The following is a 288,358-nucleotide window of genomic DNA, read 5'->3' as shown; positions in this document are numbered from 1 at the left end:
ACTACAAAAAGTAGATCAGCACTGCTGGCCTCTACACACCAGATGCCAATTTCACCAACACCCACTTCACTTAGGACAATCAAAAACATTCTGACATGGCCTAATGTCCCCTAGGGAGCAAGCCCCACTTCCTTGAAAAGTGCAGCTCCAGAGGTAGGATTTGGACTTTCACAATCCCTCCCTCAAGGTCCTGGACTGAAGACCAAATACTTCTCAGCCAACTGTGAGGTGCAAAGAGGATCTGGTCCTCTCTGTAGAGTGGAGCTGATGAAAGCAGCTTTCTCCTCCCTCTTTCTCAAACTTTCTTTAATGTCCTGTCCATTTCTCCATGGATCTGGACCTTCAGATGGGGTCCCAGCAAGCTGCCCTTTCTCTCTGTTCCTTCAGCTCACACTGCCAGGCGAATCCTGTCGCAGTAACTGGAAACATTTGCCCTACAAGGTATCAGCGGGCAAGTTTTCAATCTCAGTTAACTTGTACAGCAGTTTCTCCCATTTGCCGGCTGCTCTGGCTGCCTGCAAAAGCATTTGCTGCTTCCTTCGCTGGATATTTTTCATTCTGTGTCAATTAGCATGATGAAGGGAATCTAATAATGATGTATAGTCTATGCTGGGGCTGGGCCAGCAATGGCAAAGCGGCATATCCTGCTCAGGTCGTGCTGCACCTGTGTCCTCCAGCTTCCACAGTGCTCAGAGTGGTTGTTTCTCGGTTCAGTTTCACTTGCTCCTCTCCCCTCCCCCCCCACCCCCCCAAAAAACCACCAAGAAAGATTTTGGCACCCAAGCAGAAGAGGGCTGGGAAAAGCGTAGAGATCATCCTAATCTGGCCTCTCTGTGCACATTAGACCTTGAGACCCCGGAAAGGTCAACTGGTTTATCTGAGGTCAGGTAGGCAGTTAATACCAAATCCAAATCTTATTCCCAGTCCAAGGGTATTTTAATTTTGTTTTTTGCTTTTAAAACATGTTTTTTAATTTTCTTTCTCTCTAACTGCTCTTTTCCTAAACTACCTTATTCTTCATTGAGAACTAAATTCAACAACGATTGAGAGATTGCGTGAACAAAGCTTACAGGTTAGGGGACTCTGCTTCCTCTTGAAGGTAGGGATCTGACAATCTAATCCTGGATCAGGAATTGGGGCAAGAAACCACAGACAAAATCCTGCCATACAAGTCACAACTCGTCCAGTAGCGTGGAAAAAATTCCTCCTGTCAGAATGTGGATGTGACTTTTTCTCTCCGCAAGTGTCCCCAAAGATTAAAATCAAGCCAGAGTCAAAGGGAAGCTTGGGGTCCAAGACCTGGGACAGTAATTTAGCTTCACCGGGACAAGAAATTTAGATACATTCAGAAGCAGCGCCATCTGGTGGTCAGAGGACAGAGCCAGCGAGCATCTGATTCTCCCCACCCCTCACCCCCACCCCCACCCACTGTCTTTCTGCTAATGGATTCTGCTTAGAAAGTGGGTTGGCTATGCATGGTTGTGTAAAATTGAAAAGCTGGATAAAACTTCAAAGAAATGTGTAATGATATATCCAAAAAAACACGTTTACTAAAATATCAAAAGTGATGTCTCTGAATGACTTATTACAAGAGATATATATTCTATCCTTTGTGCCTCTATCATTTGAATTTTTAAACACTAAAAATAGATATTTTTAACCAGTAAAAGTCATGGTCATTTTTAAGTGGAAAAATAAATAGGAAGATACTGAGGGTGTCTTGCCCCAAAATGAATCACAGAACTACCCTTTGTGTGAGATTTTAATGGCAACAAAAGCAGGTCAAAATGAACTTAAGGGCAGCACTGGAAAGTGAAAATGAGAAAGAATTATCACACTAGGGCAAGAATAATAACAGGGCCAGCAAAAAATAAACACCTTGTACTTATGGAACTCAAGGCAATTCACAAAGTATATTAATGGTCCTTTTGCTTGTGAGATGTCCAAAACCATGGCATGCAGTGGTGCCCACAAAGTTCTGTTCTCATCTGGTTTGAACTCTGCTTAAGACACATTGTAATTGATCTATTCTGACCATTATATCACTAAAATTGATTGGATATTGTTTTGATGTCAAGCACTATGTCAGAATTGTGTTATTCTATTTCATCTTCCCCATGACCCAGTGGAGTAGTAATAGTGATGCAAGGGAAATAAATGTACTTCCCAACCTGCTAAATGTCAGGCATTGTAAGTTTGTGTCCCCCCAAATCAAAGAATGAATTCTAAAGAACAACAGAGGTTCAGAGTAGGAAAAATTTACTGACAGAAATATCTCCTGAGAGACAAGAGGAGACCCAAAAGTGGGTTGTCAATGAACCCACTTCTTAAAGGAAGTTTTGTAAATCAAAATCATGAGGTGAGTACATCATGGGTCAAAACTAAGACTACACATATAACCACTTAGATTCTACTACTCCAATGTGGAGGCAGGTCACTTAGCAAGTGTACATAGAAAGAATAAGGATATTTTTAGGAAGGCATGATCACCCACCAGAGTGACTGATGTGCATCTAGACTTTATTGGACCAGATGATACCAATTATAGTATAATTTTCAATTTATCGCTTATGCCTTGGGAAAGCATGTAGGCCTGGTCATTCTGTCTTTTATCTTGACACCTGGCCTTTAACAAATGTGCCTCCAGCCACAGTTGTAGTGTCTTCTCAACTTCTTCATTGACTCCCTCAAGGGTCTAGCCCTGTCTGCCTGTAATATTCCTACCTAACTTACTTTCAAGAATTGACATTTCATTCCTTGATTTGCAAGATCCTATACTGTATTTGGCTTTATATCTCCAGTACCCATATGACGATGCTTGATGTTAAATGGATAAATAGGTGCCATGTCTATAAAAGTACAAAATTATGAAAAAGCCTTTCCATTAAAATGAATCTCTATTGAACATCTATCATGTACTGGATAAATAGACGCTAAGAGCACAAAGAATGTATTGTAGCCCTCTCCCCCTGTTATTCATGATTTTCCTTTCTGTTGTTTCATGATCCACAACTAATTTTGTCCTGAAAATATTAAATGAAAACCCCTAGAAATACAAAATCTATTTTATATTGTGATCCATTCTGAGTAGTGTAGTGAAATCCCAAATCATCTTTCTCCATGTCATCTGGGATGTATATCATCTCATTGTCTAGTGTTTCCACACTGTATAGGCCACCTTCCCTTTAGTCACTTAGTAGTTATTGTATTAATCAACTATCACAGAAATACAGTGTCTGTGTTCAAATAATCCTTATTTTATTTAATAAGGGTCAAAAAGTGCAAGAGTAGCAACAATGACAACTCAGATATGCCAACCAAAAGCTGATAAGTGTATCATTTAAGCGAAAATGTGAAAGTTCTCCAAATGATATAGAAAAACATTGTTTTCTGAGGTTGTTAAAATCTGTGGCAAATTATTGTTGTTCTCCAACTGCTTAATTTATAAATTAAACTTTGCAGTAGGTATGTGTGTATTATAAATGTCATAGAAATATGTTTACTTCTATGTGTGGTTTCAAGTATCTATTAGTAGCGTAGGAGCATATTCTTCTTGCATAAGGGAGAACTACTATACAAGACCAAGTTTCAGGACATATAGACTCTAGACAAAGGTCAGATTTTTTTAGAATGGATCTGAATTTCACCATGCTTTTATCTTAATTTCATTCTGATTTCAACAAGAATCAGAGCAAATGCCTAATTTATCATTATCTAAGAAGTACATTATGCAAAACTAGAAAAGTAAAGCATGATGATGGTTAACCTTGAACAAGATTCAGAATTACCTTGATCCAGAGGACTGGTTAAGATGCAGACTTATGGGCACCAGCCCTCATTTCTAGTTCAGGAGGGTGGGATGTGGCCCCATTCTCTCCGTTTCTGATGTTTCCCCAGAGCATCATGATGTAGTGCTTATAAGAGACTCTTGCCAAAGTGACAGCCATAACTGGAGCCTGCCACAGTAGAGCTATTACCACCTGAAGTCTCAGAGTGGGACCAAGGTTGCCAGGACTAATAGAGAAGCCACCTGGAGAAGAGCAGGCCTTGAAGGAACACACAGAGGTTGAGGTCACTTTTCAGGATGAGGAGGGAATGAACCATGCAAACTTCCCCACTGGTAACCCCCAGTTGAGACTAGAGACTTGATCTCTAGGAGAGTAAGAAGGGGCAGGTGGTAGAGGTTCCTGGGGAAAGAAGACAGGGTTTAAAGTATCATTGGAATGTGGAAGAAGTGACAGTGAATAGGAAACAGTAAACATTTGATGCAGAGATTAGATTCCAGCAAAAAGAGCAAAGTCTATCTAGTCCCCTGATGGAGCTGAGATGTCCAAAGACTCTGTGATGGATCCCAAGAGAGGAAGACCTCAAGCCTGAATCACACTTAGAAGGTTGAGATAAATAAGGAGAAGAATCTAGAAAGAGAAAGAGGGAGGAAAGGACAAAGGGAGAGACAGGCAGAGAGACAGACAGACAAAGAGACACAGAGATACCAAGTACTGAAAGAGGGAATGGTGGGAATGACTGAGTGAAGAGAAACACAACCTGAGACAGCCCTCCTCTTACTCCCAAAACACAACATCAATGTCAAAAAATGTGTAAATCAAAAATGAATGTGAACCACAGGGCTCCATCCTCCTGGGAATCTCCATCCACATACCCAGGCAGCCTGGCTTGAACACTAGACAGACAACTCCCTCTGGAACAAAGACCCCCTTCTCTTGCCTCTGATTTCACAGTTTCCTCTCCCATTCATGTTCAGATCCACAAAGCTTCATCAACAATCTGCTGTTTTCCAACTGCTAATTGAGCAGAGCTGTACCGCGTGATGTTTTTTTATCTGGAAGAATTTGGAAAATTTTATGAGAACCTCTGAGAAAATCAAGATCATCAAGGAGAACTTCCCCTCCAGTACAGGTTTTTTGTAAACTTTCCAGTGCCTTAAATTTCACCATTAAAGATTCATTCCTTTGGCTTAAGGCTTTAATCCCCTATTAAATGTAAATCTCACTGGTAAACTGATAGTGTTTGGGGAATGAGGTCATACATCACACCTTATCTATCACTGACACCTCACTGAGAGCAAGTTGACAGCCTTTTCAGGAGCCAGGCTTAATAAGAGAGAAGGGAGATGAATGGAGAGGTGCTGAGGATCTCAGCAGTAAAGAGAAAGATACTCAAGGAGATAGGATCTGAACCAACATTTATTGAGGCATTATGCTAATAAGGAGAAAAATAGCCACCTTTTACTGACTGCTTAAATGTGTCAGTTTCCGTGCTGTGCTTTGTACATATAGTGGGTAATTTACAGAGGTATCTGCATGCTTGTTCTTGTTGCTACGGGAGGCCCCAAAGATCAGGAGCAACTCCTCCTGCCTTGTCTTAAAAACAAGTAAGTGAGTTTGGTGCTCTGGGATTATGTTTATGTCTGCCCACTAGAGTATTTTATGTAACAAATGCCCAATAAAACTGACTTGAACATTGGCAAAAATACTTCATCTCTCATCATAAGAAGTGGGGACCCCAGGGGGTGAGGTCCTCAAGGAGCTGAGCTCCATTTGTCCTTCAGTTCTGCTATGCTCACCAGATTACCTTGGTCCTTAAACTTGTCTCATTCACGGCAAACCGTGTTGACATTGGGCCAACCACGAAGAGTTTTCCACCACTCATCTATGCATTCTTTTATCATCGAGCACTTAATTTTCCCCACTATCACTGCATTTTCTGATATCTTTTAAGATATGGCCGTCATACACTTTGTCAAAGATGGCAATATGAGAGAAGGGTGAGAGAAAAAATGGGACAAAGCAAAGGTATGAAGCATGCCTTAAAGCAAGTACCCAAAAGCTGCCATGCAACCTTTCCATCTAGATCCCTTTGGCCAGTATTGAACTTCATGGTAAACCACAGATGCAAAGCAGGATGCTAAATGTCTGCTTTATTCCAGGCATTTCCTGTGCAGCTAAAAATTTCTTGAGCATGAAAGAAGAAACTTGATGTAGGGAACATCTAGAGACTCCAGTAAAGAGTCTGTATTGGTCTGTTGCTCCGACACAACACCTGATTTCTACCACTTAAAGGAAGACAGGTTTATTTTTGACTCATAGGTTCAGAGGTTTCATTCCATGGTTGGCTATGAGGTAGGAACATCTTGGCAGAAGGATGTGATGGAGCAGAGTTGCTCAGCTCTCACAGCTGAAAATCAAACACAGGAGAACAGCTCCAGAGAAGACAGGGCCAGGGATCCGATATAGTCCTCAAGGCCATGACTACATGATCCATAAAAATACACCCAGACATATCCTTTATTAATCCCCTAGGTCTCGCTTGAGCCAATAAAATTGACAATAAAGATTAACTGTCACAGGGTTTAAAAGATAAGCTATACGTTCAGAGCATCCTCACCTGTATTTTGTTCAGGAGGCAAAAACTCATGCAAAAGGAAGAAGGAGGGGTCTGGGGAGAGGGAGGGAGTGTGAGCAGAGGCATAGAACATTGACTTGCAAGATGGACATGGTTGTGTGGAGCTAGGGTTTCCACAAGTGTGTAGAACCCATGTGCTTCCTGAACACAGTATCTTTCTGGGGTACCAAGGAGGTTGGATAAGGTGTCAAGACTCGGACAGCACTGGCCACACCTCTAGCAAGAAGAACACACAAGGCAATAAGGAGCAGTCTTAGCTCTTGGAGGAAGACAAAGACTGAAAGCAAAATGGGGAAATGCTACAGCATTGTGGAGCAGAAGGAGCATCAGCAACTTAGGTAGCCCCCAAAGGATAAGATCTGGGATCCTCCTTTATTTTTAGTCACAGCATAAGTACCCTAGAGTGTGCACATGCTCAGGGATTGGCAGGGAATCCCCCTAAATATGTCTGTGTTTGAATGTCTCAACACTCTGGTTAATGGGAATCTAGAGCCAGATTTAAAACAAGTAAATGACTCTGACATTTCCTGCACAGAAATGCTGCAAAAGAAACACATAGTCACTCACTCATACCATTTTAATCGTCACAGGAATCCTATCAAGTTGTTGATATTTTCTTCACATTCTAGATGAGGAAGCTGAGATTCTGAGAAGTGAGTCACTTATGCAGAACCACATGGTTTGATTAGACCAAAACTCATGCCCATCTATCTCTCAATCCAAATTCAGTACTCTTGCTCTGGTGTATGTTAAAGGGAAAGGAAGAATATACTTACACATAAAAATGATACCATTCCATATCACTACCAATAGACTGTCATATACTGTGCTAATTTATTTTTAGTTACTATAAGATAATACCTGAAGCCAGGTGCTTCATAAAGAAGCTCACAGCATGGCACCAGCATCTGCTTAGCTCTGTGAAGGCTTCATATTTGACAGTATACAGTGGCAGGGATATATGCAGAAGAGATCATTAGTTTATTTTTAATTTTTTATTTTATTTACAGAGAAAAGCAAAACCATAAAAAGAGTAGAAATAATACATACTCTCAAAAAATAACAGAAATGACTAGTTAAAAACAGTAAGAAATCACTAGTTGATCAATTACATATTGTTATCTTAGAAATATTTGTTCAAGTTATAAAATCAAAGCATAAATATGGGTATGTAATCAAACAGTGACACTTAAAAACTATTCTGTTTGATGAACAAATAAAAACTTAGTACTATGGTTATCTATCTTGCACACTTAAACATACATACAGTTATATCCTTTAGAGCACTTTCTTTCCCTGTCATTATTACAATATCTATTATACATTTTGGATCTTATTATTCTTTCAGTTTTTTATTCTTATTTTTGTACTAGAGACAATACTATATTTACAAATGTGAGTCTGATTTATTTCACATATGAGGATAGTCTTAAATTGCCTCCATTCACCTATAAAAACCTCAAGATCATCCCTTTTTATAGCTGGTAATATTCTATTGTATAAAATACCACATCTTCTCCATCCATTCTGTAGTTGATGTGCATTTTGGTTGTTTCCAAGATTTAGCTATTACAAATTGTGCTGCTATAAACATGGGTTTATAGCATATGTCACTGTGACACTATCTTTTTAACTTTTCTGTGAAAATATCCAGGAGGACAATAGCTGGATTGAGTGGAACTTCCAATCCTAGTTTTTTGAGGAATCTCCATACTGATTTCCATAGTGGTTGCACCAGTCCAAACTCCCACCAGCAGTAGAGAAGTGTTCCTTTTTCCCCACAACCTTGCCAACATTTGTTATCAGTTAATTTCTTTTTTAAAAATTTTATTTAAAGAGAAACAAACAGAAAAAGGGTACAAGTAATACAGAATTTCAAAAATAAGCAATAAGAAATCACTAGTTAATAGATTACATATTGTCATCTTAGAAATAGTTGTTCAGAGTTTTCAAAAATGGCGGCTTGCTAGGGGATTGGGCGGAGAGTCTCTCCAGAGAAATCATATTAGATGCTAGAATATGACAACATGCAGAGGGCCAGACAAATGGATAATGATTCTTATTAACCAAGACAGCGCAGCTGGAGACTGCGAAGGCTGATAATGTGAGGCTGCAAATCCCGTGCCTTTAATGCGGCAAGCTGACCAGTGGACCCAACAAGAAAAGCTGGTTGGCTTTTGGTGACTGCTGGAAATTGAGACCCAGGACCCTACAAAGCAGCCAGGACTGCCCCGCTGCACCAGAGGAGATTGTGAAAAGCTCTGGAGCTCCGAAGCTGAATGCTGTGAGTTTTCTGACCATTCCATGCTGTGCCAGGAATGCAGTGAAGGCAAGCAGCGTAGTGTGCAGTAGACTCAAGAGGAAGAATGGCACTGAACCCTGGTGAGTACTAGGGACGGGGTCCCACAGCTGCTGTGGTTGGCCAGAGGACATCTTGGAATTGGGCAGAGCCTGCCACCATGGTGACATCAGTAACAGAGAGTCTGGCAGAAGACATCTTAGAGTTGAGTGGAACCTGCAGCTTGGTGACATCACCGAGTCACCCCTGGCATAGAGAGGCCTGGTGGAGGACATCTTGAAATTGGGCAGAGCCTGGCGCTGTGTTGGCTTCAGCATCATACAGAGAACTAGTGGAAGACATCTTGGAGTTGGGCAGACCCACTGTCCTGGTGCTCCTGGCACAGAGAAGTCTGGAAGAGAACAGCTGGGATTGGGGCAGAACCCTGTGCCACGGTGACATTAGTCAGCTGCTTCTGACACAGAGAGAACTGGAAGGATCTGCTGGGGCTGAACCAAGTCTCTGCTTGGGGCCCAATAAACAGATACAAAATAGTCACAACTCTGTGATATCGAGAAAGTACAGCCTAATTTACAATTGACTGGCACAGAGGCTGGAGGCTAGCCTGCACCATCCCTGCATCCCTGCCTACCCCAGATAACAGCAAATTGGGGAAGACAGCAAAAACTCAAGTCAGCATGCTTCTGAAAGGCCCTAAGCAGTACAGAGAGGGCCAGAGACCCCCAGGACACTCCAGTCTGAAAGAAACCAAAAACATGACAAGAGATAAAAATAAAAAAAAAATCTCCAGCTGCCCAACATGAGAAAATAAGCCCAGGCGAAGTAAACACTGAAGAAAACAAACACAGTAACCATCCAATACTGGACACAGCATCAGCTGAAATTAAAAAATACCTCCATGACCTCATAGATGAATTTAAAGCTGTACTCCTGATCCAAGTGAGGCAAAATATAAAGAGATTAATTAAAGAAATGACAAGCCCCGCCCAAGAGAACACAGATGGAAGAACTGAGGAAATCAGAAAAGAAAGAGAAACTTCTGAAGAAGAATTTAAACATAACTTAGAATACATGAAACAGATCCAAAGAGATTACCAGGAAACTAAAAACTCCATTGAACACTGGCAAAATGCCTTGGCAGAAACTAAAGCCAGCTTTCTGAAACTTGAAGAGAGATTTATGACATATGATCATGAAGGAAAAAAACCTCTTAAAAATAACAAGGAACCAGAAAGAAACAATTCAAAAGCTAGAAGATGACAAAAGGATACATAACTTAAGAATAAAGAATGTGAATGAGGAAGCAGGAGTGACCAAAAATGAAATACAAAGAATATTCACAGATATATTAAAGCAAAATTTCCCATGTATAGCAAAAAGAAATGATATCCAGATAAAAGAGGCATACAGAACACTAGCTACCTACAACCAAAACAGATCTACACCCAGACATATAATAATCAAGATTCCAAAAATTCACCAAAGGAACATAATATTAAAAGCAGCCAGAGAAAAGAAGCAGATTACCTACAATGGGAAAATTATCAAAATAACAACAGACTTATCAACACAAACTCTTAAGTCAAGAAGGGAATGGGGAGAAATATTCCAAGTCCTGAAAGAAAATAATATGCAACCAAGACTCATATACCCATCAAAACTCTCTCTCAAAATTAATGGAGAAATAAGATGCTTCCAAGACAAGGAGGAACTGTGGGAGTTCATGGCCACCAATCCAACCCCACAGAGAGTGCTGAAGGACATTCCAGAGAAAGAGAGAAAGGGATACCAGGATTCCAGCAACAGTGGCAGAGAGGCCTCAATGAATGGGGCAGACAGTGGAATGAGGGAATAAGGTGGACAAATTATAGCAGAAAAGTGGAGTAGCAGACATGAGGCAGAGATGGTAAGCTGTAGTCTTTAGTATAGACAGCTCTTGAAATACAATCAAAAAAGGCAGAGGTCATTGTTAATAGTGTATCAGGATTTTAAAGACACAGTAGTCTTATCATCATATTTAGTTTGAATTTAATTTGTTCTGGTCTGTCCACTCATGTCAGATTTGAGAGCACAAACATCTGACCCAAAAATAGCAGGTTATATCATAACAACTATCCTTACTTTCCTATTAACTTAAACTGAAATCCTGTATTACTTACATTGTCTTACTATGACTGATCTTAATTGAATCCGATTCATAAGACCACAGGTTTGCCTTGGCTGATTTTATTTGAATTTGGTATGCTTGTTAGTATCAACCCTAAAAGTAGAGGCAACTACTCTGAAGATGACAAGATGTAAAGGGTATCCATACTTGTATTAATTATTAACAGCTCTAAATCCTACAATGCTTTCAAAGTTGTGTTTTTATAAAAATAGGTAATATTATGTTTAGCTATATTAAGCTGATGATGTGGACAAATCTATTGAAAATAACAAGAGAAAACATAGTAACTACGGAAGATCACCTATATTGTGGTCTTATATGTCTTATCTATTGCATGTTTTTCTAATTTGTTTTGCTGTCTTGTTATGATTTGTTTTTCCCTATAATACAGAGAGGATAGATATATATGTAGAAATTCACACATGAGATTTTTTTTAAAATTATTTATGGGAACAGATTATATAATGCAAGATGTAATAAACAGATACTCTGAAGAAGAGACACTAAGAAACCCAATGCTGATTTTGTAACATTATGATATAAATTCTAGCAATACTATTATTCACTGATCAGAGTGATATTAGTCTAGTCTCTTAAGTTCAATTTCAGCATATTAAAGATGGGGACGGCTACCACGAAGAGAATGTGAGATGCGGTAGTAGTTATTATCGTCTTCCCCAATTTTAGATCTTGAAGACCTAAAAATGCTTCATCACCCTGTAATGATTTGATTAGTTCTATAATATGCAATATGTATATAATGCGGGGGAAGATGGGGACAACTATTTGTAAGAAACTAGAGACAGTTAGATAGACAGTGAAGATCTCCAATGGACTTGCTTTGAAATCTGTATTTCTTTAAATTGTTTTTTAACTGCTTTGTTCTGTTTTGATATGTTTAACCTTACCCTCTTTGAGATGTAAGACAAGTGTGTAGGACTGATACCCATATTACTGAGTTTTTGTTCGATCATTGAGCAGAACTGTTTGCAGTGTCACTTTTTGAATGTCATTTTAAATACATTAATTTTGTAACCTGAACAGCTATTTCTAAGATGACAATATGTAATTTATCAACCAGCGATTTCTTACTGTTTATTTTTCTGTAATTTTGTATTATTTCTACCCTTTTTATCTCCATGTATTTTTTGTTTCCTTTTCTTTAAATAAAAATTTAAAAAAAGAAATAGTTGTTCAAGTTACAAAATTAAATCATACAAAGTGGACATTCAAACAGTAAGACAACAAACAGTTCTGTTCAATGATCCAACAAAAACTTAGTAATATGGTTATCTATCTTACACACTTCAATATACATGCAGTTATATCCTGTAGAGCACTTTCTTTGCCTCTTTTTTACAATATCAATTACACATTTTGGGTTTTATTACTCCCACAGTTCTTATTACTTTTAATTTTTTTTATTTTAAAGAGATTAAGACAAAGGAGGACATAACAAAGCAGATCAGGTCAGAACAATGCAAGTAACACAGCATTTTTACCACAAGAAAACTCATAATTAACAGTAACTACCATAGTGTCTCTTTCTTTGAAATAGTTGAGCATAGCTTCATACACAATAGTATCAAGCATAGCAAAACAGTATAAAACCATTCAAGAGAATGAAACTGTTACAGGGCTTTCAGAACCAAATAGCAGAGAATGAACAATGGCTAATATATTATCTTATTTTCCATAGAAAATTTGTTTATATTATCACACATAATAATATCCAATAAGATATAACAGGATAGAACCAAAGGTAAAAGAAAAACAAAAGCATAGTAGGACTTCAGAGTAAGATGATACTAAATCAGCTCTGGCTATTCTAATGTCTTCTTTTCTTTAAAATAGCTGTTTATGGTATCACAGATAATAAAATCAAACAAACTAGGATAAAGCCATTCCAACTAATGAGTGCAGACATTATAGGACTTCAGAGCAATGTAATGGGAAATCATGATTACTATAAACTCTAATGTACTTTATCGTTTCTTTGACTTCTTGATGGCAGCCATTCTTTCCAGAGTGAGATGAAATCTTAATGCTGTTTTAATTTGCATTTCTCAAATGACCAGTGTGGTGAACATTTCTTCGTGTATTTAATTGCCATTTGTATATATTCTTCTGAGAAATGTGTGTTCATCTCAGATACCCATTTTTGGAGAGAGTTTTGAATTTGGGTGGCTTGGTGTTTTTCAATTCTTTGTATGTTCTAGATAGAAGTCCTTTTTCTGAGGAACTGCTGGCTAAAATTCTTTCCCATTCTCTGTGGTTTTTTTTCACTTTGTTGGTGATTTCTTTTGAAGAGCAAAAAAAATTTTTAATGAGATTCCAGTTATTGGTTCTTTGAAGTACTTCCCATGCAGTTTGTAATATGCTTGTGAATTCTTTGCCTACCCCTATGTCTCCAAGATTTCTCTTACCTTGTGTTCCAGTCGATTCAGTGTTTCTGTTTTAATATTTAGATCCTTGATCCATTTTGACTTTAGTGTTTGGTGATAGATATGGGTCTAGTTTCAGTCTTCAGCATGTGGAGAGCCAGTTTTTCCAACACCATTTATTAAAGAGGCTGTCTTTCTTCCAGTGAACATGTTTGGTCCCTTTGTCAAATATAAGGTGAGTATCTTTGTAGTTAGGTTTGTATCTTCTACTCTGTTCTGTTGGTCATCAGGTCTGTTTCTTTGCCAGTACCACGCTGATTTTATCACTGTAGATTTGTAGTATAGTTTCAAGTCAGGAATTGAGATGTCTCCTGCCTTTCCTTTGTTGCCCAGAACTGCCTTTTCTATTCTAGGTTTCTTCTGTTTCCAAATGAACTTTAGGAATGTTTTCTCTGATCTGTAAGGTATGTTAATGGTATTTTGATTGGGATTGCATTGAAGCTGCATAACAGTTTTGGGGGTATGGCCATTTTCACAATGTTGGTTTTTCCTAATCAAGAGCAAGAAATATTCTTCCATTTTCTAATATCCTCTTCAATCTCCTTTTTGAGAATAGTATAATTATCAGTGTAGAGGTCTTTTACATTCTTGGTTAGATTGATTCCTAAGTATTTCATTTTTAGATGCTATTATGAAAGGTGATATTCCCATAATTTCTCTCCCAATGAGCTTTTTGTTTGTGTATAGGAAATGCTTTTGATTTTTGAGTTTTGACTTTGTATCCCCTACATAGCTGAATTAGTTTACTACCTCTTTTAATGTAATTTTTGTGGTCTCCTATGTAGAGCATCATGTCATCTGCAAATAGTAATAATTTAACTTCTTCCTTTCCTATCTTTATTCCTTTTATTTCTCTCTCTTGTCTGATTGCTTTAGTTGTTTCCAGAAGTATATTGAATAGGACTTGTGATAGTGGGCATTCTAGTCTTGTTCCTGATTTTAGAGTGAAAGCTTTCAAATTTTGTCCATGTAGTATAATATTGGCTATTGGCTTGACATAGATGACCTTCATCAATTGAGATAGTTACCATCCACTCCAGGTTTCTGTAGGGTTTTTTATCATGAATAGGTGTTGGACTTTATCATAAGCTTTTTCTGCATCTATTGAGATGATAGTGTGATTTTTGTTTTTGATTCTATATTATCTATATATTAAAAAGGGTGGAGATTGAGATAAAAGAGGACATTGTAACAGAACAACACAGGTCAGAACCGAACAATTTAAGCATCACGTTGTTTCACCCCAGATAATCTAACATAATAGTAGTCACCATAGTGCCTCTTTCCTTGAATTATTTGAGTATAACTTCATATACTATAGCATCAAGCATATCAAAACAGTGTAAACCCACTCAAGAGAATGAAAGAATTACAGGGTATTTAGAACCAGTTAACAGAAAATGAACAGCGGTTTCTATATTATCTCTTTGCCTATAAAAAATTTTGTTTACAGTATCGCATATAGTAAGATACAACATGTTAAAACCAGTGGAAACAGATGTACAACAGCTTGATGAGACTTCAAAACAAGATGATATTAAATCAGCACTAGCTTTTATGATGTGTTGTTTTCTTCAAAATAGCTATTTGTACTATCACTGATACTAAAATCGAACAACCTAGGTTAAAACCTTTGCAATTAATGAGTGAAAACATTATATGGTTTCAAACCAATATGATTGGGAATCATGATTACCACATACTTTTATGTATTCTTCTCATTTCTTACACTAGGGAAACTATTCGGTATTTATACATGTCAGTTTGATTTATTTCACTTATGAGTATGTCTCAAGCTGCGTCCATTTATTTATAAATATCTCAATGTGATCATTCTTTATAGCTGAGTAGTACTCCATTGTACAAAAATACCACAACTTTTTTATCCATTCCTCAGTTGATGGACACTTAGGTTGTTTCCAAGATCTGGCTATTACAAATTGTGCAGCTATAAACATGGGAGTACATATATCACTGTGGTATGATGCTTTCATTTCTTCTGGGGATATGCCTAGAAGTGGTATAGCTGGGTCAAATAGGACTTCCAATCCCAGCTTTCTGAGAAATACAGACTGACCTTCACAATGGTTGCACCAGTCTACACTCCCACCAACAGTGCAGGAGAGTTCCTTTTCCCCCACAGCCTCTCTAGCATTTGTTGTTGGTGGTTTTCTTGATCTTGGCCATTCTTTCTGGAGTGAGATGAAATCTCAGTGTGATTTTAATTTGCATTTCTCTAATGACCAGTGATAGTGAACATTTTTTCATGTATTTATTTGCCGTTTGTATTTCTTCATCTGAAAATTGTTTATTCATCTCAGATGCCCATCTTTGGATTAGGTCTTTAAATTTTGGGGGTCTGATTTTTTTTTTGATTCTTTATATGTTTTAGACAGAAGTCCTTTGTCTGAGGGGCAGTTCACTAAGATTTTTCCCCAGTTTGTGCATTTTGTTTTCACTATGCTGGAGATTACTTTTGATGTGCAGAAACTTTTTAATAAGAGGCAGTCCCAATTATTGACTCTGGGAAGTATTTCCCGTGCAGTTTGAGTCCTGTTCATGAATTCTCTATCTACTCCTATGTCTTCAAGGTTTTTACCCAACTTGTCTTCCAATAGATTTAGTGTTTCTGTTTTAATATTCAGATCTTTGATCCATTTAGACTTTATTTTAGTACATGGTGATAGGCATGGGTCTAGCTTTAGTTTTTGGCTTATGGAGAGCCAGTTTTTCCAACACCATTTATTAAAGAGACTGTCGTTCTTCCAGGGAACATGTTTGGCTCCTTTATAAAAGATAAGATGGTTGAGTGTGTTTTCAGTTGTGGTTGTATCTTCTAATCTATTCCATTGATCTTCGGCTCTGTTTTGGTTCCAGTACCATGTTGATTTTACTACAGTTGCTTTGTAGTATAATTCAAGTCAGGGATTGTGATGCCTCCTGCTTTGCCTTTGTTGCTTAGAACTGTCTTTGCTATTCTAGGTCTCTTCTCACTCCAGATGAATTTTAGGAGTGATTTCTCGAGTTCTATGAGGTATGTTGATGGTATTTTTATTGGGGTTGCATTGAATCTGCTATAACAGTTTTGGGAGAACGGCCATTTTCACAATATTTATTCTTCCTATCTATGAGCAAGGGATGTCTTTCCATTTTCTGAGATCGTCTTCAATTTCATCTTTCAGTGTATTATAATTTTCCCTGTATAGGTCTTTCACTTCTTTCGTGAGAGTAATTCCTAAATATTTCATTTTTTTTTTTTTTGGTTGCTAGTGTGAAGGGTGTGGCCTCTCTTATTTCTCTCTCTGTGACTTCGTTGTTAGTGTATCGGAATGCTATTGGTTTTTGAGTATTGATTTTATATCCAGCTACATTACTGAATTTATTCATTATATTGAGGAGTCTTTCAATGGAGTTTTGGGGGTCTTCTATATATAGTATTATGTCATCTGCAAATAATGATAGCTTAACTTCTTCTTTTCCTATCTTTATACCTTTTATTTCTCTCTCTTGCTTAGTTGCTCTGGCTAGTATTTCCAGTACTATATTAAATAGGAGCAGTGATAAGGGACATCCTTTTCTTGTGCCTGATTTTAAAGTAAAGACCTTCGAGTTTTGGCCATTTAGTATGATATTGGCTATTGGTTTGTTATAGACGGCCTTTATTATATTGAGGTAAAGATCATCTATTCCGATTTTCTGCAAGGTTCTTATCATAAATGAATGTTGGACCTTATCAAAAAGCTTTTTCTGCATTTATAGAAATGATCATGTGATTCTTACTTTTGGCTCTATTGATACGGTGTATTACATTTATTTATTTACATATATTGAACCATCTCTGCATGCCTGGGATGAATCCCACTTGGTCATGGTATATGATCTTGATGATTTACTGCATCCTAGTTGCCAATATTTTATTGAGGATTTTTGCATCTGTGTTCATTAACGAGATTGGTCTGTAGTTCTCTTTTTCAGTTGGGTCCTTCTCTGATTTTCGTACTAGAATAATATTTACTTCTAGGAAGGATTTAGGAAGGATTGCTTCCCTTTCAATTTCATTGAAGAGTTTGAGGAGTGTTGGCATTAGGTCTTTGTATTTCTTATAGAAATCTGCAGTGCATCCATCTGGGCCTGGGCTCTTCTTTGTAAGTAAAGATATGATTATGTTTTCAATTTCATTAATAGAAATTGGGTTATTCAGTAGTTTTACATCCTCATGACCTAGCTTTGGTACTTCATATGCTTCTAGGAATCTATTTCCTCTGTGTTATCAAACCTTTGAGAGTAGAGGTTTCAAAATAGGTGTTGATGACCTTCTGTATTTCTATAAGGTCTGTAGTAATTTCACCTCTTTCATTCCTTAATGCATGAATTTGAGCTTTTTCTTCACTTTTTTAAATAAGGTTGGCTAGGGGCTTGTTGATTTTATTTATTCTTTCAAAGAACCAACTCTTTGATTTGTTGATTTTTTGAAATTTTTTTAGTCTCTATTGCATTGATTTCTGCTCTGATTTTTATAATTTCTTCTCTTCTTTTGGCTTTGGGTTTGACTTGCTCTTCTTTTTCTAGATGTTTGAGGTGTAACATCAGGTTATTTATTTGTATTTGTTCTGTTTTCCTGATGTGGGAACGCAGTGCAATAAATTTTTCTCTGAGGACAGCTTTCCTTGCATCCCACAGATTCCGGTAAGATGTATTTGTGTTTTCATTTGTTTGTAGGTATTGTTTAATTTTCTTTAATTTCCTCTGTGACCCACTGATTACTCAAGAGTGTGTTATTCAATTTCCATGTATTTGTGGGATTTTTGAAGTATCTTTTATCATTAATTTCTAATTTCATAGCGCTATGGTCTGATAGCATGCAAGGGATAATTTCAACCCTTTTGCATTTATTTAAATATGTTCTGTGAATTAATATATGGTCCATTTTAAAGAATGACCCATGTACTGCTGAGAAGAATGTGTATTCTGTTGTTGTTGGGTGGAATACTCTGTATATGTCTATTAAGTCCATTTGTTCACAGGTGCGATTCAGTTCTTTTATTTCTTTGCTGATTTTCTGTCTGGTTGATCTGTTCATTGGTGTCAATGATGTGTTAAGATCTCCTGTTAGAATTTTGTTACTGCTAATTTGGTTTTTCATTTCTGTTAGTACTTGTTTTATATAACTGGGTGCTCTGGAGTTTGGTGCATATATATTTAAGATAGTTATCTCTTCCTCTTAGAGTTTTCCCCTAACCAGTACATAGTGACTTTCTTTATCCCTTCTGATCATCACTGGCTTGAAGTTCACATAGTCTGCAAACAGAATAGCTACCCCTCTTTTGGGGGGGTTCCTGCTGCATGAAGTATTGTTTTCCATCCTTTGACTTTCAGTCTGTGAGAATCCTTTTGGGTTAGATGGGTTTCTTGTAGACAGCATATAGTTGGATTTTGTTTCTTGATCCATTCTGCCAGTCTGTTTCTTTTAATTGGTGCATTGAGACCATTTACATTAATGGTTATAACTGTTATATATTGGTTTATTGTTGACATGTTATCTTTCTGATGTTGCATCTTTATCTTTCTGCTCTGTTTATTTGTCTGCTTTGTTTAGTGGTTTTTTCCTAAATGTATCTAGGCTGTCTTTCAGTATTCTTTGCAGGGCTGGCTTGGTGATCATGAAGTCTTTCAGCTGTTCTTTGTCATGGAAGTATCTTATTTTTCCATCGATTTTGAAGGACAGTTTTGCAGAGTACATCAGACTAGGTTGGAAATCATTTTCCTTTAGGATCTGAAATACTTCACTCCATGCTCTCTTGACTTTATTATTTGTGCTGAGAAGTCTGCTATGATTCTGATAGGTTTTCCTTTATAGGTGATCTATCTCTTCTCTCTGACAGCTTTTAATATTCTATTCTTTTGTTCAATTTCTGGGATGGTCATTATTATATATGTGGGTGTAGTTTTATTTTGGTTATGGCTATTTGGAGATCTATATGCTTCATTGATCTTGATATCAGTTTCCAATCTCGTGTTTGGGAAATTTTCAACTATTACTTCTCTAAATATCCTCTTGACATCCTTTATGTTGTCCCCTTCTTTTTCATTTATCCCTATCAACCTGATATTTTTCCTCTTTGCATCATTTTGCAGGTGTTGAATTGTTATTTCCTGATTTCTTGTTATTTTAAAAAAATCTTTCCTTTCCTGTTCACTGGCTGAAATCTTGTCTTCGAGGTCTGAGAGTCTATCTTCACATTCATTAAGGCAGTTTTTACAACTTTCAATGGTGTTTTTGATTTCCTGTACATCTCTTTGAATCTGCTTTATATATTCTGTTTGTTTCTTATATTGTTCATCCAAGGATTCTATCTTTTGTTTAGTTCCTCCAATTTTTTAACTGTGTCTTTTTTAGATATGTTCAGCATCTCCTTTATTCCTTTTATCATTTCTTCTTTTACCTGGGATATTATTTCTAGTTTGAATTCCTTTAAGGCTTCCCAGAGTTGCTTCTTTATTTCAGTTGCTATTATTTCAGATATTTCAGGTATATGGCATGTATTTTCTTCTATGCACATGGCTCCTAGGATTTCTTGGGATGGACTGGATGTTTGAGATTGCATTTTGGTCTTTTGTTTTGTCATTTTCCTATATTTTCAAGCTTTATGTGTTGTTCCAAGTGAGGGAGAGAAGTTCGCAAGGCTGGGGTGGGGTTCTGCACAGGTTCCTGGCACTGTTCCTGGCAGGAAGCCATGGCCTGGCCCCCAGTCGAGGGAGAGAGTTCCTCCAGGCTGGGACAGGATTCCGCGCCTCATCCCCACTCACTGGTCCCGGCAGGGAACCGCAGCCTGGCCCCCAAGCAAGGAAGAGAGTTCCGCCAGACTGGGACAGGATTCCATTCCTCATCCCCACTAACTGGTCCTGGCAGGAAACCGCGGGCTGGTATCCAGGTGAGGAAGAGTGTTCCCCCAACTGGGACGGGATTCCGTGCCTTGTTCCCACTCACTGGTCCTGGCAGGAAACTGCAGCCTAGCCCCAGGTGAGGAAGAGTGTTCCCCCAGACTGGGACAGGATTCCGTGCCTTGTCCCCACTCTCTGCTCTGATCTTTATAATTTCCATTCTTCTATGAGCTTTGAGTTTGACTTGTTCTTCTTTTTCTAGAAGCTTGAGATGTAGCATTAGGTTGTTTATGTGTGCTCATTCAGTTTTCTTGATATGACAATTTATTGCTATATACTTCCTTGGTAGGACTGCTATAATTGTGTCCTACAAGTTTTGGTATGTTTGTAGGTATTGTAGGTATTGTTTAATTTCTTCTTTAACTTCACCTGTAACCCAGTGATTGTTCAGAAGGTTGTTATTTAATTTCCATATATTTATAGAAGTTTTGCAATTTCTTTTGCCATTAATCTCCAATTTCAGTGCACTATGGTCTGAGAATATGCATGGGATAATTTCAATTCCTTTACATTTACTTTACATTAAGAATGTTTTATGGGATAATATGTGGTCTATTTTGGAGAATGTCCCATGCACAGCTGAGAATGTATATTCCAATATGGTTGGGTGGAACACTCTGTAAACATCTACTAAGTTCATTTGCTCATAGGTTTGATTCTGTTCTGTTATTTTTTGCTGACATTTTGTCTAGCTGATCTGTCTCTTTGTGACAATGGGGTACTAAGGTCCCCTATTATATTTGTGTTGCTTATTTGGTTTTTCATATTTATTAGTATTTTTCTTATATAGTTAGGTGCTCCTACATTTAGTGCATACATGTTTATCATCATTAGCTCTTCATCTTGAATTATTCCCTTGAGAAGTACCTTCTTTAACACTTTTATCATTTTTAATTTGACATTCACATTGTCTACCAATGCAATAGCTACCCCTGCTTTTCTCTGGGTTCCTATCACATGGAATATTGTTTTCCACCCTTTGACTTTTAATCTATGAGTTTCCTTTTGAGTCAGATGTATTTCTTGAATACAGCATATTGTGGGATCCCATTTCTTGATCCATTCTGTCAACCTATTTCTTTGAATAGGTGAATTGAGGCCATTTACATTGATGGATATAAGTGATATGTACTGGTTCAACTTTGTCATGTTATTTTCCTACTGTTGGTTTTCTGCTTCTCCCCCTTATTTAATTGCTTCCTCTGTCTGGTGGTTTCCTTCTGTTGTTCTTCAGAAATTTGTAGTCATTGTTATCTCTATCTAGTATGTCTTGCTGTACTCTTTCTAGAGTTGTTTTGGTGGAGATGAATTTCTTCAGTTGTTCTTTGTCATGGAAGTATCTTATTTCTCCATTAAATTTCAAAGAAAGTTTTGCAGGGCATTAATCTGGTTTGAAAGTTGTTTTCTTTCAGGGATTGAAATACTTAAAGCTCATCTTCAACTGAGGATTTTGTGCTGAAAAATCTGCCTTGATTCTAATGGGTTTTCCTTGATAGGTGAGTTGTGTCTTTTCCTCTACCAGCTTTCAGTATTTGGTTTTTATGTTGTATGTCTGAAATCTTAATTATTATATGTTTGGGTGTAGATTTATGTTGGTTGTGTCTGTTTGGAATTCTATATGCTTCACTTATCTGCACATCAGATTCCTTCCTCATGTTTGGAAAATTTTCTGCTATTAGTTCTGTGAGTAGTTTACTGATGTCATTTGCATTGACTCCTGCATCTTTGTTGATGCCTATTAGTTTTATATTGTTTCTCTTGACATCATTTTAAAGCTGCTGAATTATCATTTCATGCTGCCTTGTTAATTTTAATTTTAATTATGATCACTAGCCACAATCCTGTCCTCAAGGTCTGAAATTCTAACCTCAGCTTCACTTCAATGGTCTTTCCAGCTTTCAATAGAATTTTCTATTTCTTTGATAGCTCTTTGAATTTGTTTCATGCTATCTACTTGTTTTCTATGTTGTTTATTCCAATTTTCAATCAGATTCCCATGCTCCTATGCTTTTTTAGCTATGTCCTCTCTAACTATGTTGAGCAACTCCTTTACTAAGTTTGTCATTTCTGTCTTTATGTGAGAAATTATTTCTAATTTGATTTTCCCCTAGAGCCTCATGAATTTGTTTCTTTATTTCACTTGCTATCTTTTCAGAGATTTCAGGTGCATGCCTTTTAAAGTCTTCTATTTCAATGTCTCCTGTACTTGCTACTGATGGACTAGGTGTTTGAGATTGCATTTTGGTTTTTTTAAATTTTTATTTAAAGTAAGACTAAACAAAACAGAAAGTGGGTAGAAATAATACATAATTTCAAAGAAAAAAATAAGCAGTAAGAAATCACTAGCTGATGATTACAGATTGTCTTCTTACAAATAGTTACTTAAGATAATAAAGTGAAGCATTTAAAGTGGGGATTCAAACAGTGAGATTGCAACCAGTTCTGTTCCACTATCCAACAAAAACTTAGAAATATGGTTATCAATCCTATACACTTAAATATACATGCAGTTATCCATATCTTCAATTACGTTGAGATTGAATAAAACCAAGCAGGCTAATATCAATCTGAACAAAGAATAATATTATTGCTGGGTTTCACATTATGATACTCCAGGATCAGCATGGGATATTTTAGTGTCTTTTTTAATTCAAAGTATCTGTTCATTTTGTCATGTGTCATAAGATCAGTTTTCATAATTGTTTATAGATTCTACACATGCATGAATCTTAACATGTATTTCTATCCTTTCTATATTAGAAGAAGAAACAAAACAAAGCAAGGCAAAATAAAACATATTCCTATAAACACATCAAGCAAAATAAACATAAAAGACCATTGTACAAAGAATTCTACCGTGGTTCCTGAGTTGTCTCTTAATATCTCCAATAAAATTGGCTATATCATCAGACATTGTATAACTGAATATATCAGTGCATAACAGTATTAATAAAAATACAACCTTCTATATAATGTAGAACTTCAAAAACTGGCAGTTATCAAACCAGAATGTGTATTGTAGAGTGTTGTCATTTTCGGTGTAATTGCCTATACTCTCAGACTTGATACTATCAATCATATCAGTTTTGAATAAAATCTTCTCTGCCTCATTTCTGTTATGCTCTTTTTTTGCCATCAGTTGCCTGCTTATCTTCTTTATTCTGTTTTCTGCTCCATTCATCGAGGCGTCTCTGCTACTGTTCCTAGAATTCTAGTACTTTTCTCTCTCTCTAGAATACCCTGCAGTATTCACTGTAGAGTTGGATTGGTGGTTACCAATTTCCCAAATTCCTCTTTGACTTGGAAGCATCTTGTTTCTCCATTAATTTCTAGTGACAATTTATCAGGGTATATCAATCTGGGCTGAAGGTTATTTTCTTTCAGGGCTTGGACTATTTCACTTCAGGCTCTTCTAGACTTGATGGTTTGTGTCGAGAAGTCTGCTGTTATTCTGATGGGCCTTCCTCTGTAGGTTATCTGTTTCTTGTCTCTAATGCTTTTAATATTCTGTTCTTATATAGAATTTCTAGGATCTTGATTGTTATATGCCTGAGTGTAGCTCTGTTTTGGTTGTAGGTGGCTGGAGTTCTGTATGCCTCATATGTCAGAATATCATTTCCTTTTCCTATGTTTGGGAAGTTTTCCTTAATTATTTCTGTGAATAGCCTTTGTAGTTCCTTTGTTTGTACCCCTGCTTCTTCATTCACATTCTTTATTCTCCAGTTATAGATCCTTTTGTCATTTCTAGCTTTTGTATTGTTACTGCTTGTTTCCTTGTTATTTTTAAAGTTTTCCCTTTTGTACTCCCACATTGCAAAATTGTCCTCCAGTTTGGATAATCTATCCTTAGCTTCTTTCAAGCTGATTTGCCATCTTTCCATAGAGTTTTTAATTTCCTGGTGATCTCTTTGAATCTGCTTCATGTATTCTATATTTTTTTATATTCTTCATCAAATGGTTCTCTCCTTTGAGTTCCTCCCTTTTTCCATCTGCGTCTGCTTGAGGGGTGCTTAGTATCTCTTTTTTTAATCTTCTTATATCTTGCTTTACTTGGCTAAATATTCCACTTTTGAACTCATCTATGAGGTCCCAAATATATCTCATTGTGTCCACTGGCACTGTGTCTGATATTGCATGTTTGCTGTTCTCATTCTCCTTTGTATTTACCTGTCATGGGTCCATGTTCTCAGGGTTGGGACCTGGGGACATTTTGTTGTTGCTTCCTCTTCCCATCTTTTTTGCTTCTTCCAGGAGGCCCCAATTTCTTTATTTCTTGGTTACAATTATTCTGAAGCACTCTGGCTAGATGACCCTTCACAGTGCAGTGTGCTAGTGAGCTGCAGACAGGGACAGCATATGCTGGTCCCTCCTCTCCAGATCAGTAAAGCTGCTGTGGCCTGCACTGCATTACTTTGTGCTGCCTCCCCTCCTGGCAGTGGCAGCAGATTTTGTGCCACCTCCATTCTGGATTGGCGGTGGTGATAGTTATAGCAGTGGTGGTGGGGGTAGAGGCAGGGACAGCCAGTGGATGCCAAGTTGCGCTGTTCCTCCAGTCTCCAGCGAGCCCACAGCAACAGGTCCCATTGGCGGCCCAGAGGCCCAGAGACAGCAGCTTGGGGATCAGTCAAAGTGCTGTGGCATGCACTGTATTTCTTTGTGCCACCTCCCCTCCAGGTCAATCAAGCTGTTGTGGCCTTCACTGTCAGTCAAACTTTTGGGGTTTCACTGGATTAGTGTAGTTAGTGAGCACCACCACTGTAGGGACTTGATTTCAGATAACCTATTGGGTCTCAGCTAAGTTGCATGACCCAGGCCTAGCTCACTCCACCAATCCCGTTTGGGAAGTGAACAACTGACTGAAGTCACTACTGCCCCTTGTACTTGCCAGTCCCGCCTGGTCCCAGAATGTTGTCCGCCAGAGCCCCCCTATTTATGGAATGGCTCCACTTCCATCACTCACCACAGGTCAATGTGGTACCCTGCCAACTCAGCTCTCCTTTTGGCTAACCCCCAAACTCAATGTCAAAGTGGTGGGACCTCAGACAGCTTGGCAAGTCGTGGGGGGACTTTGGCAAGTCACAGTGGGACCTCAGATGGTCACCAAGTCACCTTAATTTCTTCTTGGGATGAAAGAATTCATCTCCCCACTCTGTATTATGTTGAATTCTAAGTTGACTATCTCAGGGAGCATCTGTAGCCAGTTGTTATCTATCCACCATCTTTGAGAAAACCCTCATTTTGCTTTTTTGTTTTGTCATATTCACCTTTCATACTAATATTTAGCCTTTCAGTCCCACTAGTCTCAACTAGTGCATATCTTAGGGGCTTACTGTGTGATTGATGTTTGTCCAGTTTCTGGCTACCACAATGAAGAGAAGGGCCAGTCACCTGAATTCCTCCTGCAGGGCCTGTCAGGAGAGTCCTATATTCCTCTTAGTCTGAGTAGCCTAGGAGTATTGATATAAGTCAACACTTAGTATCTGCTGTTATGATGTCTTCAGGTTGTTCCAGGTCACAAGATCTACCTAATAGTATTTTTCTTGGCTGGGACCCTACTGTGTCACTGGATGTCTCTTGAGCACTTTTGATTTTCTCCAGGTTGGGGAAGGTCTTATTGGTTCACTCCTCAACCCACCTGATGTTCTCTGTATGGAGGAAGGACTCACCCACATTCTAGCCAAGCTTGCCAAGGTCCTACAGGTAGAGGGAGCTTTGCTACTGCTCCTGTTTAACCAGTGAAGTCTTATATTTTAGGGTCAAACTCACCAACCATCATGACAGAAGCCTGCTGAGGTCCTCTGTTTGGATAAGGAGTTACTAAGTCTCCCATAAACCCATCATGGTTAATCCACTGCAGTTCAAGGTTCTGGGAAGCAGAGAGACACCTGAAGATCCACAGCAGTACTAGATCCAGGAGGTCCAGAGGGAGGCACCAGAGTGGCCACTCTCCAAGGTGGATATCCATGGTCCAAGGGGGAAGCTCATTAGTTTCTTATTGCTGAGACAAAATACACAACATCCGCAACTTAAGTGAGAAGGAGTCTATTTTGGCTGGCAGTTTTCAGAGAATTCAATGCATTGTTGGCTGATCCCAAGGAAGAAACAACATGGTAGAATGACATACTGGAGGAAAACTGCTCATATCATGATGGCCAGAAAGCAGAAGGAGAAGGAGTTGGGGAGAAGATCTGCCAGGTCACACCTTGCCTATTCTAACAAGGCTTACTTCTTAAAAGCACATTCCACTGATGTGTATAGCACTTTAGAATCTACCCACTTTCCAAACTCCCAACTCGAACACATGAGCCTTTTGGGGAACATTCTAGACTACACCATAACACATAGTGAGAAAGTAAGTCAGAGAGCGACTTAGAAAAATCCACATTAAACAACCTATTTTTGTGATAACTCACTTCAGGAGACCACCATTAATATCTTCAGGACAAATCCCATCACCTCCAACTAAGCCTCAACTCTTAAAGATTTTGTTACTTCAGTACTACTATACAGGGGACCAATTCTGTAGCATATGAAAGTTTGGGGGATGGACAGAAGCACAGAGAATAGAGAGACTATTTAAACAAGACTCACAGTTACAAGTGACAGAAATAAAATCAGCATAAGAAAAAGACAGTAGTCAACTTGTTAATATATAGCAGTAGAAAGTCCACAGTGCATTTGGCTTTGTTTATGGCTGCATACAATCTGTCTTTTCCTGCATTTTAAGTTTGCATTTCTCTGTTTTGGTCCCAGTCTTAGGTGTGCTATCTCCATGTGGTAGCAAAATGATGCCCAGCTGCGTAAGTCTGAGATTGCACTAGGTTGGTGGCCCAAGGAGAAATTAGAACATCTTTTTCCAAGAGTGTCATTAAAAGTACCAAGATTGTTCTCTTTCACCTGTGTAATGTCACATGCCCATCCCTGAATTAATCATAGAAGGTAGGAAGGTTTAAGAAAATGATTTGTGTCATGTCTCTATCTCTGGAATGAAATCAGAAAGACTTGCCAAAGGGAAAATCTGGGTTACTTTTCTTACAAAGAGAGAAGAGATGTAGGCAGGCTGCAGCAATACACAATCACTGCAGAGAGTAAAGCAAAGATCATGCATGCACGTGGGCATGTATATGTCTGTGCACACACACATGCCCTCTCATGAACTGCAAAACCAGCAAGTCAGCTAACTCTGTGCCTGGCAAAGTGTTGTAAAAAGAGTGCCAAGAAATGCCTCATAGAGCTAATTTTTTTAAGTTCTCCCAAAGACCTTTCTCAATAGAGAAAAACACTCCACCACCAGCAGGAACTCAAATCTGTTGAGCATGCCACTTGCTTCCCCTTGTCAGATGGTAAAAGGCAGATTCTCCGGGAAACAGTGGTTAGGGATAACCATTCCCTTTTCAACCCAGGATTATGAAAGCAGTGAGCTACTCCAAAGGTGCGGTTGTAAAGAATTATAGAAATACACCTGGGAGGGGATGTGTTCAGTCTAATTCTGAAACAGAAAAGGTATCTTGTTCTGAACATCTGCCACCTTGGAAATGGCAGTAACAAGATTTAAGCTGCCAGATTGTTTATGTAACCTGTACATTCACATGGCAGTAACAGTGACTTTTGTAAATCAGTCAAGTGGCGTTTCAGAAGACATATGACATATCTGTGTCATTTTCCCACATGAAAGTATTTGATGCTGTTCTATGAAGGTGCAGACTTACTGCCTCCACAGATAATCTCTGCACTCAGTGGCCAGGTCGCACTTTCCCAAGTCAGAAATGTCACATTTTTACCCCCATCTGTACAGTCTCCAAATATTAAAACTATTTCTTCCTAGATTCCTAGCGCTTTCAACCCCCAAAACATAAAAGTCAGATATTCAATATTTTAGAATTCACAGATTCTAAGTCCTTGGAAGAGGTTGACAACACTGATGAAACTCACAAGTGTGAATCATTTCATTCATGGACCCAAAACAAAATTTATAGTCAAGGGTTTGGAATCTTGTGAGGATTTGTGTCACCTCAGTCTTGGTTTCATTTTCTTTTCTTTCTTTCTTTTATTTTTTCTTGCTCTTGATAGATTCTTTTGTTCATGTTTGTTTTTGTTTTGCTTCACTTTCTTCATCTACTTACCTTTCTCATGGCCTGGTCAGTATTTGTGTAAGCCAATTAACTTCTTGCACTCTGGACTGGGCTTTGCAGGTTTTGGGCCTGCCTGGGAGATTTTCTTTCAATCTCAGGAGCTTCACTGCTGGAGGAGGGAATTTCGCTGCCTGAGGAGGTTTTGGTCCTGCCTGGCCTCACCTAGTGACCTTCTTTCAATCCAGGGAGCTATACTGAAAGAGGAGGTGGGTGCCTGCACAACATCCAAGCCACAGGGAAGTTTGAGATCATTGCTCCCAGTGGTCAGAGACCTGCCCAGCTTGCAGCCACACTAGACTGAGCTCTGCAGGTCTCAGGTCTGCTTGGGCCATGCCCAGTGACCTTCTTTTAATCTAGGAAGCTGTGCTGCCAGAGAAAATTTCTGACCTGCCTGGGCCATGCCCAGTGACCTTCTTTCAATTTGAGGAGCTGTGCTGCCAGAGGAGTCCCATGAGCCCAGAACATAAAGACGATTTCTAACTTGCCCAGGGGAAGCTTTGGAACAACACTTGAAACATGAAAATATGGGAAAATGACAAAACAAAAGACCAAAATGCAATTTCAAACATCCAGCCCATCTCAAGAAAGCCTAGGAGCCATGGATACAGAACAAAATATATGCCATACACCTGAAATAAAGAAGCAACTCTGGAGAGCTTTAAAGGAATTCAAACTAGAAATAATCTCCCAGGTAAAAGAAGAAACGATAAAAGTAACGAAAGAGATGCTGAACATATCTAAAGAAGGCACAGTTAAAAAATTAGAGGAACAAAACAAAAAGAATCCCTAGATAAACAGTATAAGAAACAAACAGAATACATGAAGCAGATTCAAAGAGATATACAGGAAATCAAAATTTCCATTGAAAGTTGTCAAAATCTCCTCAACGAAAGTGAAGATAGAATTTTAGACCTTGAAGACAAGATTGTAGATAGTGAACAGGAAAGGAAAACTCTCTTAAACATAACAATGAATCAGGAAATAATAATTCAACATCTGCAAGATGATTCAAATAAAAATAACATAAGATTGATAGGGATAAAAAAGAGGACAAAACAAATGATATCAAGAGACTATTTACAGAATAATACCTGAAAATTTCCCAAACATGAGAATGGAAACTGACATTAGGATAGTGAAGCATACAGAACTCCAAATAGCCATAACCAAAATAAAACTACAGCTAGACATATAATAATCACCATCCCAGAAATCCAGCATAAAAATGGAATATTAAAAGATGTTAGAGAGAAGAGACAGATCACCTTTAAAGGAAAACCTATCTGAATTACAGCAGACTTTTCAACAAAAACAATGAAGTCAAGATGAGCATGGAGTGAAGTATTCCAGATCCTAAAGGAAAATGATTTCCAACCTAAACTGATGTATGCTGCAAAACTGTCCTTCAAAATAGAGGGAGAAATAAGATACTTCCAAGACAAAGAACAGCTGAAGAACTTCATGATCACCAAGCCAATCCCACAAAGAATGCTAAAAGACAGATTGAATGCATATAGGAAAAACCACTAAGCAAAGCAGACAAACAGAATGGAAAGATAAAGATGCAACAATGGATAGATAAGATGTCAAAGTAAGACAGACAAATAAACAGAATGGAAAGATAAAGATGCAGTAGCAGAAAGATAACATGTCAACAATAAACCAATATATAACAGTTATAACAATAAATGTAAATAATCTCAATTCACCAATTAAAAGAATGGATCAAGAAACAACATTCAACCATATGCTGTCTATAGGAAACCCATCTAACCCAAAAGGAAACTCACAGACTGAAAGTCAAAGGATGGAAAACAATACTTCATGCAACAAGAACTGAAAAAAAAAAGCAGGGTTAGCTATTCTGTTTGCAGACAATGTGAACTTCAAACCAAGAATGATCCTAAGACATAAAGAAGGTCACTACATACTGGTGAAGGGAAAACTTCAAGAGGAAGAGGTAACAATCTTAAATATATATGCAACAAATTCCAGAGCACCCAGTTATACAAAGCAAATATTAATAGAAACGAAAAATAAAATTAGCAATAACACAGTTATAACAGAAGCGGTACATGAGACATTCTCTAAAATAGACCATATACTAGCCAACAGAACATATTTAAATAAATGCAAGAGTTGAAATTATCTCATGCATGTTATCAACTCATAGTGCGAAAGAACTAGAAACTAATGATAAAATAAACTGCAAAACCCCACAAACACATGGAAAGTGAATAATCCACTCTTCAGCAATCAGTGGATCACAGGGGGAATTAAAGAAGAAATTAAACAATACCTACAAGCAAACGAAAATTCAAATACAATTTACTGGAATCTGTGGGATGCAATGAAAGTGGTCCTCACAGGAAAATTTATCACACTGAGTTCCCATATCAGGAAAACAGAATGAATACAAATAAACAACCTAATGCTACACCTCAAACATCAACGAAAAGAAGAGCAAGTCAAGCCCAAAGCCAAAAGAAGGGAGGAAATCATAAAAATCAGAGCAGAAATTAATGCAATAGAGACTAAGAAAACAATCCAAAGAATCAATGAATCAAACAGTTGGTTCTTTGAAAGAATAAATAAAATTGATAAACCCCTAGCCAACCTAATAAAAAAAAAGGAAAGAAAAAGCTCAAATTCATGCACTAAGGGCTAAAAAAGGTGAAAATATTACAGACTCTGTGGAAATACAGAGATCACCAACACCTATTTCAAAAACTCTACTCTCATAGGTTCAATAACACAGAAGAAATGGACAGATTCCTAGAAACATATGAAGTACCAAAGCTGGGTCAAGAAGATGTAAAACTGCTGCATAAAAAATTTCTATTAATGAAATTGAAAAGGTAGTTAAGTCCTTATCTACAAAGAAGAATGCAGGCCCAGATTCACTGCAGAATTCTACAAGAAATACAAAGAAGACTTAATGCCCACACTCCTCAAACTCTTGAATGAAATTGAAAGGGAAGCAACTCTTCCTAAGTCAGTCCTGGAAGCAAATATTACTCTAGTACCAAAACCTGAGAAAGACCCATCTGAAAAAGAGAACTACCAGCCAGCCTCCCTAATGAACACAGATGCAAAATTCCTCAATAAAATATTGGCAAACAGGATGCAGAAAATCATCAAAAAGATTACACACCACAACCAAGTGGAATTCACCTTAGGCATGCAGGGATAATTCCATGTATGTAAGTCAATAATTGTAATTTATCATATCAATAAAGCCAAAACTAAGAATCACACAATCATTTCTATAGATGCAGAAAAAGCTTTCCATAAGGTCCAACACTCATTCATAAGAACCTCATAGAAAATTGGAATAGATGATCTTTACCTCAATATGATAAAGGCCATCTATGACAAACCAACAGCCAGTATCATACTAAATGGCCAAAAATCAAGGCCTTTACTTTACAATCAGGCACAAGACAAGGATGTCCCTTATCACCACTCCTATTTAATATAGTACTGGAAATACTAGCCAGAGAAATTAGACAAGAGAAAGAAATAAAAGGGGCAAAGATAGGAAAAGAAGAGGTTAAATTATCATTATTTGCAGATGACATGATACTCTACATAGAATACCCCCAAAACTCCATTGAAGGACTCTTAGATAAAATAAAAAAATTCAGTAATGTACCTGAATACAAAACAAATACACAAAAATCAATAGCATTTTTATACACTAACAACAAAATCACTGAGAGAGAAATAAGAGAAGCCACATCCTTCATACTAGCATCCAAAAAATGAAATATTTAGGAATTAATCTCACAAAATCAGTAAAGGATCAATACAGGGAAAATTGTAATACCCTTAAAAAAGAAATTGAAGATGATCTCAGAAAATGAAAACACATCCCTTGCTCATAGATAGGAAGAATAAATATTGTGAAAATGGCTATTCTCCCCAAACTGTTATAGCAGATTCAATGCAATCCCAAGGAAAATGCCATCAACATACCTCATAAATCTAGAGAAATCACTCCTAAAATTCATCCAGAATCAGAAGAGACCTAAAATAGCAAAGGCAATTCTAAGCAGCAAAGGCAAGCCAGGAGGCATCACAATCCCTAACTCACAATCCCTTGAAGTTATACTACAAAGCTACTGTAATAAAATCAACATGGTACTGGAATAAAAACAGAACTGAAGATCAATGGAATAGATTAGAAGATACAACCACAACTACAAACACACTCAACCACCTTATCTTTGATAAAAGGGCCCAACATGTTCACTGGAAGAACGACAGTCTTTAATTAATGGTGCTGGAAAAACTAGCTTTCCATATGCTGAAAACTAAAACTAGACCCATGCCTGTCACCATGTACTAAACTAAAATCTAAATGGATCAAAAATCTGGATATTAAAATAGGAAGACTAAATCTGTTGGAAGACAAATTAGGTAAAAACTTTGAAGACATAGGGATAGGTAGAGAATTCATGAACAGGAATTAAACTGCACGGAAAATACTTCCCAGAATCAATAATTGGGATCACCTTTCATTAAAAAGTTTCTGTGTGTCAAAAGAAATCTCCAGCATAGAGGAAAAAATCTTAGTGAATTGTCTGTCAAATAAAGGACTTCTGTCTAAAACATATAAAGAATTTTTAAAAATCACATCCCTGAAATTCAAGGACCCAATCCAAAAATGGGCATCTGAGATGAATACCGTTTCTCAGATGAAGAACTACAAATGGCAAATAAATGCATGAAAAAATATTCATCATCGTTACTCATTAGATAAATGCAAATTAAAACCACACTGAGATTCTATCTCACTCCAGAAAGAATGGCCAGAATCAAGAAAACTACCAACAGCTCTTCCGGGAGAACATGGCGGACAGATAACAGCAACTACCGGCGGCTCTCTGAAAGACTCGGCTCAGAAGCCAGGAATGGTGCGGACTAAGGAGACATAAGCAGGTGGAGATATGCTCTGCTGACTCAGGAACGAACTGGGCTGAGAGAAGCCAACTTGGAATGCAGTCCTGGTGCTAAAACAGGAACAGAAAAGACTCGGTGTGGAGGCTGGAACCGCGCCATTGTAAGCCGCGATTTGGGTTTCCCGCCGCGCAGCGGCTGGCTGCCTCTACAGCGGCTCGGCAAGGGGAGAGACGTGCAGAAGCTCTGAGAACGGCAATCTGCGAACGGCAGGGAGGCGTGCACTGACTTATGGTGAGGTGAGTGAGAGAAACTGACACTCTACCACAGTTTGACTCCAGCAGAGGACTTTCTGGGTCCGAGCAGTCCTGCGGGAGCAGGGCGCGGTGGCGACTCCAGCCACACATCCCCCTCTCGGGCGGGATTGGTGAAAAGTGCCTGGCCTGCGTGACGCTGCTGGCGGACCTGGTAGACTGTCCCAACCCAGATCCCAGAGCCTGACGGTGGCCGGGAGGGGAGACGCGTAGGCTGCCTGGTCCGTAACTCCCTGGTGCGCAGCGGTGAGCGGGAACACCTAACTGGCGCAATTCGATCAGGCTGTGGCTGACTGGGAGAGAAGCAGGGCCTCTTATATAAGCTTGCATATATAAGGAACAGAGAAGAAGAGGCAGCATGGGAAGAGGCAGCAACAAGAAAGTCTCCTCGGCCCCCAATTCTGAGAAACAGGCAATAGCAGACACCGCACCAATACACATAAGGCACCATATAGAGAGCCTCATAGACCAATTCAGGAATGAAGTTATCAACGACCTGAAGCTAGAAGTATGCAGAATAGTTAGAGAAATGCTAAGCACCACCCAAGAAAAAACAGGTGATGGAATGGAAGAACAGAAAAAAAGGGGAGAATTGTTTGATGGAGAAAACAGAGAAAGCATAGAATACGTGAAGCAGGTTCAAAGGGACTACCAAGATACTAAGAAGTCTATCGAAGACTGGCATAACAGCTTGAAAGAAACTAAGGACAGACTATCTGAACTGGAGGGCAGACTTGTAATATGGGAGAATGAAATGAAAAACTTCTTAAAAATAACAAAGAAACAAACAGCAATAATACAAAGACAAGAAGATGATAAGAGGATCCATAACTTAAGGATTAAGAACATAAAAGAAGAAGTAGGGATGCAAACAAGTGAACTACAAAAGCTACTCACAGAAATAATCCAGGAAAATTTTTCTAATTTAGCAAAAGGTAAAGATACTCAGATGTATGAGGCATACAGGACCCCAGCTACCTACAACCCAAACAGAGCAACACCCAGGCATATAATAATAAAAATTCCAGAAATTCAATACAAGAACAGAATATTAAAAGCTGTAAGAGACAAGAAACAGACCACTTACAAGGGAACACCCATCAGAATTACAGCAGATTTCTCTGCACAAACCATCAAATCACGAAGAGCGTGGGGGGAAATAATTCAAGCATTGAAAGATAATAATCTCCAGCCAAGATTGAGATATCCTGCACAACTGTCCCTGGAAATTGATGGAAAAACAAGGTGCTTCCAGGATAAAGAGGAACTGGGGGAATTTGCAACCACCAATTCAACTCTACAGAAAGTATTGCAGGATATTCTAAAAAAAGAAAAATACAAAGAACCCAGAAATAGTGGCGGGGAGGCCACAACAAATGGAGCAGAGAACAAAATGAAGAAGACAAACTGACAGCTACTGACAGAAAAAGAGCTTAACAGAAATGAGGCAGAGAAGATTGGATGATAGGAACAGCTATTTTGGAGAAAATGACATCTTAATAGGTAATACTGATTTAGTATCATCTTGTTTTGAAGTCTCATCTAGCTTTTGTCCTTCTGTCTCCAATGGTCTAAATAGGCTGTATCTTATTGGATTTTATTATGTACGATAGTATAAGCAAAAACCTTTTAAAGACAAGGAGATTATACAGAAACCATTGTTCATTTTCTGTTAGTCGATTCTAAATACTCTGTAATGCTGTCATTCTCTTGAATGGTTTTACATTGTTTTGATATACTTAATGCTACAGTATACGAAGTTGTACTCAAGGATTTCAAAGAAAGAAACAATATGGTAACTACTTTTAGGTTAGGATTATCTGGTGGTGAAACACTATTCTGCTTAAATGGTTATGTTTTGATCTGCGCTGTTTCGTTGTTATGCCCTCTTTTATCTCAATCTCCACTCCATTATTTACTTTTTTATCTTTATCCTTTTAATTAAAGGAAAAAAATAGAAGGATATATTATAGTAACCCATTTTGACTTTTCATTACCTTGATTTAAAGCCCTGTATTACTCTCACCATCTGGTTTTTAACTGATGTTCCCCTATTCTGTTTTGCTGGATAGTATCAGGTTCGAAAGTTTAGGCATCAGCTGTGAAGATAATGAGATTCATTATGACGCCCATTCTTGTTGACTTTTAGCTACTTTTGAAGACCTACAATGTCTCCAATGTTTTGGTTTTGTCGGTTTTATTCTTTACTGTTTTGTTCAATTGTATTATAACTAATGATATAGGCAATTCTATTAGAGATAGCGGGAGACATTATGGTAACCATTGTTGATCACCTGTATTATGTTTTTACATTATCTATTATGTCCACCCTTTTGACTTGACCGATTCTGTTCTGTTATGTCACATTTGGTTTTACTCTCTTCCAAAAAAGTAATAAGAACCGTGGGAGCAATGAAACCCAAAATGTGTAATAGTCATGGTACAAAAGAGAGGAAAAGAAAGTACTCTAAACTATATAACTGCATGTATATTTAAGTGTATAAGATAGAAAATGATATCACAGAGTTTTATTGGATCAATGAACAGAACTGTTTGCAGTATCATTGATGGAATGTCCACTTTACAAGCTTTAATTTTGTGACTTGAACAATTATTTCTAAGATGACAATATGTAATCCATTAACTAGTGATTTCCTACTGTTCATTTTTTTTCTGTAAATCTGTATAACTTGTACCCTTTCCCTGCTTTTTTTTTCTTTTCTCCTTAAATAAAATTAAAAAAAAAAAAAAAAAAAAACTACCAACAAATGCTGGAGAGACTGGAGAAGCTGCACTGTTGGTGGGAGTGTAGACTGGTGCAACCATTGTGGAAGTCATTCTGGAGATTCCTCAAAAAGCTGGGATTGGAAGTCCCATTCGACTCAACTATTCCACTTCTAGGAATATTCCCAGAAGAACTGAAAACATCATAACAAAGTGATATATGTGAACCCATGTTTATAGCAGTACAATTTCCAATATCCAGATCTTGGAAACAACCTAAGTGTCCATAACTGAGGAATGGACAAACAAGTTGTTATATTTTTATACAATGGAGTATTACTCAGCTATCAAGAATGATCACATTGAGATATTTATAAATAAATGGATGCAACTTGAGCCCATACTCATAAGCAAAATAAATCAAACTCACATGTATAAATACCATATAGTCCCCATAGTGTAAGAAATGGTAAGAGTACATAAGAGTTTATGATAGTCCTGATTCCTCATTACATTGCTTTGAAGTCTTATAATGATTGCATTCATTGGTTGGAATGGATTTATCCTGGTTTGTTTGATTTTATTATCTATAATGGTATGAACAGCTATTTTGAAGAAAACAAGTCATTATAATAGCCATTGCTGATTTAATATCATCTTGCTCTGAAGTCCTACCATGCTTTTTGTTCTTTTGTTTCAATTGGTTCTATCATGTTGTATCTTACTGGGTTGTATTATGTGTGATAGTATAAACACATTTTCTATGGAAAATGAGATAATAGAGAAGCCATTGTTCATTTTCTGTTATTTGGTTCTGAATTCCCTGTAATACTTTCATTCTCTTGAATGGTTTTATACTATTTTGTTATGTTTGATACTATTGTATATGAAGTTATGCTCAACTATTTCAAAGAAAGAGACATTATGGTAGTTACTGTTGATTATGGGTTGTCTTTTGGTGAAATACTGTGTTGCTTACATTGTTCTGTTCTGATCTGCATTGTTATGCCCTGTTTTGTCTTAATCTCTTTAAAATAAAAAATTAAGTTCTTTCTGAAAGAGATGATATACAAATAAATACATCCTCCTGGAGTTGCTTTCATTGGCTGTGCCACCACACACAGAGATACTGAATCTAGAAAGAGGTTAGTCATCCATGTCTAGCCCTTCTTCACCCTCATTCTATGCAATGGCATTACTCTTTTCATATCTAGGTACTTATCCATCTGTCCATCCTTGCTGCCATTGCTGCTGCATAGAAAATCTTTTTAATTGTCCTCCATTTTCCAGCTGCACCTTTCTTAAATCCCATCCATTCATCCAATATTGGTACTTGCATGGTTCATCCTACAGTCAAATCTATCATATTTTCATTGGCTCTAAATTGTCTCATCGGACCCTCCCTTTACAGAAGTGTTTTTATAATCTTTTAATAAGCTGTGAAGGGCATCAAAAGTACCTTGTGACCAAACACAATTAAAGCACAAATGGTGAGTGGTCTCCATTTTGTGTTTTAATTTGGGGAGGCTAGAGTAAGATGGGACAGGCATTGTTTGAAGGCTCTCCCTTCAAAAATCTTTGTTTTCCAAGATTTTGTAACAAAATACCACAAACTGAGTGGCTTGAGCAACAGAAATTAATTTTCTCATAGTTGCAGAGGCCAAAAATCTAAGACCAAGCTGTTGGTAAGGTGATTTCTTCTGAAATCTCTTTCTTTGGTTTGTAGATGGCTATTTTCTCATTGTATCTTTATACTTTCTTCCCCTTATGTGTGTCTGTCAAAACTTTCTCTTCTTTGTTGGGCATGGGTGCACATATCTATAATCTTAGCACTTGGGTGGCTGAGGCAGGAAGATCTTCATTTCTTCCAAACCAGCCTGGATTACATAGTGAGTTCGAGATCAGCCTGAACTACATAGCAAAATCCTGTCTCAAAAAGCCAGAGAGACAGAGACAGAGACAGAGAGAGAGAGAACTTTCTCTTCTTATAAGTGCCCAGGCAAATGACCTCATTCTAAATTATCTCTATTAAAAAACTATCTCCAAATATGGAAGTAATAAGTTCCAGGATTCCAGTACATAAATTGTTTAGTGTAAGGGGACACAACTTATTCCATAGCACAGAGTGTCTTATAATTAAATCTTTAATTCCTTCTGACCCATCCTACTGTCCCTCAAAAACCAGAATGACAGGCTCAGAGTATACTTTTTAAGAGTATAAAGCAGAGAGTGAATGAAAGAAATAGAAGAGCTTCCCAGGTCTGTGGGTATAGAGGTAATAAGACAACGAAGTAATAGACAATGATGAAGAGGATGGGAAATTAAATGACAGCTTCATGAGAGGTTGCTTTGGACTTAGGTTTGTTTGGGAGTGTTGTTGTTGTTGCTTGTGTACACTGTTTCTGAGAAACATGAACCAAGTCATTTTGCTTCTTAGTTGGATGTCACAGTAAAAAAATTAATAGGGAAAACAGAAGGCATATATTTAAATATCACTTGAATCCCTTTAATCCCATTAAGTACATTATAAGCTGGATCTTGTACATGACCAACAGCCAGTTTTCCTCCAAGCCATGGCTTTGTCACCCTGTGCTTAGCACTCAGGTTGGATTTAAAGAAACACAGATCTTCACACACTAGCATCCAGTCTGGTTCAGCAAGGTGCTCCAGTCAGGAGGGTGTCATAGGGAACTAAACCACTGACAGGATATAAATGTCAGTCCTCTCATTTCGAGCTCCATTTTATGCCTAGGAGTGAAGGACAGAACTGGATAGACCATTTTATGACCCTCACTCTAACCATTGCATGTTCCAATCTCTTATTTTTTCACATTTTTCAATCAGCATAATGAAATTCAGTTATATCAAACTTCACAAATGATTCATGCTCCTCCACAATAAAAGCTTGGAGATATATGAAAATGATATCTGTTAACGGACATCTTCAACCTCACCTCCTCTCCTAACTCCAAACCCATCCAATCCCGGCTTTATGAAGACTCTGGAAACCTCATCTTTTTCATACACTTGCTAGATAGGAAAAGTGAGCTGGTGATTGTGCACCAACCTAGGCACATTCAAAAGACCTGTTACACGTCTGTGTGTGTCCAGCTATGAAAAAGCAACTTTACCTCTGGGATAAATCATCATCTTTCGGAGAACTAACAGGTCTCACATGTTCTGTTTATCTCTTTAACTTCTATTCATTAAATCTTCCCTGCTCCTGAAACACCAAACCACTTATCACTACACACCACTCCCCTTTTTATTTCTTTTCCATATTTATTAAATTACATGATCTTGACCCAGTAGTGCCATTTTATTCCAATATCTTTACTTCACTGGGAGAAGTTTTGATCAAGAAGCTTCCTTCTCTGATGGTACTGACCACACTGTATTAGAAACATCTGCTTCTGAGTTGACCTGCACTAACATACGAGCTACTAAAGCCCAGGGGCTGCATTACATTAATTCATTGTACACCCCAAATACAGAACCTGGTACTTGAAAACTGGTAAAGCTTTGCTAATTGACCAATTTTGATCCCTCTGGGACTTCACCTAATTGATTTGAGACACTCAGGACACCTGGAAATCTCAGTAAAGTATCACCTTTATTTCTGTTTAGATAGGGTCCCTTAATCCCAAAATGGTAAGAAGCCAAACCAATGGTTGCTACTGTATCCACATCCAATCCTCAAGAAGCTAGGCTGAAGGGGTGCTGAGAAAAAGAGAGTTTGTCACCATCATTACCAGTAAAAAGAGCTGATGCTGACAAATGATGAAACCAGCAAATGTTTGACTTTTTCTAGAAAGACCATCAGTTGTTTTTCTTTTTACAAGACTCATAATGATTGCAAAATGTACTGCAAAGAAAAGACTTCAGCAAAAAATAAAATGAAGTTGTTTCCTAAGGCTTTCAGACCAAATTGCAATGGGAAGCCAGAGAAAACTTTGGTGGTTCATTTTAGCTACCAAATGTATTTTTTTGCAACTATCAACCAATTCTGCTGCTAGTGGAGACCACTCTGGTAGGCCTCTTACCTCCATATACATAAAGATAATGCTAAGAAAGTCATAAGGTATTGATTGCCAGAGGGAAGATGTCATTGTCTACCTCATGGCTTGGGTATGGCTTTGGAAACTGACATAAAAACAAGACCAGAGTGATGTCATTGAATCAGTCCATGAGACAAATTTTAAAATACCTACTAAAATATTTTAAACTATATCCTTTCAAAATCTGTAAGGAAGATTTTCTGAGAAAAAGCAATACTATGAAAAACTCTTTCATGTGAAAAATTGTGTGCACTCTCAACAAAAGGGAAATGCCACTTACAACTATAATAGGATGCCACTTTCACCTTATCAGTATGGCAAGAATTATGAAGTCTGAGCATATCTGGGGGGCACTTTCATTCATTATTCAGCAGAGAATAAATTGGTATAATCTCTATAATGAAAAACTTGTCAATACATATCAGAATCACAAAAGTGCATAGCTTTGACCTAACAAATTTGATTCTGGAAATTTATTCTACAGATATACCTGCGTAGGAGCAAAATGACCACAAAGTTTTCCAGAAAAACTGAACCAATGGGATACTTAGATATAAGTAGCAAGAGAGTGGAAATGAGAATTGGCTGGTACGATTGTGGAGGCTGAGCAGCCCCACAGTGCACTATTCCCTGGGAAGTAAAAAACAGAAAAACCAGGAGCTTATCAGAGTGACAGCTGGTATAAGTCCCAGCGAATGCAGGCTCAAGAACCAGAAAACCCAAAGTCCATAGGAAGAAGAAGATAAATATTACAGCTCAAGAAGACATAAAATTACTCCTTCTTTGACCTGTTTGGTCTATCCACTCCCTCCATGGATTAGATGACACCCATCCACATGAGTGAGGGTGATTTTATGCAGTTTGCTTATTCAAATGTTTGTCTCTTCTGGAAACTTCCTCATGGACACACTCAGAAATAATGTTTTGCCAGCTAAGAATCCCTTAGCCCTATCAAGTTTACACGTAAAAATGGTCACAATGGATGGTTGCACAGGCATTTTTTGCAGCATTGCTAATATAAAAACAAAAAAACCTAAATTTACATCAAAGGGCTCTACTTCAATAATTTATGTTTACAGACTATTACATACTAAGGGAAAAGTATCAAGCTTAACTTTATGATATGGGAATTTTTTAACATATATTATAGTGGTAGAGGGAGAAGAAAATACATAGCACAATAACATTATCTGAAAGTGTATGTATTTATGCAAATACAAAGTAAAAGACATGTTTATGAGAAGTGAAAAAGTTTACTGGAAGTGCAAGAGCTATTCAAATGATATGATTATTACAGGGCAATTTCTCTCTGGATACAGAGCCTAGAAAATTTTTCTTGGAAATATTCCTATAATCACAGACAGTTTTGGAGCTATAAAATTCCCAGAATGTCAAACCCAACCTTCCCACTACACAGATGAGTAAAATAAAGCCCAGGCTGTTTAGTACCAGAGCCTAGATAGAAACCCAGGCCTTTTCCTAACATGAAAAGAACCCAAACCAAACAGGCTCTTGTCTTCATTGAATGTGTACCTTTACTACAACTGAGACATTTTTATCAAATCTTTCCCACTTGTTCCCACTCCACCCATCCCCAAAAGGGACTATTTCTGTGCTAAACAGAAGTGAGAGAGAAGTTCATTTCAAAAAGTAAAGGCTGCTTAAGGAACTAAGTGTGGTCTTTCTAATAGTGGAGGGTGACGCACTATCAGTCTAATTCCTATTCATTCGTGGTGCTTATTAGAGTGTCTGAAAATATAAGCTGAGTAATTGGAGCATTAGAATTGATTAATTGAAGTAGGCTTTTGGTGTAAATACACCTGGAGAGATTTCTCAAGGTGGAATTTCATTCTCTGCTACAGGTTCAGAGAAATTCAGACCTCTGAACATGGCAATAAGGATAGCATGGTGGTTTTAAAATAGGATTGCAACTGGGCATGGTGGTGCATGGCTATAAATGCAGCATTTGGGAGGCAGAGGCAGGAGGATTGTCAAGAGTTCAAGACCAGCCTGGACTATATAGTGAATTCATAGTGAGCATGAACTACACAATGAGACTCTGTCTCAAAAAATTAATTGATTAATTAAAATAGGACTTTTTTGCCCTGTTAGAGAAAGCTCAAGGATCTTGAGAAAGGATCCGAGAGAAACCACCTAGGATCTTCAGTTGACTGTCCACTAATGCCCATCCTTTAACTCACTGAAGCCAAATGACAGATGCAGTGAGTGAACGAGCTTCCAGGCTCCAGCCATTAGCACTCTTACCAATCTTCCTAGCTGAGGGTTCAGAAAAGTTGCTCAGTATTTTCTATGCAATGCCTTGACCCACAGAATGGATAAATGCATTAAAGTAGTTCTTTTAAGTCAGGGATATAGCTTAGTAACACAGCACCTGCCTGGTAAGCATCGAGGCCCTGAGTTCAATTCCTGGTACCAAGCATAAATAAATAAAAATAAAATTATTTTTAAGCCACTAAGTTGTGGGAGTAAATTGTTATAAATGTCACAGTAGTTATCCAGTGACAATTATAATTACCCGGTTTCCAAGACTTTTAAGAAAAGATTTGCTCTAGAAATACCATTTGGACCCCCAGCTAAGATAATTGCTCATCTCAAAAGTTATACTTTATAGTACGTGTATCTTTACTCTAGCCCCTTTACCACATTGTTGGTCCTATTGACCTATCTACTTCCCTTTCCAGACAAGGTGATTATTGACTGCAGAGCTGAATTTATTTTTATCATTAAAGCCCGTGATGCAGTACAGGTAAAGCCCACAAGAAGCTCAACGTGTCCTTGTTGGATGAATCTGTTGTCAATCACTTAAGGGTTCTTTTGCTCAATTCAAACTGCAAAATGAGACCCTGCCAGAGGCCAAGATGCCATTCAATGACACCAAATAATGCTGGATACCATGAGTTGACACAGCCAGCTGCCTGTTTCTGCCATTTCTGGCTGCTACTGCTTAGTGCCAACCTGTGCCAGATGCTGTCAGGAGACTCTGCTGACTTCTAGTCTCTGTCACTATTAACTGCTATCAGCTTATGCTTAACACTGTTGAGAGACTCTGCTGTGTGATTTTTATCTGCCATTGATCTTCACGGGCTGCTCATGCCTAGAGCTCTTCAGAGCTAATAGTCTTTAGTGTTTATTTCTCTTTCTTTTGACTTGACCACTCTGTCCACACTACTCAGGATTTTATCCTGAGACTTACAGGGTCTTCTGAGTCCAAAACTACACAAGGAATAAATCATGAGCAGATTTGCAGGACCACTAGAGTAAGTCTCCATTATAACAGGACCTAAAAGTTTATCTCCCACCTCAGCTCCTGTCTTCTTTTTTTTGCTTCCTTGCTGCCATTCTACTTCCAAGCTGTCCATTGTGTGACCCTTCCCCATGCCTTTCTGCCTTAGAAGAAACCAACTTTGGACTAAAAATGTGATCCACAATAAGCTTCTTTAAGTTACAGGTGTCAGATATTCTGTGTGAGTGGTGAGAAAGTTACTAAAATACATTTCAGTACCAAACATGAGGTCATTGCTATGATTAGTTGACCATATGGTGTAGAAGCCTTTGGAAGTGGTTTGTGATAAATGTTTAGGGAGTTTTGGAGATGCCAGCTAGAGAAACCCTAGAATGCTATAAACCAAGCTTGATAGGAAATGCTGGTTGGTGCTCAAAAGACCAGAATGCTAATAAAAATGCAGAAGGTAAAAAGCAGACTCAGGAAGTTTCAATTTGAAACAAGTACTCCACTGGCATTTGGACTCAAGACCATATGTGCTCTGCTCCCTCAAAGAAAATCTGTCTTCATTTTGCTCATGCTTAAAGAGTCTATGATTACAGCTGACAGACCAATTAATCTGGTGAAGGAAATTTCAAGGCAACCCAATGTTGAGGCTGTCATGAGTGCTGCTGGCAACGTTTAGTCATATCAACCATGAGAAGTAGGACCAAAAAAAAGAACTGGATAATTTGGAAAAAGAAGTCCCTGGTAACCAGAAAGGAAGCATCTGTAAAGTCAGGCCCTATAAAATTTTGGCCCAGGATATTTTGGGCCAAAATATCAGCTAAAAAGAAAAATTCTAAAAATATCAGCAGTAAAAGGAAGTACTTTGCATCAGAACAATAGGAAAGTGCCTTGAAGACATTTCAGAAATACAAAAGACCCCACCACCCATTTGAGTTCAAGTGTGAAAAGCTTTCATTTTAGGAGTCCAAGAGCATCTTGCTCAAGAATGAATGCCTAGAGAATTGATACCCCAGGATTCCACTCATAGTGAATAGTCATCCAGGCACTCAGAGGCTTCTGCAGCCATGGTCCAAGAGGGTCAAACTACTGCACAAGTTGGCAGCAGACTCTGACATCATCCACATGGTGCTGATTTTCTGGGCATGCAGTATGCAATGCTGGGTCAATGATGAGTTGAGGGTCAACCCAGATTTGAGGGTCAACCCAAAGTTGGTTTCTTCTAAGGCAGATGATTCCACCCAGATTTCATAGTAACTCCTGAGAAATCAGACAATGCAGCCCTGAGAGGGCAGTGTGTAAAGCTGTGAGAGTAAAATCAAAAGAGACCCCAGAAGGTTAGAGAAGACAAGAATGTGGAATGTCTGCTGAAGAAAACCACAAAGACAAGGATTTTGGAAGGTGATTTGGTCACAAAAGTGTAAAATTCATCAGTGAATAGAAGAATGTAGTGTTAGGATGTAGGAAGAGACAATTTACTGGGAGCATAACCTGAAAAGGTGTAGGTCCCTCTTCAGTTTCTTCCCTCTCTCTGCCTCTTGGCATGAGATGAGCTGCTTTCCTCTTCCAGATCCTTTCACTATTCCTTTTTGCCTTGAAACCAGCATACCAACACAGAAAATATGAGCCAAAATAAAACTTCTCCTTTTGAGTTGTGAGTGTCAGGTATTTTGCTCCTGTGATGAGAAAGTGACTAAGACACAGACTAAGGGTCTGTCTCAATACTAAGCCTCAGAGAGGGCTCCCAGGGAACATTGTGTGCCTCATGATGACCTTGACCCTGTACTACTACAAGAGTTCATTTGCCAATTGACTGGTAACCTTCCACTGGGGCATGAGTAAGCTATAGAATATAGGAATGGGTACAGAACAGGAACAGAGCAGAACACTTCAATGTATTTTGAAGGTAGAATACAGACCTCTTTATTACAATAGAAAGCAGACCTTTTTAAGCAAGCTGTCTGGGCAAGGTTTGTAGTGAGATTGGTATATAGCAGTATCAAAAAGCATTAAAGCAAAAGTAGCCCCAACCATGCACTAATGATTGTGACTATTTGGCTGCCTATGAGATAGTTTGAGATGATTTGTGAATTTAAGTTTTAATTAAAGCAGAAACCCTATGGAGTCTCTGGGGTTCTGAAAAAGAAAAATCTACTGCTGGGGAAGGAGAGAGCTAAAAGTGTACCATGGCATGAAGGGTTGCACATCATTCATGTCTAGCAACCTTCAAGAAAGCTCAGGTTTGAAGTCATTGATTGGCTGGGGTCAGGATCAATGCCAGACAATTCAGTGGTGCTTTTTACTTTGGTTTTTAGAAATTCATTGAGATAGAACAATTTTAAAAATAGGAAAAGCATTAAAGTTTTCTATCTCTTTTGAGTTCCAAGTATCTTAAAACTGTATTTCTTCATCTACCTCACTAATGGGAACAAGGGCCAGAATTTTTGGGATTCAAACTCCTCCCCATCCCTGATACCCTAGTGACCTTGAGCACTCCATGAACCATACTGATGTTTCATTTCTCCATATGTTTATTTCACTTATCATAAAGTCTTTCAGCTTTATATATTTTGAAACATGTGGCAGAATTTCTTTCCTTTTTAAGACTAATTAATATTCCATTGTACAAATATAACCCACAATTTGTTAATCTATTCATTTATTGTCTTCACATCTTGGTTATTATGCATAGAACTGCAGTGTACATTAGAGTGCTAAGATTTCTTTGAGATCTAGCTTTGAACATTTTTGAACATATACTCAGAGGTGGAGTGCCTGGATCGTATGTATTACTACTTTTAATTTTGTAAGGAAATTCTCCACTGTTTCCCTAGTGGTTGTACCACTTCACATTCCCACCAACAAGGCACAAAAGCCCCAATTCCCCTGCCTTCTTTCTAATATTTACTATTTTCTGTTCATTTGGTAGTAGCCATTCTAATGCTCATGAGATCACCACAGACAATTCTGAGGACTTTGATATTCTTCTCTAGGTCAAAACTAGGGAAACTAGATGAATTTAGAAAGTCTTTCTTACAATCCCAAGCTCTAGGAGAACTGAGAAAGTCAGTCCTAGTGTGGAAATCAAATGAGATCATGGATGGAAAAACATGAATCTTTGTCAGTAAAAAAAGGGTATATAACTGCTAAACCATCCATATAAAGGATGATGGAGTGGACTTGATGGTCAGACTTTCCTAGATTTGATGCTCAGATCTACAATTACAAGCTATGTATGACATGTTCAGTTTCCCCTGCAAAATGCAGGGCATAATCACCACCCCAGCAGAAAACTGATGAGAAGGCCAGAACAAACCATGAAACAACAAATCTGAAGCAACAGGGAGTGTGCTGCTCCTTTCTAAAAGAGAGACCCTGTGCTATATATTCCATTATAAGTGAGGCATTTAGAGGCTCTCGATCAGGAAATCCTACCTACTATCAAAGGGAGACAGCAGAGTCATGGAAAAGACAGACTAGGCCTCAGACAAACCGGAAGATGTTTGCATCTCAATTCAGAATCCCAGCAACAATGGGATCCTAACAAATCCTTTAGTCCTTCTGGTCTTCAGTTTATTCAGCTGGAACATAAGAATTTTAAAAACTATTTTTCCAGGATTACTGTGCCACACACAATATACCCATTTGCCACAAACTAAGTGTTCCATAAATGTGATTTCTGTGGTTCTTACTTTTTTACCAAGCACAGCCTTCCTAAAGGTGATAGCATAGCCCAAGGGCAACCCATATAGAAAGAAGAGAAAGAGGTGGGAGAAAAGGGACAGAAGACTTGGTTTTGTATTCACAAATACTCCTTTCCCAGAAGCAGGTCATTTATCAAAGTATTGGAGTCTCATTTACTGTCAAAATGTAGGGGCTAATTATATTTGAAGAGCAATGGACTACAAGAGAAAAAAAGACAGGGCCTGTTCAATTAATGGAGAAAGAAGGAAGGTCTGTAGCATACAATATTTTGAACATCAGGTTGGAATGGTTTAATTAGCCATTGATGCAGACTCTGGATTGTCTGTTTTCTAGAAGCCATTAGTCATCATAGATTTAAGGAAATCACTTCAATTGTCCCATTCAACAAATCCTTTTTGGGTACCCCCTATATATCGAGCACTATTCTCAATATTAGAAATATAGCGCAGCCTAGTGGAAGACAGACACCTTGGCTCACTGTACTCATCAGGATACTCCAAGAAAAACAGAACAAATAAGTTTTATATAGATGCACAGAGATAAATAAAGAGAAACTGGCTGGCCTGAAGCCTAAGAAATCCCACAATCAGCCACTTCTATGCTAAAGGCCCAGGAGGACTCTGTGCAACTCCTGTCCCAGCCTGAAAACCTGAGAGCAAAGGAGTGCCTGTGACAGTGACATCCTTCCCTCCTCGCCTCTGCAACCAGCTCCTAGCTCTTGCTGCTTAGCTAAGTGTAGTGGAGACGTGAACATGTCCTGTATCCTGCCTCTCTGTTAACCAGTTAACATGCAAACTGGTTAGCTGAGATAGTTAAATACTGAACCCAAGACTCAGTGCAGGTAGGAAGTAGCAGAAATCAAATCTGTTAGATAACATGAAGAGGAACAACATTTTATTCCATGTATAAGTGGAAGACTTTAGGCCAGGGAAAGACCTAGGGATGGAGTAAGAAGATAGATTGGGTCACAGAGCACAGCATGAGTTGCAGAAAAAGAGCCCTGAAGAGCTGAGAAATCAAGAGTGGCACGAAAGACTGCTTTTTTTTTTTTCTGAGTCGTATTTGGAAAGTAGTGATAAAGAGTTGGTACAGCATTGGATACGACATGCAGAGATTAAGAAGGAACCCTGGGTGACACTAAGATATTGTATCTTTGGGTGAATATGGCTCAATCATAGTAATATCACTGAAAGAGTAAGTAGGTTCAGGAAGCTTTCAAAGCTTTCCCAAAGCTTACGTTTTTCTTTGTAATTCCATCAACGCAAGGGTTTCTATGCCTTGTTTATATAATTTCTTCACATTTATTTGTCCCTTCCTATCCCCATCAAGCTTCCCAGTGGATGGAGCATGATTTCTCCCCTATTTTCACTGGGCTTCACAGCCAGCATTCCTATTTTGGTCAGTGGACTTTGAGCAGATGTGACAAATACTATACTCAAGCAGAAGTTAAAAACTTACTCCCAAGGTTTAGCTCTGCCCCTTGATAATCTATTATTGACCATAATAGCATCATGCCCCAGAGAGTAAAAGAGACTAGAGGTTCCTTGAAAAGACAGTAGAGCCATAGGCCACCTGCAGCTCTGATGCAAAACGAGGAAAAACTTACACCTCTGGGACTTGGGCTTATTTGTTACAATAAAGTCAATCCTGACACTTCCAATGTCTCGGTGGCCTCCAGTATGTGACTCACCTCTCTACTTCCTCATTCTCTCATTGATGAAGTTGAACTAAAGCCCTCCCTGGTTTGAAATTAGTTGTTGTTTAAAGGACCTTGTAATATAGCACTGTTTGAAGGATCTAGTATATTTTTTTCTTACCAAAGATACAGATTAACTACATAACTTCAATTTACCAAACACCAGTCTGGCAGTTAATGGGACTAAAGTAAGACAAAAGCAGAGAGCAAGTGCCTGGGGTAGCACAAGCTGCTGCAGCAGAATTTATATTGTGAAGGCTCCAAGATTTGAAAAAAATCTATAAAGCACAAACCTGTATCATTCAGCTGCTTTAGTTATTCATATGAATATTTCCTGATTCAAATTGCTTGCTCAAATCAAATTTCCCTGGCTTATGCCTTCTTCAGCAATACTTAAAGGCAGTTTACCCCTCTCTGGAGATAAAGCAGAAAGGCCTATAGACAAAATCTCATTGACTCAGGCAGTGATAAAGAACTCTGGTGTTGCTGGAGTCACTTTGCCACAAGGATGGGGCTCCTGATTGCTTTTCAGCTTCTCTAATGGGAAGGTATTCTCTTAGGAAAAGGGTGAAGCCTAAGAAATTTAAGTACGCCTTCGGGTAGAGAGGTAGCAACTGCCTTCTCTTTGTAAAGTAATGCCGCCCGGTAGCTGAAAGCTGCTCCCACCCTCATGGAATTAAGAGAAATCAAAAACTCACAAGGACAGCACGCTCAGTTCTGAACCAGAAAGTTTCTAAGTGCTTGAAGATTTCTACCAACATGAACCCCACCTCAAAGCTATGCAACAGGCAAAGCTTATCTCCAGGGTGCCATGAACTTGTCCTCGGTTTCTTCTTCCAGTTTAGGGGGATTCTTTCATTGCCCACCAGAGAAGCAGCCTTTGTCCTTCATTTCTTCATTAATTTATTTCCTGAGTCACTAATTCTATCTTACATATCATTTGTTATTCTGTTTTGCAACTCCAGTGAACATCATCTTATTTTTCCTGCCTGACATTGTCTGTCATTTTGATTGGTTTGGTTTGGTTTGCTTTGCTTTGGTTTGGTTTGGTTAGTTTCAGCACCTTGGACTTACTAGGGAGAGCACCTGTCACATATAGTAGGATCGAAAATATCTCATGACACATTTAGACACCTGACGCAGATCTGACCACTAAAAACCCTGCATTGTCCTTGATGTGGTGGCTACTTTGAGAACGGATGGACGTGTAGTCCAAGCTGACATTATCTGATCCTTCCTAGAATGTTTAATGGAATTAGCAGGAAAAGAAAAAGGAATTCCAAAACCTTGCTGTGAATAAATGAATCAAGCAAAGAATCATTAACATACAAAGAATATCAGAGTGACTAAAAACTGTAGGGCAAAGAAGACACAGAGTAGTGTTGCTAACCCTAAGTCTACCTCTTACTAGCTCGCAATCCCTTGGGTGAGTCCCCTCAATGAATCTGGAAAACAAAGATGACAGTGAAAACTCTGTGTTTAAGAATCTGTGAATATGGCACATCCTTGCTCCCCTCCAAGTGCTGTGAAGTAAAGAAATTTAAGATGACAGAGTTGCAAAATGGAAACGTCACAGATCCCTGAATTACTGGCCAAGGGTACTCTCCTGAGCTACTTCTGTCTCTGATGAGTAAAAGGTCTCCATTCATGTCACATTGAACTAATATATAGGGGATGGATTGCTCTAGCAGAGCGGGCTTAATTAAAATCAGACACATAGATTTGATTATTCACAGATAACTGAAAGATTCATGAAGTTATTTTGCCAAAATATGGCTCTGAAAGATGTATTCTGAATCAACTATGCAATAACGATAGAAGCAGATGCTATTTCTTTTGCCCAGGACCTATTCCCAGGGTACATTAGTGTTCATGAGAACCAGAATGTTCAGAACCAGGGTTTATCCTAGTCTACCATAAGTATGTAGAGATTCTGAAATGATGCCACTGTACCATCAGGAAAAGACAAGGTCAGCCACAGAAAAGGGAAAATCTATACCAACCACCTGAGAAAATGGCACACAGAAAAAGAATCAGGCAGAGGTGAAACAGATTTAAAAGTCTATAAGAAACTAGTAAGAAAAGATAAAGTAACTGGGCTGATAATATCCACTATAGTAGAAGAAATAAAATTTTAATGGCTGACATCACAAGCTATTAGTTTAAAGCAACAAGGGTCAAAAACAAAGCTGTCAGGCAAAAGAGGATTGAATTCCATTTCTGCTACTGACTGTGTAATCTTGAGAGAGTTGCTTTATGTCTTAGCTAAATTTATTTGTCTGAACTATGAGGATTAAGACAGTCCCTACCCTGCCTCATGGTATTTTGAAAGGATAAAATTAAATGATCCATGTGAAGTGCTTGGTACACAGTAAGAGCTTGTTATTTTTTGTGTCTGAACATATCCCCAAAGCCTCCTGCGGTCATCAGGAGCAGGCTTTGGGAGGTAGCTGAATCTAGAGTCTGTGATTGGCTCATCACCTAGCACTGCAACTGGTGAGTGCAACATCCGCCCTGGGGCAGGTAGCCTGCATGCAATATAAGCCCCCCACACAAGGAGGCTTGCTCTCTTGCTCCTCCCTTTTGCCCCTTTGCTCTTCCTGCTTTGGCTGTCTTCTGATGCTATGAACTGTTGCCCTCTGCCACACGTTACCCTGCCTTGAAGCCAGTGGATTACGGACTGAAACTTTCACAAACTGTGAGCTAAATAAACCTTTTGATTTTTTTGGAGGTTAGGTATTTTGTCTCAGCAATGAGAGAAATTGTAACACAGAGCTCAATAAATTATCATAATGATATTATTGGCATTGCAAAGGGATATATGGAGGAGATGGAAGAATTAAAGGAGGAAGATGATGGTATGGTAGTAAAGGTGAGAGCCAAGGGCCACCACCCATGAGCAGAGGGTAGAAAGAAAGAATCACGTGGGCTTTCACAGGAATACAGGCAGGGAGCCCTCAGTGTGGGAGCCAGTTTTCATCTGAGATCACACAGGTGGAGAGGAGGGGACATGAGAACTCACGAGAATATAAGAGAAGGGAAAAACTAAAGAAAATGAAACCAGGCTTTATGCCGTGGTGTGTGAACTCCAAAGGAAGATAGAAAAAATTCAGAACAGGACAAAAAACAGATGAGAAAGAGATGTAAGACAAGAGTCTAAGGAACAGAGCTCAGAGTTCAAAGTCTTCAAAGACACTGACATGTAGGGGAAGTCCAGCTTAACCTAAAAGCAGGCACTATAAATAACTTTAAAGCACAGCATCAGAGAATTTTTAATGATTGCACAAGTCATGAGCTGAGAAACTCTAGAAAAGTTTTTTTAGATTAAGTTTGGCAGCAAAATTTGACCTGCACTGACATGAGGCTCATCCACCTCGGCACAAGCACACATGTATTTCACTGCAGAAATGGGATGACTATGGAGTGCTACCATGGACAGCGCAGAGTGGAATGTTGTAGATCTATTCACATTGCCTTTCCAGTTTTCATAGCACTCTGAATTCCAAAACATATAGTTCCAAGGAATTTAAAGTCAAAGATTGTGGGGTTTTATTAGAAACACAAGACTGAAACACAAGAGAAACTATACCCACTAATGAAAGGGGGGAAATAATACAATTTCTTGAATGTTTACAACATATTAAGTGTTGTATATAAAATATCTCATTTAATTTTCACAATACATCAGATGTTGCTTTATTTTCTTTACACAGACATAGCAAGGGAGACCATGTAATCTTCCCCCAGTTTATAAAATGCTGACAAGAGGCAGGATTTAGCATTTCAGTCCAGCCATGTGACTTCAAAGTGTGTAGTTAACCACTAGGCTATGCAGCCTCTCCATCAATGCCAGAAAAAGAAATCATTGTTCCTTGGGCATTTACTCCATGACAGTCATTCTAATATGTAATCTTGTATCTTTTTCATTACTGGGTATTGAACCCAGGACTTTCTCACTAAACTCCATCCTTACCCCCCATTTTTTTAGACAGGATTTCACTACGTTGCTAAATTGTCTAAGCTGAGTTTGAACTTGTGATTCTACTGTTTCCCATAGTGCTAGGATTATGGTCATGGATCACCATACCCAACACAAAATATAATCTTGTATAATCTTCACAAGAACACAGCACCAAACACTGAATCCATTATTCACTCTGCCAATTACAACAACATCAAGGCAAGACTGTGTGAGTCTTGTTCAAAAGCAGGAACAAAGAAACCTCAGAGACATTCCTGTCAGAAAATTCTTTAGAATGTCGTAAGTCATGACAACACAGGGTAGTTTTGGAGTGAGCAATACTTTATTCTCCATAATTGCCATCTGCATCTCTCGGTCCCTTAATACAGACAGCTGACATTTTCTCATTTATTAGGTAAAATACTGTAGAAATGTCCCTTTGCTCCAAGCCTCCCTTCCAACTCAACTCCTAAGACCACTCTATAGATATCTTGAAGAAATACAAAACAAAAATGACAGAAATACAAAAATCAACATTTGTATCATAATCAGGAGAAATATTGTCCAAGAGAATAAAATATATCATCACACAAAGTGAGGAAATAAAATCAATGATGATAACATAGAGAAAATTCAATAAGGAATTGATACACAAGTCTGTGAAAATTTTGTCAATTGTGACGATGAGCGAGAATGTGAAAACACTCTTCATAATGTTACAAAACCACGTCGGACTCAAATTAACAAGAGGTGACATGGAAGCCAAAGATCTGGGTCTTTGTCTTTCCTTCATCATGTCATAGTTTGAACTCTGACTTCTGTGAATTCAATCAAATGTTCTGTTTCCTGCAACCAAAAGCTCTCAGCTATACTACGTCCCTGTGTGTATACATGCAGGCACACATGCAAACACACTCCATGACATGCCAAAGGAAACAGTCAATTTTTATGCTGTATTAAAGTTTTTAACCAGGAAATAGATGTTTTGGGGCATGTTCATCTGTCTGAATACTCCCAAACAGTACATTTGTTTCATATTCTAAATATAGCAACATTTACTTCCTTCCTGACATGTTTGCCAAGGCTAAGTATTTAGTCTGTTAAGATATTCCAATTCCAGGAATTTAAAGGTTTATTTGATCTCAATAGACAGGCAGCAGTGTCTATAGTGCACAGGATGAGGGTATCAAAACAGGACAGGGTAGTTGAAGCTAAAACGTCAATAGGTTCAAAGTTCACTAATTTAAAAAAACTATTTCTTTCTCTCTCTCATGTTTTGGTAGAAGACACTCAGCTAGACTTGATCAATTTAGTACAGACTAACAGAGAATGTGCATCTCAAACATTGTCAGCTGCCAAGCCAGTGAAAGAGAAAAGATCCCTGGAAGATTACAGAATAAGCCAAGTGACAGGTGTTACTCCCCAATGAATTCACTGGTCACAATGACTTGGCATAGCAAGAGATGGTCCAAGATGGGAGAGGTATTCTAGCCATAGATCAAATCAAGAGAAAAAGCAGAAATCCCTGTGTTAACAACTATCATCTTAAAGATGGAGGTGAGCAGATCCAATAGAGAGAAGCAGAAATTCCTGCATTAACAACTACCACCTTACAGATGGAGGTGACCAGATGCCACAGTAGCCAAGCATCATTATGGGATGATGAGCACTTCAAAGGTAAAGTCTGACTTGCATGTCCGTGTTTGTTGCAGCTCTATTCACAGTGCTGCCACAGCTCTGTGTTGTAGGCAGGAGATTAAATCAGTCTAGGATTCCATCAGTGATGACTGGAGGCAGAAAGCGAGAGTAGAGGTCAGTGTGTTGAATGGAAGGAACAGAGGAGGGAGTGGTAGAAGATGACTGAGTCAAAGTTATGCCCAAAAAGGTGATGCCAGTAATAACAACTGCTGCTTATGCAGTGTTTATTAATAGTACACTAGGGGAATTCTAACTCCTCATGTCAGCTCTACAGAGGGGCATGGTTATTGTCTCCATTTCACAGATGAGGAAATTGAATGTCAGAGTGGCATGAGCTAGTGGCAAAATCAGGACTCATACTCAGAGGCCTCCACAACCTGCACACATAGACACTGCCCCACACTGCTTTCAAGTTAAAGAGTCATTGAAAGGGGTGGGAGGACCAAGAGCATGAAAAGACCAACCACAGACTGCTAGGAAATATTTGCAAAAGACACAGTGATAGAAGTCTAGCATCTGAAGTATACAAAGAATTCTTAAAGCTCAACAAAAAGAAGACAAACTACCCAATCAAAAATGGGCACAAGAGCTGAACAGATGCCTCATCAAAGATACACAGGTAGCAAATGAACAATTGAAAATATGTTCAGTATCGTATGTTGGCAGGGAATTGCATGTAAATACAATAACACCTTCCACCTACTAGAATGGCTGAAATTCAAAACCTTGGCAACATCAAATGCTGATGAAGATGTGGAACACCAGGAACTCTCAGTGATTGCTGCTGGGGATACAGTTGGTGCAGTTACTTAGGGAGATAGTTCAGAGGTTTCTTACAAAATAAAACCTATCATACCATACCATACTATACCATACCATACCATACCATACCATACCATACCATACCATCCAGTGATTGCTCTCCTTTGTGTTCATTTGAATGATTTCAAAACTTATCTCTGCATAAAAACATGTAAGTGGGTGTTTATAATCATCAACATTATAATCATCAAAATTTTGAAGCTACCAAGATGTCCTTCAGGAGATGAATTAAGTTTTTTAAAACTGTACTGTATTCAGAGAATGTAATATTAGAGCTTTAAAAAAAGTGAACTATCAAGTCATAAAAAGACACAGAGGAACCTTACATGCATCTGACTAAATGCAAGAAATCAATCTGGAAAAGCTATGCTCTGTATGAGTCCAACCATACAATGTTCAGGAAAAGACTAAACCACAAAGACAGTAAGAAGATCAGTGGGAAAAAATGAATCCACAGAGCAGAGAAAATTTTAGGGATGGAAAAGCTACTCTACATGACACTGTCATGGTGGACATGTAACACTGTGCACCTGTCAAAACCCATGGGATGTACAACACAAAGAAGGGTCTCTATTGTAACTTGAATTTTGGGGGGTAATGATGTGTTGACAGATTTGTCTATTGTCATAGTTTATGTTTGTGTCCCCCAGGCCTCATGAGTTTGCATTGTTCATATGTGATGGTTCATTGTATAGTGCTTGGATTGATGGTGTCAGTGCTCCACCCACATAGGGGTGGAGCCAGGATGTGATGTAATGGCAGGAAGAAGGTGTGTTTTTCTCTTTGCTGGTTTGAGTTTGCTGTTGGTGGCCGCCATGAACTGCAGCCCAGCCATGCCTGCCCATCTTGGAGCCAACTGAGTATGGACTGAAACCTCCAAAAACTGTAAGAAATAAATCTTTCCTTTCCCAGCCTTGGGCTTCAGGTATTTTGTCTCAGCAACGAGTAAAAAGTAACTAAGATATCTATCATAACAGATGTTCCCCTCTGTGGGAATTGTTAATACATGAGAAGCTATACATGTATAGGATGGGAGGATATGGGAAATCTCTGTCCCTTCTGTCCCGTATTACTGTTTTTAATGAAAGTTTACTGAAGTTTCTCGTAAAAACAGTCTGCTTAAACTAATAACAACATTTAAAAAGCAGCAGAGAGGAAGAACCAGGCAGCTGGCAGAAAAGGCAAGATCTAAAGTAGACACAGATTCATAGTTTTTACCTCCTTTGACCAGAAGACCTTGTGTCTGATTTATTCAAGTATTCATTGCCTATATGCACTGGGTATTATAATAAGCAATGTTAGTGAACCAAGATAGAAAACAGATGAGATTCCTCCTTGTGTAAACTCATATCATAATCCCTATGAGCCTGCCTCACATTCAAAGTTTGCAGAAAGAGAATGTCTCTGGAGTAATAGATCATCATCCTGGATGGAGGGAGGATTCTCATTTGAGACTGCCTCACTAGCTACTTATGGCTCCAGCCCCAGTCACTCCCCATCACCTGTAGCCAGGTGGGTAGAGCATGTGACACCAAATATGGCACCTTAACATGGAGCTGTAGATTGAGAGGCCCTCAGAATCTTAAAGATACCACTTCTATAAAATAACAGGATTAAATCTTGGTATTGGTTACTCCATTTAGCTTCCCAGAGGAGGTATTTGACAGGCGTTCAAAGAGAAGTATTCAATTTGAGGAGGGAAAACACAGACAAAGAAACACATACTTACACAGAATTGGAGCAACCAGACCCGCAATTAGATTCAAGTTTCTTTACATCCAAGACAAGGCTTTGTTAGCACCATTTACACGAGATGCAATTCAGTGCTTTCAGTACCATCTGCTCCTTTTATATGAAGTATTGTGATTTTGTGCAACTAGAAAGTATAAACAGATCTCTAAAAGGTTCCATTAATAAAGGAAACCAACAAGCAAAAGATAATTTCATCTGATTCCGATTTATTGGCATCACTGAACAAACAAGCCTCTCTGATGGTGAGTGAAGGGTCATGCTTATAAATTGCCACCCCCACCATCAGCTGCCAAAAGGAGTGTTCTTCTGAACAGTAGGATTAACTGTCACATTTTCCTGACTGATGATAGTCCTCTTGCTACCTTTTGCCTAGGAGGACTGGATTTGGTTTGACTAGCTAGGACCCCAGTTTGTGTCACTGACTGTTCTCTGGTGTAACTGGAATGCTTCCTTTCCATCTGTTGCTGCTTGATTATTTTATTATTGTCCATGATGTCATTATTTTTGCTGCTGTTGATTTGGCATGAACTCACTCTGTTCCTTCGATCACAAGCAGCTTATACAACATCTATGAAAGCACAGCTTGGAATGCTTGATTGATGGGTGCTGTTTTCTAGCACCTGTTTCATGATGAATCCTCTTCTTGTGCCTTTTATTGTGGTTTGCATCAGAAGTGCCCCCAAAGTTCATGTTTGGAGCTTTAGTCCCCAGTACAACAATGTTCAAAGATTGGCCTTCTGGAAATTGACTGGATTATGAGGACTTGAACTTCAAATGTAGATTAATCCATTAATGAATTCATCATCTGATGGCATTGCTGGGAGGTGATGGAAACAAGGGATGAGGCTTAGTTGGAGACAGTGGGTCAAAGGCTATGACCCTGGAGACTATATGTAGCTGTGCTGTAGACTCTTCCTGGTTTCTTTCTCCCTCCCTCCCTCCCTGTATGTGTCTGTGTGTCTCTGTCTCTGTCTGTGTGTCTCTGTCTCTCTCTCTGTATTTCTGTCCTCTCTCTCTCTCTCTCTCTCTCTCTCTCTCTCTCTTTCTCTGTCTCTTTCCTTCCCTCCCTCCCTCCCTCCCTCTCTCCCTCCCTCCCTCCCTCTTTTCCTCCCTCCCTCCCTTCTGGTTACCATGAGAACAAGATCATCCCACCACATGATCCCCACCATAATGTTCAGCCTCATACCCAAAACAATGAGCCCAAGGGATCATGGGCTACAACTTCAGAAACTATGAGCCAATATCTTTCCTCCATTAAGTTGATTTTCCCAGGTATTTTATCACAGTAACTGAAAATTAAATAACACAATGTCTTCTCTTTCCATCCCTTCTCTTCTGTCTCTCCCTTTCTTCTTTCCTTCTTTTGCTTTTCTTTTCTTCTTTGCCATAATAAGGATTAAACCTAGAGTCTTCGCACTGAACTACATCCCTAGCCCTTTGTTATTGTTTAGGACAGTGTCTCACAAAGTCTCTGAATTGCCATTCTGAGCTTGCACTTTTAGTCATCCTACCTTGGCTTCCCAGGGGCTTGGGATTATAGGCATATACCTGTACACCCAGCTACCTCCCATTTCTAAGTCTTCTGAGCCTTGCACACAAGGAGAAAAAAATCTAGAGATCCTATGATGCATTTGGTATGAGTTTTTATGAGCTTCAAGACATGAGAAGCTAGACTTCTCTGTCTCAGTAGCTGGCCCCTTAATAGGAGGACAGAAATTGGTGCTTGGCTGAGACAGTCTATACACAGCTATTTTGAGAGTCTGATGACCAGGTTGAATGCCACCAGGCTGAGCAGAGAGTTGTTCTTCCAGTGCAACAGAAAGGCATAACCATAGCACACTGAAGGAACCATGGCACATACAAAAGAATCCAAGGTATTCATGCACTGGAATACAGGGGATCAGAGCTGTTCCAGAAGTCTGCAGCTGTAGAGAGCTTGTGCCTCCAATAGTTTTCAGGGAGCCCATTTCAGAATAAAAGATTTGGATGAGAAAACCAGAGAGAGATAGTTTCCAGCACACATGATACACCCCTGCAGGACTCATGGAAGCACACAGGCTCCAGTGGGAATAGGACAAAGCTATGCTGTATCACCTGGAGATTTGCCTGTAAAATGGCTTCCATTGCACCAACCTAGTGAGACGCAGGATTTTCAACTTACCTGAAGTCACTCAGGTCACTCTTAGGAAATAACCAAAATTGGTGAGAAAGAAGAGAAATGATATTATGAAATGGAAGATAAAATGCATTTTAGCATTGATCATCCTACCTTGGCTTGTACTGTCAAGATCTAACCCTAGTTAGGTTCCTTGGGTTATTATAACCTCTTGTCTCTATTTGAATACAACAAAGAATATCTTATATCTATATGTAGCAGAACTGTGAAAAACCAATCATATGCATTTCCTTCTCAGGGTCAGAAAGGTATCTGCTCTACGAATAATCTCTCTGGTTCAATCTTGGACTGTGAGAAAGTTCTCCTCTAAGATCTCACACCAGGTTGCCTGGGCAAAGCTGAGTACATTCTGAATCATCCCATCTACTTTTAGCATCCACCACCAATTCCCAGCCAGGCCTCTTTGAATCCTGAATTTAATAAGGAAAATTCTGTGGCTGATAATCTTGATATGGGCCCCAGTTGGATTTCTCTAAGTACCAGCATTGTCCTGGAGTAGGTGAGGGACTCTTTCAAAAAGAGTGAGAACAGTATGAATGTACATGACTTTTGACAACTCAAATGCAATATGCAAAGGTTCAGAATTAATAAAACTAAATTCCTCAGGATGATAAAACCAGCCAGATGCCAGCTAGTAGGTGGGAAACATAAGTTCTCACCACCCTGGAAGCATTAAATTAAGGTTGGGAGGCTGAACTTGGAAAGCCAGCCAAGGCACCATCCTGGGAGGCTGAATTTGGAAATCAATTAAGGGGAAGGAAAGGATGGGAGCCCTGGCACATCTTCAGTGCTGTGGGGCGGGGGGGTTGACTGACGGTGCTATATTGGTACCATGTAGCATCAGTGTGTTTCCATCTCAGTTTTACCTTCAGCATGAGAATTGCTGGAGAGGAAAGAGACCTCAACTTAGTAGACAAAAAAAAAAAAATCATCGTTCACAGGAAAACTTCAAAAGAGTTAGAGAAGCATAAGTGGCAGCTTGCCTGACACAAAAGGACTGACCTAGTCCAGGAGGGAATGTGATGCCACCTTTAAATACCCACCTCTGTATCGTTGAGACACTTCTGTGTCCCTCTGCTGATCCTCTGAGGTTGAACAATGTAGCAAAGAAATTTCTGGGAACAGAGGAAGTGATAATGCTATTTGAAGACAGGCACCAAAATCTCTTTAGATATGTGCCCTTAAAAATTGCCCTTGCATAGAAAACTCACAAAGCACAGAATTTTCCTGGACTCCAGAAAGCTGGAGAGCCAAAGAATGCAAAGTGCTTGACAGCTTTATTTTTAAACCTCCAGGCCTACCTGCACAAAGCTTCAGGCCACTCCTGTGTGTGGTCACCACCCCCCTGGTCATAAACCTTGAAACCAAGCTACACCTCATGGAACCAAGAATGCCCATGAGATAAGACAAGAGAAACAGGAACAGGGAGGTGACCTTGTGAGCGACTAGACTCATTCCACCTCCAGAGGGTGCTGTGGGGCACACTCAGAACTAACCCTAGATTCTTAGGGTTATTAGAATCCAAGGAATGGGGACTGACATAGCCCCCCGTTTCTTGGAGTACTGGGATCTAATGGACCTCAGCTGACCGGTCCTCAGTCTTCCAGGATGAAAAGCAACCACCTTGCCCAACTTTATCTCACATCCAATGATGAGTCAATATGAAGGCATAAATATTTGACCAGGTTGCATTGAAGGAACAACCTAGTATTCATCCCCCCCCCCACTTCCAAAGCACCTCTTCCTGAGAAAGCGTTGTTGCTCTGCATCCCATTGTGCCCACTCCTCCACTGTGCTGATGCTAAAAGCTCTCTGCCAAAACTCCTGCAGCTAGCTCTTGAGAACAGCTTCCTGGGGCCCAAAGTAGCATGCCATCACATCTGGTCTTTTCCCTTAGGAAGTTTGACTAGAGGCACAAATATGAAGTTGTAGAGAGAAATAAGGATAGACATAGACATAGACATAGAGACAGTGAAAAAAGGAGAAGCTGAAGACACAGTTGGCAAGAAAGATCTGTGGAGAAAAAGAGAAGCTGAGTCACAAAAATAGTACGATGACTACATGACGATACACCACCTGCTCCCTAGGGGCTGCCTTTTGATGACTTTCTCTTTTAATTGTTTTAGTGGAAAGATATATATAAAATCACACCCATCATTATAATGACTTTTTCATTTATTTTTAATCCACACGTAATAATTGCACCTTTATGGAGCCCAGTGTGATGTGCTATCACCTTTATAAACAGTGTAACAGTTAATTTTGGATAGCTCATCCATCATATCAAAGATTTTTCATTTCTTTATGAGGAGAGCATTCAAATCCTCCCTTCTGCTGTTCTGAATTGGGTACTACATTGCTGACTGGATTCACCCTCTTATATCATGGAACATCAGAACACCAGATTCATGCCATCTGGCAGTGACTATCCATTAGGCAATCTCTCCCCAGCTCTCCTTCCCCCTACCATGCCCAGCCTCTGATGATCACTGCTCTGCTTCCTAGATTTCACTTATGAGTGAGATCATATCTTTCTGTGTCTGGCTTATTTTACTTCACCTTAACTCCAGGTCCAACCAGGCTGTTATAAATCACAGGCTTTCATCCTTCTGTGGCAGAACAGTACCCCATTGTGTGTATGCACCACATTTGCCTTATTCATTTATCTATTTATGGGTACCTAGGTTATCTAAACCATTTGAAGTGTACATTTTTATTGGGAATTTTCGTTATTTCATAAGAAGCCATCAACCCAATCCAAGGCTTATGGAAGAAGACTTTGTTTCCGAAAGACCCCATCCCATGCATGGGGAACAGGAACAGAGGTACTCAAGATAGAAGACTTCAAATCCTCATTTGGCAGTTTTCATCTGAGAAGCCTCAGTGTCTTTATCTGTAAAGTAGGGTGAGAAGGGAAGAGCAGTGCAGTGACCAAAAAATACAGCAAGAGATGTAGGACTCTGCTACACACAGAAATAGGATTATGACCAAGTTTCTTTATCCTCCTGAGCCTTAGTTCCTGCATCTGGCAAACAGAAGTGCCTACCTCATAGCATATTATGGGATCAAATAAAGTATTCCTCGCAATATTCCCATATAGTCAGTTCCTAAAAATTGGCAGCCTCAGTAGCATCTAAAGCTGAACTCAAAGCAGTTTTAGGAAATTTTCTCGTGGGAAAGAGGAGTTTAAATTTTGTCTATAGAGGCCAGAGAGAAGGCCAGAACTTCAGTCCTTAAGTGGCAGGAAAGAATCTCTCTGCTGCTGGCAGAACAAGACCCCACCCTAAAGTGTAAGAAAGCTACAGTACTGTCACACTGTCATCACTCTCTGCCCTCTTGCTGTCCCTGTCCTGCTGCAGTGGCTGGAAGCCAAGTCTGGGCTTTAGATGGATGCTTCTTCCACAGCTTTCCCAGCAGGGACTCCTCGTAGCTCCAGATTTCAGACCCATAAACAAGGCTCAGAGGCAGTAGGCTGGTAAGGGCTGCCATCTGGCACAGTGATAGGCAGTGGCCACTGGTGGGCTGCTGAGGAGTCCATGTCTGCATTCTGTCCCTCTTAAATGAACAGAACCAGAAATTCCCTGAAAAGACTTCACTGAGTCCTATCTTTCTCCTTGTTCTCCTGCCTTCATTGGGTCTTTGCAGCTTGACCCTCATTATCCATAATTCTTTCTCTGTCTCCTTCCTTTCCTCCCGCCCTCTGTACCACTCTCAGGAATGGAAAGAGGACAGATGTGCGTTAGGTCAAGCAGATGTCATTCCCATGGGCTCTCACAGCATCTAGGCTGACTCAGCTCAGGACATCTGGGCATCAAGTGCAGGGACAAGGGGGAAAATGCAGAGATACCACTTGCTGAATGTGCTCCACCCTAGGGCTGTCTTCTCCAGCTGTGGCCTCCTCCCCTTTGCCATCATTGTCAAAATGGACAATTACAATAAATGCCTTTGTATATGTCTTCTCTTGTATTTCTGCAAGTACAAAGATACCTGATTTATTGCATCATGAGGAAAAGGCAATGTTAACTATATACCGCATAATGTCACAATATATTGATATATGCTCCACTCATTTGTTTATGCATATGTTAAATTAATATTTATTAAGCATAAACTATGTGCTAACCATAAATTAGAACCTTGGAATAAGTTAGCGACCAACAACAACAACAAAAATGAATTGAAGACACCAAGCCTTCTGATCCTTAAATGCTTTGGTTGTTTAGGACCCAAGTAGGTTCGCAGAAAGGCAGAGACAGAGCCCAGAAACACTGAGATCCTAGGCTGTTGCTTCTTGACAAGAAGTTAGGATGCAGGAGTAAGTACTTTAGTTTGTAAAAGGTTTCATAGTCTGAGTTGAGCATTCCATTGCCAAACTTCTGTCTGTCGTGGTCTGTATCTAGGTGTCCTTCTAAATTCTCATTTATTATAAGTGGAGCTTTTTGGAACTGTCTGAATCTAGGTTGTACTGGGATTAAAGGGGTGTAGTACTAAATTAGTCTTCTGATTGGTTTAGCATAGTTTCTGGGCATAGATAATGGGAAGACCTATCCTGAGTAAGAGTAGCACCATCCAAAAGGCTTATAGCCTCAGTGGGATAAAAGACAAAGAGAGGCCTGCTTTGCTGGAATACCTTCTGCCTGATCTGCCATGGACTGTTTCTCAACTTGGTTGCCGTTCTGCCATGCTACTCTGCCTTGGAGCCAGAAGACTATGGACTGATACCTCTACAAACTGTGTGCCAAAATACATTTCCTCTTTTAATTTATGGGTGTCATGCATTTTGTCTCAGCAATTAAAAAGTAACTAGGTCAGTGACCTGATGCAATCTTCTGCTGTCTCTGGTTCTCAATCTCTAATCTATAAGATGAGTCTCTTTAGCAAATGTTTAAGAACAGAGACCTGGGGACAGTTGTGCCTAATTTTTCTCTCTTACCTTATGCAAATCATGGACCCTTCATGAGCCCAACTCTCACTACAAATGCCACTCGAGAGAAAAGTAAACTTTTATTTTAAATGACTCAAATTGCCTGTGGTTTATTCCAGGAGCCTAAATTATCTTCAAAAGTTAGTATCTAAACAGTTGTTTCTGCATAATATGAAGTTTGGGGGTTTTTTAGAGGTTTTATTTTTGTTTTTAGTGAGAGGAGGCTATATTTACTTACTTCCTACTATGTACCAAATTATGTACTCTTTATGCATGATCTTGATGAATCTGCTACATAAAATTACTTCTCTATGGATTCATTCATTCAGTAAGTGCTGAGTGCCAACCAGCAGCTAGGCACTGAGAATAGAATGGCAAAGAAGATAGCTGTGGCTGTTCCTAACCTCATAGAGCTTCAGTCCATGGTGGGATTGAGTGTTGGGGGAAATGTAATCAAATAATCTAATAAAAGAATATACCCAGACCAGCAGTGTAGTTCAGTGACATAGTGTGTGCCTGGCAAGCGTGAGGTTCTGAGTTTGCTTTCTAGTAGTATCTTACTACTTTTTACTCATTGCTGAGACAAATACTTGAAGCCCAAAGTTGGGAAAGGAAAGGTTTCTTTTTTACAGTTTTGGGAGGTTTCAGTCCACACTCAATTGGCTCCAAGGCAGGCACGCATGGCTGGGCCACCATTCATGGTGGCTGCAAACAACAAGCCAAACCAGCAAAGAGCAAGACACACCTTCTTCCTGCCATTACATCACATCCTGGCTCCACCCCTATGTGGGTGACACACTGACACCATCAATCCAAGCACTAGACAATGAACCATCACAAATACACAATGCAAACTCATGAGGCCTGGGGGACACAGACATAAACCATGACAAGTAGTAAAGAGGAGGAGAGGAAGAGGAAGTAGAGAAGGTGGAGGAGAAAAGGAGGAGGGAGAGGAGAAAGAAAAGAAGATAAAAGAGTGTAGCCATGTAGAATGTAGTAGGCTTAAATTAGTGGTGTTTTAATTCCCTTTTACCATCCAGAAAGGAACTTTCCTGTTGTGACAGATTGTGAGTGGCAGAGCTAGGATTTAAATCCATGTCTACCTGAGCCACAGCCAAGTCCCTTAACCTCAGTCTTACAGATGTCACTCTGTCTTCAGAGTCAAGCATTAGTTCAGTATTTAAGGAAATTATTCAGATTTTCAAGCACCATCTTGGCTAAAGGATACTTTACTGTTAATATTTTTGGTAAAACTGGAATTGTTAGTTGTAAGGTGTTTCATAAATCATCCAATTATACAAGTGAGTAAACATATTTTAAATATTTGATTAAATACATTTGGAGTGGAATCAAATATGCCATTTGCCCAAATCATTTTTTTAAAAAATGAAACAGAGAAATAGTAAATAACTAAAAACCTAATCTGCAGAACCAATAGTCAAAACACCAATTAGAATCAATTTTTGAGCCACCCCATACCCCACCCAGATCTTCTTTTAAAAGATCATAAATTAATTTGCAGCCCCTTGCAACTCATATTGTCCAAAGAAATTCTATAACATTGCATATCAACATGGATAATTATACCATACTTTTATTTTTTTTATTTAAAGGAAAAAAAACACAAAACAATATAAGGGTGCAAGTAATACAGAATTACAAAAAAAAACGGAAAGAAATCACTAGTTAATAGATTACATATTGTCATCTTACAAATAGTTGTTCAAGTTACAGAATTAAAGAATACAAAGTGGACATTCAAACAGTAAGACTACAAACAGTTGTGTTCAATGATCCAACAAAAACTTAGTAATATGGTCATCTATCTTAACACACCTAAACACACTTGCAGTTGTATCCTTTAGAGCACTTTTCTTTCCTCTCTTTTTTACAACAAAATTTATACGTTTGGGGTTTTATTACTCCCATAGTTCTTATTACTTTTTTTTACAATATGACAAAACAAAGCAGCCAGTCAAAACAAAGGATAGACATAGCACATGATGTAAAAACAGAATACAAGATTATCAACAATGGTTACCATAATGCCTCTTACTTCCTTAAAAAAAAACTGCCTATATCATTAGGTATAATAAAATTGAACAAAACAGTACAGAACAAGACAACAAAACCTAAACATTGGAAACATTACAGGACTTCAAAAGAAGACAATAGTCAAACCAGAATGGGCATCATAGGGAATCTTATTGCCTTCAAAGTAGTTGCCTATACCCTCAAACTTGATACTATCAAACAGAACAGAACAGAGTCTAATCAATCAAAACAAGATAGTGGGAGTAATACAGGGCTTCAAATCAAGTTAATAGGAAATTTAAAAAGTTACTATAATATATCCTGCTAATTTTTTTATTTTTTCTCTTAATTAAAAAAATAATAAATAAATAAAATTTTTTATGAAAAAGGGGGAGATTGAGAATAAAAGAGGACATAACAACATAACAATACAGGTCAAAGCATGACAATTTCAGCAACCTAGTACTTCACCACAAGATACCCCGACTTAATAGTAGTTACCATAGTATCTCTTTCTTTGAAATATTTGAATATAACTTCGTATACTATAGCATCAAATATATCAAAACAGTGTGAAACCATTCAAGAGGATGAAAGTATTACAGGGTATTTAGAACCAGCTAACAGAAAATGAACAATGGTTTTATTACCTCTTTGCCTGTAAAAATTTTTGTTTATACTATCACATATAATAAAATCCAGTAAGATACGACATGATAAAGCCAATGGACACAGAAGAGCAACCGTTTGGTAGGACTTCAAAACAAGATGATATTAAATCAGCACTAGCTATTATGATGTCTTATTTTCTTCAAAATAGGTGTTCATTTCATCATAGGCAATAATATTAAACAGCCCAGAATAAAGCCATTCCAATTAATGAGTGAAAACTTTATAAGGCTTCAAAGCCACATAATGGAGAATCATGATTACCACATACTTTTATATATTTGAATCATTTCTTACAATAAGGAAACTATTCAGTATTCATATATGTGAGTTTGATTTATTTCACTTATGAGTATGGTCTCAGGATGAGTCCATTTATTTATAAATATCTCAATGTGATGCTTCTTTATAGCTGAGTAGTACTCCATTGCATAAAAATACCACAACCTTTTTATCCATTCCTCAGTTGATGGAGACTTGGGTTGATTCCAGGATCTGGCAATTACAAATTATGCTAATATAAACATGGGTGCACATATATCACTGTGGTATGATGTTTTCAGTTCTTCTGGGAATATGCCTAGAAGTGGAATAGCTGGAACAAATAGGACTTTCAATCCCAGCTTTTTGAGAAATCTCCAGACTGACCCCCACAACAGTTGCACCAGTCTACACTCCCACCAACAGTGCAGGAGAGTTCCTTTTTCCCCACAGCGTCTCCAGCATTTGTTGTTGATAGTTTTCTTGATCCTGGCCATTCTTTTTTTTTTTTTTTTTAAGGAGAAAAAGAAAAAAAAATAGAAAAAAGGTACAAGTTATACAGAATTTCAGAAAACATAAACAGTAGGAAATCACTAGTTAATAGACTACATATTATCTTAGAAATAGTTGGTCAAGTTACAAAATTAAATCATACAAAGTGTATATCTCTTTGTATCTGCTTTATGTATTCTGTTTGTTTCTTATATTGCTCATCTAGGGATTCTATCTTTTTGTTTAGTTCGTCCAATTTTTTAACTATGTTTTCTTTAGATATATTCAGCATCTCTTTCATTTCTTTTATCATTTCTTCTTTTACCTGGCAGATTATTTCTAGTTTGAATTCCTTTAAAGCTTCCCGGAGTTGCTTGTTTATTTCAATTGCCTTTATCCGATATTTGAGGTGTATGGCATATATATTTTCTTCTATATACATCACTCCTAAGGTTTCTTGGGATGGGCTGGAGTTGGAGATTATAATTTGGTCTTTCATTTGGTCACTTTCATATATTTCTGTGTTTCAAGTGTTATTTAAAAGCTTCCTCAGGGTGTGTTGGAAATCCACTTCTATGCCCTCAGCTCCTGGGACTCTGGCACCCAGTTCCCCCAGGCTGCCAGGCCTCTGGAACTGGTGGCACTTTCCTGCTTGCTTAGAACTTCACAGTCCTCCAAGCACACGGGGAGGTGGATGCAGGTGCCCCAGACCCACTTAGCTGTTCCAGTGCACCCAGAAGGTGCAAGGGTCCCAAACAAGTTGGGCTCCAGGGAAAGTGGGCACCTGCCTGCTTGCTTAGAATTCCACAGTTCTCCAAGCACAGCTGGAATAGGGAGGCAGATGTGGGTGCCCCAGACCCACCTAGCTGTCCCAGTGCACCCGGAAGGCTCGAGGGTCCCAAACAAGCTGGGCTCAGAGAACGTGCACAGGGCACTTACCCCAGATGCGGTCCCCTGGAACTGGTGGCACTCGCCTGCTTGCTTAGAACTCCACAGTTCTCCAAGCACAGCCAGAACAGGGAGGGATGCAGGTGCCCCAGGCCCGCCTAGCTGTTCCAGTGCACCCAGGAGTTGTGAGGGTCCCAAACAAGCTGGGCTCCGGGGAAAGTGGGCGCCCACCTGCTTGCTTAGAACTCCACAGGTCTCCAAGCACAGCTGGAATGGGGAGGTGGATGTATCATACTTTTCATACGTAAAAAATTGCAATTGGAGGAACAGGACAGTTGCTACCAAGAATAAGGAAGCGGAAGTTTTAAAATTAAAGAAAAATAAAGAAGCTGAAAATTAATATTTTTACCCATCCTATCCCTTGCCCCAGACTACCTAGACTCTGACTTGGCTGGCATTCATTCTCATTTACTTCTCTTACACACACACACACACACACACACACACACACACACAAAGAGAGACCTTGGGCCATGGATGTTTATCAGTAGGGGTCTTTAGTTACAAGCAACAAAATTTGACTAAAGTAAGAAAAGAATTTCTTAAAAGGAGCTCATTAGTGGGAATCATGAAGATCTATGATTTAAAGAGACAGATACTCTTGATCTTAAAAACAATTGCCCATTATTCTGTGTTAACTATCTCTAGCACCACCAATCATGTTGAATTTGCAGTCACAGAATCTCAACTGCACTCTTATACTCAGAAGTCAGTATTGCATGCCTCTTCCTGGCCCATTCTAGAATGTTAAGAGGGAGCAATTGCAGAAGAGTTTTTTAGTGACCCATAGGTTGCCACCCCATGAGGTACATTATAGTGGAGAGATAATTCCCCAAAGACATACCAGTTTTGGAGGAAAAGAATATAGAAAACAGACAGGAAAGGAGAAAGAGAAAAGGAAGGAAGGAAGGAAGGAAGGAAGGAAGGAAGGAAGGAAGGAAGGAAGGAAGGAAGGAAAGATGAAGGAAGGAGTCTACTTCTAGCTACATCCACATTTTACAGATAATGAATAAAAGGCTCAAGGAGATTCAATAATCTGCCTACAGAGCCAGGCACTATCCCCAGGTGAAGGATACTTTCCACACTGCACACTGACATTCAAACAGTGTGCCCTGCACATCTTTAGAGCTCTCTGTATCTCTTTATCCAAAAGTCAAGTGTAAACAAATGATTATTTCACTAACTGAGCACCTTCTACATGCCAGGTGCTACACTAAGTGCTGAAAACACAGCAGAGAGAAGATATGTGGATACTCCACCCCATAGAATTCATAGCCTGACACTGTCCCAAAAGAACCACAGCTGAGAAACACATGACTCCCTTTCAAAGTAAGGATGACATGAGAAGGTTACTAAAAGGAGCCTTCCCACTGCTGCATGTAGATAATCCATGCCTCCTCCAAGCCTAACCACTGCAGGCAAGCTAAGTCCACATACCAGTCATTGCCTCCTGCCTTTCCCACCAGCTCACGTCATGAAGCCCAAGTGTCCTCTACATTGACACAATGACTTTGCTTAGACCCAGGAGACAGAAGTACTACTTGAGATGTGTAAAAGGAAGCAGGCACCTTCTATATTGCTGAGGGTCTATGAGTGAGGACCATCTTTCAGACAGGCAAGTGGCAGCCCTGTATTCAGAATATAAAATGCTCATCCAATTCCAGTCTCTATGACCAAAGTAGATGTGCTTATGAAACTAAAAGTCAGAGACATTCTGTGTCAAAGAATGTAGAGAAATGGTTAATGATAGTAGCTGATTTATGGAAACTTACCCTACTCCAGCTATTATACTGATCTTATATATGGTGACCAGGAAGATGAACCTCATAAGACTCCAGCTGCAGGGAGCAGGATTGCCCAAGAGCCCAAGTACTGCTGCTTGAAAACCTATCACTGAATTTGCAAAGGCCATACTTCCCATGGAATGTTTCCAACTCCTCTCTAAGGGTGGTAAGGTCCCAAATTGGGTCGCCAACTTTGGCTCAGGAGCTCACTGGTGGCTTTGAGAGTTCTGCTTACATGGTCCAGGAGTCAAGAGCACATTCACCCAAACTTTCACCTTTTTCACTTGCATTGTGGTCTGATGCCTCTCCAGCATTGCCTCTCCAGCTCTTTTTCCATTTTCTTTCACAGGCACTTACTCTGATAAGATCCTGTCTTTGTATCTGCTCCTCTGAAGACTAACACCAACACCAGCAAATGGAGAAGGAGATGGGGGTTTGAGATTGGCTAAGAATTTCACTTACTGGTGACATAGTGGAAAGCTGGAGAAAATTTAATAATGTGAGGCAACTGAAAAATAAGAGGCTGACAATGCTTTTAAAGTCAGTGGAATTGGCTGGATACTGCCTAGCTGTATTGATGTCCTGAAAAGTGATAACAAGGGGATAAAGTCTGTTGTCAAAGAGTTAATGGCAAAGTGAGAACCAAAAATCTTTAGTGTTAACTAACAAAGAGGTCTTTGTGTTCTACCATGGAAAGGCAGGCAGAGCTCAGAAGCAGACAGATGATCTAATTGTTAAGAGGTACAGAGCTCAGAGACATTCAAGTGATCGGCCAAGGCTGGTGTGTTATGGGAAGGCATGGGGTGCGGGGCATAAGAAACTGAAACGACACAGAGGCATCTGGATGGATGGCTCTAAGATTCTGTAAAGCCCATTGTCTATCTAGGTTTCCAAAGAACTCTGCTGTGCTGGAAGATGTTGCAGAAACTTCTCAGTGAGGTAAAAGGAACCTCAACCCCTTCAAAACTGATCCTATCTTTCCTCTGGATGCCACTGGTGAATAGTAAGTCTCAGACTAAGAAGGCTAGAGAAATGCCTTGCAGTGAAAGTCCACAAAAGACACTTTTAAAAATGCACTTTATTTACAGTAATAGCTGCAAAAAAATCTTAAATCTCCATTGACAGACATATAAATTGTGGTATAGGATACAGTGCAGCATTACACAGAAATGAAAAAAAGAATATGGCTATGTACAACATGATATATAAATCTCACAAATATAATGTTCAATTATGAAAGCTAGATCAATGGGGAATATTCTATATGAGCACATTCAGAATGACTTCCAAAGTGACTGGTTCTATGGCAAGAGGAAAGAGAATCTTAGTACCCTGGGACCAGGAAGGCAGGGAGGTGACTACTGATAGCAAAACACATGGAACAGTGTGGTTCTCAGTCAGGATACAGGTGATAGTTACATGGATATATAAACAGAAGTTTGCATGCTTTTCCTCCACCTTGGACCCACCTCACCTTGTAGTTTTGCTCCGTAAAATCCCTAGAAAAGGCCAGGTCCTTGGCAACTCACTTGAGACCCCTTCTGTCTCTCTCTAACACAAGCTTTCTTTCTCTAAATAAATATATTCTGCTCTTTAAAACAAATTTTCATGCCTAAAAAAAGTTTACAATTCACTACAAAGGACAAGAGGGCGAGGCATGGTGATACATCCTTGTAATCTCAGCATTTGGGAGGCTGACGCAGGAGGATCACCACAAGTTTGAAGCCAGCGTGGGCCAGAAAATAAGTTCAAAGCTAGCCTGAACTACATAGTGAGACTCCGTTTCAAAAAAAATAAATAAATAAAATAAAATAAAACAAATAAAAAAGAGAAAATATATCAAAGTCTTAACTATCTCTTGCTGATGCAAACTAAGGAAATTTTTTAATTCTTTCATTAAAATTTTCCAAGGTTTCTCCAAGGAATATATCTGTCAGAAAGCAAAAACAATCAAGCTACTCCTTAGAAAGGAAATATATCAAAGGATGATGCACAAACTTCAGACTGATGTCAGACACCAGGCACTTTGCATGCAAAACTGGCATCATAAACTGTCTGGACCACAGAAGCATTACTCTTTGTCCTGGGTTTGCCCAATCCATCACAATGCTAGAGCAATAAACAGGATTGACAATATAGTTGAGTAGCTCTGCCCACAGAAATGTTCTCTAGAAATTAAAACTTGAATCTGTAATTTGAAACCCAAAAGCTATGGGATTTCAAGTATTTAGCCCCAGTGTATATTGTTCCTTAAAAAGTACCAACAATGCCTCAAATCAAACCACAATTACAGACCTGTAAATGTAAAGCCATTATTATGCCTGGGCAAATGCTTCAATTCCACTTGCAACTTAATGGTTGTTTTCTGATATTGAAGTTACTAATGCTTCCTTTGCCTCTTAATAACTATTCTTAGCAAACAAATTCTGTGCCTTACAATTAGTGATTTTCTTCCTAATTATGGCTTTTTCATTTTCACATGAGATGACAAAAAATTCATCTTTTGCCCAAGAACTAGCTTATTAGTTAATGAAAATTTGTCTAATAGCAGCCTTTTAGATACCCTGTCAAAATCAAAAGCAACATTCAGAGAAGAGAAAGGTTGCTTTCATAGTAACATTAGAAATTAATTTCTGGGTAGGGACTGGGAATGAGACGTAGGAGGTTTAATTTCTTCCAAAAAGATTTAAATATTCATTTTGCTGGCATCCATGGGATTTTAAATTGTTAAATCTCAATCTCTCTCTCGCTCTCTCTCTCTCTCTCCCTCCCTTTATCTCTCTCCCTCTCTCCCCCTCTTCCCAATTTGTGCCTTCTAATTTGCCTCTGAATTATATCCATGCTGAGATGCAAACTGGAGAACAGGAAAGGATTAATCTCTAGCGTTAAGGTCTCATATTTTCAATATTTTATATAATCAACAATGGCTCGTCTAATTCTTCACCTAGGGTTAGAGTACGTAATTTCCTTTCCACTCCCCATCCCTGCCCTGAAGTATTTAGTATGCTGTGCTGTCTGGAAAGGACACACTGACCTAGGACAAACATCCTACCTGTTCTTCAGCTTTGAACCATAAATACAGCATGCTGGGAACAGAATCTAATATCGTCCCCCAAACAAGCATCCTGTTCTCTCTGGCAGATGCAGTCTGGTTCACTTGGCTGGGTTTGTTAATAATATGGAGGGGAGGCAAACTTTATCAAAAAGTAGTACTCATTTTTCTCATCTGGTAAGATCTATAAAAGATTTAGGCATGACCCAAACAATTTACGTCTTAAATATTCATGCTCTAGTCCCAGCCCTGAAATGACATTTAAATTGTGTCTGGGGAATTTGTTGCGAGCTTACTGCCATGGCCCACTTCTGCAGGCTTCAAAGACTAGAAAAGAGAGAGAAATATTCAGAACTATTTTCCATTTCAGAGATTTACGAGGTGACAAATGAAATTTGCTGCTGCTCTCAGACACCCCCCTGGGAAAGGAAACATTGTCTAAATCCAGTAAATAAGGCTCACTGTGTCAGCAAAGGCTGTGGTGGATGAAATTAATGTTCAAGTGATCCTGAAGTTTCTCAGATAGGTTCTCTGGGTATCTCAGACACAGAATTATTGATATTTTGGGCTAGATAATTCTTTATTGGGTAGGAGGGCTGCCCCATGCATTGTAAGATATTTAGCAGCATTTCTGCTCTCTACCCACTGCACACCAATGGCACCTCCTCCCCAGCTGTGACAACCAAAAATATCTCCAGACACGGCCAAGTTCCCTCTTGGTTGGAGAAGAAAATAGGTAAGACAAACTCTTCTTTGGTTGAGAACAATGTTTTCAAAGGTAAGATGTCTTATCCCTGCTTCATCTCAAACTCAATGAGCTTATTTTTTCCTTTTAGACTTTATATTGAAGTATGACGTGTACAGAAAAGCACATGAATCCTAAGTGTAACTTTAATGAATTATAGTCTGAACATTCCTGTACTACCAGAACCCAGCTCAAAGAAAAGATCATCACCAGCTTCCCCAAAACCAACCATTCATCTCCTTTTCCTCACGACCTTACACTCACCCGTACAAGACAACCACTCTCCTGGCTTCTGAGATGTGGTTGGCTACTTTTTACCCATATTTCTAATGTGTTTATTCTCACCTTCATGAGACAAATGTGGGTGTTGAGTTCAATCAATAATGAAAATTTATTCATTAACTACTTGGTGCCAGGTACTATTGTATTTTAAACATTGAAATGATACAAGATTTTGATCTCAGGAAGCTTCTAGTTGGAGGTATTAAACAGGTAAACAAATGAAATCATCAAGACACTTTCAGATGACAATAAATGCAAGGATAAAAATTTTACAAGATAATTTACTAAAGAAGGAACCACTGAAAACAGGGAGATCAAAGAAGGTTTTTGGAGGAGCTCATATTTGGCAGCACACAAAATGTGAGAGGGAGTCACGCAGGTGAAGGATGAAGAGAAAAATATTCTAAATAGAAGAGACCCACAGAAAGAGACCTTGAATGAGAACCAAGTGTGATGTGCTTAGAAACAAGAAGAAAGGTTAGTATAGTTGGACTCTGGTCAGCAAGGTCAACAGCAGCAAGAGAGGATGTTGTCATGATGGGTGGAGATGAGATCGTGAGGGCTTCAGGGTTCTTTCAACCACAATGAAGAAATGATGGTGGCTGAAAATGAAAAGTGAGGTTATTTCTTGACATGTTTTTATAAAGAAATAAACAAGGGGCTAAATCATGCTGATCCAGTTCAGGGATGGCCCTCAAGAGTACTGAAAGACATTTGAAAGATCATAGTCAGCCCCCATATTCATCACCCCAGATTGCCATCCTTCACTGTGGTAAACACCCAGCTTGTCCCCCCACCCCCAGATTTTTCTTTCTGAGGATTTAAGGAGCCAAATTCACTCTCCTTGCTTGTTCAAGGCCTTCCCTCCTTCCCATCAAGACTTCCCATTCTGGGTCCTTCATTAGCTAGGTAAACAGTCAGATAATATAACAAAGTAATCGATGGTGAGGTGTTAGAAACTGCTGGCTTGCAGGTATTTTTAAGAATTATACTTAGTTATTTAATTCCATATTTATATTTCCATAAATCAAGGAGAAGAAAAACTAATATGTGGAAATTCAACAAGACAGAAATAATGTTAAGCCTCATGCATGCATATAACCTATGAACAGTTTACGAGAACTGATCTTAAAACGCATAATGAAATGAACAAATACTTTGAAGAAAAAGAGACACTACAGTACCCAGTGCTGATCTCATAGTGTCATGATGTGAAATCCAGCAATACTATTATTCTTTGTTCAGGGTGATTTTAGCCTGCTTTAGTTTGTTTAATCTCAACATAAATGAAGATATGGATAACTGCATGTATGTTTAAGTGTGTAGGATTGATAACCATATTACTAAGTTTTTGTTGGATAGTTGGACAAAACTGTTTGCAGTCTCACTGCTTGAATCCCCCTTTGTATGTTTCACTTTTGTATCTTGAACAACTATTTGTAAGAGGACAATATGTAATCACCAACTAGTGGTTTCTTACTATTTATTTTTTCATTGAAAGTATGCATTATTTCTACCCACTTTCTGTTTTATTTAGTCTTTCTTTAAATAAAATTTAAAAAAGGAAAAACTACTCAACCTCTCCAATTAATTAAATAGATAAAATACAAAGTAATGTATACCAAGATTGGCTCAACAAAGATGAAATGCCAAAATAGTGCTGGTGAAGTGGCAGAAAACATTCCCTTCATTTGCAATTAGGTAACATCTAGCAAAAGCAAAGCCCTTGTCTCAAAAATTTCAGTGATAGACCAAAATTAAATAATATTAGAGCTTAAAGGGTCTTTATCATAATATACAGATAAAGATTCACTTTCTAAATGAAAACACTGAGACACAGAGAGTTATTCAAGATTGCACTGCCAAACATCACCAGGTTCTTTCACTCTCCTCAAGAGTGAACTATATAACGTTTTCTTACGTTATATAGTTCAGGAGCAAATTTGGAATCTCCTACCTTCAGGAAGACTCCAAGACTCCTAATATTTAAAGTTTTATGTAACATTTGCCAATTACTTGTATTTATCACCCCAGAACTAGTGATGGACACATTGATCCACTGAATGAACAGACTGTTTGGATCAATGGTTTGGTGACAGAAATGAATCCATCTTCTCTAAAATTCATGCTTGTATCTGTTGTTTTTAATTGGCTTTTACTACACATCAGTATCTGCTTTGTCTTTGTTTTGTCAACATTACTGCTGCTCATTTTCCTCTCTCTTGGTGTTGCTGGGGATCAAGCCACCAAAAGAAGGTTGCACAGTAAGAAGATCCTCCAACATTATGCTGAACAGTTTGAAGAGGTGTAGAAAAACTGAGTTAACCAAACTCTTGTCTCACAGAGAGACAAAACCTAACTAATGAGATCTTCACAGTAATGACAGAGGTTCTCTAATCTAACTGGTCTTCAACCCACAGCACAAAAACAACTCAAACTTTAAAAAAGTAAGGCAACAAGATATCTACCAAACCTCTCACTTCTTAAACCTTATCTTACAAGCAATAAAGTAGAGAAAGGTATAGGCAAAGAACTCAAAACCCAAATGGTCAAAATGCTTAGAGAGATAAATGGAGAAACATATTATCAAAAAGTATTCAAGAAGTATGCAAAAAGTATTCGAGAAACTCAAATAGAATTTAGTTAAACAGATAAAGGATTTATCAATAAAATTTTTAAAGAAGAAATAAATTTGTTTTTGAGGAATTGAGCGTTGTTAATTGAGTTAAGCAAGATAGTCCAGTACATTAACGACCGCTTCAGGAAATAATTTGTGTGAAAAGAAAGCAACTAGAGACAAATGATATGAAAATTCGATAGAAAGCATGGGCAGCAGACTTGGTCAGTGTGAGGTCACTGTGTCAGAAATAGAAAATAAAGTGGATATAGTACATCATAAATACAATGATACATAAAAATGACAAGACACAATGCAATCTAGACACAAGAGCTACTAAATGCCACAAAAATTCAACCTCAGAATTACAGGAAAAAAAGAAAAACTATAAGATGACTCAAAGAAGTAAAAAATAATTCACTGAAACCATAGCAGAAAAATACATGTACAGGAAATTTTCAGCATTGAAGCATAAAGTGTATATAGAACCCCAAATATTCTTAACCAAAAAAGGGCCTCTCTACAACACATCATAATTAAAATTCCAGAAATTCAACAAGAGGAAAGGATATTAAAAGCTGTTAGAAAACGTGGCAAATAACCTATAAAGGTGTGGATTTCCCAGCATGAATCTAAAAGATTAAGAGAGTCTGGAGCAAAGTTTTTCAAGTCCTAAAAGAAAATAATTGCAATGCAGAATTTTATGTCTTATATAATTAGCTTCTAATTTTGTTATGAAATTTTGTGGGTTTTTTCATAAAAAAAGAAAAAATTAACTTTCAGAGGAAAGACTTTGCATGACAAAGAAATTCTAAAGGAATACACAACTAGTATTACTAAACTAGTATTACCGAATATAATTAAGGAAATTCTAGACAGAGACAGAGAGCTATCAGTACCAAAGAGCCCAAAGTATGCATCCAACAGGGAGAACAGCTAAGCAAAAATAAAACCTAAAGTAATCAGCACTGGAAAAATAAGAAATGACAAGACTCAATAAACACCTTACGATACTCCTCTGTTATGTCAGTGGTTTCAGTTCCCCAGTCAAAAGGCACAGACCTGGGGCCAGGAGCAAAGCGCCTGGCTGGCAAGCACGAGGTGGTGAGTTCAATCTCCAGAACCAAAAAAAAGACTGGCAAGCTGGCTTAAAAATACAGCCACAGGAGACACACATCCAACAGGAAGTAAAGAGCTGACAGTAAAAGGATAGAAAATGGCTACTCAATAAGAGCTGCGAAGCAACCAATGGGAGCTGTTTGATTTCAGACACCATAGACTTTAAGTCAAAACCAATTAGAAGAGATAAAAGCGTCCACCACTTACAGGGAGAGAGAACAAGTCAACAGGAAAACATAACAATTGTAAATATCCATACACTAAACATCAGCACACCTCATTTCGTCAAACAAAATCTACTTGGGTTTAAAAGCACACATAGACACCACTGCAGTCATAGTGGGGGATTTTAATAGTTCACACTCAAAGTAGACAGGTCAACCAAACAAAGTAATGAAAACTATCAGAGTTAAACCAAACCACCGAACAAATGTATTTAACAGATATCTATAGTGTTTCATACAACAACAGAAGCACATTTTTCTCAGAATCACATGAAGTTTTTTCCAAAATAGATCCTATCTTAGACCATAAAGCATGCTTAAATAAATACAAAAGAAGTGAAATAATCCCTTTATGCTATCAGATCATAGTGGATTAAAACTAGAAATCAACAGCAAAATAAGCCACAGAAACTACACAAACACATGGAGATTACATTACTGAATAATTAATAGATCACAGAAGAATACAGGGAAGAAATTTAAAGTTTTTAGAGTCAATTGACATTGAAAGTACAACACATCAAAACCTATGGAGCACAATAAAAGCCATTCTGAGAGGGAAGGTTGTACCTATAAATGGACACATAAAAAATAGAAACCTCAAATAATAACTCAATTGTGCATCTCAAGGTCCTAGAAAGACAAGAACAATCCAAATATGAAAGTAATGAAAAGAAAGAAATTATAAAGATTAGAAGAGAAATTAATAAAATTGGTACAAAAATGCAAAGGAACAATAAATCAAGGAGTTGGTTCTTTGAAAAGATGTGAAAGGGATCTGGGGAAGGGCAGGAAGGGAAGGAAAGCTAAGCAAAAGGGGTCAAGATGAGATATGCTTACATACTAATTCTCCCATGATGAATGTGTTTACCATGTATTGCAAACATATACTAATTTTAAAAATGATAAAAAATAAAATTCATGCGTTTTCCTTATCACTTAAAATAGTTGTTGATGTCTATAACAAGACCGTAAAATTTGCCAGTTGCTTGTTTTCTAAAGTATAAGCTTCCAGAGTGTTCTTCTCCTTAATTTGTCTCCATATTCTGTATCTTGGACAGTGCTTCTTGCACTAGTAAATGCTCATTCAAGGAATTGAATTTATGGACTACAAAGAGCAGAAATAAACAAGCGACCCATAAGACTATTACTCCAAAAGAGTTAGGAATTTGAAATATCATTTTTATAAAGAATCATGATATTCCTTGCATGAAAAATATGCATAAAAATGGAATCTGCCACCCATGATGATGTATGCCTATAATTCCAGCACTGTAGAGCTTGAGGTAAGAGGATAGCTATGAATTCTATGCCAGCCTCTGCTATATAAATGAGTTCAAGGCCAGCCTGGACTACATAGGGAGACTCTGTCTAAAATAAAAAGCAAAAAAGAAAACAAAATCCCACATAACGCTAAGCCGGTCTCACCACTGAACTCTAGATTTCACAACCTAGATAATAACATCTGGTCCCTGAGTCACATGCTGTGTCATTCACTCCGCAGGTCCAGCCAGATTGACCTCCTTGGGTAGATGCCCTTTGGTCAGTTTCTGCTGTTTATCAAATCTCATACCACAATTAAGAATGAGGACCAGGGATAAAGCTCAGTGGCACAGTGCCTGCCTGATAAGAATGAGGTCCTCAGTTAGATTCCTGGTACCCTTTACAAAAAAAAAGAAGAACCTAAGAATTTCCATATACTTAACTAGAAAAGTCCATTTTTATCATGAAAAATATCCATCCTCCTCATGTGGAAAATACCATTGTGAATTTGCCTTGCTGCTGCCAATAGGATTGGGAGATAGTCATACACTAGCAGTGAAAATTCTCATTTTAAGTCAGAAAAGAACCCAGACTCTGTGCCTAGGAAATAATAAAAGCATAAATGGTCACAGCTCAATACACTGTTAATAAAGGTACAATTACCCCTTTATTTCTTATCTTCAGGCCCTTTCTTCTTTATGATTCCCCCAGGGTCAAAAGTCTACCTGGCCTAATCCAAGCCCTAGCAACCACCATCTAAGAGAAGTTAAGAGCAGTTTGGTGGCATCCCCTTAAGCCCCAGATCTGCATTACTAACTCTGTGACTTTTTGAAAATCACTCCACTTCTCTGAGAATCACTTTATCGGCAGCAGCAAAATAAGATAATACAAGTACTTCCCTTATAAGCTTTGAATTCATGTACCAGATATCTGTCTCCAGATCCCTTCCCTTCATCTAATGATCTAAAATTTCTTTCCCTCCCCCTCTAAAACTCTGTATGTAGAACACTGCCCTCCCTGTTCTCTAAGGTCCAATGTGATTTAATAGTCAATCTTGCACTGCATTACTTTCTCCTTGAGAGGAAAGTCACCCTCTCTTCCTTGAGTACAGGAGAGCATTTGGTCTGATGATACCATATACACAATAAGTCTTCGCTGCTTGTGTAACTCAAACTATTTCCTCCTCTTGCCAGCAACCATCAGTTAAAGAAATTACAATTGATCAAGATAACCTCATTCCCCACACACTTAATTGACCTGACCTTCTAGACCAGCTACACATGGCCTCTTTTTCTCTTTATCAAACACACCAGGCACACAGTTAGACCTCAAGAATTTACCCTTCCTGAAAGACAGCCTCCTTAATAAGTGGTGCTGGAAAACTGGCTTTCCATATGCCTAAGACTAAAACTAGATCCATGCCTGTCACCATGCACTAAACTAAAGTCAAAATGGATCAAAAATCTAAATATTAAAATAGAAACACTAAATGTGATTGAAGACAAAGTAGGTAGAAATCTTTAAGACATAGGGGTAGGCAAAGAGTTCATGAAAAAAACTAAACTATATGGGAAAGCTGGGATCTCATCTTATTAAAAAGTTTTTGCACATCCCAAAGAAATCACCAGCAGAGTGAAAAGAAAAACTCATAAATTGAGAAAAAAATTAACCAATTATCTCTCAGACAAAGGACTTCTAACCAGAACATATGAAGAATTTTTAAAAATCAGGCCCTCTAAATTTAAAGAGCCGACCCAAAAATGGGCATCAGAGATACAAATGGCAAATAAATAACATGAAGAAACATGAAAAATGTTCAGCATCATTGGTCCTCCAAGAAATGCAAATTAAAACACTAAGAGTCCACCTCACTCCAGAAAGAACAGTTGCCATCAAGAAATCAACCATCTATGTGCACCCATGTTTATAATAGCCAGATCTTGGAAACAACCTAAGTGTCCATTAACTGAGGAATGGATAAAAAAGATGTGGTATTTTTTATATAATGGAGTACTATTCAGCTATAAAGAATGACCACATTGAGATACTTATAAATAAATGGATGCAACTTGAGACCATACTCATAAGTGAAATAAATCAAACTCACATATATAAATACTGTATAGTCTCCCTAGTGTAAGAAATGGTAAGAGTACATAAGATTTAGTGGTATTCATGGTTCCCCATTATATTGCTTTGAAGTCTTACAATATTTTCATTCATTGGTTGGAATGGTTTTAATCTGTTTTGTTTCATTTTAGTATGTGTGATGGTGTAAACAGCTACCTTGAAGAAAACAAGACATTATGGCAGCCATTGCTGATTTAATATCATCTTGCTTTGAAGTCCTACCATGCTTTTGTTCTTCTGTTTCCATTGGTTCTACCATGTTGTGTCTTATTAGATTTTAATGTGTGATAGTATAAATAAAATTTTAAGGAAAATGAGATATTATAGTACCCATTGTTCATTATCGGTTATTTGCTTTTGAATGTCCTGTAATACTTTCATTCTTTTTAATGGTTTTATACTTTTTTCTATGTTTGATACTATTGTGTGTGAAGGTATGCTCAACTATTTCAAAGAAAGGAGACACTACAGTAACCACTGTCGATACCCGGTTGTCTTGTCATGAAGTGCTGTGTTGTTTGCATTGTTTTGTTCTGATTTGCTTTGTTCTGTTCTCTTTTGTTTTATTCTCTCTAAAATAAAAAAATAAAAAGCAAGAAATCAACCAATAACAAATGCTATTGAGGCTATGGAGAAAAAGGAACCCTTTTCCGTTGTTGGAGGGAGTGTAGACTGGTGCACCCACTGTGGAAATCATGGTGGATATTCCTCAAACAACCAGGATTGAAGGTCCCATGCTATTCAGCTATTTACCTTCTGGATATTTTTATAGAAGAATTAAAAACCATACCATAGTAATATATGTACATAATTTCTATATCTATGTTTATAGTAGCACAATTTGTAATAGCTAAACCTTGAAAACAACCCAAATGCCCATCAACTGAGGAATAGATTAAAAAAAAAAAGATGTGGTGTTTTTGTACAATGGAATACTACTCAGCTACAGATAAGGGTAAATGAGGCTTTTATGGGTAAACTGATGCAACTAGGGGCCATACTCATAATGAAATAAATCAGACTCACATGTATAAATATCATATTGTCTCCCTTGTGTAACAAACTGAAAAATTAAATAAGATAGAAAGGGTACAGTAATATTGCAAAAGGGAATGAAACTGTTCAAAAGAAAAAACAACTGGAATGGGGAAAAAAGAAAAGAAAGAAAGGGGGGAATACATGCATACACACAAGATAGCTAAGATAATTGTATAATTGATCCTATTGGTTCAGGGAAAGGCACTGTGCTGGACTTTATTGTTTGATCTGTGTTGCATGCCTGGTATCCTGTAATCTAAGCAATTATTTTGAAGATAACAACATGCAATATAGTAGCTATTGATAATTTTCTACCAGCTTGTTTTGAAATCCTATATCATTTCTATTTTTTTGTTTTGTTATTATAGTTTTGTTTCTTTTAATCTCTTTGAAATAAAAAAAATAAAAAGACTTTATCCTTCCTGTTTTGCTGCTGGAATACTCTTCCCACAGAAATCCCACATGACTTCCTCTCTTGCTTCTTCTAGTCTTTGTTCAAAAGTCCTCTTCTCCTGACCTTCCTGTTTAAAATAAAAGCTCTCTCATATTTTCTCTCTTTCCTTTCCTTATATCACTCTTTTCTTCATTGATTTGTCTACTTCCAGTATGCTACATATATTCCTTTTTATGTTGTTTAGTGCCTATCTGTTCCCATCAGAATATAAACCCATCAGAACTAAGAGTAGCCCAGTACCGTTTCTTTAATGCTATATTAGTATCTACTCCTGGTTCCCCAGGGCAGGAACTTTTTCCTGTTCAGTTCTCTACTCTCTACTCAGCACCAAAAATATACTTCGGGACACAATTTGTGCTCAGTAAGTATATGTAAATATTCCTGATTCCTACTTGGCCTAGCATCTTTGCTCAGAAGAAATTCTGTAAAGAAAAACATAATTTCTATTCTGCTTTTTAAAAACCCTTTTCTTTCACCACACCAAAAGATACTAAAAAGTTCATCTTCCCTCCTGGGCAAAGTGAGAGTTTCAACTGGCTTTTTATGCAGACCGGGAGTAATGGCTAACAACAAAATGGAGCTCCAGTTTTCTTCATTGAGGAGACAAAAATCAGCAGGAAAACCAGCTGAGTTTGACCTGAATTACACAATTTGTTGCTTTAAGGTAGGAGTGCGTGTCTCAGAAAGAAAAGTCTGGAAAATTAGCAGACCCACGGTTTAAGGAATATTGTCTCCCCAAGAGTAAATTCTGTTCAGTGATTACTTCTCCTAGTTTTACCACCTGTTGAACAGGGACAAAGGACCAAAGGTTCAGACCCCACTGGACTGTGCCTTGCACCTGGTCTTGCTAAGTTAAAAGCAGTGTGCTATACATATTTTTCAACCAAGCACAGAAGTGCCTCTCATTTGCAGCATGGCATTTGTATGACCTTGGAGTTATCCAAGATTTTACAAATTTCTCCTGTCACCCATGTCCCCAAGGTTCATGAGGTTGAGTGTAGCCTAACTCAAAACGACATCTTTATCCTTGCGATAACAGAGACTCTGATACCCAGTGACCTGCTCTAATTGATGCCTCCAAGGATGCTCCTTCACTCTTCCCTGGGAGGTTGAAGGCTCAACATTTAATACAGTGTAGAAGCAGAGCTGGAGTGGGAGAGAGTTCATATCAGGCACTTTCACTGCCTCATCATTAGACCCTTGGCAAACCCATGAACTTTCCAGAACTCAGATTCATGGAGCATTTATTACTGTGTAATGCAAGAGAGGTAATATCAGATGCAGGCAGAGCCAGGATTTAAACTCAGATCTGCACTGTGTTGCTTCCACTTTCATCTGTGTATTCTGTCTCTTCCCCCTCTAAAATTTTAGTTTCTCTTCTCTCAGATAAGGAAGCTTTTTACTGAGTTACGGAGACAATTTTGATAAAAATAACACATTTCCCCCTTTGATAACATCTCAAGTAATCACAGTCACTATTGGGCATGGTACTTCTTATTTTAAAAAGGCAAGCATAAACATTATGTCTTTCCAAGATTCGATTTACACAAATTACATCTTAGGTAAAGCAGGTCCAAGAAGCCTTGTATCTGGAGAAGAATATGACAGTGTAAGTGATGTAAGCATCAGAGAACAACCCAAGCACAGCTCAGAAAGCTTTAAAAATGGGATGCATCGGTGAAGGTTGAGGAGTGTAAACCCTGAAACATTCTCCCTCATTACAATGTTACTATTTTCTGATTTAATTAGAATCAGATAGTGTGCAATATAATCATCACCTGATAACATAGTTCTTTCAAACATGGAAGAATAATATTCAAGTGACTGAAGCATGAACATAATTCACCTCAAGCAAGAGAGAGAAATTGTATTAGCAAAATGCCTCCAGATCCACCAATTAATTTGCTATATTATGCATGACAGGAAACAGCATAGAAAGAAAAAAATATACTTGATTCTTCTGAATTAGGGAAGTTGCGAAGGACATGCTTCTCCATAATTTATTTCTGCAACAGGTTCATTGTCTGATCAAGGATTAGTTAAAAAGGGATTCTACAGAATAGAAGCAGAGGACAGAATGAGACAGTGGAATCAGTGTACTTAGCCATTTAGCAGACGTCAAAATCACTCTGCTTCACACTTGCTGTCTTCATTTAGAGAGCTCCCTTCTCCACAGAAGCATTCATCTGTGGCACAGTCTCTGCAAACCCAAGAAATGGGCAAATTAGCAGACGTGTTCCCTGGCCAATTCATCAGTACAAGTTGAAAGAGTTTTCAACTTCATTATTTTTCCTTGTCTTTCATAAATCACTAGACATCTACTAAAGGCAAACAAAATAATATCAAGTTATTTGTTAATTACATTAGTTAATTTTAATTGAACATAAAAAATTTATGTTTTATGTAGTATGTTTTAAAATATGTACACATTGTGGAATGACTAATCAAACATAGACATTACCTCATATACTTGTCTTGTTTTGGGGTGAGAACACATAAAATCTGCTTTCTTAGTCATTTTCAAGAATGCATTAACAATTGTTACCAAATTGTGCAATATATTGGCTACATTTTTTCCTCCATGTGACTGAAATTTTATAGCCTTTAACCTGTATCTTCCCCGGCCTCTAGTAACCAGTGTTCTGGTATTTTTGGTCGGTCACTTGCTTGCTTGCTTGCTTGGTCTTTGGTTTTGTTTTATTTTTGTTTTTGTTTTAAAACAGAGTCTCATTATGTAGTGCTACCCCCAGGTGGACCTCAAACTCACAGTAATCCTCCTGCCTCAGCCTCCTGAGTGCTGGGATTACAGGTGTGCAACATATCAATCTACTTTTTGCTCCTTTGAGTTCTACTTTTTTGATTCCACATAAAAGTAAGTTTATGTGATCCTTGTCTTTTCAGGCTTGATATAATCATCTCCAGGTCCGTTAAAGTTGTTACAAATGGCAGGATTTCCCTTATTTCTAAGACTCAACAATATTCTGTTATGTGTATCTACCATATTTTCTTGGTCCATTCATCTTCTTTAGAGTGATCCATAGTGGCTCTGATACAATCCTGCAATGAACATGGGAGCACAGATATATTTTTGACATACTGATTTCATTTCCTTTGGGTCTAAACCCTTAGTGAGATTGCTGGATCACAAGATAATTCCAATTTTGAGTGACTTCCATACTGTTTTCCATATGGCTGCACTAATTTACACTTATACCAAGGGTAAACAAGGCTTTTACTTCCTCCAAAACTTCACCAACACTTTTTATTGTTTGTGTTTTTTTTCATTAGCCCTTATAATGCGCAATATCAACTTATTATTTTACCATAAGGGGACAGATGCTTGTAATTTTAAATTTTTAATTGCATCCTTTAATCTACAGATCAACAGTAATTTGGATTAATTACAATAATTTACATTTTTGAATTATTTATCTGTAGCCTTTTCAACATTGTGCTCAAGATTTTAAACCCTGAATTTGGACAGAACTGAGCTAAACTCTTGGTTTTGCCACCACATGATGTGGATAGGTCTCTTTGAATCTCAGCTTCCTCACTTCCACCCTGAATGTACAGTGATTATATCTACTACAGCAATAAAATCATGCTTGTCAAGAGTTTGTTGAATGACTGATCACTGGGTCAGCCTGCCAAATCACTGCTTCTGTGCTGAGATCTAAGTGAGAGGTCTGTCAGCTGGGCACAACTCAACCCTGAGGAGACTTCATTACCACTATCACTCTGAGTGCAATAGATTCTTTCTTTCTGTTTACCACCGAAATCATATGGAAAATTTTCAGGAGATTTGAGTATGATTGAAAGAAAGAGCATCAAAAATAACTTCCAACCAGTAAGATGGTATATTTTATCTAACTACATTAATAATGGCATTAAATGTAAATGGTCTAAACATGCACATTGAAAGACAAGACTGACAGACTGGTTTTCAAAAATCAAGATCCAACTATTGGAGGTCTACAAGGAACCCATTTTAAATATAAAGACAGAAAGATTAAAAGTAAAAGAATGAAAATCATAGACCACACAATTTTTAAAACTATATTCTAAATAAAATGATAGCTTTAAGACAAAAAAGAAACAGAAGGATTATATTAGTATCCAAGTAGAAATAAGAACAAGAAATATTATCAGAGATATTTACCTAATAATAAAAGAATCAATTCACCAAGAAGACTCAACCACTCAAAATGTATATGTACATACAAAAGAGCTTCAAAAGCTAATGACGTGGGACATGGATAAAGCAGTGTCTAGAGGGAAGCTAATGCCATTAAATTTTTATGTTACAAAATAAAAAAGGTCTAAAATCATAGCCTATGCTTCTACCTTGTAAAACATCAAAAAAAGAAACAAACTCGAGGCAAATAGAAAGAAAGATAAAAGAGAGGATTCCTAAAATTGAAAATAGAAAAACATCAGAAATAATCACTAAAACCAAAAGTTGTTTCTTTTAAAAAATCAATGAATGTAATAAGTTCTTAGTTAGACTGATTAAGAAGAAAAAGAAAACATAAATTATCAACGCCTAAGTTTAAAGAGGTTATAGAACTACAGATATTGTGGACATTAAGGCAATAATGAGGTGAAGTGATATCAATGTCTTTATGCCAATAAATACAACTACTTAGATGGCTCAGGCAAATTCTTTGAAAAACACAAGCTTCTGAAATCTCAAGAAATAATTGTAGATCAATACACAAGAAAATCAATTGTATCCTATCTACCAGCAATGAATAATCTGAAAATGAAGAAGAAAATTCCATTCAAAATAGCATCAAAAAGAAGGCAATACTTAGAAATAAATTTGACAAAAGAATTTATACACTGAAAGCTATTTTTAAAAGCTGACAGAAACACAAAAGAATCTAAATATGCAAATAGCCCATGATCATGTATTTAAAGATGAAGTTGTATTAAGAGAGCAATTCTCTCCATATGAGTCTACAGAAACACCATTCCTATCAGAATCCCACAGTCCTTTTTCCAAACGGCTAACACTAAAATGTGTACAAGCACAGTGATACATGCCTATAATATACAATGCAGAGGCAGGAAGATTTCAAGTTCCAGGTCAGCTTAGGTGAATTAGTGAGACCTTGCCTCAAAATAAAACATAAAAGGGCTGAAAAATGTAGTTCAGGGAGAAAGCCCTGGGTTCATCACCCTCCCTCACCACCAGCAGCACAAGAAATAAAAAAGTACAAAAAAGTAAAGGACCAGAATAGCCAATATAATTTTAGGAAAAAATACTGGAGGACTGGCATTTCCTAGTTTCAAATATTATAAACATTTTCAGTAGCACTAAAAGTTACGAAACATTTAGAAAAATCTGTGTACATTCTGTATGCTAAAAACCACAAATATGACAAGAGAAACCAAAGATGACCTAAATAAATGAGTTTTAACTGTGTTTATGCATTGAAAGAGTCAGTACTGTTGAATCGCCAGTTCTCCCCAGGTATAAATTCAGTGCAATTCCAATCAAATTCTCAGTAAGATTTTTAAAATAGAAAACAACGATTTATAATTTATATTAAAAGGCAAAGAAGTTACAAAGGTGAAAATAATTTTGAAAAAGATGAGCAAAGGCAAATAACCCACACTACTTGATTTTAAGACTTACTACAAAGCTATAGCAAATACCACTGTGTGATGCTGGTGAAGAGATAACCACACAAATCAACAGAGTAGTGTAGAGGATCCATAAATAAACCCACAGGCAAATGTTGCCAACTTGTTTTTCACAGAGGAGCAAAAACCATTCACTATTTCTCAATTACTTACTGGACATCTAAATGCAAAATAATGAAACAACCCATACCCCATGTAATCTGCAGCAATTACCTCAAAATAGATCATAACATTAATATTAACCTGAAGTTGTGAAACATTTTAAAAACCAGAGGAAATCTCTGTGATCTTGGGTTAAGAAAGACATCCTAAATATGACACCAAAACAATAATCTATGAATGAAAAAGAATGATAAATTTGACTTGGCCAAATGACACTACTAAGAGAATGAAAGCCAACAGACTGAAAGGAAACATATTCAAAATGTATGTCTGATATTTGGATTTATATCCAAAAAGTATAAGGAATACTTAAGCCACACCCAGGCCTCTCTCTGTGAGTCAGCGCCATTCATGGTCTGCAAGAGGAAAGAACCCGGCCTCACCAGCAAGTGATCCTTGCTTGGAAACCACATCATGTTCATTGTTTTCTCGGGTTGGGTTTTATTCTCTTTTGTTTTGTTTGATTATGTTAAATCTGATGGCAGGAGCAGCTATTTAAAAGATAGCAAGACAGATCATGGTAACCACTTTGGATTTACTGTTGGCTTGTTTTGATGCCCTTTATTGCATTCATTGTTTTGTTGTTTCTATTCTGTTCTGTTTTGTTCAATTTTTACTATGTCTGAGGGTATCTGCAGCTATTTTAAAGACAACAAGAAGCATTATGGTAACTATAACTCATGTCATAAGGTTTTGAAGCCCTAGTATCACTTATCTTGATTGATTTTATTGTTTAATTGGTTTTATCCTCTTTAAAATAAAAATTTTTTAAAAATTTTAAAAAAGAATACATATAAAACAAAAAGCAATCAACTCAGAGAAAAATGGGTAGAAGATTTGCATACACACTTTGCCAAAGAAAATAGGGAAATGGAAAATCTGCATCTCAAAAACAAACTCTGCATCGTTAGTTACTAATTAAAAGCACAATGAGACATTGTTATTGATCTTTGTGAATGGATTTTTCTAGAAACTGACAATAGCTTATGTTGGCAAGACATAAAACAACCCTAACATTCATACACTATGAGTAAAAGTACAAACTGGTACAGTCACTTGGAAAAGAATTTTGACAGTATCTTATAAAATTAAAATACATTTACCACTTGGTTCAGCAAGCTCACTCCAAGAACACATTAAATGACATAAAAATGTATGCTTACACAAAATTATGCATGCAAATCTTTAGATAACTTTATCACAGTCATCCTAAATGTGGAAACAGCCTAAGTATCCGTCAGCAGAGATACATGGATACACAAACTGAGGAGGCAAACCTATACAATGGACTACTCCTCAGCAATAAACAGGAAAGAAATACTGATACATGAAGCAACCTACATGAATCAAAAATGTTACGCCAAAGAAAGCAAAATGTTATGTGATTTCCTTTAGATGACCTTCTCGAAAAGGCTAACTGGAGACAAAAAACAGATGGATGGTTGCCAGAGGTAGAGAGTAGAGGAAGTAATTCACTATAAATGCACATACTGTAAGACAATTCTGGGGAATGTTTGAAATATTTTGTATCTTTTTTTATAATGGTGCTGGAGATTGAACCCAAGGCCATAGCACTGAAGTATAGCTCCAGCCCTGTAAAAAACAAAAGGTGGTTTGGTTTAGTTTGGTTTGGTTTCATTTCATTTCATCACATGTCATTTCATTTTTTGAGACAGGATCTTGCTACCAAAGTTACCGATGTGGACTCAGACTTGTGATCTTCCTATGTCAGTCCCCCAGAGTGACATTCTATATCTAGATTGTAAAGATAATTACATGACTGCTTGCATTTATCAAAGTCACAAAAGAACAAATTTGGAGGACTAATATTTTATGGTTTCAAAATTTACTACCATTTACAATAGCATCAAGACATGAAACAGTATATACCTTTAAAAGGGTAAATTTTGCAGGGTAAAGTATATCCCCATAAAAGGAGAAATTTTACTATAGGAAATTATCCCCATAAAAGGAGAAATTTTACTATAGGGAATTAGGCTTCAATAGTTTTTTAAAAACATAATGTCCATTTTTCATCTTAAATAGTAGTATCTAGAGCCACATTTGATACACAACAGATACTTAACATGCATTGTTAAATAGATACAGTATCCTATTAGAGCAAGCTTTTAATCACTGGAGTAGCTATATGTTTTGTTTTGTGTTTTTCCCTTGGCACCTCCTTCCCTCTTCTAGGAGCAGGCCTTCCTCTATGCCATCATTTTCAGACCCACCCTGGGCATTTGACCCAAATCTGGACAATCAGTGTTATAGCTCAGGATATTTTCTAGTTCACAGTGGTGAGAAAGGCTCATAGAACGTGTGCCAGATCAGCCTGAAGTAATGCATCCTCCTATGCAGAAAAGCTAGCTCTGAAGCCTCAAGCTGATAGGAAAAAAGATGTGGAAATAAGAAATACTATGAATCCTTGGACCTAGGTGTTCTGAGGCCAGATTGACTCTTATACTTTCATAGATTTAGTTTCACAAATAAGCAAGTGTCCTCCCTTTTTCAGTAAAATCAGTTTCTATCATATACCACTAATGAGTTATTTTTAAATCTGAAATAACAAAAACAGCAATAATACTGATGGCCAACATTAATTAAATACTCATTGTCTGCCTGCCATACAAATTTACTCACTTAACCCCCACTATATACTTTTGAGTTAGATTTTCCTTTTCTTCAAATTGTTTTAGACAAAAATCTGAGGGAATTTTAAAAGGTCAAGTAATTTGCCCAAGGCAATATTGTTAATACATGTTAGCTCTTGAGCATAGCTAGATACCACTTGTTTTCTGTACTTTAAGCCAGTTAAATTTATATTAGTCCATTTTGTTTTCTTATAATAAAACAGCTGAGGCCAGGTGATTTACAAAGAAAAGAAGTTTATTTAGCTCACAATTTTGGAGGCTCTAAGTGTAAGATGATAAGGTGGCCCCAGCATTTTGGTCTCTGGTGAGGTCTCCCTTTGATTAGGTTGCAACATGGCAGATATCATGATGGCAAGACGTATAGGTGAAGAAAGATCACATAGAGACAGGAAGCCAGAGAGGGACAGGTGGTCAGTCTTGATCTTTTATAACAAGCTTTTTATAAGAACTAACCTCATGGACAATCAGTGTTAACTATATTAACTCTTTCCAAGACAAGTTTCCCATAATAACCTAATTAACTTCCACTGAGAGTCCACCATCTTTTAATCCAGCACTTAAGGACCAAGCTTCCAATACTTGGGCCCTTAGGGGAATGCTCCATATCCACACCATAACAGAGGGAAAGCGGTGAACTCTAAAATTGGTTTAAAACAGTGATTCTCAACTGTGGCTGCATATTAGATACACTTGGGAAGCTCATAAAACAATTCCATTGATCAGCCCATTCCCTGGAAGCAAAAAAGTCAAAATCTCTGGCATAAGATACAAGCGTGCATTTATAAGACTCCCTAGGTTATTTCATTATGTGGCCAAAATCAAGAACCTTTGGCTCAAAAACTTAAATTAGTCATTATCACAATTTACAGGGTACTACCTGCATGTCCCCCATTATACTGAAGAGCACAGATTCACACTTGATCCTTCACATAAAATTTCCAGAATGAAATTAGGATCTCAGTTAAGACATGTTCAAAGGGAAAAAAAATCAGGCTTCACTACAGGAGTTCCTTAGGAAAAATAATAGAGGTTTTCCATGCTGTTTTTTATAATGCTGTTTATTTGGGCCACAAAGGGAGTTATTCAGAACAGGACAACACTAAACCTTCTTACTAAGCTCCTGTGGCATATGCCTCTTGCGATCAAAACAGAAAGACACAGGAAGAATAACCCCAGTGATACTATAATTATTGAACCTCAGTGGTTGAACCTCAGTGGTACTATAATTATTCCACATTTGAGTTTTAACACTTGAATCCTGGTTCTTACATAATATAATAATAACCAATGTCACCTAGACAGTGGGACTTTCTACCACATTTGAATTCCATTTTCAGAGAATGTCTACAAGGATAAAAGCTTTTTCTTTAGGGGAGACTTACAAAAAGATATAGTTTTGGGTCTGTCACTGCATTTATCCATCAGTCTGTCATTGGATTGTAAGGTACTAATTTATCACTCCATTATTCTTTAATTTTCCTGCAGACAGAGTTCTGAGGTTCTCAGTGTGACCTTTTCAACAGAAATAAAACTATCCCTTTAGCATATGTATTCTCTTAATGAGACTGAGAAATTTGGGATTCTAGCCCATAGGACAGAAAGGCTGGCAAGGCTGAAAACATTAGTTTGCACCTGCATAAGGGTTTGTTTTCATCCTGCCAAACAGACATTATCTTGCACTTATCCTTCGAGCTTTATGACTGCAGCACTAACTCTAGCCCACTGAAGAAGCAGCCCTAGTCTCAGACCACTTTCCATGAAGGTCAACTTCTCATGTTTAATTTGTGTGGTCTGCAGGTGGATGTAAGCAAACCTCATGGTGGTAGGAAGGTGAGGTCTAGATCAGGCAGGCTCTGTGTCAGTCTACTAGGGATGGCATTGTTGCAGGCAGCTGAGTTAGTTGGAAATATTATAGGCAAGGAAACAGGACTAGGTCCTCAAAGGAGCCAGTGCAGATACCTTACAACCTTGGAGGAGACAGACACCTCCTGCTGTGGGCCAGGCCTCAAGACAAAAGATCAAACAAATGCATCCACATCCTAAAGACTGACATTCTAATTAGTTCCCTATCATCCTGAGAAAGTCTGGAATCATAATTCCAACCCCTAGGGAAGAGTCACAGCTGCTTAAGAATGCCTGCTTTCTATGTGATTCACTTCCCAATTTGTCCCTAATGTAATCAGTTTTACCTGAACTATTGATCTTATTGGCTAACTATAATTATGTCCCACCTTATGCCCATCTGCCTTGTGAGTTCTCAGTTTTCCCCCACCTTGAACCCATCTTGCCCCTTGATTTTGCTGTATAAAAGTCCTTAGAAAAGACAGTTTTTGGCAACCCACTCGGGACCCCTTATGTCTCTCTCAGACAGAAGCTTTCTTTCTCTCAATAAATATATTTATTCTACTCTTAACCTCCATTGTTCCTAAAATTCATTCTTCAATTTTAGAGTACACAAACTCACGCACATAGTAGGGTGGGAGTTTCATTCCCCTATATCAGCATAAAAAGTGCCACACCTTAATGGCTTAAACAACAGAAACTGATTGTCTCACAGTTCTAGAGACAAGAAGTCCAGAACAAAGGAGAAATAGAGAGAGGAGGGAAAGAGGGAGAGAGAGTGTGTGAATGCTAGTGCTGTTATAGCCTCGTTCTAACCATTGTGCCTCATTTCTGTTCTGTATGCCCCGCTCAGCGCCCCCCCTTCCCTTCCTATCTTTCTAGGTTAAGTTTTAATTTCCTGAGAAAGCTGTAAAAGCCTTAGATATCAGTTTCCTGTAACCCCCTCCCCTACACCTCATCTGGCTATCTGTAATAAAATGTGCTGTTCTTTAAGAAATGCTTAACTTCAAGGAAATTACAGGAAGTTCTGTAAAGCCCAGATGCTACCTAACTGTGTCAGCGATTGCAACATTCCTGTGATTTTCAGCTTTAAAAGCTTAATTCCCCAGCTGTGAGGCACGCAGTCTCCAAATTGGCTCCTGGGGATTGCGTCACCAGGCCTAGCCTAAAATAAAGCCTTTGTTCCCCAAATTTTAATTTCTTGCTTCCTTGGGTTTTATTCCAGGGTCGGAGCTATCACATTTGGGGGCTCACCCGGGATGGGAGCAAGACCCCAGACTCATTTCTGAACATTTGAAAGTAAGTACTCTGGAGGGTTTGTTTGGGCTGTGGTCAGTTTGTACTCTTGGGGAGGGGACGCCCTCAATTTGGGAAGCGGGGACTTCCTGAGGACAGAGTCAATTGGTTTTTGGTACGAATCTTGTCCGTTTGTATAGTTTTCAGGATGAACTTCATTCATTTGTGACTCTGCCCCAGGTGGGGAACCGCTCTGTTGGTTAATTTGTTAATTCCTCCAGATCCCAAAATTTGACCAATTTTTGAGCAAAGGCCATTTTATTACAGCTTGTCTTGTCTTGTATGTCTATTTGTGTGTCCATTTGGTCTAACTGTTCTCCTTTTGGTTACCCCAACTCTAACAGAGCATTCTTTCTTAGGAACCCCTTCTACAAGCCCAAAATGGACAAAGGGATTTAGATATTTATGTTCAGTGTTTTTGTACTTTAGAATTGTCTACCTGTTTGAATTTGTTACTAACTTAGGGGCTCACTGCCCCTTTCTGTTGCAGGATACATATGGCTTATTAGACTCAAGGTTCATAGTAAAAAAATTATTTCCTTTAGCTCACCAAACTGCACAAAGGTGCACAAAGCAACCTTTGTTTGTGTCTTTAATGTTGTGGTGACTTGTTTAATGTTTTAGTCTTCAATTGATTACTTGCAACCTCAGCATGCCTTTTAAAAAAGAGTATTTTCTTTCTGGTTAAAATGTAAACATATGTGCACATATATATGTATATTAATGGTTTTTAAGAATCATATCAACTTTACCAAGTAAAAACCAGGTCATACTGTAATCGAACCAGTTAAAAGGTTACAGTTTTTTTTAATACAGCATTTTAATGTGGTAAAAAGACATAAAATAATTAAATATGTTTTAGGCTACTAAAAGGTGACTTCAAGGGTTTTGTTGAGAGTTTTAATGTTGTCTGAGAAACGAGAGGTAAGCTAATTGACTGGTAATAGTAAGAAAAAGAGGGACAAAGAAAGTGGTTTTGTCTTCAAGTAAAAATGTCTGGCTGTGCCAGAATGTGAAAGAAGATAAAAGCTCAACTTGAGGGTATATTATAAGTTGTAGAAAGCTCAAGAGGATGTGAATTTTATTTGTCTTGGTTTATAGTACTGCAAATAACAGGTTTGACAAGAAGTAAATGTGTTCAGAATTTGACAGTATTAGATCAGTTTTGGTAGATTTATTCATAAGATTGGTAAACCTTTGCTGCAAAATGTTTCCATTAAAATGAGATTATACTCCAAAAGGGGGAGGGCAGACTGAAGCCTGTTTGTTAAGTATGTAATTTCAGTAAAATGATGGCCTGCCATGTGGCACTCCTGGGACAAAAAGCGGTGTGCCATCCAGATGAAACCTGCTCTCTGATCTGGAATGCTAGAACCATGTTTTCCTTTGGTCCCACCCTGATTGGACAACCAGAGGTAAGGAGGTTTCCCAAGCATCACAAGTTATTCTCTTTGCAACTCAGTCAGCCCCACATGTTAGACAAAAATTGCAAATGTTTGAGAGATTTAAGAAAATGCCCCTCAGCCAGTTAATAGAGATAGCACAGAAGGTCTTTGAGAACTGAGAGAATTTACAAGAAGCTACCAACAAAAATATAACCAAGGTGTTAGAATTTCTCTATGAGAAAAAAAAAACAGATGAAAGTTTCTGGGGGTGGTTGGATACTGTAGGCTAAATTTTACTGAAAAGCTCACCTCTAATATGACTCCCATAAGGGAGAAACTCAAAACTCACTGAACTGGACTGATAAATGTGAACGGGCCTTCCAGCAGCTCAATGGGCCTTGACAGAGGCCCCAGCCCTGGGACTTCCTGATGTTACCAAACCATTCACCTTGTTCATAGATAAACTCAAGGGCATTGCCAAAGGAGTACTAACCCAGGACATTGGTCCTTGAAAGAGGCCTATAGCCTACCTCTCCAAAAGACTTGATCCAGTGACAGGAGGATGGCCCCCTTGCCTGAAAATCCTAGCTGCTGTGGCAATCTTACTTAAAGAGGCTAAAAAAAACCCTCACTTTTGGACAGAAGATTTCTGTAGTGACCTACCACAGTTTAGAGACTTATCAAAACCCCTCTGGAAAAATGGCTCTCAAACACTAGAATTTTACACTATCAGGCCCTGCTTCTAGACCCAGAGTCAGTAGTTTTCAAGACTTCTTCAGCTTTAAACCAAGCCACCCTTATGTCTGATGATGACCCTGAGGAACAAAGGACACCTCTCCATGAGTGTGCTGACATCCTCGAACTGTAGCAGAACCTACAGACTGATCTTACTGACCAGCCTTTGGGAAATACCAACAACTATTTCACCGATGGAAGCAGCTTCATCCAGAATGGCAAACGAGTAGCCGGGGCAGCAGTGACCACCAAAAAGGAGGTACTCTGGATTAAGCAGTTAGAGCCTGGCACCTCTACCCAAAAGGTGGAGCTCATTGCTTTGACTGAGGTGCTAAAACTAGCCACAGAAAGGGGGTAAACATCTCTACTGACAGTAGATATGATTTTGCTACTGTACATGTACATGGAGCCATCTATCAGGAGCGAGGTCTCTTAATCTCGGCTGGGACTAAGACTAAAAATGCTCCACAGATTCTAGATTTGCTGGCAGCTGTCTGGATACCTCAACAAGTTGATATTATTCATTGCAAGGCTCACCAGACAGGAGATGACCCTGTCACCTTAGGAAACAATTTGGCAGATCGAGCCACTCAAAAAATAGCAATCACATCAGAGGGGCCAACCAAGGAAGTAACTGCTCTGATGCTAGTCCCTCTGACCTTGTCAGAACCAGTCTACACAAAGAAAGACCTACAGTTAGCATCTCAACTTGGGGTGAAATCCCCCACCCCAGGAGGCTGGTACCAGTTACCTGATAAATACTGCTACTGGAGGCACTAGGACGGGAGCTGTTACACTGGGCTCACCAGACTGCCCATTTAGGGGGAACTAAACTTGCTGAATTATTCAGAACTCGGTTTTTTATTCCAAAACTCTCCAAACTGACCACCTCTTTGAGCTCCAGATGCCCACAGTGCTTGTTAGTCAACTCAGCCAAGAGCTCTATGCTGGAGACCACCCGACATCAAAGAATTGTTCTAGGATAACATTGGGAAGTAGACTTCACTGACATGGTAAAGCCTGGTTTACAGGGGCACGGCTATCTCTCGGTATTAGTAGACACCTTTATTGGCTGGGTAGAGGCTTTTCCTACTAAGTCTGAGTCAAATTTAGTGGTAGTTAAAAAGCTATTGCACGAGATCATACCTGGATTTGGCCTCCCACTATCATTGGGGTCCGATAATGGCCCAGCTTTCATAGCACAAGTCACCCAAAAGTTAGCCCAGGCATTAAAGATTAATTGGAAAACTCCACTGTGCCTATCAGCCACAAAGCTCAGGGCAAGTAGAATGTATGAACCAAACTCTCAAGGACATTTTAGCTAAGCTGTCTTTAGAAACTGGTGATAATTGGGTGAGCCTTCTTTCTTTTGCACTGTTAAGAGCTAGATGTACCCCATATGTTTCTGGAATTTCCCCATTTGAAGCTATGTTTGGGAGGCCCCCGCCATTGGTCCCAAGATTGTCAGAAGATAAATTAGCTGAAATAAATAATCAAGATCTTATTAAGTCCCTGCAGACTCTCCAACCCGTGTTGACTTCAATCCACCAGTTGTTTAGACAAAAACACCCGGATCTGCCTTCAGACATGCCTCTCAAGGCACCAATCAAGCCAGGGACTCCAGTCTTCGTGCGATGCCACCACCGTGACTCCCTCAAACGCCACTGGGAAGGACCTTTCACAGTGGTGCTCAGCACTCCCACGGCCGTCAAGGTAGCAGGAAAGACTGCGTGGATTCACCATACCCACATCAAACCACTGGAAGCAACAGACAGCGAGAAATGTTCTCAATGGACTGTACAGCAGACTGGTAACTCCTTAAAGTTAAAATTGACTAAAACACAGTTAGATTATGCCAGGCATGAACTGTTTTAGCTTGCTTGCTTTGATTTTAATAACATTGATGCCAACCTTGCATGGCGGCTTTGGTCCCCCTGTAAGCAAAGAACAATTGTTAAGATCTTTGTATGGGAACCCCTGTGATTGCAGAGGGGGCTATATTACTAAAGTTAAAGACACCAACTGGAAAAAAATTATACATACAATAGGAAACAAGGATCAAGATCCTTCCCACACAAATGATAAATTGTACACATACAGTCTTTGGACAGATTGTGGGGACAAGTTAACATTCCTTGTTGCTATACCTTCAGTTACAGGGGGTTTGACTCAAAGTTGGATGTGTATGTTAAAGTCCCATGTGATACCTAACAAAAGCAGCCAGCCAGGGCCATGCCCTGAGAATTGTTCTTAGTATTCAGAAATGCATTCCTCCTGCTATGACTCTGTACAAGAATGTATAGGCACAGATAGCAAAACTTACTTCACTGTTGAGCTTATGAGGACACAGGCTGGAAGTGTAGGAGGTGATTGGTCCATTAATCAGACAGTAATAGGAACTTCAAAGTATGCCCAATACTCATGTCTCAGCACGGTTGGTAAATCAGTGTGCTGGAGCAGGGTGGCCCCTATACATGTGTCTGATGGGGGCGGCCCGCAAGATAAGATCAGAGAACTCATGGTTGAGGAACGAGTCAAGCAGCTAATAAAAATAATATTTCCCCAGATACATTACCACCACTTGATGCTGCCTAAATCGCGGGGAGTTGATCTGGATGCTCAAACTTCTGATATTCTAAAGGCCATTCATAAAGCCTTAAATGCTTCCAACCCAACTTTGGCTGGAGATTGATGGTTATGCATGGCACAGGGCTCCCCCATGCCCCTTGCAATCCCCACCAATGTTTCTCTGACTACGCTGGAGGAACAAGATTACTTAAACTGTAGTGCTGGTCTCCCCTTTAGAGTACACCCAGTAGGCTTCAAGGACTCTCTCTGTCTCCAAGGAGGTTTTCATAACAATACCTCCAACATTGACCTGGAGTTCATTGCATTTACTAATTGTAGTTCCACAGGGACTACCTCTCTTTATCTCACCGAAGGGCAAGTATTTATTTGTGGAGGAAATATGGCTTATACTTTCCTCCCAACTAACTGGACAGGGATATCAGTAACAGCAGTCCTGTTGTCTGATATAAAGATCCTACCTTGGGATGAGCCTGTCCCCATTCCTAGTTTAGATTACATCACAGGCCAATCAAAGAGGGCAGTTCAATTTATTCCTTTATTGGTAGGCCTAGGAATATCAGGAGCCTTAGGTATGGGGGCAGCAGGAGTAGGGATTTCTGTCCAACTTTCCAACCAGATCATTAGTGATGTGCAGGCATTATCTAGTATCATTCAGGTCATTCAAGACCAGATAGACTCATTGGCTGAAGTAGTTCTCAAAAACAGAAGGGGTCTAGACTTCCTAACAGCAGAACAAGGAGGGATCTGTGCAGCATTGCAGGAACGATGCTGCTTTTATGTAAATAAGTCTGGCATTGTCCGAGATAAAACCAAGAGACTACAGGAAGACCTACTTAAAAGGAGGAGAGAGCTATTTGAAAACCCTTTATAGAGTGTCTGGGGTGGAATCCTGCCCTATCTCCTACCCTTGCTTGGACCATTGTTAGGGGCACTGCTCCTGGTCACAGTAGGTCCTTGTATACTGAATAGAATAACTACATATGTCAGACAACAAATGCAAGGCATAAAGTTGATGATGTTATGCCAGCATGCCTACAAGCCCGTACCTCAAAATCCTTAAAAATTAGGTCAAAGATTTGACCTCAGTCACAACATCAGAGGGGAATGTTATAGCCTAGTTCTAACCATTGTGCCTCATTTCTGTTCTGTATGCACCGCTCAGCACTGCCCCCCCCTTCCCTTCCTATCTTTCTAGGTTAAGTTTCAATTTCCTGAGAAAGCTGTAAAAGCCTTAGGTATCAGTTTCCTGTAACCCCCTTCCCTACCCCTCATCTGGCTATCTGTAATAAAATGTGCTGTTCTTTAAGAAATGCTTAACTTCAAGGAAATTACAGGAAGTTCTGTAAAGCCCAGATGCTACCTAACTGTGTCAGTGATTACAACATTACTGTGGTTTTCAGCTTTAAAAGCCTAATTCCCCAGCTGTGAGGCGTGCAGTCTCCAAATTGGCTCCTGGGGATTGTGTTGCCAGACCTGGCCTGAAATAAAGCCTTTGTTCCCCAAATTTTAATTTCTTGCTTCCTTGGGTTTTATTCCAGGGTCCTAGCTATCACAGTGTCTCTTCTTTTGAAGTCATCAATCCTATTGGATTTCAGGCCCACCCTAAGGGCCTCTTTGAACCTTAATCACCTCTCTGAAGGACATCTCTCCAAACAGAGTTATCTTAGGGATTAAGGCTTCAACATATGAATTTTGTGGGAATATAACTCAGCCCATAACAAGTTCCTCCACTACACCATTGAGTGTGTGACTCTGGGAAAGTGATCTAGTCTCTCTAGACCTCACATGCCTCATCCTGTCAAATGGAGATAACAGTATCAACTCCTAGGATCATTTGGACAATTAAATGAGATGGTGCTTGTAAAGAGATTACCAGACTGAGACTTCCGGGAGAACATGGCAGACAGATAGCAGCAGCTACGGAGGCTCTCTGAAAGACCCAGCTTAGAATTCAGGAATGATGCTGAGTAAGGAATCATAAGCAAGAGGAGATATGCCCCGGTGACCCAAGAACGAACTGGGCTGAGAGAAACCAACTGGCAATACAATCCTGGTGCTATAACAGGAACAGATAAAGCCTCAGCGTGGAAGCTGGAGCCTGCACCCTTGGAAGCCTCAATTTGGGTTTCCTGCCACCGCGGCTGCATCTGCATCGGCTCAGCAGGGAGAGAGATGTGTGGAAGCTCTGAGAACGGGAATCAGTAAATGGGGTTGAGAGCGGGACGGGCGGGGAGCCATGCATCCACCTCCAGTGAGTGAGGGAAAACTGGGACTCTTCCACGGTCTGTGAGACTCTAACAGAGGACATTCTGTGACCGGGCAGACTTGCAAGAAAAGGGCACTGCAGTGACTTCAGTCACCAATACCCGTCTCAAGCGGGATTGGTGAGCAGTGCCTAGCCCACATGACGCTTCTGGCTGAGAGCCAGTAGGCTAGCAAAGCCCAGGTCCCAGCTCCTGAAGGTGACCTGGAGGGGCAGGCCCCGCATAGGCTGCCTGGTCTGCAACTTCCTTTTGTGCTGCAGTGGGCAGGAACACCTAGCCAGGGAAATTCAATCAGACTGTGACTGACAGGGAAGGAAACTGGGCCTCCTATATATGCTTGCATATATAAGGAACAAAGAATATGGGAAGAGGCAGCAACAAGAAAGGGTCCTCGGCCCCCAATCCTGAGAAAGAGGCAACAGCAGACACAGCACCAATAGACATAAAGCGCTATCTCAAGAGCCTCATAGACAAGTTCAGAAATGAAGTTATTAATGACCTAAAGCTAGACATAAGCAGAATAATTAGAGAAATGCTAAGCACCACCCAAGAAAAAACAGATGGTGGAATGGAAGAACAGAAAAAGAGGGGAGAATTGTTTAATGGAGAAAATAGCGAAAGTATAGAATATGTGAAGCAGGTTCAAAGAGATTACCAAGAAACTAAAAAGTCTATCGAAAACTGTCATAACAGCTTGAAAGAAACTAAGGACAGATTATCTGAAATGGAGGGCAGATTTGTAATATGGGAGCATGAAATGAAAAACTTCTTAAAAATAACAAAGAAACAAACAGCAATAATACAAAGACTAGAAGATGATAAGAGTGTCTATAACTTAAGAATTAAGAACGTAGAAGAAGAAGTAGGGACACAAACAAATGAACTACAAAAGCTACTCACAGAAATAATCCAGGAGAATTTTCCTGATTTAGCAAAAGGTAAAGATACTCAGTTGTATGAAGCATACAGGACCCCAGCCACCTACAACCCAAACACAGCAACATCCAGGCATATAATAATTAAAATTCCAGAAATCCAATACAAGAACAGAATACTAAAAGCCATCAGAGACAAGAAACAGATCACTTACAAGGGAACACCCATCAGAATTACAGCAGTCTTCTCGGCACAAACCATCAAATCACGAAGAGCGTGGCAGAAAATAATTCAAGCTTTGAAAGATAATAATCTCCAGCCAAGATTGATATATCCTGCACAACTATCCCTGGAAATCAATGGAAAAACAAGGTGCTTCCAGGATAAAGAGGAACTAGGGGAATATGCAACCACCAATTCAACTCTACAGAGAATACTGCAAGATATTCTAAAAAAGGAAAATACAAAGAATCCAGAAGTAGTGGCAGAGAGGCCACAATGAATGGAGCAGAAAACAAAATGAAGAAGACAAAGTGACAACTAATGACAGAAAAAGAGCTCATTTGGAGAAAATGACATCTTAATAGGTAATACTGATTTAGTATAATCTTGTTTTGAAGTCTCATCTAGCTTTTGTTCTTCTGTCTCCAATGGTCTAAATAGGTTGTATCTTATTGGATTTTGTTATGTACGATAGTATAAGCAAAAACCTTTTAAATACAAGATTATACAGAAACCATTGTTCATTTTCTGTTAGTCGATTCTAAATACTCTGTAATGCTGTCATTCTCTTAAATGGTTTTACATTGTTTTGATATACTTAATGCTACAGTATACGAAGTTGTACTCAAGGATTTCAAGGAAAGAGACAATATGGTAACGACTTTTAGGTCGGGATTATCTGGTGGTGAAACACTATTCTGCTTACATGGTTATGTTTTGATGTGCGCTGTTTCGCTGTTATGCCCTCTTTTATCTCAATCTCCACTCCATTATTTACTTTTTTATTTTTATCTGTTTAACTAAAGGGAAAAAATAGCAGGATTTAGTAACCCACTTTGACTTTCCATTATCTTGATTTGAAGCCCTATATTACTCTCACCATCTTGTTTTTGACTGATGTTCCCCTATTCTGTTTTGCTGGATAGTATCAGGTTCAAAAGTTTAGGCATCAGCTGTGAAGATAACGAGATTCATTATAACGCCCATTCTCGTTGACTTTTATCTACTTTTGAAGACCTACAATGTCTCCAATGTTTTGGTTTTGGCGGTTTTGTTCTTTACTGTTTTGTTCAATTGTATTATAACTAATGATATAGGCAATTCTATTAGAGATAGCGGGAGGCATTATGGTAACCATTGTTGATCACCTTGTATTATGTTTTTACATTATCTATTATGTCCACCCTTTTGACTTGACCGATTCTGTTCTGTTATGTCACATTTGGTTTTACTCTCTTCCAAAAAAGTAATAAGAACCGTGGGAGCAATGAAACCCAAAATGTGTAATAGTCATTGTAAAAAAGAGAGGAAAAGAAAGTGCTCTAAACTATATAACTGCATGTATATTTAAGTGTATAGGATAGAAAATGATATCACAGAGTTTTATTGGATCATTGAACAGAACTGTTTGCAGTATCATTGTTGGAATGTCCACTTTACAAGCTTTAATTTTGTGACTTGAACAATTATTTCTAAGATGGCAATATGTAATCCATTAACTAGTGATTTCCTACTGTTCATTTTTTTTCTGTAAATCTGTATAACTTGTACCCTTTCTCTGCTTTTTTTTCTTTTCTCCTTAAATAAAATAAAAAATAAAATAAAAAAAAAAGAAAACGAGCTCAACAGAAATGAGGCAGAGAAGATTGGATGATAGGAACAGCTATTTTGGAGAAAATGATGTCTTAAGAGGTAATACTGATTTAGTATCATCTTGTTTTGAAGTTTCATCAAGCTTTTGTTCTTCTGTCTCCATTGGTCTAAACAGGTGGTATCTTATTGGATTTTATTATATATGATAGTATAAGCAAAACCTTTTATAGACAAGGAGGTTATACAGAAACCATTGTTCATTTTCTGTTAGTCGATTCTAAATACCCTGTAATACTGTCATTCTCTTAAATAGTTTTACATTGTTTTAATATATTTAATGCTACAGTATACGAAGTTATACTCAAAGATTTCAAGGAAAGAGACAATATGGTAACTACTTTTATGTCTGGATAATCTTGTGGTAAAACACTATTTTGCTTAAATGGTTATGTTTTGACCTGCGCTGATTTGCTGTCATGCCCTCTTTTATCTCAATCTCCATTTTATTATTTACTTTTATTATCCTTTTAATTAAGGGAAAAATAAATTTAAAAATAGCAGGATATATTATAGTAACCCACTTTGACTTTCCATTATCTTGATTTAAAGCCCTGTATTGCTCTCACCATCTTGTTTTGACTGATGTTCCTCTATTCTGTTTTGCTTGATAGTACCAGGTTCGAAAGTTTAGGCAACAGCTGTGAAGATAGTGGGATTCATTATGACGCTCATACTGGTTGACTATTATCTACTTTTGAAGACCTATAATGTCTCCAATGTTTTGGTTTTGTCGGTTTTGTTCTTTACTGTTTTGTTCAATTTTATTATAACTAATGATATAGGCAATTCTATTAGAGATAGCGGGAGGCATTATGGTAACCATTGTTGATCACCTAGTGTTATGCTTTTACATTATCTATTACGTCCACCCTTTTGATTTGACTGACTGTTCTGTTACGTCACATTGGGTTCTACTCTCTTTCAAAAAAGTAATAAGAACTGTGGGAGCAACAAAACCCAAAATGTGTAATTGTCATTGTACAAAAGACAGGAAAAGAAAGTGCTCTAAACGATATAACTGCATGTATAGTTAAGTGTATAACATAGATAATGATATTACTGAGTTTTGTTGAATCATTGAACAGAACTGTTTTCAGTCTCACTGTTGGAATGTCCACTTTATAAGCTTTAATTTTGTAACTTGAACAATTATTTCTAAGATGACAAAATGTAATCCATTAACTAGTGATTTCCTACTATTTATTTCTTTCTGTAAATCTGTATAACTTGTACCCTTTCTCTGCTATTTTTTTCTTTTTCTCCTTAAATAAAATTTAAAAAAAAAGAGAGAGAGAGAGAGAGATTACCAGACTCCCCCATGGAGCAAGCACAGAAGGAAAAAAAAAAAAAAAGAAAAAGACAGTTTGCATTTAGTTTGGCAATATTAATTCAAACAACACCAGACTCAGAAAAGTAGTGAAGCTAATCATGTACTTTCAAGGTACTTATTTCCCCTTCAGATAATTTCTCTTGCCCCTGATCCAATACAGAAACCTCTACAAACCCAGCCTTTCTCCTCCAGACTGAACCTGAATTTGGCCTCTACTTCTTCCATTATCCTCCCAGCAGAAGACCTATTCTCAATAAGGCACCTGGGCTTTGGAGTCTGTGAGACTTGAGTTCCAATCTCAGCTCTCTTGTTCACTAGCATTGTGGCAGTACATAAGGCACTTACTCCCTCTGTTCAGTGACCTCAGGCCACCATAATAAGATGCCATAGGCTGGCTGGTTTCAAGATCTGGTGCTTATTTTTCACAGATCTGGATGTTTTGTTACTGGGTTTGGGCTACTAGAGTCTCTTGCTGGAGGTGGTTTTTAGGTGCCTTCTGTCCTCAGCAAAGAATTGGGCAAGACAAGCACAAATAATGGCAAAGTTTTATTAAAGGTAGGAAAAGAAATAGGCTCTTCAAAGTGAGTTTGGACCAAGTAAAAGTAGGAAAAGAAATACATCCTACAGTGTGAGGGAGGCCATCCATGCAAAACAGAACAGTGAAGCAAACGTTCAATAGCGACTGTCCTTTTGTATCACCCAGTCCTCATTCTGATGGCAGATCTAGGCCATCCTATGGAAAACCTGCACAAAGTCCATGTGCAGGGATTTGGGAACTCTGAACATATGTTCTGGGATCTTGTGACTGACAGGTTGTACCTACTTCCCCAGCCAGCTTTGCCATGCCTTAATCTCCCATAAGAGCTTAATACCCAACTATCACAGATTTCATTCCTGGGGAGAACCTGCTGGCTTGTAAACAACTGCCTTCTTGCTATGTTTTCACAAGGTGGAGAAAAAGGAAGCTTTGGTCTCTTCCTTTTCCTGTAATCACCTCCCAAAGGCCCAACCTCCAAATGACAACACAATGGAGTTAGGGATTCAACAGATGAATTTAGGGGGACACAAACACTCCACACCTCTCTGAGCCTCTTTTCATCAGCATTCTCAGTTACAAGTGACCAAGAACCCAGATCAAAAATGAAAAGGGAATTTGTTGATTTGAAGACCTAAAACTCTAGGTATCTTCTGTCTTTTCAGGTGTAACTGGATGTAAAGACTCAAATGACAATAGCTGAAACCATTCTTTTTCCACCTCTCTTATTTGGTATTGGTTTTATCACCAGAAGAAAAAAGTGGCCCTTTTCTCCTTTAGACTTACATTGTGCTATCTTAGCCACTCAAATCAAAAGAAGACAGTGTTTTCCTAAGTCTTCAACGGATGGCACAACTGTCTCTCATTGGTCTTATAAGTCAGTCCCTGAATCCATCACAGTGGCCAGAGGCTAGAATTTCAGGTTGGCTTGCTCTACAGTGAGAACCAAGAGAGCAGCAGTCCCACCTGAGCTCTTGGCTGATTACTGGAGGAGTGAGTGGTGTTGGATAAGTAAAAGCAGCAAAGCCTCGATTCCCAACAGAGTATTAGTTTCATAATGATTACAAAACCTTCAAAACTACTTCTTATAATCCACAAACAAGCCCCTAAACTCGAGTTCAAAAAATGGGGCAAAAACATATTTTAAAAAGCAGCGCTGATTTATTTTATCATGGGCCCAGCGACACATGCAGTTGGAGTTTGCAAAAGCTGTGTGCCTCCCTCCAAGCTTGCAGCCTTTATATACATATCACAGTTTACAAAGTAAGGGGTTATGGGTATGGATCAGGAAATCTGCTAAGGAGGAAGACCTTTGTTTCCTTTAGCAGAGAACAGAGAAGTCTAGCAATAATTAACAATCTTTTGTCAGCTTATTTTAGCACCACATCTGTTATTTGTAGAGGGCAACAATGGTTAACATATCAATTAGGTCACCCAGAGGGGGTAAAAAGCATACAGAACAGTACAGCAGTCTTACAGGTTCTTTGGTCATATAAACATAATGAAGCTCTTTTTGCTAGTGTACAGCACTACTATAAAAACAGAATTAAATAAAAGGCATTGGTGCTAAAGTATTGCACATGCACATGCACATGCGCGTGCACACACACACACACATACACACACACACACACACACCTGTATTCCAGTAGTCCAATTCCATGGGGTCTGCCCTTGACTTCCCAGTTCACCCCTGCTACAGGAATTACACATCTTCTGATATAATCAAAATCTCCACCGTGGGTGAAAATGATCAATGGACAGTGTGGTTCAGGCATACTGGCCTTCTGGAGGCAAACCCAAATTACTGGACCTCAAGAAAAGTGATTAACTCTTCCAAAGACACATATCAAGAGCCTCCCCAGAAGGAGACAGGAGTGTTCATAAAAGCTTCACTAGTAAGGAGGAAGCCCTCAAGGTCTTAGGAATTTCCCCATTGAAATGCAAATAACCCTAGGAAGGGCTTTATCTTAAATACCAGTTAATAGCTCAGTTAGCAGTTAGCAAAGCCTCTGGAATTATCTGGCCTGGGACCACTGGGAACCTGAAGGGCAGAGAAAAAGGAAGACAGATAAAGTAATGGCAGAGAAAGGAGATCCTGTCTAAATCCTGTTTCATATTTTCTTGGACCATTTCCACCCAGCCCCTCCCAAACGTAGGCTAATAAGCCATTTAAAAGAGGAACTACAGCTACAACTTGAAGAACATAGTGAGGCGGCTCTTAAGAGATGAGGCCAAGATGAAAGGAATAATGAAGAGCTGGAAAATAAACAAATAAGTAATGCATTTGTAATGTGCCAGGCTCGGAGTTAGGTACTTCAAGAGCAAGGCTTTACTTAATTCCAGCTTGTACTTACGACCTCGGGCAAATCTCATCAAAATTCAGAAAAGTTAAACAGCTTGCCCAAGATCACATGGCCAGGAACTAAAGGGAACCAAGATTTGTATCCAAGCAAAGTCCATGCTTGGGAGAAGCTTCTGAATTGCCTCCTACGGTTACCTGGTGCCTTGCTTCTATAAAGTGACTGGCCAAGCAAATGTTACCGGGTTTGGGGTTGTTTACTTCTCTTTGCAGAGTTGGTTGCCAGGTTCTTCTCCTCTAGAACAAAAGAACTGAGCAAAACAGAGCAAAGGCAGTGGCAAAATTTATTCCAGAAAGTAAAAGTAAAGAATGGTAAAGAAACTGGCTCTGCAGAGCAAGCTTGTACAAATAAACAGAAAAAAAGGGTAAGAGCAAAGATAAAAGTACACACTGCATCTGGGAAACACAGCGTGGGCTACAATAGCAAAGTCTGCATTACCTTGGTGCATCCTATTATGCTGTTTCAATCTCCAAGAAACCCACCGCTTCTGTGTCCTGAGAGGTAGTAAGTACTCCGGCGGAAGTCAGGACCAGGCTATCCTACTGAAATTCTTGCTCGAGTTCTCCCAAAAAGTCCACACGCAGGGCTTTAGGAACTGTTCTGTGCATGTGTCCCTGATCTAGTAGTCAACAGGTCACACTGACTAATCCCAACCAGTTTTTCCGCTCCCTGATTGCCTATCTCACGAATACTGAGCTCAGTAAACAATAAATGTTCAGATAACATTCCTGCTGCTTCTCTATGCCAACAGAAAGGTACTAATAATAGAAGAATATTTTTGTCACCATTATCATCATAATTGGAAGATTCAATAAAGAATACTTTCATCTTGGAAAATACAAATAATAGGTGAGAACTGAACATGGAGGTGCACACCTATAATCCCAGCTCCCTGTGAGGCTGAGGATCACAAGTTCAGGGTCAACCTGCACAGTTTAGAAAGTTCTGTTCTCTAACGTGAAACAGGGGAGAGACTGGAGATGTAGCTTGGTGATCCCTGCATTCAACCCCAGTACCACAAGAAACATTTTTATTAAGTTTAAAATACATAAATAAAGGAACCAAGTGTGGTAGTGCAATTCACATAGCTACTGAGAAGCTGAAGCAAGAGAATCATGAATTCAAGGCTAATCTGGGCAACTTGGCAAGACCCAATCTCAAAATTTTTATTAGTGTGTGTTTGTGATATATAATAATTCTACTCAGTTTGAAGAACATACATATCATACCTTGATCACTTTTGAATATTTTGCCTCCTTCTATCATTCCTTTTCGTCTCACTAGATCCCCTTCCTCACATCCAAAAGTCTATCATCTGTGTTCTATTTTGCTCTTTAAAGTATTCACATTTTTGGTTTCTCATTTAAAGAAACCATGTAATATTTACTCTTCAGTGTCTGATTTATATCACTAAATGGTACAGTCTCAAGATCCATCTATTTTCCTACAAATGACTCCAATTTATTCTTCATGCCGATTAATACTTCACTATGTATATAAACCCTGTTTTTCTTATTCATTCACCTGTTAATGGGCATAAAGCTGTTTCCATAATTCAGCTATTGTGAACTACACTGCTATAAACATGGTGATGCACATATTACTGCAATATGATTATTTTGACTCTTTTAGGAAGATATCCAGAAGAGGTATAGCTGAGTCAAATAGGATATTTTTAATGTTTTTTTTTTTTGAGACACAGTCTCACTATGTAGCTCAGGCTGTCCTTGAACTCACAATGTAGCCCAGGCTGGCCTCTGAACTACCGGACAATCTTCCTGCCTCAGCCTCCTGAGTCTGGGATTATAGGTATGTACTATCATGTGTGACTGTCAAGTAGAATTTCTATTTTTAGTTCTTTTGAGGAATCACCATACTGAGTTCCTTAGTGGTTAAACTAGTTTACATTCTTACCAAATCCTCACCAGCAATTGTTTTTTGAATTCCTGATAATAGCTATTCATAAGTAAGGTGGAATCTCAGTGTTCTTTTGATTTGTATTTCCCAAATAGCCAAAGATCTAAACATTTCCCATACATTTATTGGTCATTTTTACTTCTTCTTTTGAGAACTATTTATTCATTTTTTATTGACTCTTTTGGGTTTTGGTATATAATTGATTTTAGCTCCTTATGCCGTCTAGCTACTAGTCTCCTACCTAAAGAGTAACTGGCAAAAAAAATTTCCCACTCTATAGGTTATCTCTTCATTCTTTTGATTTTCTTTGCTATGCAGAAGGCTTTTAATCTGATATAATCCCATTTGTTGGTTCTTGGAATCATGTCTTGTGCAATTGGGGTTCTGTTTATGAAGTTTCTGCCTGTGTCTTCAAATGTTTTACCTATTTATTTTCCAGCAGATTCTCTGTTTGTATTTTAATACCTAGGCCTTTGATCCATTTTGATTTGATTTTAGTGCAGAATGAGAGATATGAGTCTAGATTCATCCATCTGCATGTGGATAACCAATTTTCTTAACACCATTTAGTAAAGAGGCTACCTTTTCTCCAGCATTTGCTTTTGGTTCTTTTGTCAAATGTCAGATGACTAAAGGTACATAGGGCTGTTCTTGGGTCTTCTAATTTATTTCATTGGTCCACATGTCTATTTTTGTGCCACACTATTCTACTTGTATTACTGTAGCTTTGTAGTGTTAACTTGAAATTGAGGTCTGTGATATCTCTTTGCTTTGGATTGTTTTTGCTACTCTAATTTGTTTTTAGTTCCACATAAAATTTAGGATTTTTTTCTAGTCCTATACAAAACATTTTTGGTCTTTTGATTGCAATTGCGTTAAATCTGTGTATCATTTTTTAGTAATATGGCGATTTTGTTGGTATTTATTCTGTTTATCCAGAAATGAGATATCTCCCTGTTTTCTGATGGCCTCTTCAATCCCTTTCATCACAGTACCATGGTTTCCATGGCAGAAGTCATTCATCTCCTTGATTAGATTTATAGCTAGATATTTAATGGGAGAGGGGCACTACCATATGTGGGATTGTCTTCTTGACTTCCTTCTCTATGGGTTTAAAGATACTAAGAAGGGCCCAGGTACAGTGGCATATACCTGTGTACTCTCAGCACTCTGAGACGCAAAGGCAAGAAAATTATAAGTTTGGGTCCAACCTGGGTACCTTAGAGACAGTGAGACTGAGTCTCAAAACAGGAAAAAAGAAAAAACCAGGGTTGGAGATATGGCTCAGTGTAAGGCTTGGAGTTCAATAGTGCAAAATAATAATAATAACTATCATGTGCTATAAATATTTGAAATTTTAAATAAAGCCCTACCAAGAAAGTCTACCAAGACAAAGCAGACATGTCCAGACCAACCTGATTATATAATATTCCTTCCTTTGTGTAAGCTTGTCTAACATGTGGCCTTAAAATGTAACTTGAAATGTTCCTTTGTGTGACCTCTGTCTTTGCAGTCTTTGTATAACTGATGACCTTGCAGTGCAACTTAAAATGTAACAGGACATTTCTCCCTCTGTACAGCCCATGCTTTGGCCTTACAATGGCCTATAGTGTACAAAGCCGATGGCCTTACAATGTAACCTAATATGTTTAAACTCCTTTAGCAGCCAAAGATGTCACCCAGCCTTGCAATCATAATGCATTAAATCTGCCTCTGACCTCCCCCTTGCTTTCCCCATAAAAACCCTGAAACCCCACTAGGTGGGGCTCTTTGGGAGAAATCCCAGGCAAGCCCACCCACTGGTGTAATAAACTACCTTCTGAACCTCCTCAATGCCATTTCTTCCCATGTTTGGTCTGTTTCCTGCAACATCGTCGCACCAGGACCCCTTGTAGGCATGACAGACATGGTAGGAGGAGACTCCTCACCCAGATTTTAAGATGTGTCATTGGAAGAGCTTCTGGCCAAGCTCAGAGGGCTCAAATCACAGTGATAATATTATATTCAGTCAAGAATCTGAAGTGGCTCCAACCCTTCTTGAGATTCAAGGCCATAGGTGGAAAAAGACCTTCAAGGTACATAAGCAGTTTCCCAAGGTACAACATTCAAAGGAAAATGCTAACTAGATTTATGGGGCACATCGCTGATGAACCCAGTGACCATGTGTTGGAATTCAGTATGCCAACGAGGAAGCAAATGGCACTGAAGGTTTTCTATTAACTACATGGACCCTGAACTTGATTTACTTGTGGAGTGCAAATAGCTCCCAGGGGCACCCAGCATGATAATTCTAAACTACCTCTTCTGACTTTCCTACTCATCTCCTTCTTCCTCTGTGTCTGAAAGAATTCATGAGGCAGTATGACCTTGAAAGTGGCATCATTTCTTGTCACTCCAGTGCTTAGCACCTGCACAGAGACATACCAGGGGAGCAAACCCACTCTCAGGATTATTGCTTTTGTAATGGTACGTCTTCAGTGCTGGACATTACCCAAACACTTTGGAAGTGGATATCAAAACCCCTCCCTTTCCATGAGAGCTGTTTCAAAACTTAGCTAGGCATTTGTTAATGTTTATTTTCTAAATGATTACTGATGATGAGACAGACTGTCTGCTAAGCATTCTGATTACAAAAACATGTAAGATGTAGCTCCCACTCTTAAAGCATTCCCAGCCTAGTGAAAACTGAGGATAACAGAAAATGTACTGAGAGGACCTAGATTTTTACTGCCACCAAATCACTTTGCAATCTCCTCAAACTTGAGTGTATCCTGTACCTCTTTGATCCTGGTTTTCTTATCTAAAAGATGCAAATGATAGCAAGTCTACATCATACTAAAAGGCCCTACGGAGGCTGAAACAATCTAGAGCACATAGTCATGCAAGCTCTTGCACCTCACAAAGTCAGCATGATTTTCACATTCATGTTACTAGCACACACTTCTCGGCATCAGTTATTTGCAGGCTCATGACAAAGACAAGGTCTGTGACCACTGTGACACTCCAGTGTGCCAATAAAGGGTGCTCTTATTCAATCAACTAAATCTATGAGGACATCACTTTTTATAACAAAACAGGAAAGGGGATTTGGGGTTTGATGATACAGCAGCTTCATGCTAACATCAAGGACACAGTGCTTATCAGCCTATTATACCCCCATCCACATCTACACTGTGGGCCTCATGGAGGCTGGCTTCCTTCCTGATATAAGATGACACACTGGGCTCTTTAACTCAAGTGCAGTAAACGTTAAACTGGATTTCCTTACCAGAAGCCCCTCAACATGTCCCTCCTAGCGTGTCATTGGTCCAGCTTGCCATGAGTCCACCCACCCCTAAATCAATCACTGGCAAGGAGGATGGACTTGCTATGAATGGCTTGGATAAATCAACTGACTTCAACCTGGGGTCTGTCTCCTGTCCTCAAGTATTTTATGTTCTAAATAGGAAAGCCTGGGTATGGTAGTGCACGCCTGTAATCCTCCTAGTACTTGGGAAACTGATGCAGGAGGATTGCCTCGAGTTCGAGGCCAGCCTAGGCTGCTTGATGAGACCTATCTCAAAATAAGAAAGAAAAAAAGAAGAAAGAAGGAAAGAAAGAAAGAAAGAAAGAAAGAAAGAAAGGAAGAGAAAGAAAGAGAAAGAAAGAAAGAAGAAAGAAAGAAAGAAAGAAAGAAAGAAAGAAAGGAAAGAAAGAAAGAAAGAAAGAAAGAAAGAAAGAAAGAAAGAAAGAAAGAAAGAAAGAAAGAAGAAAGGAAAAAAGCCCCAAGGGGATGCTTGGAAGGGTAGATTTTTTTTTTCTTTTTAACTTGTCTTATCTATGCCTGCCCTCTCTGTATCCATCCAGTCAGAAAAAGCAAATTTGGAAGTGTGCTTCAAACTGAAGAGTACTTCATAGAGAAATAACGTGGCTTATTGACAAACTGAACATCTCCACTAGGGAGGGAAAGGAACTGCATTCAGAATGCCAGTAACTATAGTCACTACCAGTGTGTGATATCATTTAGTCTCCACCACGCCTAGATTGCTAGTGGGATGCACATTATCCTCACTGTAGAAGCAGAGAGGTCTGACGAATATGGTCAAGGTCACAGAGCTAATGGTAGCATTAGGAACAGAGGCCACGTGTGTCTGATTCCACATCTAAGTTATTACCAGGCTGTCACAATGGTTTCCCATGACATGTAGAGAACTTCCTTCTTTGTTTCCTGTCCCTTCATTTTTGTAATAGCTGTAATAATAACAAAGAGTACAATTTATTGAGCACTCACCAGGTGCCAGACATTGTACACAGTGCTTAAGGCACAACAGCAACACAAACTAGGGATTTACCTCAGTGGAAAAGAGTATTTGCTTTCTGAGTCCCTGGGTTCAATTCCCAACACCACCAAAAACTAAAGGCAAAAAACTTGAGAGCAACAAAATGCATACTATGCATGGAATTAACCCAAAAATGAATACACTAGAGGGTTAATAGACAAAGATAAAACTTCTTCAAAGGCTTTTTTTAAAGGCCTGGCAACATAAACTGAACACTACCTTCACAAATAGGATAATTTAACATTATAAGGATATTACACCCAAAATAATCCTTGTATTTAAAAGTTTTAATAAAAATTCCAGCAGAATTTTTGAGGAATTTGAAAAACTGAAACCAAAAATTCTACAGGAAAATAAAAAGTATGAATATCTAAAGTAATTTTGAAAACTGGGAGCAGAGGAAGGATTCATTTTACTAAATATCATGACATATTGCCAAACCATAGAAATGTTTAGGTGTAGTGCAGTCTTAGGAACAGATAAATATCAGATCAACGAAGCCACAAAGAATTCCAGGAACATCCCTCAAACCTAGGGGACTTGGTATCATAACCTAATTGGGAAAAATGAGTTAATTTGTAAATGGGACAGGGGGACAAATGGTTCACTGAGATCAATTAAATTCAATTTTCTCCTTTACTAAAGGATGAGAAAGGCAAATGATAAAAGTTATGGAAATGAATGAGGAAACCACTTCACGACTTTAGAAACGGGCAAGTTCTTCAGCAAGAATTTAAAAAGAACAAGCCATAACAGGAAAACACAAGTCTTTGACTACATTATAATCATGGTTTCTGCTTAGAAAGAAAGAAAGAAAGAAAGAAAGAAAGAAAGAAAGAAAGAAAGAAAGAAAGAAAGAAAGACAAAAAGAAAAAAACAACATCTACATGTTTAACATGTTGGTAGTTATGAGAAGATACCCGCAGTGTCCTGAAGAATGGCAAGAAGAGACGGGCATGGTGGCTCATGCCTGTAATCCTAGCACTCAGGAGGCTGAGGCAGGAGGATCATTGCAAGTTCGAGACAAGCCTGGGCTACAAAGTGAGCTCAAGGCCAGCCTGAACTGCATAGCAAGACCCTGTCTCAAAAAGACAAAAAAAAAAAAAGAATGCCAAGAAGAAAGTTAGAAAACTCAATAGGAAAAAAATGGGTAAAGCCTGCATAAATAAAAACTAGTAGAAGGAGAAAATAGGTATATGAAGAGATACTCAACCTCACTAGTAACCAGAGAAAAGCAAATTAAAACAACAATGATATACAACTTTATAGTTATCAGGCTGGGAAAAATCACAAAGTTAAAAACATTAAATGATGAAAAATGTGAGCTGAGCAGCTCTTCCTAGTTAGAGTCCCTTAGTACCCCAAGCAATTAACTGTTCATCTATCCAGTAACCCCATGCTGGGATGTGTGTCCCTAAGAATCCTTACAAAATCATAACAATGCATGAACAAGGGTACACATCATAGTTTGTTTTGTGACAGCAAAAATTACAAAGTGTTTATATGATTTTCACTAGGAGAATGGATAAGCAAGTTGTGGTTTATACACATGAAGAGTGATAAAAATGTGGTGAATATTTAATCATTTTTAAAATTTATTACAGTAAAAGGGAGTGTGCTATTCATCCCTTTCCAAATATTCTCCTTCACTTCAAATGCATTCATCCCATTGCTCTTCCCACTTTCTGAAGCAGGTCTGGAAGCCTTTTTTTCATGAGTGTCTTTAGTGGCACTGTTGTGGCTATCTCCATGTCCTGAATCAACTCAAAATATTTACCTTTCACGGTTATTTTGACTTTGGAAAAGAGTCAGAAGTTGCCTGATGCCAGATCCAGTGAACAGGGTGGACGAGAACACACTGTGATGCTTATATGAGCCTGACATTCTGTTGGATGACACTCAGCAGCAGCATTCACTGAATTTTTGAACTGCCTTATAAAGACACTCATGAAAGAAGACTTCCAGAACTGCTTCAGAAAGTGTGAAGAATGATGGGATGAGTGTGTTCAGATCGAGGGCAAATGTTTTGAAGAGGATTAATGGCTATATGTCTTCTACTAACAATTTTTTAATTTAAATATTCACCATTATAGCTCAACCATACTCTGTACATTGACTCCTAGGCTGCAGTTAAACTTCAGTGACTTAGATTTACATACGGCAACATGAAAAGACTTTAAAAAAAATAATGTTAAATGGAGAAAAAAATAGCTTTTGATCTTCAAATCATTTATGTTAACTAACCAAAAACACACAAATGTAGAAACACAACAGACAGTTGTTTACAAAGAAGTCTATATATTTTAACAGTAATTTACATGCATCCAAATAAATATGAAAGGAAAACTGAGTAAATATACATTCACAATTAGAATGTACTTATAGTACAGAAGAGTTAAAGGGAGAAATAGTGAAGGAAGAGGCAATGTAATGAAAGAAACTACATTGTAAAGAGCTCTCTCTGAATAGTGAATTAAGAAGATGAACAAATCCATCCTGTGCCCTTTAAGGACCGAGATCATTCCCCAATAGGTACATTATCTCAATCCATCCTCACAATGACACGAGATACCATCATTGGTACCATTTTTAAGAAATTTTCCCAAGGCCACAGTTACAAAGTAAGTTAGCGGTAGGAGAGGAATTTGGATTTGGGCTGTGTGACTCTGAGCCTGCATTTTTGTCATAATGTTCTGCTACCTCTGTCCAAAGAACAATTTTGTTCACGTTCGATATGGTGTATCAAAAGAAAGTGCAAGTATATTAAATTATCTTCCTCCCATCCAAATTCTCCAGAATATAAGATGTTCTCTGAAACAGGCTTATTTATAGTTGACTACCAACACCTGACCAAGCAAAATAACAACTTGAGCTCAACAATTTCACAGCCTCTAATGAAAAACAAAACCTAAACAAAACTGTTCTCACAGCCCATCTTTTTGCGTGACACAGCAACTTGCATCTTAGACCATCTTTTCCCAAATAAGTTGCATAAGATTTTCAGTGTCAAATGTACAGTTATGTAAGAGTCAAAAATCTATATAAACTCAATACTACACTTTGTTTCACCTTAACAAAAACCTCACAAGTAAATTTGCCTCCAAAATTGCATTATAGCAAAAATACAGCCTTGGAATTTTCTGAAAATCAACCATCCCTAAGTAATGCCTTGCACATGTTCTGGGCTTGATAAATGGTGCATGGATAGGTGGATGGATGGATGGATGGATGGATGGATGGATGGATGGATAGATGTGTCAGTTTCCGTAAGTAAGTGGCAAATTATATGCATTCATAGCTCCATGGCAGGAAATTTAACTAACACAACCTACATGCCTCTATGGCTACATCTGAGTGGTTATAGTGTTTCACTCCTATTAAAAAAAAAGTACCCTTGAAAATTTAGTGATACTTTCCACTGGTATTTTCTCTTTATTTTCAGAAAACTTATTATTCTGCCATTGACTTCTCTGAAAGCACTAGCAGCCAAGTGAACAACAGCAGTATGACTTAGTTTAGAGACTGTCTTAGAGACCTCGAAGACTGGAAATTGCTTCTTATTCTTTCTTTACTTGCATTTTAGCCTACTCTTGGTGTTAGGAGGAAAGATTATAAGAAAACTCATCATTAGCTTAACAGAATGTCAATGTTTCCAAATAAAGAGAGCTGCAGCAGACCCTGGGTTCAGTTCTTTGTGTTTTTAAATGCTCTTGGAAATGTGTTTTCGTGAAGTGCCCTTTAAAGAAGCTCCCTCCGTATTGCAGAGTTGTAGCAGCTGCTGCTGTGTCCCTATCTTGCTCCTCTCTCCACATCCTGGGCTATTTTCCTTCTTTTCAATGTTCCTCACATTAGGCAAAGTCACTGAGATTCTGTATCAAATGTGTCCCTGATATAGACAAGGACTCAGGAGACCAGAGACTAAGAAGTGAAAAATTACAACTCAGATTCCTAAAATAATCATTTCAGTTTCCATAAAAGATTTCCCCACTGGAATCATTTTCATTTGAGCTTTGTCCAGCGCCATTAAACAATGTTCTGCCTGCTTGCAAGTTATAAGGAGCTCAAATACAGACAATAACAGTTGCAGCTTGTGTGCATGAAAATGTGTGCTGTTTTCTGCATGGTAACCCTTTCTCAAATGGGAAGGGGATCAGGAGATGGAGGGAGGAAGAGAAGGAGATGAAAAACATAGTAAGATGTGTTACATACATGTACCAACTCCCCACAGCATTACGTACTACAGACATGTTCTAATCAAAAAATAAATTTAAAAAAGAAATGTAGGTCAAGGGATATAGCTCAGTGGCATAAACACCTGCCTGATAAATGTGAGGTTGTGAGTTCAATCCCCAGTACCAAGAAAAAAAAAGAAAGAAAGAAAGAAAGAAAAAAGGAAAGCTTTTTCCATGTGTCCCTATACACTAACCTGCTTCTGTTGTTTGGATAGTTAATGTCCTCCAAAGGCCCATGTGTGACATGCTTCCCCACATGCCTCAAGGACATTTGTGGGAGTCGTTAGGTCATTGAAGTATGACCACGAAGACGGAGGATCCCTGACCCATCCTCACCCTCCTCTGCCCTGGTTCCAAGAGAGAACTTTACGCTCCAATGCACATTCTCTCCACTGTCATTTGCATCAGAAAGTAGTGCAGTCAAATGAGGATCTTTGCCAAGCCTGCACTCTGTTCTTTGAACTGTGAGCTAAATAACCCTTTTCTCTTTATAAGTTAGGTACCTTGGGTATTTTGTTGTCATGTGAAGCTGATTAACAACAGTTATCTATATTGAAATGCATGAAAGTATCAAAAGTCCTTCTCTCTAGCTTAAAAGTCTGTTAATTCCCAATTAAAAGAGGAGATTTCAGGATTATGAGATATTTCATGAATGTTAGTTCTTGACCTGGAGTAATTTGCTTAACCTTCTTAAGCCTAAGTTTGCTCATGCATAAAGTGAAAGAAAATATTCACCTCAAAAGTTGTTGAAAAGATTCATTCTGTGAACAGTCTTTGAGACACTGACCATGTAAGTGTCTCTAGTGGATACTGGAGCTCAAAAGGTACAAGAAATCAGGAAGCTCACAGGTGAGAGAGACACACAGACTGACAATACATGGAGGTCAGTGGGGATGGCATAGCTTGAAAAACTGGATTTAAAGTCCTTCAGGCCTAAACTGAAATTCTGCTGCAGCCATTTTGTCATTGTGTGATATTGGGGAATGATTCAGCCTCTCTGAGCCTACCTTTATACACTGATATAACAATGCCTTGCTCCTGTTTTATAATCATTAGATTATATACATGGTTAGCCCATGAAAGTATTAAGTGCTATGGGAAACACAAATGATGCAACATCTGATAAGTAGTAGGTACATTATGAGTGCTAGCTATGCCCTTGTCCATATGGCCTCTTCCCCCACAAATAAGGTCCTTTGCTAATTTGCATAAGGCAAAAAGTGAACCTGAGGTCTAAGAGATTCAAGACTGGGAGAAGAACTGAGTAGCCAGCAGTCTGGAAATCTCAGGCTGACTCTTTCTAGAAAAGGAAGTTTAGCTGTGGGTTTAAGGGACTGGTGAGAAGCCAGGGCAGAGCACAGGCAAATCATCCTCAGACCATGGGTCTAGGGCAGCCATGACTTGTTTTCCCAACAAGAATTCTTGGAGAGACAGCAGATGCACTGCCAGCAGATGCTATGAACTGGCCCAGTCACTGCAGCCGGAAGCCATGGCCTTGCACAGTGGTGACTGCCGACACCAGGAAGGAGGAGGGCGGAGAGTGTGCTGTGATTATGGACGTGGGCATTGCATGTGCTGAGCGCACTCTGCTGCACATAGGACTTTACTAACTTGGACAACACAAGTGTTGAGGAATCTCTTGGAGGTTGGAAACAGACCCAAGTCAAACTGACCCAAACAAAAGATTAAAATTTTGTTGTCCCACCTAGTGAAAAGCTCCAACGTCAGTCAGTACTAGACCTGGGTTCTCAAGGAGCCAGGACCCCAACACTAGGAACCTGTCCTCTTCCTTTCAAACCTGTTTTCCCCTATTTTCATTCTTCTCTCAAAACTGTTCTTCTCATGGAAAAGAAAGCTAATCAAAAGCAGGTTTATTCTTTGTTATTTCGGGAATGCCAATGAAAATAAATAAATTGTCTTTGTCAATCGTTTCAGCAAATGTCTCAAGATTTCTATTGGCTCTGAGTGGCCAAGCTCAAGTGATGACTGCCTGGTCTGTATCCATGCCATCTCCCCCCACCAAGAAAAGATTAGACCTATTAAACACCCTACCCTGAGAATGGAGGAGAAGGAGGCTCTCAAAGGAAAATAATTGTATTATTATACAGGCAGACCATGAATCTGGACATAAAACTCCAGGTATCTGCTACATTTCCCTGCTTCTGTTTTTCTACACATAAATAACATATCAGAGAGTACAGTCAGTAGTTAACCAATCTCAGATGATTTTGGCAAGAATAAAAAGAGAAACAGACTAGAAATGCCATTATAGCAGTTAATTATGTCAAATTTATCACCCTGAATGATCACACAACACTTAACCTTAAGAACACCACAGTGTCTAGTTTTGTTTTATTTTAAGCAATGTGAGATGAGGCTCACAAAACTAGCAGATACAACTGTGACTTACAAAATGAAAAAAGTAAACAAGAAGCACAATTTGATATGATTTAATAAAAGATGTGTTTCCACCACTTCTCCTGGGAACCTCAGCCCATTTTCTTTCTACTGACAGTTATTATCTCTACCTTTATTGAACAAAGGAACTCAGAACCCAGCTGCTGTGGATCAGTAAAGAAAATCATTCTTTTATTAATAAGATTGTTATTAGCAAGGGGAAAAATCCATGTTTGGGGGTTGGCACTGAACTTACAGACCATTTAGAAGAAATATGGCTGGCTAGAGCCAACATTATTTCAGGCAATTTCATGATCAAATGTCCTATTAGGTTGTTTAAAATTTTTATAGTGATTGTAAATCAGAACTATTTTCTATTTGCCCTAAATATTTAGGTGCTACAGGGAAAACAGATCAAATTAAAGGGTATTGTGCACATTTTTTGCTGGGATCTCCTAGGAATATAAATCACCCTATTTGTAGCATGGAGTTTATCAGTAAACACGTTTGTGAAAACAACATTTGAATCTCCTCCAGAGCTCTCATTAAACAAATAATTTAGTTAACAAAAGCACTATATGTTTTTTGTGTTTAAGTTGGGGACCACGTTTCAAGATTCAAAGGATGCTACTCAAAATTTCCCCCGAGATGCTATAGGAATAAGTTTTGAGCTACTTTAATTCAGTTTTCATCCTCAAATAAAAACATGGAACAAGAACCAGAAGAAAACAGGAAAAGCAAGCAAATGTCTGTAGACATGTTGGAAGAAATTCTTCTTTTTAGAAACAGAAGGTCAATAACTATTAAACTTTGAGATGTATAGTCCTTGTAGAGCTTTAACCTAGTGATACACTCATGCATGTACGTAAAGATAGATGTACCAGGATATTTAATGCAACCCTGGTTATAGTAGCTAAAGAACAGCAACAACCCAATGTCTTTCAGTATTGCGCTGATTAAATCTATACGTCACAGTGGATTTGTACCTTTTCGAAATTGTGCTTCTCTGAATTGTGACCATCCATATTAATTTGGATTAGGGTTCAACTATGGGTGACTGCAAGCCTCAAAATGACCATTGCCTAAATAAGATAAAAGTTTTTCTCATTCATTTAATAAAATTAAACGTAGTCTGACTAAGCAATCCATAGTTTCAGAGAAACTATATCCTCCTAGCCTATTGTTCTGTGTAATTGTCCTCTTCTTTTAAATTTATTTCATAGTGTAGGATAGCTGCTGGGGCTCCAACTATTATATTCTTACTCTAGCTGGAAGCAAAGAACACTGGCAAAAGACCATGCATCCTGACGGTAAGGAAACTCTCCCAGAAACCACATGTACTGTATTTGCTTATAGAAACTGATCCATATAAATACACTTGGCTGCATGGAAAACTATGTTACTGTAGTTTTGTTGCATTAAAAACCACCACCCCAACACTCGTAGCTCAAAACAGAAAGTAGTTCTTTCACACATGATTCTATAGGCAAGTAGTTTGGGGTGGGTGCAGCTAAGCAGTTTTCTGGTCTTGACTGAACTAGCAGTTGACTAGTTGCCTGGGTGGTTGTGGACTGGCTGGTCTCAGATGCCCTCCGAGGAGATGCTTGGTCTCTTCCTATAGTCTCATGTCCTCCAGAAGGCCAAGCAATGGCTTGTTCAGATGTGGCTGGGCAGGGTCCAAAAGTTTAAGTGAAAGTGTGCAAGTTCCCCTGAGGTTTGGACTCAAACTTGACATAATATTACCTCTGTCACAACTGTATCAATCAAAACAAGTCACAGGATGGTCCTGCATGCAAGTATAAAGATTCCAGACCTACATAGAAAAAAGTTATAAAGTCACGTTGCAAAGGAATGTGCATTCAGAGAGGGGAAATTTTGTGGTCATTGTTATAAGAACTGTTCCACAAAATTACGAACTTTATTCTGGGGAACAAAGGACCCAGCTAAAACTTAGAAATCAAATTACAGTACTACAAAAAATGGGGGAGATGATTATTGGAAGGCTGCTTGCATCTTCTGTGACACACATTTTTAAAGCTTTTTTGTAGAGAGAGAGTCTTGATATGTAGCACAGGCAATCCTTGAACTCACTAAATTCTCCAGAGTGGGCTTCAATTTATGATCCTCTTGCATCAGCCTCCTGCCTGGGATTTCAGATATGCACCACCATGCCCAGCTTTAAAGCTCCATTTTCAATGCAGTTCTTAGAAGTTTCCTTGACTCACTGAGCTAGAATTATACTCTGAAGATATGTTCACCTGTATCTTTAGTGAAAGGTATCAACACGTCAATTAGGGTATAGGATAACAGAAGGGAAGAATTGAGCCATGCTCTGAAGACACCATAAGCTTGGATCCCATCTTGACTGACACATAAACATTTCCTTTGAAACAAGTGTCTCTCTTATCTGAAAGTAGTAAATCTCTTGTTTAAATGTCAGGACTATGCAGCTGTTACTTTGACTTTCAACAAACTCACAAGACTTACAAAGAATCCACATGATCAAAAAGAGAAGAGGTCAAATACTGAAATCTGGAAGGAATCCCTTAGTATCCAGGGCATGAATAGATGCACACAATCAAAGAGGATGTTGGAACTGGTCCATGGACACGTTGGCATTTTCTTTCTTCCTTTGTAATTCTTTTCCCCTCTCAGAATGAGTAGAATATAAATCAGTAGCCTACAGTACTTCTGGTTAACAAGGTTCTCATTTGGGAGGTTGCAGCCTAGGAGGCTATTAAAAACAGAAAGAAAAGCTTCTTTTATAAACAGTTTCTGCCAGCTGCTGGGAGCTGGAGAGGAGGGAGGGCACTGGGGTGACAGTACAGAGCAGGACCATTAAGGGAAGAAAATCTGTAGAGTAAGAATTCTCAATGCACCACTCTGGCATAGGATCCATGAATAGAAGCTCAAAGTGCCACAAGAGACTCCCCTGGCAGGGACGGATGAGAGGAAGAGAAGCTTCTGCCAACCCCAAGGGGCCCCTGCCATGAGCAGCATGAGGCAAGGGGCATAGCACCCTGCAGGTGCTTCCAAAATGTTTTGGAGGAGGGGTGGCCTCCTGCCCGCCATCAGCCCTACAAGAGTCCTAACAAGGGCTTGCACTCCCTGTTGGTGCTGTGTGCCAACACCAGGTTCAATACTGTTCAAGCACTATTCATCTCAATTAGTCTTTGCCAGGCTGGAGCTAATTATAGTCTTGTTTTAACAATGAGCCTGGTGATGCTCATAATCTTCTCGTTTACCTAGCTAAGAAAGGAAAGAGCTAGAGTTCAAAACCTGTTTCTCTAGCTTCACAGACCATACACTTGGACCTCTGCACTACATTTGTCCTTTATTTGATGAGTCATTGAGGATGTGTACCCAGTCTCGTCATAGTATTATTCTCCTCCAAGATTACTCAGGGGATGAGATTGTTGATGGACACCACCTATTTCACTGAAGAGCCCCTGAACTTTGGAAAATACAGCAGAGTTTACATATAAGAATGAAGATATACAGGCTAAGGTTTAATCCAGTGACAGACCATGTACCCAGCATGTGTGAGATGCTGAGTTCTATCCCCAGTGCCACAAAAATCCATCAGCAAAAGAAGCAACATCACACACAAGGAATGTAAACACTATATTGCAAACACAATACCAAAAAATGAAGTAGATCAAGAGACAGATGGAGGGGAAGGTAGAGGAGGAAGGGGGATGAAAAGTCGAAATTAAGATGTATTATGGACATGTACCAGTTCCCCACAAGAAATGTAAACATTATTTACTACAAATATATACTAACAAAAATTTTAAAAGAAGAGATAAAGGAACAACTTTTAAAATGATCATAAATGGAGCAATGCAAGGTACCGTTCTACTGTCTAGATTATCTTTCTTAATCATCTGATAGAAGACTTACTGCTTTCACTTTGGAGGTGAGAAAACAGAGGTTCAAAGCACCCACATGGGCAGGATCTCACAGTCAAAGAGCACCACAACCACAGTTCAACCCCAGGTCTGCCACCAAAGAGCAGACTTTTCTTATTCCTTGACACTAAGTGACAACTTTGCCATTCACTGTTTTGCTCATCTTTCAAATAGAAATGAATATTTACTGTGTTTGGAAACAGTTGTAATATCTGGGATTGAAAGCAGGACTAGAAAAAGCAACATTTATGCCCTTGTTTGAGTAAAGAAAAACAATTTCTGAGACCAAGAGGAAGTAGGAAGGAGAAAAGTAAAGGAAGGAAATAAGAAGTCAACTTGGAGATGGCTGGCGGGCTGGGCGGGCTGTGGCACAGGACTGGCAAGAGAAGAGGCAGGAAGACAGTGTGGCTGAGATTGTGTGTGGCCGCAGGGAGACAGGTGTACACGGTGTCAGTGTGGGGCAGTGGTCGAGGTCTAGGGGCACTAGAGTCCAACACCTAGATTCCAGCATCAGCATTTTCCACTATAGTTCTAGTTATCCAACATCCCCTCTCCAACTCTTGCTTTCCAAGTCAGTAACAAGGTCAGCGCCTTGCTGTGAGGAATAAGGGTGAAAAGGAGAATGGGTGCTTGGCAATGTGCTCAGGACATGGCAGGGATACCTGGAAGGCATCTTCAAGGCTCTGCCAAACTCGGGTCTCTGGTGAAGAACATCATACCAACAGTAACACCTTGTTCTCAAATGTATTACTTATCTGTGGCTGCAGAATAAATGACCCCAACAGTTAATGACTTAAAACAATACTCATTTCTGTCTCACAGTTTTCAGGGATTAGGGATCTGGACTTAGTTTATCTGGGTGCCTCTAATTCAACCTCTCTTGTGAGATTACAATTAAATTATGAGATGTTGTGTGCTCACTGGCAAGTTCAACTAGAGGATCTTCTAAGTCATTGACATGATGGTCAGAAAACCTGTATGCATTGTTGCACTGGATTCTCCACAAGACTGGCTCGCAACACGACAGCTGGCCTCCCACAGAATAGGTGTCCTGTCAGCGCATCCAAGACTCACATAATATACTTTTGTAGCCTAATATCGGAAATGACAGCCCGGGGTGTCTACCATTTTCTATTCATTAGCGGCAAATCCACCCACCATGGCCCCTCAGAGAGGCTGCCTGCCACACTGTATTTTAAATGAGGTCACACAAAGCTCTCAGTCATGCTATCACTTCATCTCTTAACACACCACCTGCCTTCTCACCTAAAATCGTGGTGTAAATTGAGCTCTTCGTCATTCTCAAGAATATAGAATCAAGGCAGAGCTGTAGTTTTCAAGCTTTTGTGACACAAACACTTCCTGAGACAAAATCTCCCTCAGTGAGTAAATGGATAAACACATTGTTTTATATTCATAAAATCAAACACTACTCAGCCAAGATTTTTAAAAATAGAAAAGAACTGATACATAAACAACATAGATGAATAATCAAAGCAATTTCTAAGCGAAAGAAGCCCGAAATGGGAGTGTTTATTGTAGGATTTTATTTAGATGAAACTGTAGAAAGAAAAACCTACTCATTTGTGATTAAAAAGTAGCTCATAATTCCTTGGGGGTCAAGGTGAAGGGTTTAGAGAAACAAGAAAATCTCACTGTTGAATCTTCACTGAAGGATATATGGGGGGTGGTAATCTAAAGGTACAGTAAATGTTTAAATTTAAAATTTTATTGTAAGAAATGACACGTTGCCACTAATTCCCCCTAAAAATCCTCCCTTCGCTTCAAACACAATTGTCTCATCATTCCCAGCTACTTTTTAAAGTAGTTCTGGAAGTCATCTTTTAAGTCTGTAATTGTCCTCTCCTGGCTGCCTTGATGTCCTGAATCAATTCAAAATGTTGACTTTTTCATGATCATTTTGACCTTGGGGAAGACACAGAAGGGGCACAGTACCAGATCCAGTACACAAGGTGGATGAGGACATATCAAAATATTTTCACAAGCCTGCCTTTCCATTGGATGACACTCAGCAATAGCATTCATGTATTTTTTATCACAACTTGTAAAGACACTCACAAAAGAGAACTTTCAGAACTGTCTCAGAAAATAATGAGAACTACTGTATAAGTGTGTTTGAAGTGAGGGTGGTTATTTTGAGGGGAAATAACGGCAATGTATTTCTTTACTGTAAACTTTTTTAATTTAAACACTCACCTGTATTTTGATCATGCATTATAAAATGAGTAAATATTAATGAATGTAAGATATACCTCAATAGAATTGAAACACACTGAATTACTCTGATCACAGCAAGGTTAACTCCATAGCTGCATTCAACACAGTTCCTGCTCCCAGATCCTAACAATCTCCTCTAAACCCCTCCACAAACACAAGCCCTGCCCCAGAGATCCACAAAGCAAGTCTAAGAAACTGCAGAAGTAGAAAACAATATACCCACCCTCTTGGTAAGCGCCCCTGGTGGCCGGGAGGAGAACCAGACGTGGCTACCCAAGACCCCAAGACCCTGCCATGATGGGACTTAGGTGGCTGCACAAGAAAGCAATTCGCCCGCCCTCTTGGTAAGTGCTCTTGGAGCCCGCAGGAGGAGAACCAGTCAGCTGTTCCCATGAGCCTACCAGCACACAGGCTGAGAATCAAACATCTCCCCCCTCCCCCTGCTCCCTGTCAGCCCCCTGTCAGCAACTGGGGGCAGAATTCTGAGCATCTCTTAAGAGGTTGACCATATGCAATATAGCAAATAAGGGGGATTTCCTTCTATGTTCTGTTTCAAGGCAAAGGTTATTTTCACTGTTATGTTTTGTAATGATTGTTATGCTCTATTCAATATTCTCCTTTAATTGGTTTTACAATGGTCTGTTATTGGTTTGATTTAGCTATACCTAATTGACTGGACAACTATTGTGAAGATAGTGAGATTACCATAGTACCTATTACTACTATCCCAGTATCCTGCTTTGAAGTTCTCTACCAATGTCACTACATTGTTTCAATTGGCTTTGTTTTATCTTGTTCTGTTGTATTTTACTACATCCTAAATAAAAATTAAAAAAAAAAAAAAAGAAACTGCAGAAGTAGAGGAATTTGTCTCCTATGTGGGCTTGTGTGGTCCTAGATAAGAATCGCAATAATAACTTCTAGTTACTCAGCATGTCCAAGGGCTTATCAAGGTCAGATAGCTACAGTATGGTTCTAAGCAAATGCTCCAGGCCACTTTCTTAACACAATAGGACAAGTAAAAAAATGGAACAAAGGAAGGACACATCTGGTATCACCTTGTCCAGTAAGCTTAAACAAGAAGCTGTCTTCTCTGGGCCTCAGTTGCACAGATGGTGACTTCTTGCTGTGCCCCTCCAGGCACCATTGGGTTCACTCTACAAACCTCCCAGCCATTCTTGTTTCTCATGGAGATTCCAGTGTCATCCACTTGGATCTGATATAAGCTTTTGATATCTTTTAAGAAAATGTATTGTGGGTTGAATTGGGTCCCCCCAAAACAGATATAGAAACCCTAACGCTAGATAGTTATATTTATGATATTATTTGAAAACAGGGTCTTTGTAGAGATAATAAAATTAAGATGAAGTCACACTGGAATAAATTCAATATGACTGGTGTCCTAAGAAAAGACAGAGAGACATCCAGGGAAAACAAAGTCATCGTATATGGAGATCAGAGTGAGGCATCTACAAGCCAAGGAGCACCAAAGATTGAGCACAACACAAGAAGCCAGGAGAAAGGCATGGAACAGGTTTTCCTTAGAGCTGTTAGAGAAAATGTGTCCCCACCAACACTTTGACTTTAGACTTCTAGCCACCAGACCTATAACAGAACAAATTTCTGTTACTTTAATCACACTTCATTCCAGTTTGTTATGGTAGTCTTAAAAATGAATACACAGTGGAGCGGACAATCTCTTTTTAAAAAGTAGTCAATCAGTGAATCTCTTTCCCCATTGTGACTACCCTATTGCGTCACGTTGATGGGGAGAAATGTCTCCCACTGACACTGTTACGGTATTTTGGCTAAGTCATTTAACTCACTGCTCATTTTCTCAGGGCTGCTCCACCAGTACGGTTACAGTGAGGGTAAAATGAGGTGCTATCTGTCATGTACCATGCACATAAGTCAGCCCAAAATTGATCAGTTAGTTCTATAGTGATGCTCAGTTATGTTGCATATATATTGTTGAGCAGTTATCTAAATGTTCAGTGCTAGGAACACCATGCGAATAGGAAGTGTAGCCCTTTGCCTCACAGAACTTCATGTAATGGAGAACCAGACCACTGGAGAGCTGGATTTCATGAGATGGGGGCTAAAGAAGGCCTCTCTCCCTGTCACTGTTTTCAAAGTGGCTTTGGCTCCAGTGCCCTGCAGGCTCTGTTCCTTCCTAGATAACTGACAATCTCCTGTTTATAAACCCCATCTTAACTTATTAAAGCCTCTGTCTGGGGCTGGGGATATAGCTCAGTGGCATAAGCACCTGCCTTGCAAGCAGGCATGAATTCGATCCCTGGTACCAGAAAAAAGAAAAAAAAATAAAATAAAATAAAGTAAAAAAGCCTCTGTCTGCTTGACCTTACTACAACTCCAGGACTATCTAAAACCCCTGCTTTATTAAAGCTTCTTAATTTTAACTTTAAAATTCATACTTACTACCATCATTATTATTATCATTGTACTAAAAATTGCCATTAAAAAATTAAATTAACCAATGCAGAATCCATGAAATTTAAAGTAAAACTCTCCTAGAACCTATTACCAGAGGTCCTTTTTGCTACAAGTTTTTTATATCCTCCTAGAAATGTGTGCGTCTAGGGTAGACCTTGTTAGATGTTTCCTCAATAGCTATCTCCCCTCCAGCTTTCTCTTCACTGACAGAAATCTAAATTTATTTAGACAGCAGTGAGTCCAACTGCAGGTGATGAATCATGATTGGACTAAGCCCACACAGGCAATCCCAGCCTCTTTCATCAGATATTTTACTTCCCAGCTTCCCTTGCAGCTCACAGTTCTACAGTCTTCCTGCTTGAGCACAAAATGATATTCAAGAGACGCTACAGCCATCTTGCAACCATGTAATAACAAGAATAGGACAAAACAATATTTGAGAAAGATAATTGAGCAGCACATTGCCCAACTTCAGACTTCTTATAGGAGGGATGAAGGGGGAACTCATTTGTTTTAATCATTAGGTGTTACAGTTGTTTACTAGCAGCTCAAATCATTATTGATTAATGTGAAATGTACAAGCACACACACGCACACTCACAACTGGTATAAGGTAAAGATAACTGAAACCCTTGACTCAAACTAGATTAAACAATAAGAACATTTATGATCGGATGCCAGTAGAAATTGAAAGACAAAGCAATCGTCCAGCACAGAATGATCACCCAGCTTATAACATCATTAAAAATATGGTTCTTAGGAACCATGCATGAGCCACAGGGAGAACAACCAGACACCAGCCCCTTCCGTCAGTTGGCATTATTCATGGGCCTCAGGGAGGAGAACAAGAAGCCAGAAACTTCTTGTGAGTTGGTTCCATGCTCAGGCTGCAAGAAGGACAACCAGACACCAGGCCCTCCCAGTGCATGGGTTGAGAGACAAGAAGAGATAAGCACCCTAAGCAACCAGCTGATCCAGAGAGAGACAGGCTGAGATGATAGCAATTGAAGTAGATTACAACTTAATGCTTGTAATGTTTAGTGTTTCATTGACTTCGCAGGTTTAAACCCAGTAATCTGATCATCTATTTAGAGGATAACATATGCAGTACAGCATCTATGGAAGATTTCCTTCTGAAAGTGGTAGCCATTGTTAATTCCCTATTAACTTGTTTTGAGGTCCTGCATCATTTTCATTGTTTTGTTTTGTTTTATTCTATTTTGTCTTATTTTATTTTGTTATATCTGATGGCATGAGTTAGCTATTTCAAAGATAACAAGATATAATATGTTAACCATTTTGGATTTACTATTATGTTGCTTTGAAGTCCTATAATGCATTTGTTGTTTTGTTTTTATTGGTTCTATTCTGTTCTGTTTTGTTTGATTTTCCTATGTCTGATGGTATGTGCAGCTATTTAAACACAGCAAGAGGCATTATAGTAGCCATTGATGGTTTCCTATTATCTTGTTTTGAAGTCCTGTATCACTTATACTGTTTTGTTTAGATTGGCTTTAGTTTTATTTTGCTCCATTTTATTCTCTTTAAAATAAAATTTTTTTGGAAAAAAACTATGGTTCCTTCCAAATGCCTGCTCTGCCTTCCTCCATTGCCTTTGTCCTGAAGCTAATTCCTTTCATGGTTGCCAGAAGATCACAAAAGCTACTGGAGCCACATGCTTCTGTATTTCAGCAAAATACAGAGCCCTGCTCCCTTTAAGTCTAGCCTGGCAGTTTAATTAGGCAAATGTCAGATCAAATGCCTAAAACAGGACTTACTCAAGTCATCAGAGGATATTGTGTGCCTGTTGATTTAAAACACCAGGATTCATTCATAAATTTGGGGCAAGAATGACTCAATAAATAGAATCCAAGTTATATGCATAAGGAGGGAAAAGGACATGCTGCTAGCTGGAAAACCAAGAAGATTAATTTTAGTCTATAGTCACCAGAAATCCAGTGGAACTCTTCCCCCACCAAAAACATAAATAAATAAATAAATAAATAAATAAATAAATAAATAAAGTGGGCCTAGGACTCCATAGGTCTTGTGTGGGGAGCTATGGAAGCAGGGCATGAGCCTGTGTGGGCAGCAGCAGAAGAAAAAGACTTGCCAAGCAGAATAAGGATTAAAGAATGTGGATTGGAATAAAGGAAAAAAACATGTTAGTACTTGAGTTGCCATGGGTGTAAAACTTTGTAGTGAGAGAATGATGAAGAGATGTCCATGCTTAAGAAAATTCCGTACCTTGTCCATGTATCTGAAAGAATACAGATACAGGTGATAGAGCTTCAAATAAAGTATAGAAATCAGAATGTAAAGATTCGGCTTAATGATCTGTCTCTGGCAGGTGAGGCAGACTCAAGAAGAAGCAAGTTCCAGGTAAATGTTAGTTGGCGGACTTGGGGACAGGTTAACAAGTGGCAGCTGTTATTAATAAACAAAAAAGGCACTATGGTAGGACAACCATGAAGACATATTTAGAACTACAGAGTATGATAATTCAGTTATAATACTAGCTCCAAGTAAGGTGCTGACGATTTGAAGCAACCCTTTCACGTGGAGTTGGGTAATTTCCCCCACTCCTTTACCTGTAGTAACAATCTCTGACTCCCTGGGGTTTATGGAGTAACCTGCAAATTTGTGTAAAAGAATATTTAGTTTCACAGAGGAATTTCATTCCTCCCTTCCTTCCTTGCTTCCTTTCTCTTGCACCAAATCCTTCCACTTTGTACCTCTTGAGCAGCACATTATTGAAATCCACCTTATTCTTTTTACATAGCTACCCTGGACTCTGTTGTGTAGATGTCTTTAAATGCATTTAGCCAATACCCCATTGACATAAATTGTTTTCAAGTTTTGTTTTCCTTTTCAACTCTTTTGTCAGGATCACTGGAAATAGGAAAAAATGTCTCCCACCAGCAAAGGGATGCCACTAAGCCAGCATCTGCCACTGTCCAAGCGCTGTTGATAAAATTTGCCCCTCAGCCTGAGCATGGCTGTCGATGGAGGTAGAAACATGCTATTTGCTCTCCTCAGATTAACTTCTAACATTCACATGAAGCCCAAAGGAGAGAAAATCCAGCACATATCATGAGCATCCTCTGGAAGCTGAGAAAAGATTGGTTGCTCTTAAGCTGTTATTAACACCTGATAACTCATTAAAGCCAGGCTAATTATCAACAAGCAGCAGGCTCTTTTCACACTTACCTTTACCAGCTCCATTCTGAGTGATGGCTAAATTTAACCCAGAGAATCAGCCTCCTCCTGTAACCTGTTAGTGTTTTAGGCTAATTAGTTCTTTCTTCATCTATTGCCTTGAATAAAGAAATGACTGGAATATACATTTCCCTCTACAGGATGAGTAAGCCTTTCTAATAAAGTATGATGATAACAATGTGAAGAATAAAAATGGCCACTGCTTATTAAGTCACTTACTATATGCTATGTGCTTTACATACATAATTACCTTGTATTTATCAATGTAATATGAAAATAGACATAAAGCGTGTTAAGTAACTACCTGATATTTTGTCTTGAGCAAGGGTGTCCAAGGTCTTTTGATCCAAAGCTTCAGGCTTAGAGTCAGATGAATTGGCCCTGACTACCAAGAAAAAAAGTCAATAAAAAGGGTAACAACTGCACAACAGAGATTACCCAAGATGATTTGTGCATGCTTCCAAAATGTATCATACTAATTGCAACAGAATAGGTGCTCAATAAAATTTTGTCATGAAAAAGAAAACCAGGACCTTTCCTGGGTTGTTTTGTAGATGCCAAAAAATGAGCTAAGGACCAAGTATCCTGATGTAATTGAGTAAGCTGGGTTGTTTCCTACTTTGTATCTCCTACTGGCAGCTATATAGGGTGACTCAGCCCTGGAAAATGGGTGTGTGCACACAAAATGAACTGCTTTTCCTAGGGCAGCCTTCTTCAAGAAGGCTGAATCACAACTCAAGGGGGTTGAGTAGCTAGGCAAACAGCACATTCCTCCCTCAGCATTATAAAGGGGATATCATAACAGAATACCCTTCAATCAGAAAAGACAAAACATGTATAACCATCCAAAATGAAACAAATAGAAAACTTGTTATTCATGAAACTATGGAACATGAATCATGGTTTGATTCACTTTGCAGAAATGAAAACATCACGAACTTTCCAACAATATAGGAACAAGAGTATTTTCCATAATGAGTAAGTTAAATCAATCACAGCATGGAGTGGAATATCTTGAAGCTATTACAAAGTGTAATCAACACACATTTATGGTCTTGAGAGATGTTTTGATAACCGAATGAATGAAATCAATCATAAATCAAAAGGTTTAGTATAAGCCCATGTTTTACAAATTTGTAATAGAGTTTAGAAGCATACAGTATACAGAAAAATGGAAACAAGTTAGATTTTTTTTGTCTACCTGTTTTGTTTTTTCCTTGTTTGCTGTATGCAGTACTTGGAATTGAACCCATGTCTCCACACTGAGATCTATCTTGCAATCCATTTTTATTTTATTGTGAGAAATGGTCTCACTAAATTGCTAAATGTCCCAAGCTGGGCTTGAACTTGCAATCTTCTGGCTTCCACCTCCCAGAGTGTTAGGACTATACGTGTACATCACCATGCCCAGCTAGGATGGAAAGCTTATAGGTAACATTTTAGACTTTACTTAGTATTCCTGACTTCTTAAAATTTTTACGTAATGTCAGGGTTTAGATCAAAAATATCCCCCAAAGGCTCATGTGTTCAGAAGTAGGGCTTTGGAAAGATGATTAAATCATGGGTGCAGCAACCTCACCAATGGGCTGGTTAATCCATCCATAAATTCCACTAAAAAGTGGAATGCCCTGGTAGGAGGTGGGTCCTGACTGGCATGACCTGGAATGGTACATTCTTGCCCCAGCCCCTTTTTTCTGTCTGGCTCTCCAGTCCACTCTGCTTTCTGGCTGCCACGAGGTGAGCATTTTGCTCCACTTCCTGCCATGATGTTTCTGCTTTAGAGCCAGCCTGCCCTGGACTGAAACCATGAACCAAAAAGAAACCTCTCTCCTTTTGAATTATAGGTGTCCAGTATTGTGTCCCAACAATGACAAAGACAACCAATATACATATTAAATGTCCATTCAATGAAAACTAAATAAAATGCACTGTGGTTGTGATATTTAAATAAATTTCTGAAGAGAAAAATTCAGTAACAGCCCAAAGTGGACCCAGGAAGGAGCCTCAGGAGCTGAAAATCCAACTAAGCCACAAAAATTGCCAGAAGGTCCAAGGACATATAAGTAGAAATCAAAAACTGTTAGAAAAATGGAGGGATTTTAAAACTTCGCTCTACTGTGTTTCTCAGCAATTTATCATAATTGTCTTTATGTCAATAAAATCCATGTCATTTCTAGACATTTAAAAATATCTCAATGCCTGACCCCTGGTAGGCAACCAGCAGGTGTTGGTGACGTTTTTCATTGCAGATCCTGTTTGCAGCAGACTCACAAAGAACTTAGCACACTGGCTCCTGGGAAGCTTACCAGGATACTGCTATCTCCCCAAGGACTTTAATGCCCATCAAGAAAATGAATAGATCAGGAGAAGAGGCCCAACTCTGCTGCTAGGCCTGTATGACTTGGGCTCATCCTTCCCTGGATTATCATCTGGTTGCTCAAACGACCCCAAGCAATAAGGTGCTGTCTTACAGGAAACTAAGATTGAAAAAGCAGACACGTTAATGACAGAACTCAAAAGAGGATGGGATCATGAATTCCTGCTACCAAGCTCCCGAGAGCCACAGTAATATTGTCATTCCTCAGCAAACCATTCTCTCACCCAGTGAGGGGCCCTGTAACCTGACAATCAAGAAGTTTATTTTCCTTATATTTATCAGAATTAGATTCCACTGTTTGGAACTTGGTGAGGCTTAGTTCTGAGGGCTCAGATGGCAGGAAACCCTTCCTACAGCATGAAGGGAATTGGTCAAGCAGACAAAGGGGTCGACCCCCAGAGAAAGGCTGCAGTGTAGAGAGCAGCTGTCACCCTTGTGCTAAGAGGCAGAGGCCCAGCAGGGCAAACTGTCACATTCAATAAGAATTTTGGCCAGCCAAACCACACACTGTGCATCCAGCTGTGACTCCCCATGGGCTAAGGGAACAGAAAGGAATGACAAGGGGCATGCTGGATAGTCTGTGTCTCCCAGATTCCCACACCTGGCTGAACATGCACATACCTAAATATCCACCAGCCTGACACAGGGCACTGGTTTCCTTCATCTGTGAGTCTTCACATTTCTGTTGGAATCTCCCTAACAGTGACTCTCAGTAGTGAAAGGGGGACTGTTGGTATGGCTATTGGGAATGAACCTTTACTGGCAGGCTGTAGGTAAAAATGTATCAGTCTCCTATTGCTGCTGTAACAGATTACTACAAACTTAATTATTCAAACAACAAAAATGTACCTTCTTATAATTCTGTAGGTCAAAATGAGTGTCAGGGTTTGTCAGTGGCCCCCAAGCCTCATGCAATTATGCATTTGTGATTGGTTCATTGCCTAGTGCTTGGATTGTGTGAGCACTACACCTGCCTCAGATATGATGTAATGGTGGGAAGAAGGTGTGTGTCTCTCTCTCTTGGTTCATCCTTGCTGTTTTAAGCAGCTATGAACTGCAGCCCCACCGTGCCACCCCGCCTTAGAGCCAACTGAATCTGGACTGAAACTTCCAACAATGGTAAGAAATAAATTTTTCCTCCCTTCATTTTGGGCGTCAGGTATTTTGTCCCAGCAACAAGTAAAAAGTAATTAAGACAGTGAGCCTGTAGAGTTTCTTCCCTTTGAGAGACTCCAGGGAAAGATCTAGTGCCTTGTATTTCTAGAGACTGCCTCCCTTCCTTAAATCACATCTTTGCATCCATCTTCAAATACCATGACTAACGCACTTTCCATTCCCATTCATTTCATTGTCTTACCACATCATCTCTCTTAAGGGACTTTGCAGTTATCCCAGACCCACATAGATGGTCTAGAACAATCTGCCCACCTCAAGATCTTTCACTGAAATCACTGCCTCTGGGAGAATTTGGGAGAATTTTACTAATCAAGATAATAGGAAATTTAGGAATTAGGGCCTGGGACACAGCTCAGCAGCAGAGCAACTGCCTAGGAAGAATAAAGTCATGAGTTTGATTAGCAGTAACAAAATTTAAAAAAGGAATTAGGACTTGGGCATCTCTGTGAAGATCATTATCCTGTTGATCACACCAGGAACACTGCTGAACACTCAAGAGATCCCTCAAGATACAGGTGCCTCTCCCACTCACTGCCTCTTGTTAATGTAAATTTTGGCTTCAGATGCATTCTTCCTGGATCCCATCAGCCCAAGGCACACCCTATAATTTTTAAAATAGTTCTGAAGGTTGTTCCTTCCAAATAAGGGACAAAAAGAATGTTTCCCTAGAAAATTTTAAAGAAAAAAAAAAAAACTAATCATCTTTTCGGTTTGACTTGATTTCTTTAACTGAGGTTTGTGGGCTTTAAATGTTTGGAAGTTACTCGGGGCAAAAGACCAGAAGTTGGCACCAAAAATGAGAAATCAAAGCAGAGAGCAAGTATTATCAACCCAGTGACTATCCCCACCCTGTCTCTGCTTCCTGAGAACATTAAAGTCCTTAGGAAAGAGACTTCCAGGAGAACATGGCGGACAGATAGCAGCAGCTATGGAGGCTCTCTGAAAGACCCAGCTTAGAATTCAGGAATGATGCTGAGTAAGGAATCATAAGCAAGAGGAGATATGCCCCGGTGACCCAAGAACGAACTGGGCTGAGAGAAACCAACTGGTAATGCAATCCTGGTGCTATACCAGGAACAGATAAAGCCTCAGCGTGGAAGCCGGAGCCCGTGCCACTGGAAGCTGCGATTTGGGTTTCCCACCATCATGGCTACGTCTGCATCAGCTCAGCAGGGAGAGAGACTCGCAGAAGCTCTGAGAACAGGAATCCGTGAACGGAGTTGTGAGCTGGACGGGCAGGGAGCCGTGCATCCACCTTCGGTGAGTGAGGGAAAACTGGGACTCTTCCACGGTCTAGGAGACTCCAACAGAGGACATTCTGGGACCGGGAAGACTTGCGGGAACAGGGCGCTGCAGTGACTTCAGTCACCAATCCCCCTCTCAGGCAGGATTGGTGAGCAGTGCCTAGACTACGTGATGCTGCTAGCTGAGACCCAGTAGGCTAGCACAAGCCGAGGTCCCAGCTCCTGAAGGTGACCTGGAGGGGCGGGCCCTGCATAGGCTGCCTGGTCTGCAACTTCCTGGTGTGCTGTAGTGGGCAGGAACACCTAGCCAGCGCAATTCAATCAGACTGTGACTGACAGGGAAGGAAGCTGGCCCTCCTATATACGCTTGCATATATAAGAAACAAAGAATATGGGAAGAGGCAGCAACAAGAAAGGGTCCTCAGCCCCCAATCCTGAGAAAGAGGCAACAGCAGACACAGCACCAATAGACATAAAGCACTATCTCGAGAGCCTCATAGACAAGTTCAGGAATGAAGTTACTAATGACCTGAAGCTAGACATAAGCAGAATAGTTAGAGAAATGCTAAGCACCACCCAAGAAAAAACAGATGGTGGAATGGAAGAACAGAAAAAGAGGGGAGAATTGTTTAATGGAGAAAATAGAGAAAGCATAGAATATGTGAAGTAGGTTCAAAGAGATTACCAGGAAACTCAAAAGTCTATCAAAAACTGGCATAACAGCTTGAAAGTAACTAAGGACAGATTATCTGAACTGGAGGGCAGATTTGTAATATGGGAGCATGAAATGAAAAAGTTCTTAAAAATAACAAAGAAACAAACAGCAATAATACAAAGACTAGAAGATGATAAGAGGGTCTATATAACTTAAGAATTAAGAACATAAAAGAAGAAGTACGGACACAAACAAATGAACTACAAAAGCTACTGACAGAAATAATCCAGGAGAATTTTCCTAATTTAGCAAAAGATAAAGATACTCAGTTGTATGAAGCATACAGGACCCCAGCCACCTACAACCCAAACAGAGCTACACCCAGGCATATAATAATTAAAATTCCAGAAATCCAATACAAGAACTGAATACTAAAAGCCGTCAGAGACAAGAAACAGATCACTTACAAGGGAACACCCATCAGAATTACAACAGACTTCTCGGCACAAACCATCAAATCACGAATAGCATGGGGGGAAATAATTCAAGCTTTGAAAGATAATAATCTCCAGCCAAGATTGATATATCCTGCACAACTATCCCTGGAAATTGATGGACAAACAAGGTGCTTCCAGGATAAAGAGGAACTAGGGGAATATGGAACCACCAATTCAACTCTACAGAGAATACTGCAAGATATTCTAAAAAAGAAAAATACAAAGAATCCAGAAGTAGCGGCAGAGAGGCCACAATGAATGGAGCAGAAAACAAAATGAAGAAGACAAATTGACAACTAATGACAGAAAAAAGAGCTCAACAGAAATGAGGCAGAGAAGATTGGATGATAGGAACAGCTATTTTGGAGAAAATACTGATTTAGTATCATCTTGTTTTGAAGTCTCATCAAGCTTTTGTTATTCTGTCTCCATTGGTCTAAACAGGTGGCATCTTACTGGATTTTATTATATATGATAGTATAAGCAAAACCTTTTATAGACAAGGAGATTATACAGAAACCATTGTTCATTTTCTATTAGTTGAGTCTAAATACCCTGTAATACTGTCATTCTCTTAAATGGTTTTACGTTGTTTTGATATATTTGATGCTACAGTATACCAAGTTATACTCAAAGATTTCAAGGAAAGAGACAATATGGTAACTACTTTTATGTCAGGATAATCTTGTGCTGAAACACTATTTTGCTTAAATGGTTTTGTTTTCATCTGCGCTGATTTGCTGTTACCCCCTCTTTTATCTCAATCTCCATTTTATTATTTACTTTTTTATCCTTTTAATTAAGGGAAAAATAAATGTAAAAATAGCAGAATATATTATAGTAACCCACTTTGACTTTCCATTATCTTGATTTAAAGCCCTGTATTGCTCTCACCATCTTGTTTTGACTGATGTTCCTCTATTCTGTTTTGCTTGATAGTACCAGGTTCGAAAGTTTAGGCAACAGCTGTGAAGATAGTGGGATTCATTATGACGCCCATTCTGGTTGACGATTATCTACTTTTGAAGACCTATAATGTCTCCAATGTTTTGGTTTTGTTGGTTTTGTTCTTTACTGTTTTGTTCAATTTTATTATAAATAATGATATAGGCAATTCTATTAGAGATAGCGGGAGGCAATATGGTAACCATTGTTGATCACCTAGTATTATGCTTTTACATTATCTATTACGTCCACCCTTTTGATTTGACTGACTGTTCTGTTATGTCACATTTGGTTCTACTCTCTTCCAAAAAAGTAATAAGAACTGTGGGAGCAACAAAACCCAAAATGTGTAATTGTCATTTTACAAAAAAGAGGAAAAGAAAGTGCTCTAAACGATATAACTGCATGTATATTTAAGTGTATAAGATAGATAATGATATTACTGAGTTTTGTTGGATCATTGAACAGAACTGTTTGCAGTCTCACTGTTGGAATGTCCACTTTGTAAGCTTTAGTTTTGTAGCTTGAACAATTATTTCTAAGATGACAAAATGTAATCCATTAACTAGTGATTTCCTACTATTTCTTTCTGTAAATCTGTATAACTTGTACCCTTTCTCTGCTTTTTTTTCTTTTTCTCCTTAAATAAAATTAAAAAAAAATAAAGTCCTTAGGAAAGGAAGTGAGCTAATGTTGGATCTGCACACACTGAAGGCTACGCAGTGCGCTCTAGATGCCCCACATATGGAGCTCTGCCTGGCTTGTCATCATTACCAGGTTTAATGTAAGTAGCAAAGTGGATGAAGACATCCAATAAGTAAAATAGCTTCTAACTAAAATAAGGCAGGAATCAGCACATTTAGTCCGCAAAGTGTCAGTAAATATTTCAAGCACTGTGGACCATATGATCTCTCGTGTAACTACTCAGCTCTGCCACACTAGGGCAAAAGCAGATACTGACAATATGTAAATAAATGGATGTGTACCTAGCTGTGTTCCAGTAAAATTTCATTTACCTAAACAGGCACAAAAACAAGCAGAGACAAGATTTAGTGCTGGAGCCATAGTTTGATGCCCCTGAAATAAGATTCAATTTCTGGAAGTAGCTTCTATTTTTATCTTTCCCTTCTTCCTCTCCCACTCCTCCAGTTCTGTCTTTCTGTCTTCCTAGCAGATCCTTAACTAATGGTGGGAGCACAAATCAGTGCAATCTCTCAGGAAAACACTTTAGCAGTGCAATCCAGAAATCCTGTCAAAGACAAAAGGATAAATATACAAAGATGTCCCACACTGCATTGTTTACAAAACAAAATAGGAAGACAGTCTAGTTGCTCATCAACAAGAGATCTTTCAACACATCTTGTATGTGCAACTCACTAAATCTGCATTTACAGTTAGTGATGAAGTCCAGGCTATATTTTTAAATCATATTATAAAATATTATGTATGCAATGATTTATTTTGATTTTTGAAAGTAAATATATATATATACATTTTTTTACTGTTAAAAGGAAATTATTTTTACTTTTGAAAATCATTCATAAAAATATCAATTGTTTATGGTGGTTATTACTGAGTGGTAGAATTTTAACTGTTTTTTATTGGCTTCTTTGTTCATCTTCCTTGCTCCTATATTGCTCAGTTTCAACCTCACACATAGTAGGTGCTCAGGAAGTATTTGTAGATGAGATGAAGAAATATTATCATTGCATGCTGACTTATATTGGTGCATCAGGAGGTTCATTTGGTATAGGGAAGCCATTGCTTCCATGTCAAGTATTAAACACAAGAAAGATATTTAAAGTAAATCTTTAATCACCTAGTCTGCTAATTAGTTTTTCATTCAAAATTACTGTATTTTGAGATTGCAAATATTTGTGGTTACAGTATGATAATTCAATGTATGCATGTAACACGCAGTGATAAAATCCAAGACATAACTATTTCTATTACTATTTTCTATCTCCTTAGACATTTATCATGACTTACTGTTGGGAACTTTTGAACTCTTCTAGTTCTTTATAAAGCACATAATAAATTTTTACAAACTATAGTGAATCAACTGTGCTGTAGAGCATTGGAACATATTTCTGCTATCTAATTGTACTGAAAATGTTTTCTAAAAACTAAAAGCATTTGGGGAGCTTGAAATGAGGGAAGATTCTTAGGATGCTGAAATTCAGCAGAAAAAAACAATTGATAGATAAAAGTTATTAAGAAAAAACTGCAGAAATAAATCTGCAATAAGCAAAGCCAAAATACCAATGACAAACCAGGAAATATTGTTTGTTAAGCACAGCGCCCCCAAAACAGCTAATCTCCTTAATGTAGAAAGTCAATAGGAAAAGAAGCAAACCAATAGAAAAATGGGCAAAAGATAAGGACATGTTGGCAAGAAAAGAAATGCAAATGATCACTGGCAAATAAAAATGTACTTTATGGTATTAATAGTAAGATAAATGCAAATTAAAGCTACTCTGAGATTCAATTTTTACCTATCAGATTGGTGAAATTAAAACAAGCTCAATAATACAAGGTGGTTGATGCAATATGGGGAAAAAGACACTCAGACTTTCTTAGAGGAAATATCAATTGGTACAACCTCTATGGAGAAGAGTATATCATTTGGACTAAATATTCCACTTTTGGGAATTTTTCCCACAGAAACATCCACATATGAGCAAACTGCACAGATGTCAGACTATTGATTGAAGCTGATTTATACTCAGAAGAGAGAAAGTAAACTAATCAGCCATTAGCAGGAGACTGCTTAAATAAATTATAGTGTGCTGGCAAGTATGCTTGGTCACTGTAGAAAAATGAAGTTTTTCATGTACTAATATATATTTAAGAGAAAGAAGCCAGGTGTGGTGGCACACACTTGTAATCTTAGCACTCAGAAGGTTGAGGCAAGAAGATTGCTATGAGTTCAAGGCCAGCCTACACTACACAGTGAGTTCAAGGACAGGCTGAATGACATAGTAAGGCCCTGTCGCAAAAACTCAAAAAGAGAGAGGCAGAGACAGAGACACAGGAAAACCAGAAAATAGAACATTTATTATATTGAAAAAGATAACACACATATGTGTGTGTGTGTGTGTGTGTACACACATGTGCATATACACACATGTACATATTGCTTGTATATGCATAAATATTTATAAGAAAATACCTGAGAGTTTAAGATCATCACTCCCAGCAGTCAAGGACCAGTTCAGCTTCCAGCCACACTAGACTAGGCTTGGGAGGTTTTGCAGCCACTCTAGATTATGCCCAGCGACATTCTTCAATCAGGGGAGTTCAGGGCATATGAAGTGAGTTCCAGCACATTGGCTCTTGCCCAGGGAGAGCTTTGAACCATCATGTAGAGTGGTTAGGTGCCACCCAGCTTTCTAGAACACTGGAGGTGGCATGGCTAGGTCTGAGGGCCTGAATGGACCATGCTCAGCAACCTCTATTTCAGTCCCAGGAGCTGAGGACATAGGAGGCAATTTCCAACAGGCCCAGGGGAAGCCTTAGAACAACACCTGAAACATGGAAATATAGGAAAATGACAAAACAAAGGCCAAAATGCAATCTCAAACCACCAGCCCATCCCAGGAAAGCCAAGGAGCCACATACATAAAAGAAAATATATACCATACACCTGAAATACGTGAAATAATAGCAACTGAAATAAAGAAACAACTCAAAGGAGGCTTTAAAGGAATTCAAACTACAAATAATCTTCCAGGAAAAAAAAGAAATGATAAAAGTAATGAAAGAGACTTCTGGGAGAACATGGCAGACAGATAACAGCAGCTATGGAGGCTCTCTGAGATTGCCAGCTTAGAATCCAGGAATGGTGCAGTGTGAGGAGTCCTAAGCAAGGGGAGACACACCCTGTTGCCCCAAGAATGAACTAAGCTGAGAGAAAACAACTGGACATGCAATCCCGGTGCTATAACAGGAACAGATAAAATCTCAGCACGAAAGCTAGAACCTGCACCACTGGAAGCTGTGATTTGAATTTCCTGCCGCTGCTGCTGCTGCTGCATCTGAATTGGCACAGCAGGGAGAGAGACGCCCGAAAGCTCTGAAAACAGGAACTGGCAAACGGAGTTGAGAGAGGACTGGTGGGGAGCTCTGCATCGACCTGTGGTGAGTCAGAGGAATGGGGACTCTTCCATAGCCTAGGAGGCTCCAACAGAGAACATTCTGGGACCAGGCAGAGTAGACGGAGCAGGATGCTGCAGTGACTTCAGTCACATATTCCCCTCTCAAGCAGGATTGGTGAGGAGTGCTTGGCCTAGTGATGCCGCAGACTAAGATCCACTAGACTAGCCCAAACTAGGTCCCAGAGCCAGGCAGTGCACCCTAGCAGTGAAGCCTTCAGTAGGTTGACCTGGAGGGGTGGGCCCAGCAGAGGCTGCCCAGGTCTGTGTCTCCCCAGTACACTGCAGTGGGTGGGAACACCTAGTGGGCAGATTCAAACAAATTGTAAGTGACAAAAAAACAAAACTGGGCCTCCTATATATGCTTGTATGGAAGGGACAAAAAGTATGTGAAGAAGGAACAACAAGAAAGGGTTCGCAGTCCCCAATCCTGAGAACATTGATCCAGAGGAAAGGAAAATACAAAGGAGAATTAAGCCAGAAAACCTGCAATATCAGGCACAGTACCAATAGACATAAAGCAATATCTCTGCAGCCTCATAGACAAGTTCAAAAGTGAAGTACTTAAGGAAATAAAGCAAGATATAAGTAGAATAGTTAGAGAAATGCTAAGCACTGCCCAAGAAAAAACAGATGGTGGAATGGAAGAACAGAAAAAAAGGGGAGAATTGTTTGACGGAGAAAATAGAGAAAACATAGAATATGTGAAACAGATTCAAAGAGATTACCAGGAAACTAAAAACTCTATTGAAAGCTGACATAATAGATTGAAAGAAACTAAGGATAGATTATCTGAACTGGAGGACAGATTTGTAAAGTGGGAGCACAAAATGGAAAACTTCTTAAAAATAACAAGAAAACAAACAGCAATAATACAAAGGCTAAAAGATAATAGGATCTATAACTTAAGAATTAAGAACATAAAAGAAGCAGGGACACAAACAAATGAACTACAAAAGCTACTCACAGAAATAATCCAGGAGAATTTCCCTAATTTAGCAAAAGGTAAAGATGCTCAGATGTATGAGGCATACAGGATCTCAGCCACCTACAACCCAAACAGAACTACACCTAGGTGTTTAATAATCAAAATTCCAGAAATCCAATATAAGAATAGAATATTAAAAGCCGTCAGAGACAAAAAACAGATCACTTACAATGGAACAACCATCAGAATTATAGCAGACTTCTCGGCACAAATCATCAAATCACGAAGAGTGTGGGGGGAAATAATTCAAGCTTTGAAAGATAAAAACTTCCAGCCAAGATTGATATATCCTGCACAACTGTCCCTAGAAATTGATGGAAAAACAAGGTGCTTCCAGGATAAAGAGGAACTAGGGGAATTTGCAACCACCAATTCAACTCTACAGAGAATACTGCAGGATATTCTAAAAAAGAAAAATACCAAGACTTCAGAAAGAGTGGCAGAGAGGCCACAATCAATGGAGCAAAAAACAAAATGAAGAAGACAAACTGACAACAAACGGCAGAAAAAGAGCTCAAAAGAAATGAGGCAGAGAAGATTAGATGGTAGGAACAGCTATTTTGGAGAAAACAAGACATCATAATAGCTAGTGCTGATTTAATATCCTCTTGTTTTGAAGTCCCATCAAGCTTTCGTTTTTCTGTCTCCATCGGTCTTAATATGTTGTATCTTATTGGATTTTATTATATGTGATAATATAAATAAAAACTTTTATAGACAAGGAGATTATACAGAAACCATTGTTCATTTTCTGTTAGTTGATTCTAAATACCCTGTAATACTGTCATCCCCTTGAATGGTTTTACATTGTCTTGATATGTTTGATGCTACAGTATACAAAGTTATACTCAAAGATTTCAAGGAGAGAGACACTATGGTAACTACTTTTATATCGGGATTATCTTGTAGTGAAACACTATTTTTCTTAAATGGTTATGTTTGGACCTGCGCTGTTTTGTTGTTATGCCCTCTTTTACCTCAATCTCCTTTTTTCATTATTTACTTTATTATTTTTATTCTTTTAATTAAGGGAAAAATAAATAATAAATGGCAGGATATATTATAGTAACCCACTTTGATTTCCTATTAACTTGATTTGAAACCCTGTATTGCTCTCACCATCTTGTTTTGACTGATTTTCCTCTATTCTATTTTGCTTGATAGTACCAAGTTCAAAAACATAGGCAACAACTGTGCCAACAATAGAATTCATTATGATACCCATTCTGGTTTGGCTATTATCTTCTTTTGAAGACCTGTAATGTCTCCAGTGTTTTGGTTCTATTGGTTTTGTTCTTTACTGATTTTTCAATTTTATTATAACTGATGATATAGGCAAATCTTTTTAAGATAGCAAGAGGTATTATGGTAACCATTGTTGATCACCTTGTATTATGTTTACATTATATATTATGTCCATTCTTTTGATTTGACTGACTCTGTTCTGTTAGGTCACATTTAGTTTTACTCTCTTCAAAAAAAAGTAATAAGAACTGTGGGAGTAATAAAACCCAAAATTTGTAATTGTCATTGTACAAAAGAGAGGAAAAGAAAGTGCTCTAAAGGATATAACTGCATATATATTTAAGTGTATGAGATAGATAACCATATTACTGAGTTTTGTTGGATCATTGAACAGAACTGTTCGCAGTCTCACTCTTTCAATGTCCACTTTATATGCTTTAATTTTGTAATTTGAACAACTATTTCTAAGATGACAATATGTAATCTATTAACTAGTGATTTCCTACTGCTTATTTTTTCTGAAATTCTGTTTTACTTGTACCCTTTTTCTGTTTTTTTCTTTTTCTCCTTAAATAAAATTTAAAAATAAATAAATAAAAGTAGTGAAAGAGATACTGACCACATCTAAAGAAGACACAGTTTAAAAATTAGAGTAACAAAACAAAAAGATAAAATCCCTGGATGAACAATATAAGAAACAAACAGAATACATGAAGCAGATGCAAAGAGATATACAAGAAATCAGAATTCCATTGAAAGTTATCAAAACCAACTCAATGAAAGTGAAGACAGAATTTCAGACCTTGAAGACAAGATTGCAGTGAGTGCACAGGAAAGGAAAGATCTTTTTAAAATAACAAGGAATCAGGAAATAACAGTTGAATAGCTGCAAGATGATGCAAAGAAAAATGACATAAGATTGATAGGGATAAATGAAAAAGAAGGGGACAACACAAATGATATCAAGAGGCTATTCACAGAAGTAATAGCTGAAAATTTCCCAAATATGAGAATGGAAACTGACATTAGGATTAGTGAAGCATTAGAACTCCAAATAGCCATAACCAAAATAAACACACAGATATACAATAATCACCAACCCAGAATTCCAACATAAGATTACAATATTAAAAGCTGTTAGAGAGAAGAGACAGATCACTTATAAAGGATAACCTATCAGAATCACAGCAGACTTCTCAACACAAACAATAAAATCAAGAAGAGCATGGAGTGAAGTATTTCAGATCCTAAAGGAAAATGATTTTCAACCTAGATTGATGTATCCTGCAAAACTGTCCTTCAAAATTGATGGAAGAATAAGATACTTCCATGACAAAGAACAGCTGAAGAACTTCGTGATTGCTAAGCCAACCCTGCAAAGAATACTGAAAGACAGTCTAGATACATATAGGAAAAAACCAGTAGGCAAGGCAGACAATTAAACAGAATGCAGAGATAAAGATACAACAGAAAGATAACATGTCAACAGCAAACCAATATATAACAGTTATAACCATTAATGTAAATGGTCTCAATTCACCAATTAAAAGAAATAGACTGGCAGAACAGATCAAGAAACAACATCCAAATATATGCTGTATACAAGAAACCCATCTAACCCAAAAGGAAACTGACAGACTGAAAGTCAAAGGATAGAAAAAAATACTTCATGCAACAGGAATCCAAAAAAATCAGAAGTAGCTATTCTGTTTGTTGACAATGTGAACTTTAAACCAAGAATGATCCTAAGAGATAAAGAAGGTCACTACATACTAGTTAGGGGAAAACTTCAAGAGGAACAGATCACTATCTTAAATATATATGCACCAAATTCCAGAGCACCCAGTTATACAAAGCAAGTATTAATAGAAATGAAAAATCAAATTAGCAATAACTCGATTATAACAGGAGACCTTAACACACCATTGACACCAAGAGACAGATCAACCAGACAGAAAATCAGCAAAGAAATAACAGAATTGAATCACAGCTGTGAACAAATGGACTTGACAGATGTATACAGAGTGTTCCATCCAACAACATCAGAATATACATTCTCCTCAGTGGTACATTCTCTAAAATAGACCATTTGCTAGCCCATTGAACATATTTAAATAAATGCAAAAGAATTGAAATCATCCCATGTATGTGATCAGATCACAACGCCATGAAACTAGAAATTAACAAAAAAAAAGAAACTGCAAAAACCCCACAAACACATGGAAAGTGAATAACCCACTCTTAAGCTGTCCTCAGAGGAAAATTTATTACACTGAGTTTAACATCAGGAAAACAGAACAAATACAAATAAATAACCTGATGCTACACCTCAAACATCTAGGAAAAAAAGAGCAAGTCAAGCCCAAAGCCAAAATAAGGGAGGAGATTATAAGAATCAGAGCAGAAATTAATGCAATAGAGACTAAGAAAACAATCCAAAGAATCAATGAATCAAAGAGTTGGTTCTTTAAAAGAATAAACAAAATTGATAAGCCCCTAGCCAACCTAATAAAAAAAGGAAAAAAAGCTCAAATTCATGCAATAAGGATCAAAAAAGGTGAAATCACTACAGACTCTGTGAAATACAGAAAATCACCAACACCTATTTCAAAAACCTCTATTCTCAAAGGTTTGATAACACAGAAGAAATGGACAGATTCCTAGAAACATATGAAGCACGAAATCTGGGTCAGGAAGATGTAAAACTGCTGAACAACCTAATTTCTATTAATGAAATTGAAAATGTAATTAAGTCCTTACCTACAAAGAAGAGCCCAGGCCCAGACGGATTCACTGTAGAATTCTACAAGAAATACAAAGAAGACTTAATGTCCACACTCTGCAAACTCTTCAATGAACTTGAAAGGGAAGCAATCCTTCCTAAGTCATTCTTGGATGCAAATATTACTCTAGTACCAAAACCTGAAAAAGACCCAACTAAAAAAAAGAACTACAGGCCAATCTCCCTAATGAACACAGATGCAAAATTCCTCAATAAGATATTGGCAAACAGGATGCAGAAAATCATCAAGAAGATTATACACCACGATCAAGTGGGATTCATCTAAGGCATGCAGGGGATGGTTCAACATACGTAAATCAATAAATGTAATCCACCATATAAATAAAGCCAAAAGTAAGAATCACATGATTATTTCTATAGATGCAGAAAAAGCTTTTGATAAGGTCCAATATTCATTCATGATGAGAACCTTACAGAAAACTGGTATAGATGGTCTTTATCTCAATATGATAAAGGCCATCTATGACAAACCAACAACCAGCATCATATTAAATGGCCAAAAACTGAATGCCTTTACCTTAAAATCAGGCCCAAGACAAGGATGTCCCTTATCACTGCTCCTATTCAATATAGTACTGGAAATAGTAGCCAGAGCAATTAGACAAGAGAGAAATAAAAGGGGTAAAGATAGGAAAAGAAGAAGTTAAATTACCATTATTTGCAGATGATATGATACTCTACATGGAAGACCCCCAAGACTCCATTGAAAGTCTCCTAGATATAATAAATAAATTCAGCAATGTAGTTGGATACAAAATCAATACTCAAAAATCAATAGCATTCCTATACACTAACAACAAAATCACAGAGAGAGAAATAAGAGAAGCCACACCCTTCACACTGGCATCCAAGAAAATGAAATACTTAGGCATTAAACTCATGAAAGAAGTAAAAGATCTATTTATACAGGGAAAATTATAATACCCTGAAACAAGAAATTGAAGAGGATCTCAGAAAATGGAAAGGCATCCCTTCTTCATGGATAGGAAGAATAAATATTGTGAAAATGGCCATTCTCCCAAAACTATTACACAGAATCAATGCAATCCCAATAAAAATACCATCAACATACCTCATAGATCTAGAGAAATCTCTCCTAAAATTCATCTGAAACCAGAAGAGACCTAGAATAGCAAAGGCAATTCTAAGCAGCAAAGGTGAGGCAGGAGGCATCACAATCCCTGACTTGAAGTTATACTACAAAGCAGGTGTAATACAATCAACATGGTACTGGAATAAAAACAGATCTGAAGATCAATGGAATAGATTACAACTTACAACCATAACTACAAACACACTCAACCATCTTACCTTTAATAAAGGGGCCAAACATGTACACTGGAAGAAAGATAGTCTCTTTAATAAATGGTTCTGGAAAAAATAGCTCTCCATATGCTGAAAACAAAAACTAGTCCCATGCCTATCATCATGTACTAAACTAAAATCTAAATGGATCCAAGATCTGAATATTAAAACAGAAACACTAAATCTGTTGGAAGACAAATTAGGTAAAAATCTTGAAGACATAGTCGTAGGTAGAGAATTCATGAACAGGAATCAAACTGCACGGGAAATACTTCCCAGAATCAATAACTGGGATCACATCTTATTAAAAAGTTTCTGCATGTCAAAAGAAATCTCCAGCATAGTGAAAAGAAAACCCATAAACTGGGAAAAAATCTTAGTGAACTGTCTCTCAGAAAAAAGACTTCTGTCTAAAACTATAAGATTTTAAAAAATCAGATCCCTGAAATTCAAAGACCCAATCCAAAAATGGGCATCTGAGATGAATACACACTTCTCAGATGAAGAAATACAAGGGTAAATAAATACATGAAAAAATGTTCATCAGCACTACGCATTACAGAAATTCAAATTAAAACCACACTGAGATTCCATCTCACTCCTGAAAGAATGACCAGTATCAAGAAAACTACCAACAACAAATGCTGGAGAGGCTGTGAGGAAAAAGGAACTCTCCTGTACTGTTGGTGGGAGTGTAGACTGGTGCAACCGTTGTGGAGGTCAGTCTGGAGATTTCTCTAAAGGATGAGATTGGAAGACCCATTTGATTCAGCTATTCCACTTCTAGGCATATTCCCAGAAGAAATGAAACCGTTATACAACAGTGATATATGTGCACCCATGTTTATAGCAGCATGATTTGTAATAGCCACATCTTGGAAACAACCTAAGTGTCCATCAACTGAAGAATGGATTTAAAAGTTGTGGTATTTTTATACAATGGAGTACTACTCAGCTGTAAAGAATGATCACATAGAGATATTTATAAATGAATGGACACAAGTTGAGACCATACTCATAAGCAAAATAAATTAAATTCACATGTATAAATACCGTATAGTCTTCCTACTGTAAGAAATGGTAAGAGTACATAAAAGTTCATGGTAATCATGATCCCCAATTACATTGCTTTGAAGCCTTATAATGTTTCCATTCATTAGTTGGGAATGGTTTTATCCCAGATTGTTTGATTTTATTATCTGTGATGGTATGAACAGCTATTTTGAAGAAAACAAGACATTATAATAGCCAGTGCTGATTTAATATCATCTTGTTTTGAATCCTACCACACTTTTGTACTTCTATTTCCATTGGTTCTATCATGTAGTATCTTACTGGGTTTTATTATGTGTGGTAGTATAAACAAATTTTTATGGACAATGAGATAATATAATAACCATTGTTCATTTTCTGTTATTTGGTTATGAACACCCTGTAATACTTTCATTCTCTTAAATGGTTTTATATTATTTTGGTTTTTTTGATACTATTATGTATGAAGGTATGCTCAACTATTTCAAGGAAAGAGACATTATGGTAGCTACTGTTGTATCAGGTTGTCTTGTGGTGAAATACTATGTTGCTTTATTTTGTTCTGTTCTGACCTGCTTTGTTATGTCCTTTTCTATCTTAATCTCTTTAAAATAAAAAAATAATAAAAAATACCCCAAAAATTTACTCTCTACTTCAATGATGGTATAAATAGAGACATTTCACTGCTTATCTTTTCATATGTTTTGAAGTTCAGGCACTGTAAAAAAATCACCTTGCCCCCAAATTAACAGAGGATCCTTCCCATATCAGAGATTTCCACAGTATTCCCACTGCTGGAGACCTCTGCTGTACACACACACTCACACACTCACACACACACACACTCCTCCTGTAAATATCTTGTGGATCTTTCAGATGTTTGTTGAAATGCCCCTTCCTCCAGCAAATCTTCCCTAACCACCCCATCTTCCCAGGGAAAGTGAACCATGTCTGTTATACCCAGTCAGAGTACTGTGTGGAATTTACTACATGGATGTCAATGGTTAACTGTTTACTACCTGTGATAGTGAAGTGATGTTAATTTGAATGGGTTAAGAAATATCTAGCCGATTCATACAGCACAGTTTGGGTAGGTCTGGAGAAAGACACGTAAACAAACCCTGAAGAGGGAAAATCCATCCTGGATGTGGGTAGCACCAACAATGGGCTTGTAGCTTGGATGGAATAAAAATGAAGAAAGGAAGAAATCTCCTCTGTGGTGCTTCTTTGCAGATGCCACGGCCTTCGTCATGCTTTTGAACCCTCCAGTCTTGTCAGGCTCCAGGACTCACTTCAGCCTTCTAACGCAGACCCTTTGGCTTCCCAACACAGATTCACACCGGACTCTGCAGGGAGCTCCCGGCCCTCAATTTTCAACTCTCTCCTCTAGTTCTCTAGAGGACAGATGACTGTTTTACATTTTTTGCTCTTCACTTCCTAGGCAGCCACTCTGAGCCTACCTAATAAATCTTTTATATATCATAGAATCTGTTTCTCTAGTGAATACAATACCTAGATGATACAATACCTGTCTCCCTCCCTGAAAGCACCATAAAGACAACTCACTAGCGAATCCCCAACACTGACCACCACCTTCATCTTCTTCCAAGAGGCTTTGAAGCTTTCTTTCTTTCTTTCTTCAGATAGGAGGCAGAGAAAGAAAGGTATAATAACAGTAAGAACAGTTGGCTCCCACTGGGAACTCAACAGAGTCTAAGTGCTTTCTGCCTATTAACACATTTAATTCTCACCAGGACAGTAAGCATTTTACAGATGAAGAAACAAAGGCGTGGGGAGGATAAGCCACCTGCCCAAGATCACCAGGATTCAAGCCAAGAGACCCAGTTCTAGAGCCCGTAGTCTGGTCCCCTAGAGGGAAGACAGAAGGACAAAGCGGGAGGGGAGGAAAGAAAGATGGAAGTAATTTCCCAGAGTGGCAGGATGGAGTGTTTTGCAGGTTTCTCCAGAGCAAGACCTCACAAGGGCAATAAGCTTTCTGGTCGGTGAAGGTACCAGATCACTGCTAAGGAAGATTCCCGAAGGTAAACTGACAGTATTGGACCTTGACAAAGAGACAGCAGGCCTGGAGTACGACAGCTGCCTTGCCTAGATTAGCAGGTAGTGCACATCGTAGATAAATACATTATCTGATGTAGGTTAATAGGTTTTATTGAATTAACAGTGATGGAATAATTATAGCAACAAGCAACAACAGCAGGGAAGCTGGATGTTCTAACAGCATAACTCAAGCACGTGGCAAGATCAGAGGTTCCGACTTGAGGGTGGTGAAAACTTCCCTAAGACTGAAGCTGTATGATGTTTATTATTTTAAATTGCCAGTGTGTTATTTCTGAGTTCTCTGAAAGCCAATAGGAAGCCATCTGCAGGTTAGGAAATAGTACCAAGAGAAACAGAGAAATGGGAAATGATAAAAGGACAGAGTTACGATTTCTGATTCAAGTAGGATTTGACCTGCATCCTTAAAGATAGACAGTAGATTAGTGGTTGTCAGAGGCTTCGGGTAGGAGCTAAGTGGGAATGAATGCCCAAGTAGAGCATTACTTTTGGAAGTAATGAAAATATACTAGAGGGGCTGGGGATTTAGCTCAGCGGCATAAGCGCCTGTCTTGCAAGCAGGCAGTCATGAGTTCGATCCCTGGTACCGATAAAAAGAAAAAGAAAATATACTAGAATTAGATAATGATGATCATTCAAAAACCTTATGACTGTGCTAAAGCCACTGAGATACGCATTTTTGTTTTGTTTTTGGTAGTACTAGGAATTAACCCCAGAGCCTTCACACTGAGATATATTCCCGGCCTCCCACCTTTTTTATAAAGACAGGCTCTCATGAAGTGCTAAGTTGCCTGGGCTACAATCTTCCTGCCTCAACTTCCAGAATGATGAATCAGATTTTAAATAGCCAACTTTACGAATTATAGCTCAATTTTTATAAAAAGCAATATGCCATAGAAAGGCTTTCTGTAAGAGTAGAAATTCATAAGTATTGGGGCTAAACTTTGGTTGCCATCTAGAGACTATCAAATTCTGTATGAACTGGGCAAGTTTCTCACCCCTCGTAGGCTTATACTGCCCATCTGTGAAATGGGAAACTCACCCACCAATGCCACTGTCAGGACTGATGCTTGTTTTTATTTGAGATTGCAACTGAAATTCACTCAAGATGCATAAACCAAAATAAGTATTGTATGAAATGTATCAAAGACATTATACAGAAGCTCTGGTTACTAGGAACAGTCTGACCCCATAAGAAACTTGCATCAGGCAAGTTATCAAAAACCAAGGTTTGTATTCTTTCTGGCATTATGTGTAGTGAATAAGAAAATTTCTTTAAAACAATTGATTCATGGAAAAATCAAGATTTTGCATTGCATTTTAAAGTTAATCCATTAGAATCACTTAGGCACTTGCAAAATAACATTTTTGTGAGGGAGAGTTAATTTGAATACCAAATAAGAAAAGGCTCAATATCCTAGGTGATAGACTTGGAAAGCAGTTAATAATCGTAAGCTTGGAGCCCAAATCGACCTCCTGTGACAAATTTAGTCTATGACCTTAGAAGGACAAATGGACTTTTCTAAAGTAAACACTCAAACAAATAGGGTTTCTTAAACAATTTTTTTTTAAATCTCAGGGTCATAAATAAAACAATCCATCTTAGAGTCTCTTACAAGTTTCTTCATAGCCAAGGAAAATGCTCTCCTATTTTGCAAACCAATTTAGACACTGAACTTGCGCTGACAGGAGAGAAAGTTACATGCAGACTTTCTCTTAATTCTTTATGGAAATGGCCTTAATACTGAAGGGCTTTCTTTACTAATCTGATGGAGTGAGTCTCCACTCTAGCTGCACAGAAAATTCACAGAGTACCTTTTTAAAAGTACCAGTGTCCTAGCTCCACTCAAAAAGTCTGATTTTTTTCAGCACAAAGCAGGGCCTGGCACTCTGAGGAACAGTCAGGAAGCCTGAGTGACAGCAGCAGGTGAGTCCTGGCGAGTGGGACAAGAGATCAAGTCCCCTCGAGGGAAGTCAGCCAGGTCATGTGCAACCTTGTGCACCAATGTGAGAATTTCAGATTTTACTCTAAAAGAACTGGAAGCCATTGAGAAGTCCAGTTGGTTGTAAGTAACATAAACCCAACTTTACTGAGACCAAGCAAAAGTGAGATAGCACTGATCCTCCAACTCTGCAGATGGAGTTGAGTTGATCTAAAAGCTCCATGCCCTACGTCTCTTTTATTTTGGATGCTCTGAGCTACACAGTCATGGGCTCAGAATCACTGGCCAGTTGAGCAACCTAAGGCTCACTATAACAGATCATGGTGAAATTCAAGCATTCGACGAGGGTGAAAACTTCACAGATGAAAGAGAAAATGATCCTCCTCATGCAGTTGTTCACAGGACCGACTCAACATCTCAGGGGTGTAAATGAAGGATCCTTGCCTTTTTATAGAAGGCACCCCTCGTTGATTCTCACTTGCAACCAGGTTTGACTGTGGTAAATAGTTTCTCTATGGCATCAAGCCCTGTTCATATTGTGCTGTTTACATCTGCATTACAATTCTGTTCCCCTGTGTGTGGCTGACACAATGACTGTTGCAAATAAAGAAATAAACAGAATGTGCAAAAACAAATAAACATGGAAGTTTGGCTCAGTGGTAGAGCGTTTTCCCAGAATATACAAGGCCTTGCATTCAATACTCAGCACTGCAATAAATAAATATAAAACCCATGTACTTTCAGAGAAAGAAAAACTAGGCTCAGCATTACAAATCATTAACCTGAAATAAACTACTATTCAGTAACTATGATAAAAAAGCCATAGATTAAAAAAGAAAACCAGAGACACTCATGTGTGTTTGTGGTATGATCAGAAATACAGTGAATGTTTAAATTTTAAAAATTGCTATAGTAAAAGATACTCTGCCATTAATCATCCTCAAAATACAGTACTTATCCTCACTGTGAACCCACTTATGCTGTCATTCTTGTTACTTCCTGAAGCAGTTTGGGGAGTCTTCTTTCATGAGTGTCTTTAGTTACACCGTAGTGACTGCCTTGGCTTCCTGAATTCACAGTGCTGAACTTTCATAGTCATTTTTTTCTTTCTTTTTTTTTTTTAAGGAGAAAAGGAAAAAAAAACAGAAAAAGGGTACAAGTTATACAGAATTTCAGAAAAAATAAACAACAGGAAATCACTAGTTAATAGATTACATATTGTTATCTTATCACAAAATTAAAGCATATAAAGTGGACTTTCAAACAGTGAGAGTGCAGTTTTGTCAATGATCCAACAAAACTCAGTAATATGGTTATCTGTCTGATACACTTAAATATACATGCAGTTATGTCCTTTAAAGCACTTTCTTTTCCTTTCTTTTGTACAATGACAATTACACATTTCGGGTTTTATTATTCCCACAGTTCTTATTACTTTTTTGAAGAGAGTAAAACCAAATGTGACATATCAGAACAGAGTCAGTCAAATCAAAAGGGTGGACATAATAGATACTGTAAAAACAAAATACTAGGTGATCAACAATGGTTACCATAATGCCTCTTGCTATCTTAAAAAGAATTGCCTATATCATCAGTTATAATAAAATGGAACAAAACAGTAAAGAATAAAATCAAAATATTGGAGACATTACAGGACTTTAAAAGAAGATAATAGCCAACAGGAATGGGCATCATAATGAATCTTATTGTCTTTACAGTTGTTGCCTATACTTTCGAACTTGGTACTATCAAGCAAAGAAGAATGGAGTAAAATCAGTCAAAGCAAAATGGTGACGGCTATACAGGGTTTCAAATCAAGTTAGTAGGAAAGCAAAGTGGGTTACTATAATGTATCCTGCTATTTTTTTAATTTTTCCCTTAACTAAAAAGATAAAAATAAAAAAGTAAATAATTTTAAAAAAGGAATCTGAGATAAAAGAGGGCATAACAACAAAACAGTGCAGGTCAAAGCATAACCATTTAAGCAAAATTGTGTTTCACCACAAGATATCCTGACATAAAAGTAGTTACCCTAGTGTCTCTTTCCAAGAAATCTTTGAGTATAACTTCGTATACTGTAGCACAAAACATATCAAGACAATGTAAAACCATTCAAGAGAAAGACAGTATTACAGGGTATTTAGAACCAACTATCAGAAAATGAACAATGGTTTCTGTATAATCTCCTTGTCTATAAAGGTTTTTGCTTATATTATCACATATAGTAAAAGACAATAAGATACAACCTGTTAAGACCGATGGAGACAGAAGAATAAAAGCTTGATGGGACTTCAAAGCATGATGATACTAAATCAGCACTAGTTATTATGATGTCTTGTTTTCTCCAAAATAGCTGTTCCTACCATCTGATCTTTTCTGCCTCATTTCTGTTGAGCTCTTTTTCTGTTGTTTGTTGTCAGTTTGTCTTCTTCATTTTGTTTTCTGCTCCATTCATTGTGGCCTCTCTGCCACTGATTCTGGAATCTTGGTATTTTCCTTTTTTAGAATATCCTGCAGTAATCTCTGTAGAGTTGAATTGGTGGTTGCAAATTCCCCTAGTTCCTCTTTACCCTGGAAGCACCTTGTTTTTCCATCAATTTCTAGGGACAGTTGTGCAGAATATATCAATCTTGGCTGGAGGTTATTATCTTTCAAAGCTTGAATTATTTCCCCCCATGCTCTTTGTGATTTGATGGTTTGTGCTGAGAAGTGTGCTATAATTCTGATGGGTGTTTCTTGTCTCTGACAGCTTTTAGTATTCTGTTCTTATATTGGATTTCTGGAATTTTGATTATTATATGCCTGGTTGTAGCTCTGTTTAGGTTGTAGGTGGCTGGTGTCCTGTATGCCTCATACATCTGAGCATCTTTACCTTTTGCTAAATTAGGGAAATTCTCTTGGATTATTTCTGCGAATAGCTTTTGTAGTCCATTTGTTTGTGTCCCTAGTTCTTCTTTTATGTTCTTAATTCTTAAGTCATAGATCCTCTTATTGTCTTCTAACCTTTGTATTATTGCTGTTTGTTTTCTTGTTATTTTTAAGAAGTTTTTCATTTCATGCTCCCATATTACAAATCTGCCCTCCAATTCAGATAATCTATCCTTAGTTTCTTTCAAGCTATTATGCTAGCTTTCGATAGAGTTTTTAGTTTCCTGGTAATCTCTTTGAACCTGCTTCACATATTCTATGTTTTCTCTATTTTCTCCATCAAACAATTCTCCCCTTTTTCTGTTTTTCTTTTTTTTTCTTTTATTTTTCTTCTGTTTCCATTCCACCATCTGTTTTTTCTTGGGCGTTGCTTAGCATTTCTCTAACTATTCTACTTATATCTTGCTTTACTTCATTAAATACTTCATTTTTAAACTCGTCTATGAGGCTCTGGAGATATTGCTTTAAGTCTTGGTGCTGTGTCTGATATTGCAGGTTTTCTGTCTTCTTTTGCATTTCCCTTTCCTGGATCAGTGTTCTCAGGATTGGGGATTGAGGAACCTTTTTTGTTGCTTCCTCTTCCCATACTTTTTGTTCCCTCCATACAAGTGAATGTAGGAGGCCCAATTTTTTTCTCTTTTTTGGTTATGGTTTGTTTGAATTGGGCCGGCTAGGTGTTCCCACCCACTGCAGTGTACCAGGGAGACATAGACCTGGGCAGCATCTGCTGGGCCCACCCCTCCAGGTCAACCTACTGAAGGCTTCACCCTAGGATGCACCGCCAGGCACTGGGATGTGGTTTGGGCTAGCCTACTGGGTCTTAGTCAGCAGCATCATGCAGGCCAGGCACTGCCCACCAATCCTCCTTGAGAGGGGAATATGCAACTAATGTCACTGCAGCGCCCTGTTCCGGCAAGTCTGCCCAGTCCCAGTGTGTCCTTTGCTGGAGCCTCCTACTCTATGGAAGTGTCCCTATTCCACTCACTCACCACAGGTCGAAACAGGGCTCCTGGCCAGTCCCGCTCTCAACTCTGTTTGCAGATTCCCACTCTCAGAGCTTTTGCGCATCTCTCTCCCTGCCTTGCAGATTTGGACGCAGCAGCGGTAGCAGGAAATTCAAATCACGGCTTCCAGTGGTGCAGGTTCTAGCTTCCGCGCTGAGATTTTATCTGTTCCTGTTATAGCACCAGGATTGGATTTCCAGTTGGTTTCTCTTAGCTTAGTTCATTCCTGGGTCGGCAGGGTGTATCTCCCCTTGCTTAGGACTCCTCATACCGCAGCATTCCTGGATTCTAAGCAGGGTATCTCAGAGAGTCTCTGTAGCTGCTGCTATCTATCCACCAAGTTCTTCCAGAAGTCTCCTTTCATAGTCATTTTGACTTTGGAGAAGAACCAGAAGCTGCAGGACACCAGATTCAGTGAGTACAGTGTATGAGGACACACTGTGACATTTCTATGAGCCTGCCTTTCTGTTGGCTAGTACTCAGCAACAGAGACACACTGAGGAGAACTTGCAGGACTGCTTCCAAAAGTGGCAAGAACAACATGTGTCTGAAGCAGGGTTGGAGGCGTACTCCAAGGGGGATTCATGGCAGTGTGTTTTATTATAATAAATTTTTAAAACTTAGCATTTGTTGTGTTTTGTGATCATACCTATGTGCATACCTTCCTTATGCTGAAGTTCTACCAAAGTGTAGTGATCAAAGAAATGATCACCTCTTGGCATTGTTTTCCCTTAACTAAACCTTGAGCAGCAGACAGACCCACAGTAAAAAGCCCTTACAATTTAAGCTCCTGTTAAAATAGCAGGTAGTTGTGATTTTCTTTTCTCTGCTGCTTCCTTTTCTCCATCCTTTAGGGAATCATCTGTATTTGGCTTAAGGGTTCAAAAACAACATCCATGGCTTTGAACAATGGGTTCAAAGAGTGGTCCACATGTGAATTGAATAAAGAAATAAGTTATAGAAAAATACTCAAACAAAAATTTCTTCCAGCGGTTTTCTAGGGAAAAGTCAGTTTTGTTCTTCATCTGTCCACCTCAGGCCCTGCCTTTGAACATGTTTTAATGGATATATGTGTTTTTACATAGTTTTCAATTGCTTTTATGCTCAGTATTTTTGATATTGCAATGCTTCCATTTCCTTCTCCATAGAAAAAGGTAATGAAGTGTTTGTCCCAGTCACCGAGTGCTTATAATAAGAGCTAGATACGTTGCTGCTTTAACAATAGCATCATTGTTATTCATATTATCCTTTATTCATTCAACAAACCTTTAGAAAGAACATAGCAAAATGAAATCCACTGTTGCATTAATCTGTGGTTTTAAAAGACTCAGTGAAGGTTCTACAATTTCTATACATAAGAGCAGCAACCTAGTTGAAAATAGAAGGCAAGACTTCTGTCTGGAAGCAACTATAAAGAAGGTCAGCTGGTATGTTCTTGAAGGATAGCTGGTGAACTCTTCTGCTATCATTCTATCCTTTCAAACAAGTGCTGTTGTCACTATTTGACAGAAGAGATATTTGAAGCTTTCATAGCTTCCCTGGATTTCAGATTTACAAGATGAAGGTGTGAAAATCACACTCCTTAGGAGACACTGGGATGCCCTGGGGCAGAGACTTTGCCCGTCATGTTTAAGACTCTATCTCCAAGTCATAGATGGCTTCCTGACACACCGCGGGTGGAAGGGACCTTAGAAGCAAAGATTGGAGCACAGATTCTTACACACATTCTTATGTTCTTTCTAAATAGTTATTGTGGGAAACTTAGTTACTTTCTTGTGGCTGTAACAAAATCCCAACAGCTGCAGGTAAAAGGAGGTGAGACTTATTTGGGCCCACAGTTCGTAGAGGTTTCAATCCATAGTCGAGTGGCTCCAGGGCAAGTTAGCACAGCAGAGGAGAAACAGCTCATGGTGTGGCAGCAGGAAGCAGAACAGTATTAGAAGAGGGGAAAGGATATATATATTTGGATACACTCAACCTGCCAGGCTACTCCATGGTAATCCACCTCTTCCCGCCAGGCTTCATCCCCCAACATCACGCCCAGTTATAAGCTAACCCAGTTGCACAGATCAATGACCCAGTCACCTGCCAAAAGCCCCACCTATGAGCATGTGAGGCTTTGGGGACATTTTAGATACAAATCATAACAGAAGATATTCTCTTGGGGAAAGGGAAATAAGAGAATGAGCCATAAAAGCAGAAGAAAGTAGAAGAGACGGATTCAGCAGAATTCCAGCCTCAGGCAGACCTCACAGAGAAGATGAAAGACATCACAGAATCAGTCAAGCTTCATCTGAGGCCCAGCCTTTCCTACACCTTCATCATGGGAGCTGGGCTCCCTGGGGAGGGTATCCAGGGACAGCGTTCCAGGCAAGTCTGAGCAACACCTGCTAACCCCAAGCAGTAGACAGGCCCACAGAAACTCCTTACAACCCAAGCTCCCTTTGTAATAACCAGAGGTCATGATTTGCTTTTTATTTACTTTTTCCTGTTTCCTTTTTTCCATCCTTTAGGGAATCATCTATGGAAAGGGAAGACCCCCAACTCTTACCACAGCTGGAAATGCCTGCCTTCAACATCTGCTGTGATTTGACTGTGTCCCTCAAAAAACACATGTCAGAAACTGAATCTTCACTGCAATAGTGTCGGGAGCCAGACTCAAGAGGAGGTATTTAGACCATAAGCTCCACCCTCAGGAATGGATTTGCCCTGATTGTAGAAGGGCTCGGAGGTGTGAGTTTGATCTCTTGCTCTCTTGCCCTCTTCCTCCTTTGACCATGGAATAAAACAGCAACAAAGCCCTTGCCCTGGTATAGGGCTTTCCAGACTCCAAAACCCTTAGCCAAACAAATTGTACCATTTATAAATTACCCTGACTGTAGTATTATGTTTAGCAACACAAAATGAAAAGAACTACCCCTAAATGGATCTGATGGGAAGCCAATAGGATCCAGCACAATGGTCAATGAAATTTCCTTGATGATAACTTATAGAGTAATCACAGTCCCCCTATTCTCTGTGTAACCTTTCTCTAAACACAAGGCAGGACTTTCATCTTACAAATGCTTCAAAGCCATTGCTTCTAATTCAGAAACCTTCTTTCTTTAGCACAACTCACCAGCCCAGCCAGAGTCACATCTAACTGTGTTTAATTACCACTTCGGGGGAGGAAAGACATAGCTGTTGAGGTTTGAAGCCATAGACTAATACCTTCACCTGTCACCCAAGGCCACTACAAATTAATGGTTGCAGTGGGCTTTGTCTGACCACTGCACAAAAGCAATTTGTGTCAAGGGACCAGAGACGCAGCACAAAACATCCACTAGAATTTACCTCTCAAAAAGGGTATTTGCTTCTCAATTCCTCGTGCCACTTCTGGGCTGAGAATTCAAACTGGGGACTAATCTACCTTTCACACCAAGCTGGAATTAAAGCAGCAATGTGTACTATAATCATTACTGACAGGAGGAAGCAAGCCAGGTCTTTCCACCTTTTTCCTTTTAATTACATCCATTCTCCACTGGCCCTCAAATGCCCTGCCGTCCTTGTTAGAGCTCCTCCCCACCCCTCCTGTCATGGCTCTGTTCCTCCCTTTCTCCATCCCCAAAGTGAAAGTAGCTGTAAATATGAAGGAAGACTTGGCAAAGGGAGGGTTACAGTGCAATCCTTTTCGTAAGAGAGAAACCCATGCATTCTCCACACTATAGCCTGAGTGGGCTTCTGAAGAACTCTGGATGTTGCTCTCCCACTTAAAACCCTTCAGTATTAAAGCTCATAATACGTATTTCAGTTCCTCAAACATGCAGGTCTCTTTCTGGCCCAGGACTTTGGCCTATGCCGATCCCTGTCCTGGAATCCTCCTCCCATCTGCTCCTTCAGATCAGAGCATGAATGTAATGTCTGTAGCTTCTCTGTCCAATTTAGATTTCATCTGGGTTGTCACAATACAGCTTTTTCTTGTGACATGATATCGCTTGTCACTATACTTTCATTTGGAAGTTTTCCAATGCAGGTGTATGAGAAGAAAGCTCTTATTTTGATGGTAATCAAATGCTCAAATCTATTTTTTTCAACTGCTTTCAGGTACAGGGGAAGAAAGAGATGAGGGAATAGAGACTGGTCAGGAAACACTGTGTATCTGAGGTCATATGGTTGGTTGTTTGTTTAAGGCAAGGCTGACCATTTCCTCCTGAAGAACTCAAGCTATTGATAAATATCCCGCATCCTCTGTCCTCTCAGCTCTAGGGATTACTGTCTTCCTGGATTGTTGCTGGCCACGCGAAAGCATCCTGGAACGGCATGGAGGAACCTGATGGAAACTTCATAAGATCCACGAGACCCGGGGAGCATCTTCTCCCTTCTCATCTGGGAATGCCTTCCTTAAACTCCCAATTTCACCACATTGCCCATCCACACTTCCCCCGACATCACCTCAAAGTGAATCTTTAAAGTTATATAAATTGCAATCATTGGGCAGCATCATACTGGCCCCTTGTCTGCAGCACTTCCTGTAACAGACTAAGTCCCTCTGAGAACAGGGTACATCATAGTCCTCTTGCTTCCTGGCTACATTCTACCGGGAAGACTGGGAAGATGTCATTAGTGTCAGGGGACACACAGCATTTTTTTTCAGTACTAGAGACTGAACCTCAGGTCTTTGCACCCAGCCCTTTTTATTTTTATTGAAAGACAGAATCTTGCTAACTTGCCCAAAGTGGGCTCAAACTTGCCATCCTCCCTCCTACTTCAGCTTCTCAGAATGCTGGGATTGTAGGCATGTGCCATGATGACCAGTTGGGACATAGTACCTTGCCCAAGATCATACAGCTGATAGGTGGTGGCTCATGATTTTAGTCCTACTTGATAGTCCATGAACTTTTGTCTCTACATGTCAGTCAAATGTAGCAAGTCTAGGCCCTGGGAAGTGTCTGTTATACTTCCAGCTATGTGACTGGATCCAGAGAGTTCCTCAACTCACAGTAGTCTCCCAAGCACCTGAGTCTGCCTCCATGAGCCACGACACCCTCATGCAGGAAGAGTACAGTCCAAACAGGGAGCAGCAGTGCAAAGTCTAACACAAATCCCACGGCCCTGCTAAGTATCATCACACACTCAGAACCACAGGCACGAAGGAGCTCCCTCTGGAACCAGCACTCCGGACACCAAAACAGCTGGCTTTTGACTGCCTGGCATCCGGGCCAGCTCTTCCTAGTATCTCAATGCCCATTTTCTTTCTGTAGTTCTATAAACTTTTTTCAAATTTACAGGCAAATCTGTCTGTGATATGCAATTCTCCAAGAGTGCACCAGCATAACAGACACACAAGACAGCCCACCACCCTCAGCATCCTCTCCTGCTGTCCATCTACATCCTTTCCTCCATTGGAGCCCAATTGTTGGATGGAAATCGAGTTGCCCAGAGCCTGTATTCCATCACTCTGGTAGTCTGAGGAAGGATAATTGACCTCAAGCCTATCCTGGTAAACTTAACAAAACCCTGTATCAAAATTTAAAAACTTAAAAAGGGCTGGGGCCAGCAAGGCTCACTTCTTTCAGCATCCTGGGGCAGAGTATGAGCTTCTACTTCCCAGACCCAGGCACCCCCAACCCCGGGGGGTTTCCTGTTTCTACCTAGACATCTATTAAGGAACTTATTTTTACACTGCAGAGAGACTGTACAGGGTAAAGGTCAAGCACTTTTTAACACTGTGGAACCAGGAAAACTGAACTCAGATTCTAGGATTGTTTGTGAATTAAAAGATATCATATATGTAAAGGCCTAGAACAGTGCCTAGAGCATAGTGAAGTCCCAATAAAAGTAGATTATAACTATTATTATCACTTCTTTGATTTTTTTAAAATTAATTCCCTTTTTGTTTAAGTTTATTAAAGCAGGTTTCCACTGCTTGAAGCTAAAATAAATAAATAAATACTGACTTTCCACATGCCAAAGACTAAAACTAGACCCATGTCTATCACCATTCACTAAACTAAAATTGAAATGAATCAAAGATCTAAATATTAAAAGAGAAACACAAAACTTGGTGGAAAAGAGAATATACAGAACTCTTGAAGACATAGATTTAGGCAAAAATTTCATGAACAAAATCCTGATCACACAGTAAATAGTACAAAGAATCATTAACTGGGATCTCATTCCATTAAAAGGCTTTTTGCACAGCAAAAGAAATCATCAACAGAGTTAAAAGACAACCTACACAGTGGGAACAAATTTTAGCTAGTTGTCCCTCAAAGAACTTGTATCAAGAACATATAAAGAACTGAAAAAAAACAGACCTCTCCAGATTTAAAGACTCAATTTAAAAGTAAGCAAATGAAATGAATGCATACTTCTAAGAGGAAGAAATACAAGCAGCAAATAAGTGAAAAAATATTCAATATCATTGATTACTAGATATATTACAAGTTAAACAACCCTGAGATTTATCTCACTCCAGAAAGAATGGCTATTATCAGGAAATAAACCAATAATAAATGCTAGAGGGACTATGGAGAAAAAGGAACACTTCTCCACTCTTGGTAGAAGTGTAGACTGGTGCAACCACTATGGAGATCCCTCAAAAACCTAGGATTAGAGGTCCTTTTGACCCAGAAATTCCCCTGCTAGGTATCTTCCCAGAAAAATTTAAAACATCATACCACAGAGATATACGTCCCATGTTTATAGCAGCACAGTTTATAATAGCTACATCTTGGAAACAACCTAAATACCCATCAACCAAGGAATCAATAAAGAATATGTGTTTTGGGGCTGGGGATTTAGCTCAGCAGCATGAGCACCTGCCTTGCAAGCAGGCGGTCATGAGTTCGATCCCTGGTACCGGTAAAAATGAAAAAGACAAAAAAAAAAAAAAAAAAAAGAATATGTGTTTTGCTATACAATAGAGTACTACTCTGCCACAAAGAAATATAGACTTGAGGCATTTCTAGGTAAACGAATGCAATCTGAGACCATACTCATAAGTGACAAATCAGACAAATGTGCAAGCATCACGCTGTCCGCTTGCTATGAAAAACTAAAAGAGCAAATAAGAACCAAAGTGTACTATAGATATTGTGAAATAGGAAGAAATCATTTAGAAGGAAAGAGGAACTTGGGTGAGGAGGGGGGAAAGGAATAAAGGAAGGAAAAAGGGGCAAATGATTTAAAACAGGATAAAATGGAAAGTAAGCTTTGTAAATAGGGAGGGGAAGAGAAGTTGAAGGAAGAGGGGTTGGGGGAAAAAGAGGAATCAAAATATATCATGTACAGGTACAAACCCCCTGTGATGACTACGATCATTACATATATCTAACATATACCAATAAACAAAATAAAAACCCTGCCTATACCTCTGCTTTTTCCCTCTGAACAGTATTTAGTCAAGTAGTAATGAGATGCTGGGGAGGTGGCCTTCCCCAGAGGAAAGCCCCCAGTCCCCAGAATACAGGAGGGAGCAACAGAGAGGAAAAGGAGGGCCCAGGGGTACTTTCCCCTTGGGGAAAATATGTACTCTCCTGTCCTCTTCAAGAATGGAAACACCATGGTCCAGACACATTTGTGAGCATCAGGAAAGGCTGAGCCTGGGCAGAGGCCCCAGCTGGACATTCTCAAACCACAAGGATAGCTGCAAAGCCAATTGCCCTGGCCTTGTTGATCTGGAGGAGCATCAAGCGCACAGGGTTTTTTTTTTAAAGTTTCCCAATTTATTGTGTCGATTTGCATATTTCTGGTGATGAGAGATATTCAGTGTTTTTTTCAGATACTTCTTCACTAGTGCATGTCTTCTTTCGAGAAATGTCTATTCAAATATCCTATCCATTTGTTAATGGCTTGTTCTCTCTCTCTCTCTCTCTCTCTCTCTCTCTCTCTCTCTCTCTCTCTGTCTCTGTCTCTCTTTCTGTTTTTTTAACGGCTTGTTCTCTTATTACTGAGTGGTTTCTATTCCTTGAATATTTTGGATATTAGCCCCTTACCCAATTGCAAGGTTAGAACAAGTGTGTCAAAAGTCCATGCATTTAAGGCTTTGGTCCCTATAGTGACACTATTGGAAGGTGGTGGAAACTCTAGGGGACAGGGGACATCCTTAGGTCACTGAGATCACACTCTCCAATGAGAGTGCAGGGCCTTGGTCCTTCACTCCCTCTCCCTGTTTGCAGCATATAAGCTGTTTTGTTCCACTACCACCTGAGGCCAAAGAAATGGGGCTGCCCACTCTTGGACTGGAAACACCAGAACAGTGATATGCAAATTAAACAACCTTTTCGCTTTTATAAGTTAATTGCCTCAGGTATTTCACTGTCATAATGCAAAGATGATTACTATTCCAATGTATGATTTGTAAATAGTTTCTCCTAACCTCTGAGTTGTTTCTTCACACCATTGTTGTCTTTGCTGTGTGTCGTCTTTGGTATGACGTAACATATTTGAAGTGATGTGTATGCTAATTTGCTCATCCTAAGTGTATATGTGTATCTCAAGTATATATTGAAACACTATATTATAAACCATAAATAAGAGAGAAAAGTCAGCACCTCCTGAGAATTGGCCATGCTGGGACTGGGAGGAACCCACCAAGAAGCCACCTAGACAGGCTTTCTCATAAGCCTTGCAAGCCATGTGGGGCCCAGGAAGCACAGGGTCAGATAGCACCTCCCCTGAGCCTACCAGTACTGGCTGAGAATCAAGAACTCCCCTTAACTCCCACCCACCCTGTAAGCAACCAGCTGGTTCGGAGGACAAGTTAAGTTGATAGCACTGAGGTACAAAAAGCAACTGAATGCTTGTATTGTTTGCTTGACTTTGCAGGCCTGGGGCCAGCAGTCTGAGCATCTACTGAGAGGATAACAGTATGTAATAAAGCTCATATGGGGGGTTTGCTTCTATCGTGTTTTTGAAATCCAATATTGTTCTCACTGTTTTGTTCTGATTTGTTGTTTTGCTTTATTCAATGTTCTGTTTTGATTGGTTTTATTTGGCTTTATTTTGCTATGTATGATGGAATGGACAACTACTGTGACGATAACAAGATATCCTATGGTAGCCCTTGTTTTCCTGTTATCCTGCTCTGAACCAATGTCATTCTGTACCAATGTCACTGCTTTGTTTTGATTGGCTTTATTCTGTTTTGTTTTGATGGGTTTAATTATCTTTCAAATAAATAAATACACCATAAATAAATATAAATTATGCATCAACTAAAATAAACAAAAATTCCTAAAGTGATTCACAGGAGCTGCCAGGGTGGAGACCCTCTGCTAGAAGGAAAGACCCAAAAGGCTGTTCCTCCCACATCACTAGCACAGGCCTCTCAAACCCTGATGTGCTTTTGAATCACCTTGTCAAAATCCAGATTCTGATTCCCACTGCCACTTGGATGGCAGAAAGGACTTGCAGAAGGAGGAATACTCTCTGGGCCACCCACAGTGCTCCCTTAGTCCCAATTCAAGTCAATCAGTAGCCTCCAAGCCAAGTTACTCCAACTGATTCTCTTTTGTCCAGAGTTCTGTTTGAGTTTCCTCTCAAAATAAACTCACCAAGCCTCCCCCCAACTTTCCTTTGCACCTGAGGCAATTATTACTTGTCATAAACAAGAGCTACCAGCTGTGAGCTGCATTCAGCTCACTTTTCTTAAAATGCCTTATAATCGTTTCTCTCTGAGACGAATTTTCCAGCCTCAAGATGGTTCTGCACAACCAATCACAGTGCATGCCAGGCCCATGTTTTGATAAGACAATCTGTCACTGTCAGTCAGAGCGATGAGGGCTCTTGCTGCAGGGAGGGGAAAGAGAGAGGCAAGAAGAATGCATCTCTTTGGAAGTGGAACTGACTGCTGGATTTTTCTGAAGCCTGTCCCTGCAGAAGCTTTGACAAATGTCAACAGACAGAATGAAAGTCTTGCTTCTCAAACACCTGTAGGCCCCGCCTTGCTCCCGCTTTACTCTGACCAGCTTTGTGTTTGTCTCTCTATCTCTCTTCAGAGAGAGTGGAGATGTCTTTTTGAATAGATTAAACTTGACACTAAGGGGGAAATATTGGTGGGCATTTGGAGGAACAGTGAAGCCAAATATGGTAGCCACAACATTCAAGATATTCCCCATTATCCACACTTCCTTCTATTAGATGCTGCACCCCACTATACACATCATACAGGATTTATCTGTGCAGTCAATAGAATATAGTCCCTGTCTGTCTGTCTGTCTGTCTGTCTCTCTCTCTCTCTCTCTCTTTCTCTCTCTGTCTGTCTGTCTCTCTGAGTCTCTCTCTGCTCTCTTTCTCTGTATGTGTGCCCCTTCCTTCCACTTCATCACTCTAGGGAAGGTGTTGCCATGTTTTGACATCACAGCAGCAAATGTGAGTGATTGGAGGTAGATTCTCCCCTTGTTACACTTTGATATGATGATGGCCTGACCAACAACTCAGCTGCAAACTCCCAAGCGACCCTGAGCGAGAGCCTTGCTGCTGCTCCTCCTAATACACAGAATCTGTGAGATAACAAGTGTTTGTTGCTTTAAACTACTACATTCAGTACAACTTGTTAGGAAGCAATAGATAACTAATATACCATCTTTCTCAAATCAGTCTGCAAATTGGTAGATCCTATGAATGTTGGTCTTTCTGTGGCAAATATGTTACTGGTCACCATGAAATACACAAGAATAATGTCAATAATAATACCTAACATTGATGTAAGTCATGAACAGAGCCAGCCACCACTCTTAGTGCTCTGCAGGCACAAATCATTTAATCCTTTGCCATCTAATATTAGGACCCCTGTCCACACTTACCAGCCTAAAGCCACCAGAAATACACCTGACAGGGGATGAAGGAGCACACTTTCATTTTCTCTAATTTCTACCTTAAATTTAGCATTTCCTTCCAGTGTAAATGGAAGCAACAAACCACAGTGGTATAGTACCTGTCTTCTTGTCACCAATGTAAGTGACAGATACTTTTATATTTTATTACAATCATTCAGATATCTCAATATCTATGTACATATATTAATAATTGAACTCATCACTAAATTCTACCAGAATGCATTAGTAAGGATGCACAGTTACTAAGACACAAATTTGGTGGTCTTTAAATATTTTCATAACTATTTCTGGTATAATTTGATTTCTTTTTGCTGTGGTCTGCATGGGTGTCCTCTAAAGGCCACTAGGTTAAAGTTAAAGTTTTGGCCCCAGGGTGGCATTTTGGGGATGCAGGGAAACAATTAGAAGGCAGAACCCAGTAGGCAGTCCCTAGGTGATGGTGGGAAGACCCTTGAAGGGATTATAGGACCTCAAGTCTCATCTTTCTCTCTTTGCTTCCTGGCTCAAAATGTAAACAGTTTTCTCTACCACCCACTCCTGCTCTCACTACAGCCCAAAGCAATGAGGCAATTCAATTTGGGACTGAACTTCCAGAATTGTTAGCTTTATAAGTTATTTGACTCAAGTGTTTCATTATAGCAATGAAAAGTTGACTATTTCTTTGCAATTCTATGTACTTTACTTTTTACTTTTGATTATTGAGCTTATAAAATAATCTATAGACTCTACCAGGTAGCAAACAGGTTTGTGACCTTTTAAGGTCTAACACTGGGTTGACTTCGTTTCCCCAAGGCAGCTGACAAAGAATTATAGCCTTACTAACACCTGAATATTAGTCAAATGAGACACAGCCCCAGAATTGCATCATAATAAGTGTTTGTTGGGCCTCTACACTTGTGACTATTTGTTACATCAGGCATAGGAAATTAATATATTATCTTAGAGGGCTTTAAATAATAAATAAGTACATTTATGTAAAGTCCTTAGGATAGTACCTAGCACCTAATTGGTACTATGTAATATTAATGTTCTAGAAATGGCAAGTAAAAGTTCAGAATCAACCACTTCTGAAACAACAAATTCACTCAAGTAAAAGCCTTGCTCTCTTTTGCAATCCCTAATGAGTTAACAGATCCAGGAATTAATCATACAGCAGCTAACATCACAAGATGAGAGAGACTCAAGCTTCAGGTGCCTCCTGATGGAAAAAAATTCGGGTATAAATCTATCTAACATAACTTTTATATCAGACTATCAATGTACAGGAAATATAGAAGATAGAGGAATTTGTGAAATGACACCACTGAGATGCAATTAACAATATATAGACTGTAGGAAACTCTACAGTAATGTTCCTCAAACTTTAATGGGCAGACAAGACATCTGGAGACCTTGTTAAAATGCAGATTCTAACCCAGTAGATCTGGAATGGGGATTAAGATTCTGTGTTTCTAATAAGCTCCCAGGGGACGCTAATACTTCAGGGCCATAGATCACATTTTGTGTGTCAAAGTTTTATAATAATAATTTTTACAATAATAAGATAGCTAAAGGAGAAACCTATAGATTAAAAGATCCACATTCCATTTGCAAAGCATGGGACTTTAGTTGGGTCAGGATGCAAAGAAAACATAAAATAAATTACTAAACAGTAGGAAATTTGGACAGCAACTGGGTATTTGGTGTTTTAAATTGTTAATGCTCAAAGTGTACTGATGGTATTCTGGCTATGATTTTAAGAGTGCTTTTTTCAAAGGAACATATTATACTATTTATAGATGAAATTTTAGTGACAGAAAACAGCTTTTAAATAATGGGAAGAAGAGGCAGAGGTTTTATACAGAGGCAGAGGTTTTTCTTTATGGAAACCAGACTGGGGATGAATTGACCCAAGTCAAAGCCAAGTGATAGTCACCTGAGAATTCATAGTATGTTTCCCTCTAATTTTGCATGTGTTTGGAACGTCTCACAATGAAATTATTTTAAGGTCTATTTTTCAATCTTTCCTGTGATCCTAATTCTTCTCGTGGGTAATAATTTTCAAATGTTCTAGAAAAGACAGGGCAGACTCCCATAGCTTTTAGATCACAAAGAACTGGTCACTTTTAGCAAGTCACTGACTTGAAAAAAAAATTTATACTTTCATTTTCCCTTGGTATGTTTTTGCAAATTTAAGTGAAACACTTGAGCACACACCTAATTGTCACTTTCCTTAAAGAGGAAGACCCAGTCTTCTTTCTTCTCCTCACCTGTTCTCTCCAAGTGAAATGTTCTTCGATGGAGCAGCCCAACGTGTTCTGCTTAGCTGGCGCCTGCACTGGGGCCCTCACCTGACCATCCCATGAAAGTGACATCCCAGGTTCTCTTCTTGCTATTGCCTAGGGTGCTGTCCACTGAGACAACTTGTTCATTTACATATTTATTTCATTTTATCTTTTCTTACGTAGTACTCAACCCCTCCCCTACTTCCTGTCCACTGCTATAGCACCAGAACATGACTCATTCCCAGACACAGTGTAGGAAGGATAAATCCATAAATGAATGCTGTAAGTACACACTGTGTACATCATTCCACAGACCTGTAATTTTAGCAGATCAGTTTGCATTCCTGCTTGTGTAACTGAATCACAGATGTATTGTCTTTCCCATCAAACCAGGAGATTAACTGCAAAACAAGGATTGGTTTTTCAGCCAGTGGAGCTGCATAACCCATTCTTTTCAAGGGAGTTAAGGTCTCTATCAACTTTCTTTTTATTTTTTACTTTTTATTTTTAGTATTACACACATGCAGCACAAAATGATTACCTTCATCTTGGGGAGTTAGCACATATGCATAATTCATTTGATCAATTTTTTCATTCACTCCCGGCCCTTCCTACCCCTCTCCTTTTATCTCTTGGTCCCCTTTTCTTTTGCAAAAGATCAATTTGGATACCTGAGTTATTTGGCTCACAGTGCTTGGTCCTGGGAAGATCCCCATGCAAATCAGAAAAGGTAGAACTCATGATGCCTCTGATCATAAATCCAAGCACAGTGACCCATTATCCAGAAAGCTCTTAATACTCTCCCAAGTTGTTTCATGCCAGAAGCAATCATAAGGGTAGGCTCTCCACTGAAAGCCAAGGATAGTGGCCCATTGAGGAGGCATTTTCAGAAAGACTTCACTCTAAATCTCAGCTTCATAAACTATGGGCTAAGCAGCAACCATGATTTCCTGGTGTTATGGTTTGTGTCTTGGTGTCCCCGAAAAGCCTCATACAGTTATGGAGATGGCTAAATCTAGCATTTGTGATTGGTTTCTTGTCTAGCACTGAGATTTGTGGTGTGAGTACTGCACCCACCCAAGGTGAAGAGCTGACATACAATATAACAGAAAGAAGGAGGCATGCTTTGCCCTTTTTATTCTGTTAGCTTTTGTCATTTGTAGCCACCTAGAAAAGCTTCCCCTTAGCCATGCTATCCTGCCTTGGACTCAACTGAGTATGCACTGAAACCTCCAAAAACTATAAGCTAAATAAACCTTTTCTTCCTTCATGTTGGTCATCATGTATTTTGTCTCAACAACAAGAGAAAAGCAACAAAGCCAGAATTTGGTACCAGGAGTAGGGTTGTTGCTGTGACTATACCTGACCATGTGGTTCAAAAGCCTTTGGTAATGGCTTGTGGGAAAAGTTTGGAAAGATTCAGAGATGTCACCTGAAAGAGTGGTGCTGGAATGCTTTAGGATCCTGTATGGGAGATTCTAGTCAGAGCTCAGGAGACCAGAAGGCTGATAGAAATCCTGCCAAAAAAGACCAAGCTTGAGAAATTTCTGCTGAAAAGGATTGCATCCACATGATGTGTGTTATGGGTTGGCAGAAAGTTTGTCTGCATTTTGCTAATGTGCAGAGACCTTGCCTGAGACTAAGATTAAATGCAGTGGACTAATTAATCTGACAGAAGGAATTTCAAGACAGTCAAATATTGAAGCTGTGGCATGGCTATGGATTTTAGCCAGATTTATGTTGCAAATCAAGAGCAAAGAGTACAACAGGGTGACTTAAAACCAAAAGGGAAGCTCCAGGAAAGACAGAGCTGAAAACTCAATTGCTGAGAAGGAACAGAGAAATGAAAAAGATGGCCTAGGACTATCACAGGAAATAGCATTTCCTCACATTTTGCAGCCTCAAAACAGCAAAATAAAAGATTTTGCTTGGAGGAGAAAGTTACAGAGTGCTAAGTTCCAGAATGATGACAGAGTTTCCAAAATGGCAGGGCCACACCAGATTGCAGAATGGCAGCAGCATTAAAAATCCATTCCTCACAATCAAGTTCAGAGAGCTCAACTTCCAGGCACTTGACCCCGAGATCCAAGAGAGAGAAAATCCTGACTTGTTCCAGTTGTCAGCATGCAGATGGCACTGGTTTTAAACACATGCAGAATGCACAAGTTTTGAGGTTAAGGCAGCTTCCACCTCAATTTCAGGAGGTCTCGGAAGCCAAACAGTGTGCCCCTATAAAGCTGTAAATGTAAAGTCAATGTAAAGCCAAAGGAAGTATGGAGACCCTAAAAGCTTGAAAAAGCTAGAACATGGATCATCTAAGGAAATCTACAAAGAGAAAACTATAACCACCAGAAATGTTGTGGAAGTGGAGTCACTCAAGCCTTTTGGAGCTCATAACCAGTTGCTTCAGGTGCCAAACATGAAACTCCAGGACTTAATGTTTGCCCTGCTAGACTTTTGACTTGTTGGTCCTAATCCTTTATATCCTATTTGTACCTTTTTACACAGTAGTATTTACTTTGTACCATTGTATGTTGTAAATGTTTAACTTTCAGTGTGGGATCAAGAGCCACATATCTGCAACAATAACAGGACAGCACTAGGCATTCTAAAGGGCACAAGGTGCACCAAGAGGGGTTACTGCCAGTGACCTTGATGCTAGTAGACCCTCTAACTGGAAGTAAGAATGATCAATCTGGAGAGACTTGGGAAATGTTACCACACAGCCTCTGTTCCATAGGACTCTAGTAATGCCCTGTTAGGTTTATCTTTTGAAAAAAAATTTCCTAAATATTTTATGAGCTCCAAAATTACAATAACTCTGAAGGCTCAGGTTAATTTCCCTCTCAAAAGCCAGTAGAATAACTACATGTACAAATGACCCAGTGTAGCTCACGTAGGATACCTGGGGTAGTCAAAATTGCAAAGACAGAGAGAGCAATGTTTCCAAGGATTGGAGAAAGAGGGGAATGAGAATCTATTGTTCAATAAACAGAGTTTCAATTTTTCTTTTTTATTTATTGTTTTCCACTAGTACATGTTTGCAGTACACAGTGAGCACATTTATTGTGGGTAGTTGGAATATTCACATAACAATTAATTCTTTTGCATCCTCTCCCACTCAACATCTCCTAGTCCCCTTCCTATTTGCCAAATCCCTATCTCCTATTTCACTTCATCTATCTTTTATTTTGCTCTTTGATTTACTTATACTTTAGCTTTGTTTAGTAGCAGTATCATAGCCATTGAAGCTTATGTGTGGTATGATTATTGCTAATTGATTATTTATACTATGAATTTCTCATATAAGAGAAAAAATACAATTTTAAAATGTGTATGTCTGATTTACTTCACATCATGAGTTAAAGATGCATCCACTTTACTACAAATAACTCAGATTTATCATTCTTTATGGCAGAATAGTATCTAGCATGCAAGTTTATAGCAGCACAATTCATAATAGCAAAATCATGGAATCATGTGTCCATGAACAAATGAATGAATAAAAGTTTCCAATGCGTAAAATGAAGAGATTTTGAAATGGATACTGGTAATAATACAAAAAATGTTAATGTACTTAAACTACTGACCCGTGTACTTAACAATGATTACAATCACAATATTACATGTATTTTACAAAAAAAAAGTTACACAGAAGAAAATTTTAACATGCGTTATAACACGAATAGATCTTGAAGATATTATGCTGTGTAAAATAAGTCAAACAAAAAAGAACTATTGTAGGATTCCATTAACATGAGCTACCTAGAGTAAGTAAAATTCACAGAGACAGAAAGCAGAATGGTTGTTGCCCAGGCCTGAGAAGAGGAAGGAGGAGATGGGGAATCCAGGTTTAATACAGACAGAGCGTCCCTCTGAGTTGGTGAAAAGTTCTGGAGATGGACAGTGTGATGGTACCACAATATATGTAATACCACTGACCGTACTCAAAATGGTGCATTTTTATGTACATTTTATCACAAAAAAATACAATTTAAATTTTTTATTCTTTTTTAATATTTCTATTGATTCATAATAACTACTTTTTTGTAGTGCTGAGGATGAAATCCCTGTTCACACACATAAATATGCTATCCAAGGACTCTACCACTAAGATATTCCCACAGCCTACTATACATTTTTGGTTTTTGTTTTAAGGAGAAAGAGCTGTCAAGTATTCCATCAGATACATGTAATTAGTCAGCTCACTGACCCCTTTCATTGTCTGGGGAGCTCTCTGAGTATGATGCAATTGTGGCTAGTATTTATGCCAGGCAGCACATTAAGCACCTAACAAGTGTATTCTCTTTATTTACTCCTCTCTACCATCTCACAGAACAGGAACCATGATCATTCATACTTAACAGGGGAAGAAGCAGAAAACTAACAGTCAGTGACTTGATTCACAAATCTGACTCTAAAGACTGCTCTCACCTGATCTTCTGAAGCAAAGGTCACAGAAAACGTTGGCCTCACCTTTTGATGTTTAAAATAGACCTTAGAATCATAGATCAACGTCAAATGCCCCAAATTATAAGTAGTTGTATGCTAGGTTAAGGAAAATAAGCCTTCTTTTCTAACTATACTCACATCATCTTTGTTCAAAAAAGCTGTAATTGGCTTTGAGAGCTGCAGGCTTCATTGTGTAGCACAGGTATGCTGAACGGGGGTCAGTGAACTTCCTTAATGTTATAGAAACATTAATATTTGAGGTTTGAGAGGGAGGAGTCACGATGCTGCCTTCATGGCACATTAGCAGCTATTGTAGTAAGTGAATCAGCAGGACCTTGGCTGTATGTCAATAAAACTTTATTTATAAAAATAAGCATTAGATTTGGCGGTTCCTCAAAAAGTAAAACAGAATTACTGTAAGAGCCAGTCATTTCACTTCTAAATACATGCACCTAAAATTAAAAATAAGAGTTTACATACCCCAAAAATGGTACACAAATGTTCATAGCAGGCCTATACATAATAACTATAAGGTAGAAACAGTCCAAATGCCAATCAAAGAAAAGAAAAACAAAATGTGGTATATCTATACAATGGAATAGTAGTCAACCATAAAAAGGAATGAAGTACTGACAATTGCTGCAACATAGGGGAACCATGAAGACATTATGCTAAATAAAAGAGGTGGAAATAAAGGCTACTAAAAATTTTATTTATTAAAAAAATCCAGAATAGGAAAATTTATAATGAGAAGACATAAAGCCAGATGGAAAAATAAGGGTCACGATCTCAGGGCATAATAAGAAATTTAGATTTTAATCCAAATGCAGTGGGAAGTCTACCAAGGATTTTCAGCAAGAGTCAGAAAATCAGGTTTGTCTTTTGGAAACAGGACTCTCAGTTAATCCAAATGATAGATTCAGAGATGTTTAGAAACTAGGAGAGGATTTGCAAAATACTTAGATATTTTACAGTGCACAAATAGAACTTTAAGACAACTTCTCATGGAAAAGAAAAGCTGGCCTATTAGAAGTTCTTTCTTAATCAAATGCAGACTCCTCTTTCAAATGGGAACAAAAAACTTTTCTATAAAAAAAAGCGCACAGAGAAATTGAGAACCATTGTAAGAGTTTCTTTGCGAGGCATAGAAAGTGTTGAGCAAAGCAAAAATTATAGAGAAATAAAACATAATATGAGAATCTACTTTCTACTTTTAACTAAGACCAATAGGAAAGAGCTTGCAGTCTTTCTAAGAATAACAACTGAAGCAAGAAAGTAAGATAATAATTATTATTACTTATGTTAATAATTAAATTGGACTACTTAAATAAAAGATGCCTTGGGGGCAAAGACTGTCGAAGGAATTCCATTATAAAACTTTCATTTGCAGCCTGTAGTCTCTCAGCATCACTAATTAATATTCTCTCCATAAACAAATAAGTATCGAGGAGGTTGGCATACTGCAGAAATACCACTTATCACGGGAAATGGTAGAGAATAAACAAGATAAAAGGACAGAGGGATCACACTTGTGACTCTTATCTTAATAAAATGCTTCTCAGGAACAACTTGGCAAAATTCACTTCTACCATATGCCTGGCAGATTAACAGCTTCAAGACAATTGCAAGGTTAAAAACCAGTGTGAAGCTCAGTCACCAAATTTAAATATTGGGAAAATGTTCATTTTGTTCTATTCATCATTTTACGGCAGGTTTTGTGTTTTGTGGTTAGGTTGGGTTCATCTTGATTGTTTAATGGCCAGAATTTGATTTAATAACTTGATTTACTCTACATATCATTGCTCATCTAACACCTGCAGACATAAATTCTTTGCACAGTTGAGGCAGTGACTCACAAGAATTCAGAGCATGGACTTGGAAGTCTGAGGGACATGGGTTCAAACCCTAACCCTACCATTAACTAAAGGTGTAAGTTAGGTTGGAGTTTTACCTTGATGGCTTTGAAATCTTCCCAGGGAATGGTGGAACACACTTCTAAGTATGTCTAGCTGCATCGTGGAGGTATGGCCATCCAATCAATGTCTGACCCTGGCTCCTTCCTCTCTGCCATTGTTCCCTGCTCTGTTTCCTTTTTGCCATGGGTTGAACAGCTTCCCTCCACCATGATCTTCCACCATGTCCTTCTGCTTTGGAGTCCATCAACCATGGTCAAAACCTCTCCTTCTTCAAGTTGTGACTGTTGGGTATCCCGACCCACCAACAAGAAAGTGACTAATGCAGTCAATCATCATCCTAGACAACTTATGAATCATCTGGTGTCTTCATTTTCTCATCTGTAAAATGAACATGATAATACTGTTTAACCTTACAGAACTTTCTACACACATTTTTTGTTTTTGATGCCTCCTCAGGACCAAACACAGTATTGGCTCTTGGGGACCAAAAGGAGAATTAGTCTTTCCTCTCCAAATGCAATATATAATTACATAAGGGCAAAACTAAAATGCAACTGTCTTAGTTACTTTTCTCTCATTGCTAGGACAAAAGACATAACACCCAAAATTAAGGAAAGAAAGATTTATTTAGCTTACAGTTTGTGGAAGTTTCAGTCTATACTCAATTGACTTCAAGGCAGGGTGGCATGGCACAGAGGCTGCTCATGGCAGCAGCAAATACCAAAGACAACAAGAGCAAAAAGGCAAAAAGAGGAAAGCATGCCTCCTTATCTCCCCCTTATATTGTATGCTAGCTAACCGTCCCTGGACAGTGCATCACTTACATCACCAATTCCAGCAAACCAACCACAAACATCAGACTCAGCCGCCTTCAAAAGGCCTTTAGAGCAACATTAGGAAAGAGGAAAACTGTAACTTTAGATCCCAAGATATTTTAGTTGAATGTAGAAAGATTAATCTTATTGCTAAAAATAATTATGTTATTTTTAGTAAGGAGATTACTAAAAATATGCTCCAACATAAACCTTTGTCATTTATTGCATTTTTTTCTTTTTCTTTTTTTTTTTTTTTCACCAGGGATCAAACTCACAACCTCATGCTTGCCAGGCAGGTGTTCACACCACTGAGCTAAATTCCCAACCCCACCTTTGTCATATATTAACCACCCATTATCCCTTACAGAATTTTAAAGAGTACCTTTTATAAGAAAGTTCACCCCACCACTTTGCATTCCTGTCAATAAGTGGCAGTTATCATGGAGTTATTATTATGCCACATCCCTTCCATTGAACAGGAGATGCTGAGAAACAACACACTCCGAGCCAGCTCCTACACCTAGACCACTGACATTCAACAAATCTAAGTTGTGTTTCAGAACAGATAAATACCTGATTCCTGTGACTGCTTTAGTTACCAAATTCAAACTCGACTTTCAGAACAATCTTATTCACTTTAGTTAAAACGATACCACCAACCTGGAGATCAGGAGTCAGGAGGGCAAATAAAATGTGGGGTAGTGCTCACTTCTGCAGCACACTAAAATTGGAATGATACAAAGAACATTAGCACGGCCGCTGCACAAGGACGACATGAAAATTCATGAGGCATTCTGTATTTTTCTACTAATTCTATTAGTTCTTGAAAAAGAACAGTTAATACTCTTATAATTAGATCAATTTTGCATGTCTATATCTGGCAATCTAAGCAACCTTTTTGAAGGTGACAATATGCAACATCACAACCATTGTTAAATTCCTATCATCTTGTTTTGAAAACTTATACTGTTACTGTTTGGGGTTTGTTGTTGTTTGTTCTTTTCTTTTGCTTTCTGTTTTTCTTTTCTGTGTCTTTTTCTCTTAAATTAAAATTAATAAATAAATTAAATGTGGGGTAGTAAAGGTCAGTAAATTTTGAGCTCGGTAAATATTGCCAACTATTAACATTAGTAATAACCATAGTAATAACTACCACTAATTAATTGTCTACTATGTGCCTTCAGTACATTATCTTATTTAATCCTCATCATGGTATATTAGTTCTAAAGCTCTGTTAGTCTTCATTTTCTTTAGGAAACCTATGATGATAAGAAATTTTCCCAAATTATCCAACTGAAAATTTTAACTCAACTGATAATTCTAACTTCTGCTTTTGGAAACACAAGTACTTAATCACAATGCCATATTATCTGCCAAGTACATACAAACCTTAGACAAACATAAGTATATCAACAGTGTTAGTTTCCTAGGGGTACTATAACAAAAAAAAATAAACTGGGTGATTTTTTAAAATTTACTATCTCAAGTCTGGAGCCTACAAGTCCAAGATCAGTAGGGTAGACTTCTTTCTGAGAGCTGTTAGGAAACACCTCCTCACTACTTTCTCATAGTCTCTGGGCAGTTTTCTAGCAATCTTTGGCATTCCCTGGCTTATAGTCTTCTGCCTTCATCTTCAAATGGCATTCTCCTTTCATATATATTATAATAAAAGCACAAGTAACATCAGATTAAGAGCCCATGCTAGTGTAGTCTCATCTTAATGAATCTCACGTGCAACAGCCTTGTTTCCAAAGAAGAACACAATATAAGCAAATGGGTGCTAAGAGTTCAGCTTATGAATTTTGAGGTGGACATAATTCAATCCAAAATATCACAAAAACACATTGCCTCTGTACTTATCTCTGTCTCCACCACCACCCCCCAAAGGCATAGGTGGGAGACAGAAAGGAGGAGAGGATCTACACAGGCGCACACACACCAGAAGATGTAACTCTTCACCGCAAACCTCAAAGAGTCATTTATCCTACAGGAGAAAGAGAATTGAAAAGGGTTGCAGTGTAAAAGATGTCAAACCAAAGATAAATGTACTCTCAGAGGCAACAACTTCCAGAGATTTGAAGTGGTAAGTTTTTGAAAAATGGACACAAGAGGAACAAAGGTTGAGTTTTGTGAAATCATTGATAACCCCAAGATAACACCGTGCTTTCCCCATGATTATAAATGGGGGATATGAAATGGAACTTCTATTGTGTGGATTTCAAAGCCCACGGTGGCCCAGGAGCAGTGAATCATTTGTAAGGTAAAGTACTTCCTTTGAGCCCAGGGGAAACAGAAATAGGCAGATAAAAAATGGAAATGCAGGTACTAGATTTATGAGCAACCTGATCTCTGAACATTGCTTTTCTATATTCCTTAAAATGGACCAGTCCTGTGGCCCATGTGGGAATAAAAGTTTAAGATTAAACATCAGAAACAAAATCTTTCCATATTTCCCACACTCTTACAGGAAACTTCGCACAGGTCCCTCTCCAGTGAATAATAGGCATGATGTAAAATGCAGATTTCTTTCTATAGCAATGGACATCAGTTAAAGAACATTCTTTAAATTTTCAAATACTTCCTGACTGGTAGCCTTACGGTGGATGCTGTCCCTGGTTCTAAAAAGAGCACCTGGGGGAAGTCGTACAGACTTGATGGGTTTGAATAATGAAATCACAAGGATTTTGCAAGGGAATTCGAGTGCCCATTTTGGCAGGTAGAAGAATAGTAATGGAGATACAAAAGGGCACATGCCTCGAATTTCTCTTGTCTGTCATCTAAAGAATTCTTCACTGCAACCTCCCCAGATGATCTTTCATGAAAGCCAGTGTAGGTAATCGCATTCCAAATATTTTAAGAATTCCCAGTGGCTAAGATCCTTTCACTATGGAGTAGTGTACCTCGTGTATTTACCATAAGGAGTCAGCACTTTACTTTTGAGCTCCTCTTAACTAAGGGAAGAAAAAGTTCTCCAAGAAAGAAGGTATTCCCTTGCCTTGAAGAGTTTTAATGTAGCTGTGGTTGTATAAAAATGTTATTTCCAATGTTAAACAATATTTTAGTAGAAAAAAGATTGAAAAATGGCAATCTTTGTAGGTCAGTTCCCACCAGCAGATACTTTATGGGGGGATCTACCATCCCTCCTCCACATATCATCTCATTTCTAATTTTAAAAATTTTCAAGGGTAAAGGAAAGTTGAAATCACAGCATAATTATTATTGAGATAATATGCATGTATGTATTTTGAAAAAGTTATCAGAAAATAAGTTCCAGATGACAGGATATTTCAGCCTGGTATACTTTGGTGTGATTTCTTAATTATAAGGATGTTCTTGGGCTGGGGAATATAGTTCAGTGGTAGAGTTTGTGGTTAGCATATGCAAGGCCCTGAGTTCAATCCTCAAGACCAAATAATAATGACATTCTCTAGTACAGTCACAATCCATTATCATACCCAAGAAAATAAAAATAACTCTACTAACTCCTCTCATTGAACAAACAAAGTCTACTACAGCTGTTGGATAGTTTACTTTTTAAATTTGGGAAACCCACATAAGAATACAGACTTCACGTTTTGCTTGAAAAATCTGAAAATCTGACACAACTAAACCTCAGAGCATTTGCACTTGCTGTCCTTTTGACTGACAGTGTTCCCAAGATACATACTTGTCTCACAACCTCACTTCCTCCAATTCTTTGTTTCAATATCCCTTTCTCAAAAATGGCTGACGTAAGAACCCTATTTTAAAAGATGGCCCACTGCCCATTCCCCCTACAACATTCCCGATGCCCTTTACTCTGCTTTCCTTCCTCTTTGCACAGGTCACCTACTACACTGTATGTAGTTTGTCTATCTATTATGTGTTTTACTTTCTATTTCTCTGTCTTAGTTATGCAGTCAAGCATATAAAAAAGCACTGGAGATGCAAATGCAAAATGACACAGCCCCTGGGAGAAACACTTTGGTGGGTCTTCAGTAAGCTAAATACAGAATCACCCTGTGGCCCAGCAACTCCACTCCTAGGCATAAAACCAAGGGCTCCAAAAAATTTGTGTACACAAATGAGCTCAGTAGCACTATTCTCTATAGCTCAATGGCCTATGGTATAAACAAGTCAGATGTCCAGTAATGGATGAGTAGATAAACGTGATCAGTATAGCCAGACACTACCTACTATTCACTCATAAAAACTGAAGCAATATTATATGTGAAAATATGGAAGAAACTCAGAACGTTAAAAGGATAATAAGTCATGTTCAAAAGATCCTATATTTTATAACTGTACTTACCATATGCACTATCTATGAAGACAAAAAGAAGATAGATGCCCAAAGCTGGTCTGAGGAGAGGGATGGTAAGTAGCTACTGAATGGGTCCAAGTTTTTGTTTGAAGATGAAACTATTTTGGAAATAGCTAGAGGTGGTTGTTGCACAAATTGTGAGTGGACTAAATGTCACTGACATGTTCAATTTAAAGTGATTAATTTTGTTGGATCAAAATATTTAAAGAGAAACATTTACTCTGCTAGAAGACAGAATTGCTAAGACTCTTCCAGGACATCAGCATAAGTGAAGGTTTTCTGAATAGAGCCTCACCCAGTCACACACAAAAATAATACCTAGAATCAATAAATGGAATCCTATTAAATTTAAAAAGCTCTGCACAGCAAAAGAAACAATCAAGAGAGTAAAGAGACAACCTACAGAATGGGAAAAAATTTGCCACCTCTTTCTAAGATAGAGGGCTAATATATAGAATGTATAAAGAACTCAGAAAAATCCCCCCTAATTTAAAAACTCAGTTAAAATGAGCATCTAAAATGAACAGATGTTCTCAAATGAAGTAGTTCAAAGAACCAACAAATACATGAGATAATGTTCAAATTCGCTGGCAATTTGAGAAATAAAAATCAAAACAATACTGAGATTCCGTCTCCAGAAAGGATTACTACCTTCAAGAAATCAACTAATGAAAGATGCTGGCCAATCTGGGTTGCCTTTCTTCACTGTTAGTGGGAATTGAAACTAGTGCACCACTGTAGAAAGCAATATGAAGATTTCTCAAAACACTAAAAGTAGAAATTTCATTTGACCCAGCTATATTCCTTCCAGGAATCTTCCCCACAGAGTTAAATATATCATATTACAGTCACAAATGCAAACTCATGTTTATAGCAGCACAATACATAATAGCTAAATCATGGAAGTAACCTCTACGGCCACCAACAGATAAATAGATTAAAAAAAAAATGTGGCATTTATACACAGTGGAGTATTATTCTACCATAAAGAAGGATCAACTTGAGTCATTTGTAGGAAAATTGGATACATCTTGAGATCTTAACGTTAAGTAAATCAGACACACAAGCTTAAATATCATGTGATTTCTCTTGAGAAACCTAACATATAAATAAAATGCAAATTAAGATACAATAGGGATAAAATAGATTAAAAAGTTACAATAATCTACTGTAGACAATGCATCTAAAAGTGTACTTTAATTTATTATAATTGTCTTATATATTTTATATGTTTTAGCCTGGTTATGGGTGATAAAATATGTTATATACATGTGTAAATCCACCAAAATGAAACACATTGTTAATCTGTGCTTATGACAATTAACTTGATAAAAACTTATAAAATAAATCTCATGCTGACAAAAAAGGGGGTGGCAGAGAAGAGGAAAATAAAGAATTTGAGGTGTGCTATGCATATGTTATATACCAATGCTATATATGTTATATACCAATGTTATATACCAAAGAAGGTAATCATTATGTACTGTAAACACGCAGGAGCAAAAGCCTTAAAATTTATAAAATATATAAAATGATTAATTATGCTATGTGGATTTAACCTCTACAAAAAAGGGCACCTCCAAAAAAATGGACCTTCAGTAAGTATTTGTTGAGTGAACAGCAAGACACAGATGAATGCACATGGCCCAGGGGTACAGCTTGCACTCAAAGGAGTCCATGGAGCAGCGCTGTGCTCTTCAGAGCAAAGTCACTCTTGGGAAATCTGTGGCCCTTCACCAACCACATCTGATTCACCCTATTTGCAGATAAGCACTGGACATGATGCTGGCCTGGGAATCTAGCACAATTCTTGCCGCCTTGGCTGGGTCTATTATTCTATACATGGCAAACAGGAGATAAAGCCCAGGGTCCTATCACAGAAAAAATACCTTCCTGTCTTGGAATTTTCAGAACCCACTGTCTTCCTACATAATGAGAGACATTTCAAACTGCCAGGAGGGAACAAAGCCAGTGGGAGTTAGTCCCATCTGCCTGCAGAGAGGCAGGAACATTATCTGTCTAAATATCTCTTCCTCTGAAAGTCTATGGCTGGGGGCCCTTCCTGCACCCCAGCCTCAGGGCCTCACTAAAGAGCATTGCCACGCCGCAAAGAAGGGCAGGAGGGAGATATGCACTGCCAGACTGAAACTAAATTAAAAATAAAGCTCCCCTTATTAAATTCATAATTATCGTGAAGCTGTGAAATCTTATTTTAAACCTCCGGCTCCTGTCTTTTGTCCAGGGCTGCCTGCCTCTGAATCCCTATTTTGCTTTATGGACAATTTCTTTTTAGCATTCTGAGCATTTAACCTTGAAAAATAGTGTTGTTTTGCTGCTGTATTTTCTGATTGTTAGTCTCCAGGCATCTCTGTGGCATCTTTATAAATCTGCAGGAGCTGGTAAATATTTCTTGCCGACCAGCAGTTGAAATCTGAAAATACCAGCTCACTTTTTAGCTGTCAGGCAATTAATGTAATTCAAAGGAAATGAAAGGTATGGGCAACTGGGACTGCTTTTAATAACAGGAGAGTTCCTGGCTCAGGCTTAGAAAGGCAAGAGAGAAGAATCGATAAAAGGCTAAAGGAAGGGGGAGGCGAGAATATGGAGCTCTCCAGAAACATTTCGTCAGCATCCTGGCAACACCGCGGATCTGCACCAGCAGAAGCTGATAAATGCAGCCACTAGTGGTCAACTTTGTGAAAAATGGGAATGGTACCCCACGGGGCAGATGAATTAGGAGAAAGGGCTTCTGTGGATGGAGGCCACCATAAGCTGGGGCACACAATACCATGAACAAACAGTACTGGATTTCAAGTTTCTTCTTCCAAACACTTTTCTGGCCAGGGCCTCTGTGTCGTGCACAGACTGTACACGACAGCCCCATCCAGATCCCTGCCTACTTTCCCATCCTTTTCATAATATTAGTTTCCCCACTCTTCCCTGCTGAGTCAGGAATTGACTGGTTAGCTTTGGGATTCAGAGGTAAGAGTACAGTAGTTAGATATAAAAATTAATATGAGAAGTTGTACTGTGGGGAAGGCTGAGAAGTGAGCTCTCACACAGGGTAGTACTTTCATTTTGTTGTCCTTAAGTACAATAGGCTGGAAGAGAGAAAGGTCTTTCCTTCCAGTGGAGAATAAATTAGTCATCAAGGAGAGGTATTTTGGGGATAGTTCTAAAGACCACCACGTTAAGCGAAGCCAACATATCAGAAAGACAGACATCATGGTTTCTCCCTAATATGTACAATCTAAAAAAGATGACAAGAAAATAGAAAGGAGACTGTGAGGCAAGAAGAAGAGGGAGTGTAAGGGAGAGTAGTGTGGATATGAGAAAATATATTAGGACTGAGCATGGAAAATACATTGAACTCCCCCTCCAAAAGTGCAGAACTGGTAGGGAAGGCAGGGCAAAGGGGTGATGGGTGATAAAAGTGGTTATGTGCATGTGTACATCTGCCAAAATGAAACACGTTAATCTGAAAAGTCAATTAAAAAATGAATGAAGAAGAAAGGTATTTTTAAATCCAGTGGGTAACTACCACTGTGTCTACCTTTTATACACTTCTGACAAAGAAGCCAAAGTTACATGACTATAGTAAATAACTTTCTGGGTGGTAATGTCATCACTGCCTCTGGAGGTGCAGTCTGACAACCCCAAGCCTGACATAAAGAGTACCTAGTACCTCATGGACATGCTTCACCTGACCTCCAGCAAAAACATAATCACAAAGACCAGTTCATCAAGATAAAAGTAGAATCTTCAAGGTAATTTATGTATCATCAAATATTTGTGCAATAAAAATGTCCTCTTTTTTTATTTAAGGAGAAAAAGGAAAAAAACAGAAAAAGGGTACAAATAATATAAAATTTTAAAAATAAACAGTAAGAATCACTAGTTAATAGATTACATATTCTCATCTTAGAAACAGTTGTTCAAGTTACAAAACTGAAGCACATAAAGTAGACTTTCAAACAGTGAAAGTGCAAACAGTTTTGTTCAATAATTCAAAAAACACTCAGTAATAGGGTTATCTATCTTATACACTTAAACATATATGCAGTTATAACATTTAGAACACTTTCTTTTCTTATTTTTGGAGAATGACAATTACACATTTTGTGTTTTATTACTCCCACAGTTCTTATTACTTTTTTTGAAGAGAGTAAAACCAAATGCGACATATCAGAACAGAGTCAGTCAAATCAAAAGGATGGACATAATAGATAATGTAAAAACAAAATATAAGGTGATCAACAGTGGTTACCATACTGCCTCTTGCTATTTTAAGAAGAATTGCTAGTTATAATAAAATTGAATTAAACAGGAAAGAATAAAACCAAAGCATTGGAGACATTACAGGATTTTTAAAGAAAATAATAGTCAATTGGAATGGGCATCATAATGATTCTTATTGTCTTCATAGTTATGCCTATACTTTCGAACTTGGTACTATCAAGGAAAGCAGAATAGAGGAAAATCAGTCAAAACAAGATTGCAAGGGCAATACAGGATTTCAAATCAAGTTAATAGGAAATCAAAGTAGGTTACTATAATGTATCCTGATATTTTTTATTTATTTTTCCCTTAATTAAAAAAGTAAAAAGTAAATAATGTTTTAAAAAGGGGGATTGAGATAAAAGAGGGCATAACAACAGAACAGCACAGGTCAAATCAACCATTTGAGCAAAACAGTGTTTCACCACAAGATATCCTGATATAAAAACAGTTACCATAGTGTCTCTTTCCTTGAAATCTTTGAGTATAACTTCTTATACTGTAGCACTAAATATATCAAGACACTATAAAACCATTCAAGAGAATTACATTATTACAGGGTATTTAGAACCAACAATCAGAAAATGAACAATGGTTTCTATATAAACTCCTTGTCTATAAAAGTTTTTGCTTATATTATCATATATAATAAAATCCAATAAGATACAACCTTTTAAGACCAATGGAGACTGAAGAATACACGTTTGATGGGGCTTCAAAACAAGATGATACTAAATCAGCACTAGCTATTATGATGTCTTGTTTTCTCCAAAATTGCTGTTCCTACCTTCCGATCTTCTCTGCCTCATTTCTGTTGAGCTCTTTTCCTGTCGTTAGTTGCCAGTTTGTCATTCTTCATTTTGTTTTAAGCTCCATTCATGTGGCCTCTCTGCCACTATTTCTGGGATCTTGGTATTTTCTTTTTTTAGACTATCCTGCAGTATTCTCTGTAGAGTTTAATTAGTGGTTGCAAATTCCCCTAATTCCTCTTTATCCTGGAAGCATCTTGTTTTTCCATCAATTTCTAGGGACAGTTGTGCAGGATATATCAATCTTGGCTGGAGGTTATTATCTTTCAAAGCTTGAATTATTTCCTCCCACATTCTTCATGATTTGATGGTTTGTGCTGAGAAGTCTGCTGTAATTCTGATGTGTGTTCCCTTGTAAGTGATATGTTTCTTGTCTCTGACGGCGTTTAATATTCTGTTCTTATATTGGATTTCTGCAATTTTGATTATTATATGCCTGGGTGTAGCTCTGTTTGTGTTGTAGGTGGCTGGTGTCCTGTATGCCTCATATATCTGAGTATCTTTACCATTTGCCAAATTAGGGAAATTCTCTTGGATTATTTCTGTGACTAGCTTTTGTAGTCCATTTGTTTGTGTCCCCACTTCTTCTCTTATGTTCTTAAGTTATAGATCCTCTTATCATCTTCTAGTTTTTGTATTGTTGCTGTTTGTTTTTTGTTATTTTTAAGAAGTTTTTCATTTCATGTTCCCATATTACAAATCAGCCTTCCAGTTCAGATAATCTGTCCTTAGTTTCTTTCAAGCTGTTATGCCAGTTTTTGATAGAGTTTTTAGTTTCCTGGTAATCTCTTTGAACCTGCTTCATGTATTCTATGTTTTCTCTATCTTCTCCATCAAACAATTCTCCCCTTTTTTTCTGTTCTTCCATTCCACCATCTGTTTTTTCTTGGGCAGTGCTTAGCATTTCTCTAACTATTCTGCTTATGTCTTGCTTCAGGTCATTAATAATTTCATTCCTGAACTCATCTATGAGGCTCTGGAGATAGCGCTTTATATCTATTGGTGCCATGTCTGCTATTGCGTGTTTCTCAGGATTGGGGGCCGAGGACCCTTTCTTGTTGCTCCCTCTTCCATATTCTTTGTTCCTTATATTTAAGCATGTATAGGAGGCCCAGCTTCCTTCCCTGTTGGCCACAGTCTGTTTGAATTGTGCCGGCTAGGTGTTCCTGCCCGATACAGTGTACTAGGGAGACACAGACCTGGGCAGCCTATGCTGGGCCCACCCCTCCAGGTCAACCTACCGAAGGCTTCACGTCTAGGGTGCACCTTCAGGTGCTGGGACCTGAGTTGGGCTAGCCTATTGGGTCTCAGCCAGTGGCATCTCACAGGCCAGGCACTCCTCACCAATCCCGCTTGAGAGGGGGATATGTGACTGAAGTCACTGCAGCTTCTCGTTCCAGGAATTCTGCCCAATCCGAGTATGTCCTCTGCTGAAGCCTCCTTCTTTATGTAAGGGTCCCAATTTGCTCACTCACCGCAGGTCGATCCAGGGCACCCAGATAGTCCTGCTCCCAACTCCTTTGAACGCTTCCCACTCTCTGAGCTTTAACGCCTCTCTCCCTGCTGTGCCGACCAGGACGCAACAGCGGCTACAGATAATTCAAATTGCAGTTTCCAGTGGCGCAGGTCCAGCTTCCGTGCTGAGACCTTATCTGTGCCTGCTGTCTCACTAGGATTGTGTTTCCAGATGGTTTCTCTTAATTTATTTCATTCCTGGGTCAGCAAAGAATATGCCCCCTTGCCTGGGACTTCCTGTCCAGCACCATTCCTAGATTTCAAATGCAGTTTCTCCAAGAGCCTCAGAGGCTGCTGCTATCTATCTACCATGTTCAGAAGTCTAAAAATGTCCTCTTGCAATATGGTCTTAAAACCAAATGCTTAGGAAATAAATCTAGACTTCCAGGAGAACATGGTGGATAGATAACAGCAGCTATGGAGGCTCCCTGAGATACCTCCCTTAGAATCCAGGAATGGTGTGGTGCGAGGAGTCCTAAGCAAGGGGAGATACACCCTGCTGACCCATGAATGAACTAAGCCAAGAGAAACCAACTGGAAATGCAATACTGGTGCTATAACAGGAACAGATAAAATCTCAGCATGGAAGCTAGAACCCATGCCACTGGAAGCCACAATTTGAATTTGCTGCTGCCGCTGCTGCATCCAAATCAGCACGGCAGGGAGAGAGGCACGCGAAAGCTCTGAGAGTGGGAATCGGCAAACAGAGTTGAGAGCAGGACTGGCAGGGGGTCCTCCTTCAACCTGCAGTGAGTGAACGGAATGGGGACCCTTCCATAGAGTAGGAGGCTCCAGCAAAGGACATACTCGGATCAGGCAGACCAGCCGGAACAGGACACTGCAGTGACTTCAGTCACATATTCCCCTCTCAAGTGGGATTGGTGCAGAGCACTTGGCCTGGGTGACGCTGCTGACTAAGACCCAGTAGGCTGGCCCAAACCAGGTCCCAACGCCTGGCAGTGCACCCTAGCAGTGAAGCCTTCAGTAGGTTGACCTGGAGGGGCCCAGCAGAGGCTGCCCAGTTCTGTGTCTCCCTAGTACACTGCAGTGGGCAGGAACACCTAGCCTGTGCAATTCAAACAAACTGTAACAGACAAAGATAAAAAAAACTGGGCCTACTATATTTGCTTGATTGAAAGGAACAAAAACTATGGGAAGTGGTAGCAGCAAGAAAGGGTCCTCAGTCTCCAATCCTGAGAACACTGATCCAGGAAAGGTAAATGCAAAGGAAGACAGAAAACATGCAATATCAGACACAGAACCAATAGACACAAAGCGATATATCCGGAGCCTCATAGACGAGTTCAAAAGTGAAGTATTTAACAAAATAAAGCAGGTTTTAAGTAGAATAGTTAGAGAAATGCTAAGCACCACCCAAGAAAAAACAGATGGTGGAATGGAAGAACAGAAAAAAAAGGGGAGAATTGTTTGATGGAGAAAATAGAGAAAACATAGAATACATGAAGCAGGTTCAAAGAGATTACCAGGAAACTAAAAACTCTATCAAAAACTGGCATGACAGCTTGAAAGAAACTACGGACATATTATCTGAACTGGAAGGCAGATTTGTAATGTGGGAGCATGAAATGGAAAACTTCTTAAAAATAACAAGGAAACAAACAGCAATAATACAAAGGCTTGAAGATGATAAGAAGATCTATAACTTAAGAATTAAGAGCATAAAAGAAGAAGTAGGGACACGAGTCTGTTCTAGGCCTAAGCCCCTTGCCTGGTTATGGGAGCTGATTCATAGTAAGTGAACTTCTATGAATCACTGGTCCTGGCTGAGGCCTGCAGGGGCCTTTGATGCCAGAGATACCTCAAAGGGCAAGATAAGGCCACAGATGAGGACACCTGGCTCAAACATCTATTAAGTAGATGGAGACTGCAGGCATCTCACTCTTACAGTTGCATTCCCAGCATATGCCACTATGGAGATAAGACGGTTCTCCTAAATTGGCATAATTTACTATTTAGAGAAGTCTTTGAGGAGACTCCCAAGGTCCTGCTCATTTCCTGAACTTTCCTCAGTTTCCCTGCTCTTTGTTTGGATCTAATAAATATGGATGGTCTAGAGAGAGTCTTTGGCTTAGCCCTCAGAGTCTTGAACTCAGCTAAAGGTTTTTGATCCTCCTAGAGCCTAAAATCATACCACTTGTCTCATTTACTTTAGCCTTCACCTTACATTCATTTGGGAGATTAGGGATCTAGGTCAGGGCCCAATAGAATTGGGCAACTATTTCTTAGATATGGCACCAAAACCATGATTGATCAGAAATAATTAGTAAAATTAGACTTCATCAATAATTTTAAATTTCTGATTTTCAAAAGAGTTAAGATAACAAGCATGCAAGACATAGAGTATTTCCATAATGTGTATCTAGCAAAGGACTTGCATCCATGATATACAAAGAATTTTTAAAACTAAATAATAAAAAAACAACATAGTGGTGTCATTTTATTGTCTCTGGATTTTTATACTTTTATGTGATTTATATTCATAAAAATAAGAATTATGATATTGGTATTGTTGTTCCTACTTGCTCAAATTTGACCTGTAAGAACTCTTTCCAAAAGTAGGGCTTATCCTCAAAATGTGTAAATATACTTTTTACTTTTGTAGTGCTGAGTATTGACCCAGGGGTTCCTACATGCTAGGAAAGTGCTCTGCCAAAGAGCTATATCCCCAACACTAATTTACAATTTCTTAAGTGAGTAAATACTTGCACACACCCTTTATCAGGAAAGTTATACAAGTTACAAATAGCACATGAAAGAACAAACAACATTCTTGCTTGTTAGGGAAATGCAAATTTAGACCATCTGGAGATACCCTGAATATCTACTAGAATAGCTAAAGTGAAAGAACCAATGATATTAGGTGTTGGTGAAAATATAAGGAAGGAGCAATTGGAACTTACATGCATTGCTGAAGAAATGCAAAATGAACTGACCATATAGAAAGCATTTTGACAGTTTCTTGTAAGTTTAAACATAGATTTACTATAGGACCTAGCAATTCCACTGTAAGGTATTTACCTAAGCAATAGAAACTTAATACCCATACATATACCCACACACAAATCATATTCAAAAATGCACATAGTAGTTTTATTCATAGTGGCTAAAAAATGGGAACAAACCAAATCAATTTTAATTAGTTAATGAATAAACAAGTTTTCTTACAGTATTCAATGCACTAGTACTCAGCAATATAAAAGGATGATTTACTAACTCCTGCAACGACACAGAAGAATCCTCAAAACATTATGCTGAGCGCAAGAAGCTGGTTTTCAGAAGGCTGTATAGTACACGATTACATGAATAGATGCTCCAAAAATGCAAAACTGTAAGTACTTGCAGTAGTTGTTAGCATCTGAGGGTAAAAAGAAATGTTGACAACAAGGGAGTGAGAAGGAATTTTAAAGAAGGATTAATATGTTCTATGGGCAGACCATGGTGATGCTTATATGACTGTTCTTACTTGCTTAAACTAACTATATACTAAGTGGATAAGTTTCACCATACACAAATCATACCTCATTAACCAAAAATGTCAAATAAGTAAAATACAGTGTTTAGTCCTGAATTCAACCATACCTCAAATGAGATTTGCACTCAGAGTTTCCTGTAAGCCAACAGGTTCTTGCTTTTCTTAAGGCATGTAAGTTAGATTTTCCATTGCTTACCACTAAAAAGTTCCACTAATTACACGAGCCATGTCTATCCATTGATCTATTCCTGATACCCAAATTTAATGGAGAGGAAGGGTCTCACAGTTCAAATTTCTTAGAACCCTCAGAACCAACAGAGGTTTTAGAGGTTCTAATTAGAGATAGCAACTCTGCACACAAACCCATTGAACCTGTGGTAATTAACAATTATTCATCTGTACAGAGAAAAGAAAGTAGGAAGGTAAGTTAGTACAGTTATTATGGACAATATTATGGATGATCCTCAAAAAGCCAGAAATGTCAGCCAGACATGGTGGCACATAATGCCACAGGAGGTGCCCTTGGAGGTGTCCCACGAGGTTGAGGCAGGAGGATAGCTTTGAGTTTGAGTCCTAGTGAGTTCAAGGTCAATCTGGACTACATATAAAGATGCTATCTCAAAAAACAAAACCAGAAACCTAGAAATGGAACTGCCATGTGATGTGGCAATTCCATTACTGAATATATATTCAAAAGAAAGGAAATCTGTATGTCAAAGAGAGACATAGGCACTCCCATGCTTATTGCAGCACTGTTCACAACAGCCAAATAGAGAATCAAACTAAGTGCCCACTGGATAAGTAGATAAAGAAAATGCAGGATATACACAATGGAATATTGCTCAACTATGAAAAAACTGAAATCCTGGGTGTAACAACTTGGATGAATTTATGTTAAGAGGAATAATTTGAACATAGAAACATAAATACATGTTCTCACTGATGTGGGGAAGGTAGAAAAAATTGACCTCAAGAAGAAAGTGGAATAGCAGTTACCAGAGTGTGAGAGTTGAGGGAAATGGGGGAGATGGGGAGAATACAATTAGCAAGCATAGGGGTGGCGGGATAGGAGGAACAACCTCTAATGTTCTATAGCATACAGCAGGGCAACTATGGCTGACAACGATTAAATGTATATGTCTGAATTGCAAATGAGAATTTTGAACATTTTTAATGAAAAGAAAAACTAAATGTTTGCAACAGTGGGTACGCCACTTACCCTGCTCTGATCACTGTACATTGTATACATGTATTGGAACATCACACTGCATCTCATTACCAACAGTCAGCCGAATTTTGTAAAGTACCAAAAAAATCATTCTCTCATTCAGTAAAGTAAGTGCACTTCAAAGATTTCCTTAAATGCTAACATACTCTCGTTACAAGATTAAATCTCAACTTCTCCCTCGGTGTAAGTGACAGATGTTAAGATGTACCTCCATCAGTACCTTCTCTTGGTTCTCATGTCCTTATATAATCCTTTCTGTTTTGGCATGGGCAGGACCCATAATTTACTTCTAACCAACAGACTTGGCAAAAGTGATGAGGTGTCCCCTCCATAGCTAGGCTGCACAAGATTTTGAGTTCCATCTTGCTAACAGACTCTACGGACTTCATGGCTTACATAATCTGATTTTGCGGGCTGCCACACTGGAAAGGACCATGTGGTGAGCAAGTGGGCTGGCCTCCACGCAATATCTAGCTGAGATCTGAGGTTCTCAGTCCAACAACCAATGAGGAATTGGATTCTGCTTGACACCCACAGAAGCTGGGAAGGGAGCCCTTCCTTGCTTGAACCTTCAGATGAAACCCCAGCCTGGCTGACATCTTGATGAAAGCTTCATGACTGCTTCTGAGGCACAACACAAAACTAAGCTGTTATACATCCTGATTAGAGACATTGGGAGACTGTGAATGCATTTTGTTTTAAGCTTCTCAATGCGAATGTAAAGATCATGCAGCAATAGATAATTAATATAGTCCCATCACAAACTATTTAAATAGGTGTAGAACTGTGCCCCTCACAGACAGGCTGCTTTGTGGCATTTTTGTAATTGTGCATTCACCTGATAGTGACTCCACTTCTTTCTACCTCTCTACTTGTTGCAGCCTCTAGATTTCATGCTAATTAACTGTGGTCTTATTTCCTCAAACCAAAGCAAAGCATCTCCAAATGCATTTTCCTTTCTTTCTGATTATTTTTTGATACCCCCAAAAAGCATGCTAATCTCTGGAAGCTAAGTAGACAATTTTCATACTATAAATTAAAATTAATTGAGTCACACAGAGATAAAAGCTTGCCCTTTTGTTTGGAGTTTCCAGGAAGTTGCACTAGGAATGCTATGGTAACCAACACCACTTTACAGAATCCTTCCTTTAATCTTGTTACTAATGTAGAAAATTTTCCAACTCTATTTTCATTCTGAAAACAAATTAAAAATAAAAAGAAGCCAAGAGGGCTGAAATGGAAAGTTAAAGTTGATTTCTTCATAATAATCTTGATTAATTCACACAGCACAGCACTTACCTCTGCCCATTTCTTCTTGTTGAGCATTTAATTGCGTCTGGAAAAGCACTCATTGTTTTGGTTTTCCCTCTGATATGCCAACTGAGATGCCCCGAGCAGAGATCTACAACCACAGCCCACACGCCAAATCTGAGCCCCTACTTTTTATATAGTTTTATTTGAGCACGGTCACCTCTATTCATTTGCATACTACCATCTATAGCAGCTGATACCCTTCAAAGACAAAGTTGATAGTTGTGACAGAAACACATGGCCTATAAATCCTGAAATATTTACTATCAGGCCTTTTAGAGAAAACATTTTCTGACCCCTGTCATAAAAGAAATTAGGTGCTGCAGAATTGCTGAACATCTTCACTTGGCTCTGGGTCATGCAAGGAGCATGAAAGGGATTAGGCTACAATGTTCTAGTTCCAATCCTATGCCTATGTGACTTTGCATTTGACATTGCCTTTCTCTGAAACTCAGTTTACCCAACATAATCTCAGGAAGTGTACTATATTGGGTTTCTTCTAGTTTTGAGTTTGATATAAACTCTAGCAACATTGGATACAACATTTATATCCCTAGTCTAACTATTTTCATGTGAAAGGTAATGGTTTTTGTTTTGAACCTTGTTTATTACACTAGACAGCTTAAACTTGAAGTTATAAACTTAAGATCTGAGTTCACCTTTTCTCGGAGAAAAAGGAACTAGTGTCCATTTGGTTTGGGCCTTGGGACTAAAGGTACCATTAATGTTGAGTACAAAAGAACCAGAAAAGAAAAGGCACTTTTCATGGAGTCATTTCAATTATCATCATGGTCACTATTGTGGATTATTGTTATCACATACATTAGACCTATGATGTGCCAGGTACTGTTCTAGGTGCTTTAAATGTTTAATTCCTTTAATTCACAGAAAACATTGTGATTATCATCATCTTCACACGCTACGTACCAACACTGTACCTACAAGTTATGGTTCTAAGTGCGTTAACTATTTTAATTCCTTTAACTTCTTACAAAAACATTTTAAAATAGGTACCATCATTAGTTCCATTTTTCAGATGAAGAATTTGAAGTGCAGAGATGGTTAGTAACTCATCCAAGTCACAAAGCTGCTAAGTTTCAGAGTCTGGGTTTAAAGCCCATGCAGACTTGCTCCATAGTCTTCCTGCCATGTCCTACAAGGAAGAACACTCCTGTCCCTGATGAAATGTCTTAAACAAAAGCAAGAGGAAGAGAAGAGCTTCCCATCCACCCCACAAAGGGCCATGGAGAGCAGAGAAAGTAGAAGAGATGGAAGAGTTTGGAACTCAAGCCCACTTGCAGCAGCCTTGTTAAAACTCCTGCCCCTCTCTGTTACCCATCTTCCTAAAGGGACAGTTTTCACCGCACCCCTAAGCCATCCTGTTTCTTCCTCAGAGCCACCCACTTACCGACTGTAACTGTGAGCTAAAATAAATCTCCCCTACTTTAAACTGTGGGTGTCAGGTATTATGTCTTACAAAGGAGGAAAATGAGTAACACACTATTTCATACATCCCCAGTGCCTCCACCAAAAACTGAGACTTTACTGAAAGAATCCAAGGAATGTCAGTAACTCAAATCCAAAGTTGAGCTGGGAATGGTAGCACCTACCTATAATCCCAGCACTCAGGAGACTTATGCAGAATGCCACAAGTTCAAAGCCACTTTAGATTCTGACCGGCGCAGCCCCAATGAAACAGGAGACAGGAGACGCTCTTGTGGACGACAGTTAACTGCTGGTTTATTTACGCGGGCTCTGGTTTATATATTTGGCCATGACCAATCACAGGCTGCCACGAGGAAGCAGGGCGGGAATGGGACGCAGGCTCCGGCTACCATATCCAGCTGTGGCCAATCAGGAGTTGCCACAGAGTACGGAGGGAGCACAAAGTGCGCACGGGTTGGCTAATTTAAAGAGGGACGTAGCGCATTGCGGAAGCTGGCGTGGTCCTTAGTCCCGGGTGGGGTATGGTATGTTGAGCGCCTGCGCCCAACAGATTCCATAGTGAGTTCAAGGCCAGCCTGAGCTACATAGCATAACTCTGCTCAAAACAAACAGTTTAATGACCAGTTCTAGGGACTTTGGTAGCAAGAGTCCAGTCTTACAACAAATACTCAGCAGGCACCTCTATGTGCTGAACTCTGGGTGAACACTGGGAAAGCAGACGTAACAAAGATGGGAAATTCCTCAGAATGATGCTGTCTGACACCCCAGCCTTAGTACATTCCCTCTTCCTGAGATCCCTTTCTGCCTCCCTTACCTGACCAAGTCCTTGCATAGCCATGGCGCTGCTGAGTGCTGCCTGCTCCAGGGTCCTTCTGACCCTCACCTGGATGATGAGATTATGGCTACGCATTCACTCCATGATCTTCTGTGAGTTTTACTCACTCCCTGGTTTAAGGTTTTCAGCAGAAAAATAGGAATCATGATGGATGCCTCCAGGGCTGTTTGGAATATCAGACAATTGTGTAAGGTCTTCAGTTGCCCACATCCTATGTTGAGATCTCCTTTGTACACCAAGGGCTGTGTTTAATTCACTTCTGTATCCACAGATCCTAACATTTCATACTCACGTGGCAAAGAAAGAGAGCACAGAGGAGTGCTATCTTCCTTGCAAAGATTTCCCAGTGTAAAGGTAGAGACCTTGATATACACAGAGAACTAGAAGCCCAGTCTGAAAATGCTATAAAAGAAACATTAAACACACTCTCATGGAATCAAATAGGAAAGGACAATTGATGCCAGTGATATTGAGAAATACTTCACTGAGGTAATGTTAAACAGTGAGCACTCACCAAGCACAGCAGCAGATAGATTAGGGTTCTCTAGGCAGAGAAAAGAGCATACTTGGTGATTTTCAGTCATAAAGATGAAGTTCTTACAGGGAGGACTGGGTTGGAAATAAGTTAGTGGAAGAGGCAGAAGTTCTTCATGAAAATGAGATAAAGAGATAAAAATAATGTACATAAAAGTATGATTGCTTTACCTTTAATAAATAGCATTTTTTTAAAAAGTAGAGAAAAGAAAAGACACTCGGTGATTTCAGTATGTCTTAAATTAACAATCAGTAGCATACAGTTCATTTTCTATTTACTGCTTCAAAGTGGCAAGACATTTTTTAGGCTCTCCCTTCCCTTCATCTGCAATAAGAAACTCACAAATTTGTTTTGCCTTGTTGCAAATAATTTGTATGCTACAAGGTATTTTTTTCTTCTGTGTAACTGTACATCCTTCCAAATGGGCCTTTTCTGATCTTATTAGTTGAATTTGTTAATGTGAACCCCTCAGGGTCCTGCTTGTATCGTAGGGATACAGAACTTACAAAGCTCTATTCATTTGATGTCTTTAGTACTAACACTTATTAAGTGCTTAATGTGTGCCAGGCATTGTGCCTCTAGAACTGCTACCGCATGTAAACCTCACAGCCACCCTGTCAAAATCCACACAGCCTGGGATGCTTCCATGTGGCATTAATCCTCGGATGACACAAAGGAAACTGAGGGCCAGAAATATGAATTTGGGATTGAGAGTGTAGTTGGAGGGTGGAGTACATTTGCTTGACATTTGTGAGACTCTAAGTTCTATCCCCAGTACCACAGGACAAGCAGGCAGGCACACAGAGACAAAGAGAGACAGACAGACAGACAGGCAGGCAATCGGGCAGATACAGAAAGAGATGGAGAGAGACAGACACAGACATAGAGAGACAGAGTGAAAAAGAAAGGGAAGGGAAGGCAGGGGGAAGGCAAGGGAGGAGTAAGGGAAGGGAGGAGAAAAGAGAGGAAGGGAGGGGAGGAAAGGGGAGGGGAGGGGAAGGGAGGGGAGGGGAGGGAAGGCATTTATTTTAAATCAACACCCTAGCAGATAATATAGGGTCACTTTTACTACAATCTGAACTCATAGCTATTCAACTCTAGAAAAAGAGCCTTTGACCATAACTTTCTACTGCCAATTCTACCTGGCCCAGGTGAGCACCTGTCATCAGTCCCCAGAACTCAGACTGTAAATCTTTTAGCTGTCCAGGTAACAACTGCAGGCCACTCAGTGCCTGGGGCATATAGCACCTGGACATGCGTATAGGCAGGGCTCCAAGCATAGAGGAACTCATGTTTCTTTACCCAGAACTGAGGTTCTTCCTTTTCCAAGAAAATGTTCAGTGTCTGTGATTTAGGATGCAGGCATCCACTTCTACTATAGCCTAAAAGAAGCAGAGATGGAACAGTGTCTGAGTGGTTTATGTATTTGACCTACTTGATAACAAAGAAGCATTCTTGAGCACTTACTATGTCTGAAGAGTGCTTAGTGTTTTGTTTGTCCGAGGAATTCTCCCAACTATCAAAAGTGTATGTCCTCTTACAGTCCCATATTAGAGGAGAGGAATCTAAAGTGTAAGTTCTTAAAGAACTTGGCTAGTCTCTTGCGGCAAGCAAGAAGCAAGGAGTAAAAGGTAATGAAGTAGTTGGAAGTAAAACAAAGCTATGCTGCTCTCCCCTACAAGTTAGTGCTGAGCAGAATCTTTGCTGTCGGGCAGTCCTTGAGTCAACCTTAGGGAAAGAGACAACTTTATTTGTTGCTAGTGAAATCAAAAATGGCTATCACCACCCTTCGTGGAAGACAATACGGTAAAACTTGTCGGAATTACAGATGCATGTGTAATTGAGCCAGCCATTCCACAATTAGAACCAATCCTAAATATCTGCAAAAATATGTGCATGTACACCATGTATGCGCATGCGAAGTTATCGCCCGCTGTGTGTTTGGTCTGAGAAGTAACTAAAAACAATTCAATGCCTACCTGTAGCTAAATATGGTATTGTACAATCAATACGAGGTAATATGGGGCTAGAAATAAAAAATGTATTAATAAATTACAAAGTGAAAAACTGTGAAACAAGATTTAGAATTAGCATTTATTAATACATACAAAGAAGCCACAGACATGCATAAAAGTAATAACAGTGATTACTTCATGGAGGGTGGGGGCAGTGTAGACAGAGAGATGTGTGGACGAGTTTTCACTGTCCTTTTTTTCATCTTTTAATTTTCCACACCGTGTAAAAGTATTCTCTTTTTTCAAATATTAAATAAAGTATGTGTTCACAGAAAGAAGTTGTCTGATTTGGCCAATACAGAAAGGTATCCAAATCCTATATTAAAAGTAAACTTTGGTTTTGCAAGACCCATAAGCCCTCAAAACTGACTTTGCTAGCATGCTTATCAGATATTTCAACATCACATTTCATGCCTTTTTCAATCACAACACCCACTGCCCAAGTAGAAAATTTAGATAGAACCTCCAGAAAATTTTAGCAGAGGGAAAATGGTTATATTCCTCTATCTTGCATGTCAGATGCTTTTAACTAGTTCCACATTCCCTTCCAAATGATAGTGTTATTGAAATGTAAAGGGTTAAATTAATAGCATCTAAATTTTAATAATTGATGATCTGTTTCCTTAACATTGTTATTGCTTGATATAAGAAGTCTCTAGTACAAAGTATCATCTAACTAATAACCCATATAAAGTTGATCAAGTGAGGTTAGGTGGTTAGTTTTGTCTTGTTAAATCCAAATACCACAGCATTCAATGAGTTCTTTATCTGTAGATAACAATGTTTCCGAATATGTACCTGTGATAGTGCTTTTGTACAACAGATGAAAGCTGTCTCCATTTGAGGAAAATAATGCTACCTCCTTAAATAAAAAGGAAAAGGCTTCCACCACTTGACCCACTCAAATCTCCAGCTCTTACAATTACTCATGCAGTTCTCAAGTCAGAAGTAAGAAAACACACCCTAGTAAGAAGTACAGAGAAACTCTCAGGAGCATCAAGAGAGATGCTGCCCAGTGACACCTTGGTCCTGAAACTCTCCCCTAAACCTCTCTCCATCCACTTCTGCAATACCACCAACCTTAGACCTGAGAGACAGAGGCTCCTATCCTGGTTCCCTCTAAGTATGACATATAGCCCTGTTGAACACAATGGTCACTCTAAGCATCTGATCTATGAATCATAAATAACATTCAGAACTAGGAAAACACTTCCCCAAGATCTTGACCTCTATCCTCAAAATGCAAAACAACTGTGTCCAAACACCTTGAGTGCACAGTGCCCCTGCCCAGTGCACAGATGGACACTGCTGTGCAATGCCAGAATGACTTGGATCACAGCAGTGTTTAGGGAGGAAAATGGGCAAATTACCTTACTTGTCACACACTTCCTTTCAGACAGAGTAAGTGTGGTAGATTCTTGCATAATATGAAATCATGTCCCCATAGAACTGACTGCCTATATCACACTTCTCTTATTATTGTGACTCTGGCTCCATGCAGGAAACAGCATAACTTTTACAACTAGTGCATATTGTGGTTGAGGAAAACACTACAGAATTAAACATCTCATATTACTTTCAATTTTGTGTATACATAAATTTGTGTGGGCTGTAATATTGGCTTTGACATTGACAATTAAATGGACATATCAAACTAGAATAACAAATTATTTTATACAAAAATATGTAATAAGATCTAATTAGAGCACACACTGTAATCCCAGTGCACAGGAGGCTGAGACAAGAGGAGACCAGCTTGGTCTACATAGTAAGTTCAAGGCTAACCTGAGCTACATAGTAAGATCTACTTAGAATTTCAAAAATTGTATGTCAACTTGAATTATTAAGTTTTCAATGTTTTGATTATTAATGTTTACTCATAATTTGTATTTTACTTCTTGGTTTTAATACATACTTTTGAATGTGTTAAGAAGAAATAATACTTTTGAAAATATATAAAAAAGAAACTTTTTTCAATTTTTACCTCTTCTATAATATGTTTTCTTGGTGAAATTATCTCCAATTTTTTCTTCTTTTTTTATTTTAAAAATAGTAAAATCCAACAAAGCAAGACAGAACAAAGCCAATCAAAACAATGCAGCAAAATTAGTGCAGAATTTCAAAGCAGGATACTAGGAAAACAATAGCTACCTTAGTATATCTTATTATCTTCACAATACTTGTTCATTCCATCAGGTATAGCAAAATCAAACCAAAAACAAAACACAATAAGACCAATCAAAACAATGTTGAACAAAGCAAAACAATTTATCAGAACAAAGAAAAACAGTGAAAACAGTATTAGACTCCAAAGATAAGATAGAAGGAAATTCCCCAAATTTGCTATATTGCATACTGTCACACTCCCAAGAGGTACTCAGACCACTGGCCCCAAGCCTGCATGATCAACCAAACAATACAAGCATTTAGTTGCTTTATGTATCTTAGTTATTATCAACTCAGCCTGTTTTCCAGACCATCTGGTTGCTTGGGGAGGGGGGTGCTGAAAAGGGTGGAGAACCCACCAATGGTGTTGGATTCTCAGCCCACATGCTGGTAGCCTCCTAGGATGCACTATCTGACTTTCATCTTCCTGGAACCCACACAGCTTGCACGGCTTACCAGAAAGGCTGGCTGGTTGTTTTCTTAGTTGTCCCTCAAGTCCCAGAATGGTCAATTCTCCTATCTCCAGTTTTGAATCTGATTATATTTTATAAACCCTAAATCATTACTGTCACAGGCTAGGGATTTAGCTCAGCGGCATAAGTGCCTGCCTTGCAAGTATGTGATCGTGAGTTCGATCCCTGGTACCAATAAAAATGAAAAAGACAAAAAAAATCATTACTGTCAATAGAAGCAGATCAATGAAAGTATTGATTATAAAAATATTATTAGCAATTTTGCTATAATTGAGGCAAGAAAAATAAATTTTATGGAACATATATAACTCATATGGTATGTGTCTTGTTTTTCTTTTGATTTGCACAAGCATTTCTAGATGTTCACCAATGTAACATCCAGAAAGAGTCCAACAATAACTTAATTGAATGATCTTTGCCAGTGACCCGATTTCCAGTTATATAAAGCCTTAGCTTTATAAGTATTTTTTAATATTATCATCATGAAAGTTTACTTGCCATAGGGAGAAAAATACAGTGCATATTGATTGATGTTGAAATATGTAAACATCCTACAGTCAGCGAGTCTCCTTATGTACTCCTAAACCAAACCCTGCAAAAAGTGGACGAGAATCTGCACCTCGGGATCCTCTTCAGGGCCAGAAAGACAAGGTAGGAGTTGGGTCCCTGCATATACTTTCAAAAGCACTTTCATTTTTATAATTGTTTATGTAATATTTTGATGGAATAGTCCTTAAAACCATGATTAAAAGATAGTGTGGGAAGTAGCAGAAAAATAAGTCCATATGCTTGTGTTATTAAATATCTATTTATCAGAAATTTACTCTATGTCAGGTGCAGTTTTTGAATTCGGAAATACAATGGCAAAAGAAACAAAATTTTTTTCATTTTATTTTTATCACATTTTTGCAGTACATAACAACTATATTCATTGTGAGGAGTTGGTACATGTACTAACACAGCTAAATTATTTCTCTATCTCCTTTCTTTCCTTTCCCTTCATCCTCTGAGTCCCTTCCTATTTGCAAAAGATCTAGTTTCTTGTTTCCTTTTTTCTTTTATTTTTGTTTTTAATTTATTAATGATTTGGGCTCCTGAAATAAGAGAAATATGATATTTAACCTTGTGTTTCTGATTTATTTCATTAAACACTATGGTCTCCAATAGATACTTCTCAATAGAAGAAATACAAATCACTAATTAATACATTTAAAAAGGTTCAGCATAGCTGGACATTAGAGAAATGCACATTAAAGCAACACTGAGATTCCATCTCACCCCAGAAAGAATGGCCATCATCCAAACATCAAATAATAACACATGCTGGTGAGGGTGTGGTAAAGAAGGAACCCTCCTACTGTTCATGAGAATGTAAGCTAGTACGTACATCCACTGTAGAAATTCATTCTGATATTCCTCAAAAACTGAAAGTAGAGTTTCTACTTGAGTGAGCTATTCTCTTTCCTAGGTAACTTCCTGAAAGAATTAAAATCATCACTTTGCAGTGGTACATACATGTCCATTAACATATAGATGGACAAAGAGAATGTGATATTTATACAAAGTGGAACACTACCATGCTATAAGGAAGGATAAAGTGAGTCATTTGTAGGAAGAAACACAATTTTTGCCCTCATGAAAAGCAGCTGAATTGAGAAGACATAAAACAAAGATAAGTAGATAAGATACATCTTATATCAGATAGTGAAAACATTAGGAGAAAGAAAGCAAGAAGGTGAGAGAAGAAGAGTCAGAGATTTTAGGTAAGATGTGCCAGGACACTCCACAAATAAGGTAACTGTGGGAAACATCAGAGACAGTAAAGGAGGGGGCACAAGCATATCTAGTGGCCGGTGATACATCAAGCCAGAGGAAACCGTAAGTGCAAAAGCCCTGATGTAGGAGCAGCTTCTTACTGGTTCACAACTGCTTCCCTTGTCACTCATACATGACGGAGAATAAAAGCACATGAAGACAAATGGGAAAATTTGAAAGGCAGAGAGAAATTTCCACAGGGCCTACAGGTTATAGAAAGGACTTCAGACTCACTCTGAGTGACAAGGGAAAAGACTGCCGAGTTTTGAGCAATGATGTGAGGTGCTTTGCCATTGTAAGCACATCTCATCTAGCCGGTGTATGGAGAATGCAGAGGGTGAGGCAAGAAGGCCAGAAGCAGGCAGGAAGCCACTGCAATAATACAGTGGTGGATGCCAAACAGGTGTGCTAGCACAGACTCAGCAGGGAGCAGTTGGATTTTCCATGTATCTTGGGGGTGGATTCTACAAGATGTACCCTGGATTGCATGTGGAGTGGGAGAGGAAAATTTTTTTTAAAAATAGGTCTGGGCCTGAACAGTCAGACAATGGAGTTGCTATGAGTGCAATTGGCCACAAAAAAGCAAAAGCATTACTTTGTCATGGAACAATTGGATACCCACATGCAAAAGACTGAAGCTGACCCCTACCTCACACTGTTACACACCATACTCAACTCAAAGGGGATCATAGGCTTAAATAAGATGACCTATTAAAATTCTTAGAAGAAAACAAACATAATCCTCATGACCTTGAGTTAGGCAAAATCTTATTATTAGATACAACCCTGAAAGCAAAGTTGATCAAAGGGAAAATAAATGCATGGGGCTTCATCAAAACTGAAAACTTTTGGAGGGAGGAGCAAAGATGGTGGATAGATAACAGCTGGCTACACAGAGGCTCCCTGAGGTAGTCAACTTATAATTCAACAAAATACAGAGTGCGGAGCCCCAAACAGAGGGAGATGAATTCTCTCATCCCAAGAAGAAATTAAGGTGACTTTACGACTACCTGAGGTCCTGCCGCGACTGGCTGACAACATGACTTGCTGGCATCCCACTGCGACTTGCCAAGGTCCCACTGTGCCTTGCCAGGGTCCCACCGCACCTTGCCAGGGTCCCGCCACAACTTGCCAGGGTCCCGCCGCAACTTGCCATGGTCCCGCCACGACTGGCCGGGGTCCCGCCGCGACTGGCCGGGGTCCCACTGCGACTTGCCAAACTGTCCTAGGTCCCGCAGCTTCAACTCACTGGAGGCACAGCTACATTGAGTTCAAGGGTCAGCAAGCTGAACGGAAAGCTGAGTTGACGGAAAGCTGAGTTGACAGGGAATCTACTCGACCTGTGGTGAGTGATGGGAGTGGAGCCATTCCATAATTAAGGGGGCTCCAGCAGATGACATTCTGGGACTGGGCAGGACTGGCAAGTACAAGGGATGGCAGTGACTTCAGTTAGTTGTTCCCTTCCTGAACAGGATTGGAGGAGTGAGCTAGGTCTGAGTCATGTGACCCAGCTGAGACCCAAAAGGTTATCTGAAGTCAAGGCCCTGGAGTGGTAGCACATACCAACCACACTGGTCCAGTGGGGCCTTGGAGGTTTGGCTGGTCTGGAGGTGGCGCAAAGTAATACAGTAGTGCAGGCCACAGAAGCTTGACTAATCTGCGGGGGAGGAGCCAGCATATGCTGTCTCCATCTGCAACTCACTAGCACACTGCTGTGTGAAGGGTCATCTAGCCAGTGCGCTTCAGAAGAATTGTAAACAGAAGAATTGTAAAAGAAATAAACTGGAGCCTCCTGGAAGAAGCAAAAAAGATGGGAAGAGGAAGCAACAACAAAAAGTCTCCAGGCCCCAACCCTGAGAACATTGACCCAGGACAGGTAAATACAAAGGAGAATGAGAACAGCAAACATGCAATATCAGATTCAGCACCAGTGGACATAAAGAGATATATTCGGAACCTCATAGGTGAGTTCAAAAGTGAAATATTTAGCCAAATAAAGCAAGATATAAGAAGATTAATAAAAGAGATACTAAGTACTCCTCAAGCAGACACAGACAGAAGAAGGGAGGAACTCAAACAAAGGAGAGAATCATTTGATGAAGAATATAAAAAAATATAGAATACATTAAGCAGATTCAAAGAGATCACCAGGAAATTAAAAACTCTATGGAAAGATGGCAAATCAGCTTGAAAGAAACTAAGGATAGATTATCCAAACTGGAGGACAGTTTTGCAATGTGTGATTATGAAAGGAAAAACTTTTTTAAAACAACAAGGAAACAAGCAGTAATAATACAAAGGCTAGAAGATGACAAAAGGATCTATAACTTGAGAATAAAGAATGTGAATGAAGAAGCTGGGATACAAACAAAGGAACTACAAAGGCTATTCACAGAAATAATTAAGGAAAACTTCCCAAACATAGGAAAAGGAAATGATATTCTGATATATGAGGCATACAAAACTCCAGCCACCTACAAACAAAACAGAGCTTCACCCAGACATATAATAATCAAGATCCCAGAAATTCAATATAAGAACAGATTATTAAAAGCTGTTAGACACAAGAAACAGATAACCTATAGGGGAAGGCCCATCAGAATAACGGCAGACTGCTTGACACAAACCATCAAGTTAAGAAGAGACTGGAATGAAATATTCCAAGCCCTGAAAGAAAATAACCTCCAACCCAGATTGATATATCCTGATAAACTGTCTCTAGAAATTAATGGAGAAACAAGATGCTTCCAAGACAAAGAGGAACTTGGGAAATTTGCAACCACCAATCTAACTCTACAGAGAATACTTCAGGGCATTCTAGAGAGATAGAAAAGTACTAGGACTCCAGGAATAGTGGCAGAGAGACCTCAATGAATGGAGCAGAAAACAGAATGAAGAAGATAAGCAATCAACTGATGACAAAAAAGAGCATAACAGAAATGAGGCAGAGAAGATTTTATTCAAAACTAATATGATTGATAGTATCAAGTCTGAGAGTATAGGCAACTATACTGAAGATGACAGGACTCTACGATACACATTCTGGTTTGATAACTGCCAGTTTTTGAAGTTCTATATTATATACAAGGTTGTATTTTTATTAATACTGTTATTCACTGATACATTCAATTATACTATATCTGATGATATAGCCAATTCTATTGGAGATAACAGGAGACAACACAGGAACCATGGTAGAACTCTTTGTACAATGGTCTTTTATGTTTATTTCACTTGATGTGTTTATAGGAATATGTTTTGTTTTGCCTTGCTTTGTTTTGTTTCTCACTCTAATATAAAAAGGATAGAAATACATGTTAAGATTCATGCATGTGTAGAATCCATAAACAGTTTAGGAGAACTGATCTTATAACACATGATGAAATGGACAGACACTTTGAAGAAAAAGAGACACTAAAGTACCCAGTGCTGATCCTGGAGTGTCATAATGTGCAACCCAGCAATAGTATTATTCTTTATTCAGAGTGATATTTCTTGGGTTTATTCAATCTCAACATAATTGAAGAGATGGATAACTGCGTGTATGTTTAAGTGTATAGGATTGATAACCATATTTCTAAGTTTTCATTGGATAGTTGAACAGAACAGGTTGCAATCTCACTGTTTGAATCCCCTCTTTATGTACTTCATTTTGGTATCTTGAATAACTATTTGTAAGAAGACAATCTGTAATCATCAACCAGTGATTTCTTACTGTTTATTTTTTCTTTGAAATTATGTATTATTTCTACCCATTTTCTGTTTTGTTTAGTCTTTCTTTAAATTTTTAAAAAAGACACTACAGTACCCAGTGCTGATCATGGAGTATCAAGATGTGAAATCCAGTAATACTATTATTCTTTGTTCAGAATGATTTTAACCTGCTTTAGTTTGTTTAATCTAAACATAATTGAAGGTATGGATGACTTCATGCATGTTTAAGTGTATAGGATTGACAACCACGTTACTAAGTTTTTGTTGAACAGTTGAACAGAGCTGTTTGCAGTCTCGCTGTTTGAATTCCCACTTTACATGTTCCATTTTTATATCTTGAACAACTATTTGTAAAACGACAATATGTAAACACCAACTAGTGATTTCTTACTGTTTATTTTTTTCTCTGAACATATGTATTATTTCTACCTATTTTCTGTTTTGTTTAGTCTTTCTTTAAATAAAATTTTTAAAAACTTAAAACTTTTGTATTGCAAGTGATGTCACTAGGAAAGAAAAAAGGTGGCCACGGAATGGGAGAAAATATTTATAAATCACGTGTTTTCTAAGGGACTTGTATCCAAAGTACGTAAAGAACTCTTATGATCCAATAATAAAAAGATAAACACAGTTACAAAATGGGTAAAATTTGACACCAACACCTCTACAGAAAATTTCAGTGGCCAATAGGCGCATAAAAAGACTCTCAGCATCTTTAGCCACTGAGGAAATGAAGATCAAAACCACAACAGAACACACTTCACACCCAGGAGGGCAAAATAAAGAGCTAATAGCACCTTGGTAAGGACGTGAAGGGATGTACTGCTAGTGGGAAAGTGAAATGCTGCAACAGCTTTGGGAAACAATATGTTAGTTCTGGGCCTGCCTGTAGGTATAGATTCAAAAGGAATCTAAGCATATGTACACATAAAAACTGCACACTAATGTGGATTGCAGTGTTATTCCTAATAGTCCAAAACAGAAACGATCCAAATGTCCTTCAACATACAAATAAATAAGTAAAATTGTGCTATTGCCACACAATGGCATTTTATTCAACAGTAAAACAGAATGAAATTTTCACACATGCGCCAATGTGGGTAAGCCTTGAAATTGCTATGGTAAATGAAAGAGAGCATTGCAAAATGTCACATTTTATTTATACTCAGAACAGGGAAGTCTGTAGAGACAGAATGGGGAGTATAACCACATGAGTGTCCACTAAGGCCTGGATCCAGGAACTCTGCAGACACCAAAGTCCGTGAATGCTTAGATTCTTTAAACAAAATGCTGTAATATTTGCATGTAATCCATACATATTCACCTGTAAATTTAAATCAAAAGGCCCTGTGCATGGTTGTTGTATTACATTGTATGGGAAATAATGACAAGAAAAAAATCTGTGGATCTGTGGTACAGATGTAATTATCTGTTGAGACAAGGGCTCACCATGCAGCCCAGGCTGACCTTGAGTTTGCAGTCCTCCTGGCTCAGTCTCCAAGGGCCAGGATTGCAGGCACACACCACCATACCTGGCTCACATGTAATTCTTCGTTTCTAAGATTTTTGATAGATAGTTGGTTGAAGTCACACACGACAGACACAGAGGACAGCCTGTAGTAGTCAGCTAGGCATGGGGAGCTGCCAAGAAATGGAGAACGGCTGCTAATATGTATGGGACTAATTTTTAAGGCAATAAAAAAGTTCTAAAAACGGATTGTGGTGATGATTTCACAATTCCTTACATACAGATAAAAAATACTGGCTTATTCACTTTGAATGGATGAATTACATGGTATGTGCATTATACATCACAATACTATAGGACAGAATACAGACAGGAGAAACAAAGGCAATCTGATGATTTTTCTCTTGGCTGTAGCTGATGCATCCCAACTTTGCCCCTGGTCTGCTCCTTTGCCTATCTGTCTTCCCTCTAACCCACACCAGCACCCCATCTCCTAGGAAAAGTGGGGAAATTCCATGCTAAGCTCTGCTACCATTGAACAGAGAATTAACTTAAAGTATAGGTGTGAGCATTAAACCTAGTACAGCACATCGTCTCCTGCAGATTGGAAAGAGCCAGGGAAAATAAAATACTGCTCTCTGAGCTAATATGTAATCTTCATAGACACCATCTTATTAAAGTCTGAGAAGCCGTGCCTGGAGGATAAGCCCACCTATCGATTGATGGGCCTGGCTGGAGTCCCTGCTATTATTTCTCTCCTATTTGTTCTGCTCCCTGTCTCCATACCCTCCTGCCTCCCTCCACCTCCCCACCCCCAAAGCTGGTCACTTCTAATTCTCTAAAATCTCCCGGCTTGGGTGGGGCTGGGGATCACTTCCCTGCCAACTCTAGGCCTGTGAGTATTAACAGGGCCCTGTGCTCGGATTGGATGGAAGTAGCAGTTTAGAGGCGTAAGCTCCTCCTGTATGGATGAATAATCACAGATAAAACTACTTTCCAATATGATTAGGCTCTAATGGAGCTGGGCAGGGGCCAGAGGGAACGCAGCTCACAAAGAGCAAGGAGCTGCTGCTTCGAGGCCTAGAACAGGTGATTAAAGGCTGTGAAGACCTGGGGCCTTTGCGGAGGAAGATACTACAGTGCTCCCGCCCTGGCTCTGCACCACACAGGCAGGTTGTCATCTTCCTTGGGGATCAGCAGAGTGCTTCCCGCCAGACTTCTCCCCACCTTACCCAGGCTGCCTGTCACCGGCACCCACGTGGAAACCCGGCAGGGGTTTTAGTCCACTTTCTTCTTGCTGATATTAATGCAGTTCATTACCAACCTGTTTGTTGTTTACCTCTGTCCCCACCATATTAAGCCACACAAGAGCTAAAACTCAATGGAGAATTCCATACTTCCACTTTTCATAATCCAGCTTATTGGGTCTTTTAATCTTTGAGCTAGTAACTGATATTACTCCGTTTTATAAATGGAGAAAGTAAACCCCAGAGAGAGTAATATCTAGGAAAAAGCAAAGCTGGGATTTGAACTGAGACCTCCTAGCTCTACGATGCACCACCCTGACCATAAGCAATATGATCTCTCCATCATAAGAGTCAATGAGCTGTTACCCACATGCTAGGTCTTGTTCTAAGTAATTTCTATACATTAACACTCTCAGTCTTTTCAAAAAGCTGATGAGATAGTTATTATACCCCCATTTATAGATGAGGATACTGAGTGTGGTGGTTAATCCTATCAATTTGATTGACTTGAGAGATGCTTATGAGATTATAAAGTACGTTCGTGGCTATGTCTGAGGTACTCAGGGGACATGACCTTGGGTACTGCATCTGGTACTAGCCCTTTTTTCCCTAGCTCTTTCCAGTACTCTCTGTTCCTTTTTTTTTTTTTAAGAGAATAAAACAAAAAATAAAATAGAACAAAACAATGAGAACAATATTGGGTTTCAAAAACAAGAGAGTAAGAAATCAACAATAGTTACTATATTACACATTGTTATTCTCTATTTGCTCAGACTGTCAGATATAGGCATGTAAAATTAAACAATGTAAGCACTAACTTTTTTCTTTACATCAGTTGCTGTCATTTCAGAAATTTCAGGTGTGTGACTTTTAATTTATGCTATGTCCATGTCTCCTAGAGTTGTTCTGGGTGGACTGGAGGTCTGAAATGCACCTTGTTCCTTGGTCTCGACATTTTCCTGTTTACCTGAGTCACCTGGTTGCAGTCTCAGGCACTTCCTGCACTGGCTGCCCATCATGCAGTGTAGAGGATTGAGCTAGGCACCTGGGTTACTGTGATCCAAGGTTCCCAGATGGCAGAGAGGTGTAGGGCGGAGGCTCACCAATGCTATCCCAATGGCAACTGGGCCTCCGGGTGTGGCTTCTTCTCCTCTGGGTCCCAAGTAGTGGGCTCACTGTGGGGGGCATGACTTCTTCTTCAGCCCACAGGGGTAAGCTCACCAGGAAGCACCCAGCCATGATGGAGGCAGGGTCTTCTACTCCCTGTCCCTTGGAAACCATGAGTTGAGCAGCTTTCCCTTGCTGTGCTTTGGAGTCAGCCAACCATGAACTAAAACCTCTAAACATGTGAACTAAAATAAACTTCTTTTCCTTTCATTTATAGGTGTCACATATTTTGTACCCAAAATGGGAAGTTTTCTGCACTGAAGCTTTCTATTGGAGTAAGAATTTTGCAATGCTTAACTCTGTTCTATGTCTGGAACAATGAATACCAAGCATTAAAATATATTTTTTAAATGCTAAAATGAACATTTCTTATTATCATTTTTTCCATCCTACCATCAGGTGTTCCTGTGAACTCCTTTGAGCATTTATGTATAGATAATCTATTTCTAAAAGGATTTTAGTCATACAGTGTTCTGATAGTGGCTCTGCTCCTTACTGGCTGTGTGACTTTGGACAAGTCATTTAATTTCTCTGGGCCTTACTTTGTTCATTTGCTGAACAAGAGTAGTCATAATGACTCTCTCAAAGAGTGGCAGTGAGGATCAATAAGATAGAGCAGGTAAAGGGCTTGATTACTGTGTCGCACAGAATGAGTGTTTAATAAATGCTGCCTGCCTTCATTATGACTATTCTCGGAGCTGTTATTCAAGTACTAATGCAACCTGAAATGAGTTGTAAATAGACGAAAAATACAATACAGGAAAATAAAGGAAAGAGCTTCTAATGTTCTTTCTCACCTGGCTCTCAGGGCCCCATTCTCCTGGTATTCTGATCTAACTGCCTGCCCCTTCTCTGCCCCTTCTCTATCTCTTCAACAGTTTCTTTGTCTTTTTCTTAATCCTAGGTCTCCTTCCCTATGTAAGAGATCTTATCCTTCCTTGAGATTTAATTATCTATAAACCAATGACCCTCTGCTGGCTCCAGGCTCGTGCACCCTTCAGCCACCTACTACTCCACATCCCCTAGACCCCCACTAGGCACCCCTAGTCAAGCACAGTTACTATCACCTTACCAACTGTCTTATTGTTCACCCTTCCATTAGATGGGAAGCTCCAGGGAGCAAGGGCCCTAGTCCTCTTCCTGTATGACGTCACATACCCAGTGCATTATGGGCAACTGAGGTTGCAGAGTGAGGGATAGAGGGATGCCCACCCCACTGGGAGCTCCACCAACTGGCCAGAAAAAAAATTGCTTGTGGGTAGTAGGATCAATGCCAGTGCTAGAGTTATTTCCAAAAGATGAAAAATATTAACAAAAGATGGGAAATATAAAATAAAAAGCGGCCTTTATTCTGAGAACACGGAGAGAGATGACCGGCACCCCCACCGCTGGCGTCCAGCGATCTCTCCGGCAGACAGGTGGTGTGGGGGCCTGTAAATAGCCTCAGTTTGGGGTGGAACCTAAGGTGGGCATTAGGGATACACAGGTAGCCCATTGGTCCTAGGTTTGGCGCCATATGTAAATTTCCAGGGGCAGGAAGATGGCGTCACAGGTAATGTCCTAGGGGCAGGGGAGATGGGGCTTCCTGCTTCCGGTTGTGGCTTTCCTGGCTACAGTGTCCTGTATGGGCCAAAACCCTTTCAGCCAGTTTCCCTCAGATCACAACATATATCATGCAACTTTATTCCCAAAATGCCAGACAATCCTAATACATAAGGCCATTGTAAAATTTCTAGATAAAATTTCACATTGATGGGCTAAGGAATATGAGACTTTTTACATAGAGACATATGTAGGTCAGAGGGGAAAAAGCAGTTTGTCAGATTACATTCCTGCAAGTTCCTTTCAGAAAATACCATGTCTATGTTCAGAGATGACCAATCCTTGCCCTTTGCTCCCACAGAAGCCAAGACTCCAGGGGAAATTAAAACTATAGTTCTGCCACTGGCTCTGATATCTGACCTGGCTAAGGCAAGTGAGACCGCAGGGGAAGAGGCACCTGTGGATGGATTTTCCTCTTCTGGCCCTCATCTCAGAGCTGGGAAACCTCATTGCCCCATGTTATTTTCTTAAATTTAGTTTCCTCTTCCGTGTTCTTTATCAATACAAACTTTGGAAGAAGATATTGCTTTGGGGAAGTTTATAACAGCTGTAAAGATCTCTATTAACCATCCTTTATCGGTGAGATAAAGACCAGCTGTTTCACTAATTGCCCTTAACTGCTGGGGCTTGATTATTAATGAATGCCCTTGCCTTGAGTTCAAACAGCTTAATTAGCTAAAGTTAAGTGTTCCCAATAAATTTACTAACCTATGATAAGCTGTTCTTTAATAGGAAACGTGCAGCTCTTAATTAAATAGAATAATTTACAACTTCATGTCTGTTATAAGTAATGGCTGCCTGGTTGCTCTGTTACCTAATTAGGTGATACTGAAATTCCTCCAAAGGGGACTGGAGGGTCCAGCTGGACGCACCCTGGGATGAGGCTGTGTGAGAGCGGCTGTCAGTGGTGCAGCTGTAGACAGATCATGACACGGATGCCTGGGACTGAGTCCCCTCTCTGCCTCACTTGAGGAGCCTGAGGCCTTCTCTGAAGATGGGGTGCACTACTGCAGAGCCTCAGGGGCCTTCACTGTGGTGAATTTGCAGATCACTAAATAAAGAAGAAAAAGGCAAGCCAATACCCCCTTTAAACACCTAGAGATTTACATCTTTTTCTTCTAGAGTTATGGGGTGGGAGACATTTTTAACAATAGCTTTATTGAAATTAATTTACATACCATAAAATTTACTCATTGAAAGTGCATAATTCATAGATTTTAGTATATTCTGCAATAACTGGGTTATAATTTTTTATCAACATAAAGTACTATACATATTTATTGGACATGGTGTGATCATTTGTTACACATATACAGTGTGATCAAATCAGAGCAATTAGCACGTTCATCTCCTTAAAGATTTATTATTTCTTTGTATCAGAAACCTTGGAACTCCTCTCTTTCAGTTCTTTATATAATACAGTAAATTGGTGCAAATTATGGTACCCTGCTGTGCTGTAGAACATCAGAATTTATCCCTCCCACATAACTGTGTAGGGTCACATCTTTATAGGACAAATTATGTCGAGTAGGGATAAACCTGGATGACACTTGCAAAAAATAAACAGTTCCAGTGCTCCTCAAGACTGCCCGGGTTGTGGCAACATAAAGTTGTGGAATGTTGAAACCAACAGAGATGACTAAAGATTCATAACAACTAAATCAGCATGATAACCTGGATGGGATCACAAAGCTGCAAAAGTACGTCAGTGGAGAAAATGACAAGATCCAAACAAAAATCTGGCTCTCTAAAAATATTTTAGTGTCTGTCTCTGAGATTTGATAAATGCAACATGGAAGTGTAAGATGCTAACCGTAGGAGAACCTGGCAGGGGCTAGGGTCAGACTTGGTACAAGCTTTATAAATTTCTAGAAAGATGAAAAATAAATGTTTTCAAAATATTGCTTATTCATCAGATAAGAGAAGCTCAGAATAGATTTGTCAAGCTGATGAAGAAAGACAAAATTACTCATACAATGGACACTTGTATTTGTCTGACGTGTGCAGAATAGATGAACACACAGAGACAGCAAATCACCAGGGTGGGGGAACGAGGCCGAGTGGAGAGTGACTGCTTAGTACACGGTTCTTTTTTGATATGATGAAAGTCTTTTGGAACTAGACAGTAATGTTGGTTACAAAACACTGTAACTATTTAAACATCGCTGAACTCTACACTTTTAATGGTTAAAATGGTAAGCTTTATATGCATTTTGTCACAAGAAATAACTTTAACTAAAATAGGTTAGTGATAATTATTGACCATTAACACAAATTTAAAGATCTTTCCACGGGCTCTTCATTGCGAGTTCTGGTTGTTTGTTTTTCTTGTTGTTTTGTTTTGCTTTGCTTTGCCTTTTTTTTTTTTCCTGTTTGTTTTTGTAAGTACTGGAGATTGAACCCCGGGCCTTCACACTGAGCTACATCTTCAGCCCTTTTTGAACTTTTAATTTTTGATATAAAATCTTGCTAAGTCTCTGAGTTGCTCATGTTAGGTTTAAACTTACGATCCTCCTGTTTCAGCTCTCAGAGTACTAGGATTTACAGGAATGCATCACCAGGCTCAGTTAGAAACTCACAATCCCTGTGAGTCTCAGTGGGTAGTTGGGAAGTAGACGAGACAGACAGGACCCATCACATCACAGAAGCCTGTTCCAGAGAAGAGCTGCAGATTTGTGTGAGCAGGGAGCATGCGCTGTCAAGGTCCTTGGCAGAAAGCCAGCATAATGATGACACTGAGCCCCAAGGGTGATCATTGCCAGGGTCCCTCTTAGTTTTAGAATTCAGGCTTGTTTGCTTTTCAGGTTTCTGTAAAAATTATAGAAACTTTGCTCATCAGAACACCAAATAAGCTCAAGAAAAATGGTGACTAGATGTTGCTTTAGGTCTCCCCAAGTTTTGCTCTCAGTGAAACAGTTAATGGGTCCAGAAGATTCTCCCAGGTCCTGTGTCCTTCCAGTCACAGTGCTCAGCTGCAGACTTCTGATAAGACCCCTTGTGACTGGCATCAAAGTGGGCAGTGCCAGCCCTAGACTCCAGAACAACACAGCCCTCAGATAGATGACAGAAACCAGGGGAAAGAGAAGCTGAAATCCCTTGTGTGTCCATCCTGGAATGGATAATGTGCTCCGAAATTCATGTGCACCCAGAGCATTCTAATGTGACCTTGGAAGGTTTTATGTGGATGCCATTAGTTGAGGTAAGATGAAGGCATCCTGCATTAGAGTGGGCCCTAAATCCAATGGACAATGTCCTCATAAAACCATGTGCAGAAGCAACCTCAACCAACAAATGAATAAAGAAAATGTAGTACATACACATGATGAAATGCTATTCAGCTACAGAGAGGGGCATTCATACCCTGTCACTCGTAACAACATCGATGGAACTGAAGTCTCATGTTAAATGAATTAAGCCAGGCAGAGAAAGACAAGCACAGCATGATCTCACTCATATGTAAAACTGTAAAGAGTTAGTCTCAGAGAACTTGAGAGTAGCATGGTGATTACCAGAGGCTGAGAAGGTTAGGGAAGTAGGAAGAGTGCGGAAAGACTGAATAACAGGTACCAAGTTAGACAGACAAGTAAAAAGTTTTGGAGTGCTATAGTTAGGGCAGCTATAGATGACAATCATGTACTGTATACTCCAAAAAAGCTAGAAGAAAGACTATGAATGTTTTCACCACAAAGAAGTGATAAATGTTTGAGGAGAGGTTGTTTAACCTGATTTAAACACTATATATGTGTACATATGTCAAAACATCCCCTGGTAACCCCATACATATGTATAATTACTTATGCACTGGTTTAAATTTTAATTACTCAATTTATTTTTGGGAGATTATTTAGGCTTACTTGTTTAAAATAGGTTTCACTGTGTAGCCCAAGCTCTTCTTGAACTCATTATGTAGCCCAGGTTGGCCTCAAACCCAGGCTATCCTCCTGCCTCGGCCTCCCAAGAAATTAATCAATATAAAAGGCAGATGAAGGCACAAAGAGACTGCTCTGCGGAGATGGAGCAATGCAGCCACAAACCAATGAAGACTAAGGATTGTCTGCAGCCACCAAGAGCTAGGAGGAGACAAGGAAGAGTTCTAGAATCTTCCCTAAAATCTCTAGAAGGAGCAGGCCCTGATGACATCTTGATTTCAGATTTCTGGCCTCCAGGCCTGTGAAGGAATAACTTTTTGTGGTCTAAGCCACCTGGTTTGTGGTTATTTGTAACAACAGCTCTGGGAAACTGATAAGGGGTCCAACTTGCCTGTGGCCTGGCAAGTTACATTTTCTCATCATCAAATGTGAACATGTGGGCCCTGGGAGAGCAGACAGCCTTTATCCACCCAGCAGACTCACAGTGCTGTTTCAAAGGTGTTGTTAATGAACATGAAAGAAGGGAATGACTTCACAACCAGGGTAAGCAGGTCAGAGTTCTGTAATAGTCAAGGACTATACATTTAATGCAGGCAGAGTGATTTCCACAGTTCATCTGAAAGGATTCCAGCTATTAGTTAGATTCACTATTATCACCCCTGCCAAACAGGTCTCATTAGGCCTAGAACTATAAAACTGTTTGCTCAAAATCACATCATGATTGTAAGTATCATTTGAACATATGATAAATCCCACCAGCACATATTGGAGAAGAGCCTGGAACATTTTCAACAAAGCTTTCATATCATCTTGAGAAAGTGTCACACAAACCCTAAGACAAAAATATGATAGGAATTTTGGCCCCATTTCTCTAATGAAGCATCTGAGGTGTAGGTAAATTGTTTTTTGTTCTAATTTGGTTGATGCCACCACTTCCTCTCTCTGGTAATCCCCCTTGACAACCTAAAATATATTCTTTCATATTTGTCTCTAAACTCATGCAATCGCATGCAAATATATGCATTTACACACTGTGTACCACACACAGGCATTTATCATTTTACACATACTTCTCCACTCTCACTTCCTCATTCTGCAAAATGCAACAGAAATCCCTCCAAGGCAGCTATACAGCTGTAATTCATCGTTTTTCATGGATGCAAAAAATTTCATGTGGCTGTCCTGTAATTTATTCAATCATTAATGAACATTCATTGGTTTTCCCTCTTTTGCTACTACAAACAGTGCCTCAGTAAATATTCCTGCTACATATCGCCTCATATCCTACGGTTTTTATTTCAAGGAAATGGAGTCTCAGGAGGGGGAATAGTGGGTCAGAGAGCATATGCATTTTTTAAACAGCTTTAAAAGAATAAAGCAAGAAAGCAGGATGGTTACTTCTCAAACGACAGAGCCAAGCATAGTGGCACATGGCTGTAATCCCAGCACTCTGGAAGCTGAGGCAAGAGGATCACTCTGAGTTCGAGGCCAGCCTGCAATAAAAAGTGAGTTCAAGACCAGCCTGAACTGGACAGTGAAACCCTGTCTCAAAAAAGAAAAAGACAAAACAAAGGGACAGAAGAAGCAGAAGAGCTTGTCATGAGTTCAACAATTTCCTTTCTTAAGAGTGGTTTGTTTTATCACTATTTTTATAATTTACATGTATGTTATTAACTATATTATTTGATAATATATCCAATATTACATAGCAATTTTAAATAATATGTGTGTTTTAATTTTAATAAATAGGGCTAAAGGAGCTTAAACAACCTTCATCTCTATCAGCACTACAGAAAAGTAACATTTTCTCTGCTTCTCCCCAGTAATAATGATGTTTTACATTTTACTCTATTCTGAGGAAACTATCTCACTGTTACTTTATCACTTTGTTTCTCTGACATTAAAAACATGAGTTTTTGCATTTCTTATCTATCTATCTATCATCCATTTAGATGGATATACATAGCATTTTAAATGATCTACAAACAGTAGTCCCTGGGGCATCATGCCAATTTTATCAGAAAGGTGCATTGTTGTGCATACTTATTCTTTAGAATATTTCTATTGATTAATTACTAATTTAATTTCATGAGTTTCATTATATTAAACAATAAGTACTTAACAGGAAAATATTTTTAAAAATGAAGTATTGAATTTTTAATATTTATTGTTTATAATAAAGCATCAAAATTTCCAACATCAACTTTTTAAAAAACATAACAACAGAAATAAATCCCTATATGAATTACAATGAAAATATCAATAGAATTCTACAAAAGTCTTTATATTTCAATTATCATACCTGTTATGGGTTGAAAACTGGGGTCAACTTAACGCCAGTGGAATTAAATCACCATGTTGTTGAGTGTAGATGTTTCACATGAGGAAAGTTGCCAGCATAAATAGAGACATGGAGAAGTAGAAGCTATTCCATTGAGGCATTGAGGCATTGTGGGTTGTCCTACATGTTGCTGTTTGAGCCCTTACGTTCTCCTGGAGAAGCTCTGGTCCTCACATCGAGCACTGCTTCCTGGCTCTGGAGGGGAAGACATGTACTGCTTGGTCTCCAGGATGAACTCCTTGTCATGCTAGCTTCCTGGCATGTACTTGACTGTGCTGGTCAGAGGAGAAGCTCGGGGCTTCTTTGTCACTGAGGATGGCTGTGGTGCTTTTCAGGACAGCCCTGGTCTTTGTTGTGAGCTCCAGCATAAAACCTTCAACCAATCAGCACAGCTCCTTCACCCGGCTGGCATAGACTTCCTAGCTTCCACCACTGATTTTTGGACCTTACCAGCACAGATCCATAAAAAATACTGGCGTGGGCCCTTCTTGTGGGCTCTAGACCTCCATCCAGTTGGACTCGTGGGAGCATTGTCGTGAGCTCTGAGTCTTTATCTGGACTCATGTGGGACATTGCTGTGGGATTCAGGCCCTTGGCTAAATATTCTATGTCTTTGGTGTGGTGAATAGATTTCTTGCATTTTCTTGCATTAACTCTGGATGACCATCATAAAACAATATTATAAGCTTCATGTCCTGATTCTAATTGCACAATCCCTGACTACAATATACAAGGCAATCTTCACACATGATGACTGCATGCTCCATGCACATAGGTTTGCTTACACTGGTAGCACATATGCTTAGCTTTCTTTTCTTTTGTGGCAGATCATTCTTGTCACCTCTGTTGTCTTTCTGTTGAGACAAGAGCTTCCTAATATATTGTATAATGGGCATTTAGAAGAATAATAAGGTATAAATTAAATATCAAATATGTATCAGTTGCTTATCCACTTAAAAAACTAAAAGGTAAATCATAAATAAAAACCTAGAAGGGCATCAGAGGTGACAGCCACTCCCATCATGGCTTACCATTGTGGGAACCCATGTGAGGGGTACTTGAGGAGGGGAGCCATTCCACTCACTACTATCAGGAATGAGGTGAACCACTTGGAAAGGCCCAGAGAGCAGAAGGAATGCCAGTGACACATAGTCAACAGGGTCCCAACTAAAGTGCACTGGATGGACAGAGGATAATAGTGGTTGAAAACTCTGAAGTAGCAACAACAATGACCCTCAGGTGACTGAAGCCTATGAAGGACCCACAGCTGGCCTGGGAAGAATCAAGAACTTGACAGAAGACATCCCTGAAGAACACACTTTTCCAAGGGCACCCTGATACTAGTGATGTAGCGGTCTGCTACAAAAATTCACAAGGATCAGTACGGAAAGCAAAATAAAAATTTTTTGAAATAGAAAATAAAAAGGTGAAGAAAGGAAATGCAATCTCAAGCCCCCAGCCCACCCAGAAGAAGTCCAGGAGACATCCACACAGAACAAAAAAGGAGGGTCACACCTGAAATTTCTGAAATAAAGAAACCAACCCATGAAGTTATAGAGGAAATCAGATCAGAAATAATCTCTCAGTTTAAAAAAGAAATGTCAACATTTTTAAAGAATATGCTTAGTAATTCTATAGCAAAGATAGATAAGAAAGTAGATAATGATAAGAAGAAGATGGAAATCATGAATGATCAATACAGGAAAGAAATAGAACGCATGAAATGGATTCAAGCAGATATCCAGGAAATCAAAAATTCCATTGAAAGCTGGCAAAATTGCTTGAATGAAACTGAAGACAGACACCTTGAAGGCAGGATCCCAGCTAGCAATCATGAAAAAAAGGACCTCTTGAAAATAACAAAATATAAGGAAACAACAATTCAACAGCTAGAAGGTGATGCAAAAAAATAATATAAGAATAATTGATGTCACTTAAAAAGCAGGAGCCAACACAAATGAAATTTAAAAACTATTTGCAGAAGTAAATGCAGAAAAATTCCCAAGCATGAGAAAAGAACCTGACATACAAGTAAGTGAGGCATATCAACCACAACTAGCCAAAACCAAAATAAATCTACACCCAGACATATAATGATCAAGATCCCAGAAATTCAGCACAAAAACAGAATATTAAAACTTTTAGAGAAAAGAAACTGATCATCTATGAAGGAAAGCTCATCAGAATCATGGAAGACTTCTCAAGACAACCCCCAAGGCAAGAAAAGTATGGAGTGAAGTATTTCAAGCCCTAAAAGAAAATAAGTGAACAGATTAGAAGATTCAGACAGAACTACAAAGACACTCAGCCACCTTGTCTTTGGACTAGACGAAAGATAGCCTCTTTAATAAATGGTGCTAGAGAATGAGCTTTCCACATGCCAAAAACTGAAACTAGACCCATGTCTATTGCCATTCACTAAACTAAACTCAAAATAGGTCAAAGCCCTTAATACTAAAACAGAAACACTAAATCTACTGGAAGACAAGGTAGGTAGAAATCTTGAAGACATAGGGGTAACCAGAGTTCATGAACAAAACCCAAACTGTACAGGAAGTACTTCAAAGAATCAAGAACTAGGATCTCATCTTATTAAAAAGATTTTGTACTTCAAAATAAATCACCAATAGAGTAAAAACAAAACCCACAGAATGGGAAAAATGTTTAGCCAGACAAAGACTCAAAGGACTTTTATCTAGAACATAAAGAATTGAAATACATCAGGTCCCTCAAATTCAAAGACCCAATCTAAAAATGGGCATCTGAGATGAACAAGCACTTCTCAGAAATACAAATAACTAATAAACATATGAAAAAATATTCAAAATCATTGGTCATTTGAGAAATTCAAATTAAAACAACACTGAGATTCCATCTCACTCCATAAAGAATGGCTGTCATCAAGAAATCAACCAATAACAAATACTGGCAGTGGAAAAGGAATCCTTCTCCACTGTTGATGGGACTATACACTGGTACAACCACTGTGGAAATCAGTGTGGAGATTCCTCAACAAACTAGGTTTAGAGGTTCCATTCAATCCAGCTATTCACCTTCTGTGTACGTTCCCAGAAGAATTGAAAACACCAAACCACGGCAATATATGTGCACCCATGTTTGTAGCAGCACAATTTGTAATATCTGAATCTTGGAAACACAAATGCTCATCAACTGAGGAATGGATAAAAAAGATGTGGTATTTTTATGCATTGGAGTATTGCTCAGCTATAAAGAAGGACAAGTTCAGACCATACTCAGAAGTGAAATAAATCAGACATGAATGTGTAAACACTGAATTATCTCCATAGGGTAAAAAACTGAAAAAGTAAATAAGGTCTAAAATGTACAATAGATATTGTGAAAGCAAAAGGGGGAGAAACTGCTCAAAAGGAAAGAACCATTAAGATGGTATAAAGGAAAAAAATCAGGGAAAAGATTGCATACATATATGATAGATACTTATACCACTAATCTCTCAGTTCATCAAAAAGTACAGTTTGTGATTTCACTGATAATCATTTTCCATGCATATGTCTTGTGATCTGAGTGACTACTTTGAAGATAACAATACACAATTTATTAACCATTGTTAACCTCTTATTATGTTCATTTGAAATTCTATACATAGCTTTTATTATTTTTTGTTTTAAAATTTAAAACATTTTAAAAGAAATAAAAACCAGTGTGAACTTCAGTGTAAATACAAACAAAAGTCTACCACAGAAACAATCTTTTCTTCGACCGTCACACCCAGGGCATTCTTCACACATGAAAACTGCATGTTCCATCTGCAAGTATTACTTACACAGATAGTTGTATGCTTCATTTTCCTGTAGGGCACAGTTGACATCTTTTTGATTTTCCTATTGTTATAGTAGGTCTCTGTGATGTCGTACCTATCTGTTCACCTGTCAGTGTGATCCATAATTTTTTGTGTAGTTCCCTAGGCAGAAACAATTTTTTCCTCTGTTGTAAATGATCTCTTATGCCACATATGTTTAGGATCAAATAAAACACAATCATTGCTCAGCACTTTGTTTTTTGAGTGGCATCATAGTTTCTACATAACTTATCAACAACATCTATCCCACCTTTGGTGTTGTTGTAGAATATTACAATCTCAGACTTCTGTTCTTGTCAAGTTTTCCTTATCAATATTTCCACCATGGTGCAATGTTGACATCAGCAGTACCAGGTTGTTTTTCTTCGCCATTTATGAAGACAGTGTTATATCTTTCTGGAATCCAAAGATTGCACTATACAATTCTCTATTCTGAAATTGAAACACCTCATTTGGAATATCTGCTTTGTTCCTATGTACAGTTCCTATGATGGTCAATATGTGTTCTGTTAACAAAAGTAACAACTTGAAAGTGGTAAACCAATTGTTGAGTATCAGATTCCAGTTAGTTTGGGAGATGAGACCAACAAGTCTAGTCACAACATCATTTGGTTTATTACTATATGAATAAGGACCTGATGATGGCTGTGTTCCAGGATAAATCTCTATCTTCAAAGTACTTTAAGTCTTCACATCTACAAAGGCATAAATTTGTATGTCATATTTTGAAGGCTTGGGGGAATATACTGCATAAAGCTACAGCAAAGGCATGAAATGCTGCAAGATGTTCATCAACGGTTGTAAATTCAGATTTATAATAGTCATACATTCAATGATAAATTACTTGATAATTACCCACAAGTCTCTCCTGCAATGAGTAGATAGCACCCAAATTATTAGTTCTTTTTCTTTCTTGGTGAATGGTTTTATCATCAAACCTTTGGTTTGAAAATAAACAAATATCCTCAGTATCATTGTTAGTCTACAAACCTCAAGCCCACACTCATTACTTTCCCCCAAGTCTTTTACATTCTTCCAATGACCATGAGAAATCCCTGCTAAGTACAGCAGACCTACGAATGCTTTCAATTCAGCTAGTGAGGTGTCATAATAAATACATTTTTGAGTATGGCTATCAGTACTTACTGACTGTTGTACTTATATTTCAGCATTTGTGTATTTCACATATGGTAGCATTTCACATATGGTAGCATTTGTTACAAACAATTCCCACCATTCCATGGCAGTGTTGGAATTCTGTCCAACAGGTTTTATTCCTTTCAAGATCCTCACTATATTTTCAGGCCTAGTTCTAAGGTTGCAACATTTAGTTGCATGACCACTTTGCAACATGTTAACTAGTTAAATATGTACTCACTTTGCTGTTTTTCTTCATCACCTAAATCAGTAAGGTCTGCATAGCCTGTGTCTGTATCAGTCATTCTTGCTCCGTTTGACTGTCACAGGAACTTTGGCTCACATGGCCAATGTCAAAGTCATCATCTTCATCTTCCATGCATGAATGATCTGATAATTCACTTGTGACCTCCTCCAAAACTTGGAAATTTGGCTTTGCAAGTGACATTGTACTGAACTTGTTTACTTTACCAGAAAATCAAAATAAACCCACATTCCACTATGAGAAAGTACATGATTATATAGCAGAATGGTGCAAGTGTATTTTGCCACTCATGATGCTCAGGTAAACATACACGAACCCAGTTAGACAGAGTATAAATATGAGTAAAAATCCAAGTTTGACATTTTTGCACATATGCACACACCTTGCTGTGTATCATACCAAGTGGACAAACAAAAAGATTGCTTCCTGTAACCCCCAGGTGCAGCTACTAAGATGCACAACCAGCTACTAGTATGCTAACATACAAATTTAAAGTAGAAAATGATGGGGTAGTTTTTTTAATCCAATGTTATGTCCCTCTGAACATTAAAAAAAGATCAACTAATTTACTTGTCACTTTTTTCCTTCTGGAATTTTGCTACCATTAAAAATTCAGAATTTAACCAAACATAGTAGTACACACCTGTAATCTCTGCACTTCAGAGGCTGAGGCAGGAGAAATGCCATGAGTTCAGGACCAGCCTAGGACACATAGTGAGTTCAAAGCCAGTCTGAGCTATGTGATGAGACCTTGTCTCTAAAAAATATTCAGAATTTAATAGATGGTGCAATACGATACTTCCATGACAAAGAACAGCTGAAGAACTTCATGAACACCAAACCAACCCTGCAAAAAATATTGAAAGACAGTTTAGATACACAAAGGAAAAAACCACTAAGCAAAGCAAATAATTAAACAGAACAGAAAGATAAAGATGCAACAGCAGAGAGATAACATTCCTACAATTAACCAGCATTTAACAGTAATAACCATTAATGTAAATGGTCTCAATGCACCAATCAAAAGAAACAGACTAGCAGAATGGATCAAGAAACAAAATCCAACCATATGCTGTTTACAGGAAACCCATCTAACCCAGAAAGATACTCACAGACTGAAAGTCAAAGGATGGAAAACAATTCTTCATGCAGCAGGAATCCAAAAAAAGGCAGGAGTAGCCATTCTGTTTGCAGACAACGTGAACTTTAAACCAACAATGACCATAAAGGACAAAGAAGGTCACTACATACTCGTAAGGGGAAAACTCCAAGAGGAAGAGATAACTATCTTAAATATATACGCACCAAACTCCAGAGCACCCAGTTATATAAAACAATTATTAACAGAAATGAAAACTCAAATTATCAGTAACACAATTGTAACAGGAGACCTTAATACACCACTGACACCAAGGGACAGATCAACCAGACAGAAAATGAGCAAAGAAATAACAGAACTGAATCACACCTGTGAACAAATGGGTTTGATAGACATATACAGAATGTTCCACCCAACAACATCAGAATACACATTCTTCTCTGCAGTACATGGGTCATTTTCTAAAATAGACCATATATTAGCTCACAGAACATATTTAAGCAAATGCAAAAGAGTTGAAATCATCCCTTGCATATTATCGGATCATAGCGCTCTGAAATTAGAAATTAATGACAAAGGATACTGCAAAAATTCCGCAAACACATGGAAACTAAATAACACACTCTTGAGTAATCAGTGGGTCACAGAAGAAACTAAAGAAGAAATTAAACAATACCTAAAAGAAAATGAAAATGCAGATACAACTTACCGGAATCTGTGGGATGCAATGAAAGCCGTTCTGAGAGGAAAATTTATTGCACTGAGTTCCCACATCAGGAAAGCAGAACGAATACAAATAAATAACTTGATGCTACACCTCAAACAGCTAGAAAAAGAAGAGCAAGTCAAGCCCAAAGCCAAAAGAAGAGAGGAAATTATAAAAATCAGAGCAGAAATCAATGCAATAGAGACTAAGAAAACAATCCAAAGAATCAATGAATCAAAGAGTTGGTTCTTTGAAAGAATAAATAAAATCGATAAGCCCCTAGCCAACCTTATTAAAAAAAGGGAAGAAAAAGCTCAAATTCATGCAATAAGAAATGAAAAAGGAGAAATCACTACAGACCCAATAGAAATACAGAGGATCATCAACACCTATTTCGAAAACCTCTACTCTCAAAAGTTTGATAACACAGAAGAAATAGACAGATTCTTAGAAGCATATGAAGTACCAAAGCTAGATCAAGAGGATATAAAACTGTTGAATAACCCAATCTCTGCTAATGAAATTGAAAATGTAATTGGGTCCTTGCCCACCAAGAAGAGCCCAGGCCCAGATGGATTCACTGCAGAATTCTACAAGAAATATAAAGAAGACCTAATGCCGACACTCCTCAAACTATTCAATGAAATTGAAAGGGAAGCAATCCTTCCTAAGTCATTCCTGGAAGCAAATATTACTCTAGTACCAAAACCTGAGAAAGACCCAACTATAAAAGAGAACTATAGACCGATCTCCCTAATGAACACAGATGCAAAAATCCTCAATAAAATATTGGCAAATAGGATCCAGCAAATCATCAAGAAGATTATACACCATGACCAAGTGGGATTCATCCCAGGAATGCAAGGATGGTTCAACATACGCAAATCAATAAATGTAATCCACCATATCAATAAAGCCAAAAATAAGAATCACATGATCATCTCTATAGATGCAGAAAAAGCCTTCGATAAGGTCCAACACTTATTCATGATAAGAACTTTACAGAAAATTGGAATAAATGGTCTTTACCTCAATATAATAAAGGCCATTTATGACAAACCAACAGCCAGCATCATACTAAATGGCCAAAAATTGAAAGCCTTTACTTTAAAATCGGGTACAAGACAAGGATGTCCTTTATCACCACTCCTATTTAATATAGTACTGGAAGTACTAGCCAGAGCAATTAGGCAAGAAAGAGAAATAAAAGGGGTAAAGATAGGAAAAGAAGAAGTTAAATTATCATTGTTTGCAGATGATATGATACTCTACATACAAGACCCCCTAAACTCCATTGAAATACTCTTAGATACAATAAATAAATTCAGTAATGTGGCTGGATACAAAATCAATACTCAGAAATCAATAGCATTCCTATACACGAACAACAAAATTACAGAGAGGGAAATAAGAGAAACTGGACTATTCACATTACAAGCAAAAAAATGAAATATTTAGGAATTACTCTTACGAAAGAAGTGAAAGACTTATACAGTGAAAATTATAATACACTGAAAAAGGAAATTGAAGATGATCTCAGAAAATGGAAAGACATCCCTTGCTCATGGATAGGAAGAACAAACATTGTGAAAATGGCCATTCTCCCAAAACTGTTATACAGATTCAATGCAATCCCAATAGAAATACCATCAACATACCTTATAGATCTAGAGAAATCACTCCTAAATTTCATATGGAACCAGAAGAGACCTAGAATTGCAAAGGCAATTCTAAGCAGCAAAGACAAAGCAGGAGGCATCACAATCCCTGACTTGAAGTTATACTACAAAGCAACAGTAGTAAAATCAACATGGTATTGGAATCAAAACAGAGCTGAAGATCAGTGGAATAGATTAGAAGATACAACCACAACTACGAACACACTCAACCACCTTATTTTTGATAAAGGAGCCAAGCAGGTTCACTGGAAGAACGACAGTCTCTTTAATAAATGGTGCTGGAAAAACTGGCTCTCCATTTGCCGAAAACTAAAGCTAGACCCATGTCTATCACCATGTACTAAATTAAAATCTAAATGGGTCAAAGATCTGAATATTAAAACAGAAACACTAAATCTATTGGAAGACAAAATAGGTAGAAACCTTGGAGACATAGGAGTAGGTAAAGAATTCAGGAACAGGACTCAAACCGCACGGGAAATACTTCCCAGAATCAATAACTGGGACCACTTCTTATTAAAAAGTTTCTGCATGTCAAAAGAAATCTCCAGCATAGTGAAAAGAAAACCCACAAACTGGGAAAAGATTTTAGTGAACTCTCTCTCAGACAAGGGCCTCTTGTCTAAAACATATAAAGAATTAAAGAAACTCAGACCTCCGAAATTCAAAGATCCAATCCAAAAATGGGCATCTGAGATGAATATGCAATTCTCAGATGAAGAAATGCAAATGGCAAATAAATACATGAAAAAATGCTCATCATCATTGGTCATTAGAGAAATGCAAATTAAAACCACACTGAGATACCATCTCACTCCTGAAAGAATGGCCAGGATCAAGAAAACCGACAACAAATGCTGGAGAGGCTGTGGGGAAAAAGGAACTCTCCTGCACTGCTGGTGGGAGTGTAGACTGGTACAGCCTTTGTGGAGATCTGTCTGGAGATTTCTCAAAAAGTTGGGACTGGAAATCCCATTTATTCCAGCTATTCCACTTCTAGGCATATTCCCAGAAGAACTGAAAGCATCAGACCACAGTGATATATGTGCACCTATGTTTATAGCAGCACAATTTGTAATCGCCAGATCTTGGAAACAACCCAAGTGCCCATCAACTGAGGAATGGATAAAAAAGTTGTGGTATTTCTATACAATGGAGTATTATTCAGCTATAAAGAAGGATCACATTGAGATATGTATCAATAAATGGGCGCAGCTTGAGACCATACTCATTAGTGAAATAAATCAATCTCGCATGTGTGAATACCGAATAGTTTCCCTAATGTAAATAATGATTCAAATATATAAAAATATGTGGTAATCATGATTCCCCATTAGGTGGCCTTGAAGCCTTATAAAGTTTTCACTCATTAATTAGAAAGGCTTTATTCTGGGCTTCTTGATATGAAAATATTTGAAGCTAGAGTATATGAAGTTTTATCCAAATATTTCAAGGAAAAAGACACTATGGTAACTACTATTAAGTCAGGTTATAAGGTGGTGAAGTACTAGGTTGTTGAAACAGTCATGCTGGGACCTCTATTGTTATATTGTTATGTCCTGTTTTATCTCAATCTCCCCCTTATTGTTTCAAAAAAAAAATTATTTAGTCATTTCTTATGTTTGTCTTAATTAAAGAAAAAATTCAAAAAAATTAGGATATATAAATAGTAACTCTTTTTGACTTCCTATTAACTTGTTTTGAAGTCCTGTAGTACTCCCACGATCTTGTTTTGACTGATTAGACTCTGTTCCATTCTATATGATAGTATCAAGTTTGAAGACATAAGCAACTACTTTGAAGACAATAAGATTCACTAAGATACCCATTCTGGTTTGACTATTGTCTTCTTTGGAAGTCCTGTAATGTTTACAATGCCTAAGTTTTATTGGTCTTGTTCTCTACTGTTTTGTCCAACTTTATAATATCTAATGAGATAGACAATTCTTTTTAAGGAAACAAGGGACAACGTTGATAACCATTGTTGATAAACTTGTACTCTGTTCTACACCATGTGCTATGTCTATCCTTGGTATTGACTGACAGCTTTGTTTTGCCATATTTGACTGTATTCTTCCCCCCCCCCAAAGAAAGTAATAAGCACTAAGGAGTAATAAAATCCAAGATGTGTAAATTTTGTTGTAAAAAAGAGAGGGAAAAAAAAAGAAAAAGAGCTCTAACGGATATAACAGCAAGTGTGTTTGGGGGTGTTAAATAGCTGACTTTATCAATGTTTTTGGAACATTGAACACAGCTGTTTGCAGTCTCCCTGTTTGAATGTCCACCTTGTGTTCTTTGATACTGTGATTTGAGGAACTATTTTCAAGAAGATAGTGTGTAATCTACTAGCAGGTGATTTCTTACTGTTATGTTTTTTTGTTTTGTTTTGTTTTGTTTTGTTTTGTTTTGTTTTGTTTTGTTTGTAGTTCTGTATTGCGTGTACCCTTACGCCGCTTTGGTTTGTTTTGTGTTTTTCTCTTTTTCCTCTTAAATAAAAAAAAAAATTCAGAATTTAACTTTTTAAATTTCCAGTACTCTTTTTTAAGTTTTCTTTTTTATTACTACATGTTTTCAGTGCATAACAATTACATTCATTGCAGGGAGTTGTTACATATATATATATAACACAGCTTAATTCTTTTTCTGTTCCCTTCCCCTATACAAGCCCTTCCACCAATTGTCTTTGAGCTATTGACTTTCTGTTGTTATTTATAGGTAAGAGGGTATATATGATATAGCTGCTGCCTACAGTTAATACATAATGTTATCAGAGTATAATGTGATATATATATTGTATATATATATATATACAATATAGTATATACATATATATATACTATATAGTATATATATATACTGTATATGTACATACATGTATATATATATATAATTGTAAATACCACAGTATAAAAATATACACAGTTCTTCTGGGACTTAGAGATCTCATTTTTAAATAAAAAGCTAGAAAGGCAACTTGAAGAATTTGGCTTTGGAGCAAAAACTTTTAGGCACTGGTTCAATTCTGACAGATGGAAATGGGTGGAAGGAAAGAATTAGAAAAGGAAGCACCAATGTATCTTTCTATGACATATTTTGTTTTTATCTCCAGTTCCTAGCCAAGAGCTCCTAAAACCCTTATCATTTCCTGAGCAATAGAGATACTAAGAGAATCTTTTATTCCAATATTTAATCTTTGAACCTAGTTCTTGCTGAAGAGCTCCTAGTCCCTTGGAATCTGGGTGACAGAAGCACCTTTTGTTTTAATGAGGCAATGTGTGGTGGGCTCCTAGAGGGCTACTGGTCATGGAATGATCAAGCCATAATTAGAAAGTTGAGACTGTAAAACTCACCTCCTAACTTCCAGGTAAGAGAGAAAGGTTAAAAGTTGACTTCAATGTCTATCATGTCTCTATGATGTGCCCTCCATAAAAATTCCTGAACAATGGAATCAATAGGAGATTTGGGGATGTTGGACATAATGGGTGATTCAGAGAGAGCACAGACTATCTTGCCCCTCCCCATACCTTGCCAGCACACTTTTCTGTCCAGCTGTCCATCAATATCCTTTGCAACATCCTTTATAATAAGTAGGTAATCACTAGAATGGTGCTGTCTTGAGTTCTGCAAGCCATTCTAGGAGATGATCAAGTTAAGGAATGACTCACAAGAACTCTAATTTATAGTCAGTGGTTCAGAAGATCCAAAATTTTGGCATCCAAGTTAGGGATGGTCTTTTGGAACTGATTCTTTAATTTTGAGCATCTTTCTAACTCTAGGTAGTTTCAGAATTGAATTGTAGGATATCCAGTTGTTGTCTCTAGGAAATTGATAGATATGTGATAGATTGATTGATTGATTGATTGATTGATGTTCACACATCTGATATGTGATAGATAGACTGATATATATTCTCACATCTGGTCACAGAAGCATGAGTCAAAAACAATGCATTGGTTCAGGTGGGGATTTTATTTCCCTAGACAATAATAAAACAAGAACACAGAATTGCAAATATTCAGTGATCATGGAAAGCTGGTGGTGAAATGCATACATGTAGTGCCTTCTCAATAAATGCATTACAAATGTCTTTATCCTAGGAAATACCAGTTAATTCATAACTGCAGAAGTGAAAATAAGACATGAGTCATTTTTGTGATCCAACTGTATGACAGCATTACATGAAAGTAAATTTATTGACAATGTTAAAAGCATCAAGGAAAAAATAAACATGTTCCAATAAATTTCATTCATCCAACAAATAATGGATTCCTTGGGTATAACTGATAATGTGGTGTAAGAGACAGTAAGGCCATTTTGGGGTTCATAGCCTAATGAGAATGAGAAAGTTTAAAGAACAAAAAGACAAAGTTTGCCATCTACATTCCAGTATCTTTTTCTCATTACCATTCTTCAAGAACCGGGGTTCTTTGCAGAAGTGACTGGGCTGGGCAGGGAAAGGGACATTTAAGATGAGTCTGGAACACCAGTACCTACAAAGCAGGGATATGTCAAAACGACACCGGAGCCAATCTGAGAAAGCTCCCAACAGCCAAAGCCAGGACAAATGTGGCAACAAAATAAGTAATACAATTCAGTATTGTTAATTGCAAATATTACTGATTATGGATTATCGGCCAAGTATAAATGATTGATCAGATAAATAAGTGCATGGGAAAGAACAAATCATACTTATAGAAGAATTCTAAATAGTATCTATAGATTGAGCAAGTAACTGCTTTCTAACACCTCTGAAGGGGAATTTAGACTGGAAAGGGGAACGCCTCTGGCTGTGCCTTAGAACTAATCAAGGTCAGTGACATAGGTGATAGGTCACATTGGCAGCATGCACCTCTGTGCTATTCCTTCTGGAGCACCAACTTTCCACCACCAAAATTGAAAGACACTCAACAAAACACCTGAGTTCTCTTCACATTCTCAAATTCATGAACAAGGAAAGACAGAGAAAACTTCATAGACCAGAAGAGATTAAGACACAGGAAAACTAAATGAAATGTGGCATCTTGGAACAAAGGATATCAGTGGAACAAGAGAAATTCAAGTCTAAAGTTTAATTTTAAAATCATAGAGGGACTGAGAGTGTAACTCAGTGGTACAGTGCTAGCTTAGCATGCACAAGGCCCTGAATTCAATCTCCAACACCAAAAATTACTTTTCAGATAAAACCTAAAGGAGAAGGAAGAGAACTAGAAGTCACTAAGAAGCAAACCCTCCCTACAAATTAGCACCACGCGCGGGCCACGGAGTAGTGAGCCTTAACGCTAATCCAGCCTCTTCGGGCACTCGGACTGGGAAACAAGAAGAATCACCACTACCATCACGCCCCGCCTCCTCGCCATGAGTGACTGGCTGATCCAGAGAAAGAGCTGATCCAGAGCGCTGATGATAGCTATTGAGGTAAAATACAATTTAATGCTAGGAGTATTTAGTGTTTCACTGACTTTGCAGATCTAAAGCCAGTAGTCTGATCATCTATTCAGAGGATAACAATATACTCAGTAAAGCATCTATGGGGGATCTCCTTCTGACGGTGATAGCCATTGCTAATTCCCTATTGTCTTGTTTTGAAGTCCTGTATCACTTTCACTGTTTCATTGGGTTGGGTTTTATTCTGTTTTATTTTGCTTGATTTTATTATGTACCATGGCATGGTGAGCTATTTCAAGAATAATAATATATATTACAGTGGCCATTTTGGATTTACTATTATCTTGTTTTGAAGTCCTTTATTATGTTCATTGTTTTGTTTTTATTGGTTCTATTCTGTTCTGTTTTGTTTGATTTTTACTATGTCTGAAGGTATCTGCAGCTGTTCTGAAGACATTATAGTAACCATTGCTGATTTCCTATTATTCTGAAGTCCTGTGTCCCTTGCACTGGTTTGTTTTAATTGGCTTCCTTCTATTTTATTTTGCTTAGTTTTATTCGCTTTAAAATATAAATAAATAATAAAAGCCTAGAAATAAAATTCTATGCACAGTTGCAAAAATTACAAGACATGGTGAGAGTGAGCACACACCAGGAGGAACTAATTTTTTACTTGTTATTTTTAAGGAACAACTAACATAAACACAAAGATTTCAAGGCAGGATAAAAATATGTATATGCATTTTTTATTTAAAAACCCTGAGGTGTCTGCCTATATAGAACCAGACAACCATTCTCCAGGTTAACTGGTTTCTTTTATTATCATCATCAATGTCGTCGTTATTATTTTCTATTTATTGTGTTTATTCAAAAATGACCTTTGCTCTATGTGCTCATTAGATTAGTCAAAGAATCCAGAGAGATACAAAGAAAAACCTGGATCTTTTCCCCACCACCAGACTCTCAACGGTTCCTCTCTGAGTAAGAAATTTGTGATATTTTCTATGCTCTGTTTACATAAGAAAAATATGTGCAGAACTTCTTTTCTTTTTTCCTAGTTGAACTATAAAAATATTATCTTAACTCATGGTTTTACAACTTTCTTTTTTCATACAAAAATATGTCTTTATGTAATGTCATAAATATCTCCCAGAACAATGCATATAAATCCAACTTGGTTTTTATTGTTACAGTTCATATGGTGTAAAATGTGCCCATTCTAAGCATACACAGACTATCTGTACACAGATATATACATCTGCATGATACTCAGCACAGTTTGTTTCATTAAAGCTAGGCCATTGATAAATCTTGCCAAATGCAGTGCCATTTTGTGACTCTTCCTTTGGGACGGGAGGTAAAGGAAGGTAAAAATAAGTAGATGATGTTGAGGAATAATCACTGCAAGCAAGGTGGTTTGGATGTGGTTTGTGTATGGGCTCCAAGAGTTCATAAGCTAGGAGTTTACAGTTTTTGTAACAACAGTGTTGAGAGGTGGCCTGACCCTGACCGTAAGCAATGGAACCCAGTGAGAGGAATTAATGCTGATCTCGCTAAATGAGTTAATTCCCATTAGAATGAGTTGTTATGAAAAGAGCGAGGAGCTAGGAAGGCAGCTCAGTGATAGAGCAAATGCCTATTTGTGAGGCCTTGAGTTCTGTTCCCCACATGGGGCAAAGGGGAGGGGCCTGGCCCCTGAGTCCCTAAGGCTACCTATCTCCTCATGTGGCCTTTCCACACAAACTGCCACCATTGCATTACTGCATGTCATGGGGTGCTCCCCAGAGCCAAATTGATGAGGCCACGCAATTTTGAACTTTAAGCCTGCAAAATTGTGAGCTGAATAAACCTTTTTCTTCACAAAGTACTCAATCTCAAGTATTTTGTTATAATAAGAAAATGGCTTACCAAGACTTACCCCTCACTTCTGTGATGTGTATTACTTTTTTTTCCATTATACTGGGGATTTAACCCAGTGCCTTCACGCTGAGTAACATCCACAGCGTATTTCATGCCTTGGCTTGTCTTGTCCTTTAAAAAAAAATAATAGTGTCTTGGTATCTAGTTCAGGCTAGCTTTGGAGTCACTATGTAGCCCAGGCTGGCATGAAACTCGTGGTAATACTCCTGCTTCAGCCTCCTGGTGCTGGGATTACAGGATGTGCCACCAGGCCCAGCTTTTCTTTTCTATTAGTACATGTTTGCATATGTAATGTTTGCATTTCTTGAGCAGAGTTGGCATGTGTACCTAACACTTCTTAATTCACTTTTTCATCCCTTTTCCTCTCACCTCCTTCTTCTTCACATTGCCTCTTGGCCCTCTCCCCATTTGCAAAAAACTCTATTGCCCTATTTTCTGTTATCTGTCTTTTATCTTGCTCTTCATTTATATTTTGAGTTTCTTGTGCAAGATATGTGATATTTAAACTTGGGTTTCCTGATCTACTTCACTGAACATTATCCTCACAAGGTGCATACATTTTGCTGCAAATGTATCAAACTTGTATACAAGTTTATTCTTCTTTATGGCAGATAGTGCTCCACTGTGTGTAAATATAACATTTTCTTTATTCATTCATCTGTTGTTGAGCATATACACTGTTTCAAGATTTTCAAGTATGAACTGTGCTGCTGCAAATATGGGTACCTATGTATCACTGTAATATGATGTCTTGAACTCTTTGGGGAAGATATTGAGAAGGGAAATAGGGGTATGGCAAATGGAATTTCTAGCTGTAGTTTTTTTTTTTGTTTTTTTTTTGTTTGTTTGTTTTGTTTTTGAGAAATCACCACATTGATTTCCATAGTGGTTGTACTAGTTTACATTTCCACTAACAATGCAGAAGTGTTCTTTTTTCCCAGAAGCCTTTCCAGCCCTTACAATTATTTAACATCTTGATGAAAATCATTCTTTCTAGAGTGAGATTAAGTCTCAATGCTGTTTTAATTTCCATTTCTCTAATATCCAGAAATGTTGCAAATTGTTTTCACTTCTAAGAAGTGTCTTCATTTTAGTTACTCATTTTAGGGTTAGGTCTTTTGTTGGGGGGAGTCTAATTTTTTTCAGTTTTTGTATATTTAGATATTAGTCCTCTGTCCAAGGAATATCCAACAAGTTTTTCTCATTCTGTAGACTCTCTCTTTACTCTCTTGGTGATTTCCTTTGCTGTGCATAAGCTTTCTAATTTGATATGATCTTATTTGTTCATTCTTGGTATCACTCATCATGCAATTGAGGTTCTGTTCAGAAAGTCCTTGCCTGCACCTCTGTTGACAAGAATTTTACCTATTTTATCTTCTAGCAGATTAAGTGCTTCTGTTTTAACATTTACATCTTTGATCCATTTTGATTTTAATTTAATGTATTGTAAGAGATACAGGTATAGATTTAATTTTATGCATGTGGACAACCAGTTTCCCCATCTTCTGGTGCAGTCTCTTCTGTTCTCTGGAATAATTATCCACAATGCAAGAGCCATGTGAGTTTGGAATGGCCCCAAGAATGGGCATCCACCATTCTGGTTTGACTATTGTCTTCTTTGGAAGTCCTGTAATGTTTACAATGGCTAAGTTTTATTGGTCTTGTTCTCTACTGTTTTATCCAACTTTATAATATCTAATGAGATAGACAATTCTTTTTAAGGAAACAAGAGACAACGTTGATAACCATTGTTGATAACCTTGTACTCTGTTCTACACCATGTGCTATGTCTTTCCTTGGTTTTGACTGACAGCTTTGTTTTGCCATATTTGACTGTATTCTCTCCCCCCAAAAAAAGTAATAAGAACTAAGGAGTAATAAAATCCAAAATGTGTAAATTTTGTCGTAAAAAAGAGAGGGGAAAAAAAAAGAAAAAGAGCTCTAACAGATATAACAGCAAGTGTGTTTAGGGGTGTTAAATAGCTGACTATATCAATGTTTTTGGATCATTGAACACAGCTGTTTGCAGTCTCCCTGTTTGAATGTCCACTTTGTATTCTTTGATACTGTGATTTGAGCAACTATTTTCAAGATGATAATATGTAATCTATTAACAGGTGATTTCTTACTGTTATGTTTGTTGTTGTTGTTGTTGTTGTTGTTGTTCTGTATTACGTGTACCCTTATACTGCTTTGTTTTGTTTTGTGTTTTTCTCTTTTTCCTCTTAAATAAAATAAAATAAAATAAAATAAAAGAATGGGCATCCAATCATTTGACTTGCCTGGGCCAAACTGAGTGAACTGCATTTAGCAACTGCCTGGGCTGCATTTAAAATATATAATACAGCCAATATATAGAAGTAACATCATTTTTCATATTTTTATTACATTTCTAGTATTAGCAATGGTGTATGTATTATAACAATATCATAAGCAGCAAAATGAAACCTATCCAGACACTGTACCACAGCTACTAAAAAATTATTTTAATTTACTGATTCATTTTATGAAATAACATAAGGTTTGCTTCATAACAATAAAAGCTCATCTTTAGAGTCACACACATGAAAGGGTAACTGCTGCATTCTATGCCACACTGCACGACCACACGCAGTGTTTGCGGTTTCCACTGGACTGTGTGCCCTGGGTGCAGGAGGCAAAGTTCACACAGCATCCCTTTGTCAGCTGTGCAGTCCACCCTGGAGCAGCGCATGTCTGAATCATAAAGAAATATCACTAAAACCCAAATGAATCAAAGCCCTAAAGATTAGCGCAGAAGCACTTAATCTGATGGAAGACAAAATTGGTAAAACTCGTGAAGATATAGCCATAGGCAAAGACTCTCTAAACAACACCAGTCAGGTCTAGTCCAGTCTGTTAACAGGTCTAGTCCAGTCTGTTAAAAACATGCTCAAATTCTCACAAGAAGTATTGAATACATCACTTTCTGATTGGTCCCAAGAACAGGGCTTTAGTAACTGTTCTGGGCACGTGGCTGGAACTCTGTGACTGACAGGTCATGCGCACTTCCCAGCCAGTTTGCCACACCCTAACCACCTGCCTCCGCAGGATCCTCAGATTTCTCCCTGAAACCAAACATTCCCCTTCAGAAGCAAATGGGAAAATGAGAAATAGAAAACAGTTGAATTTTTAAACCAGTCGAATATTTATTTGAAAAAATTGTTTTATGTAGAAAGAAAAAAAACATTCCTCAAAACTGAGAGCTGAGACATTCATAATTTTTGAATTTAGATTATTCTCCTTCTTATCCAGCAGCATGGGGACTTCTGAGGAAATCTGGTTTTGTTAGAGCAGCAGTTTACATTAGACTTACCATGCAAGCCTTATATATAATTTAAAATTATCTGGTAGCCACATTTAAAATATGAAGTATAACTGGATATGATGGTACATTTCCATAATCCCAGGAGGCTGAGGCAGTAGGGTTATAAATTCAAACCCAGCATGAACAACTTAGCAACTTAGAAAGACCTTGGGAGTTTGGGGAGAACATGGCGAACAGACAACAGCAACTACCGGAGGCTCTCTGAAAGGCTCGGCTCAGAGGCCAGGAATGATGCGGACTAAGGAGACATGAACCAGTAGAGATATGCTCTGCTGACTCACGAACGAACTGGGCTGAGAGAAACCAACTTAGAATACAGTCCTGGTGCTAAAATAGGAACAGAAAAGACTCGGTGTGGAGGCTCGACCCCGCGCCATTAGAAACCGCGATTTGGGTTTCCCGCCACCCGGCGGCTGGCTGCCTCCACAAGCGGCTCGGCAAGGAGAGACGCGCAGAAGCTCTGGGAACGGGAGTCTGCGAACGGAGTTGAAAACAGGACGGACAAGGAGGCGTACACGAAAACTGACTGGTGGCGAGGTGAGCGAGAACTGACCCCCTACCACAGTTTGACTCCAGCGGAGGACTTTCTGGGCTCGGGCAGTCCTGTAAGAGCAGGGCGCGGTGGCGACTCCAGCCACACATTCCCCTCTAGGACGGGATTGGTGAAAAGTGCCTGGCCTGCGTGACGCTGCTGGCGGACTCGGTAGGCTGGCCTAACCCAGATCCCAGAGCCTGACGGTGGCCCGGAGGGGTGACTGACTCCCGCGTAGGCTGCCTCCTCCGCAACTCCCTGGTGCGCAGCAGTGGGCGGGAACATCTAGCCAACGCAATTTGATCAGGCTGTGGCTGACAGGCAGGGAAGCCGGGCCTCCTATGTAAGCTTGCATTTTATAAGGAACAGAAAATATGGGGAAGGGAAGCAACAAGAAAGGCTCCTCGGCCCCCAATTCTGAGAAACAGGCAATACTGGACACCGCACCAATATACATTAAGCGCCATATAGAGAGCCTCATAGACCAATTCAGGAATAAAGTTATCAACGACCTGAAGCTAGAAGTATGCAGAATAGTTAGAGAAATGCTAAACACCACCCAGGAAAAAACAGATGGTGGAATGGAAGAACAGAAAAAGAGGGGAGAATTGCTTGATGGAGAAAACAGAGAAAGCATTGAGTATGAGAAGCAGGTTCAAAGGGACTATCAAGAAATTAAGAAGTCTATCCAAGATTGGCATAACAGCTTGAAAGAAACTAAGGATAGACTATCTGATCTGGAGGGCAGACTTGTAATATGGGAGAATGAAATGAAAAACTTCTTAAAAATAACAAAGAAACAAACAGCAATAATACAAAGACAAGAAGATGATAAGAGGAGCCATAACGTAAGGATTAAGAACATAAAAGAAGAAGTAGGGACACAAACAAGTGAACTACAAAAGCTACTCACAGAAATAATCCAGGAGAATTTTCCTAATTTAGCAAAAGGTAAAGATACTCAGATGTATGAGGCATACAGGACCCCAGCTACCTACAACCCTAACAGAGAAACACCCAGGCATATAATAATAAAAATTCCAGAAATTCAATACAAGAACAGAATATTAAAAGCTGTAAGAGACAAGAAACAGACCACTTACAAGGGAACAGCCATCAGAATTACAGCAGATTTCTCTGCATAAACCATCAAATCACGAAGAGCATGGGGAGAAATAATTCAAGCTTTGAAAGATAATAATCTCCAGCCAAGATTGAGATATCCTGCACAACTGTCCCTGGAAATTGATGGAAAAACGAGGTGCTTCCAGGATAAAGACGAACTGGGGGAATTTGCAACCACTAATTCAACCCTACAGAAAGTATTGCAGGATATTCTAAAAAAAGAAAAATACAAAGAACCCAGAAATAGTGGCGGGGAGGCCACAACAAATGGAGCAGAGAACAAAATGAAGAAGACAAACTGACAGCTACTGACAGAAAAAGAGCTCAACAGAAATGAGACAGAGAAGATTGGATGATAGGAACAGCTATTTTGGAGAAAATGACATCTTAATAGGTAATACTGATTTAGTACCATCTTGTTTTGAAGTCTCATCTAGCTTTTGTTCTTCTGTCTCCAATGTTCTAAACAGGTTGTATCTTATTGGATTTTATTATGTACGATAGTATAAGCAAAAACCTTTTAAAGACAAGGAGATTATACAGAAACCATTGTTCATTTTCTGTTAGTCGATTCTAAATACTCTGTAGTGCTGTCATTCTCTTGAATGGTTTTACATTGTTTTGATATACTTAATGCTACAACATACGAAGTTGTACTCAAGGACTTCGAGGAAAGAGTCAATATGGTAACTACTTTTGGGTCGGAATTATCTGGTAGTGAAACACTATTCTGCTTAAATGGTTATGTTTTGATCTGCCCTGTTTCGCTGTTATGCCCTCTTTTTTCTCAATCTCCACTCCATTATTTACTTTTTTATTTTTATCCATTTAATTAAAGGGAAAAAATAGCAGGATATAATATAGTAACCCACTTTGACTTTCTATTATCTCGATTTGAAGCCCTGTATTACTCTCACCATCTTGTTCTTGAGTGATATTCCCCTATTCTGTTTTGCTGGATAGTATCAGGTTCGAAAGTTTAGGCATCAGCTGAGAAGATAATGAGATTCATTATAACGCCCATTCTCGTTGACTTTTATCTACTTTTGAAGACCTACAATGTCTCCAATGTTTTGGTTTTGTCAGTTTTGTTCTTTACTGTTTTATTCAATTGTATTGCAGCTAATGATATAGGCAATTCTATTAGAGATAGCGGGAGGCATTATGGTAACCATTGTTGATCACCTTGTATTATGTTTTTATATTATGTCCACCCTTTTGACTTGACCGATTCTGTTCTGTTATGTCACATTTGGTTTTACTCTCTTCCAAAAAAGCAATAAGAACCGTGGGAGTAATGAAACCCAAAATGTGTAATAGTCATTGTACAAAAGAGAGAAAAAGAAAGTGCTCTAAACTATATAACTGTATGTATATTTAAGTGTATAAGATAGAAAATGATATCACAGAGTTTTATTGGATCATTGAACAGAACTGTTTGCAGTATCATTGTTGGAATGTCCACTCTACAAGCTTTAATTTTGTGACTTGAACAATTATTTCTAAGATGGCAATATGTAATCCATTAACTAGTGATTTCCTACTGCGCATTTTTTTCTTCCGTAAATCTGTATAACTTGTACCCCTTCATTGTTTTTTTTTTTTCTTTTCTCCTTAAATAAAAAAAAAAAGACCTTGTCTCAAAATAAAGAAGGGTTGGGGATATAGCTCAATGTTCAGGCATTGGATTCAATTGCCAGTACCATGAAAAAAAAAGAAAAAATATAAAATATAAGGAACCCAGTAATTTTGCTTATATTCATATACCACAGAGGAGTTGAAGTTTGTGCACACAAAATCGATGCACACACAGATTTGTGCATGAATGTTTATATGAGCTGTACTCATAAGAACAGCAAAGGGAAAATAAACCAAATATCCATCCAAAAATGTATCATATAATGGAGTATTACTCAGCAATATAAAGGGATAAAGTACCTATTCATGCTACAACCGGAATAAACCACGAAGAGATCACACATTATATGATTAAACTTATATAAAATATCCAGAATAGGCAAATTCACAGAGGCAGAATATGGGCTAGTGTTTGCTTAAAGCCAGGAGGGTGGGGGAAATGAGAAAGACTGCTAGTGAGACATCTTTTTTGGGTCATAAAAATTTTCTGAACCTGACCGTGGCAGTGGCTGCACAGTGCTTGGAATGGGAGCACTCAAACTGTACATCTTAAATGATGTGTGAATTATATATCAAGCTTCAACTTTTTGTTTTGTTTTGTTTTCTGAGACAGAGTCTCACTGTCTAGTTCAAACCGGCTTTGAACTCACCATGTAACCCTGTCTCAGCCCCCAGGTGACAGGATTACAGGCATGCACCACCTCGCCCAGCCAAGCACAATTTTAAAAAGCAAAACCATATTTATGAAATTGATTTTAATAACACTTTTATTTAGGTTGGCATATCCAAAATTATTTCAACATATCATCTGTATTGGTCATCTTTCTGTTGCTGGAACAAAATATCTGACATAAACAATTTCTTTTGTTTAATTTTTATTTTATTTTAAAGATAGTAAAACTCAACAAAACAAAACAGAATAAAGCCAATCAAAACCAAGCAGTGAAACTGGTCCTGAACTTCAAAGCAGGATAATAGGAAACCAGCAGTGTCTACCGTAGTATTGCTTCTTATCTTCACAAACGTCCATCTCATCAGACATGGCAAAATCAAACCAAACAAAATCAATCAAAACAATGCTGAATAGAGCAAAACAATAAATCAGAACAAAACAAAACAGTGAGAACAGTATTGGATTTCAAGAACAAGGTAGAAGGAAATCCTCCCATATTTACCACACTGCATACTGTTATCCTCCCAATAGATATTCAGACCACTGACTCCAGGCCGGCAAAGTCAACTAAACAATAAAAGCATTCAGCCCTGGGATTTAGCTCAGCAGCATAAGTGCCTGCCTGGCAAGCAAGGGATTGTGAGTTTGATCCCTGGTACCAAAAATAAATAATTAAATAAAGCAAATATATATCACTTTCTTTTTTATTTTAAAGGGGGTAAAAATTAAACACAACAGAACAGAACAAATTAGGACATAAGAAAGCAATGTAAGAGATATATATTTCAAAGCTAGACGACCAGAGATCTTTACTATCTATCATATTGTCTCTTATTTTCTCCCAAATAGTTGTCCATGTGTTCACATACAGAGAATTCATACAAAACAACATAGTATAAAACTGATCTGAACAGAATGAGGACGGCATTTTAGGTCTTCAAAACCAAACAATAGGGAAGTCACTAATGGCTGTCATAGTGTCTCTCATTCTCTTCAAAATAGCTGTCCATACTTTCATGTATACTGAAGTTCAACAAAAAAAGGCTAAACTAATACCATTAATTTGAACAAAGCAAAACAGTGATAAAAATATTTACCTTCAAAGAGAAGGAAGGAAATCCCCCGCTACTTGCTACATTGCCTATGGTCAGCCTCTCAAGGGATGTCCAGATCACTGGCTCCCACTTGCTAACGGGGGTGAGGGGGAATGTGATGCTTGATTATAGCCCGAGGCTGGCAGGCTCACAGCACTCACCAGGGAGGGGGGTGGTTGCTTGGTTTCCTGAAGCATCAGGTCCCAGCATGGCATGGGTCCCAGTAAACACCACTGGTGGCTCTTGTCCTGGGCCACTGCAGCCTGCCTCACTCACAGCCACTCACCAGGGAGGAGAGTGGTTGCTTCTATATCACTTTCTTTAAAAAAAAAATGAAAGGTACCTCAATTGCTATCAACTTAGCCTGTCCTCCAAACCAGCTGATTGTGTTTGGGGTTTAGGGGTGGTCCTGATTCTCAGCCCTGGTGCAGTAGGCATGCTCATGGGTAGCGCTTTCTGGCTTCTCTCCTCCAGAACCCTGAACGGCTTGCTTGTGCAGCTTACCAGAAGAGCTAATTGGCTTCTTTTTCTTGATAGGCTCCTCCCAGACCCAATAACATAAACAATTTCAAGGAAAAAGACTTCTTTGGGCTTTGTGGTTTTGGGGGGTTCCATCCATGCTCAGCTGGCACAAGGAAGAAACATTATAGTGGAAAGACATGTTGGAGGAAAGAGGTTTACTTCATGGCACATAGGAAGTGAAAAAGTCAGAGAAAAGTTACATCAAAACTCAACCTCGCCGACCTGCCTCCTCCAAATAGATCCCACCACACTTCAGCTCCAAACTCACCCATGGATTAACCTAGTAATGGGACTGGCACACTGTGTCTTTACCACCTTCCAAACACATGAGCTTTGGGGGGGAAGGGGGGCATTTTTGCTAAAAACTATAATGTATCAATATTTTAAGATTATTGATGAGATATTTATACTCTTAAAATTCAGCATGTGATTTTACAATTGCAATTTAACATAGATGCTAGATTTTCACAGGAAATACCTTATACATATCTACATTTACAAAATTTATGATTGAAAAAGTTGACCAAAGTTGTTCTAAAAATCCTTGGTTTCCCACTAACTGAATTGAGTAGCACTGAACAGTCGGATGGGTATAGATGTAGGTGTAGACGTCAGAAGCAACATCAGTGAGAACATAGGTAGTAACAGGTAAAATATAGTTGTTCAGATAGATACCCTGGGTATGGTTGGTTAAATTTTTTTTTATCAGTATCGGGGATCAAACTCACGACCACATGCTTGCAAGGCAGGCACTGATGCTGCTGAGCTAAGCCCGCAGCCAGTTGGTTAATTTTTAACTCCTATTCCATATACAAAATTAAACCTCATATACGCTTCAAAGCCCTTCAAGACCTGCCCCCATCTTCCTCTCTAATTCATACTACTCTCCACCTCTGCTACAGTGTTCCATTCACGCCCCTCTTCCTCCTTAAACACAGACTCCTGCTCCAGGGCCTTCACATTGCTAATCTCTGCCTGGAACACTTTTCTCACACCTGGCTCCTTGCTGTCATTCCAGCCTCTGCTCAGGTGTTATCTCCTGAGAGAAACCTCCCAGACCGCCTCACCCAACGTGGTTCCATCCAGTCTCTCTCTGGACCTTTGTTTATTAGTCTTCTTGTTTTTTCCCTTGTGCTATGGATCACTATTGGAAATTTTCTGCTCTATTTCATCATTGCTTATAGTTTCTCTCTTCACACACACACACACACACACACACACACACACGTCCAAACACACAGACACAAACACCCTAGAGTGATAAGGGAACTAAGCCTGTATTGCTCACTGCCCTGTTCCCAGTGTCTATAGCATGCCTGATACATAGCAAATGCTCAAACAATAAATGGGAAGAGAGTGACTGAATGAGCTGACTGCTCTACAGAACTGGATGCACCATGATCTGGTCAACCACTCCCCTATCAGCAGTCACTCAGACGTCTCTGTTTTCGGTTTGTTGTTGCTTCCTGCTGCTATTAGTAACAATCTACCACAACATGTACTCAGCTACTGACCTGTACCCTTAACTGCTGAGGCTTCTGCTCTTGCCATATGTGTTCTGCCAAGATGGAATTTCTATGCCAACATGTATGTGCGTTTTTATTGTAATAGAAAAAGCCTTTCCTAAAAAGTGGTGATAATTTGTCACACACAAAAAAAATCTAATCCTTTCTTATTCCCTTTTCCCATTCTAGATGGTATCAGCTGCTTTAATTTTGTTCAGTCTGATAAATGAATAATTGTATTTCATTTTAAATGAAAATTAGAAATCTATAAATACTAGAAAGTTATACACAGCTTCAGACATTGGTCATTTGTTTGCTTTGTTTTGTGAACTGCCTGTTTATCTCCGTTGGCCCAATGTCTTAAAGGGTTGTTTCATTTTGAGTTTGCTGTTGTTCTTATTTTAAACTAACTGTGTATTAAAGACAGTAACCCTTCCCATGAGTTTCAAGCATGTTCCCGTTATCCATCTTGTGTCTCAGAATTTTTACTAATGTATGATAGCACCAGTCAGTTTTTTTCTTTACAATTTCTGGGGTTCCTGTATTGCTGACATAAACTGATTTTCAATTCTAGGATCAAGTTTCACTACTCAGATCACCTGGAAATTGTGGAAGCCAACCATTAAAGCTTGGGCTCAGAAATTTACTATCAGCCACTTCGAAATCCATCTTCCCAGGCAGCATCTGTCAATTTCTGTCTCCAGTTGGGCTTCTAGACACATCTTTTAAGCTCAGTTCAGCTAATGACTAAAGATGCCAATAACTCTGACCATGAAACCCTGACTCCTATCAGGGCTGCTGCTCGCAGAGATCAGTACGGTAAACAGTTGCTAATTGGTGGGCATGGTGGTGCACGCTGTAATCCCAGTACTCAGGAAGCTGAGGCAGGAGAATTTCCAGGGGTTCGAGGCCAGCCTACAATGTATAGTGAGTTCGTGGGAAGCCTGAACTACATAGAAAGACACTGTCTCAAAATAAATAAATAAATAAATAAATAAATAAATAGGATGAAGAAAAGATCCCCAATACCAGAACCGCAGATACTTTTTTATTTCCCAGCTTTTAATACAAATGTTGCATTTATAGAAATTTTGTAGAAATAGTACAGTAAGCTATCATACAGCCCTCATTTAGATTTGACCAATTATTTACATGTTGTCACTTTTTCTAATCACTCTCCATACACACATAAATACTTGTGTTCCTTTCTACATTTTGCTAAAACATTTGAGAATAGATTGCACATACTTCAGTCCTAAAGAGTTTAACATGTTAACCACAAAAACAGCACAGTTCTCACACCCTGGAGACTCAGTAGTCATACAACACCATTATTATTCAATATTCCAATTTTCCCCATTGTCCCTACAAATATCTTTAGAGCTAATTTGGGTTTCTTTCATCCAGAACCCAATAAGAAATCATATATCATAATTAATTATCTTGCACTTTTATCTAGAATATTTCCCAAATGTTTGTTTGCGTGTTTGTTTGTTTTGGTACTGGAGACTGAACACAAGGACTTCTCATCGAGATACATCCCTACTCCTTTTTTTTTCCTTTGACACAGAGTCTGCTAAACCTGTGAGCTTAGCACGGTCGCTAAGTTAGTCAGACTGTGCTTAAATTTGTGATCCTCCAGCCTCAGCCTCCTAGAATGCTAGAATCACAGGGGTGTACCACTGTTTAGCTTCCTTGTCTGTTTCTATAACACATATTTTTGAGAAATTTAGGCGAGTTATTTTTCATGTTGCTTCTCAATTTAGACTGATTGGATTGTTTCCCATGGTTACAACATTCCCGTGGTTGGGGCAATATTACTGTGCCGGTATCACTATGACATTCTCCACGCTCCTAAGAGGAAGCATAGGATAATAGGTGTGATCACCTAATTAAGCTGCTGTCTGCCTTTCCTCCATTCCGAAGGTAACTTACTACGGGTTAACGATTGACTTATGAGGAAATAGTTTGAAGCTGGCTCCCCATTCTCGCCAGCCATGTTCTGTTTAATGGTTTCAGCCTGCATTAATGATTTTTGCACTCCCTGAGTGTTTTCATGGTGGCTGCCGAATGGGAACTGCCACTTTCATAGGATATGGATGTTTTGTTTTAGAAGCACAGATGCACTGATAACAAACAAGGCTTGGAAAGTCAAGTCCTCAGCCACCTGGGCGGCTGGGACATTACAGAGGCCCATATTTCTTGCTCCAAGGGTAGAAGGTGCATTTGGTTTCACTTGACCAGCACCCCTTCCTTTTCGGGAAATTATCTCTCCTCTCTGTGATGATTCCTGGTGATGCTATCAGCCAAGCTGTCCTGACCCTACCCCTTCGTATCCACAAGGTGGGCATTAAATTCTTAAATCTGACAGATGCCCCCTGGACCCTTCTCGGGACACTGACAAAGAATACTGACCCAGGTATGAAAATAAGAAGCTTGACCACACACCCAGAGATGACAACCCACCTGCCCTTCAAGATGAAATGAAACACCCTTTTCCAAGGTCGGTTGGTTTCTCATTTCGCGAAAGGCTTTACCTCATACAGCTAAAAGCTTGTCTCTGTCTTGGTGGAAAAATTCTGACACAAGAGAGCCCATTTCAAACTCCTTTCCCCAGACCAGTTCTTTCGCTCATCCTTTCCATTTCATTGAGTTCAGCTGTTTTGACAAATGTCTAGATAGCTAGTGATACATTTTGAACTCCTTCAAACTCCTCACAACACATGACCTGCTTGTAAATCAGCATGAGTTCCCCCGCCCCACCCCAGGAAAATCCAAAATTTTGCTCATCTTGTGTCAAGCTCTGCAGGGGTTCTTTGTCTTCCTACTTCCTTGTGTTGTAGAGAGGGAAAGAAAAGCCTGAAATCCTGGTACTCACACCTTCAAAAAGCATAAAAACCTATTGCTTTTTCCTTTTCCTTCTTTTGGACACCTTTCCCTGTTCTAGTCTGGTCACCACCATATGGGTATGAGACCAAACGGCAAATACAGGTAAAAGAAGACAGAAGGGAGAGAGACACAGGGAGGGAGAAAAAAATTCATGGAAAAAATGATTCTTCCAAATGTTTCCTAATGCAAAAGCACAAAAAAATATTTTGTATCTTCTGCTGTCTGGGTTTTTTTAGTTACCCAGTGCTCTGACACTGGACTTGAGTGTGTCCGAATGATTTGGTGACCCTCTGTGGCCACTTCTCAGAGGTACAGGGGAAGCAGAGATACAAGGGTCTTGAACTCACAGGGACTGCTTGGCCTCTCTAAATAAACAGCAGGAGATCTGGACTCACTATGATACTTGGGAATGAAAGGGATCAGTGCAGTCTTTTCAGTTTATAGAACGCCAACCAGCAGCATCTGAGGACTTCTATTTCCACACTCCCCTCATAAATCTGAACTCATGAGACAAGACGATAGGAGGCTCATTTAGTCTCGGGTAGTGAGTTTAGCTCTATGTGAGAAGAAATCAAAGCACATTGGGAAGAAGAGCTTCTGCAGAATGTTAGGATTCATTTTTCTGAAGTGTGGAGTGATGGGCATCTGACCAAGGGAGTTGCTTAAATTCCCATTCACTGCAGGCATTTTTAACTATTTGAACATTTACTAAGGGTCAGTGTTTTTGTTTTGAAAGACAAAAATGAGCTGGGACTAATTTTTGCACATAAATAAGCAAGTAAAATAGCCATTTATGCCCTTGCCAGTGCCAGAGATTACACTTGTGTTGTGTGATGTTTACAGCCAGCAGGGTGCTATGTGCTCCCCTGAGGTTCGCTGCCAACCTCAGAAGCAAATGCAATGGGACTTTCCTACAGCAGGTCTCCACTACAGTGAGCTCTGTACAATGTCTGTTGAGTCAGTAGATCTCATGAATCTATAGACAATGGAACCAACCTGAGAAGGTAGAAGTGGGCTTAACCTCAAGAGAGCTTTCAAAAAAGATGCCATAATCCCTAGACTCTTGTTACTCAAAATGGGAGTGTCCCACCAGGTCTATGGCATGACTTGGCCATTGGTGGAAAAAGAGGACTCACTGGCCCTGTGAATTATATGCGTGCTGAAGCTTGACAGACACTGCCTGGAATACAGGAGACCTCTACACGTGAATGTATGAGAGATGTCAGGAAGTGAAACAGGCCAAGTGACATCCAAGGGTTGACCAATGATTGGTAAATAAAATCTCACACTTAGAGATACAGTGTCACTTCTTTGGGTGCACTGCCACAGTTCCCAAGGTACGGAGAACAGACAGGCACAGACGCTGACAGCTGAGTGCTACAGTTTTCCCAACTTTGCATCACGTCTGCCTTCTGATCCTCACCTCCACTCTGTGGTGTTAAGTGGCACAGGCTCTGCAAGCCTCAGTTTCTCCACCAGGACAATTTGCACAAAAAGCGCTGCTTCTGCATAGGGTCCAGGAATCTGCCATCTCAACTTTACAGGAGAAATTGAGGTTCCCAGAGGTCGAGTGACCCCCTCAGCGTCACAAGTTCCATGATGAGGTCCCATGAAGACCTGAGTGCTAACTGCCTGGCTTGAGGAAAAGGGTTGTCTCAGTCTGTTCTGTGTTGCTAAAACCAAATACCTAGGTAAAGAGGTTTGTTTAACTCAGTTCTGATAACTGGAGGACCCAAGCAGCATGATGCAAGCATCTCAGTGAGAGGCCCCTTGCTGTATCAAAGCAAGGTAAAGAGACAAAAAGGGAGCCAACTACATAAAGAAGAAGCCAAGGAGTAGGGTGGTGTTGCTTTATTACAGTCTGTTCACCCAAGAACTAATCTAGCCATGAGACCTGACCCAGCCCACTCATAAGGATGGAGCCCCTAGGCCCTAATTTTCCAGTAGTCCCCATGGCCTGCAGGTTTCACCTCAAGGCCACCATGCAGGGCACCAATCTCCCAGCCCATGAAAATTTGGGGAATAAACCATATTAAAATCACGGCAGGAGTTATACAACTGATTCCAGATCAGCTTGATGAGAACCAGTATGGTTTTGATAAATGAAATGGTGAGGCTGTGATATTAGGAAGCAGAATTTCTCTAGTGAGGAACTGGGAAAAATAGAGACAGTACACAATGCAGGGAACTTCAGGTTCCAGCTCCTGGGAATCGGGCCCCATGAAGAATCCATCATCACATTCACTGCCTTGCTGGGTACCTGGGGCTGGGGTGATGCCAACAGGCCATACCACTGAGACCACGAAGCCGTCCAAGACAAAAATGCATCCTTCAAATCTAGGACAGGTGCCTCCTTTGGGCAATAATGGCCTATTTTTCTCCTCAGGAGAGTGACTCAATTCTTCCCTTCATGTCCAAGCCAGGCGGGGAAAAAGCCAGATGTAGAGCTTCTCGCTGATAGGAATAAACCTGAACAGAAAACCCATTGTTCAGCCTTGTTTCCTCTGCCGCCTGCTAACCTGATTGTAGTCACTTAGAGAGAAGTTCCCGCAGAGAGCCTGAAGAGCTTTGCTTAAAGTAATCAGCAGGATTCAGGAGGCTGTTGAGACCTCAGGAGATGGTTCAGCAACTGTGCCTGGGTGCTTCTTCCCTCCAGTTCTGTCACCCCTCTCTGATGTCACCTGTAAAACTCTGGCATGCGCTTCCACAGGATTTGCATGGGCTCTGTAAACTGGAGCACAGAGCTGGAGGCCTGGGGGACTACGGAGGAAGGGAAGTGAACAGTGTCACTGAGTTCCTGCCTTGTCTGCTCCCTGAGGATTCTAACTTCATATAAAAGACCAGAGAAGGACAGAAAAAAATCAGAATTCCTGAGCTGATGTCCAATGAAGTTAACTCAGCATATCACTGGTTCATCTCAGTCCATCTTCAGGACAAATTTAAAAACAAAAGTCCCAGAGTAACTCTTAACACTGATTTCCAGACATGCAAGCATAACCAGCTATGCTCAATGCATTAGGCCACAAATATTAATAATTAATGAGTATAATTTAATGACTGTCATAGGCCTGTCAAATGTAAAAGTAAGGTTGGCTATATGGTTCTCCACATAGAAGTGGAGAATTTGTCATTACCTCACCCCCTTCTAAGACCAGTGGTGTTCTACCAGTGTGCCTGTATCTCAGAAGCAATGGCACCCACAGAGCGTACTTTAGGTACATCAAACAGAGGAACTGGTTACAAGGCTTTGCAGAGGAATGGAAGAGAAATCGGGAAAAGAGGTCCAGGGGACAAAATGAACTAACAACAGAAATGGTTAGTGCTCCTAGGCTGAACCTTGTGTGCCTCCACCCACGGCCAAGCCATTGGAGACACTGCTGCAGTCATCCGTGGAATGGTCAAAGGGGATCCAGTGCCACTAGGGTGACACTTCACAAAGCTATGTCTCTCTTGGGATATTAGAATCTAGAGCCCCCCACTCTGCTCCTCTGACAACTGCAGAAGTCTCCATCCATCTTCACCTTCTGACCCGCAGATAGGAAGCCCAGCGGGAAGAGCAGCGTAGAAAATACACTTTGCAAACTCCCAGCCCCAGCTCTACAGAGCTGATTACCACTAACAGCAACCAAACTGTCCTAGGTTGGCAGTGCCATTTGGTGGCCAGCACTGGAAAAACGTGACTAACCATCACTTTTTTTCTCTCTTCTGGTGATAGACAGCCAACCATTCTATGACCCTGCAATTTTTTAAGTATTTTTAACTTGATACTTGTCACTAACTAACTTCCTGACCTCAGCTGAGTTACTTAACCATTCTGAGCCTAAGTTTCCTGTAAAATAAAGGTAATAACAGTCCTGCTCCCCGAGGATTATTAGGAAGGTTACGTAAAATAATGTAGATAAGGGGTAGTCACTGTGCCTTGTACACAGCAAACATCCAGCAGATGGTAACCAACACTGACAGTGTATTTTCTTTTCCTTACTAGCTTCCGTGACCTTGTACTCACAGAACAATGAGTTCCCTGAGTTCCCTAGTATCCCAGTGCCTGGCACAGTGCCTGCCCGGAACCTGACAGAGGAAGTCACACACTTGTTTCACTGCCTCTTTTTCTGTCTTACCATTCATATAGTAAGTCTTTTATCTTACTTGGTGCTAAGAGTCCACATGTATATTCTCTTTTTTCACCTTTTTTCTGCTCTCTTCCCACTCTTACCATAAAATACCACAAAGAGAGACCAGCTGAGGGTCTCAGGGCTGTATGGGTATTAATTCACAGTCATTATTAAATAGCCAATGAGCTACACAGTATTGTTGGTCTCCATTTTGGTTATTTTTGCTTTTAACAGGATGTCACTAGGTAACACAAACTAGCCTCAAATTCCTGGGCTCAAATGACCCTCCCACTTAAACTCTGGAACACTAGGCATGTGCCACTGCACTTGGGTGGACTTTCTAAAATTTACTAAAAATCATTAAAATGGATGGGATTTAGTAAAATTTAAAATAGATCTGAATTCAAATCCTGATTCTCCCACTTACTATCCTACAATAAGTGATATAATGACATATAATTATAATCTCTGTGGGCCTCAATTTCTCCATCTATAAAATGGGAATGCAATCTGAATAGTCCCCTCTATGAGGTAACAAAGTGAGCCAAGCAAGCCGGGGTAGTATTGCTACAAGTGTCAGGAGTGACTCCTCCAGGGGCCATGGGAAGGCATTCAGACTTTATCTAAATGTGCTAGAGAAGCCAGGGAAAATGTTCAGCAGGTAACATGGTCTGATTTGCTCCTATAAAGGTCAGTGCTGTGTGAAGAGTAGATTACCGAGAGAGGGGAGGCAGCAGACGAAGCAGTGAGGGCCACCAACGTTCTCTGGGCAGGCAGTGGAGGGGTCAGGACTAGGGCAGGGCTGGAATCACACAATAGGGACAGACCCAGCCTTGCTTTGCAGGTGAGAGGTGGCCAAAGGCCTGGACGTGGCCAGAACATGAGGAGGAAGGTGGGAGAAAAGAGCACAGTGACTCTCAGATCTTTAGGGGGCGGAGAGGAGAATTCCCAGGAATTCCCAGCAAAGATGAGGCGAAGTCTTTGAGAAAAGATGAAAAACAGCAGGTGTCAGGGCACTTATACCTCACCAGCCGCTGCATCTGTACATGTATCACTTAGGCTCCCTCATTTACTTTTATCTCTGCTACTTATCCAGAGCATGGGTTAGGGTTCATATGTAGATATTCCCCAAGAGCCTCATGTACTCATGGAAGGGGTACTGGGAAGCCTATTGGACTGTGGGGCTTACAGCTGACCCGCTGTCAGGAAGTGAGGTCTAGTCAGAAAACGTAGGGTCACTGGGGGTGTGATCTGGAAGGCTGCGTCTCCCTCCTGGGTTCTTCCCTCCTGTCTCTGCTTTTAGGCCACCATGAGGTAAGCAGTAGGCCCTTCCACCATGCCACCGACCAGGCAATTTTTGAAATTTTTGAAATGGGGGCCACAATAAATTTCTCCTTCTTAAAGTTGCAGGTATTTTTCCCTGCAGAAGAGAAAAGAGACTAAGATGACACATTGCATAGCATGTGTTAAGACTATATAGAAAGTACATATATATGATATATAATATATAATATATGTAGTATATAGTGTCATATTATATGCCACAGATGAAAAGTGCCTACATACTAATATGTATTATGTATACTGGTATATATTATATATAATATAGTATGTAGTATTAATATATGTGGCATATATCATATATACTATGTGTAACATATATACTGTAAAATATGAATACAATATTGTACATTTATGTGCTATTCAGTGAATAGTCAAGGAATATGAATAGCACATATAACACATGTACTATATAGTGCTTATATGCTCTACTGTGTATTATATGCACAGTAAATATATAGTATATGCACTTTATATGCACTGTAAAATATATAGTATCTAGGATGCTGTTGTATATCCTATAAATACTAGATATGGTGCCCAATATATAATATTACATATGCTATATATTGCATATACTAATAAATAACAGCCAATATGCTACGTGTTATATAATATACATTGGCTGATGTTGCATATATATTATATAGTGCCTATAGATATGTAAAATAGTACATGTATGTTCAATGGTATATAAGTATATGTAGGATATTATTAACTATCTCTTTGGGACTTGAAATTTTCCCAACTTTTCCCCTAGTTTCCCTCCTATGCCAAGTCAAGAGGAAAGAGTGTCTCCAAAAAAGGGTTAACTTTCCCAATATCTCAAGGGTAGCAGATCAAGGAGTGGGATTTGCAGCAACCCACTTCCTGTTCACTGCTATATGAGTATAAGACTGCTCGGTAAGAAAGGTTAGGATACCACACTAAGAATTTTTGAATTGTATTTCATTTAAACCCTGCCCAAGCACTACCCCATGGTATATGGCTTTTCATGATCAACTTCTACATTCAAGGAAATTAAGACCCTGATAGGTCAAGTGACCCTGCTCACAGTAACAGGTGACCAAGGAGTTCCTGGGCATAGCAGTCACACTCCAGTTACACTAGCTCAGTCCTGCAATCCAGATGTTGCTTCTGCAGAGGCTATGTAAAGAAATTCAGTTTCCCTGTACCATTTCTTCTGAGCCTCTTGTGTAGTGAAAGAGATTTCCAATTTGGGTTTCAGTGCATTGATTGTGTTGCAGAGTTAAACCTTCTTCCTGTGGGGGTTGGGAGGAAATCTTTAAAATCGAACCCGAAAAAGAAATAACTCACAAGCAGCCAATGAAGCTCGAGTTAAAGCCTTCAAAGATGCGATTTACTTAAATATCTGCCTGGATTCCTAAAATGTAGATTTTTTCCTAACCAGGTTCTTCAAAGTTTCCAGATGCTTGAAGGAAAATACCCCTAAGTAGACATTGGTTGGTGTTTATCCCTTGTTCCCCTTACAAACCTGTCCTCCCAAGCTGCAGATTTCCTTGTCTTCCTCTCTGAGTCTCAAAGTTACCTGAACCCATATTTCCTCACTTTTCACTCACAAAATTGTACAAAGAGCTTCCTAAAGCATTGTCCAGCATGCTTGGTTGTTTTCAGTCACACATATTCTGAGACATTACTGGGCTGAGGAGGAAGAAGAGAGCACAAGCCTGAGTTCTGGCCAGGAAAATGAAATTTGTTTTTGTTGTTTTGTTTTGTTTTCTTTTGTTTTGTTTTGGTACCAGGAATTGAACTCAAGACCTTGCACTTGCCAGGCAGGGCTTGTGCTGCTGAGCTGAACCCCTAGCCCTTGGCCAGGAAAATGAGCATCTGATCCAATGGGTTGGTGATGGGTGCATGAATTTTAATGAGGAAAGCACATCCTTTTTCTAGCAGAAGAACATAGCCTCTTAGAATTAGCCCCAAACTTTCCCTACCAACTTCAAGAATGATGGTACAGCTCTTGGGAAGAAAGAAGATCAGGTGCCAACATTTATTGAGCATCTAGTATATGCCAGGCACATATCTCCCTGCTCCTGACAGCCGCTCTGAGATATAGGTTGTATTATCCCCTTTTATGGATTAGAATCATAGGGGACTGTAAACATCTATCTTTTTAGCCCATATCATCAGCACAGTGCATAGCACTTAATAGGTGCTCAGCAAATATTTAGGGAAAAAATGAGTAAGGAAACTAACAGAACTGTGTTGGTAGAGCATTAGTAAAGAATAAGACATTGACATTGGAGAGATCCGGGCTTAAACCCCAGCTCTGCTGTAACAGAGGTGCCTACTTCCCGAGTCTGGAGAAGGACAGTATGATACAACATGCATGAAAACACTCGCCAACTAAGCCTTCAATAAACGTTAGTTGTTTTTAATGGTTGGCATGATGCATTCCAGTCTACGCTTGAATTAAATCAATGTGTGATGATGATAATGGTGGTGGAGGTGGTGGTGGTGGGACTGGTGGAAGAAGAGGAGGTGGGCATCAGATGATCTCAGAAGTGAATATCAATGGGAAAAAAAAACCTTGGTTCAAAACCTTGTAGAAAGTTTATGGATGAGCAGAACATCCCAGAGGTGTGCTTCAGCAGTACTGGGGACTGAACCCAGGGCCTTCACACTGAGTTACACGCCCAGGCATTTTTTACCTTTTATTTTGTGACAGAGAAACTCTAAATTACCCAGTCTAAGCTGGAACATGCAATCCACCTGCCTCAGCCTCCCAGAGTGCTAGGATTATAGCATGCATCACTATACCCAGCTAAGCCTAAAATATTCTTATTGAATGAGAGTCATCACTATAGCAGTCACAATATATCTTGAACATTCTAGAGGCTGAATTCAGACATCACCTTTCCCCACCTCCAGTAAAGTGGAGTTAGATTAAGACTCTTTTTCTTCTATTGTCCACTTTGGGAATAGCTTTGCAAGCTTTGCATTTAGCACCTTTAGAGATCTGAGGCAGGAGGATCACAAGTTGGAGCCAGGGCTAGGCAACTAGATCATGCCAAAATTTAAAACTTAGGCATCAGCCAAGAAAGAACCAAAAGCCAAGCCATGCCCTCCCATGAGCCAAAGGCAGTCAAATCAGCCAGGAGAGAAAAAGAGCCTCCCCTCCCCGCCCAAAGCAACCAGCTGATTCAGAGGAACACAGGCTGAGATGATAGCAACTAAATTAAAGACACAACTTAATGCTTGTATTGTTTGATTGACTTTAAAGGCCTAAAGTCAGTACCTGAGCATCTATGTAAAGGCTAACAATACGCAATATAGTAACTACGGGGGATTTCCTACTGTCTGGCTTTTGAAATCCAATATTGTTCTCATTGTTTTTTGTTCTGTTCTGTTTTATTGTTTCATTTTATTCCCTTTAAAATAAAAATTAAACTAAAAAAAAGTTATAGAAACAAGAATTCTCACATACTGCCAGTAAGAGAGTAAATTGGTACAACTGCCCTGCACAACAATTTGGTAAAATTGAGTAAAGCTGAAGATATGTAGACCCCACACCCCAGAAGGGGTCCCCCTGCCAAAGGACATGGGCATAAGGAAGCAGCATCTGTTTTCCCAAGAGGACACCTATAAGAAAACTTACTGTGATACTGTACATAATAGCAGAAAGACAGAAATAATCTAAATGCTCACCTATGGAGAAATGGGGAAATAAATCATTATAGAGTACAGTGAATGTTAACAATAACAAATGAACACTGATGGCAACAGAGAAAAACAGTAAGGCTGGCTGTGGTGACACACACCTGTAATCTCAGCTACTCGGGAGGCTGAGATGGAAGGACTGCAAGAGCCTGTCTTCAAAATTAAGTAATAAAATAAAATAGGACTGGAGGTGCACCTGAATCATAGAGTACCAACTACTCAGGAGGTGGAAGCAGGAAGATCATGAATTCCAGGCCAGCCTTACTGAGCAACTTAATGAGATCCCATCTCAAGGACTGGGGTTGTAGAAGCTTGCCTAGAGTGTGCAAAACCTACAGTCGAGCCCCAGTACTGAAAAGAGAAAAGACCCTAAAGGAGTTAATCGTATTTGTTGTATTACAATTCTTAAACTGAGGGGTGAGTAAACGATACCTTATATGAGTCTATAGTTTTTAATGTGTCTGAAATAGTCCAATATATATATAGTCTTTTTGAGACAGAGTCTCACTGTGCAGTTCAGGCTGAACTTGAGCTTACTTTGTAGCCCAGGATGACCTTGAACTCATAACAATCCCCCTTCCTCAGCCTCCTAAGTGCTGGGATTACAGGCACATACCACCACACCTGTCTAATAAAATTATTTCAAATAAGACATTTCAAATAATTGAAAATGATTATGCAAGAACTCCAAAGAAGGACTACAGGGTATCATAAAAAGACATCTAATGAATTATTATTCCTTAATCTCACAACTCCCACAAATCTAACCTTTTTTATTTGAGATAGGGTCTTGCTAAGTAGCCCAGGCTGACCTTGAATTGTGGTGATTCTCCTGCCTCAGTCTCCTATCACTGGAGTTACAGGCATGTACCATGATGCCCAGCCCTAAACCTAAAATCTTAAAACTCTTACTGTTAATCTTAGCCAACAGTAAATGTTATTTTTGTTTGTCTATATCAAATTGAAATATACCAATTATATTTCAAAATACCTGATTCTTACAAATGAGGCAGTCAAAATCAGCTTATAAAAGTTTTCAGTGACATTTCAATTTTCTATTTGTCCAAAATATGCTTATAAATATAGACATGTAAGGGGGAGGTGATTCTGGAGGATATTTATAAGACATCTGCAGTCATCATTTCTGGCTGGTATTGGAAGCTTGCATTTGCTTCTTACATAGTGACACCTATTGTTTTCATCAATTTACACCTTTTTCTTTCACCTCTTTCTTCTCTTCCTTTATGAAGAAACCTATTTCATCCAGGACTTTCCTTGATCCCTACCCACTCAGGAAAATGGCCCAGGCACATGACCAATCAGAGCCCCTCATTTCCAGGCACAGAGATAGGCCCAAGGAAGCACATGTGATACATATCCAACCAATCAAGTTCCTCCCTGAGACTCTCAGCACTGATAAATGGCTTTCTTTTCCAACAGGGTTTTCCAGTAGGTAACTATTCATTTAGGCTTGATGGTGTCCAAGTTTTCCCCCAACTAGAGAAATGGATCGAGTGAGCAAGAAAGACAGCACTCTACCAATAATGTTTGAGCCCCAGACACAGCCATACCTGACCCGCCCCTGGAACATCCTTATTCAGTGGGCCAGTACAATCTCAGGAAGCCCCTTAAGGAGTCTGTAATAAACTTCTGACACTTTCAGCTCATTTTTACATTTGTATTTTGTTCCCTTTTATTCTCTACATTTTCCACAGTATGTAATGAGTATGTAGAAAATGGCTGCAATCTAAGGAAAGAAACAAAGAAATAACGGAAACAACACCTCTGCATTTGTCTGCAGAGGGCTGGTTTGTGGACACCTTTCCGCACAGTATAGGTTGAGCCTGCCTAATCCAGGGGAGGCCCCTGTTTGCTTCCAGGTCTGTGAGTCCTCTGATTCCTTTGAGGTCCCCAGGCCACCTTCAGGCTTCCAGACTTTGGCCTTTGCAAGAAAACAGCTCTGCCAAACCCACCTTTTCCAGCACCCCCCATTGGCATCTGCTTTCAAGTGGTAATTAATATAAAGTTGGGTGTCTTTTTCCCTCTGGGAGAAAAGTTCTTTAGCAGCATGAAGTAGAGCAGAGTGTGGGTGGCATTAGCAAGGAGGAAGGGAAGCTTATGTAAGTGGCATTATTATATATGATTATATCACCGGGGTAAGAGAAACTCATTCTTGTTTGGGTGTTATACTGATCATTAAGTTTCAAACTTGCATGAAATAAAATGATGAAGAAAAGCCAACCAAATGTGTCCTCTCTCCCTGGCCCTGAATCATCACACTTCTCCAGCCCTGCTGTGTTCTAGGAACTGGTCAAATAACCTTCCAGGCACCAAAGGCTCATAGCAGCCCTAATATTATCTCCATTTTACAGGCTGGGAAGCTGAGTTACAAGGGATGTCATACACTGCCCATGATCATACACTGCTGGCAAGTGGAAGAGCCGAGATTACAAGTGCCCCCATCCATATTCTGAACCCCTAAAAGAAACCAACACCAAAGCTGTATACAAACCCAGAAATTCACCAGTCATATACCCCTCTAACCAAGGGACCAAATACATCCTAAATTAGTTGGTAAGGGGAAAAGTCAACACAACAGTTTTGTTGTGTTTTGTTTTTAATTAAATTGACTTTGAAACTTGCTAAAACTCTGGACATCAAGAATCACTCTACATTGTAACACTCTGCCTAGCCAGATGGTTCCAGGTGGAGGGGCAGAGACCAAATCCAGTTCCCACATGCTTTTGCATTGACTGAATCCTGCTGCTATGCCTCAGCACCTTTAAGAAGGAACATGTGCGCCCTCACTTAGCATCATCCCTGCCATCATCTGGCCCACATCACACATTCACAGGACATTGAAGTCCACATCCTCTAATTCAAGGAATACTGGGTAACCAAAATTGTCTTGTTGGCCTCCAAAGTATTTGGGTAATAGCAATAGTTAAAATGTGCTGAGTCCCAGGAGCATTGGTGCAAGCCGACAACCTGGGCTCCTTGGGAGGCTGAAGCAGGAGGGTTGCCAGTTCGAGACCAGCCTAGGCAACTTAGCATGATGCTCTCAAAAAAAATTTTTTTAATAAAAACAGGCCAAGGATGTAGCTGGGTAGTGGAGTGCTGAGTAGCAAGTGAAAGGCCCTGAGTTCAATCCCCAGCTTGACCCAGGCCTTTCCCCTTGACCCAGGCCTTTCTGTCCTCTGCTTCTTCAGGTCAGGCTTGCGTCAGTCTGAATCCTCCCACACAGGGCTTTTGCTAATAAAACACACACACACACACACACACACACACACACACACACACACACTAAGCTCCTAAGCATTGCTTGTCTCTTGGAGGATGTATGCTGACACGGAGGTTTTCTAAAGGTGACATACCCAGCAAGAGACCTGGCCAGGACTTGAGCCAGGTCCACAAGAGCACTATACCATGACTTCAGCATTCATGGGCTCTTATTTTCTGAGCCCTCTCAAAACAGAGCAGGTAGAACTTGTCATCTGGGCCCAAGAAAAAAATCAAAGGAAAGAAAGAGATCTGGGACCTCCACGGCCAGGCGTGATACAAGGGACTGGCAAAGACATTGCCAGGATTTGGATGTCACCAAAAGTTCATGTGTCAAAAGCTTGGTCTCTAATCTCAGCACTCTGGGAGGCTGAAGGAGGAAAATTGCAAGTTTGAAGCCAGCCTGGGAAATTTATCAAGACGCTGTGTCAGCGTCTTGATAAATTTAAAAGGGCTGGGGATGTAGCTGGCAAGCTCAATCCACAGGAAAAAGAAAAAGCTTGATCCCCAGTGTGGGATGGAAGAAGCTGGTGGAACCTTTAAACATTGGGGCCCGGAAAGACAGAATCATACTCTGGCTTCTTGCTTCATTTTCTTTCTCTCCACTATGATGTCACATACCATAAAGTCCTAACCAGAGTTAACACTGGCACCATGCTCTTGAGCCTTCAGAACTGTGAGCCAAATCAGTCTCTTATATTTTTCAAATATCCACCCTAAGGTACTTCATGACAGTAACAGAAGGCAGCCTAATACAGGGGCTTGTGTCTATGATGCTCTTTTCCCATAGCCATGTAGGAGTCGGCCCCTTCCCCAGATTGGGCAGAAACACAAGGCCACAGCAAGTACAGAGCGAGAGCACTAGACTGAGAGTCTGAGGATGCCATCAGCATACCTGCAGGAGCATAGCAGTAAGCCAGTTGCATACCCCAAAGCTGATAGCTCATGCAGCATTTCCACACCCACCGTTAGCGCATGTGACCCTTCCATGCAATCATTATAAGAGCCTTTCGCTATTGAAAAGCATTTGTATGTTTATGGTCACCCTTGTGCACCCAGGAAGGCATCATTTCATTTATCGTGATTTCTGAAGCCCCTGCTGTGATCCACCACCCTGACCCAGCACAAGATACACAGCTACCACGGTACAAAGTGGCTCATGGCAGTCGCTTTGGTGGAGTGTCCTTGTGACTTCTGTTGTGGAGTTATAGCACTCACCCTGCCCAGAGTGCCAGAGTGAACCTCTGTCTCTGAGAGTCACACCATCTCCTCGAAGTGTCCAAGTTTGGAGCTCCCACTCCTCGAGGGCTGGAAGGTAGAGAGCCACCTCTCCCCCAGAACCAGCATACACTGCCCAGCTGTCACCAAGCTCAGATGGCAGGTTCAGGCTGACCTTGCATCCTGTGACAATCCAGCTGGCTATGCTCCTGTGACCTGGTGTCATTTTATCTTATGAATCCATGCTCACTACTGAAGAACAGTATTATTTACCCTCTTGTACCAGTAAAGACACTTGGGCTTCTACAACTCGTCCCAAATACACCCTAACCACCCTTCCGAGCCCTCCAACCAGATCTCCAGCTGCCGGAATAAGCTCTCTAATGTCCAAGCCCAGTCTCACAATCTTCCACAGACACCTGTAACTAATTCTCAGCCTTTGTTCCCCTGGAAGGTCATATTCACCTGAGGAACTTGCTGTGGGTGCACCTTGGGCAGGAAAGGGGCTGTGACCAGCCTCTCCTCTGGCTTCCTCTTCCAATTCCTCTCCAGGACTCGCTTTCATAAGCATGCACAGGAGAGGAACATTACCACAGACATCTCCATGCAATTATTATTCCTGGGTTCTGCTAAGTAAATTACTAGGAATCTCCTTTCCATTATCACTTACAAAAGGTTTCCCAATGGGATGCTGTGGACTGAAGGTGAATCATTGGCCCTGGCCACAGTAGGTGCTCTGTAAACATGGAGTACATGAATAAAGGCATGAAACGCAAAATCAGGGAGATGATGGGGCTTTGGGAGCTACTGAAATGTGGCCTGGAGATGAAGGGAGCTCCCTGGGTTTATGAATGAAAAATAATTCAAGTGGTGAGCTCACAGGGCCCAAAGGAATCGAGGCTTAAGACCTCATTTCCCAAATGACAGTCACTCAGCAACCACCATCTCTAGCTGTACTGTGTCTGAGCATCACCTGAACTATTATTTATTTCATAGGTTTATTTAAAGAAACTCACTTCTAAGAAATTAAAAGCATTTATTGACAGTAGAAGCTTCATAACACTCCTATAACTAGAAAGCCAATATCACACTGTAAACTATAGGCAATCATAAAAAGATATAATGGAGACCTCCTGAAAAATTAAATTTTGCCTGGAATTCTCTGCTGAATGCTCTGTGCCTTAAGGAATTGCTCTGTCTTTGCCAAAATAAAGGGAGGAGTGTGCAAAAAGAGTCAGAGGCATGCTGGTATCAGGAGCCATCAGGGTAAGTGGAAGCAAAGTGTAACTCCCTCCTTCTCTCTGGGAGTGGAGCCCAGGACTTCCTGCCAAGTGATCTCCCAACCGTGTAGCTGTACCCCCATCCCAGAGTGGTCTTGATCAAAGCAAAAATGTCATCACTCTATTTCCCTCCATGGACACACTCTGCTTTAGAATAAAACCCAAACTCCCATTTTCTGAAAGAATCAGGAGCCAGCCCCTCCCTCCACCTCTGACCCTTCTGCCTTCCTTCCTTCTATACTCCCTCCTTCCCCACCTCCCTGGCCTTGTGAGATCTCTCAAGTTACCCCAAGAGAACCCCTGCCTCAGGGCCTACTCTGCCAACACTCCTGTATTCAGTCCCTACTCAAATACCACTTCCCCAGAGAGGCTGTTCTGCCACCCCGCCGAGAGGCTGCCCTCCCACAGGGCCAACTTTCCCTCTGTGTCCAGGGCTGCCCCATTTTTAAATCTGAAAGTCCCTAGCACTCTAAGACGGTCGTTCACCCTGCAGTCCCCCCACTCATAACCGGGCTCTGTTCTTCACCATATCGCATATTCACATCCTGGCTCATTCGTTTTCTTCTTGCCTCAGGAGGGCAGGGAGCATGGGATGCTGTGCTCACAGCTGTATTCTGGGCACCTCAAATGGTACCTAGCTCGTGCCTGCATTCGATTCACATCACTGACAAAAGTATCAGAAGAATGATCTCCATGGCCTGCTTAACCTCTCTCTCTCCGTTTAGTCAGTCCTCTTGTTTGGCTGCAATACATGAGGCTTTCTCCAGACTTAGAATCACTTCCTGGGGTTGGGAGCCAAAGATAGATTTCTTGAGCCAGTATGAATGCCCGTGGTTAAGTTTTGAAATCCCCACCAAGTGGTTTTTCTAAGAGCTGGACCTCACATTTCCAACACCAGGGCTCCAGTGCTCGCCTAGCTTGCCTGGCCAAGCCAGGATTTTCATTTTTAGATGTTTGCTATGTGAAATTGTAGCTATTCAGTTATTCTCATTTGCATGTGTTGTAGTTGGGGGGTGTGCAGAGAACATTTAGAATCAGGACATGGAGTTTATAATGTTGTTTTATGATGGTCACCCAGAGTTAACCCAACAAACTGCAAGAAATCTATCTGCAATACCAAAGCAAGGGCCTAAATCCCACAGCAATGTCCCACATGAGTCCAGATGAAAACCCAGAACTCATGACAATGCCTCCCACAAGTCCACCTGGAAGTCCAGAGCCCACAAGAAAGACTCATGCCAGGCTCTTTATGGATCCATGCTGGCCAGGCCCAAAGATCAGCAGTGGAAGCCAAGAAGTCTATGCCAGCAGGGTGAAGGAGCTGTGCTGGTAGGTTGAGGATTCTACACTGGAGCTAAGAAATCACACTCACAACAAAGCCAGGCCTGTCCTGAGATGCACCACAGCCATCCTCAGTGACATGGAGGCCCCAAGCTCCCCCAACAACAAGCACAGTTGGGTATATGCCAGGAAGCCAGCATAACGAGTTTATCCTGGAGACCAAGCAGCACACATCTTCCCCTCCGGAGCCAGGAAGCAATGCTTGATGTGAAGACCAGAGCTTCTCCAGGAGAATGTAACGGCTCAAACAGCAACACGCAGGAGAACCCACAATGCTTCAACACCTCAATGCAATAGCTTCTCCTCCCCCAGGTCTCTATGCTGGCAACTTTCTTCAGGTGGAACATCTATGCTCAGCGCCATGCTGATGTAATCCAGCTGGCGTTAAGCTGACCACCAGTTCTTAACCCATAACAGCATGCTTCTGATCACTACATAGCCTGAACGTTCCCCTGTGCACTCAGCTAACTGTGTTTTCTCTGCCGTGAGTGACCGGTCTGTTCACACCCTTTGCTTGTTTTTCTATCCAGATTCTGAACTCATCTGATTGATTCACCTGAGTTCTTGAAAAGTAACGATATTAGCCCTTTCCCTTCATACATTAAAGGAAGACCTAATTCTTTGCATGTTCCAGCCCCTCTATTAAATTATACTTCCCCTATGTTTTTTTAAATTTCCTTTGTGTATGTTCATACTCCATTTTGCATTTGTCTTTTAATTTTGTCAGTTGTAGAATTTTTTTCATGGTTAATTATTGAGCATATGTCTAGAGAAACCTTCCAGTTGTTTCCCATTTCACTCACATGTCTCTTAAAATCATCTGTGACCTGTTACAACCACACCAGCACCCATGGGACCTCTCTGGCCTCCGTTCCTGCTACTCTGCCCCTGGATGTCTTTGTGCCAACCCCTCTGGCTTCTCTTCTCAAACATATCAGCTGCATCTGGCCATAGGGCCTTTCCACATGATATTGCTTCCTCTACCTGAAGGGCTCGTCTCCAGCCATCTGCATGAATCCCTTCCTCACTTTCTTCAAGTCCCTACATCAGGATCTCTCCCCGGCCAACCTGTCTGAAATCTCAGTTCCAGGCTGGGAATGTAACTCAGTGGTAGAGCACTTGTCTAGCATTCATGTAGTTCAATCATCAGCACCACACACACACACACACACACACACACACACACACACATCAATTGATAAATCAATCAATAAATAAAATATTAATCCCTATGTTAGAATAATTCACCTCTCCCAAAGATGTCCATATCTTAACCTTCATGACCTGTCACTATCTTACTTTACCTAGTTTAATTTTAAAAAGTCACAGCTTTTATAGGCATGATTAAATTAAAGATTGTGAGATAAAAAGATGACCCTAGATTAGCTGCATAGCAGCAGAGCTCAGTCTAATCACAGGGCCTCATAAGAGGAAAGCGGGAGCCGTAGGACCAGAGAAGATGAGACGGAGCACAAATCAGGATGACATGGGGCCACGAGCCAAAGTGTGCGGATGCTGCCCTGGGTCTCTGCCGGCCCACTTTAGACTTCTGATCTCCATGACTGTAAGGTAATGAATATTGCTTATTTTAAGCCACTAAATTTGTGCTCTAATTTGTTATGGCAGCAACAGTAAAATAATACCATCCCTAATACCTCTCACCTACATTCTCTGGCTTCTCTGTTTCCTCTCAGCATTCATGACCTTCTGAGTTCTCATAATTGTATATATTTCTCTTTTCGAACCTTGCTGCCTGCAGTGGAGTAAGAGTTCCGTGTGGCCAGGGCCTTTGATCTTCTTGTTCGCCGCTGTACCTGCAGTGCCCAGAGCAGTGTCTGTCATGTGCCAAATGAGCTGACAAAGGATGGAATGAATGGAGCTTTTGTTCTGAAACTCTTGGGTGGCTGCACGTTTAGAAGATACACAAGGCCATTCCAGGTAACACGTGGTGGACGTGTTGCCACGCCAGGCACTGAGTCTAGTCTGTGGAGAATGCCCAGGATTGGCTCTCTCTTTCAACCCCAAACGGGGGTCTGCAACCCGCCTTGGTACACAAGAAACTGATGGTAAGATGTAGTGATCAGGCTCAGGTATCCTGTGTTCAGCTTCTAGCTGTATAATGCCTAACCCAAGAATACTGCAAACCAACTAGATCACTTAGAGTTTTCCAGCAGCCACACAAATATTTCATATAACCCGAGACATGGTCATTTCAACATGCAAGCAATATAAAAATTATTTCTGGGCACTGTAACACAGGAGGCTGAGGCAGAAGGATCAGAAGCTCAAAACCAGCCTGTGCAATTTAAGGAGAAACAAAAAAATAAGGCTGGGAGTGACAGTACATGCCTGTAATCACAGCACTCAGGAGGCTGAGGCAGAAGGATCTCCTCAAGTTTGAGATCAGACTGAGATAAGTAATGAGTGCAAGATCAGGCTAAATACATAGTGAGATTCTGTCAAAAGAGAGAGACAGACAGACTGAGACAGAGAAAGAGAGAGAGAGAAAGAAAGAGAGGGAGGGAGGAAAGAAGGAAGGAAGGAAGGAAGGAAGGAAGGAAGGAAGGAAGGAAGGAAGGAAGGAAGGAAACCAGTGACCTAGCTCAGAAGAACACCCCTGCATCTGATCCCCACTATCAAAAAGTATTGCTAATAATATATTTACATTCTTTTCTTTTAATGTACTGAGTCTTCAAACTCCCATGTGTATTTTAAACAGTTTCAATTTAGTCATTAAATTTTCAACAGTTAAAATGAAATGTAGTCCCACTAAAACAATCATGTTGTTTTCACAGTAGAATTCATGGCTTCGGTTTTTAAATTAAATGTAAATTAGTTAAAGTTCAACAAAATTTAGAATCCACTCCCTTCTGCGCCAAGGAACATTCCCAGAGCTGTGGAACCAACCAGGGTAGCCACTGGCCACCCTACTGGACAGGGTTGCTCCCCAGCACAAACATTCACAGGCCATGAGAGCTTGTAGATGTCCCTTCAGCTCTCTGACCCTCCTGCCACCAGCGGGCGAGATAATCAGACCTGTTTAGGGAAGCAGATGAAGTCAGGGGTGAAAACTAGCTGGTGCTTTATAAACTGGAGCTGTTATTACCCCCAGAAATCTCTGCACTTTGCAGGAGACCGGAGACCTACACCCACGTTTCTTGAATCTCTGCTGTGTGCCCTGAACTTCAAAGTTTGCTTTCACTGGAACTCACAGGTTCCAGATCAATGCTCCCTGAGCTGGCCCACACCCCAGCTGCCCCTCCCAGGCTGAGGGATGAGGATAGCAGATAAGGCAACCTTTTGGGAAAGGCAGCTGTGCGCTCCACGCAGCCTGAGAAGCTGCCACCAGCTCCTCCTCTCTCCCTCCTCTGCCCCCTCTACTCCCATCCCCATCCTCTTCCAGAAACTCCTGGGTTTGCTTCTCAGCCTCTTCAAAGTTTTGACAGGCGTGTTTTTTTCAGTTTGATGTTTTCTCCCCACAGTTGTAGAGCTCTTGCCCCGCCTGGGAAGGGGATGGAGGATTAGTGCACACTATCACTGGCTTTTCCTTTGTTGGAAATTCCCCACTCACAACACTGCAGACCTGACTGAAACGTTTTTCTAATATAAACCTGGCCTTGGAAACAGGCTGGGAGGAAACTGCTGCTGTAACCCTCACTTCTGAGATGAAAGAAATAGAGCAAAACTTGCCGGGGGCCATTCAGCTTCTAAGTGGCAGGGCAGGGCTTGAACCTGCACAGTCTGAATGCTGGCCCCAGTTTCCCTTCACCATCCCGAGCCCGCAGGGCACTGTGGAGTAGGACCCTTCTCCTTTTATTCAAATCACAGACACTGGGCCCAGCCACACAGCAGCCTGGGCTCCAGAGACACAGAAATGATTACAGCACAACGCTTGCCCTTCCCTCAAGAGGCAGGAGGGCACGGCTAACCCAGCTTTGACCAAAGGACTGAAAATGCAAAGGAATCACCGCCTCCCCATCCTGTGATGGCTTCAAGAGATAAAAAGTAAGACATCAGCAGCTGATAGAGAGAAAAACAGCACTGTTCCCAGTTGTTACCACGCAGACTCCCCTCAGAATGAGGTTTACCAAAGTCACACAGCCAGCGCTGATGGCCCCTCCGTGTTCACTTCCGGTTCTCCCAGCATGACCTGATGATGTCTGGACCTTTGTCAAGATCCCGAAGGAGCAGCATGGTTTGCTGTTAAGGCTCTGAGTCAACAGCTCTGGGCTCACATCCCTGCCCTGCACTTTCTAAACTGAGTCATCTGGGTCAGCCACTCTCTCTCTCTCTGAGCCTACGCTCCTCACCATAAAATTGGGATAAGAATGCCAACTCCACAGTCATTGTGGGCATTAGACAAGTCATGTATAGGACTAGGGGTGCAGCACCTGCCTGATGTCTGCAAGGGCCTGGGTTATATCTCAGCACAAAGAGAGGGAAGGAAAGGAAGGAGGGAAAGAAGGAAAAAAGAAAAGAAGGGAGGAGGAAGGGAAGGAGGGAAGGGAGCAAGAAAGAGAGCGAGAGAGAAGAAATATATCAAGTGCTTAGCTCAGTGCCAAAGATATAGAAAGCACAGAATGTGGTAGCTATCATCCTTACTAGTTTTTTTAACGGGTTGCAGTGTCTCCTGCCAGGTTGTTAAAAAACAAGCACTAACCCAGTCCCTCCATGAGAAATAAGTAGGAAGATGACCTGTGGATTCAGGAAACTCACCAAGAAACCCAAGTTCTTAAATGCCATTTCCTGAAAAGTCAGGAACCCCCATTGATCTGAGCAGAAACTGCTCCTTAGAATCACCTGTGCCAGCCGAGGGCTTCTGCTTCTGCCTGCTGGAGAAGGCGCAGAAGGATGGCGCTTTGTACAGTTCTCCCAGGTCCTCCTGAGGGCAGCCAGTGGCGAGAGGTGCCCAGGAATGGGGCTCCTTTGAGGAAGGGGTTCTCACCCTAGTCACAGTACTGTGCATCACTCATTCCTCTGCACGTCATGGCACCCACCTGTAATCCCAGCACTTCGGAGGCTGAGGCACAAAGACCGAAAGTTTGAGGCCCGCTTTGGCAACTTAGCAAATTAGGAAGACCCTGATTCCAAATAAAAAATAAAAAGGAACTGAGGCTGTAGTTCAGTGTGAAGGCCCTGGGTTTGAGACCCAGAACAACCACAAAAATTATTTATCCACTATACTCTCATGTTTTGCGCATTTTCAATAGGAATATTGTACTTCATAGTCTTAACTTTCTATTGAAACATTTAAAGCATACACTAAGTTTTAAAAAATTAGTATCAGCTGGGTGTGGTGCTGTATACCTGTAATCCCAGTACTCTGGTAGGCTGAGGCAGAACGGTTACAAACTCCAGCTCAGTCTGGGAAATTTAGCGAGACTCTGTCTCAAAACTATAAAAAATAAAAAATAAAAATGAGGATGTAGCTCAGTACAAAGGCCTTGGGTTTAATCCCCAGTATATCCTCAAACAATTCGGTACGATGTTCTCCATATATGATGACCCAATCCTCAACCACCAAAGATGGCCACTCCTTCCCTGTGCCTACCCCGGGTCTACCTCCACCAGGAGATGGAAACAAATGCCAGCCACGAAACATTCCATCTCTCTCACTATGTCTATCTCTAAAAGATCAGGAATCATTCTATCATGTCAATAAATATTCTATAAATGTCCACATTTCTAATTGCCCCATAATACATTTTTGGCTTTTGGGATTGAAATAAGGCTTGTGCCCTGGCATTGGCCCACTTTGTCTTCAGAGCCTCTGTTCTGTGTGCCATGCCACATATTGACCTCCCGCCCTCGCCAGGGACCCAGTTAAAATGCAAACTCTGGCAGAGTATGCCAAGGTGGAGCCTGTACCCCTCCATCAAGTGATGTTGTGGTTGGTGGTGTAGAGTTGCAAGACTCTATTTCAGAATAAAAGAAAATATTTCCATATTTAAATGATGAATGTTGACATCTTGGGCGGACTCAGCCTGGTATAAAATCCCAGGGCCCAAGCACTGCCAGCTTGGAAGGGCACTGGCTTTCCAAGAAGGGCAGGTGACAAGCACAGCTCCTGTGAGTGTGTCAGTGCCAAGGCGCACCAGAGGCTCCAGCATGGGCATCCAATACCATGCCATCCAGAATTTTGTCCGAGACAGTCTGCCCATCCCCAAACCGAAGCCACCTTGTTAAGTTTTTTAGGACCCTAGAAAGACATAGATGTGCTCAGTTCCTGGCAGGCAGACAGAAACACAGCTGCAGAAATAAGGCAGTTGCCTGTTCTCACAGTTAGAGGTTTAATTAAAAAGCCCACATTGCCTGGTTCCAAGCACCCTCCACTGATCTGCGAGACCTATTGATTGCTCGCTCTTCCTGCAAGATGCAGCAGAAAGAAGGCTTTATCTTCCTTTAATCAGAGCCGCTTCCCTTGAATCTGGCTGTAACAGGGCTGCAATGTTTTTTGCTGCCCTGCGCCAGCTAGCAGAGCTCTGTGTCCCCAGGAAGCTGACCTAAGGAGTCAGTGGCCTCATCCTCATCACCAAAGTCACCCTAAATAACAAACACCCCATGCTGGGCCCTGTACCAAGCACACCAAACACCGCACATCCTCTCTTCTTGCACAGCACTGGAAGCCACCTGTTTCTGGGTTGTTACGCCTGATCACTCCACAGCAAGTTTCCTACAGCAGACAGTGGTTTCCTTTTGTACCACTTGTTTTCTCTTTTGTTTTTTGGTACTAGGGATCAAACCCAGAGCCTCACACATGCTAGGCAAGTAACATTAATGGTAACATTAAGCTACCCGGTTCTTTGTACTTTTTTTTTTTTTTTTTTTTTTGAGACAGAGGCTTCCTAAGTTGCCCAAGCTGGCCTCTCTAACTTGTGATCCTCCTGCCTTAACCTCCCAAAAAACTGAGGCATGTGCCACCACACCCAAATGGTTTATTTTCATCATAGCCCTTAGCTCTATCATCATATTTACATATTTACCTCCTCGGCCTTTGTCTCTACCCCTGGATTGTAAATTCATGAGGTCAAGATTGCCTTTCTCACTCAGAACAGTCTCTGGCAGCAAAAAAACAGCCCTAAGCATGTAGAAAGCTCTTGCAGAATGCTCCCTGAATCTGATGTATCGTGTTTACTCTCCCCAGACCCTCCAAGAAAACATTAGCCTCATACCCACTTTACAGATGAGGGAACTGAGCCTTGGTGAAGAAAAGCAATTGATCCAAATGAAAAGCAATTGATCCAAATGAACCCACACAGCAAGCTATATAACTGAGGTTGAAACCCAAATCTATTTAACTCTGACAAGGACTACTAATCTGGAGTTTATAAGCCTGTTAACTGGGTTCAGTATATTTGAATAGAAAAAAATTTTTTTTGTTTTATTTTCTTTTTTTTGTTTTTTGTTTTGTCTTTTGTGGTACTAAGGATTGAATCCAGGCTTTTGTACTGACCTACATCCCAGCCCTTTTTACTTATCTTTTTATTTTTATTTTTATTTTGAGACTGAGTCTTACTAAATTGTCCAAACTGGGCTTGAATTTGTGATCCTCCTGCCTTAATCTCCCAGCCACGTACCACTATGTCATCCTTTAAAAAACCACATCACCTCTTACTGTCACCAGCATCTGACTAGAATGCAGCATTTCCTTCCGTCACAAAGGCAGGCAGCAAGCTGCTGGAGCAGCAGCGCCCAAGCCCTGTCGCCAGTAGCAGGCATGAACATTTCCATGCTCCGAAATGACTTGAACATCACTGGCGGGTTTCCAGGGAACGAAAGGCCAGAGATCTTTCTGCTTGGTGCCTTCTCCAAGAAAAGGCAATTGCTGCTTCCGGGAGAACATGGCAGACAGATAACAGCAACTACCGGAGACTCTCTGAAAACTAGGCTCAGAAGCCAGATATGGTGCGGACTAAAGAGACATAAGCAGGTGGAGTTATGCTCTGCTGACTCAGGAACGAACTCGGCTGAGAGAAACCAACTTGGAATGCAGTCCTGGTGCTAAAACAGGAACAGAAAAGCCTCGCTGCTGAGGCTGGACCCCACGCCATTTGGGTTTCCCGCCGCGCGGTGGCTGGCTGCCTCTACATCGGCTCAGCAAGGAGAGAGACACACGGAAACTCTGAGAACGGGAGTCTGCGAACGGAGTCGAAAACAGGACGGGCAGGGAGGCATGTTCTGACTTGTGGCGAGGTGAGTGAGAGAAACTGACACTCCACCACAGTTTGACTCCAGTGGACTTTCTGGGCCCGGGCAGTCCTGCGAGAGCAGGGCGCGGTGGCGACTCCAGCCACACATTCCCCTCTCGGGCGGGATTGGTGAAAAGTGCCTGGCCTGCGTGACGCTGCCGGCGGACCCCGTAGGCTGGCCCAACCCAGATCCCAGAGCCCGACGTAGGCCGGGAGGGACGGGCCCCACGTAGGCTGCCTGGTGTGCAGCGGTGAGTGGGAACACCTAACCGGCGCAATTCGATCAGGCTGTGGCTGACAGGGATAGAAGCTGGGCCTCTCATATAAGCTTGCATATATAAGGAACAGAGAATATGGGAAGAGGCAGCAACAAGAAAGGCTCCTCGGCCCCCAATTCTGAGAAACAGGCAATAACAGACACCGCACCATTACACATAAGGCGCCATATAGAGAGCCTCATAGACCAATTCAGGAATGAAGTTATCAACGACCTGAAGCTAGAAGTATGCAAAATAGTTAGAGAAATGCTAAGCACCACCCAAGAAAAAACAGATGGTGGAATGGAAGAACAGAAAAAGAGGGGAGAATTGTTTGATGGAGAAAACAGGGAAAGCATAGAATACGTGAAGCAGGTTCAAAGGGACTACCAAGAAACTAAGAAGTCTATCGAAGCCTGGCATAACAGCTTGAAAGAAACTAAGGACAGACTATCTGAACTGGAGGGCAGAATTGTAATATGGGAGAATGAAATGAAAAACTTCTTAAAAATAACAAAGAAACAAACAGCAATAATACAAAGACAAGAAGATGATAAGAGGATCCATAACTTAAGGATTAAGAACATAAAAGAAAAAGTAGGGACGCAAACAAGTGAACTACAAAAGCTACTCACAGAAATAATCCAGGAGAATTTTCCTAATTTAGCAAAAGGTAAAGATACTCAGATGTATGAGGCATACAGGACCCCAGCTACCTACAACCCAAACAGAGCAACACCCAGGCATGTAATAATAAAAATTCCAGAAATTCAATACAAGAACAGAATATTAAAAACTGTCAGAGACAAGAAACAGACCACTTACAAGGGAGCACCCATCAGAATTACAGCAGATTTCTCTGTACAAACCATCAAATCACGAAGAGCGTGGGGGGAAATAATTCAAGCTTTGAAAGATAATAATCTCCAGCCAAGATTGAGATATCCTGCACAACTGTCCCTGGAAATTGATGGAAAAACAAGGTGCTTCCAGGATAAAGAGGAACTGGGGGAATTTGCAACCACCAATTCAACTCTACAGAGAGTATTGCAGGATATTCTAAAAAAAGAAAAATACAAAGAGTCCAGAAATAATGGAGGCCACAACGAATGGAGCAGAGAACAAAGTGAAGAAGACAAACTGACAGCTACTGACAGAATAAGAGCTCAACAGAAATGAGGCAGAGAAGATTGGATGATAGGAACAGCTATTTTGGAGAAAATGACATCTTAATAGGTAATACTGATTTAGTATCATCTTGTTTTGAAGTCTCATCTAGCTTTTGTCCTTCTGTCTCCAATGGTCCAAATAGGTTGTATCTTACTGGATTTTATTATGTACGATAGTATAAGCAAAAACCTTTTAAAGACAAGGAGATTATACAGAAACCATTGTTCATTTTCTGTTAGTCAATTCTAAATACTCTGTAATGCTGTCATTCTCTTAAATGGTTTTACATTGTTATACTTAATGCTGCAGTATACGAAGTTGTACTCAAGGATTTCAAGGAAAGAGATAATATGGTAACTACTTTTAGGTCAGGATTATCTGGTGGTGAAACACTATTCTGCTTAAATGGTTATGTTTTGATCTGTGCTCTTTCGTTGTTATGCCCTCTTTTATCTCAATCTCCACTCCATTATTTACTTTTTTATTTTTATCCTTTTAATTAAAGGAAAAAAATAGCAGGATATATTATAGTAACCCACTTTGACTTTCCATTACCTCGATTTAAAGCCCTGTATTACTCTCACCATCTGGTTTTTAACTGATGTTCCCCTATTCTGTTTTGCTGGATAGTATCAGGTTTGAAAATTTAGGCATCATATTTGACTGTATTCTTTCCCCCCCCCCAAAAAAGTAATAAGCACTAAGGAGTAATGAAATCCAAAGTGCGTGAATTTTGTTGTAAGAAAGAGAGGGAAAAAAAAAAGAAAAAGAGCTCTAACGGATATAACAGCAAGTGTGTTTAGGGGTGTTAAATAGCTGACTGTATCAATGTTTTTGGATCATTGAACACAGCTGTTTGCAGTCTACCTGTTTGAATGTCCACCTTGTATTCTTTGATACTGTGATTTGAGGAACTATTTTCAAGATGATAATATGTAATATACTAACAGGTGATTTCTTACTGTTATGTTTTTTTTGTTTGTTTGTTTTGTTTTTTTTGTTTTGTTTTGTTTTTTTGTAGTTCTGTATTACGTGTACCCTTACACCGCTTTGGTTTGTTTTGTGTTTTTCTCTTTTTCCTCTTAAATAAAAAAAAAAAGAAAAGAAAAGAAAATTTAGGCATCAGCTGTGAAGATAATGAGATTCATTATAACGCCCATTCTCGTTGACTTTTATCTATTTTTGAAGACCTACAATGTCTCCAATGTTTTGGTTTTGTCAGTTTTATTCTTTACTGTTTTGTTCAATTGTATTGTAACTAACGATATAGGCAATTCTATTAGAGATAGCGGGAGGCATTATGGTAACCATTGTTGATCACCTTGTATTATGTTTTCACATTATCTATTATGTCCACCCTTTTGACTTGACCGATTCTGTTCTGTTATGTCACATTTGGTTTTACTCTCTTCCAAAAAAGTAATAAGAACCGTGGGAGCAATGAAACCCAAAATGTGTAATAGTCATTGTACAAAAGAGAGGAAAAGAAAGTGCTCTATACTATATAACTGCATGTATATTTAAGTGTATAAGATAGAAAATGATATCACAGAGTTTTATTGGATCATTGAACAGAACTGTTTGCAGTATCATTGATGGAATGTCCACTTTACAAGCTTTAATTTTGTGACTTGAACAATTATTTCTAAGATGACAATATGTAATCCATTAACTAGTGATTTCCTACTGTTCATTTTTTTTCTGCAAATCTGTATAACTTGTACCCTTTCTCTGCTTTTTTTTTCTCCTTAAATAAAATTAAAAAAAAAAAAAAAACATTTCCATGCTCCATTCCGTATGTTGCACAGACCTCAGACTATCATTTACACTCATCACAGCTTTGAAATTACAGTGGTAATAATGTTGCCAAATCAGCACCACAGAGCTTATTATTTAGTGTGTTAATAAAAAGGCACAGTGTTGCTACATCTCAATTGGACTCTGTAACATTTGGGAAATTGTATTTCCATATAATTGGTTGCCTTTGTAATTCTATGATTTTACACGTAGAAGTGGCTCTCCAGATACCCAAGCAGTCCACCATGCAGAAAAGATGCAGGGCCCAAGCTCTAACTTGCTAGCCACCAATAACTCCTGACTCAGGCCAAAGGTGGGCCTCAAAAGGAGCCCTGATCAGGAGCCCAGCTCTCCTCCCTTCAAGGCCATGGATCGTGAGGTTCAGCCCAGGAGTGTGACCTGGCAGGACATGCGACAAGGCTAACTCTGGTTCTGAACTGGGATCCAGGTGGTCCTGGCAGCAGCCTGACACGTTTTCAGCTGTACCATGCTGCCACCTAAGGACACAGCATTTCACATCAAATCTTGGGCTGTCACTGAGTGAGGGAGAAGTGTGTGCAGTGGGTACAGGCTCTGTTCCCCAGCCTTGTTCTCACAAACAGTAATGATGCCCACACGCATGCAATTAGGCAGCCACCTGGATAGACGATCTGGAGGGGTCTGGTAAAATTGGGCTGATGATTCCATCAATAACGTCCCTAGTGTACACCCAAGAAGAGTGGGCCCAACCCCAGCGGCATGTTTGAGCCACAAGAGGAGGTCTAACCCGACTGATGCAACCTCAGACCACTCAAGTAGGCAGGAGGGGTGGGGGATCACTTGCCTTGCAAGTGTGAGGTCCTGAGTTCCATCCCAGCACAGGGGGAGATACAGTGGGGAGGGGAAGGTTGTTGAGTCAAAAAAAACTCGAAATGCAAAGCAGACATATATCGTGCTATATTTTTGCTGTTTTAAAACATTAAAAATGTGTTCAGACGTATATGACAGTATTTTTGAGGTTCGTAATGATACACACCATGTGCATAAGGTAAGCACATCTTTGGGGGGCAGGAACTGGAATGGTAGCTAAAAAGATTTCTGGTTTACACTTTTTTAAAAAATAATATGTTTATATTTTATACAATTAAAATTTATTCTAAAAAATACTGCATTTTCAAAGATTCTAGCAATAAAGCTGGCCACAGTGGTGCACATCTGCAGTCCAGCTACCCAAGCTGAGGCAGGGGGATCACTTGAACACAGGAGTTTGAGACCAACCTGAGCAACATAGTGAGACCCTGACTTTAAAAAAATCCGTGATGTCTCTGCATTACAGTAGGCTCAGGGGAGATGAACCAGTGTAGGAGACTTCATGGTAGTCAAGGCAACCTGAACTGGGCACAGATGCCCAGCAGGCTGATGCAGAAGGATCTCAACTTAGTGAAACCATCTCAAAGTAAAAGGGACTGGAGGAAAAAAAGAAGGACTGGCTGTATAGCTCAGTATGAGAGCACTTACCTGCCATGCATTAGGCCCTGGGTTCAATCCTCAATACTGCATAAATAAATAAATACCACCAGAATACAGCTTTCTGAGTCCTGTAATAGGGGAAGAGCGGTAAGGATACAGAAAGTATCTCTTAACTGTACTGGCGAGCACTGCTGCATAACAAATCATCCCAACTCTCAACAGCATAAAGTAGCCCCTTGATCGTACCTGTGCTTGTGCTTTGGGTCAGAAATTCAGACAAGCAAAGTGAGACTATTTGATGACGTCTAGAGCTTCAGCTGAAAAGTCAGTAAGGTTGGAGGGAACCAGCTGCCATCCTGTACATCTGGAGGCTTCCTTACTGACATTCAGAGTCTATGGCAGGCTGTTGCTGGCACAGCTTCAGGGGCTGTCCATGGTGTCTCTGCATGTGGGCTGGCTCCCCACAGCATGGCAGTGGCTCCAGGAGAGAGCATTCCCAGGGAGAAAGACAGGGTGTGTGGTGCTCTGAGGCTCCAGCCCCGGGTCACGTAGCATCACTTCTGGTACACAGAATAAAGAGGTCACAAAGCCGTACCCGCATTTGAGGGAACAGAGGACTTACGCATCAATGAGAAGAGGATGAAGGTCACCTTGAAAGAAGAGTCACAAGGTGGGAAATAGCACAACCCGCTGTGGAAATGCCGCCTGCTGCACTAACCTATCCCTCACAGGCAAAGGAAGAGGGAGTCAGAAAAGGCCTCTAGGGCTGGATATGATGGCACACATTTGGAATCCTAGCACTCAGGAGGCTGAGGCAGAAGAATCAAGAGGTAGAGATAAGCCTTGATTACATAGCAGGCTCTGCATCAAGAAAAAAAAAAGAGGGGCAATGCTGCTTTCTTGGGAAAGGAGAGGTTGAAGCTGAGACTAAAACAATGGTTAAGAGTTAACCTGAAATGGGGGCTGGGGATTTAGCTCAGCGGCATAAGCACCTGCCTTGCAAGCAGGCAGTCGTGAGTTCGATCCCTGGTACCAATAAAAACGAAAAAAGACCAAAAAAAAAAAAGAGTTAACCTGAAAGGAGAAAATATTCATTCCAAGAATATCTGTCAGCTTTCCACTGCGGAGGCAAAGGATCTGACACCAGGACTCACAGAAGGTTGTGTCGGCTCAGGGTTTCAGAGGTTTCAGTCAAATAGCCAGAGACATCACGGCAGAGCAGAGCTGTTCACCTCATGGCAGCCAGGAAGTGGAGAGACAGCCCAAGAGGAAGGATCCAGGGACCAGACAGAGCACCCACAGCCACATCCCATGGCCTACTCAGAAATGTGCCTCACTTATCTCCTAAGCATCTCCCAAGCCGATCAAGTGGACAGTCAAGATCAACTAAGCTCGAAGTCTGCGAGTGAGAAATGAGGCCAGGGTCGTGAGGCATGGCTAGGGGGTAGCCGTCCAGCGTGATTTCAGGAGAGGTGAGGGGCAGACAGGAAACAGCATGCTGTGGGATCTCAAACCCCTCAAGCATTTGGGTCTCAAGTCCAGAGGCCAGAGGAGCCCCTGATGAGTGTCAACCAGGGGAAAAGAGTGTCCTGTAGAACAGAGGAGCAAGAGAGGATGCAGCGGCCAGTAAAGGAAGCAGTGGGGGTGCAGAGATGTGGGCAGAGCTAAGAGATGCCTTGGAGGTGAAACTAAACTGATGGATGTGGTGACAGATTCAAAGTGATACCCAAGGAGTCCACAAAATAGACCCCTCTACCTCTCACAGTCCAGTCAGACTCTACTGATGGAAGCCCAAGCCCAGTGCCTGTAGCCCTCCAGGTTCTCTCTGGACTAGCAACCTCCAGATAACCCTCCGGCTGAAGAAGCCATCTTCAAGGAGACACAGCGCCCCCAGCCCCAAGATCAGAATAAGGCCCTGGTTCACCACCTCCAAAGCCCTTGTGCTCTAACTTCATTATCCTACATGGCAACCATTTACAATTAGTGGAAAGTTGTACAGACAGTGCCTGATTGGATATGAGGTCCTGGACTCATGCATCATGAATCAATTGCTCTGAGTAGTGCAACTTCCACCCTGACTCCCCAGCCCCAGGAAGGCACCTCCATTTTTCCCACATCCACTTCTTTCTTCTCACTGAATACATTTCAACTGGCATATTTTCATTAGCAACTCCGGAAGCAGGACTGCTTGTCTGTCAGTGGTGAGTCACACTGCTGGTTCCCACAGGGACGGGACTGAGCGTGGTTAAGGACCCCCCTCCCTGCCCTCCAGACATGGCTCCGGCACAAGCCAGAGCCCCCCAGCCTCAGCCACATGGGGTGTGTTGGGGAGTGCCAGGGTAGTCGCGGTGCAGAGCTTCTCCAGCAGTGCCAGGGTGCAGCGCCCTCTTGGAGCTGTGTTCTTGCACAGGGAGGGACACCAAACAAAATGTGTAGGAGAAAGGCCTGGCGAAGAGGCGCACACCTGATTCCAGCACTCAGAAGACTGAAGCAAAAGGATCACGGCAAGTTCGAGGCCAGCCTGGGCTGCAGAGTGCTGAGACCCTGTCTCAGAAAAACAAAACAAAAAATATATAAGCAAAGATGATGAGAATGTGCGGAAGATTTAAATAAAGAAGCAGGGAGAGATTCCCAGGAGGTGCAAAGGAAGAAGGCACGGGCTTGTTGAGAAGGAGCCTTTGAAAAAGTCCTGAAGGAAGTACAAGAGCAAGCCAGGGTGCCTGGGGACAGAATGGGTGCCAGTGCCTGGGGGGCAGGCCGGAGGCGGGCCTGGTGCGGGCCTGGTGGGGCAGGAGCAGCAAGGTTTGAATCTAAGTGCTCTCTAGGTGTCTCAGACATTCGGGGCTGGGGTTGGGGAAGGTAGTTGAGTCAGGAGCAGTGCAGAGTCCTGAGTAGATTCACCCATGGATAGGACTGCAGTGTGATGGCATTATTGGGAAGGATGAAAATCTAGGCCTCGTTGAAAGTAGTGGGGAGCACGGCTTCTGGGACTCTATCTGCCCCCGCCCCTTCCTCCCTGACTGTTCCCCTCTCTCTGCTTCCTGGCTGCTGTGGGGTGAGCAGCTTTCCTCCCTCGTGGTCTTCTGCCACGACACTTCTGCCCCAGAGCCAGCCATGAACTGAGCCCTGTGAAATGCTGAGCCACATAAACCCCTCCTCCCCTCAGTTGATCTGCTCAGTTATTTGATCACAGCAATAAGAAATTTCTACCTTACCCAGAAAAAAGGGGAAAGCTTCTGATGATGAGCAGAGACCTTAGGAGCAGCCCCGCCCTGGGGCTTACAGTCGCTCAGCCTCCTCTATTAGGCTCCAGGTGCTCCAGTTCCCACAGCTTCCTAAACACACTAGGTGTGCCCAGGCCTCAGGACCTTTGTACTGCCTACACCCTCTGCAAGAAAGGCCTCCCCTTGATATCTCCAGGACTTGTGGCCTTTGTTTCTTCTGGCCTTTGTTCAACAGTCAGCTTCCAGCAAGCCCTTCCCAGGCCACCCGTGTGAGCCGGAAGCTGCCCCGAGCAGTGTGCTCTCTGTCTTTGCTTGTGGCCTGCTCTTTGCTGTCTTTAGTTCTGGTCTGTCTGCTTCTTGCTGGTCTCTCCCCAGCCTCCAAGTCCATGGTGCACCTGTTTCTGGTGTGTCCCCAGGGCCACACCTCGCACGAACCACCCCTCTGTCAGGGTCTGTTGAATTTAACCAGTAAGCCTTCCGGTCATTTATCCTACATCTGCTTGGGACTTTGCACTCAAGTGATTCCAATGTGGTCAAGTCCTCTCCAGTTTAATGAGGAAACTGAGGCCCCAAGAGACAGGCACAGTCCCAGTTTGCTCCCCGGCAAAGGGAGAGGGTAGAGCCCGGCGGGAACTTGGTCTGGGATGGAAACCTCTCCCTGTGGCCATGCAGAGGGAGAGACCTCACCTCACCTCTTCACTAGCACATTTTTGTGACATCCAGGAATACCCGCACATTCACCCAGGGACTTGAGGCGCAGACACACCGAACTGTAATCCTTTTTATTTTTCTTTCCCCCTCCCCTCCGTCCTCTTCCCTCCATCTCTGGATCCCCTTTCTCTCTGCATAATATCTACTCTTCTGTTTCCTATCATCTGTGTTTCATTTTGCTCTTTAAATGATGTATCCTTTGGGTTCCTCCTGTAGAGAAACCATGAGATATTTAACCTTCCCTGTCTGATATTTTCCACTCAGCATTGTGCTGGAGACCTGATTTAGACTGGAGCCTTTGGCCGCAGCTGGGCTGAGGTTTGGTGCTTCAGAAAACAGAAGAGGATCCTTCAGCCCCAGCCTCGCCCCTGTGCAGACCGTGACAAGATGGTGCCATCCTGTGTTCGCTCAGCGGCTAAACTCAAAAGTGCCCAGGTCGGCTGGGTGGAGTGGTACACCCTTGTCATCCCAGCACCCTAGGAGGCTGAGGCAGGACCATTGCAACTAGGAGTCCAGCCTAACTCAGCAGCTTAGCATGACCCTGTCTCAAATTTTAAAAGGTGATGTAGCTCGGTGCAAAGGCCCTGAATTCAATCCCTTATACTGAAAAAATAAATAAAAATCAAAGTGTTCCAATTGCCTCCAAAGAATTTAAGACCCTTTCATGAAGAATGGTCACATGTATTTGGTGACTTCCATCCAGCCTGCCACTGCCCTCTTTGGAAAACCTGTATTTGTCTCTATTTTTTAAAAGAAACACTTGATCTGCTGGTTTTCAGTTCAAAGAGGAATCATTCATTGGAACTTTCCAACCCGTGGTGAAACTCTCACCTCAGCCTCCCAAGTGCTGGGGTTACAGGCATGTGTCACCACACCAAGCTCTTTTCATTTCTTTTTTTCTTTTTAACAAGTAACATAAATGTATTATTTTAACAGTTCTCATTTCTAGAGACCTGAACACAAGGTGTTCCTGGGTTGGTTCCTGTTTACTAGTAATAGTAGTTTATGTTTGGTGCCTTCCTACTTCGAGGTCAAGCCTGGGACTTCCTGTGGTCCTGAAACCCACCTCCTTTTCCCCACCAGCCCTGCCTATCCGCTGGGTGCCTCCGAGCAGGTGCTGGCCTCCCCAGCCAGCCTTGGGCCTGGATCTCTATTGGATCATGATCTCTGGCACTCCCCCAGCAAGGCACACTGGGAACTTGGCTGTGTCCCCACCAGCAAGCTCCTCTCCTGGGGCCCAATCCCCTTCTTTTAGAACTGGGAAGGGTGTGGAGGGAGATGAGTCCTATGCTGAGAAGAGCCCCCCACCATCTCAGACTCACCTGAGTTCAAATCTCAGCTGTGACCCAATGCGCTGTGTGGTCTCAGGCAAGTCCCTTCCCTCCCTGAGCTGCTTTCAAGTCTCCTTATGGCTGAGTCTCATGTTTGATAATCCTATGGGCATGAAAGTTCCCTCATTGCTCCAAGCCAGAACACAAAATTCCTAAGTGAGCTGACTTTGCACAGCAGATGGAGGGAGGTGAGCAGTTCTTGCCTGTCCCTGCTGCCTTGCTGAAGGGTCACTAACAGGTGTCACAGGCTGAGCAGCAGAGGAGAGGAGCAAAGGGATACAGTCAAGCGCCCTCGCCTAAGGACTTGCCCTCCCTGCATCAGCCCAGGGCGCCTAGGGCTGCCCTGCACAGGAGCTCACAGCTGCAGGCCCAGGTGTCCCTCCCCTTCTGGAGGCCTGAGAGATGGATCACCCCAAGACCACAAGACGCCACTGCCACACTGGCAGATGCTTAAACGTTTGTCCCCTGCCTGGCCTCTCTCAAACACCTGGCCTAGACCCAACCACATCTAACTCGGCCTTACAAGATGGATGAGACCAGGGCCTGGTGCTCCAAGCTCTCGCTTCTCCCCTGTTTTCCTCCTTCTCTGTTCAGACATCTGACTGCAGAGTTGAGCCAGCTGGGTGATTTTCCAGAGGCTCCCCCATCCCTACTTCAAAGAATGACCAGGCCCTGCTGTAAAAAGAGCCCAGGGCCTGGGTCAAATGGGGTCCCTCCCAAGACACTGCCCCCATCTGCTGAGAGGCTGCAGATCACACACAGGCCTGGTGTGAACACTGAATATTTGCATGCGTGGTTCTTCAGACTGTTGGAAAATCCACATACTCCAGCATCACAAAAAGTAGTTTTTATATTCAAAAGCCAAAGACTGATAAATGCCAGTTAGCAGAATTCCCCCAGTGGACTTGGAGTCCCTCAAGAATGACATAGAACTGGGTGAAGAAGCAGAATTCAAAGAAATTTTATTGAGATCACAAAGGGCAACAGGTCTTCTAAATGACTGATTTGCCTTAAAAAGCAAAGAAGCAGAGGATAATAATATAGCAATGACTGGTATTAATGGGCACCACAAAGAGTGCCACAGTCTACAACGGCAGGTGGGGGAGAAAGCAACCTCGAGCCAGGTGCAGTGATGTACTCCTGTAAACCAAGCTACATGGGAGGCTGAGGCAGGAGGATCCTGAGTTTGAGGCCACGTAGGGAAACTTAGTGAGGCTCTATCAAGATAAAAAAAATGGACTAGTGATATGGCTCAGTGCTAAAGCACTTACTCTGCATATGTGAGGACCTTGGGTTTAACCTCGCATGCAGTCAGAAAAAGCAAACGACAATAAAAGGTGGCCTCAGTTATTCTGTGTGTGTATGCTTGACACATGTGACATATATCAGCATGCCCCTATATGTGTGCATACATATATATGTGTGTGTGTGTGTGCATATCAGCACAGGTGTCCAAAAATATTTGTTGGATGAGTGGACAGATTCAGTTCACAAGTACAATATTACCGGTCCTCCTGCCCTTTTCCCCAGGACTAGAGACAAGCCCATTGTTCTTCCTCCTCATTTATCCTTCCTTCCCTCATGCCTGGTAAAAATTCTAAGCCAGCTTCTCTCACAAACCCTCCCAGGCTGGACCCCAGCGCTAGGCGAGCATCATGTAGAATATTTGCTGTCCTGTGCTGCCACCTTGCGGAAGTTCTGCAGGACTGCAGAATCCCATTTGGGATTTTCCCAGGGCACAATCACACAATTTTATATTAGAAAGAAAAAATATATGTGTACAGTGCTCAGAGATGCCAAGCCAAAGCCATAGCAAAGTGCATGCTGAATTCAGGGCTGGTTAGAGTACGGGTCTTCCTATGCAGCTCATGCTGGCCTCAATCTCACAATCCTCTGAATGGTGGGATTACATCCATGCACAACACCTGGCTTGAAAACTCAAAGAAAGAAAACACCTTGTTAATTCAGTTGTGCAGAATCCAGAGATGTTATATAGGTCAAGAAGGTGGATCAGGTGTAGCCAAGAGGGCTGGAGCAGGAACCACCAGAGCGCATGAAAGATCCTTCACCTGACTCCCTCTGAGGGACCAGAACTTGTGCCTTCTCTCTTCTCTAGGCCTTGCTTTGCACAGCCCGGGAAGACCCTGTAAGTCATATATCAAGCCTCTCACAAACATGCCAGATCTTTCACTTCAAAAGAGCCCTGGGAGAGAGGGGTGGATCTAGCTAGAGTTATTAAACAATAAGAAGAGACCTGTAGGAAAGCCATAGGATAGGAAAGCTTCCAGAACAAATAAAGAGCCAGATAACCACGCCTTGGAAAGCACCAGGACAGGATAGTTCACAAAACCTGGGAAAAGGAACCCAGGTCCAGGACTCAGGTCACTAGGTTCAGACTATCGGCTCTAAAGGCAAATTCCGCAACACAGGGACTGCCCTGCTGCCTGAATTAGGTGACCATTTCAGAGCAGGGGTCTCTGCCAAGCAGTCCTAAGCTACAGGGCCCCCATGTCACAGACAAGGAAATGGAAACTCAAGGGTTATGACACGGCAGATATGCCAAGTTGGGCCTCGGGATCCCCAGGTTCCACCATGGCACTGGGGAAC

The 288,358-nt window shown here is 39.5% G+C and overlaps 1 non-coding gene across 1 annotated transcript; it reads left to right on the top strand.

Annotated features, from left to right (window-relative positions):
* Positions 1 to 181,086: 181,086 nt before the first annotated feature.
* LOC111754068 (U6 spliceosomal RNA) lies at positions 181,087 to 181,189 on the top strand. The gene has a single exon (XR_002788795.1). It is a non-coding gene; the product is annotated as a U6 spliceosomal RNA (small nuclear RNA).
* Positions 181,190 to 288,358: the final 107,169 nt, after the last annotated feature.

Source organism: Cavia porcellus, unplaced genomic scaffold, assembly GCF_034190915.1.
Source record: "Cavia porcellus strain 051 isolate PalLab524CR breed Dunkin Hartley unplaced genomic scaffold, mCavPor4.1 scaffold_16, whole genome shotgun sequence".
In the NCBI taxonomy this organism is placed as follows: domain Eukaryota; kingdom Metazoa; phylum Chordata; class Mammalia; order Rodentia; family Caviidae; genus Cavia; species Cavia porcellus.
This window is presented reverse-complemented; position numbering and strand designations above follow the sequence as displayed.